Here is a 288,358-nt window from a genome sequence, read left to right on the forward strand (position 1 = left end):
ATTTTTTCTAATTTTTGTTCCCTAAATAAATTGATTTAGTTGCTTTCGTAGTCAATATGCCTTCGTTAAGTCCTGTTATCTGTTTGTAACAGGTTGATCAGCATTTATCCATAACTCTTGAATATTCACAGATATAATTGTCTATGTACTAGCTGATTTTTGGGATTTAGAAAACACGGTGAAAGTCTCGTATATATTTTGTTTTATTGAGACAATTCACATCTTAGATTAATGAGAGATGGCACTGGGGAATCAATGAAGGAGTTGATCCTAGTATGCATCGTTTCTGTATAATAACAGTCAGTCCGTACCACATTCCTTCGCTTTCCTATCAACAAAGATATGATTTCCCATAAAACTGTTCTTTACCAATAATATCTGATAAATCATAAATATGTCTCTTGCTTTTCAATGTCTGAGCTTCTTAATTCTCACGACACGATATTAATTAATAAGGTCGAGTTCTTTCAGTGTCTGTTCAGCACAAATTTAGTCTTTTCACGGGCTCTATATCTCACGTCTCGTTTATTAGCAGAAACGCCTTGACAACGATCGGCAAAGGTATTTGTATGATAAGATCCAATTATTTTCTGTCTCAATATCTCAAAATAATCTATTATCCACCACTCCAATGTCTAATCCAGTTACCAGAATGATATTTTCAAATGGTTCAAATGGCTCTGAGCACTATGGGACTTAACATCTGAGGTCATCAGCCCCCTAGAACTTAGAACTACTTAAACCTAACTAACCTAAGGACATCACACACATCCATGCCCGAGGCATGAAGCGCCTAGAACCACTCGGCCACAACGGCCGGCGGAAAAAAGTAGATTTTAAGGTAATTTCCAGAGTACCCCAAGGAATTGTGGCAGGACCAATACTGTTTACAGTGTATATAAATGACCTATTGAAAGCGTCAGAAACCCTTTAAAATTGTTGGCAGATAATCTGGTTGTCGATGAGAAAGTAGCGACAACAAAAGACGGTATCGATTTGCAAAATTACTCAAAGAAGACAGATGAATAGTGACGTCTATGGCAGTTGACCCGGAACGTAAACTGATGTAATATACTGCGCGTGCAAAGGAAAAGAAATCAACTACTGTACAATTGCACAACTGATGAGAAATCGCTGGAAACAGTATATACCGTAAAATATGTAGAAGTAATTATGCAGGGCGATCTAAATGGTTCAAATTGCTCTGAGCACTATGGGACTTAACTACTGTGGTCATCAGTCCCCTAGACTTAGAACGACTTAAACCTAACTAACCTAAGGACATCACACACATCCATGCCCGAGGCAGGATTCGAACCTGCGACCGTAGCAGTCGCGGGGTTCCGGACTGCGCGCCTAGAACCGCTAGACCACCGCGGCCGGCAGCAGGGCGATCCTCAGTGGAATGAACACTTAAAACAAATGAAATAGCAACCTTAAGTGGAATCACAACATACAACGAACAGTAGGAAAAGCAAACGCCAGACTAAGATTTACATGAAGACCCTTAATTAAAACTGTGCCGTCCGGCGACACCACAATGGCGTCGTGAGCATAGTGTAGCGCAGGCGCCGGCGACAGCACTTAAGTATCTTTTTCATTATGTTGGTATTTTGTTTAGGTAACAATAAGTTACACGCGACAACAAGTTTTTTGTTTTTATAAGTACTTGTGCCCTTTCATCATGGCGGACGAAAGAGACAATAGGATTATTTACGATGAATGCGCGGAAGTCTTGTCTAACGTTCCGGGCGACTTGGCTGATTGGGAAGAAGACATTGGATAACAAAAAAATTAAAGTGAAGCAGAATCGTAAGAAGATAGTGAAATACAACAAAGAATAATTCGCCGAACGCTACTGTTGCCAACTGATTCGGCTGAATCAGACGAAGGAGACAGTGCACAGTGGTCAGTGTTTGATTTACCGAGGACCAATAATAAATTTGAAGGATCCCCGGGTCCAAACATATTTCCCAAAGATACACAGAGCGTCGAGGATATAGAATTATATACTGGGAACAATCTAACTGAATATATTAACAACGAAACCAACAAGTACTACAGTCAAAATTGCAATAGACGGAATCTGGATTTAAAAAAAGGTTAAATTTGTGGACGTTATGGGACCCGAACTTAGAAAAAGCTTTGGACTTGCTATCCTTATGGGAACTGTAAAAAAAAAGCATGGATTGACGATTTTGGTCAACGAATCCGTTGATAGACACACCGATATTTCACAAAACTATGTCCCGCAACCGATTCAGGCAACTATTATCATTTTTACATTTTTCAGACGGCAACAATAAACCGGATACTGCCGACCAGCTTGTCAAAATGCAATTCGTAACTGATTATTTTTCGAAACAGTTTAAAGAAACTTTTAATCTAAGTCAAATCATCTCATATTGAAGTAATGATGGCGCAGCGTGAACTATTAAATTTAGAAGTTTACAATCCGTCGAAAGTTACGATATACGGTATACTCATTCGGATGCTGTGTGATTCGAGTACGGGATACATTTCCTCATTCAACATATATTCCGGCCCTGGGCAGCCGTTAGCAGAAACAGTGATGGAACTATTGACACCATGTGATGGAAAGTGGCATCACCTCTGCATGGATGATTATTATAACAGTGTAGAACTTGCAGAGAAGTGACTTGAAAAGAAAATACGTATTTGTGGAATAATATGGCAAAATAGAGGATTTCAGGAAAATTAAAGCTCGCAAAAGTGTTTGAAGCTTGTCATCAACGGAAAGCTGACGAGAGGCCCGCGATAAGCCAAGTAATCCGAACTAGCGCCACCAGAGCCAAGCGAATAAATTTGTAAGAGACCTGCCGACAGCAAAGTGTTAAATACACTACTGGCTATTAAAATTGCTACACCAAAAAGAAATGCAGATGATAAACGGGTATTCAGTGGACAAATATATTATACTGGAACTGACATGTGATTACATTTTCACGCACTTTGGGTGCATAGATCCTGAGAAATCAGTACCCAGGACAACCACCTCTGGCCGTAATAACGGCCTTGATACGCTTGGGCATTGAGTCAAACAGAGCTTGGATGGAGTGTACAGGTACAGCTGCCCATGCAGCTTCAACACGATACCACAGTTCATCAAGAGTCGTGACTGGCATATTGTGATGAACCAGTTGCTCGGCCACCATTGACCAGACGTTTTCAGTTGGTGAGAGATATGGAGAATGTGCTGGCCAGGGCATCCGTCGAACATTTCTGTATCCAGAAAGGCCCCTACAGGACCTGCTGAAATGTAGGGTTTCGCAGAGTTCGAATGAAGGGTAGAGCCACAGGTCGTAACACACCTGAAATATAACGTCCACTGTTCAAAGTGCCGTCGGTGCGAACAAGAGGAGACCGAGACGTGTAACCAATGGCACCCCATACCATCATGCCGGGTGATACGCCATTATGGCGATGAGGAATACACGCTTCCAACGTGCGTTCACCGCGATATCTCCAAACACGGATGTGACCATCATGGCGCTGTAAACAGAACCTGGATTCATCCGAAAAAATGACGTTTTGCCATTCGCGCACCCAGGTTCGTCGTCGAGTACAACATCGCAGGCGCTCCTGTCTGTGACGCAGCGTCAAGGGTAACCGCAGCCATGGTCTCCGATCTGATAATCCATGCTGCTGCAAACGGCGTCGAACTGTTCGTGCAGATGGTTGTTGTCTTGCAAACGTCCCCATCTGTTGAGTCAGGGATCGAGACGTGGCTGCACGATCCGTTACAGCCAAGCGGATAAGATGCCTGTCATCTCGACTGATACGAGGCCGTTGGGATCCAGCACGGCGTTCCGTATTACCCTCGTGAACCCATCGATTCCATATTCTGCTAACATACGATAAACCGCAATGGCGATAGGCTACAATCCGAGCTTCAAAATCGGAAACGTCATGGTATACATTTCTCCTCCTTACACGAGACATCACAACAACGTTTCACCAGGCCACACCGGTCAACTGCTTTTTGTGTATGCGACATCGGTTGGAAACTTTCCTCGTGTCAACACATTGTAGGTGTCGCCAGCGGCGTCAACCTTGTGTGAATGCTCTGAAAAGCTAATCATTTGCATATCACAGCGTCTTCTTCTTGTCGGTTAAATTTCGCGTCTGTAGCACGTCATCTTCGTGGTGTAGCAATTTTAATGGCCACTAGTGTAGAAGACATAGAGAAGAAAACAGCGAAAAGCGGCGCATTACGTCATGGGATCGCTTAGTCAGTGGGAGAACGTTACAGGGATGCTCAACTCCAGCGGCAGACGCTACGAGAGAGGCGTTGTGCATCTCGTAGAGGCTTAGTATTGAAATTTCTGTAGATCACTTTGGGGAAACTGTCGGACAATGCATTGCTTCCTCCCACATACACTCGCGAAATGACCACAACGGAAAATTTCGAGGAATTGCAGCTAATGTAGCGGCTTAGCTGGAATCCCACGCTCCATATGCTCATGGAGCAGGGAAGGAGGGATGAGTTAATGGTAGCAGAAGTACCCTCCACCGTACACCGCCATTTTGTTTGTGGCGTATTGATGTAGATGTGGACTGAAACTTCCTGGCAGATTAAAACTGTGTGCCGGACCGAGACTCGAACTCGGGACCTTTGTAAAGTTTAGAAGGTAGGAGACGAGGTACTGGCAGAAGTAAAGCTGTGCGGGTGGGCCGTGAGTCGTGCTTGAGTAGCAGGGTTGGTAGAGCACTTGCCCACGCAAGGCAAAGGTCGCGAGTTCGAGTCTCGGTCCGGCACACAGTTTTAATCTGCCAGGAAGTTTCATATCAGCGCAAGCTCCGCTGCAGAGTGGAAATCTCATTCTAGATTTTTATTGAAATAGTCACCTGAGTACTTTCAATCGTTTTTAATAATCAATTACAGTCAGCTTTTTGCGAGATCACTTTGAACGTGCTTGAGCTAAAAGTTTTATCAGTAAACAGCGTCATAATATGACATTTTCCTCGTATAACGCGTCCTTGAGTTGTCGTATTCAACTCCTGAACAATACTTATTGTCGGTTGGCCCTGTAGTGCGCTTGTGAACAGTGTCGTGAAACAAAACTTTAACAGTTCATACATATGGGAGTGAAACATGGACGATAAATAGATTGGACAACAAGAGAATAGAAGCTTGTGAAATGTGGTGCTACAGAAGAATGCTGAAGATTAGATGGGTAGATCACATAGCTAATGAGGAGGTACTGAACAGAATTGGGGAGAAGAGAAATTTGTGGCACAACTTGACCAGAAGATGGAATCGGTTGGTAGGAGATGTTCCCCAAGATATGAATACACTAAGCAGATTCAGAAGGGTGTAGGTTGCAGTAGTTATTGGAAGATGAAGAAGCTTGCACAGGATAGAGTAGCATGGAGAGCTGCATAAAACCAGTCTCTAGACTGAATACCTCAACAACAACAACCTTTCCTCACCCTTACCAACGTAGCTTGTATCTCTGCACACCTAAAATTTTACCACTGTTTGCAAGTCCTAGAATACTATATACTATACTTTCACTGTTGTGCTCACCTTGTTTCTTCTACACGTATTTCATACCAGTTCATAGAACAGCCCCTTTACTCGAAGAATTTTGCTAATCCTCTACATCCGACAAATTTGAAGATTATAACCCAATTGTTTGTAGAGTCCTCTCCAATCTTGAGCTGCTGCCTTACCTTACCAATGCGTTCCACCCTCCTTCCACTTCCTTGTTCTAAAAGGGTGCTTCTGCCTGACCCATTCTACCAGCTATATCATTAATCTCCACATCCTTCCTTAGATCAAAGCTCCTACACCACTACCTTACTCCTGAGCCACCCTTGTACCTGCCTGCCCCGACCACAGTTCATATAACTTCATAGCCAAATGTCATCTCCCGACCTCCCAGCTTTTTATTTTGTCAGTCTTTTGACAGGTCTGAAATCTCCTGTATCAACTTTTTTTATGTCCGTGTAACATTTGCAACCTACATCCTCAGTTATTTGCTATATGTCTGCCAGTGTCTGTTTTCCCCTCCAGTTTTTACCCTCTAGAGGTTCCTCTAGCACCATGCAAGTTATTCCCTGATGTGTTAACAGATGTCCTATCGTCCTGTCCCCTCTTCTTGTCAGTGTTTCCCATATATTTCTTTCCTCACCGATTATGCAGAGAACCTCCTCATCCCTTACCGTATTAGTCCACCTAATTTTCGGCATTCTTCTTTAGCACCACATGTCAAACGCTTCGATTCTCTTCTTTTTCGTTTACCCCACAGTCCATGTTTCACTACCATGCAGTGCTGTGCTCCAAAAATTCATTTTCAGAAATGCATTCCTCAAATTAAGGCCTATATTTGATACTAGTAGACTTCTCATGGCCAGATACTGCGACCTATTTGTCTGTGTTGTCCAGTGCCACTCAACCTTCCATCGTTCTTTCTTCCTACCATCACATCAACTTCTGGGAAATGGCCTAGAAGATCTTTAAGGATGTGTCATCGTCATCATCTAAGCACCATTTACACCAACTCCATCTGTGTTTTATGGTCATCAAAAGTAATCATTTCAGTCCTGATATTTTCACCCTGTAATTGAAAAAGCTGTATATGTGTGAATTTTGGCTTAAGAGCACCAATGGGACTTATCATATGGGGGAATGACGTGATCAATAAAGAGAAAAAAGACATGTTGCAGAATCCTATCCTCTAATCCCAAAGATCTGGAAAATTTCGCCTCCTGGTATAAACAGTGGTGAGTTTTCATCCGTTCGACCATGTGGACTAAATACATAGCCCTCATTCACTCATACGAGTGTGTGAATGTTATTCAAACCTCTGTTACTCTCTAACTGTGGCACTACATCCAAATTCTCGCTTTCCGTATCCGACTACCTTGTATTCTCTCCCAATTCATGTTCCCACACATCGACAGCCATGGCACCTTCACCTGTCATACACCTAATGCAAAATATAGTCACATCGGCCTACTATATCTTTCATCTTCAAGAAACCTCACTTTCTGCCACGCTTCTGACAGTCTGCCCAACCTTTCCTCTGTCGTCAACCATGCCACATACTTTCGTAGCTTAGCTTCAGTCACATCCTAGTGTAACACCATGAAAATATCCTAAAAGCGCTTCTGTCAGCTGAAACCCATCTTAATCCAAATGAAGACTCCGACTTACTCTTTCCTTGCCTAGTTGATATCCTACATGTCCCCAACACCCACATCCTATCCGTTAGTTCTTTTCCATACACACATCCAACATATCATCTACATCATCACCAACTTCACATTAGTATCCAGCCATCCTATCTACTACTACCACAAACCTATTTCATCATTCTCGTCATACAGGAGAAGCAACTGCCATTACAATCACGTCACGCATTTTATCTCCACTGTTATAAGTAAGTAAGACTTTTTTTTAGAGCTGTTTTACAGCTTTGATGAATGTTAAGAACTGCATTATGGAATAACAATTATTCCAATTATGCAAATGCATATCTGAGATGGTGTTTGGGCCCTATGATCGTATAATGCTAGACCGAAATCGGTCACCTCTAAAAAAATATACCACTACAACCGTGTAGTGCAAAATGCGGCTCTTAACAATGAGTAAGAATTATTGTTGTCTTTGATCATTTGATCACTATAGCTTTGAGCCAAGGCTGAAGAGCTGTGTTATGATCGCTGCCAGTCCACCTGCATCAGGGGGAATGTAAATGACGATTAAAAATAATACTTATCGAGTAGTAAATAAACCATCCCGGTGAAAACACCTTGCAACCCACTACGCAGGTCGATTTTAGATGACTACATAGTCAAATTCATGAAACATTTTGTTGAAAATTCAGCCTACGTCGTTTATTGGAATTAATTCCGTCTTTTTTTTTTTAAAAAAAACCATTTTTACAACTCTCAGAAATGCTCTCTCAAGTATACTCGTTCGTAGTGCTGGAACTTTAGGGTAGTGGACATTTGTTGTGCCAGACAGTACCTGACGAGAAAAAGCTAAAACATGAGGTTGGCGTGGCCCCAAACCCTCCCCTCCGCAGTCTTCTTGCGAACTGAAAGTGGGGAAATTATTTTGGTAGCCTATTGTTCCCTTCTTGCAGTAAGCCGATCACCGCCGGCGGTTATTTCGGCTTTGTTTTTTTTTTTTTTCCCCAGGAGCCGCGTTCACCCTGCTCTAGTTTACGGATCCTATAGAAAATCGATACCATTAATGAAGTTGCATTCCAGCGTTTATTCTGGACGAATCCATCTAAACTCTAAAGAGTATATAGTACCAGTTAATCAGTACAGGACGGTACAGCATCTGAAGTTAGTCACCATAAACTAAAATACTGCTACAAATGCACAGCGCCATAAAACAACTTTGTCAGCTGTATTACACAGAAAACTTTTACTGTACCAACTGAAAATAATGATTTACATTTGATTTTTGTTTTGGAGTAAGGTAGCCGCGTCATAAAGCACAAATACTGGGTTCGAGTCCGCGTGCGGGAATGGCTGTCGAAATTAAATAGACATTACCTGTAAAATATTTTCGTAATGATAATATAAACTTTACTGAATGAAGGGTAAATGGAAATATATCAGTATGAGACTGCAGCGCCATTTATGGGAAAAATATGAAAGTTTCAAATTTACTGTTGGTCTGCTAGCGACAAGCAGAGTTCTTTTTCTTTTTTCTTTCCTTTTTTCAAAATTTCTAACGTTTTTTCTGACTGGTCTCGGTGTGGCGATTGCACACTGTAACCTTGTATACCAGTAACATAACCAGTTTTTAGTTGCAACACTTCTTCGTTGATTACACATACACACGAATTCATCAGCAGTAATAATCAATTAACATTCGCATATGAAGGCCCTATCCACAATTAGTATTTAAAATGCACAAAATGAGTATAAAGAATTGTAGAGCACAGAAACAGCTTCAAATATATAGTTAGTTCAAAATGTTAAACAGAAATGAAACTTTTCGATGTAATGGAAGCAGTAACTTAAATTAACTTGCAAATAGGAGGTATTTCAGTCTTGCCACAGCCATACTGCAATATGACAAAATCTTGAGTTATTTGAAATATGCAATTTAGGGATAAGCACAACCAGGGTACAATTTGCCCTTTGCGTGTGTTTATGTTCATACATTTACTGACTTCTTTTTATTATCACTCAGTTTTACACTTATGGAAGCTTAAGGAAAAAGTCAATTTGATGAACATGTGATGGACGCGACCAAACGTTAATCTACTACGATTTCACAAACACACGATCCAAAGGGTGAACTTACGCTCAACTTTGGGCAGTAAGAAATCTTCTGCCTAAAACAAGCCTCTCCTTGAATGGAATAGGGAAATCACGCGTTAACTGGGTCCGGACGTCCTTGAGTTCAAATCCTGGGATTCCCGTCACATTGCAAGCTCGCAGGGCGAGGTTTGCTCGCGTCGACCCCTATACACGTTTCTGAAAACAGGAAAACATGAGCTGCGGGCATATATATACAGGCAAGCAATACCTTAATATAAACATATTACAAGTTAACCAATGAACGGAGTTAAGGAGCTTAGTTTCCATTGATTAAAATTAAAATCTAGATACTGAGTACCTAATGTGACAATCCATACAGAGAACAAATTATTAAGAAACAACAACTACCACTAATTCGTAAACCCAGAAAATTCTAAATCCGTAACTAAATTAAGAAGTGACGTTCAAGTTAACCAGCCACCTTCAGCGTCCCACTAAGCACCAAATCCAAACTTACAAATGCGAGGCGGTCTTTCTAGCCACTTTATTAACATAATTTCATGGCCGTTCCAGAACATAAGTCGCCTCGCCACCACTGCAGTAAATGTTTTGCTGGCCACTAGCACGAGCAACTGCAACAGTCAGCAGTCCTTAAGTACACAATAATATTCACTATATATAGAAGGAGGAACCCACAACAAAAGCTTGGCGATTAATTTTTTTCTTCTTCGTGTGAAATTCACACGCCATCCGTCCACATAGCTCTCGAGGCATTAGAAAATACTGGTCGCCACTGGCCAGCCGTGTCAGTAAAACTTTGATACTTTCGGGCAGTGGCCCATGCCTCTTCGTTGCTCCAACTCAACTAGTCCTCACGGCATACGACCTTACCACATGACATGGTGTTGCCAACACCCCACAACGACAACATCGAAAGAACGTTACGTCACGGACTGACTCGGCTCATGCGTGGACCCTCTCTCCTCGACTTGCGCATGCGCGCCACCTTAGAAAACCTGACTCAAAGAAGCAAAGAGAACAAGGCACAGGGACAACGATCAAAGATAGAATTAAGAATCTATATCTCCTGGGGCCAGAAACCCACCGGCTCATGTATATCTATCTTGTATATTGACATGACAAAGTCCGCAAAGTTCCGTCAAGTGGTTTTAGTTGATTCACCGAGCCGTCTTGAAGATGCCTGTAGCCTACGGCTTTCAGCTGAAATATCGGAATGTGAAATATGCTCTTCTGTACGTCCGAAGATAATGGAATAAAACCACCGTTATATTCAAACTAACAATTAAGCCAGGGAAGCAGATGTTGGTCCCAGGAGTTGCTCTTGACCACTATTGCAGTGCCTGTATTGGTTAGAAGGGCGATGCAACGCCCCTTCGAAGACGCATATATGCTTGTCCCAAGGAAAATTGCATCTCTCTTCTAACCAATACAGGCACTGCAATATCGTATTCATGTACCGACACAGGGCGAGAGATTTTCAAGTAGTGTCTCACATGTAAGGGGACATACGTAATAGATGTACGAGTGCAGTTCACTAGTGAAGAAGGAGTGGAAAGAAGTCTCAGTTTTATCCACACAATGTAAATTAACTTGAAGAAGTCGACGAAAGCTATGATGGGCATCCAGAAACAGTAACAGTTAAGTGGGAATCTAGTTGGAAGGCACAGAGAAAATTAATGCCATCTGTACAGGGCAATTGCCAACATGCCACATACTTCTGGTCCACGGTCACCGAAGAACTGAAAGCAATGTGAAAGACGCATGGTATTCATGAAGGGCGTCGGTGGGATATGGTTCAAATGGCTCTGAGCACTATGGGACTCAACTGCTGAGGTCATCAGTCCCCTAGAACTTAGAACTACATAAACCTAACTAACCTAAGGGCATCACACACATCCATGACCGAGGCAGAATTCGAACCTGCGACCGTAGGGGTCGCGCGGTTCGACACTGTAGCGCCTAGAACCGCTGGGCCACTTCGGCCAGCTCACTTGTCTGTGAAGACTTTTACGTGGAAACTGGAAAAAGAAAATTGAACAAACAGATATTTCCACTCATGAATACAGATGTCAGTGATGTAGCATATTCCAAATCACCTTTATAATTTACAAAGTCAAATAAGGTTTTTCTCATATCTAGAGAACTGCGAAACATGCCTTCCACCTTCTAGATTCACACACCACAATCGATCTTCTCTCAACTAAAAAAAGAAGTCAAATGCAAAGAAGCAGTCAGTGGAACAATTTACATGGTAGGGAATAATGGCCCAGCGCAAACACAGGTATATATTGAATCTCGTCAAATTTCCACTTGATCACTAAAGCTGTCGAACACATACACTCCTGGAAATTGAAATAAGAACACCGTGAATTCATTGTCCCAGGAAGGGGAAACTTTATTGACACATTCCTGGGGTCAGATACATCACATGTTCACACTGACAGAACCACAGGCACATAGACACAGGCAACAGAGCATGCACAATGTCGGCACTATTACAGTGTATATCCACCTTTCGCAGCAATGCAGGCTGCTAATCTCCCATGGAGACGATCGTAGAGATGCTGGATGTAGTCCTGTGGAACGGCTTGCAATGCCATTTACACCTGGCGCCTCAGTTGGACCAGCGTTCGTGCTGGACGTGCAGACCGCGTGAAACGACGCTTCATCCAGTCCCAAACATGCTCAATGGGGGACAGATCCGGAGATCTTGCTGGCCAGGGTAGTTGACTTACACCTTCTAGAGCACGTTGGGTGGCACGGGATACATGCGCACGTGCATTGTCCTGTTGGAACAGCAAGTTCCCTTGCCGGTCTAGGAATGGTAGAACGATGGGTTCGATGACGGTTTGCATGTAACGTGCACTATTCGGTGTCCCCTCGACGATCACCAGAGGTGTACGGCCAGTGTAAGAGATCGCTCCCCACACCATGATGCCGGCTGTCGGCCATGTGTGCCTCGGTCGTATGCAGTCTTGATTGTGGCGCTCACCTGCACGGCGCCAAACACGCATACGACCATCATTGGCACCAAGGCAGAAGCGATTCTCATCGCTGAAGACGACACGTCTCCATTCGTCCCTCCATTCACGCCTGTCGCGACACCACTGGAGGCGGGCTGCACGATGTTGGGGCGTGAGCGGAAGACGGCCTAACGGTGTGCGGGTGTGTCCGCTGTGCCGTGCGTGTGATCATTGCTTGTACAGCCCTCTCGCAGTGTCAGGAGCAAGTATGGTGGGCCTGACACACCGGTGTCAATGTGTTCTTTTTTCCATTTCCAGGAGTGTAGTAAGGCCGGCCGCTGTGGCCAAGCGGTTCTAGGCGCTACAGTCTGGAACCGCACGACCGCTACGGTCGCAGGTTCGAATCCTGCCTCGGGCATGGATGTGTGTGATGTCCTTAGGTTAGTTAGGTGTAAATAGTTCTAAGTTCTAGGGGACTGATGACCACAGCAGTTAAGTACCATAGTGCTCAGAGCCATTTGAACCATTTGAACACATTCTAAGTATTAATTCGCTATTCAGTCGTCCAGAAGACTACGCGGGTAAGTCAACCCATTCCCACATTGCAACGGCCTTCTCCATTCGGTCAGTCCCTGCTTTTAGTGGGAAACTTGAATAATTTCCACCACAGCCCACACAAAGAAAGAATCATCCTACAATATTGGCAGCATATATATATATATATATATATATATATATATATATATATATATATATATATATGATCGCTATACTTACAATTAAATCTTACCCTTGCAGTTTAAGTTGAATGACATTCGACAAAGAGCAAAGTATCGTAAATACACAATGCTGATGTCTGTGGCTTAGGTAACAGAAATATCTGTACAGTTCTTATGACCTGAAATATGCCTCCCTGCGCCATCACAGTATTGCACGTTAAAACCATACCTTTCGTACGACTGGTCATTTCCTTTGCACATGTCTGAACACAAACATATACTTTATAAGCCTCGTGCTCAATGCAAACATATCACACATCTCCTACAACTATAATAATTCATCAATAACTGATTGCCAGTGATACGAAATAATACTGACCGAAAATCAACCATGGGTGGACATGTTTCATAAGTTTTCTTGCGAGTGATACCACTGTGCCCTAGAAAGAGAGGCGTAATCGTCTTACAAACACTGATATGTTAAAAAACATAACCATCACAAGCAGTCTTGCTTCTACAAATGAATACAAGTATCCGTGTTAAAAGATATACCCGCTTTACAAACCGTGATATGGCATTACCTCTGAAAGTGTTTTTTTTTTTTCAGACAAATACTGTAACACTGAATACAGATGGTGATTGCTGGAGTATCAGACCAGCAGTGTGGTTACACGTTGCCGATGGTGCAAGCTCGTAATAAAATTACTCAATTTACAAAGTGATTCGCCTAAGGAAGGTTGTATGAAATCGGTATTTTCAACCCCCGCAAGCCACCACCGCTAGATATATCTCCAGTATTTGTAATGCATTCTGTCTCAATGCCATGTCAGAGGTTCTGTGATATAATGACTGGGCAATAGGCGATGCTTGATTGAGAAGATAACAAACAGTGGATGATGTGCTGATTGAGGTCGTAAGAAATGTACACTAGCTTTTCAGATCTCTAGTGCTATGCTATCCGCTAAAAATGCTGTGTAGGATTTGGAATTAAGTCCTCACATTCATGCCATACTTGCATAGGATCCTACAGAGAAATCCTTTATCGAATACAGCCACTAGTGAATCGTATTTCTGGCACTCTCATATGTCAAAACGAGTCACCTTTCTCGAACCTATGTGCTACAGTAAAATTCCAACCTCATTTTAGGTAGCCTCCATGCAACTTGCAACTGCTGCCATTTCTCCAGCTTTACGCATGTGATCGTTCCAGTTTAAGTCGGAATTGTGTAGGAGTCAGGGAAAATATATCTGCCGCCTTCTACAACCCATGTAAAAGCAGGCTAAGCTGCGTTACTGTGACAGGACTGTGTTTTGACCATTCGATGGAAGCAGGAACTGTGAGAAGGACAAGGATTTTTACTACTGCATTGTGGTGTGTCTCCAAACTACATACAAGTACTGCAGATCCGCGTTCATTCATATCTATCTTCCCAACACGCTGTCTTCGTTATTCCGTACCATCTAACAGAGAAAAATTACGAACTATAAATGTTCCACTAACTTCGTCCGATAGGGAACTCGATAAGATCTTTACCGCATCTCTCTCCTCCTATATATCGAAAAGAAAGACCGCATTGTACATTTAAGGTCTGTGTGAGGTTTTAAACTGACATTAACATGCTCTGGTTCATGGCCTCTAGCAGAAAACTAGACGTCACATGGTGTAAATCATGTTGATTAATTAGATGCCACGTTCATTTTCAGGCTATCTGCAAAACATATGAGTCGTTGGTACCTATCTTTTGAACGTTTTCATTAGTTGTAAATTACGTTATAATTTTTAAGTTACAATTTCGAAGTACTTACGTCCCTAGCAGATAGTTATCGTTGTGTTGTCGAAACTTTTTATATGTTAATAAATTGATGGAATTTTATTAATCTGCAGTTTCCGAGTGCTATTTTTGAGATGTTTGATTCGTTTTAAAAGTAGACAGCTTTTGTTGATAGCTTGGAAACTATGTGCCATGTTTACATCTCTGGTTTATTGATTTATGAATTTGTGTGATTCTATCATCTATGTTTTGGTTATGGATAGTATTATCTTTATTTTATTGGCGTACAGCATGTGAACGTTTTAGCTCTTTATCTGTGTAGTATGGTTACATCTCTGATTTATTAATCTATGTATCTGTGTGATATTGTGATCAGATTTATAGAGTAATAAACCAATGATTTAACCAGTCACCATAGTACATAGGGAAAGATAATACCACCAGTAAACAATGCCAGGATGGTATCACAGATATCCACAGATTAATAAAACAGACATGTAACGATAGTACGTTGTTACCAAGTGTCAACAGAAGCTATCACTTTTAGAAACGAATCAAATATGTCACACATTGTGCTCAGCAACCGCAGATTAATAAAACTTCATCAGCTTATTAAAATATAAAAAATTTGGCGGCACCAACGATAACGATGTAGTAAGGACGTAAGTACTTAGAAACTGTAACTTAAAATTTACACCGTCCTTTATAACTAAAGGAACGTACAAAAGTTATGTACCAACATCTCACATGTTTAGCAGACAGTTTAAAAATGATCATAGTATCGAAATGAGTTCATAGCCATACAAGTAGCGGACTAAAATTCTATTATAGCAGCTTTAATAACTTAAATAGTTTCATATCTCTACTTCAGTTTTAATAAGATGTTAAGAAAGTCCTCATTTTAGAAGCATGTTTCTTACTGTAGTCAGTCTTCGTTTAATATCTTCTCTACTTCAGCCACCATCAATTATTTAACTCCCAAATAACAAATCTCGTCTTCTACGTTTAGTTTCTCATTGCTTCATCTAATTCCTTCAGCATCGTCTGATTTAATTCGACAACTTTCTATTTATCTTGTTTTGCTTTACTGATGGTAATCTCCTTTAAAGACACTATCCAGTCTGTCCAACTACTTTTCCGACGCCTTTGCCGTCTCAGACAGAAAAAAATCCATCGGCCGACCTGAAAGCTTCTATTTGCTCTCCCTGTACTTTAATTTCCTTTCCAAATTTCCCTTTGATTTCCTTTACTGCTTGTTCACTGTACAGATTGAATAACATCGGCGAGACGCTACAACCCTGTCTGACTCTGTATGACACTATGCAATAATTTTGCTTCCTTGCGACCTTTCTTCCTTTACCTCTCTCATAGGTTACAGTGTCTCCCCATGGCTTGTCTCGCATTATCTGTGGCTGTCACAAGATTCTGTCGTGACAGTATGCAATAATTTTTTTGTTCAAAACATGAAGAACGGTAATTTTTTTAATTTATGGCTGTGACATATGAAACAGATAGAGAATTACATCACAAAAACAATGCTGTTGTTATTTTAAACATAGCTTTATTCATTCTCGGGTTATAGCCAGTTACACGTAGCAGCGGTGGGACGCTCGGCAGCGTGTGTGTTATGTGCCGAAGAGACATTACGCCGATGTTACGAAGTCCCGAGAGACCACCAACAGTGATAGGAATGGCTCGATATGTTGTCCATTATGCTGGATTGTCAATGTTATCCTCCGAACCCAGTCCTGATGAACTTTGACCAACACATCTGGCTGAATTTGACCCCACGCATCAACAATGCGCTGCAAGAGATGATGCAAATCCCGTATTTTCACAGAATAAACCAGTGCTTTGACATGAACCCAAAGATAAAAATCCAAAGGAGTCAAATCTGGTGAACGTGGTGGCCACTCCACAGCACCACTATGACCAATCCACTTTTGAGGTAACTGCACATCCAGGTATGCTCGCACATTGTGCCTGTAATGCGGTGCGGTTCAATCATGCTGGAAGAATTCCGGAAATGTCTCGTCCTCCGTTAACAACGAGGGAAACATTTCCTCATCCAATAACCTCAGATAACCGTTGGCTGTTAACGTACCGTAAATAAAAAAACTTCCAACGACTTTGGTACCCCACACACCACACTAGGCCATCACTTTTTGTCAGTCGACTGTTTTAAAAGCATCAATCCAGTGCGGATTTGTGTCGGACCAGTATCTGTGATTCTGCTTGTTCACCTCACCATTCTTAAAGTAATTGGCTTCATCACCGAACAGCACCTGATAGGGGAAAAGTGGGTTTATCTGCAGCTGTTGTGTCACCCATTCTGCGATCTGTACCCGACGGTCTGGGTCATCCTCGTTCAGGTGTTGGAGCAGCTGAATTTTGTACGGGAGCCATTTGTGCTGCGATAAAATTCGAAGTATGGAGGTACGGCTAACCCCACATTCTTGTGACAGGCGACGAGTACTCCGTTGCGGACTCTTGCTAAATGATGCCAACACGCTTCATCGGTGGCGGATTTGGTCTTCCAGCCTTGGTTTATCTGCGACAGAACCTGTTTCTCGGAATTTGGCCAAAAGCTTGGCAACTGCCTTCGAGCGATGGACTGTCTGGTTGGGTGACGACTGTTGAAATCCTTAGCAGTAACCCGTGTGCTACTTTCTCCTGATATCAAGATCAATTCAATGCGTTCCTCAGGTGTTAAGGACATTTTATAACCTGTAAATAAGGAAACAATGATTAAAACGTCAGCATGAGTAAATGATACCTAACATTTAAACACATGTAACGTATCAGGCATGGGATAGTCATTTTGCACCGTTTCAGACTCCATTTTATGACTTCTCAGTACGCAATACTCACGCTGCCGAGCGCCCATTGCTGCCTCAAGTAATTGGCTATAGCCCGAGAATGAATAAAGCTATGTTTAAAATAACAACGGCATTGTTTTTCTGGTGAAATTCTCTATCTGTCTGATATGCCACATGACCACATTCCCATTTGAAATTTTGGAGTTGAATCCAAGATGGCGGCTTTCAAGATAGCCGCCATGTTGGTGGCATAGCATATAAAGTTTCCCCCTTCCCGTTCCTCTTGTGTAGGGACTCTGTTTCCTTGTTTGCTACTCCTTTTGAATTAAATTTTAACGTAACATATGTTTTGTCAAGATGAAATGTTATTTCTCTTACTGCAAGAATATAAATTCAATATAAACGACATCAAACATGCAGTTTATCGTTGCTACTCGGGTGGCATCGATGCCAAAATACTTTTGTGTAATCCAAAGAACCAAATTTTAATTATATTACGTTACATGCAACAGTTTGTATTGGAACAATATTTCTACCGTTATTATGCTTTAATTTGCCAAAATACACTGTTTAGAAATATAAGAATAATTTAAAATCAAGGCGTTACTTCTGAATCATACAAAATTCTAAATATGGAATAGTGAAGAACTACTGGTACACAGAAGATGTTGTTGTTGTTGTGGTCTTCAGTATTGCGCCTGGTTTGACGAAGCTCTCCATGCTACTCTATCTCGTGAAGGCTGCTTCATCTCCCAGTACGTACTGCAGCCTACATCCTTCTGAATCTGTTTAGTGTATTCATCTCTTGGCCTCCCTCTATGATTTTTACCCTCCACGCTGCCCTCCAATGCTAATTTTGTGATCCCCTGATGCCTCAGAACATGTCCTACCAACTGGTCCCTTCTTCTTGTCAAGTTGTGCCACAACCTCCTCCCAAATTCTATTCAATATCTCCTCATTAGTTATGTGATCTACCCTCTAATCTTCACCATTCTTCTGTAGCACCAGATTTCATAAGCTTCTATTCTCTTCTTGATCAAACTATTTATCGTCCATGTTTCACTTCCATGCATGGCCTCAGCCCATAAAAATACTTTCAGAAACGACTTCCTGACTCTTAAATCTACACTCGATGTTAACAAATTTCTCTTCTTCAGAAGCGCTTTCCTTGCCATTGTAAGTCTACATTTTATATCCTCTCTACTTCGACCATCATCAGTTATTTTATTCCCCAAATAGCAAAACTCATTTATTACTTTGTCTCATTTAATAATCTAATTCCCTCCGCATCGCCCGACTTAATTCGACTACATTCCATTATCCTAGTTTTGCTTTTGTTGATGTTCATCTTATATCCTCCTTTCAAGACACTGTCCATTCCGTTCAACTACTCTTCCAAGTCCTTTGCTGTCTCTGAGAGCATTACAATGTCGTCAATGAACCTCAAAGTTTTTATTTCTTCACACAGAAGATAATTACTAGTAAACTTTGGTTGAGCTAACGCACAAATCTGAAAAAACGGTACCTCTTTTGTAGAAGTATAAATAAAAAGTTTGACACATGATGAAAGGACGGACCAACTAAAACTTATTATTACAATGTTCAAAGCGAATCACCATTTCTGTATAGTTTTGATGCTAGAAGAATCATTTGGGCATGGATAAATGATGGGGGCAAAATAACATGTTTGAGTAAAGTGTGTCGCAGTACTCAGAATCAAAGATACGAGACCTCAGTCCAAAGGACAGATTTTGTATCAGAGTGGAAAAAGATCACGAACTGCTTCTTTGCGGAAAAACAAATCCAGCACAATGTCGAGATTGCTTACACACCCTAAACTCATTTACAAGCCATTCTCCGCTAAAAGCATTTTACAGAAATAATCCATTTGACTTGAATATTTTGCCAAGTTCAACAGGCCGAAAGAAGGGCCCTGGAGGCCATAAAGCTTAACGCCAGGCTTTTACCACACAGCAGCCGGTTCGAGGCTGTTGTCTTTCGCTTCCTGGCTCCCCCAAGGACAAAAAATCTCATGTCTTTTGTCTCAAGCGCACTGAATTGTTACGGGTGCGTGTGGTACATCAGCACTTGGCGAATCACGTGATGAATCACGACCCGCACAGATTAATCGCATGCACCTGTTACATGTGCATACGTAAAACAGTGATCAATATTCTTGGTCAGAAAGAATCAGACTAATTACAAAATCGAATAAAATTTACAAAATAACTTAGCAGTATGACCCCATTTACGAGGGTGATTCTGTGGTGTCACCGCCAGACACCACACTTGCTAGGTGGTAGCCTTTAAATCGGCCGCGGTCAGGTAGTATACGCCGGACCCGCGTGTCGCCACTATCAGTGATTGCAGACCGAGCGCCGCCACAGGGCAGGTCCAGAGAGACTTCCTAGCTCTCGCCCCAATTGTACAACCGACTTTGCTAGCGATGGTTCACTGACAAAATACGCTCTCATTTGCCGAGACGATAGTTAACCTAGCCTTCAGCTACGTTATTTGCTACGACCTAGCAAGGCGCCATGATAAGTTTCTATTGATATTGTGAATTATGTACCGCCAATACCGACGTTCGTCAATAATGGATTAAAGTTAAGTATTCCACCAGCTACGTCCGTTTTTCTAAATTGTAATTTCCTTGTCCTGTTCCAGACGTCCAGCCAGCCTGCGTGAGCTAAATTGCGTGCCTTTCGGCCTGCTCTAGTAACACGGTGTTGGCTCTCCTGCCAACCAGAACAGATTCAATACGTAATGCAAGCCATTTTTTGTCTGAAACCAGGTTGGTTTTATTCAGGATTTCAATACACTGCATGATTCCCCAAGCTTTTGGTTATAAAGCTCTATTATTCAACACAATATTCGGTCACTGCGACAACCTTGCGCCACCTTTCTGCGAGGGCTTGTATGCCCGCATGTTGCCACTCTAATGATCGACGGCGGAGCAAACATCTTGCTGAATCAATAACCTCCCTACGACACACGTATTGCGTCCTGCACAGTGCATCCTTTATTGAGCCAAAAATATGGAAGTTGAATAGTCTTTGCACCGAGACCAAAATGGTACCGAAACAGAGAATGGCAGACTAAAGGCCGAAATACTAAATGTCTTTTTCCAAAGCTGTTTCACAGAGGAAGACTGCACTGTCGTTCCTTCTCTAGATTGTCGCACAGATGACAAAATTGTAGATAGCGAAATAGATGACAGAGGGATAGACAAACAATTAAAATCGCTCAAAAGAGCAAAAGCCGCAGGACCTGATGGGACACCAGTTCGAGTTTACGCAAAGTACGCGAAGGAACTTACCCCACTTCTTGCAGCTGTGTGCCGTAGGTCTCTAGATGAGCGTAGTGTTCCAAATGATTGAAAAAGGGCACAGATCATTACCGTTTTCAAGAAGGGACGTCGAACAGATGGGCAGAACTATAGACCTATATCTCTAACGTCGATCAGTTGTAGAATTTTGGAACACGTATTGTGTTCGAGTATAATGACTTTTGTGGGGACAATAAATCTAATCTGTAGGAACCAGCGTGGGTTTCGAAAAAGACGATCGTGTGAAACCCAGCTCGCGCTATTCGTCCACGAGACTCAGAGGGCCATAGACACGGGTTCCCAGATAGATTCCGTGTTTCTTGTCTTCCGCAGGGCGTTGGATACAGTTCCCCACAGTCGTTTAATGAAGAAAGTAAGAGCATATGGACTATAAGATCAATTGAGTGATTGGATTGAAGAGTTCCTAGATAACAGAACGCAGCATGTCATTCTCAATGGAGAGAGGGCTTCCGAAGTAAGAGTAATTTCAGGTGTGCCGCAGGGAACTGTCGTAGGACCGTTGCTATTCACGATACACATAAATGACCTTGCTATAACATCGGAAGTTGAGGCTTTTTGCGGATGATGTTGTAGTATATCGAGAGGTTGTAACAATGGAAAACTGTATTGAAATGCAGGAGAATCTGCAACAAATTGACGCATGGTGGAGGGAATGGCAACTGAATCTCAATGTAGACAAGTGTGATGTGCTGCGAATACATAGAAAGGTCAGCAACTGGAAGCAGTTAATTCCATAAATTATCTGGGAGTAGGCATTAGGAGTGATTTAAAATGGAATGATCATATAAAGTTGACTGTCGGTAAAGCTGATGCCAGACTGAAAGTCGTTGCAAGAGTCCTAAGGAAATGCAGTCGGAAAACAAAGGCAGTAGGTTACAGTACACTTGTTCGCCTCGTGCTTTCATTGTTCACGAGTGTGGGATCCGTACCAGATAGGATTGATAGAAGAGATACAGAAAAGCCTACGGAGAGCAGCGCGCTTCGTTACAGGATCATTTAGTAATCGCGAAAGCGTTAGAGAAATGATAGATAAACTCCGATGGAAGACTCTGCAGGGGAGACACTCAGTAGCTCGGTACGGGCTTTTGTTGAAGTTTGGAAAACATACCTTCACCGAGGATCAAGCAGTATGTTGCTCCCTCCTACGTATATCTCACAAAGAGACCATGAGGATAAAATCAGAGAGATTAGAGCCCACATAGGGGCATACTGACAGTCTTTCTTTCCACGAACAATACGAGACTGGAATAGAAGGGAGAACCGATAGAGATACTCAAAGTATCCAACACCACACACCGTCAGGTGGATTGTGGAGAATGGATGTAGATGTAGATATAGAGGTAGAGGTAGAGGATGTCAAACTGAATAATCCCTTCAGCATCCCAGAACAGATTCGCCACGAACTTACAGGTAGAGGGCGCAGCTTTGAACTTTTTCTTCTCAGGAGACATGGTGTGGCGCCACTTCATAGATGGCTGTTTTTTTCCGGTTAGAAGTGATGATGGGATCATCATTTTCATCGTCTATGACGATGTTCGACAAAATTTGCCGCCATCGGCCTCGTAAGACGCAAGCAATTACATACAAACGGTCCTTCTGTTCTCTTTACGGTCTTCTGTCAGGTGGCGAGGAACCCAGTGGGCATAAAATGGTTCAAATGGCTCTGAGCACTATGGGACTCAACTTCTGAGGTCATCAGTCCCCTACAACTTAGAACTATTTAAACCTAACTAACCTAAGGACATCACACACAACCATGCCCGAGGCAGGATTCGAACTTGTGACCGTAGCGGTCGCGCGGTTCGAGACTGTAGCGCCTAGAACCGCTCGGCTACTCCGACCGGCGCCATTTGGCACACATGTTTGGGTACCACAACTATTGGACGAGTTGTCAGCACTACCAATAGAGACGTCCAGTTGGGCCGCGAGGTTTTTAATTGTGATCTGTCGATGAGTTGGGACGACACGGCCCTCACGTTCGTTCCAATATTGCAGGAGTCATAGCTGGGTGTGGCCGACCGGCCAGTGGTACATTGGACAGATATTCGTGACCTTGTTGCTATTGTGACAGATGCCTCTTGCAACGGCTCACCATGATTTCGTTCACTGCTATGTTTCGGAGATATTCTGTAAGCGCCTATGAACATACGAGATGCTCTTGTTTTCCTCCAAAGGAAAGTCTGCTTGGAACGCACCTTCCCTCACAGACGCCACTTTTGTAGCCTACGCACGGATCCGCCACGTATCGGAACTTCATGAGACTAAAAGGGCTGAAGTGTGAATGTTCCACGATGTCCTAAAATGACTTCCCCCTTTTTTTTTCACCGAGACTGGCCGAGAAATAATTGTTGCGTTACTTATTGAACTCCATTTGGTTAAGTATGCCGTAGCATCCTCTCTCGTCCAGGTTCTGTAACGTCCCCTTTGAAAAAATTATGAATGACAGTTGAGCAAAACTGGACGTACTCAGACATTTCTCTCTTTACTTATTCTGATTAACACTAAACTGACACACAATATTTTTAGTGCAACATACTCCGATTTTCAATAATCCCTACAAAAGAATGGTCCTGACTAACAATACCCTATACATTTCATGAATCACTTACTTCACAAAAATCTTCGTTACTCGAACTACTGCAATACAGCGAGCGCCAATACTGCCAACTAAATAAAAGATTCTAACTACTGAAGGCAGTAACTAGTGATAGGTATAGTTAGCAAATAGTGTTCAAAATTCTTAATATATATATATATATATATATATATATATATATATATATATATATATATATATATATGAAGACTTTTAAACACTATTAAGGTAAATGCATTGTATATATATGACATCTCTCTTTAAAAATTTCCTTTTTTCTGGCGGATACACGTCCAGATCGTCCGCTTATAGCAACCTCTCAAAAGTCTGGCATCTCTCTCTCCACATCCACCACTGCTGGCGGCTCACCTCCAACTGCGCAACGCTACGCGCTGTTCCCATCAAACTGCCTAACACTACCCAAGCGATTATTTCAAAAATGAGCCCAAACAGCCACAGACTGCGAACAGCATAGTCAGTGATTTTCATATAGAGCACTATGTGGCGTTACCAACATAAAAAACCTAAACAGCCTACTTACAGTGGATGTGCTGATTCGGTTGCCAAGGAAGTCAAAAAGCTTTTATTTCCTCTCCTGAGACGAGTTGGCAGACATTTCTTGGAAATCTGTGGTAAGAGCCTATGGGACCAAACTGCTGAGGTTATCGGTCCCTTAGCTTACATACTACTTAAAGTAACTTACGCCAAGGTCAACACACATACCCATACCCGGGGGAGGACTCGCACCTCCGACAGGGGCAGTCGCACGAACTGTGATACGGCGCCCCTGACCGCATGGTTACCCCGCGCGCCAGTAGCTCTTGTATTTGGTCCTTGATATCCTTGACATTTGCACTGAGACACAGTTGACATCCGAGTTCGTCCTGCACGTGTTCTATTGAGAACAGATCTGCGGATCTTGATGGCCGCAGCAGTATCTCACCATTACACAGTTCATAGAGACTTAGTGTCACGTGTAGACGTACATTCTTTTGTTGAAAAATGGCACCATTGTACAGCCACACGCGAGATATCCTGATACAGCGTTGTACTGTCAGGCTTTCCTGAGTCAGTACCACCTGACGTCATAGCCAATGGCTCCCCACCCCATGACGCCCTGAATAATACCGTTGAGTCTGTCCAAAATATTGGGAGAAGGTGACCTTGCGATAGGTCACTGTCATAATTTTCTATGAAGATCATCCGGGATTGTGAACACAGTGTGACAACATTCATAAGCATTCCATGTTGCCACGCGGGATTAGCCGAGCGTTCTCAGGTGTTCCAATCATGGACTGTGCGACTGGCCCCAGCGGAGGTTCAAGTCCTCCCTCAGTCATAGGTGTGTGTGTGTTTGTCCTTAGGATAATTTAGGTTAAGTAGTATGTAAGCTTAGGGACTGATGACCTTAGCAGTCAAGTCCCATAAGATTTCACACACATTTGAACACATTTTTGAGCATTCCATGTTCCCAGCTCACGGCATCAGTCCATGTTTGCGTTGTAGTGGTAGTGGTGGCACGCACATGTGACAGTAATTCATTCCTTAGTCGGACTGTTGCTGCCTTAAGATCAATGGTGCATGGTGACACAGAATTTTGGAAGGAGTCTATTAACTGTACTCGGATAGCAGGAGCACATGTAAAAGGGTTACAACGTGATGGTTTGACGTAATCAACCGGAACATTGACGACATTCAGTATTAATTAAAGGATGTGTTAATCGTAAGGGTTTATTCATTAGTAAATTATCTTATTTTATGAATAGGCTCCTGGTTAATATTAGTGATTTTAACAACTGCTAATGGTGCCAAAAATAAATAAATTACTATTATTATTGTAATAATGAATTTTGGTCTGTTATATAATTTTTCTAAAGATATTGTTATTTATAGTTTCAGTATTTTTGGAAAAGTCTATAAATATTGTTATATCTAGGATAATTAATGTCGATATAATAAATGCCCATATTGTTAAGGTAATAATTTTGTTAATTGATTTAGGTTGAAATATTTCGTTTGGTGCAATTCTTGTAATATAAATAAATAGAACTAATATACCACCAAGAACCACTAAAAATAAAACATATAATAATCAATATCTTACCATTACTGTTCCTGTTATTAATCCAACTAAAAAAGTTTGTAGGATATTAAAAAGCATTATTGATATTGGGTGTCTTAATTTAATAAAATTAATATTCATTACATTTGACAGTGATATAATTATTATTTTAAACATTTCAGGGGTTAGTTTATTTAAAATATCAATTTTTGGGACTGATGATGGAAGCTTTTCCACCTCTGAAGTTTTAATAGTGAGGGCTAGACTTATTTCCGGTTTACAAGACCAGTGTTTTTTTAAACTATTAAAACTAATGTTTATATTCTATGTGTTTACTTCTTTATTGGTTTAGTTTGCTGGTGTTTATGTCTTTTCTTCTAAACGTAAATATTTTTTGATGGTTCTTCTGAGATTAGAATATATTGTTCTTTCTTTATTTATATTAATTATTGTTTTTCTTATTGAGTTTGGTTATAATTATTTTTTTCATGTTATTTTTTTAGTTTTTTCTGTTTGTGAGGGTGCATTAGGTCTTTCTATTTTAGTTTCAATAATTCGTTCTCATGGTAATGATTTTTTTATATTCTTTGGGTTAATCTTTATGTTAAAGTATTTATTTATAACTATTTTCTGATCCCTCTTTGTTTTCTGAATAATTGTTGTTGGTTGGTTCATTCTTTATTGTTTCTGTCAAGTTTTGTTTTTAGAATTTGTGTTTATTCATTATGCAGATTTGAATGTAATTACATATTTTGGTATTGATTATTTTTCTTATAGTTTGATTTTGCTCAGTTTTTGAATTTGTTCTTTAATAATTACTGCTAGAGGTTCAGTTTATTTAAGTTCTTATCATTCAATTTTTTGTTTTTATGGTTTTAATTTTAATGATTATGCCTTATTGTTCATTTGCTAGATTAAATCTTCTTTCTTTTTATATTTTTTTGAGGCTAGATTTGTTCCTACTTTACTTTTGATTTTGGGTTGAGGTTGTCAACCTGAACGTTTACAGGCTGGTGTTTATTTAATTTTTTATACTTTGGTTTTAGACTACCTTTATTATTGGTTTTATTTAAGGTTTATGGTTTTTCTAACACTTAATATTTCCCTTTATGGTTGATTTTGGTTCTTATTATTTTGTGTTTTATGTATTTATAATTTTGGCTTTTTTAGTTAAGATGCCAATATTTTTAGTTAATTTATGGCTTCCTAATGCTCATGTAGAGGCCCCTATTTCAGGTAGAATGATTCTTGCTGGTGTTTTATTGAAGTTATGTGGTTATGGTATTTTTCGTGTTATAAAGGTTATTTCTTATATGGGTTTAAAATTTAATTATTTTTTATTATTTTTAGGTTTATCTGGTGGGGTTATTGTCAGATTTATTTGTTTTTGTCAGGTTGATTTAAAGTCTTTAATTGCGTATTCTTCTGTTGCTCATATAAGAATGGTTATTGAGTGGATTGATAACTATAAATTGGTGAGGTTGTATGGGTTCTCTCTCTTTAATGGTTGGTCATGGTTTATGTTCTTCTGGATTATTTTAATTATCTAATATTATTTATGAGCATTTAGGTACACAAATATCACTAATTAAAAAGGGTATAATTAATTTCATACCTAGAATGGCTGTATGGTGATTTCTTTTAAGATCATCAAATATAGATGCTCCTCCCTCATTAAATTTGGTAGGTGAACTAAGATTATTAAATAGGATTATGTCTAGATCTTCTTTTAGATTTTTTCCTTCAATTTTTTAGGATTATGTCTTGATCTTCTTTTAGATTTTTTCCTTCAATTTTTTTTTTACTTTTTTTAGAGCTGTTTATACTTTATATATATATTGAACTCAATATGGTAATTAATTTTCTGGGGTTTATTTTAGTGAATATCATCTTTCACTTTTGCATTGATTACCTTTAAATAATCTTTGTTTAAAGGGTGAATATTTCTTTGTTTAGGTTGCTTAAGTACTTCAATTAAAAATATTGTTTTGTGGAATCAATGATATGAAATTTTTTCATCTTAGGCCATGAATTTATTGTCTATTTGTTCTTTGAGTTTTTTCTTTATTCTTTTCTAAAACTATAATTTTTATTTTAGGTATTCATTATTTAATAATTGATTATAGAGTTTTTGTTGAGTGAGAACTTTTTAATTTGAATGGCTATGGTTGTTATGACTTTAATTTTGGATTGAATGTCTCTAATGTCTTTTGTTATATATATTTCTTGTTTGGTTATTTATTATACAGAGGATTATATATCAGGCGAAAAGAATATAAATTGTTTTATTATTATTGTTTTAATATTTATTCCTTCTAAAGGGTTTTTAATTATTAGTCTTAGTTTGATTAGAATGTTGCAAGGATGAGATTGTTTGGGTTTAGTTTCTTATTGTTTATTTATTTTCTACCAGAATGTAAAATCTTATAGTGCTGGTATATTAACTGCACTTTCTAATCGTATTGGTGATGTAGCTATTTTAATTTGTATTGCTTGAATATTAAATTTTGGTCGTTTGAATCATATTTATTATTATCATTGTATTTCTAACTCTTTTGAAATAAAGCTTATTACTATATTAATTGTTTTGGCGGCTATAACTAAGAGAGCTCAAATTCCTTTTCTTCTTGACTTCCTGCTGCTGTGGCTACTCCTACTCCTGTTTCTACTTAAGATCATTCTTCTACTCTAGTTACTGCTGGAGTTTATTTATTAATACGTTTCAGACCAATATTAGATACTTATAATTGTGGTTGATTATTACTTTTAATTGGTTGTATAACTATATTTATATCTGGATTGGGGGCTAATTTTGAATTTGATTTGAAGAAGATTATTTATCTTTCTACTAAGACAACTTGGGTTAATAATAAGAATTTTGGCTATAGGTTATCGAAAACTTGCATTTTTCATTTATTACCTCATGCTTTAAGGCATTATTGTTTATGTGTGCAGGTTCAATAATTCATAATTTAATGGATTCTCAGGATATTCGTTTTATAGGCTCAATTCTTAATTTCATACCTTTAACTTCAGTTTGTTTTAATGTTTCTAGTTTGTCTTTGTGTGGTATACCTTTTTTAGCAGGGTTATATTCAAAGGACTTGATTCTTGAAATGGTTTGTTTAAGATGGATTAATTGTTTAAATTTTCTTCTTTATTTTTTTTCTACTGGTTTAACTGCTTCTTTTTCTTTTCGTTTGTTTTATTATTCAATATCTGGTGACGATAATTTGTATTCTATATTTCCTTTTGATGATAAGGATTATTATATTTCGTTTGGTATAATTGATTTATTGTTTGTTGCTATTTTGGGTGGTAGTCTTTTGTCTTGACTAGTTTTTCCTATTCCTCATGTGATTGCTTTACCTTATTATTTAAAGTTTTTAACTCTTAAAGTAGTTGTTTTAGGTGCTTATTTGGGTTATCTTATTTCTAAGTTTCACTTTTCTCATAATTTATTTTCTTTAAGTATACTTTGTTTTTTTCGATTTGCTGTTTGTGTATGGTTTCTTTCAACTAAGTTTGTTAGATATATTCCTTTGAAATTAGGTTATTATTCATCTAAATCATTTGATTAAGGTTGGAGTGGATTATTTGGTGGCTAAGTTTTATATAGACTATTTATTTAATTGTATATATTCAGCATTGATATGATTCTCACTTCAAGATTTATATTTTAACTTTTATTTTTTTAATATTTATTTTAGTGATATTATTTTTCGTTTACTTAAATAGCTTATAGTTAGAGCATGACACTGAAGATGTTAAGGAAGTATTTTTACTTTTAGGTATTTATAAATATAGATTTTTATAGTGAAAATGTAATGTTTTATTTAAACTATATAAATTTTAGAAATGGTAACGGAGTTTAACTGCTAATATAAAAAGTTAGCAGCTTTCATATTGGCTTTACATTTCCTTAATTGGAACTTTATAGTTCAATTACATTATTAACAGTAATATGCCTCTTTTTGGCTTCAATTAATAAGAATAAGGGTGTTTTATTTACCAATCCTCCAGGTCGAAACTGACTGCAATATTTAGCTTCTTATTCTATTTAATATTAATTGATTAGATCAGTACTTGTTGAATGCAACCCAAATGTTATAGTTAACTACAACCCTTTATTCTGCTCATTGTAAGGCTCCTTGATTTCATTCATGGTATATTCCGCCTAATAGGACTAGAATAAAAATATTGTTGATACTGTTCAGATTATAATGTCTGAGGTTTTGAAAATAATTACAATTGTAAGAACTAGTGCAATTTCTACATCAAAAATTAAAAGAATTCCTACAATTAAGAAGAATTGTAGGGAGAATGGTATTCATGCTGATATTTTTTGATCAAACCCACATTCAAATGGGGATGTTTTTTCTCGATCATTGATTAATTTCTTTGATAATGTTGTTGCAGGGATTATAACAATTATGGGAATATTCAATCTATTAAAAACTCTTGTAGATAGTATTAGGATTGTTTTTCTTGATTTATATCAAGCTTTCTGACTGGAAGTCAAATGTACTATTTATACTAGAAAAACAATTATCTACCTCATCAATAAAAGAGATGTATAGAAATAATCATACTACATCTACGAAGTGTCAGTATCATGCTCCTGCTTCAAATCCAAAGTGGTGTCTTGGTGAGAATTGATTTATTGAGTGTCGAAGTAGACATGTTTATAAGAAGATTGTTCCAATAATTATGTGGAGACCATCGAATCCTGTTGCAACAAAGAATGTTGATCCATAAACTGCGTCTGCAATAGTGAAAGGTGCTTCTCAATATTTCTATGATTGAAGTATTGTGAAATAGAGTCCTAATAATACTGTAAGGAATAATCCTTGTAATGCTTGAGCATGATTATATTCTATTAAACTGTGATGTGCTCATGTTACGGTTACTCCTGAGGCTAAAAGAATAGCTGTATTAAGTAATGGAATTTGTATAGGATTAAAAGGTTGAATTCCTATTGGAGGTCATAGTATTCCTAGTTCAATTGTTGGTGCTAGTCTTCTCCTAAAGAAGGCTCAGAAAAATGAAATGAAGATTAATACTTCTGGTGCAATAAATAGGATTATTCCTCATTATAATCCAATTGATACAAATCCTGTATGTAGCACTAATCTGCCATATTAGAATCTAGAAATTAATGGTATTCTGAGTAACTGTGTTCTGTCCCATCTGAATGCTCATGAAATATGGCTGTTCCACTGTTCGAGCAGCTGGGCAAACAAAGGCCCACGATGAGACCTCTTTCAAACAGTGAGAAGTGCTGATAACGCTGTTTCACAGTAAATACTAACAAACAACACCATTTTTGTGGGCTGGCGTATAGTCCTGATTCTCGTCGTGTCACTAGGGCCTCCTGTCGGGTAGATCGTTGGCGTGATGCAAGTCTTTCGAGTTGACGACACTTCGGCGACTTGCGCGTCGATGGGGATGAAATGGTGATGATTAGGACAACACCCAGTCCTTGAAAGGAGAAAATCTCCGACCCAGCCAGGAATCGAACCCTGGCATCCTGTCGCGCTGATCACTCAGCTACTGGGGACGGTGGAACATGTTTCCTTCTTTAAATCAGATCTGTTTTCTAGAGGTCTTGCGTGCAGTTTCTCTAGACGTTGAGAATTGTATTCTCCAATCCTCATTTTACTTTTTTCGACATAGTCAATCAACAAACACCGACGCCACGATCTTTGGAGCCGAAGAACCGGATTCTATCCACTGCATATACTACTGTTTTGATTCGGGTGTGTAGTGGTCATCCACTGTTACATATGGACGCGGAAACTCATTTTGTTTCTTTTTTAAAAACGTACCAAGCACTTTTGTGAAAGCCTCGCGCGATTGTGATCCGCAGTGGGCAAACGCGGCACTTATCTTCCACAGTCCGCCTGCTTAGCTGGGTGGTAACGTGCTCGCCTCCCATGCAAACGGTCCCGGGTTCGGTTCCGGACGGGGTGGGAGATTTTCTCCACTCGGGGACTGGGTGTTGTTTTGTCCTCATCATCTGCGCTGAAGTCGCCCAATGCGGCGTCGGCTGTAATAAGACTTGCACTTGGCGGCTGAAGTTCCCCGGATGGGGCTTTCCGGCCAACGATGCCACACGCTCATTTCCATTTTGACATCTTTTACAAAGTTTTCTCATCTTCAGTTCCTGTTGTAAGATGTGACCTACACTTTTTTTTTATATATATCCCTAGAGCATTAGCAACGCCATACATTTTTATACGCTGATCTTCCAAAATCATATCACGCTGTTTGTCTACGGTTTCCTGTGAGCTTCCACTTTTCAGACGTCATTCGCGTCGATCATCTCGAACGCTTTCACGCCGTCGTGTATACTCGACCGCCCATTTATTCACGGGATTTGAAGGTGAAAAGCTACCATACACATTTACAAGCCGTGCATAATCTTTGGCCGATGTTAAACCATCTCTTACGAATAATTTCATCACTACATCGTACCAGAAGTTTTTTTTTCATTTTGCACACCAAACGCACCACAACTACATCTACATGACTACTCTGCAATTCACATTTAAGTGCTTGGCAGAGGGTTCATCGAACCACAATCATACTATCTCTCTACTATTCTACTCCCGAACAGCGAGCGGGAAAAACGAACACCTAAACCTTTCTGTTCGAGCTCTGATTTCTCTTATTTTATTTTGATGATCATTCCTACCTATGTAGGTTGGGCTCAACAAAATATTTTCGCATTCGGAAGAGAAAGTTGGTGACTGAAATTTCGTAAAAAGGTCTCGCCGCGACGAAAAACGTCTATGCTGTAATGACTTCCATCCCAACTTGTGTATCATATCTGCCACACTCTCTCCCCTATAACGCAATAATACAAAACGAGCTGCCCTTCTTTGCACCCTCTCGATGTCCTCCGTCAATCCCGCCTGGTAAGGATCCCACACCACGAAGCAATATTCTAACAGAGGACGAACGAGTGTAGTGTAAGCTGTCTCTTTAGTGGACTTGTTGCATCTTCTAAGTGTCCTGCCAATGAAACGCAACCTTTGGCTCGCCTTCCCGACAATATTATCTATGTGGTCCTTCCAACTGAAGTTGTTTGTAATTTTAACACCCAGGTACTTAGTTGAATTGACAGCCTTGAGAATTGTACTATTTATCGAGTAATCGAATTCCAACGGATTTCTTTTGGAACTCATGTGGATCATCTCACACTTTCCGTTATTTAGCGTCAACTGCCACCTGACACACCATACAGCAATCTTTTCTAAATCGCTTTGCAGCTGATACTGGTCTTCGGATGACCTTACTAGACGGTAAATTACAGCATCATCTGCGAACAACCTAAGAGAACTGCTCAGATTGTCACCCAGGTCATTTATATAGATCAGGAACAGTAGAGGTCCCAGGACGCTTCCCTGGGGAAGACCTGATATCACTTCAGTTTTACTCGATGATTTGCCGTCTATTACTACGAACTGCGACCTTCCTGACAGGAAATCACGAATCCAGTCGCACAACTGATACGATACCCCATAGCTCCGCAGCGTGATTAGAAGTCGCTTGTGAGGAACGGTGTCAAAAGCTTTCCGGAAATCTAGAAATACGGAATCAACTTGAGATCCCCTGTCGATAGCGGCCATTACTTCGTGCGAATAAAGAGCTAGCTGCGTTGCACAAGAGCGATGTTTTCTGAAGCCATGCTGATTACGTGTCAATAGATCGTTCCCTTCGAGGTGATTCATAATGTTTGAATACAGTATATGCTCCAAAACCCTACTGCAAACCGACGTCAATGATATAGGTCTGTAGTTAAATGGATTACTCCTACTACCCTTCTTGAACACTGGTGCGACCTGCGCAATTTTCCAATCTGTAGGTACAGATCTATCGGTGAGCGAGCGGTTGTATATGAGTGCTAAGTAGGGAGCTATAGTATCAGCGTAATCTGAAAGGAACCTAATCGGTATACAATCTGGACCTGAAGACTTGCCCGTATCAAGCGATTTGAGTTGCTTCGCAACCCCTAAGGTATCTACTTCTAAGAAACTCATGCTAGCAGATGTTCGTGTTTCAAATTCTGGAATATTCCATTCGTCTTCCCTGGTGAAGGAATTTCGGAAAACTGCGTTCAATAACTCCGCTTTAGCGGCGCAGTCGTCGATAACAGTACCATCGGCACTGCGCAGCGAAGGTATTGACTGCGTCTTGCCGCTTGTGTACTTTACATACGACCAGAATTTCTTTGGATTTTCTACCAAATTTCGAGACAATGTTTCGTTGTGGAACCTATTAAAGGCATCTCGCATCGAAGTCCGTGCCAAATTTCGCGCGTCTGTAAATTTTAGCCCATCTCAGGATTTCGCGTTCTTCTGAACTTCGCATGCTTTTTCCGTTGCCTCTGCAACAGCGTTCGGACCTTTTTTGTGTACCACGGGGGATCCGTTCCATCTCTTACCAATTTATGAGGTATGAATATCTCAATTGCTGTTGCTACTATATCTTTGAATTTGAGCCACATCTCGTCTACATTCGCATAGTCAGTTCGGAAGGAATGGAAATTGTCTTTTAGGAAGGCTTCTAGTGGCACTTTATCCGCTTTTTTAAATAAAATTATTTTGCGTTTGTTTCTGATGGATTTGGAAGAAATGGTATTGAGCCTAGCTACAATGACCTTGTGATCACTAATCCCTGTATCCAGTCGACTGCCTACAGTCAGCTGTGGAGTGACTTGCAATTTTACGTGTTGTCTTCTAACACTAGCACCAAAGTAAGGAGAAAAAATAGCGGGCATAGACTTTCTAAGCAGCTTTGTTACCCTTATTGGTAACGTTATGGCCAATTAAGGAAATATGTCATTGACATAGCACTGAATGACAATAAGGTGGAAATAGGTGACAATTTAATGAGATGAGTAGTTGTTCTGGAAATTTACAATTATTACGTTGATTTGACCAATTAAAGATTGGTACTACAACCATGAATCTATTTTAAATTAATCATTTCTCATAAGTACATTCTTTGCATGCCTCCCATTTAATCTTCCGGTTCGCAGTTGCTAACTCTTATATTTTATGTATTTTTAAAGAGAGGGTGGCAGCTGCAGTCTCTGCCCCTGATGCGGGAACGCAGTGCTACATTTTTGTTAGATAACAGTTTAATCTTATAGTGTCTTTGGTTACCAAATTTATATCTGCACTGGTTTTCTTTTTCACCTGCAGCTTTGTTACAACTTGTCTTGTTATAAATGATCTAAGGTCTTATGAAGTCAAAACTTAAAAAAACCTGCCTATTACATACAAATTATTGGTTCATTGGCTTATATTTCCATTCTCTAGTTTGCATAAAGCATGTATTAGGTCCGTAGCGTTTATGTTTTGCCTGTTGGTATCCCAGTCGCTATGAGTTTATTATTGGATTTTCAATTTTAATTGTAGTTCACTATTGCTATTTGAGTTTACATATTGTCAATTTGCCACTTGGAGATAGTGAGTGGAGCTCTGGACACAAAGGGATGGACTGACAAGTGGAGAAATTGGAACATTTCCGACATGTTCTTTGAGCCGTGCCGGTCCCGGCTTATGTGTTGATTTAAACCTTACTCTTCGTTTGGTTTCCCTCGGTTATTGCGGTTATGCCGTGGTTCTTCCTCTTTCTACGTATGGCAGCAACGGTGTGTATCGATATTCGCTCCTTGTGCTATCTTTGTTCTGGTGCTTACAGTTTACGATTAGCCGGTGTGCGGCAGTCGGTCGGTTGGTGTGGATCAGTCAGGAAATCTTAACGCGAAGCAGTGGGCCGTGCCCGCTGGCGATCTCTACACAGTGTCGGAGTGTGTGGGAGCTGTTCCGACTGCAACGACCTTCGTGGCTCACCGACCGAGGATATCAAAGTAGAGTGGCGATTCAATTACCGAAACCAGTCTGTTCACTTTGTGCCGTTCGTTTTCATGATTGGAACAGCGAGTGTTCGAGTTGGCGAAAGTTTGGCCACCATCTGGTGGAGTTTAACTGTATTTTGTTTTTTTGAAATCCAAGTGCACCAGCGGGAGTTTCTGCCTTGTGGCCGTTAGCGCTCCATTACCTGCCCTGGCCACTGACGTAAAATTCAAGCAGCGTCCTTTCCTCACCGTGTTGTTGCTGTCCAACACATGTGTGTAGTTTTGACAGCTTATGCATACTCCGTTGTGGGCGGCTACGCCTTTTGCGTTTGGAGTTCCTTGTGTAGTGATCGGGTTGAAAGCAAGTCGTCTTGTGGGTCGGTCCGTTGACTGTCTCTCGGTTGGGTTGCCGGCGCATCGGATATACACTCCTGGAAATTCAAATAAGAACACCGTGAATTCATTGTCCCAGGAAGGGGAAACTTTATTGACACATTCCTGGGGTCAGATACATCACATGATCACACTGACAGAACCACAGGCACATAGACACAGGCAACAGAGCATGCACAATGTCGGCACTAGTACAGTGTATATCCACCTTTCGCAGCAATGCAGGCTGCTATTCTCCCATGGAGACGATCGTAGAGATGCTGGATGTAGTCCTGTGGAACGGCTTGCCATGCCATTTCCACCTGGCGCCTCAGTTGGACCAGCGTTCGTGCTGGACGTGCAGACCGCGTGAGACGACGCTTCATCCAGTCCCAAACATGCTAAATGGGGGACAGATCCGGAGATCTTGCTGGCCAGGGTAGTTGACTTACACCTTCTAGAGCACGTTGGGTGGCACGGGATACATGCGGACGTGCATTGTCCTGTTGGAACAGCAAGTTCCCTTGCCGGTCTAGGAATGGTAGAACGATGGGTTCGATGACGGTTTGGATGTACCGTGCACTATTCAGTGTCCCCTCGACGATCACCAGAGGTGTACGGCCAGTGTAGGAGACCGCTCCCCACACCATGATGCCGGGTGTTGGCCCTGTGTGCCTCGGTCGTATGCAGTCCTGATTGTGGCGCTCACCTGCACGGTGCCAAACACGCATACGACCATCATTGGCACCAAGGCAGAAGCGACTCTCATCGCTGAAGACGACACGTCTCCATTCGTCCCTCCATTCACGCCTGTCGCGACACCACTGGAGGCGGGCTGCACGATGTTGGGGCGTGAGCGGAGGACGGCCTAACGGTGTGCGGGACCGTAGCCCAGCTTCATGGAGACGGTTGCGAATGGTCCTCGCCGATACCCCAGGAGCAACAGTGTCCCTAATTTGCTGGGAAGTGGCGGTGCGGTCCCCTACGGCACTGCGTAGGATCCTACGGTCTTGGCGTGCATCCGTGCGTCGCTGCGGTCCGGTCCTAGGTCGACGGGCACGTGCACCTTCTGCCGACAACTGGCGACAACATCGATGTACTATGGAGACCTCACGCCCCACGTGTTGAGCAATTCGGCGGTACGTCCACCTGGCCTCCCGCATGCCCACTATACGCCCTCGCTCAAAGTCCGTCAACTGCACATCCGGTTCACGTCCACGCTGTCGCGGCATGCTACCAGTGTTAAAGACTGCGATGCAGCTCCGTATGCCACGGCAAACTGGCTGACACTGACGGCGGCGGTGCACAAATGCTGCGCAGCTAGCGCCATTCGACGGCCACCACCGCGGTTCCTGGTGTGTCCGCTGTGCCGTGCGTGTGATCATTGCTTGTACAGCCCTCTCGCAGTGTCCGGAGCAAGTATGGTGGGTCTGACACACCGGTGTCAATGTGTTCTTTGTTCCATTTCCAGGAGTGTAGTAAGGCCTACTACCTGTCTGCCCCTTAGCGAACGTTTATTTTTCAAGTGCAGACCGACCCCCGGAAACATCTGAGCGCCGCTGTATGCTTCTAGTTGGCCTTCACCCGTTTTAAAATTGAAAATTTCTTACTTGTCAAGTCTTAGAGCGTATGGGCCTTCAGCCTCATTTGAAATATTATTTAAGGACAAAACCTTGCGGCCGGCCGGATTGACCTAGCGGTTCTAGGCGCTACAGTCTGGAGCCGCGCGATTACTACGGTCGCAGGTTCGAATCCTGCCACGGGCATGGATGTGTGTGATATCCTCAGGTTAGATAGGTTCAAGTAGTTCTAAGTTCTAGGGGACTGATGACCTCAGCAGTAGTCCTATAGTCCTCAGAGCCATTTGAACCAAAACCTTACGTTTTCTGCCTTTTGAAAATTTGTTGAAGTTGTGTTTCACATCATGGGTCTTCAGCCGTTTTAAATATTAAAGAGGTTGTGCCCTTGAGCCCTAAGATTGTGTGACACATTCAGTCCATTGTTAAGCTCGGAAAATTGCGCTGTAATGTTTGGCCAACTAAATAAAGGCCGGCCGCGGTGGTCTCGCGGTTCTAGGCGCGCAGTCCGGAACCGTGCGACTGCTACGGTCGCAGGTTCGAATCCTGCCTCGGGCATGGATGTGTGTGATGTCCTTAGGTTAGTTAGGTTTAAGTAGTTCTAAGTTCTAGGGGACTAATGACCACAGCAGTTGAGTCCCATAGTGCTCAGAGCCATTTGAACCATTTTTTGAACTAAATAAAGTTATATGTGTTCGAGTGTAACTGACAGCCACTCATTTTTTTCCCCTTTCCACAGTTCCAACTACCTGTCCTGGCCTGCGGATTTAACAAGTTTGAGTTCAGCACAGGCGTGACAGCAGCGGAGACATCCAGAAGCGTTTGCGCCGTGTATGGGGCTAATGCTATTGGACAGAGCACAGCAGGGAAATGGTTTTCTCGTTTTAAGGAAGGTCATTTTGACATTAGCGAGTCTCCACTTTCAGGAAGACCTTGGAAGTTTGACGAAGATAGTTTATACGCATTAATCCACAATTATCCAAACCAGTGTACTCGAGAACTGGCAAATGTGATGAACTGCAGTCATTCCACCATCCTACAACATTTGCATGCTATGCAATTTTGTCATATGATGACATGTTGGAGACCGTCGCTGTTTTTGAAGACAAATGTTGATGGTGTTAGGACAGCAGCCAGCCAAAAATTTACTTTGCGTTCCTTTGTTCAAAGGAAACCGTTACCGGTTTCGAATCGTTTCGATTCATCATCAGTCGGTTTACACGCTTTCTTTCTGACATTAATCTATAAAAACACACCAAATGTCAGAAAGAAAGCGTGTAAACCGTCTGATGATGAATCGCAACGATTCGAAACCGGTAACGGTTTCCTTTGAATAAAGGAACTCAAATTAAATTTGTGGCTGGTTGCTGTCCTAACACCATCAACATTTGCATGCAATGTGGAAGGTCTAAAAATCGGGTGTATGGGTATCGCATGTTCTAAGCCAAAATCACAAAGTCAGCTGGCCGTCATATGTGCACCTCTGCTTGCTCTTCATAAATTGGCTCCAGAACATCACTAACCATTCCTACTCTGTGTCGTTACTGGTGACGAGAAATGGTGTCTCTATGCAATGCAAGGAAAATAACGGAGCGGTTGAGACCAAACAACGCAGCAACTCCTTCTAAAAAGAAGTGCGCGCATCCAGAAAAGATAATGTCATGCATCTGGTGGAACGGCGATGGCGTGGTGTAGTATGAACTGGTTCCTCGAGATGTAATCATCACTTACAAATTATAGAGTGCAGCAACCAGTCGTCCTTTTTTAGGCTTTATTACGCAAATCCAGACTTCGGCTTGTGGCTAGCCATTCTCAATGCACTATTTTCCATTCTCGATGCATAGAAGTCCCTGTCGTTCAGGCTTCAGTCACAGTTCTTTGAATAAAGTGACTGATGCCCGAACATAAGGGACTTAAATGCATCGAGAATGGAAAATAGTGTATTCAGAATGGCTAGCCACAAGCCGAAGTATGGATTTGCGTAATAAAACCTAAAAAAGGACGACTGGTTGCTGCACTCTGTGATTTATAAGCCACATAACAGTCGCTGAGTGCACCCACTTTCCGAATGGAAGGTGACCTGATAACCATCATTGTTGATTTTATTGGGAACAACTGAGACGTCTTGCAGACGCTGTCCAAGAACAACGATCAAGAAGATTGCAAGAAGTGAGGCTACTCCACGATAATGCCCGCCCGCATTCTCCTGGAGTGGTAGAAAGCGCTGTACAGGCGTTGGGCAGAAAAGTTCTTCCGTACCCACCTTATTCACCTGATCTCGCGCCCTCACATTTTTATCTTTTCCGCTCTCTATCGAACAACTATCAAGGCACTTCGCTTCCGGCCGAAAATGCGCTCCGAAAGTGGCTTGACAAGTTCTTCGCATCAAAATCACATGATTTCTACAGTCGCGGAATCGATAAATAACGCCAGAGTTTGCAGACTACTGTAAATAGTGAAGGAGAACATAGGGAAATCTGGATTCGCAGGACAGAGCGGATCAGGTTGTGGAAAGGGCCCAAGGTCAATTACTGTTAGTTATACAAGAACACACACAACTTTATTCCTTAAACCATTGCACAGTTTTCTCTTTAAAACAACAAAGGTCAATTCATGATTTAGGGCCCAAGTAACTTCTCCAGAATAAGTTTAAATGATTGCTTTTAAAATACCAGGATTTAGAGTAACGGCTGAAGGCCTTACTTAAGTAAAATCACAATATTTTCCTGCTAAAGTCCATATTAAGGAAAATTCAAGTTAATTATTCTGCTGAAAGCCCACTTAAAAAAATTTTCTTTACATAATAAAAGAGGGACTCTAAGCCTTTACACAGTACAACAGAAAAACATCTTAAAAGAACTTGAAATATCTTTTCGGCTGAAGGCCCAAGCAATTACACAAGAATAATTAAGGACAACCTTAAGATAAACATTTACCGAACACGGCTGAAGGCCGTTTCAAGAATTCAAAATAAGTAAAGAGAAACCTTACAGAGAAGGATTTACATATTAAAGCCACAGATTCTGAAACAAACGGAGGTGAAGGCCTAAATACAGAGGAACAAAAATTTTCAATGAAACACGGCTGAAGGCCTAATCTTAAAGTTCTTATGAAGTTCGGCTGAAGGCCACATCCTAAACATAAAACAGACAATATTAATACACGGCTGAAAGCCCGGCACAGTAAATGCGACCAAATAAAATGATAATCACAAACAGTGGTGCTTAGAAGTGTTCCAAGGGATGGCCTGAGAGGAAATCCTAACCGCAGTTCAGGTGAGACAGACAGCCAAGCGTAACACTAAACAATCGGGTTGCAGCACGACCTAGGGACGGCTGACGAACCAACCAACCGCCTAATTAATTCCCTTCCACCCGACCAACAGCACGACAACCAAAGGTACCAGCTAAGATGAGGATTGCAGCAAAATTATGTCTTAATAATTGGCATATAAATACAGTCTAGGCAGAATTAACAGAGGGAAAAAGAGAACAACACCACGCTGTCCAACTGTGCGCCATGCCGAACAGCATCAACACGGCGAGGAAAACACACTGTGGAGAAACTAACCTAATGACCAGGGCAGGTAACCAGAAAGTTAACGGCCACAAGGCAGAAGATGCCGCTGCTGCACTTCACCAACAAATTATAATCGTTTCGAAGGTTAAACACCATACAGAGAGACGGCTGCAAAATTTTGCCGACTCCAACACGCCATCACGTTGCTGCTTGTGGGGATAGCCCATGATGCAACAACCAGCAATCAGCGAAGAGATGTCACAACGGTTGAGCTTTGATGACAGCTTCACTGATTACTCAACTCCAGTATGCAGGTGGGCGACGAACTCAGCAGTTCTCGCAGCTGGTGCCACACAACTCCGACCGTGCATACACGCCGCCAGCGGCTCCGGCCTGATCACACGCCACAGAGATTTCCTCACTGCTCCGCCGCAACCGACCAACTGCCACACACACACCATGACACGGAAATACAACTGCCGCACCAAAGAAGTTACAGCATTACCAGTATCCAAAAATGCTGCTGCTGCCACTGACGGAGGCAAGTGAGCAACTCATTCAGATAGTCACTGAGGGAGGTAAAAGACGCCACTCCATGGTGACAAAATGCCCAAAAGGGAAAACGGCATTAACGCGAGCCGACCACGACTCAATAGTACTGGTAACTAAAGTCGGTGTTACGTGCGTATGTTGTGTTTGTTGAACTTACGGAGAAGCGCTACGAACTTACGGATGAACCCAATGATATGGTTTCTTCTCCAATGAATTACCTGTTGTACTAGTATTCCAGCAACCATGACATTGTCTTCAATAACTTTGACGTCTTAATGGGAACACTGGTCTTGTTCCTCACTGATACAGCTCAAATTCTCAGGGAGAAACGGAAGTAAGTGTTCAGAAATTGAAGCCTGGGGCTCATCGGACAGCGTAGCTTTTTGAATTTTTCAGTACATTAGGTACAACAGGAACATGTGGGCCGTTGTTGCTACCTAAAGACGTAGTTAAAACCTCCACAAACGATGGCTAACACTCCCTCTCACTTTCAGTTATTTCTTAACAGAACTGGGATTTTGAATATCAGATTCTACATCCACGATTTCTTTCGATTTCTTACTCCTCACGTTGTGCACACTATTTATCCTGATCGATAAGTTATATTCAAAGGATTGGAACTAGAGTTTTTACGAAATCCGTAATGTTCCTCTGATATATCTTAATCCTAAATTCACCACAAATATGACAAAAGCAGTGAGGACAGTTTGTGTAACCATGACTGGGCATTGCACTAAACACATGCACTATCAGGTATAAAAAAAGTGTGGTAATGTTATAAAACAAATAAAACGAGTAGTAGTTACAATATATGCGCTAGTGCACCTGCTGACACCGGAATTTCAACTTCATATTATTATTTGAAATATTATTCGAAAAATATAAGAACAACATTAGTAATGGCCACAGTTATAAAAAATTGTACAAAAAAATGGTGTGTTGCTTCGTTTTAAAAGCTTTTTTCACCGTTTGCCTATGTTGTTTCAGCTACAAAGTTTCAAGATTATGGAACTTGCTCTCATATAGAAGCTTCTTATTGTGGTTCGTAGGTTTGGAAACAACTTCGATTCCACGTGATACGTAAAAAGTAATACCTTTTGACTACAGATAATGTATATGAAGACTTTCTTACTGTCCTAAATATCATGTGAAGTGGAGGGTATACATTCAGATGGCCTAATTCAAAGAAGGTGAGTCAAGAAACGCTGTACAAAGGAATAGACGACTGCGGGTGAAAGTCATTCGGCTGCTGGCCACACCGAAGCCTGAGAGGCCGTTGAATGGGATGGCCTCTGATATTGCGAAGTGCAAGCCCAATCTACAGAAACGACGCCTGCCTCCGGAATTCCCAATGTGATTGTGTGGCGTTGTGAAAGTAGCGAATAGCTCTCTCCTCTGCACTTCCCCATACACAAAGTGCATGTCAGTGAGATCTGCGAAACTGTGCCGGTATTGCTCCATCTGTTCGTCTCTGAATAACACCGAATAATGACTCGGTCTGTCGTTGATTTGTAGCACGTTCTATCATGGGACGATGTAAATATTACACAACATAGCCGCCTTAAGGACAAGTAAAATAACCAAAACCTACATCATAACTTCCTCGTTTCTTTGTAGGAAACAAAGAATGTACATGTAAATAAACAGAACAGTACGTGTAAGGTTGTACGCATGTTAGTTGTAAATAAACTGGAAAACAGTAATGCCAGACAAAGCGGTAAGCAAGTTTACTTCCAAATCTCCTTAAGCTTGCTTCTCCAGTCCCAGGTTCCCTACCTCAAATTGTTCAATGGAACATTCTCTATGTTGTGTTACATTTTTGCACGCTCTTACAGAAATACCCTGTATGAGTGAGGACCGTGATCCAAAAGTAAGGGTTTTTGTAATAAATACACAGTGATTCAGAACCATTAAAAGATTAGATAATGTCAAAATAGTATTTCTAATATGAGAACACTCTCGATAAGAATGTTATTGAAGAGCTACCGAAAGACAGGGATTAATGCTTTTGAAACCGCAAGGTGCTACAAAGTCATTGAAGTCCAACAAGACAGTACGAGGTTGAACGACCTTTACAAAAGCATGTTACAAACCGAAGTGGTCTTTCAAGATACGATAGCTCAGAGAATCTCTGGTTGTGACGGAAGGTAATACAGGATTGGATTACTTACAATCAGCCTGCCGGTACGGAAAAGCGGTTCTAGGCGCTTCAGTCTGGAACCGCGCGACCACTACGGTTGCAGGTTCGAATCCTGCCTTGAGCATGGACGTGCGTGATGTCCTTAGGTTAGTTAGGTTTAAGTAGTTCTACGTTCTAGGGGCTGATGACATCATAGTCCCATAGGTCTCAGAGCCTTTTGAATCATTTGAACTTACAATGGAGCTTGAACACCAGTAGGTACGGAACATTCTCTTGGTCTAAGCGTTTTGTAATATGAAACTTTTTGAAAGATAAATCACGATTGTTTTGCAAACAAGTAGTTCTGTGGGTATGTCTTCAGAGCTCCTGCCAATACCTTATGAAAAGTACGCATACTTTTAAGAAGTTAAATAGCTTTGTGGGCAAGCTGAAAGAAATATCTATTACAAGCCAATACACACCTAACCAAAATCAAGGGTCCAACAAAAATTAGCTTCCAACGCTAAACAACTCAATAAAGCGACGAAAGCTTACCAAAAAGTAGCAGACATACCACATGCTTTTTGTGGTAAACATGTACTTCCTTTCCATCTTTTTTGTCATATAATAGCAGTTGTCATTTTTTTGTACTTGCTCTACAGTCATTAAATTTGGAATCATAATTATATTACTTACGCTCAATTAAAGTGTTTTATGTACTTTTTTTGTAATCTTGAAAGTTTAAATATCCTCTCCTCTGAAATGTACGAAACGTGACTTAACCCGTTTTTTTTCTGTGGGCTGTTTATTTTGAACTTTGGATCTGCAAGTGAGTTGTGCTCGGAAGCGAAAGCGCTGTAGGCAACCGCTCACGTAAAGCAGGATATCCGGGTTCGGGTCCCAGTCGGGCACAAATTTTCATTGTTGTCATTCCACTGTACGGCTGAAGATTGTCCGTATTCCCAGTTGCGGATATATTTCGTGCAAGTGTGTGTGAATTCCAGAAGTTAATTTAATAGAAAACCAAACAGTTTTTAAGTTGTTAGTAAGTTATGTCCCAACATACGAAATCTTCAGCAACTCCGCCGCAAATCTATATCTCCAATGGATCTCCATTTTCTTATTTTTATGCGACAGTTCGATTGTTCCGGAATTAAGTCATAAAAGTGCTCACCGACAGTAGTTCTTCCTGTGAGCTATTTGCGAATGAAACAGAAAAAAACACGAAGTAGACCAGGCTCGAAGTTTAAGATGGATTGCAATGTGTAGATCTAGTTACACAGGATGTATCCGTGATGGTAACGCAAACTCTCTAGGACGGTGTGAAAGAGCAAATGTATCAGTTGGAGGAACGGAAACCGGAACTTAGGGAGCCAAACACTTTAGTAGATCACATTGCCGTTGAGTAGCTCAATCAACATTCAGTAAACATGTTGGTGGGTGTATCCCTTGATTGGTTAACAGAGCTGACTCCTGCCCCGTTGTGAAAAGACATCGTACCTGATCTTCCTGTATGTGAGTGCCTGTGTGTGCATGTGGTTTCAGTAAGATAGACCACAACTCACGTTGCGCTATCCACCACAGACCACGGGTCATCTATAAAAATAGCCAGAACACAACCCAACAAACTCTGAAATTTTGGCGATGGGGATCGGGATCACTCTTTCTAATCGAGCAAACGGAAGGCAGCGCTTTGCTTGCATCCCACACTCCTAATGTCGATGATAAAACAATCTGAAGACAATGAGGATTGCAGCGTGCTGCGACTGTTCTTCGCTCCAGAAAGCTTTGAATTTGACAGATAAGGCTACAGCGGAACGAGAGTGGGTGAATAATTGCGTGAGAGCCTTTTCGGCGGTCGTATGGGGAGGGATCTGACGCTGCCTCACGTAAGAGGGTAATGTGAAGTCATCTAGAGTTTTCGGTGGATATCGCATATGCCATCACACATGACGTGAGTTCAGCACTTCAGACTCCGTTCACGTCCTGCAAAATGAGGGAGCACAATGTAAGTTCATAGTCGCAGCATTGCAGATATTTGCATAATGGATTTTGTGATGTAAATTTCAACAAATTCAGAAAATTCCAATAGTTACAATAGTCTTCATTGTTCATTTGTAGCTTATTGTTACAGTTATGTATCAAACACATTAAAGTTTCAGCTTGGAAGTTTACACTGCGTATCATTATAAATATGTAAAAATTGTGAACCACATCTTCCTCCTAAGTGACGAACCCCTTCTCCGTTTTTCCCTGTCAAAACAGGACACACATATCCAACGTCAACAAGTTTTTGCATATGGACTTCGTTATACAGGTGTCTGATAACTATTGAAATTTAGCTTAATTACTAAACAGATGATGGTAGCTATAATATAATATCTCCACTTCTGTATAATAATCACAATCTATAGACATACAGTTTAACGTTCCTGTTTCCAGCTGCCCAAGATACTCGATCATAGGTTGTTTGTGATACTCGTAAAGACAAAATTACAGTCTCTTGTTCTCTTTTCCTGAATATGACATTTCACATTTTAAATATTGTTTTAGTGAAAACCAAACACAGTGGTAGTAGCAGTATTTAGGTTCAAAATGCTTCAAGTGGCTCTGAGCACTACAGGACTTAACTTCTGAGGTCATCAGTCCCCTAGAACTTAGAACTACGTAAACCTAACTAACCTAAGGACATCACGTACATCCATGCCCGAGGCAGTATTCGAACCTGCGACTGTAGCGGTCCCACAGTTTCACGCTGTAGCAGTATTTAGGTGAAATAGTGTTTCTCAGAATTTTGATTTGACCTGGAACTTACGTAATTAGTACTTGACGTTTCATTTCTGGTATAACACAAAATACACCGTGTTTACATTATTCTCTAAGCTATCCACTGAGATACAAATTACGAACGGTAACGACCTTTTTAAAAATATATAAACTTTGAAACTGTTTCATCAGTTTGTTTGTCAATTTGTATTCGTTAATAGTGCGGCTACCTTTTCGGATTTTACAGAAGACATTGTCATTGTCGGAGTGAATCAAGTGCCAGTCCAAATTAAATTTATTTTCAGAATATTATTTCTAGACATATTGAAAGCAGCAAGCATAACTGTACGCCAGACACATTTCTTTTCTTTGACAACACGTGAGCATATAAAATGAACATAATGAAACCACCGGAAAAATACTCCTCTCGAAGCACAAAAAAGAGAATCTGCTCCTGTTGAAACGAGTATGACTGTAAAGTGGGTCACTAAAATTTTGATAGTTTACTTCTGTCAAACTGAACTAACGCAGATGTAATTTTACACCTCAAACTGGATTTTGCGTGCACAGAAATTTTGCATGTGCATCAGTGCTGCAACATGGTGTTCCCAGAACGATTATGAAGATAGCGGGGACACTGTACAATGTATTTCTCCGTGCTACGTCACTTTATAAACTACATTTTCGCCTCGCGACGGACTTTAGGTGAGTATTTTACTTGTACGAGTAGTGTATCTATGAAGCTCTGTATCTTCGAAACATTTACAGACGCGAAGAAACCTTTTCAAGGTTGCTCGGCGGTGGAATCTGAGGGGTACATCGTAAAAATATCAGCCATTTGCTGTGCATAGCCGTCTTGGAACGTTCGACTGGGTTTTGGCATGAAAAAATGGAAAACTCCGGGATTGTTCTTGGCACAAAAAATGGTAAAATACTGGAGGAAAAAACGATTGGCCCTACCTTCCCATCACCTATAGACACCGAGGTATCAGACCCAGAAGAAACCCGTTTTATGCGTGGCGATTTGGAACATAGTAGGTAGTGAACGCTGCCAGATGCGTACCGACTCGATGGTTATGAACATTAAGGATACTACTACTATCGATATTTCTTCATCTACAGCTTTTCTTTGCTAATATTTGAGAGTTCAAGGCGTTATTGGAGGACCTGACGCACGGAAAACAATCTTGTACGGAGTGTTCAAAAACTCTCTCCGCAATGTCGTATGATTGTTAGCCGCGTGGGCCGTTTGATTCTTCACCTGCCTGGGTTACTTCCATTCAAGTGCACTCTCACAGGATTCCACTGTTTCGTTTATCTCAGCCAGTGTCTGTAGTATCGTTGGAGTGTGTCGTTACGTGTTGGCGTGAATGTTTAAGTTTAGTTCCTTTGTTCATTTGTTTCGTTTTTGTCACAGATAAAATGCTAACCACTGAAGAACGTGTGTTTTTAGTCGAACAAAGCTGGAGATAAATTTACAGTTTCAGTTCGTCAAACATTTAATTCAGTTTTCCGGGAGACAACACTCTTACATCGCGATACTGTGAGAGATCTGATTAACAAATTTCGAAGTACGGGTTAAGTGACAGATGCACCGAGAAGTGGTCGTCCTAGCGTTTTGGTTCAAATGGTTCAAATGGCTCTGAGCACTATGGGACTCAACTGCTGTGGTCATTAGTCCCCTAGAACTTAGAACTACTTAAACCTAACTAACCTAAGGACATCACACACATCCATGCCCGAGGCAGGATTCGAACCTGCGACCGTAGCAGTCGCACGGTTCCGGACTGCGCGCCTAGAACCGCGAGACCACCGCGGCCGGCTCCTAGCGTTTTGTCTGAGGATAAACTACTCGGTATTTCCGATAAAAATATCCATGAGTCAGAACAAGTCAGTAAGAAAACTCGCCCAGACTCGCCCAGGAAATCGATGTTAGTGTCGAAACGGCCCACACAGCTGTAAGGAAAAATGAGAACTTTTCCCATACAAAGTGACAGTCGTGCAAGAACTGAAAAATACTCATCATGGCAAGAGACTACATTATTGTCAATGGTTCAAAAATTTCGTTCAACAAAATGGAAGGGATATATCAATTAAACATTTTTCACTGATGAGACGTGGTTCCATTTATTTGTGTGCACGAACTCGCAAAATTCTCGTATGTGGAGTATTGCAAATCCATTGTGTATTTATGAGGAGCCACTTCATTCTGTGAAAATAGGAGTTTGGATTGCAAGTTCTAGACGTAGGAGTGTGGGTCCCATATTTTTAAACGATACAATAAACGCACAACGATACTGCAGTGATATCCTGTACCCATTCATAGGATAACTTGTGTTAAGTGAAACACTGAACGGTTGTTTTCAACGAGATGGTGCAACCGCGCATACAGCTCGCGTTTCAATGTCACTGCTTGCCGTTGTTTTTGGTGATCGTATAATTTCACAGGGACTTCAGCCTCCACGATCGCCTGGCCTAACACCACATGACTTTTTCTTCTAGGGTGCAGCGAAAGCAACTACCTATAAAAACCGTCCTAAATCCATCGATGAACTGCAATATCCAGTTTCACTGCTTCTGTTACTGAAGAAATGTTACAGCTTGTGTTTGGAAACATTATTATGCGAATTGAATTGTGTATTCAACAACAGGGGGGACACTCAACATTTAATGTGAAAATTTGTAAGTAAAAATGAATATTCAATAATTTAATAGCTTGTATTTCACTGAGTTTCATTTCGGCATATTCACTGCGGCATACGGCACGCACAGCTAACAGTCATACGGCACTGCGAAGAGACTTCTTGAACACCCCATAGTATCCAACTCAAGGACGAATGCAGTATTGTAATATCCGATACACTGCTCTGCAATGATATGTGGCTAAAACCTGTATTGTAGTATCCGATACAACGTGTAAAATAGTATTGTAGTATCCGATACACGGCGTATTTCGTTGGAAGTAGAATCACCTTCGTGACAACATCCTGTGGATGTACTGCCCTACAATACTTGGTGCAGTGGCTCGCAGAACTCAGTTGTCTGGGTGAATGTACGGCACGAAAAAAGGAATAAAAGTGAGATAGTGTTAATACTTTCATCCTTCTTTACCTCCTCTGCATTACTGCAGATGACGTGTGATTGAGCACATCTGTACTGTGCACGCAGTACACGTGAGGTGCCTAGTTGTTTCCACTGCCCTTTGTGGAATACATAAGTTCTTGTACACTTCACGAACCTGCTGTCTTCATGTTGATGATGTCCCTAGCGCAGAAAACAGCACGCAGGTCGTGGATTATTTTTCCTGAGGCTGAAATTAACTTCGCAAGGAACTGCTGCTACGAATAAACTATAACTCATTTGGGATGCCATTCGCGTTTTTATTGACATAGACACGAGAACCTATTCTTGATCACAACGTATTGAACATATCTTTCCACATTCATTATATTTGGCTAAAATAAAATGGAATACATCCTGCCACAGACAACATGTCTGTCTACTGGAACCGTCAGAACTGGAGAATAAAATTACACGAATCAAATACTACTATTTCAGACAACATGTCTGTACCTAGAGACGGTCGGAACGGTAGTAAATAAAAAAATATTGCTATAACAGAGAAGATGTCTGTCTACTGGAACGGTCAGAACTGGAGAGCCGGACTGCCGAGACACTTAGCGCGACAAACCAGCAAGGCGTGATCTGAACGCCACCGAAGTGTATCGGCAGTAATATCGTCAGTCTTCTGTTTTAGTAATAATTTGATTTTAATTATTTTGAAATGACTGATTGACAGCTGGCTGTTGAGAGATGTTTATTTTAAAAAAAGAAGTATTAAATAGCAAGTAAAGTTTAACGTTTTGGCGACCTACCACCGAACACAGCAGCCAATCACAGAGCAGCAGCATCATGCAGGCGGTCTTTCTCACGGGAATGGTACCGAATCTAACGTCTGTCACCGGTACCTCATCTACATGTACATCTTTATTTACATCTACATGATTACTCTGAAATTCACATTTAATTGCGTGGCGGAGGGTTCATCGAACCACATTCATACTATCTCTCTACCATTCCCCTCCCGAACAGCGCGCGGGAAAAACGAACACCTAAACTTTTCTGTTCGAGCTCTGATTACTCTATTTTAATGATCATTCCTATCCATGTAGGTTGGGCTCAACAAAATATTTCCGCATTTGGAAGAGAAAGTTGGCGACTGAAATTTCGTAAATATACCTCGCCGCGACGAAAAACGTCTTTGCTTTAATGACTTCATTCCCAACTCGCGTATCATATCTGCCACTCTCTCTCCCCTATTATGTGATAATACAAAACGAGCTGCCCTTTTTTGCACCTTTTCAATGTCCTCCGTCAATCCCACCTGGAAAGGATCCCACACCGCGCAGCAATGTTCTAACAGGAGACGAACGAGTATAGTGTAAGGTGTCTCTCTAGTGGACTTGTTGCATCTTCTAAGTGTCCTGCCAATGAAACGCAACCTTTGGCTCGCCTTCCCCACAATATTATCTATGTGGTCTTTCCAACTGAAGTTGTTCGTAATTTTTACACCTCATCCCACATCCCACATTGCGTCATCTCAATGCTTCTTGCATCTCCACTGCCCTGGGAATAGCTTCTCGGAGCCTAATATGATGGCTGAATAAGCCAGAAATATTACAACGTACGCCCTGTTCGAGACTGCCAGCTCTCTCAGGCGGAGTGTGTCTGCTGTGCTGTCTGTTGCAGGAAAGTATCGTTGATTTGTAGCACGTTCTATCATGCGAGAATGTAAATACTACACAACAGAGCCGCCTTATGGACAAGTAAAATAACCAGAACCTACATCATCCTAGTAATCTGGCTTGTCCACCTAGTTTCCTGCAGGAAACAAAGAATGTACATGTAAATAAACTAAACAGTACGGAAAAAGTTGTACGCATTTTGCTTGTAAATAAACTGGAAAGCAGTAATTCCAGACGAAGCGGTAGACAAGTTTACTTCGAAAGCTCCTTAAGCTGGCTTCTCCAACGCCAGGTTCCCTACCTGAAATTATTCAACGGAGCATTCTCTACCTTCTGTTACATTTTTGTACGCTCTTACAGAAACATCCGAAGTATCAGACTCAGAAGAATCCTGTTTTTATGCCTGGGGCTTTGGAAGTGAACGCTGTCAGATGCGTACCGATTCTGTAGTTATAAGCATTACGGATACTATTTCGATGGGTATTTCTTCATCTACAGCTTTTCTTTGCCTATATTTGAGAGTTCAAGGCGTTATTGGAGGACTTGATACACGGAAAGTATCCAATTCAAGGACGAATGCAGTATTGTAATATCTGATACATTGCTCTGCAACGATATAATAATATCTGATAAGAGGCTGAAATCTGTGTTGAAGTAACTGATACAAGGTATAAAGCAGTATTGTAGTATCCGATACACGACCTGTTTCGTTGGAACAGACACCGCAGGCGAATAACCTTCGTGACAACATCCTGTGGATGTACTGCCCTACAGTACTTCTTGCAGTCATGCGCATAACTCAGTTGCCTTGGTGAATGTACGTCCCGTTTGAGACTGCCAGCTTGCGTAGTATCCGATTCGAGGACGAATGTAGTTTTGTAATATCTTATACACATTGCTCTGCAACGATATAGTAATATGTGGTAAGTAGCTGAAATCTGTATTGTACTATCTGATACAACGTATAAAACAGTATTGTAGTATCCGATACGCAGCCTGTTTTCTTAGAAGAGGGACAACACAGCAAAATCACCTTCGAGACAACATCCTGTGGATGCAGTGGCTCGCAGAACTCAGTCGCCTCCGTGACTGCACTTCCCGTTCGAGACTGCCAGCTTGCGTAGTATCCGATTCAAGGACGAATGTAGTTTTGTAATATCTGATACATTGTTCTGCAAGGATATAGTAATATGTGATAAATAGCTGAAACCTGTATTGTAGTATCTGATACAACGTATAAAACAGTATTGTAGTATCCGATAGCAGCCTGTTTCGTTAGAAGAGGGACCACACAGCAAAATCACCTTCGAGACAACATCCTGTGGATGCAGTGGTTCGCAGAACTCAGTCGCCTCGGTGAACGTACGCCCGGTTCGAGGCTGCCAGCTCTCTCAGGTGGAGTGTGACTGGTGTGCTCTCTGTTGCAGGACGTGCCGCTGCACGTGACGACCCTGACGCTGCTGCTGGCTGCGGCGGAGCGCCACCGCGCCGTGCTGACGCCGGCCAAGCCGCGGCTGTCGGCCGCCGGCTGCGCCCTCGTCACCTGGCTGCTCGCCCTCATCGTCGTCATCCCTTACCCCTTCTACACCTCCTACGTAGACCTCGGGGTGAGTCAATGGCCGCTGTCCTAAAGTCGTCGTCGCTTCATTTCCATTCAGCACAGTGCTGTAGCTTCACAGCTATAGTACAAAAAACGAGCGTAAACATTCGTTTCATAAACTGAAACACCTTCTACTCGGTGCAGTCTACACTGACGGTAAAAAACAATCGCAGCACCGGGAACAGGTTGGGCGACATAAACGGAAGTTGCCAGGCGTCTTTCTACAATACTGGCCATTAACATTGCTACACCACGAAGATGACGTGCTACAGACGCGAAATTTAACCGACAGGAAGAAGATGCTGTGATATCCAAATGATGGACATTTGCACGTTGAGGTGAGGTCTTGAAGCATGCACGGGTAGCCTAATGGTACGCCGGTACGGTATCTCAGCGTTTTCGGTCAGAAGGTTTAGCTACCCTCTGTAATAAAAAAAAAAAAAAAAAAAAAAAAAAAACTTACAAGGGAGCCTCCCCATCGCACCCCCCTCAAATTTAGTTACAATTTGGCACAGTGTATAGGCCTTGAGAAACTGAACACAGATCAATCGAGAAAACAGGAAGACGTTGTGTGGGACTATAAAAAATAAGCAAATTTTTACGAACTGAGTAGTCCATGGGCAACATAGGCAACATGAATGATGATTTTAGAGCAGGAGCGCCGTGGTCCCGTGGTTAGCGTGAGCAGCTGCGGAGCGTGAGATGTCAGGTTCAAGTCTTCCCTCCGGCGAAAAGTTTACCTACTTTATTTTTGCAAAGTTATGATCTGTCCGTTCGTTCATTGACGTCTCTGTTCACTGTAATAAGTTTAGTGTCTGTGTGTTGCGACCGCACCGCAAAACCGTGCGATTAGTAGACGAAAGGACGTGCCTCTCCAATGAGAACCGAAAACATTTGATCGCAAGGTCATAGGTCAACCGATTCCTCCACAGGAAAACACATCTGACATATTCTATACGACACTGGTGACGGCATGTGCGTCACATGACAGGAATATGTTGTCAACCCACCTAACCTGCACACTTGCCGAATTGGTAAAAAGATTCTTCTACCTTGCCCGATTTAGGTTTTCTTGTGGATGTGATAATCACTTCCAAAAAGTGATGAAAACATAATAGTGTGTCACATAAACTGCAACAAATGAATGCAACAGTTTCACAGTCGCACAGTTTTCCCTGACATATGTTTTTAACGTTTTCAAATTTTTCCGTGTATAGAATGTCAAATCCTGCATATGTCCATACAGATCTGAACATGTCCTGGAATTTTGGAGAGCGAAGTTGATTATGTGTGAGTGCCTGAACTCTGATAATTGTCTGAAAACAAAAAATTTAAATTCTCACTCGAGGGAAGACTTGAACCAAGGATCTCTCGTTCCGCAGCTGCTCATGCTAACAGCGGGACCATGATGTTGTCTATCTTGCCCATAGACTGCTCTGTTTGTATATTTTGCTTTTTTTTTCATAGTTCCACACAACTTCTTCCTGTTTTCTCGATTGATCTGTGTTCAGTTTTCCAAGGCCTATCCACTGTGCCAACTTATAACTAAATCTGAGGGGGGTGCGATGGGGAGGTTCCCTTGTGAGTGAACGGATCAATGAACAACCTGAGCAGGTGTAGTCGGATGTCTCCCACGAACAAATTCAACGAACAAAACAGAACAAAATGAGATAAAAATGATAAGGTGACTGCTCGCGATATGCGGAAACCCGGGTTCGAGTCCCGGTCCGGCAAAAATTTTCATTGTCATCATTCCGTCCTACAGCTCATGATTCATATTCGCAATTGCGAATACAGTTAATGTTTTTCGTAATGGCTGTAGTCGTGACAGTGCCTGTTCCTTTGGACATGCATGCCAAAAAAACTTTGTTTCGAAATCTAGAATAACACAGGTGCTGCAATATCGTATACTATATTTAACTCTTGCTTATATCTTTATTTTGTAAGAAACTTGTCTTAACAACACAGCACGTTTTTCCTCACTTACAGTCGCTTTTTGGGCATTACGCCTTCCAGAAAATATAGACTTCCCCACAAGCTCGTGAACCTCGTGGAAATGACACCGTTCTAAACTGTAGTAGTCTGTGAACTGTTTATTAGAAAGCTCCTGATGTCGAAGAGGAATTGCGATAAGTATATTTCTTGTTCATACATCTGCTTTTCCATTCTGATTTGTTCGATTTTGAAGTGTTATATAATAACATAAGCATGCCCTTTTCCTCATCAGTATCCGACTCTGAACTTAGATTCACGAGTTCAGCCATACAAAGAAAGACTCCAGACGGAAGCAACTACACTACTGGCCATTAAAATTACTACACCACGAAGATGACGTGCTACGGAAACGAACATTTAACCGACAGGAAGAAGATCCTCTGATATGCAAATGATTAGCTTTTCAGAGCATTCACACAAGGTTGGCGCCGGCGGCGTCACCTACAACGTGCTGACATGAGGAAAGTTTCCAACCGATTTCTCATACACAAACAGCAGTTGACCGGCGTTGCCTGGCGAAACGTTGTTGTGATTCCTCGTGTAAGGAGGAGAAATGCGTACCATCACTTCTCCGGCTTTGATAATTGTCGGATTGTAGCCTATCGCGATTGCAGTTTATCGTATCGCCACATTGCTGCTCGCGTTGGTGGAGATCCAATGACTGTTAGCAGAATATGGAATCGGTGGGTTCAGGAGGGTAATAAGGAACGCCGTGCTGGATCCAACGGCCTCGTATCACTAGCAGTCGAGATGACAGGCATCTTATCCGCATGGCTCTAACGGATCGTGCAGCCACATCGCGATCCCTGAGTCAACAGAAGGGGAGTAGCTATTGTCAGACATAATATCTAAATATATTAAACCTATGAGATAAATGAATATCGTTTCGATAGTACATGAGCTGCGCTCTCTGGGCCTGTTGAAGAACCATTTAGAAGCTAGTGGTTGTCATGGTAAGTGTAGACGCCATTCCAGAGATGTGGCAGCAGCCTACTCTTCAACGAGGTTGTTGTAATATCGATACGCAAACTTACCACGAACAGTATCATTATGTTATGGAAACAATAGACGCTCTAGCAGGGCGCTTTCCATTAATGAGGCTGAAAAAATCGTTAGCTGGCGTGTTGTAGTAAATGCACACATATAATTTCAATGTGTATCAAGGGACATCCATTTGTATAGATTATTCGATAGGTAATAATTAGTTCTTGCAGGTGAATATTGAGAAAGAACGTAATTGAGAGGGCACAGTACTTGTGCATAGTCTTAAAATACTGCCTATGACGCTTATATATTGAAAATTACACATGTGACAATATTAAACGGCATTGTTATGTTTTACTTTAGATGACGGTCTTATAAACAAAAATATAGTTAAACTATAAAAATAGTGCTAGAAGACTAAGAATAAAACAATGACAATGTAAGGTACGGAATTAACAGGTTCCTGTAACAACACTGAAGCAGGTGACATCCATTATTGATCAATAAGATATATGTACAAAATTGTATGTATAGTAAGAGTTTATCTTAACTTTTGTTTCTCTGTAAAATGTAAAGGAAAAGGAAAAACTGAAGACTAGCTAAAACTTTTGAGATAGACTATGTACCATAAAGCAGAATCACTTGCACATAATATAGAAACAGAAATCATGTATATATCATTAGTCACAAGGTAGAAGTAATTTAAAATACAAGACGTAGTGTCAGAATATTAAAAGGATTTGAATTTGCATTATGCAGTCTTAAAGCGAGACAGAACTAAACATTCTAAAAAAAAGATTGTCAGTCATAAAATAATATTTATCGAAATAATAAAGGTTACAAAGTATAAAATATTTTATAAAGGCTTGAATAATTTATTAACAAATTACGTTTTTTTCGTCAGTTTATATTCGTTTACTTTCCGCACGTGTTTATGTTTTACATAAATCAGATACTGGATTGTAAGGCGTACCCAGGAGCAGACATAGACTCAGATCACAATATAGTAGCGATGAAGAGTAGGCTGAAGTTCAAGACATTAGTCAGGAAGAATCAATACGCAAAGACGTGGAATACGGAAGTTTTAAGGAATGACGAGATACGTTTGAAGTGCTCTAACACTATAGATACAGCAATAAGGAATAGCGCAGTAGGCAGCACAGTTGAAGAGGAATCGACATCTCTAAAAAGGGCCATCACAGAAGGAAAACATAGGTACAAAGAAGGTAGCTGCGAAGAAACCATGGGTAACAGAAGAAATACTTCAGTTGATTGATGAAAGGAGGAAGTACAAACATGTTCCGGGAAAATCAGGAATACAGAAATTCAAGTCGCTGAGGAAGTGCAGGGAAGCTAAGGCGAAATGGCTCCAGGAAAAATGTGAAGACATCGAAAAAGATATGTTTTTCGGAAGGACAGACTCAGCATACAGGAAAGTCAAAACAACCTTTGGTGACATTAAAAGCAACGGTGGTAACCTTAACAGTGCAACGGGAATTCCATTGTTAAATGCAGAGGAGAGAGCAGATAGGTGGAAAGAATACATTGAAAGCCTCTATGAGGGTGAAGATTTGTCTGATGTGATAGAAGAAGAAACAGGAGTCGATTTAGGAGAGATAGGGGATCCAGTATTAGAATCGGAATTTAAAAGAGCTTTGGAGGACTTAAGGTCAAATAAGGCAGAAGGGATAGATAACATTCCATCAGAATTTCTAAAATCATTAGGGGAAGTGGCAACAAAACGACTATTCACGTTGGTGTGTAGAATATATGAGTCTGGCGACATACCATCTGACTTTCGGAAAAGCATCATCCACACAATTCCGAAGACGGCAAGAGCTGACAAGTGCGAGAATTATCGCACAATCAGCTTGACAGCTCATGCATCGAAGCTGCTTACAAGAATAATATACAGAAGAATGGAAAAGAAAATTGAGAATGCGCTAGGTGACGATCAGTTTGGCTTTAGGAAAAGTAAAGGCACGAGAGAGGCAATTCTGACGTTACGGCTAATAATGGAAGCAAGGCTAAAGAAAAATCAAGACACGTTCATAGGATTTGTCGACGTGGAAAAAGTGTTCGACAATATAAAATGGTGCAAGCTGTTCAAGATTCTGAAAAAAGTAGGGGTAAGCTATAGGGAGAGACGGGTCATATACAATATGTACAACAACCAAGAGGGAATAATAAGAGTGGACGATCAAGAACGAAGTGCTCGAATTAAGAAGGGAGTAAGACAAGGCTGTAGCTTTCGCCCCTACTCTTCAATCTGTACATCGAGGAAGCAATGATTGAAATAAAAGAAAGGTTCAGGAGTGGAATTAAAATACAAGGTGAAAGGATATCAATGATACGATTCGCTGATGAGATTACTATCCTGAGTGAAAGTGAAGAAGAATTAAATGATCTGCTGAATGGAATGAACAGTCTAATGAGTACACAGCATGGTTTGAGAGTAAATCGGAGAAAGACGAAGGTAATGAGAAGTAGTAGAAATGAGAACATCGAGAAACTTAACATCAGGATTGATGGTCACGAAGTCAATGAAGTTAAGGAATTCTGCTACCTAGGCAGTAAAATAACCAATAACGGACGGAGCAAGGAAGACATCAAAAGCAGACTCGCTATGGCAAAAAAGGCACTTCTGGCCATGGGAAGTCTACTAATATCAAATACCGGCCTTAATTTCAGGAAGAAATGTCTGAGGATGTACGTCTGGAGTACAGCATTGTATGGTAGTGAAACATGGACTGTGGGAAAACCGGAACAGAAGAGAATCGAAGCATTTGAGATGTGGTGCTATAGACGAATGTTGAAAATTAGGTGTACTGATAAGGTAAGGAATGAGGAGGTTCTACTCAGAATCGGAGAGGAAAGGAATATGTGGAAAACACTGATAAGGAGAAGGGACAGGATGATAGGACATCTGCTAAGACATGAGGGAACGACTTCCATGGTACTAGAGGGAGCTGTAGAGGGCAAAAACTGTAGAGGAAGACAGATTGGAATACGTCGAGCAAATAATTGAGGACGTAGGTTGCAAGTGCTACTCTGAGATGAAAAGGTTACCACAGGAAAGGAATTCGTAGCGGACCGCATCAAACCAGTAGACTGATGACAAAAAAAAATCTAGAAAACCACATGGACATCATGGCACATGAGGCAGATCATCTGATAAAATCATTGTCACAACCAATAAAAATAATAAAAACTGCGCTCACGGTCGTTCTTTCCGTAAAATATAAAACTGAAGTCACGAGATGAAACTACCACTGCTTGCCTAATAAACACCGATCGGAATCATCACTGCCCTATTCCGCGCATTCTTACCTGCTGTGATTCTAGCGGTTCACAACCGGCCACCAGATAGCACTGTCCAAGCAGCGCCCACACAGTCCCACAGTATAACCACTCATTCCTTCTAAAAAACAACTTTACTATAAATGCTTGTCACACACCCATGCAAAGCCCACATTTACGCATACATTTCCTGTACATACTATAATCACCATAAAGAACGTCAATTACAGAGTAAAAGCATCTGAGGCACAGACATTATCGATTAGCGCCTTACAAAATTACGTATTATAATTTACCTTTATTCATATAAGGACGTCAGGAACATGCACACAGAAAGCTGTTCATAACACGACTTAGGTATAACGTGACGAGCGATTAAAACTTGTATGCTGGGCTTTACCTGTCAGGTTCTTACTGTAAGCGCTAAAAAAGAACGTATTAACTTGCTATAAAGTCTCTTACCATCTATACATTCTTTATGAGCAAGGTACGAATCAACTACGAAAACCTACATAGGAACATGGAACAGCACCCATCACAGTGTGTGAATAGGTCCCACAGGGTCTCTAGAGCACCGCGTCAAATACGTCAAAGATTATCAAGATTATTAAAGTTTCACGCCAGTCGCATAAGTCTGGCACTAGTTGCGCCACCATGACGGTGCAGATCAGTTTTGCTTCAAATAATCGCTGTAACGGTCGTGAGTTGAGGTTAGTCAACAACATTATCAATACGTCACTGAGATTGAACGACGACGTGCAATAGAGCTACGAGAGTCTGCATGTTCCTTCTGCGATATTGCAGGAAGGCCTCACAGCAGATTAGCCAGTGTATACGATTGCTGGCAGTGGTGTTCACGAGAATGTACCGTCGCAAGAAGACAAGGCTCCGAACGGCCATGTGGCACTACCGAGAGTGAAGACCACCGTGTTCGGCGCATGGCTGTGGCGCAGCTTACTGCATCTACAGCAGCAGTTTGAGCAACACTTGCCACTACGGTGACACAACGAATTGTTACAAATTGGTTACTTCAAGGACAACTCCGAAACAGACGCCCCTTAGCGTGCATTCCAATGACCCGAAAGTACAGCCATTTGCGACGTCAGTGATATCAGGGGTCAACGGTCTTGCCGCAGTGGTAACACCATTTCCCGTCAGATCACTGAAGTTAAGCACTGTCGGGCTGGCCTGGCACTTGGATGGGTGACCATCCGGTCTGGCGAGCGCTGTTGGCGAACGGGGTGCACTCAGACCTTGTGAGGCAAACTGAGGAGCGACTCAGGTCTCGGAAACTGGCATACGGCCGGGAGAGCGGTGTGCTGACCACATGCCCCTCCATATCCGTATCCAATGACGTCTGTAGGCTGAGGATGACACGGCGGCCGGTCGGTCCGTTAGGCCTTGATGGCCTCTTCCGGAGGAGTTTACTTAATTTTACTGGTATCAGGAGAGGGCTCATTGAAGGGCAGGGTGGATATCTGTTTCGTTTTCTGATAAAAGTTCTTCCTCAGTACCAAAGATGGCCCCCTTAGAACGGGGCTAGTTGAGTGCCTGCAACCACCCTCTTGCAAGCTATGCACATTGGACTTACACCTGCAGTTATGGTGTGGGGTCGATTTCGTACGACAAGAGCACTCGATTATCCCACGCACGCTGACCGCAAATTTCAACGTCAGTCTGGCGCTTCGACCTGTTGTGCTGCCGTGCATGAACAGCATACCAGGGGATTTTTTCCAGCAGGATAACGCTCGCTCACATACCGCTGTTGCCCTACAAAGTGTCGACAGGTTGACGGGACATCATCGAACGACAACTCCAGTGCCATCCACAAACTGTAGCACTCGCCCCTGTATTGACGGATCAAGTGCAAGAGGCATGGAACTCCAACCTAAAAACTGGCATCAAGTGCCTATACAGCACAATGCGTGCACATTTGCATGCTTGCATTCAACGTTGTGGAGGTTATACCTGTTATTAATGTACCAGCGTTTCACATTTGCAATCGCTTATCTCACCCTTACATTGACCTGTGATCTTGTAATGTTAATCTCTTGAATATGTTACCTAGACAAATGTAGTACCGAAATTTCATTACTATACATTATTTTTTCTCTTTTTTTAGTCACTTTTAAATACATCGTGGAAGCAGACATTGATCAATGTTATTCATCACAATGTAAGGTACGGAATTAACAGGTACCTGTGACAAACACTGAAGCAGGTAACATGCATTATTGGTCACTAAAATATATGCACAAAATTGTATATATAGTAACAGTTTATAACAAATTTTGTTTCTTTGTAAAATGTAAAGGAACAGGAAAAACTGAAGAGTGGCTAAAACTTATGTGACAGACTATGTGTCATAGAATAGGATCACTTGCACATTAGTATATAAAATTGTTTATGATACAAATACAGAAACATAAATCGTGTACATACCATCAGTAGGAAAGTAGAAGAAATTTAAAATACAATACTACAAGCCGTGGTGTCATAATATTAAAAGACTTTGAATTTGCATTATGCAATCTTAAAGTGAGACAGAAGTAAACATTGTCAGTCATAAAATAATATTTGGCAAAATAATAAAAGATACAAAGTAAAAACTATTTTATAAATGTTTGAATTATTTATTAACATATTTTAGTGTTTTAATTTTTTTCGTCAGTTTATATTCGTTTACTTTCCAGACGTGTTTCATCTTTTACATAAAGGCAACTTCAGTGGATTCAATCCGCAGTAATATAGTTTCCTTTTTAAATGCGATTCTTATAGACTAGAAAACAGTCTGCCTCATAATTTTAAGGAACTACCTTCTGTTAGTCATTTTCATTTCTGTCAAAATCTGCGTTACTAGTCATCTGGTCATAGGCTACGAGACACCCTATCATTACACTTGAAGAAATCTGCACATTTTCGCGTTATGATCTTTTTGTTTTGCACTTTTTATAGTTCATGAGCTCTAACTGCAGATACTTCGTGCGAGAACAATGACTGGTTTCCGTCGTAACTATGTGAGATCACTTGGTGTCTCTTTTTTTATTTGTTTACCTAAGTGATGCCAGTCTAAAGCAGTAACGTTGGGAACGCTTAAGTAAGCATTTAACGAAAGAGACACCAAGTGAATACAAATTTGCGTTTGAAGTCAAAGCCTTGTAAGAAAAATCTGTATTATTCTAGATTAAATCGACTGAATATGCCTTAACGTAGAAGATGAAACGCGTCTGGAACATAAATCTGTATTACCAAATGACGTAAAGTCACTCCGTAACATAGCCCCTGTCGCAGGTTCATTATCTAACCGCTTCCAACGGCAACAAAAATTTAATTTTCAGCATGCCATTACAATTATTGATCGAATTTAAAAATTTAAAATGTTATCTTAAGCTACTCATTAAGAAGTATAACCTTGCGTTAACGTGTGACAATAAATCAAGTTAGAATCTGTGTATGTGTCTTGTGGCACCGTAACTGACGATGCGCAAATTATCCACACAATATTCCTCCTGTATTTAAGTACGTAGCGACTTCCAACAAACTTTACATATAATTTCAAAGATTGCCGAAACTTACTGTCGGTGTCACCTTCTCCATGCCTCCCCAGATACAAAGTTATGAAAGGGCAAAGAGAGTATCGTTTAATACGTTTTCCCTGTTTATGCAGTAAAACTATAACATCAGATGTGACGTTTTAATTTGTTACTTCTTTACTACTAAGTCCTTTCGAAACATATTTTTCACAGTCGCCACTAATGGTTCAAATGGCTCTGATGGGACTTAACATCTGAGGTCATCAGTCCCCTAGAACTTAGAACTACCTAAACCTAACTAAGGACATCACACACATCCATGCCCGAGGCAGGATTCGAACCTCCGACAACGGTCGCTCGGTTCCAGGCTGAAGCGCCTAGAACCGCACGGCCACACTGGCTGGCAGTTGCCACCAATACCACTAAATGTACATACAAATCATGTCATTGTAAGACGCGTGGTTTAGGCTGTACGACGTCATAAACAATGAGATGCTTGAAAAATGTAGCTTTTCTTTTGTCTTTTTCGTTAGTCAGTAGGTGAATAATCCAAAACAAATAAAATGTAACTTGTACCATGGCGGTTTTTTATGCCTAACGTTACATATTTAACAGATTAACTCGTTTATAAAACACTCAGTTCTTCCAAGTTGCGTTAAACGAGGGAGTTCTATTCTTTAAGGAATTATGGCGACGCGGGTTGGGAGGGAGTGGGGGGGCAGGGATGAAGGGGCGTTACTGGTAAAGACAGATTGCAGTAAAGGGATTTCACAATATAAAACGAACATTTATCTACATCTACATTTATACTCAGCAAGCTACCCAACGGTGTGTGCCGGAGGGCACTTTACGTGCCATTGCACTACCTCTCTTTCCTGTTCCAGTCACGTATAGTTCGCGGTAAGAACGACTGCCGGAAAGCCTCCGTGCGCGCTCGAATCTCTCTGATTTTGCATTCGTGATCTCCTCGGGAAGTATAAGTAGGGGAAGCAAAATATTCGATATCTCATCCAGAAACGCACCCTCTCGAAACCTGGACAGCAAGCTACACCGCGATGCAGAGCGCCTCTCTTGCGGAGTTTGCCACTTGAATTTGCTAAACAACTCCGTAACGCTATCACGCTTACCAAATAACCCTGTGCCGAAACGCGCAGCTCTTCTTTGGATCTCTTCTATCTCTTCTGTCAACCCAGCATGATACGGATCTCACACTGATGAGCAATACTCAAGTATAGGTCGACGAGTGTTTTGTAAGACACCTCCTTTGTTGATGGACTACATTTTCTAAGGACTCTCCCAATGAATCTCAACCTGGCACCCGACTTACCAACAATTAATTTTATATGATCATTCTACTTCAAATCGTTCCGTAGGCATACTCCCAGATATTTTACAGAAGTAACTGCTACCAGTGTTTGTTCCGCTACCATATAATCATACAATAAAGGATCCTTCTTTCTATGTAGTCGCAATACATTACATTTGTCTATGTTAAGGGTCAGTTGCCACTTCCTGTACCAAGTGCCTATCCGCTACAGATCTTCCTGCATTTCGCTGCAATTTTCTAATGCTGCAACTTCTCTGTATACTACAGCATCATCCGCGAAAAGCCGTATGGAACTTCCGACACTATCTACTAGGTCATTTATATATATTGTGAAAAGCAATCTCCCCATAACACTCCCCTGTAGAACGACAGAGGTTACTTTAACGCCTGTAGACATCTCTCCATTGAGAACAACGTGCTGTGTTCTGTTTGCTAAATTCAATCCAGCCACACAGCTGGTCTGATATTCCGTGGGCTCTTACTTTGTTTATCAGGTGACAGTGTGGAACTGTATCGAACGCCTTCTGGAAGTCAAGGAAAATGGCATCTACCTGGGAGCCTATACCTTTATATACTTGCGGATAATGGCCACAGCAACAAAACTGTTAAAAGCACGAATGATTATACAACATAAATTTGTAATTTGTTTTCTGTATTACAACATATTTTATTATATGATGTCCTCTACAGCCACTAACAAAATAGCTGTAAGAAATAATTTAGTTTTCTGTAGCAACCTTCCGCTTCCCTTCGTTTCAATGGTATTTGTCGAAACCATCTGTAAATGATATACTCATGTTGATGATCTCTGCTTGTTCTCAAGTGCTATCTTATGGACGGAAGATGTCTCATTGAAGCAATCCAGAACCGATCTACTAAATCGATTTCTCCAGAATAAGCAGCTGATTGAAGAAACTACTTTGTTCATTTGTGTTTGATCGCACATATCCTCATCAGGTGTTGTGTACATAGTTCTGCGTAATCAGTACGTACACAACTTTCCTACTAGAGCGCTCCCCGCTAAGCACAACAGCGCAGGCGCAGCGCTCGTCCGTCTCCGCAATACCAGATGGCGGTGCCATAGAGACGGATCAAATTCTGCTTCCACCGAACCTCGTATTAATATGTAACACAGCAGGTGAGATTGCTGTTAACTTAGAACCTTTCCTCCTCGTGGATCACACTAGCGCAGTGATACATGAACGCGCGATGTTTTATGACGACTGTACAGACCTCCGATTAGACAGTCTGCACTTGTCTGCACCAGTCTGCATTAGTCTGTAACAGTCTGTACAAGTTCTACATTTGTCTGTACCAGTCTATAGTCAAGTTTCAGTCTGCGCCTAATGAGATTACCATATTCCTTTACATAGCCATGAAGATGAATGTATATACACTTCTGTCAAGTATCAGAGATATATGTGAGAATGAGATTAACGTACCAATACCAAAGGAACTTCAGATTGTCAATTGTAAATAGCATCCAGAACCAAGTGAAATAATTTTTATGCTTGTTATTATTTTAATAAATGTGTGTGTGAAAAGTATTTAAGTTCTGTTTTATGTTGGTCACTGTCAATCTGCTACTCTAAGCATGCAAGTGGCATTTCAGTCGTCTGACTTTAGGGCAGAAGATAAACACGCCACAATAAGACCATATTGCTGACACTAGCCTACTTCGTTAGAGGACAAGTCAAATAATCTGATGGTGTGTGTACTGAAGGTCTTACAGTACGCACACCACATCAGGTATAATTAAATTTCAATATATCGTACTTTACATAGGTCGTCAAAAGTGAAAATATAATCTTTAGGGTTCTATTGTAGTCATAAGGAATAAAAGACATCACAGCTGTTGTACTCATATGGCATTAGTCTCAAACTGCAGAGTGAAGTTCATCACAATCATTACCATTGATCCTTGACGAAGATCAAAGTTTTGGCGTGTATTGATTCCCACTGTTAACAGTTGTTTTTTTTTAATTTATTTTTTACAGGTAGCGAATGACTGCATAGCTGTGAGACCTTATGGTTTTTTATTGATAGTACTATATTTTCACGACGTAGGGTACCTTAAGTGTGCTGGATTAATATTTTGTGTAATTCAAGATACTGCAGCAGATCGAAAGTATTCTCCTTTTACACTTCAGGGAAACTAAGGCTGCTCCGTCTCTACCGTCTGTTCTTCTCTTTCTTGCTGGTTTATAACTGATTAATTACTTGACTAACTTTTCTGTTCACATTATTTTCATATGCTGTTTCCATTTCATGTAACCTAACTCTATTTTTTCATTTATACGGTATATGTCAAATACTTCTCTTATAATACTGTTTTGTGTTTTATCTCTGAGGTTTCATCGTTTAAGTTCTCTTAAATTTTCATTGACGCCTGCACTGTTCTTCATTAGATTTTTTAGTTATATTTCAACAAGTGTAGGAATTACTTTGTAAAATTTTAGCTTTGTATCCTCCCTTATATTGATATACAGTATTCTGTGTACTGCGCCACATATCTTTTGACACTTATTTAATTTATCAGTGACGTCGTTTTCATATTCGTAACAGATATTACAGCCAAAATGCTGAAAATGTGATACTTGTTCTATTTATTCATCTATTACTGTAGTGGAGGGTGCTGGAAATTTCTCTCTGAAGCACATTACTTCAGAATTTTTAAATGATAATTCTTACATATTTGAATTAAACTATGGTTCGCGAACTGGAGGTCATTTTCTGTCTTCTGAATAATTATTTGGCCATCGACAAGAGGAGGGTATTATGTGTATGTGTGTTCTGGTGTTAATCTGACACATCGTCTGACTTCTGTTTTCGACAGTATAAAGTAGTTGTCTAGGTTATATTTAATACACTGCTTCTTGTCGCACTTTTCTAATGATCTTTATTGATTCAGTCTTCTCATTCCCCGTGTTTATTATAATTTCTGTGAGCTGATGTATGTTCTTTGTTACTTGTATTTAACGTCTCGGATACCCGTGGTTTTCCGTCATGTTCCAAAGCTTGCTTCTGCTCACTCTACTGAAAGCCTTTACATAATCTCTGAATGCTGCAAGAGTCTCCAGGTTGTATTCTCGCCGTTTTTCAGTTAAACGCCGTGCAATAGTAACATTTTCAGTAAAGGATCGAGCATTTCTAAAGCTATTTAATTCCTCCATTAGGAGAGCATTTGCTATCTTTTTCATATTTCTGTTAATAGTTCTTGCACGGAGTTTTCAAGAAGCTTTTACTGCGCTTATTCGTATATATATCTCACAGACATTTCTCCTGTTTTTGTAGAGTGTTATCACCCCTATCGTCTTCCACGATTCAGGTTCCAGCTCGTCCTCCAGTGTTGATTTAAGGAATGTAAAAGCCCCAGTCGTGACTTTAATCCTCTTACTGAAGGAGTTCTATATTGATTCCGTCAGGTACTGTAGCTTTCTTGTTTTCCATCTGTTTCAAAGCCTTCTGTATCGTGCGCAAGTTGGTCCCCTTCGTCCTGTGATGTAGCTATTTCTTCCTCTTTGTCGTCTTCTTCAGTCCATATTTATCGGTAGTGTTTTATCCAAGTCTCTCTATCTGTGACATTTATGCTTGCTCCGACTCTTTCTTGCTTCTTAAGCTGTTTAATGAGTTAGTATGCCACTTCTTGTCTAGCGTGCACATCATGAACTTGATCCATGATTCTTGATGACGTTTCCTTATTATTGTTTCGGCCAAGTTCCGCTTTCTACATATATCAATCTCGTCTCTTCTGACTGTCACGAAGACTTACACGATAAGCTATTTGCTTCTCCTTAAGTGCACACTCTGTTTCAAAATTCCATATTCTGAGACCATTCTTCTTCCTGAAGCTATTCTTTTAGCCCTACAGCCTCAAATGGTTGAAATGGCTCTGAGCACTATGGGACTTAACATCGGAGGTCATCAGTCCCCTAGAACTTAGAACTACTTAAACCTAATTAACATAAGGACATCACACACATCCATAAAGGAGGCAGGATTCGAGCCTGCGACCGGAGCGGTCGTGCGGTTCCAGACTAAAGCGCCTAGAACCGCTCGGCCACTCTGGCCGGCCCCTATAACCTCCATTCCTACTCTGTTAACATATTTGCAGTAGTGAGAGAGTGCTCTGAGTTCATATCGCTTCCTGGACAAATGATTTAACTTTTTGGTTTTCTCTAAGTTAAGCAATAAGAGATCGACGGTCTCATGAACTCCCTGTTGATACGTGGTACTTACTGGAATTAAGGAAAACTTGGAAGGGAGGACCCACCAATATAACTTTCTTTTCACACAACCTGTTTATTTAACAGTATACAAACTGTGTTTTATAGCTAATCGAATCATTTAACAATAAAATTTTCTTCAACAAAATGAACAAATTTGCAAAATTCTTTTGACCTTAAACCTTAAGTAGTTTTCCTTGCAAAAGAAATTTGAAGTGCTGTATTGCAAAACAGCAAACAATATGACGATGATTACAAGACGGCTGGACATGCAGCCCGGCCGTTGTCGGGTGAAAAAGCGGTGTTTACTACCGCGCTGGACACAATCTGTCTTATTAAACGCCCTTACGCAACACATGAAAACTATATAAGCACCATTGATGACAACAGTGATTCAGTTACTCAAAAGAGATGACTTACATTTTAATTTGAAAGCTGTATGTCGAAAGGTTCGGGGTTAAGATGCGCACCTGTGCTTAAAGGTTAAACAGATTAGCAAACAATATGACAATGATAGGTTTACTAGTACTTCAGAGCAACCAGACTCTTAACTTCAGTCGGCAACCAAGGTGCGACCCCTCGCTTCTGACAATTTTATTTTGTCTAAAGCTCTGGTGACAGTTGCCTGTTGATATTTTCAAAGTTAAACTGATTGTCAGTTTTAATACCGCTCCGAAGGACAGTCTTAAAACATTACTTGTGAACACTTATTACAAGACAACTCACTCTGCGGAACCACAAGATTCAGCTAAAATACACCAATAATGACTTGGTCTTTCAAACACAGAAACGAACAGCTCAGTACAACAGGTTGTTCAGACTACAACTAATGACTGTGAAATGAAATTACAATCAAAGAATTGAACCGGTTAACAGCTAAATCTAACCACAAGGTCCCTCTTTTGATTAACCTTAGTGCAATTGCTCCGGCTGTATTTACAACCAAGAGCTTATTAATTAGAACTTTAATAATCGGTTATAAAGCAGAAAGGAAAGGCCATATAATAGCGGTACAAATTTTCAAACGAGAATTAGTCTCCTAGTACAATACTACTGTCTATATTTACGACTAAAGAGCCGGCAGCGTAAAACTCTGAGGGTCAGGTACTAACCAGAAAATAATGAGGTCAGGTAGACAATGAAACAAATCACAACGAGGATTACAGAACGTTGCTCCCCTTTATCAGCAAGCAGTTCCATGGATCCAAGGTGCATCGCAGCAGTTAGTGACTGTGCCGATGAGAGCCAGGTAGAAGAGGGCAGCCAGGCCACGAGCGGTCGTCCGACACAAATGTTGCCAACCAACCGATGGGATGTCGGCCTGCTGCTCGAAGCTGACCCCGTTTAACTACTCCGGTATCTTCGCTGTGCGCAGGCCCTCCTTGCGCAGCTCCTGGTTTCGGCTGCTAGGACCTCGTGAAAACCTCTTGTTACGACGCTACCGCGAATTCCCAACTTTTCCTCATAGATATGGGCAATGGGACCGCAAGAGGAACGGTTGATACTACACCTGCGCCAATGACGCCAGACAGAACAGCCTACTAATTCAATGGCGCCACGGCTCACATGTATATTTATAACAGTCTTTTTTCTTAAAGATTATGTAGGTAAAGTTCATATCATTGAATGCTGCAAACTATCTTATTTCTTTTTCATGATTATTTATTGTGTCTCACAGTACTTTCGTATAAATACAGATATTGGTAGGTTTCCAGCATGTTCATAAGTTCATTCACGAAATGCACTCACACGAGTAGTCAGAATATGTGTTTGTTACGCAAAGCTCTTGAAGTATAATTTTCATAGACCTAAATAAACGCTATATATGTCGTACCAAGTCTAGACAACAGTTCTACGTTTCTCTTGTATGTTTACTCAAAAAATGCACTCAGACCAGAAATCCGAATTCGTATTCGTTAGACAAAGTACTTGTCGCATAATTTTCGTAGACGAAGTGAATGTTCACCCTTTTATACAGGGTGATTTGTTCCACCGTGTACAAACTCTAGAGATTGATCGATAAGAGGATACGGAACAAAAAGGTTCAATGAACTTATGTCCGGAAACGGATGGGTTCCGTGCTAGAGACCATTTGTTCAATCATACTTTGTTTCGCAGACTTCTGTCTAATATGCGCTGTCCCATGCAGCCTCAGTTACAGTACGCATGATTTCCTCTTAGAGGGTTGTACCGTTCCTCATACGTCTTGACCTAGCGCCCTCTCCTGCTATAATAATTGTCCGATTCACCTCTCTTGCTGACCCACCTTGTAGTGGATACGATACAGCATTGTACACAATAGTTTCGTATTTGAATCGAGAGTTTGCCGACACGATGTTTACTTCCGGAAAGGCAAATGGCAGCTGACGGCGGGTAGCAAGGTCGTATGAGACAAACACATCATTCAATTTTTCCAGTAGTGTTTCGCCGATTGTCTGAGGCAGTGTCGTTTCAGGAAGCTGGAAACCATGAAGGACGTACCCGAAATATTCGAACGCCAGACTTGGACGAAAATGTGATTAACACTGTGTAAGGCAACCGCCGAGTCAGTACCAGGCAGTTGGCCCGCCAGAACAGGGTAAGCCAGACGATCGTGTGGAACATTCTTCGTGATGATTGTTACTACTCTCATCATTAGAGCGTCTACAGGGCTTGCTAGCGACAGACTTACCACATCGGGAGCAGTTCTGTCATTGCTTTCTTCGCCAGGAAATCGCGATTCCAGGATTTGTGTCATCCACCCTAGTCACAGATGAGGCCTCCTTTACACGGAGTGGTGACTTCATCTTTCATAACAGTCATTTGTGACATTGTATGCGGAACCTCTATGGTATGGTGACAGCGAATCATCAGCATCGGTGCAGCCGGAATGTGTGGGCTGGGATAACTGGCGTCCGTATTTTGGGACCAGTCTTCCTTTCACGTCTCCTAACAGTTCGGAACTATCGGCGTTTCTTGCGGGTGACTTTTCCGCCCCTGTTGGAAAAAGTGCCGTTGATGATTCGAAAGTTCTGTGTCTGCTACATGATAGTGCTCCAGCCCACTCCACTGTTAAGGGGAGGTTTACTATCTTTGGCCCGAAAAAACCATGTTCTTTGAGATTTTTTTCCTCGCGATGTGTGAAAGATATCAATGTTAAATTTGGTCAAAACGTTTATTGATAGTTCCTCTACAAACTGGAATTTTTTCGACCGGAAGTGTCGAAGAGCAACGGCCGAAGTGCCATCGGAACGAAACAAAATTTCGATGTAGACCGCGGTAAGTCACAGGTCAGTCGGCTCGTCTGAAAACAAAATTGAGTTGATGTTAGCCAAGAATATAAGATTCTTTTGGCGTTGTACCTCGCTTAAGTTATTTGGAACATATTAAACAAAATGGCGGCCTTATGAAAAATAGGTTTTTTTTCGTAGATTTTTCGACTTCGTCGGCCAAGTAAAAATATTTATAGTTGATGGGTCGAAATGAAAGTGGTACAACTCCTAGACAATTTAGTTAGCTTCGTCGAAAACAACGAGTCATGCAAATCGGTTCAGTAGATTTGAAGTTAACATACCGTGCGTAAAAGAAAAGGCATTTCGAGAAAAACGCGTTTGAAGTTTTGACTACATATAAATGTAATATTATGCAACTTACATTCAATCTGTTATTCCGGGTCCATAAAGTAGTCCTTCCTCTTCCCTATAGAAGGCATTCTGCTCGATCTGGGCCATCCTGCGCTGCTCCAGAGCCGCTCGTACGGCCGGTGACAAGCGGTTTTCGGCCGCTTCAATACGGTGGTCGTTCGAATGCTTGGCGAACTGCGTCTGATAGAGTCCTAGGGTGACTTCCATCGTTGTCATGGTCTTCAGAATTGCTAAATACCCTTCGCTGAAGCTGCCCACTGCCTGGAAAGTCGCAATCTCCAGAGTCTTCGCACCAGAATGCAAATGCTTGGGGGCTAACTTCCAAACACACGCGTTCAAACTTTCATTTCAATTTTGTGTGTTTCCTCCCAAGCGCCGGTACAATAACTCGTCCTGCAAAAGGGCCTCGTAGATCAGATGAATCACTTTTTGAACTTCTTTTGAGAGCGGCTGGTCGTGTTGATATTGGCCCAGATGTCCGGTAGCCTCTGCAATGCACCACTTGCACCACCTAGTTTCCCCAGCCGGACAATTTTGGTGTTGTGGGTGGTCATACGTCGAAGACTTGTGGAAATGCGTTGCCCAAATTGCCTTCTTCATTCTTCATCTGTTCCACCGAACTGGAATGCCGTCGGATTGCCAAGCCGGAGTACGTCGTAAGCTCCTTTATCACTTTATCAGTTTTAGTCGTGAGGAAGCACATACAATACTTCTTCGGTGCTAGAAAGCCGAAATTCCTGAAAAAAAACTGGTGCGTGAAAAAGGACGATTTCAGGCAGGATCATTATTTTGTTCTACAGCGAATAAAAAAAATTCCGTTCCTTATTCGGAAAAACCGTTTCAGAGGTGGATTCTAAACATTTTTATCGATCCAAAACAGCATTTTTTTTTTAAATCGATGTCTTGAACCAAAAGATGGTAAACCTCCCCTTAACGTCCGGACACATCTCGATCGTGCCTTCTCTGGTCGATGGATCGGACGAAGGGGTCTAATTGCATGGCCTGCTCGTTCACCGGATCTCAGTTCCCGCGATTTCTGATTAGGGGGTCATCTCAAAAGTATCGTGTATGCAGAGCCCGTTCCAGATGTGGAGACACTGGAACAGCGTATTCACGCTGCTTTTGACACTGTTCGGATGCAGCCTAGCCCATGCAAACGTGTGAGGCAGAAAGTGCTACGGCGTGTACACGTATGTGTTGGGGCACATGGAAACCAGATTCAACACATACTTTAACTGTGCATGCTTGGTACAGCGCGTATTAGACTGCAGTCTCTGTAACAATGTATGATGTAATAAATGATCTCTAGAATTCATTTCTGGACCTATGTTCATTACATCTTTTTTGTTCCGTATCCTGTCATTGATCAATCTCAAGAGTTTGTACTAGGTGGAAAAAATCACCCTGTACATCGCAGTAAGCCTAGACAACAGTTCTACGGTTTTAAATTCCGTAGGAGGTCGAGAAACTTCTGCAAGATTTAAATATCAATAGATAAAGTTCAACAAAACACATTAATGACAAGTACTTAACTTTAGAAGACATCCGCACTCAATGAAAAACTGTTCTTTGAATGAAATGATTGTACTGCTGTTGTCGTGGCGCAGCTGATAATGTTGTTTGTTCTGAGCACTTGTTCTACACAGAAATGGTGGCAACCTAATATGGCAGGAAAATATCACTTGTTACGTTTTACTCAGGACTTAAGTACACCATTCCGACTAAGGACGATAGTTCGCTGATGGATCTGAGCTAGGATGAGGCTGCTATCTGAGTAGGCGAGAGGCGCTGCGTTCTGACGTAGGTTGACTGCCATTCAGCGGAGGGTACGGGACATCTTGAGGGTGTGTCATCGCTGACGTCTCTCATTCGTGGGTGCGTCTGGTGGCTACTGTCACCATCTTGTGGTTTCATCTTGAGGTACTAACTCTATCATGGGACCTCACTCTTCGTAGGACATCCCAAACACAGTGTCCCATAATTTAGGCTGCTCACCAAACTATTGTGTAGAACTAACCTGAGTAGGCAGATGCTTCCTCGACCACAATACCTACAATACACACCGCAAACAACTAATATCCATTTATGAAGATGAATTAAAAAATTTGTAATACACTACTGGCCTTTAAAATTGCTACACCATTAAGAAATGCAGATGATAAACGGATATTCATTGGACAAATGTATTGTACTAGAACTGACACGTGATTACATTTTCACGCAATTTGGGTGCATAGATCCTGAGAAATCAGTGCCCAGAACAACCACCTCTGCCCGTAATAACGGCCTTGATACGCCTGGGCATTGAGGCAAACAGAGCTTGAATGGCATGTACATGTACAGCTGCCCATGCAGCTTCAACACGATACCACAGTTCATCAAGACTAGTGACTGGCGTATTGTGACGAGACAGTTGCTCGGTCACCATTGACCAGACGTTTTCAGTTGGTGAGAGATCTGGAGAATGTACTGGCCAAGGCAGCAGTCTAACATTTTCTGTACCCAGAAAGGTCTGCAAATTGCGGTCGTGCATTATCCTGCTGAAATGTAGGGTTTCCCAGCGATCGAATGAAGGGTAGAGCCACGGGTCGTAACACATCTGAAATGTAAGGTGCACTGTTCAAAGTGCCGTCAATGCGAGCAAGAGGTGACCGACACGTGTAACCAATGGCACCCCATATCATCACGCCGGGTGATACGCCAGTCTGGCGATGACGAATGCAGGCTTTCAATGTGCGTTGACCGCGATGTCGCCAAACACGGATGCGACTATCACAATGCTATAAATAGAACCTTAATTCATCCGAAAAAATGACGTTTTTCCATCGTGCACCCAGGTTCGTAGTTGAGCGCACCATCGTAGGCGCTCCTGTCTGTGATGGAGCGTCAAGGGTAACCGCAGCTATGGTCTCCGACCTGATAGTCCATGCTGTTGCAAACGTCGTCGAACTGTTCGTACAGATGGCTTTTGTGTTGCAAACGTTCCCATCTGTTGATTCAGGGATCGAGACGAGCTTGCACGATCCGTTACAGCCATGCGGATAAGATGCCTCTCATCTCGACTCTTAGTGATGCGAGGCTGTTGGGATCCAGCACGGCGCATTTCTCCTCCTTACACGAGGCATCAAAACAACGTTTCGCCAGGCAACGCCGGTCAACTACTGTTTGTGTCTGAGAAATCGGTTGGAAACTTTGCTCATGTTATCACGTTGTAGGTGTCGCCACCGGCGCCTGCCTTGTGTGAATGCTCTGAAAAGCTCATCATTTGCATAACACACCATCTTCTTCCTGTCGGTTAAATTTCGCGTCTGCATCAAGTCATATTCATGGAGTAGCAATTTAAAGGCCAGCAGTGTAAATAAAAGTTTTGTTACTGATAATTTGCATCTCGACGTTTATGCCAGCGCAAATATTTTTGGTGCTTAATAATGAGGGATGAATCAGTTCTTACTGACTGGAAAAAATCTAATTATCAGAAGTCCATGTTCATACAAAATAAGGCACTGCTCTTCCAGCTAGCTTCCTTTAACTAAAATTGTCTTCTCATGAAATGTAAACTTTTGGTAAATGAATAAATTTTAGTTAGTAATATCTTTACCTGTTGGTATTCCTTTCACAATATCAATTGGGTCAGGTACGTAACTCACTTCATACGACTGAACAATGTTAGAAATTAAGTCAGCCATACTTAAGTGGATGCGATTTAGAAAAGATTGCTGTATGGTGTGGCAGGTGGCAGTTGACGCTAAATAACGAAAAGTGTGAGGTGATCCACATGAGTTCCAAAAGAAATCCGTTGGAATTCGGTTACTCGATAAATAGTACGATTCTCAAGGCTGTCAATTCAACAAAGTACCTGGGTGTTAAACTTACGCACAACTTCAGTTGGAAATACGACATAGATAATATTGTGGGGAAGGCGTGCCAAAGGTTGCGTTGCATTGGCAGGACACTTAGAAGATGCAACAAGTCCACTAAAGAGACAGCTTACACTACACTCGTTCGTCCCCTGTTAGAGTATTGCTGCGCGGTGTGGGATCCTTACCAGGTGGGATTGACGGAGGACATCGAAAGGGTGCAAAAAGGGCAGCTCGTTTTGTATTATCACGTAATAGGGGAGAGAGTGTGGCAGATATGATACGTGAGTTAGGATGGAAGTCATTAAAGCAAAGACGTTTTTCGTCGCGGCGAGATCTATTCACGAAATTTCAGTCACCAACTTTCTCTTCTGAATGCGAAAATTTTTGTTGAGCCCAACCAACATTGGTAAGAATGATCATCAAAATAAAATAAGAGAATTCAGAGCTCGAACAGAAAGGATTAGGTGTTCGTTTTTCCCACGCGCTGTTCGGGAGTGGAATGGTAGAGAGATAGTATGATTGTGGTTCGATGAACTCTCTGCCAAGCACTTAAATTTGAATTGCAGAGTAATCATGTAGATGTAGATGTAGATGAATATGGACTGATCGCCCAAAGCATTATGACCACTGCCCACCGAGACGTTGGATGCCGCATGGTGGCATTGGAGACGCGACGCGATAGGTTTGTAAACGGAGCAGACACGGACGGGGCATCACCCTAGGTACGATACGGGCTGCAAATTGGTAATACATTGAGATAAGCGACTTTGACTAAGGGCAGATTACTATTACACAGAGCATGTGATCGATTATCTCGGAAATGGCGAAGCTGGTTATTGTTCACGTGCTCCAGTCGTGAGCAGCTGCAGAAAGAGGTAGGCGGACTGTGAAACGACCACTAGACGCTAAATGTCAGGACGTCCAGGAGCCTTCACAGAACGTGGCGTTCGGAAGCTTCTCTGTTCTGTAATCTAGGATAGAGGGTAATGTTAGTATCTCTTCCGAAAGAGCACAATGGTGGTGTACGCACAAGTGTTCCGAAGCACACCGTCCGTCTTACGTTGTCCAACATGGAGCCACGCAGTACACCACCCTTACGTGTTCACATGTTGACCCAACGTCATCGTCAATTACGACTGCAGTGGGCCCGGGACCATCTGGATTCGACCGTCGATCGACGGGAACGTGTCGGCTCTTCGGGTGAATCACATTATTGCTACACTAGGTCGATGGCCGTTTCCACAAATGCCGTCATCGAGGTGAACGGTGACTCGAAACGTGCGGCGTGCCAAGGAGATACTCAACCGATTCCTGTGGATGACGCTACAAGAAAGGTATCGAACCACAGGGAGAGATTTACTGTTGAAATTCAGAGATCTTACGTTTCAAGAAGAGTTATTATTCCCACCTATACAGACATGCGAAACCGGAAAATCCAAGAAAAATATGACTACACAGTGGTTTACTGTATATATCAGTTATTATCTCCACGCATTGTTCGTGAGTGGATTATGATAGGAGAGACAGAGATAGTGATACAAGAAATATCGTCCGGGGTGTCTAGTGGGATACAAATATAAATGTAAAACACTTTTCGACTTAACAATAAGTTTTTAATTTACATGAGCCATAACCTGCTCATGCAGTCCTATAGTGCTCGTGGTTTACTGCGATTTGTTTCTGAAAATGTTTGCTTACAAATTACTTGAGCTAATAGACGACACGCGGTAAACTATACTACACGGCCCTGCCAACCTTAAGAGTGAGATACATAAAATAGTATAACATCCTAACAACTCCAGAAAATGAATGATAGTAGGAACATATTATGTCTCTCAGTTGTGCACAGGAAGTTGGACGTGACGTGGCGTGTCGTAAGCTTCATAATACAGGGTGATTCAAAAAGAATACCACAACTTTAAAAATGTGTATTTAATGAAAGAAACATAATATAACCTTCTGTTATACTTCATTACAAAGAGTATTTAAAAAGGTTTTTTATTCACTCAAAAACAAGTTCAGAGATATTCAATATGGTCCCCTCCAGACACTCGAGCAATGTCAACCCGATGCTCCAGCTCGTTCCACACTCTCTGTAGCAAATCAGGCGTAATAGTTTGGATAGCTGCTGTTATTTCTCGTTTCAAATCATCAATGGTGGCTGGGAGAGGTGGCCGAAACACCATATCCTTAACATACCCCCATAAGAAAAAATCGCAGGGGGTAAGATCAGGGCTTCTTGGAGGCCAGTGATGAAGTGCTCTGTCACGGGCTGCCTGGCGGCCGATCCATCGCCTCGGGTAGTTGACGTTCAGGTAGTTACGGACAGATAAGTGCCAATGTGGTGGCGCTCCATCCTGCTGAAATATGAATTGTTGTGCTTCTTGTTCGAGCTGAGGGAACAGCCAATTCTCTAACATCTCATGATACTGTAGTAGTTACAGTAGCACCTTAGAAGAAGGCCGTCCAGAACTTTTCCCTTTGCACAAACACCCATTTTCTGTAAACTTTTTATACCAACGTTTAATACACCACCTATCAGGAGGTTTAACACCATACTTCGTTCGAAATGCACGCTGAACAACTGTCGTCGATTCACTTCTGCCGTACTCAATAACACAAAAAGCTTTCTGTTGAGCGGTCGCCATCTTAGCATCAACTGACACTGACGCCTAGTCAACAGCGCCTCAAGCGAACAAATGTACAACTAAATAAAACTTTATAGCTCAGTTAATTCGCCGACAGATAGTGCTTAGCTCTGCCTTTTGTCGTTGCAGAGTTTTAAATTCCTAAAGTTGTGGTATTCTTTTTGAATCACCCTGTATAACAAAATCGGGCTGCCGCAGCAACACAAGTAATTTGAAGGAATGGCAAAAGAGAGTGCGTGTCACTTAACGAGCAGTAACGGTGCCCTGTGAAAGTGCTCTGCATTACATCGTAGCATGACCAAAACAGACGGCGACTTCACACGGGGAAGAGTCACCGGGAACCTGAAAGAAGGACTGACTGTGACGAGAGTAGAAATTGCATCGCGATAGAAAACTACAGGCACCATGCCGACTTCGCTCCAAGAGGCTAACGGGCTAAGGTGACCCCAAGGAAACACTCATGGGAGCCCAGTACATTGCAGCCGAAGCACCACTGCCTGTTTACTGTAGCCCTCTCGCACTCACATTGAGGATGCGACACAGATATTGCATCGCAATTGAAAACTACTGGCTCCATACCGACTTCTCTCCGAGATATATTAATATGTCACCATATGGAACACGTAGGTATCCAGTAAGTTATACCCAATGCACCATTGCCACATAACTGTAAACCTCGCACAGTCACATTCGCCATGAGACACAGATTTTGCATCGCGATTGAATACTACAGGCCAAATACTGACTTCCGCCACGAGACTAAAGCGGCTTCTGACACCACGTGAAAACTTACCTGAGGATTCAGTATATCATATCTGATACACCAAGCCCATTTTACCGTTATCCTTGCACCCGCACATTGACAATGCGACACACAACTTGCATGCCGACTTCTCTCGAAGAGAATAACATGGCAAAGGTCACTACATGTAACCTCTCCTGCTAGTCCAGTAGCTTACACCCGATGCACAATTACCCATTCACTGTTAACCAGGCACCACCATGTTGACGGTGCGACACAGATATTGCATCTCAATTGAAAACTACAGGCTGCATGCCGACTTCTCTGCAAGAGAATCACGCGGCTATGGTCACTGCATATAACGTCTCCTGCGACTCGAGTAGTTCACACCCGATACACAACTGCCTGTTTACTGTTAACCTTGCACCATTATGTTGGCAATGCGACACAGATATTGCATCGCTATTGAAAACTACAGACTGCATGCCGACTTCTCTCAAAGAGGATAACGCGGCTACGGTCACTACATGTAACACCTCCTCCGGAGCGAGTAGCATACACCTGATGCACAACTGCCCGTTTACAATCAACCTTGCACCAGCACGTTTACAATTGAAACGTCCCCTTAGAAAAATTGTACACGACTGTGCTTAAACTGACACACAATAGTTTTTAGCGCAACGCAATCTGACTTTCAATTATCCCTACAAAAGAATGGCCTTGCCTAACATTAACCTATGCCTTTCACAAATCACTTACCTCACAAAAAATCTTCGTTACTCGAACTACTGCAATACAGCGAGCACCACTACTGCTAGCTAAATAAAAGATTCAAACTACTGAAGGCACTAACTACTGATAGGCATAGTTAGCGAATGAAAGATTTTAATAGAGAACAAACAATGTATTTACCTTAATAGTCATAATATATATATCAGTTCATGAGACCAATTCTTACAAATTTCAAAACTCCGCCATCTCTCTCCCCACGTCCACCACTCCTGGGGGCTCACCTGCAACTGCGCAACGCTACGCGCTGTTAGCATCCAGCTGCCGCTGCCCAACACTACAATGGCGAGTATTACAACAATGCCAACCAGCCACAGACTGCACGCGGCACAGCCAGTGATTTTCATACAGAGCGCTACGTGGCGGCGGCGTTACCAATTAAAAAAACCTAAACATCCTACTTACACAATGAGACACAGATATTCTATCGTGACTGAAAACTACAGGGTCCATGCCGACTTCTCTCGGTGTGAATAACGCAGCTACAGTCACTACATGTAATCTCACCTGCGAGTCCAGTAGCTTACTCATGACGCACAAATGCCAGTTTACTGATACCCTTGCACCATCACATTCACACAGAAATTGCATCACGATTGAAAATTACAGGCTCTAAACCGATTTCGCTCCAAGAGACTAATGTGGCTGTAGTCACAGTGTGGAACCTCTCCAATGTATCCAGTAGTTCATACCCGTTGCACCACTCCAAGTTAAATGTAACCCTCGTTCGCTCACATTCACGATGTGACACAGAAATTGCATCACGATGGAATACAATAGGTTACAAGCTGACTTCTCCCCAAGAGACTAAGTCACCTTATGACACCGCGTGAAACCTCACCTCAGAGTTCAGTAGCTCGTATCTCATGCACCACTAAACATATATTGTAAGCCTTGCACACTCACATCGACAATGCGCCATAGAAATTCCATCGCGACTGAATACTACAGGAACAAACCGACTTCTCTCCAAGAGACTAATGCGATTACAGTCACCTTATGGAACCTCTCCTTGGGATCCATTAGCTTATTCCCGATGCACAACTGAAACGTAACTGTAACAATCCCACCCTCATATTCACGATACAACACATAAAATGCATCGCGACTGAGAACTATAATGTCCATGCCGACTTCTCTCCACGAGAATAACGCCACTACAGTCACTACACGTAACCTCTCCAGCGAGTCCAGTAGCTTAATCCCGATGCACACCTTCCCGTTTTCTGTTAACCCTGCACCATGACTTTGACAACGCGTCGTAGCAAGTCCATCGCGATTGTAAACTACAGGAATGAACCGACTTCTCTCCAAGAGACTAATGCCGCTACAGTCACCTAATAGAACCTCTCCTTTGGATCCATTTGCTTATACCCGATGCACCATTGCCAGGTAACTGTAACAATCCCAACCTCATATTCACGACACAGCACAGAAAATGCATCGTGACAGAACTATAATGTCCATGCCGACTTCTCTCCAACGAGAATAACGCAACTACAGTTACTACAAGCAAGTCCAGTAGCCTAATCCCGATGCACATCTGCCCGTTTTCTGTTAACCTTGTACCGTTACGTTGACAATGCGACAATAGCTCATATCACTTACTGTAAGCCTTGCACATTCACATTGACAATGACACATAGAAATTGCATTGCGATTGAAAACTACAGGTTCCATGCTGACTTCTCCCCACTGCATGTAACCTCTCGTGGGAGTTCAGTAGCTTATACCCGATGCATCACTGGACCATTACCATAAACCTCGCACCCTCACATTGTGATGCAACACAGAAATTACATCGCTATTGAAAACTAGAGGCTCTATGCCGATCCTCTCCGGGATTCTAAAGTGGCTAAGGCCACTACATGGTACTTCTCCTGGGGTTCCAGTGGCTCGTACCTAAGGCACCATTGCCTGTTTACTGTAACCCTCACACCCTCACATTGACGATGCGACACAGACATTGCATCACGATTGCAAATTACAGGCTCCATGCCGATTTGACTCCAATAAAATAACACAGTTATGGCCAATGCATAGAAAGTCTCCTGGAGGTTCAATAGCCTATTCCTGATGCACCACTGCCCGCTTACCTCACACCCTCACATTGCCGATGTACATTTAAATTGTGTCTCGATTGAATACTACAGGCTCCATGTCGTCTTCTCTCCAAGAAACTAACGAGGGTACGGTAACCTCTTGGCACCTCTCCACAGAGTTAAGTAGCTTATACCCGTTGAACCACTGCTTAGTTACTGTAGCCATCGCACTCTCACGTTGAAGATGCGACACAGAAATAACATCGTGATTGAACACTACAGGCTACATGCCGTCTTCTCACCAAGAGACCAAAGTGGCTTCTGACACCGCGTGGAACCCCACCTGGAAGTTTAGTAGCTCACACCCAATGCACCACTGCCCATTTAATGTAACTCTTGAAATCTCACATTGATGATGCATCACAGAAAGTGCATCGCGATTCAAAGCTATAGGCTCCATGCCAGCTTCTACAGAAGAGACTAAAGCAGCTTTGGCCACTGTGTGAAAGCTGTCCCACGAGTCCAGTAGCTTTTACTCAAAGAACCACTGCCCGTTTACTGTAACCCTTGCACCCTCATATTGATGAAGCAACACATAAATTGTATCGCGATTGAAACCTACAGGGTCCATGCTGACTTCTCTCCACGAGACTAACAACGGCACGTTCACTGCATGGAACCTCTACCACTAGTCTAGCAGCTTATTCTCGATGCAACACTGTCTGTTTACTGTAGCCCTCGCACCCTCACATTGATGATGCGACACAGACATTGAGTCGCAATTGATTGCTACAAGTTCAATGCCCACATCCCTCCAAGAGGCTATACGTGCTACGGTCAACACATGGAACCTCGCCTGGGAGTCCAGTATCTTGTATCCGATGATCCGATGCACCACTGCATGCTTAATGTAACCCTCGCACCCTCGCGTTAACGACGCGACACACAATTTGTTTCGCGATAGCTTACTATAGGCCCCAGACAAACGCGGCTATGATCTTCTCATGGAACCTATCCTTGGAGTAAAGTAGCTTATACCCATACACCACTGCCCGTTTACTGTAAGACTCGCACACTCACACTGATTATGTGCTACAGAAATGGAGTCGCGATTGAATACTACAGTCTCCATGCCGACTTCTCTTCAAGACAATAACGCTGCTATGGTCACCGCGTGGAAGCCCTCCTACGAGAGTTCTAGCTTATATCCGAAGGACCACTGCCTGTCTGCTGTAACCCATGCACATTTACATTTATGATGCAACACAGAAATTCCATCGCAACAGAAAACCACAGGTTCCAAGTGCGCTTCTCTAGAAGAGACTAAAGTGACTACGGTCACCGCTTGGAACCTCTCACGACAGTCCAGAAGCTTAAATCCGATGCGCAACTCCCCATTTACTGTAACCCTCGCATCCTCACATTGACGATGCGACACAGAAATCGACTTTGAACCGCTTCGAGGAGTCCAGTAGCTTGTATCCGATTCACCACTGCCAATTTACTGTAACCATTGCACACTCAGATTGATGATGCGACAAAGAAATCGCGATTGAATGCTACAGGCTTGATGGTGAAATTTCTAGAAGAGACTAATACGGCTACATTCAGCACATGGAGCGTATATTGGGACTCCAGTAACTGGAACCCACTGCATCACTGCAATATAACTGTGTCCCTTTAACTGTGCTTCATGATTGAAAAGTACAGGCTCCGTGCTCACTTCTCTCCAAGAGACTGCCGCGGGAACAATAATGGCATGGAACCTCTCCAGGGAGTCCGGATGCTTATACCCGATGCACCACTGCACGTTTACTGTAACCCCCGTAGAACGATATTGACTATCCTACACCGAAATTGCATTGCGATTGAAAACGAAAGACTCCATGAACACTTCTCTAAAAGTGTGTAACGAGTCTATAGTCACTACATCTAACAATTGTTGGAAGTCCAGTAGCTTATTCCCGATGCACCACTGTCCGTCTACTGTAGCCCTCGAACCCCCACATTGACGATACAACACAGAAATTTTATCGCGATTGAATACTGCAGGCTCTCTCCAAGAGTCTAACGCAGTACGGTCACGGCATGGAACATGAGTTGGGAGTCGATTAGGTTTTATACGATGCAACACTGTCCGTTTACTGTAACCCTTGTACCCCCACATTGAAGAATCGACACAGAAATTGCATCGTTCATGAAACTAGAGATTCCATGTCGTCTTCTCGCAAAGATACTAACGCTTCTACAGTCACCACATGGAACTTCTTCTGGGAGACCAGTAGCTTACACTTGATGCACCACTTCCCGTTTATTGTAACGCTCACACCCTCACATTTAAGATGTGGCACAGAAATTGCATCGCGATTGAACACTACAGACTCCATGCCGACTCATCTCCAAGAGACTAAAGCAGCTAAGGTCACAACATGGAACCTCTAGTGGTAGTCCAATTGCTTATTCCTCATGCACCACTCCCCATTTACTGTACCCTCACACACTGAAGCTGCAACATAGACATTGGATCGAAATTGAGTACTACAATCTCCAAGCCGACTTCCCTCCAAGAAACTAACGCGTCTACAGTCACAACATGGAAGCTATCCTGTTAGTTCAGTAGCTTGTATCCGATTCACTAGTGCCCTTTTACTGAAACCCTCCCACCATCATATAGACATTGCGCCGTAGAAATTGAATCATGATTTAATAACGCGGTCAAATGTCTCTGAACACTATGGGTCAACTTCTGAGGTCATCAGTGCCCTAGAACTTAGAACTAATTAAACCTAACCAACCATCACACACATCCATGCCCGAGGCAGGATTCGAACCTGCGACCGTAGCAGTACGCGTTTCCAGACTAAAGCGCCTAGAACAGCTCGGCCACACCGGCCGGCTACAGGCTCCAAGCTGATTTCTCCCCAAGAGCATAATTCGTCAACGGCGCTGCATGGAATCTCCCCTTGGAGTCATGTAGGTGATTCCCAGTGAGACACTGCCAATTTACTGTAACCCTTGCACTCTAAAATTGACGATGAGACACAGAAACTACATCCGATTGAATTCCAAACGCTCCATTCCGACTTTTCTCCATGAAACTAACGCGATTACGGTCACCATATGGAACCTCTCCTGGGTGTCCAGTAGCTTATACCCGCTGCACCACTGTCCCTTTTCCGTAATCCTCTCACCCTGACATTGACGGCGCGACACACGGAAATTGCATCGCGATTGTAAACTACAGGTTCAAATCAGACTTCTCTCCAAGAGGCTAATGCATCAAGCGTAGTACGTGGAACCTCACCTTGGAATCCACTGACTTGTATCTATTGCACCACTGCCTGTTTACTGTAAACCTCTCACCCTCATATTGACGACGCGATGCAGAAATTGCATCGAGATTGAAACAACACACTCCATGCCGACTTCTCTCCAAAGGACTAACGCGGGTACTGTCACTTCATTAAACCTCCCTTGGGACTCCAGTACCTTGAATCCAATACACCACTGCCAGTTTACTGTAACCCTTGCAACCTGATATTGACGATGCGATACAGAAATTGCTTCACGGTTGAAATGTACAGGCTCAATGCCGACTTCTCTCCAAGAAACCAATGCGGCTACAGTCACCCATAGAACCTCACCTGGGAGTCCACTAGCTTGTATCCGATGTACCACTGCCCATTTCCTGTAACCCTTGTACCCTCACATTGACGTTGGGTCTCAGAAATTGCAGTATGATATTGAAACTACAGACTGCATGCCGTCTTTTCGCAAAGATACTAACGCGGCTACAGTCACCGCTTGGAACGTCTCCTGCAAATCCAGTAGCTTATATCCGATGCAGCACTGCCCGTTTACTGTGACGCTCATACTCTCACATTGACGATGCGATACAGTAATTTCGTGTCGATTGAATACTACTGCCTCGATGCTGACTCCTCACTGAGAGACTAACGCCGCTACTGTCACCACATGAAACTTCTCCTGGGAGTCCAGAAGCTTACACCTGATGCACCACTTCCCGTTTACTGTAACACTCACACCCTCACACTGACGACGCGAGTATTTTATATCCGATACTCCACTGCCAGTTTACTGTAACCCTCGCACCCTCAAATCGACAAAGCAATATGGAAACAGCTTCGCGATTGTGCACTACAGTTTTCATGCTGACATCTCTGCAAGACACTATCTCGGCTATAGTCACGACATGGAACCTGCCCATTCACTGAAACTCTCCCACCAACATGTCGCTGATGTGCCACAGAAATTGAGTCGCAAATGAAAGCCAAAGGCTCCATGCCGACTTCCGTCCAAGAGATATATGCGGCTACGGTCACCGCTTGGAAGCTGTCCTGTGAGTACAGTAGCTTATACCCGATGAACCATTGCGCGTTTAATGTAGCCCTCGCACCCACGCATTGACAATGATACACAGAAATTCCATCGCGATTGAAAACTACAGGCTCTAAGCGACTTCTCTCTAAGTGCCTAATGTGTCAATGGTACTGCATGGGCCCTTACGAACCACGGCCCGTTTGCTACAATCCTCGCACCTTCACATTAATGGTGCGACACACAGAAATTGCATCTCAATTGAAAACAACAGGTTCCCAGACGACTTCTCTTCAACAACCTGATGCAACAATGGTACGACATGGAACATCTCATGTGAGTCCAGTAGCTTATACCCTCACTTTGTCGATTCGACACAGAAATAGCATCCCATTGGAAAACTGCATGCTAGATGCCGACTTGCCCCCAAAAGACTAACGTGGCAGCAATACCGGTATGGAACCTCTCCAAGGAGTCCATTAGCTTGTATCCAATGCTCCACTGCCCGTTCACTGTAACCTTCGCACCCTCATATTGACACTGTGATGCAGAAAATGCATCGCGACTGAAAACTAGAGTCGGACTTCTCTAGAAGAGACTCACGCGGCTACGGACAGCGCTTGGAAGCTCTCCTGGAAGTCTAGTAGTTTAGTAGTTTATACCTGAAGTACCACTGCCCGTTTACTGTAACCCTTTCACCGTAACATCGACGATGAAATATAGAAATTGTATTGTGACTGAAAACTACAGGCTCCATGTCGACGTCTGTAGGAGAGACTAATGCGGCTACCGTCACTGCTTGGAACTTCTTCTGGGCGTTTAGTAGTTTATACCCGATACTCCACTGCCTGTTGACCGTAACCCTTGCACCCTCAGATCGACGATTGCGTACTATAGGCTACATAACTACTCTCTGCAAGATACTGTCTCGGCTATATTCACTACATGGAACCTCTCCTTGGAGTCCAACAGCTTGTATACGTTGCACCACCGACTATTTACTGAAACCCTCCCTCCCTCATATCGACGATGGGCCACATAAATTGAATCGCAGATGAAAACCATAGTCCCTCCAAGTGACTTACACGGCTACCGTCACCCCAACGAACCTCTCTTGGGATTCCGGTAGCTAATACCAGATGCAGCACTGCCCATTTACTATAACCCTCGCACCCTAACATTTACGATGCTACACAGAAACAAAATCGCGATTCAATACTACAGGCTCCATGCCGACTTTTCTCCAAAATATTAAAGGCGCTACGGTCACCGCATGGAAACTCTCCAGGGAGTCCAGTTGCTTATACCTCATGTACCACTGCCCATTTACTGTAACTCTCGCACCCTCACCTTGACGTACGACACAGAAATAGCATCGTGATTGAAAACTTATGCTCCAAGCTGACTTCTCTCAAAGAGGCTAACGCGGCTAAAGTCTCCACACGGAACCTCTCCTGGGAGTCTAGTAGCTTATACCCGATGCACCACTGTCCGTTTACTGTAACTTTCGCAACCTCACATTGAAGAAGTGACACAGAAACGGCATTGCGATGGAAAACTACATGTCCCATGCTGCCATCTTTCCGAGAGACTATAGCTGGAGCCTCTCCTTCGTGACTGAATACTAGAGTCTACATACCGACTTCTCTCCAAGAGAGTATTGCCGACTCAGGAGTTGTCTCGCCTGGCCTATAGCATAAGCCTCGAGGACGTTGGAGGAGTTATTCTGCTAGTGTGCACCTATGATACTGGCGAGATACAGTCACTGCATGGAACCTGTCCTGTTAGTCAAGTAGCTTGTAACCGATGAACCGCTGCCCATTTACTGTGACCATAGCACCCTCACATTGATAATGCAACACAGAAAACGCATCGCGATTGCAAACTACAGGCTCCCTCCTGAATTCCACCCAAGAGACTAAAGCTACCCTCAGGAGTTTTCTCGCCATTAGGTGGGTGCTGTGTTGTTGCATAAGCATCGAAGACATTGTCGGAGTCATTCTGGTAGTGTACGTCTATGATAATGTCGAAGCACCCGTCAGCGCATGGAACCCCTTCCTGGAGTCCGGTAGCTTGTATCCGATGCAAGCTGATGGTTTTCTGTAACCCAGTTAACCAACATTGTTGATGCAACTCACAAATTACTTCGCATTACCAACCTCCAGGCTCCATGCCAACTTCCCTCCAAGAGACTAAAGCTGCCCTCAGGAGTTTTCTCGCCATTAGGAGGGTGCAGTACTGCTGCATAAGCCTCGAGGACATTGTCGGGTTCATTCCGGTAGTGTAGATCTATAATGCTGGTGCTGCTACGGTCACCACATGGAATCTCTCTCCAGTCGCTTGTAACCCATGCACCGCTGACCGTTTACTATAACCCTTGCACACGCACATTGATGATGCGACACAGAAATTGCTTCACGAATGCAAACTACAGGCTCCGTCCCGACTTCCGTCCAATAGACTAATGCAGCCCTCAGAAGTTGTCTAGGTATTAGGCGGTTGCTGGGCTATTGCATAAGCCATGAAGAAATTGTCGGAGACATTTTGCTATTGTACATCTATGATACTGGTGGGGCTACGGTCACCGTGTGGAATATTGATAGTGCAATAGCTGGTAACCGATGCACCGCTGCCGTTTTACTGTAAACTTCGCACACTCACATTGACGATGCGACACACAAATTCCTTCGCAATTGTACACTACAGGCGCCACGCCGACTTCCCTCCAAGAGGGTAATGCCGCTCTCAAGATTTGTCCTGCCGTTATGTAGGTTGTGGTTTACTGAATGAGCCTGGGGGGACATTGTCGGATTTCTGCTTGTGTACATCAATGATACAGGTGCGGCTGCGGTCCCTGCATGGAACCCCTCCCGGGAGCCCAGTAGTTGGTAACCGACGCACCGCTCCCCTTTTACTGTATCTCTCGCACCCTCACATTGATGATGCGACACACAAATTGCTTCACGATTGCTTACACGTAGCCCAGTAGTTTGGTATTGTTACGGACCACAGCACCTGCTGCCAGACGGAGAGGTGGTGGTTGACCACTGTCAACTACAACAGCAGGTGAACGCTACATTGTGCAGCAGGCAAGAAGGGATCCACGTCTAACTGCGGATTCTATTGAAACCACGGTGCGATGGCTGCACAAAGATCGTCTCTTTGCCCCATGTACAGTTCGCTATGTTCCGTTGACACCTGCACATTGGCAGGAACGTCTGCGATGGTGTCAAAAGCATAGGGACTAAACCCACGAAGAACAGGGTAGCGTGATCTTCTGGGATGACAGCAGATTCAGTCGGAGTAGTGATTCTGGAGCTACTCTCGTATGGTGAGAGGTGGAAACATGACTGCTTAGGTAGTCCAGGTGTTATGGTGTGTGGAGGAATACTATTGTATCTTTGATAACCGTACACTCACTGGTCATCATTACTACGACACTGTACACCTTCCTCCATTCGGCTGACTTGTTTTTAAGGATGAAACTGCGCGACACCATCGAACACTTCTGGTGGAGGAAGTCTTAAAACTACAGGATATACGGCGTAAGAAGTGGTCGCGCCCGTTTCGCCTACTTAAATCATATTGAGAACTAGTGCGGTAAGTTGGGGAGACGTTTGGCAGTTCGTCCACATGCACCAAAGATCATTCACCAGTTGCTAGCCGCGCTGGTGGAGGAATAGAGCGCCCTACCAACAGAGCTCCTTAGCGACTTTGTGTCAAACGTGGAAGCACGTTGCAGAGTATGTATTCCCATTATTGATGGCAAAATACCCTTTTAAGAACTATATCCAGGGGACCTTCCCAAATAGTGGTGACGTCAGTGTAATTACTGTCTTTGAATGAAAGTGTCATTTCTCTTCGTCTCATTGTGTTTTTGTGTTAAGTTATGTACTATACCGTAATAGTTCTTTCTATACAGGGTGAGACACTAGCTATTGCCACCAAGAATAACTCCGAAAGTATGATAGAAGCTGAAAAGTTCGTGGTACAAAAGATTCATGGGACGACTGGGACCTAGGTGGGGTCGCGTCAGAAATATAAAGTACAATTTTTTTTTTTTTTTTTTTGTGGCAGCAGCTATCGACACGAATCCAATGATGCCTAGCACTAAGGTCTTTGAAGGTCAAGAAGGTGATATGAACTTCTATTTACAAAAGGTGTTCGAAGTGATGACCATAGGTGTCACTGCACTGCTGCAATCTTCTTATCATGGATTGACTGGTATACCTTATCACATCGGCACTTACCGAAGCACGTGCTCTGAAAATTCTCTCTCACATATCTTCAGGTGTTGTTGGTGCGACTGTATAAACAACGCCGAAACACCAGTTGTTGTCAGATTATCATACACATAGTAAAATGTACGAGGTGTATGGTGAGTACGTTGAGAATATCTTTCAGCGTTTGAGTCTGTAGCTCTCACAGAATTTCGTTGGCATTCTCCGTAAATGAGAAGCATATAGACTTGTTCTTCGAAAGAATACATCATTCACATTCGTCTGATTCGACGATATTAGTCTTACCGTTCCTATTACTGTTGTATTGCGAAACCGTCGAACGGTGTCTACATGTCAATGGCACGTTAGATGGATATGCCGTATTCGGCGAATAGACGCTTCAGTCCGGAACTGCGCTGCTGCTACGGTCGCATGTTCGAATCCTGCCTCGGGCATGGATGTGTGTGATATTCTTAGGTTGGTTAGGTTTAAGTAGTTCTATGTCTAGGGGACTGATGACCTCAGATGTTAAGTCCCACAATCCTAGGAGCCATTCAGCGAATATTTACTACACTCCTGGAAATTGAAATAAGAACACCGTGAATTCATTGTCCCAGGAAGGGGAAACTTTATTGACACATTCCGGGGTCAGATACATCACATGATCACACTGACAGAACCACAGGCACATAGAGACAGGCAACAGAGCATGCACAATGTCGGCACTAGTACAGTGTATATCCACCTTTCGCAGCAATGCAGGCTGCTATTCTCCCATGGAGACGATCGTATAGATGCTGGATGTAGTCCTGTGGAACGGCTTGCCATGCCATTTCCACCTGGCGCCTCAGTTGGACCAGCGTTCGTGCTGGACGAGCAGAACGCGTGAGACGACGCTTCATCCAGTCCCAAACATGCTCAATGGGGGACAGATCCGGAGATCTTGCTGGCCAGGGTAGTTGACTTACACCTTCTAGAGCACGCTGGGTGGCACGGGATACATTCGGACGTGCATTGTCCTGTTGGAACAGCAAGTTCCCTTGCCGGTCTAGGAATGGTAGAACGATGGGTTAGATGACGGTTTGGATGTACCGTGCACTATTTAGTGTCCCCTCGACGATCACCAGAGGTGTACGGCCAGTGTAGGAGATCGCTCCCCACACCATGATGCCGGGTGTTGGCCCTGTGTGCCTCGGTCGTATGCAGTCCTTATTGTGGCGCTTACCTGCACGGCGCCAAACACGCATACGACCATCATTGGCACCAAGGCAGAAGCGACTCTCATCGCTGAAGACGACACGTCTCCATTCGTCCCTCCATTCACGCCTGTCGCGACACCACTGGAGGCGGGCTGCACGATGTTGGGGCGTGAGCGGAAGACGGCCTAACGGTGTGCGGGACCGTAGCCCAGCTTCATGGAGACGGTTGCGAATGGTCCTCGCCGATACCCCAGGAGCAACAGTGTCCCTAATTTGCTGGGAAGTGGCGGTGCGGTCCCCTACGGCACTGCGTAGGATCCTACGGTCTTGGCGTGCATCCGTGCGTCGCTGCGGTCCGGTCCCAGGTCGACGGGCACGTGCACCTTCCGCCGACCACTGGCGACAACATCGATGTACTGTGGAGACCTCACGCCCCACGTGTTCAGCAATTCGGCGGTACATCCACCCGACCTCCCGCATGCCCACTATACGCCCTCGCTCAAAGTCCGTCAACTGCACATACGGTTCACGTCCACGCTGTCGCGGCATGCTACCAGTGTTAAAGACTGCGATGGAGCTCCGTATGCCACGGCAAACTGGCTGACACTGACGGCGGCGGTGCACAAATGTTGCGCAGCTAGCGCCATTCGACGGCCAACATCGCGGTTCCTGGTGTGTCCGCTGTGCCGTGCGTGTGATCATTGCTTGTACAGCCCTCTCGCAGTGTCCGGAGCAAGTATGGTGGGTCTCACACACCGGTGTCAATGTGTTCTTTTTTCCATTTCCAGGAGTGTATTTGTACGATATACAAGAGAGTATCGACAGCGCATGTGCTTCGATAAGTGCCGAAATGGTAAGCAATACCACTCAATCCACGATAAGGAGATTGCAGTGCTGCATTGATAACAATGGTCATCACTTCGAACACCTTCTGTAAATGGACGCTCATGCCACCTTCTTGACCTTCGTTGACCCTCAAAGACCTTACTGTTACACATCATTGGACTCGTCTCGATAGCCGCTATCAGAAAATAAGTATCAAACTATAGCATCCGACTTAAAAATCAAAGTTGACCATATCTCTGATGCGACCCCAAGTACCAGCAAAAAATCAACGTCATATTATGGCTCCTGTTGTCCCATGCAACTTTTGTCCCACAGTCTCGTCAGCTACTATCTTACTTTTGGTGTTATTTTAGGTGTCAATAGTTAGTGACTCACCCTCTATATGGTCCATGTATCGTCGAGGTATTTCACCTGGCAGTGGCAAATGTTATTAAGTTTTGCAAACTGGAGTGTGTCCTATGCAAGGAGCATCTCATCATGAATACTTCATGTCACTCATTACTCAAATATGGAACTATGTTTACTTTCAGAATCCCTACCTCAAACTGAGTTACAACTTTTCAACGAAGACCGGCCTGGATAGCTATGCGTTTTAACACGGCGGTTCTGGGATTCGGGGATGTGTGACCCGCTCCCGATCCATCCGCCCGGCAGATTAAGGACGAGGACCTGTGTTCTGTTTAGCTTGGATGTTGTTTTTAGGCAGATTTTCACACCCAGCTAGGTGAATTCATGCTGGTACCTAGGTTCCATCTCAATTACACGATTCGCAGACATTTGAAAAACGTTCCCACAGTTTCACATGCATAAAACTACAGGCAGACAGTTGGGGTTCACAAATCCCGTCCTGATGGGGAAAGGGATGGCTACACTAAGGGTATTCGGCCATCTTCTGTCACTGACGTTGCCAAACCATGCAATTAACATGTAGAACCTGTTCACGCCTTAGATAAAGGCCAATAAAAACCAGTTAAGCTTTAGTGGCGGATGTTATTGAAATGAATCAAGTCACAACTTAGCATGAAAGCACTTGTAAGGGATGCAGGAGCGAGGGAGGGTTAAAAACGTGAGTGATTAATCCCACCAGTTTCCCCTAAATACTGAGCTCACTGGAACACAGCTGATGTTAGCAATTGCAGGTGTGTGGATCGGAATATTTATATCGCAAGTACCTGTTTCCCATTGGCGCTTATATTCCTTTTTGCTGCAACCACCAACTGCACTCAAGTCCTGCAATTATTTAATTAGTTGCAGGTTGGGCTACAAAGCACACAATGAGCTCCACAAATATTTGCTAAAAACTCATGTATGTTCTACGAGTAAAACACATTAATGTGGGCTGCGCTGTTCACACAATGTTGTGTTCCCACATTAAACGTAAATTATAATTAGCACTTCGGCTGCAGTCCTCTATTTGTGGTACATTGTAACCTGCTGCTCTGTGGTTCAGTCACGCTGATGGTATAGTAGCGCTTCAGTCACTTAAGAATCACTGTTCAGATAATGTGTCCTGCTTTCGACTGTCGGAATGGTTCCTTGTAATTGACATTAGTTCATCCAAACGATGCAGCCAATCACTTTGATGTCCGTTCGTGTAACCGTTTCGCGGGCCAACTGGCTGATGATGTCGTGACACGATACACGAGCGGAACTATCTCCGATCGCGAATTTTAATCACACATAGTTTATAGTCTCTGTTAATTCAAAATAGCTTTGGAAGACTTATGATCGTGTAAGGTAGAAGGGAATTTCTACAATAATTGCAGGAAATGGCAACAAAACTATTACTCACGTTAATACACTACTAGCCATTAAAATTCCTACACCAAGAAGAAATGCAGATAATAAACCAGTATTCGTTGGACAAATATATTATACTAGAACTGACAAGCGAATAAATTTTATCGGAATTTGGGTGCATAGATCCTGAGAAATCAGTACCCAGACCAACCACCTCTGGCCGTAATTACGGCTTTGATACGCCTGCGCATTGAGTCAAACAGAGCTCGGATGGCGTGAACAGGTACAGCTGCCCATGCAGCTTCAACACCATATCACAGTTCATCAAGAGTAGTGACTGGCGGATTGTGACGAGCTAGTTGCTCGGCCGCCATTGACCAGACGTTTTCAGGTGGTGAGAGATCTGGAGAATGTGCTGGCCAGGGCAGCAGTCAAACATTTTCTGTATCCAGAAAGGCCCCTATAGGACGTGCGACATGCGGCCGTGCATTATCCTGCTGAAATGTAGGGTTTCACAGGGATCGAATGAAGGGTAGAGCCACGGGTCGTAACACATCTGAAATGTAATGTCCACTGTTCAAAGTGCCGTCAATGCGAACAAGAGGTGACCGAGACGTGTAACCAATGGCGCCCCGCACCAAAACGATGGGTGATACGCCAGTATGGCGATGACGAATACACACTTTCAATGTGCGTTCACCACGATGTCGCCAAACACGGATGCGACCATCACGGTGCTGTAAACAGAACCTGGATACATCCAAAAAATGACTTTTTGGCATTCGTGCACCCAGGTTCGTCATTGAGTACACCATCGCAGGCGCTCCTGTCTGTGATGCAGCGTCAAGGGCAACCGCAGCCATGGTCTCCGAGTAGATAATCCACGCTGCTGCAAACGTCGTCGAACTGTTCGTACAGATGGTTGTTGTCTTGCAAACGTCCCCATATGTTGACTCAGGGATCGAGACGTGGCTGTACGATCTGTTACAGCCACACGGATAAGGTTCCCGTCATCTCGACTGCTAGTGATACGAGGCCGTTGGGATTTAGTGCGGCGTTCCGTATTTACCTTCTGAACCCACCGATTCCATATTCTGCCAACAGTCACTGGATCTCGACCAACGAGAGCAGCAATGCCTCGATGCGATAAACCGCTATCGCGATAGGCTACAATCCGACTTTTATCAAAGTCGGAAACGTGATGGTTGGCATTTCTCCTTCTTACAAGAGGCATCACAACAACGTTTCACCAGACAATGCCTCTGAGCACTATGGGACTTCACATCTGTGGTCATCAGTCCCCTAGAACTTAGAACTGCTTAAACCTAACTAACCTAAGGACATCACACATATCCATGCCCGAGGCAGGATTCGAACTTGCGACCGTAGCAGTCGCGCGATTCCGGAATGAGAGCCTAGAACCGCTGGACCACCGCGGCGGGCTCACCAGTCAATGCCGGTCAACTGCTGTTTGTGTATGAGAAATCGGTTGGAAACTTTCTTCATGTCAGCACGTTATAGGTGTCGCCACCAGCGCCAATCTTGTGTGAATGCTCTGAAAAGCTAATCATTTGCATATCACAGAATCTTCTTCCCGTCGATTTCGCGTCTGTAGTACGTCATCTCCCTACCGCCGTTGGATAAGCAGCTGCCAGCTGTAAGTCGTATACCCCTAGCTTACTTACTTGTTACATAGTTTAATTAATTTCTTTGCGTGTTGTGGTACTTGCATTGTTTAATTCATAAATTTTCTGGCGTGTTTTAGTATCTGAGAGTTGTAGCATCGCGCCTTAGTACCTGAATAGTGTAAATTCGCGTAGTCGTCTGTCTTCTGTTTTTGTTTTGAACGGCCAGTGTCGGTTGGTCACAGCCAGTGTGCTCCCTACCGCCGTTGGATAAGCAGCTGCAGCAGCAAGTCGTGTACCCCTAGCTTACTTACTCAGATGAGGGCTGAGTTGGCATCCCTTCGCTCACAGCTGTAAGCGGCGCTGACTTCGGTCGCGCAGCTGGAGGCTGTTGCCAATGGGCACCACTGTGGGGAACCGGACTTGGGTATCACGGGGATGTCAACCTCGTCCCGTCTGTCCCCAGACCGGTCTACCGCTGTGGTTGCCCCGGTTGCTGCCCGAAGAGGGGCTGAGCCCTCGCCTGTGGTTGATTGGGAGGTCGTTCCAAGGCGTGGAAGGCAGCGAAAGACGTCCCCGGAGGCTGATCAGAAAGCCTCCCCAGTGCGTTTGACAAACAGGTTTCTGGCACTGTCTCTGGCTGAGCCAGATGCAGCTGCCTGCCCTGTTTCAGAGGATCATTCTCAGCCTTCAAGGTCCGGGCAATCGCAGAGGGTGGGCTTATTGGTAGTTGGGAGCTCCAATGTTAGGCGCGTAATGGGGCCCCTTAGGGATATGGCGGCTAAGGAGGGGAAGAAATCCAGTGTGCACTCCGTGTGCATTCCGGGAGGAGTCATTCCTGATGTGGAAAGGGTCCTTCCGGATGCCATGAAGAGCACAGGGTGCGGCCAGCTGTAGGTGGTGGCACATGTCGGCACTAATGACGTGTGTCGCTTTGGATCTGAGGAAATTCTCTCTATCCGGCTATCTGGGGTGGGAAATTTTGTTGAAGGCTGCCGGTCTTGCTTAGGAGATGAAGGCAGAGCTCACCATCTGCAGCGTAGTCGACAGAACCGACTGCGGACCTTTGGTGCAGAGCCGGGTGGAGGGTCTGAATCAGAGGCTCAGACGGTTTTGCGACCTTGTTGGCTGCAGATTCCTTGACTTGCGCCATAGGGTGGTGGGATTTCGGGTTCCGCTGAATAGATCAGGAGTTCACTACACTCAGCTGGGCGGTTTTTTAAGGTTAGAAGGCCTCGGGAAAGTACGGGGTGGGCTGCAATCTCAAAGGGTGCATGGTAAATACAGGACGTGCTTGGATCAAGGAACAGTCGGAATTGTAGTTGTGAATTGTTGTAGTTGTGCTGGGAAAGTCCCTGAGCTTCAAGCGCTAATAGAAAGGACAGAAGCTGAAATCGTTATAGGTAGAAAAAAAATGGCTAAAGTCTGAAATAAGTTCTGCAGAAATTTTTACGAAGTATCAGACGGTGTTCAGGAAAGATAGATTAGGCAGAATTGGTGGTGGAGTGTTTGCGTCTGTCAGTAGTGGTTTATCTTTTAGTGAAATAGAAGTAGATATTCCGTGTGAATTGGTATGGGTGGTTATACTTAACAGCCGAAATAAGTTAATAATTGGCTCCTTCTACCGACCCCCAGACTCCGATGATATAGTTGCGGAACAGTTCAGAGAAAATTTGAACTCCTAACAAATAAATACCCCACTCATACGGTTATAGTTGGTGGGGACTTCAACCTTCCCTCGATATGTTGGCAAAACTACTTGTTCATAACTGGTGGTAGGCAGAAAACATCTTCCGAGATTGTCCTAAATGCTTTCTCCGAAAATTATTTCGAGCAGTTAGTCCACGAACCTACGCGAATTGTAAATGGTTGCGAAAACATACTTGCCCTCTTAGCCACAAACAATCCAGAGCTGATAGAGAGCATCATGACTAATACAGGGATTAGTGATCACAAGGTCGTTATAGATAGGCTCAATACCGTTTCTTCCAAATCCACCAGAAACAAATGCAAAATAATTTTATTTAAAAAACCGGATAAAGTGTCACTAGAAGCCTTCCTAAGAGACAATCTCCATTCCTTCCGAACTGACTATGTTAAAGTAGACGAGATGTGGCTCAAATTCAAAGATATAGTAGTAACAGCAATTGAGAGATTCATACCTCATAAATTGGTAAGAGATGGAACTGATCCCCCACGGAACACAAAACAGGTCCGAACGCAGTTGCACAGGCAACGGAGAAAGCATGCGAAGTTCAGAAGAACGCGAAATCCCGAAGATTGGCTAAAATTTACAGACGCGCGAAATTTGGCACGGACTCCAATGCGAGATGCCTCTAATAGGTTCCATAACGAAACATTGTCTCGAAATTTGGTAGAAAATCCGAAGAAATTCTGGTCGTATGTAAAGTACACAAGCAGCAAGACGCAGTCAATACCTTCGCTGCGCAGTGCCGATGGTACTGTTACCGACGACGCTAAAAAGGAGTTATTGAACACAGTTTTCCGAAATTCCTTCACCAAGGAAGACGAATGGAATATTCCAGAATTTGAAACACGAACAGCTGCTATCATGAGTTTCTTAGAAGTAGATACCTTAGGGGTTTCGAAGCAACTCAAATCGCTTGATATGGGAAAGTCTTCAGGTCCAGATTGTATACCGATTAGGTTCCTTTCAGATTACGCTGATACAATAGCTCCCTACTTAGCAATCATATACACCCGCTCGCTCACCGATAGATCTGTACCTACAGATTGGAAAATTGCGCAGGTCGCACCAGTGTTTAAGAAGGGTAGTAGGAGTAATCCTTCTAACTACAGACCTATCATTGACGTCGGTTTGCAGTAGGTTTTTGGAGCATATACTTTATTCAAACATTATGAATCACCTCGAAGGAAACGATCTATTGATACGTAATGAGCATGGTTTCAGAAAACATCGCTCTTGTGCAACGAACGCAGCTAGCTTTTTATCCGCATGAAGTAATGGCCGCTATCGACAGGGGATCTCAAGTTGATTCCGTATTTCTAGATTTCCGGAAAGCTTTTGACACCGTTCCTCACAAGCGACTTCTAACCAAGCTGCAGGCCTATGGGGTATCGTCTCAGTTGTGCGACTGGATTCGTGATTTCCTGTCGGTAAGGTCGCAGTTCGTAGTAATAGACGGCAAATCATCGAGTAAAACTGATGTGATATCATGTGTTCCCCAGGGAAGCGTCCGGGGACCTCTGCTGTTCCTGATCTATATAAATGACCTGGGTGACAATCTGAGCAGTTCTCTTAGGTTGTTCGCAGATGATGCTGTAATTTACCGTCTAGTAAGGTCATCCGAAGACCAGTATCAGTTGCAATGCGATTTAGAAAAGATTGCTGTATGGTGTGGTAGGTGGCAGTTGACGCTAAATAACGAAAAGTGTGAGGTGATCCACATGAGTTCCAAAAGAAATCCGTTGGAATTGGATTACTCGATAAATAGTACAATTCTCAAGGCTGTCAATTCAACTAAGTACCTGGGTGTTAAAATTACGAACAACTTCAGTTGCAAAGACCACATAGATAATATTGTGGGGAAGGCGAGCCAAAGGTTGCGTTTCATTGGCAGGACACTTAGAAGATGCAACAAGTCCACTAAAGAGACAGCTTACACTACATTGGTTCGTCCTCTGTTAGAATATTGCTGCGCGGTGTGGGATCCTTTCCAGGTGGGATTGACGGAGGACATCGAAAGGATGCAAAAAATGGCAGCTCGTTTTGTATTATCACGTAATAGGGGAGAGAGTGTGGCAGATATGATACGCGAATTGGGATGGAAGTCATTACAGCAAAGACGTTTTTCGTCGCGGCGAGATCTTTTTACGAAATTTCAGTCACCCACTTTCTCTTCCGAATGCGAAAATATTTAGTTGAGCCCAACCTACATAGGTAGGAAAGATCATCAAAAGAAAATACGAGAAATCAGAGCTCGAACAGAAAGGTTTAGGTGTTCGTTTTTCCCACGCGCTGTTAGGGAGTGTAATGTTAGAGAGATAGTATGATTGTGGTTCAATGAACCCTCTGCCAAGCACTTAAATGTGAAATGAAGGGTAGTCATGTAGATGTAGATGTGTAGCAATTTTAATGGCCAGTAGTGTATTTGGCTATCTACAAGGAGCAGGGTATTATGTGTATGTGTGTTCTGGTGTTAATTTGACACATTGTTTGACTTCTGTTTTCCACAGTATAAATAGTTGTCTAGGTTATATTGAATACACTGCTTCTTGTCGCGCTTTTCTAAGGATTTGTATTGTTTCAGTCTTCTCTTTCCCCGTGTTTATCATAATTTCTGTGAGCTGATGTAAGTTCTTTATTTCTTGTATTAAACGTCTCGGATACCCGAGGTTTTCCAACACGTTCAAAAGCTTGCCTCTGTTCACTCCACTGAAAGCCTTTTTATAGTCTCTGAATGCTGCGAGAATCTCCTGGTTGTATTCTCGTTTGCAGCAGCATGGACTATGAGCTCGGAGACCGTGGCTGCGGTTACCCTTGACGCTGCATCACAGACAGGAACGCCTGCGATGGTGTACTCAACGTCGAACCCGGGTGCACGAACGGCAAAACGTCTTTTTTTCGGATGAATCCAGGTTCTGTTTACACCACCATGATGGTCGCATCCGTGTTTGGCGACATCGCGGTGAACGCACATTGGAAGCTTGTATTCGCGATTGACATACTTGCGTATCACCCGGCGTGACGGTATGGGGTGCCATTGGTTACACGTCTCGGTCACCTCTTCTTCGCATTAACCTCTGTTTGAAGAGCCGACGTTACATTTCAGATATGTTACGACCCGTGGCTGTCCCCACCATTCGATCCCTCCGAAACCCTACATTTCAGCAGGAGAATGCACGACCGCATTTTACAGGTCCTGTACGGGCCTTTCTGGATACAGGAAATTTTCGACTGCTACCCTGGCCAGCACATTCTCCAGATCTCTCACCAATTGAAACCGTCTGGTCAATGGTGGACGAGAAACTGGCTCGTCACAATACGCCACTCGCTACTCTTGATGAACTGTCGTATCGTGTTGAAGCTGTACCTGTATACGGCATCCAAGCTCTGTTTGACTCAATGCCCAGGCGTATCAAGGCCCTTATGGCCAGAAGTGGTTGTTCTGGGTACTGATTTCTCAGGATCTATGCACCCACATTGCGTGAAAATTTAATCACATGTCAGTTTCAGTAAAATATATTTGTCAAATGAATACCCTTTTATCATCTGCATTTCTTCTTGGTGTAGCAGTTTTAATGGCCAGTAGCGTATAAATCGAAGAAGCAATGATGGAAATAAAAGGAAGGTTCAAAACTGGAATTAAAATCGAAGGTTAAAATCAATGTTAAGATACGCTGATATTGCTATCCGCAATGAAATCGAAAAAGAATTGTGTAATGAGTAGAGAATTTGGATTGAAAGTAAATCGGGGAAAGAAGAAAGTAGTGGGAGCAGGAGAAATGAGAACAGCTAGGAAATTAACATCAGTACTGATGATCTCGAAGTAGATGAATTTATGGAATTTTACTACCTAGGCACCAAAATAAGCCATGACGGACGAAGCAAGAAGGACTTAAAAAGCAGAGTAACCCAGTCTAAAAGGACATTTCTGACCAAGAGAATTCTACTAGTATCAAAAATAGATCTTAATCTCAGGAAGAAATTTCTGTGAATGTACGTTTGTAGCACGTTTTTGTATGGTAGTGAAACATGAACTGGGGAAAGCCGAAAAAGAAAGTATCTAAGGATGTGTAATGTGGAGCTACAAACGAATGTTGTAAATTAGGTGAACTGATAAGGTAAGGAGTGAGGAAATTCTCCGCAGAAGCGGAAAGAAACATATTGAAAACGTTGGCAGTAAGAAGGGACAGGATGATAGGACATCTGATAAGACATTACGGGATAAATCTCATGATACTTGAGGGAGCTGTAAAGGATAAAAACTGTAGAGGAGGACAGAGATTGAAATTCATCCAGCAAATAATGGAGGACGTGGGTTGCAAGTGCTACTCTGAGATGGTAAAGTTGGCACAGGAGAGTAATTCGTGGCGGCCGCGTTCAACCAGTCAGAAGACTGATGACTCAAAAATTCTGTTGCCATATTACACATTTTTACATTCTGTAAGACTGTTAGTATGTTTTTAATGAAACAGTTTTTTTATGAAGTAAGAGAGTAATCCCAAAAGTAAGTTCTCCTATTTTTATATAAGTACAGAACTCTGTTTGTGTGGCAGTTGATCACACTGTTATGAAGAGTGCTTCACGCGCTTTGTGTAAACATGCGCACGCAGCGCTGAGGCGCTCAGTCTTGGTTTGGCAGTCGTTGAGAATGGAGCTCCCGTTGGATGTTACCGCCAAGTGCAAATTGCGCGCAGTTATTCGGTTTTTGAACGCAAAGGGCACTGCGACAATTGAGATCCATCGCCAATTGACGGAAGAGTATGGTGAGTCGTGCATGGATGTCAAAAATATCAATAAGTGGTGTAGAGAGTTTGCACCTGGTCGGCCCTAAGTTCACGACGAACGAAGGAGCGGGAGACCGTCAATTTCTGAGGAGACAGTGTTGAAGGTTGAGCAAAGCGTGCGTGAAGATCGGCGGATCACTCTGGATGATCTCTGCACGTTAGTTCGCGAAGCACCGCTCATAGAACTGTAACGGAAACATTGAACTACCGAAAGGTGTGCGCAAGATGGGTGCCACACATGCTGACTGAAGACCACATGCGTCAACGAGTTGATGCTTCCCGCGCATTTCTTCACCGCGTTGCAGCCCAACAGGACAACCTTCTGGACTCAGTTGTCACCTGGGGATACCACTTTACACCTGAGACTAAGCAACAATCGCGCAACAATCTGAACAGCATAGCGGTGAGCCGCTATGACATGGGCATACAAAAACTGCCACAGCGTCTGCAAAAATGCACCAACAGAAACGGTGATTATGTCGAAAAATAGCTGAATGTTCAAGCTGTAAATTGATATAAACCATTGTAGAAATAAACAGGTCTATGTACTTATAAAAAATAGATACTCGTTCTTGTTCCTGGCTTCGAACCCCATTACTACAGAAATACCACTTGCTCGTATAATATTTACGCCGTTACACTGCTAACTGTCCAACGTAAATGAAATCTGCACCAATTGAATTTCTTCATTTAAAAATATAATCCCAAAACAAATGGCTGTGCGTGGTGGAGGGTACTTCGGAACAATTCGAGTATTGAGTGAATGTCAAATGGCTATCTGCATGCCTGCGTGCGAGCGCTAATCTCGCAGGAGAGATGCATGGAGGACACTAAGTGACCAAAAGTTCACGGACCACCCTAAGCAATGCAATCTGACCACTAGACACCGCGAGGGTTGGACCAGCCAATATAAAAGGGACGAGCGGACTCCTGCGTTGTCAGCAGAGGGGTAGTAAGAACAGAATGGGTCGGTGCACAGTGACTTCCAACTGGATTAGTCATCGGATACTATCTGAATCCAACCCCTCTGAGATGAAAATGTCGACTGTTGGTTACGACAGTGTGAAGTGCAAACACGAAGGAACAATCACCTCTAAACAAGATCAGGCAGACCTTAGTACCGACGGATAAGGACCTTCGAACATTGCGAAAGGCGCTTCTTTAAAATTATCAGAAGCTTGCTCGTGAATTCCCAGGCGCCAACAGCAGTACACCTATCACAATGGCTATAAGTAGGCAGTTAAAAACAATGAGGTACACTAGTCGAGCAGTTCCTCATAAGCAATGCGTATGTGTAGTCACACTTCGTTCCATCACCAAATTAATTATTAGTTGATGCCTCAGGATCGGTACTATCAATCGATTCCTTCTTTTAGTGTTGTACCATAAATAATTTTCCTCCCCGATTCGATTAAATAGCACTTTATTAGCTACCCTATCTAGCCCCCCCCCTCTCCCACCCAAATCTTCAGCATTCTCTCGCAGAATTACTGTGTTATCGACAAACCTCTACACCTACATCTACGTGATTACTCTGCTATTCACAATTAAGTGTCTGGCAGAGGGTTCAATGAACCACCTTCAAGCTCTCTACACCGTTCCACTCGCGAACGGCGCGTGGAAAAAACAAGCACTTAAATTTTTCTGTGTGTTCTCTGATTTCTCTTATTTTATCGTGATGATCATTTCTCCCTATGTAGATTTTAATTATTCTCCTGGAAATTTAAATCCGTTTCCACTGTCTCATTCCTTTCTCAAATGCTGCCTTTTTTTTTTTTTTTTTTTTTGGTACTCTTATAACTGCAGTCTGGTTTCCGTACAAATGTAAATCTTTCAGTCCTTGTATTTTACCCTTAATTACTTCAGAATTTTGTAGAACGTGTTCTAAACAACTATGTCAGAAAGAGCTATCCTTTTCAGATTATCTTCTAAGATGAATGGTATGGTTAGTAGCGCCTTGTGCATTCCTGCATTTCTCTGAAAGCCAAATTGAGCATCAGCTGCTCCATTGATCTATAGCTAGTTAGTATTACTACTTTGCAACCACGACTTATTAAAGTGACGCTTCTGTAACAATGCACAAGCACCACTTGCTTTCTTTTGAATGTAACAAGTACGTCCTTTTTGATGTGTAATGGTATTTCCTTCCTTCATACTCCCTGCATAGGGGATGGAAAAGCGATCCCGCGGTTGGTTCCCCAAAATATCGTGATAATTTTCGGTGTTGTCTACTCCAGGTGTCATGTTTCAAGTTTAATCTTGTATTGCTCTCTAAAATGTTTTTCGGTGTAGGGCTTCCTCCATCTTATCTTCATCCCCTTCCCTTTGACGTTCCGCATGGTAGACTTATATACCCGTTTATAGATCCATTCAGCCCTTAAGCCTCCCCTGCTTTACTGGCATACGATCTAAACTCCTTCTACCATCTGAGCTGATTCTCTTTTCTCCAAAGGCTTCTTTAATTTTCTTACGGCAGCATCAATTTCTCCCATAGTCATGAGTACTTCTACAACTTTGCATTTCTCTTCTGGACATTCCTGCTTTGCTATTTTACACGTTTTGTCCATCTCTATGCTGCGTTTTTATATTTTCTCGTTTCCCTAATTAGACATAGTATATCGTGTATTATCGAAGGATGTCTATGGGGCATTTTATTTTTGACTAATGGTTCTTATGCTGCTTTCACTAATACATCTCTCAAAACATACCATTCATGTTACATTCCATAATCATCTACCTTTCAAAGATTAGGCTATTTCCTGTTTCGAACTCAAAATAGAATCATTCCTATCTTTTCCGAGTTCCTTCAGTATCTCTGTACCCACTCCGTTTGTAGTTCAGGATTCTCTGGGGAATTCTATGAACTCGCATTCTCCTAACGTGTTGTCTCCAATTTGCACATGAAAAAATTGAAATGTTGAAAATATTTAAATCTGTTCTGATACCTTCATTTATAATCGTGTACCTTCTTGTGCATTCCTTCGTTCTCCTAAGGAATGCTACTTCCACTGTTTGCATTTTACTTCCTTGTTTGTTTATGGTAACCGGGCTTTCACTTTCACAGGATAAGGTAGGAGCTGCCATCACTTTATACAATTTCATGGATATCTCTGTTTGTACTTTGTGACCCAATGCTCTGCAATGTTCTACCACAGACAGCTTGGAATACACATATTTTATTTTCAGTGTCGGAGTAAAAATCAAAACTTATATCACAGCCTGTGTAAGAAACTCGAGAGAATTGTTCTGAAACTGAATTATCTAAAACATTTTTTGATCTGACTCGATATTTTCCTCCGAATGCCTTTATTTTCATTTTATTACTAGAAGCTTAAATTGCTTTCCTTGCATATTTTGTTCAGCTTGTATACTGATCTTCGAGTGTCATCTTCATTATTTTGAATAATAACGATATCATACACAAACAGAAGCACATTCGCGTTCTCGTAGTTCGATATCATAATTCCTTTGTTTTCTCTACATTTATATGTATGAAAAATGAAAAATATAAAACGAGTATCCGATAGTTCATACCATTGGTTGACAAGTATTCTTCCAGAGGTTCTCACACGGTCGAGAGCCTTCTCAAAGACGTAAGAGACCACATGGGTTCCTAGATTAAACTTCCTGTGTTTTCTTTAAAGTTTTTACTTAAAAGTACATCTTATCTTTTTGCATATTTTAGTAGTTGTGTAATGAGCTCTTTTAAAGTTTAAAGAACGACTGATTCTCTCAATTTAATCAGGTCCCATATATTTAATTTTGTACAAGCCAGGTGTGTGACCTTTACTGTGATGGAGGAAACATGCATTGCGAAGATTAGGAAGTAACATAGCTCTCTTCACCGGAATGTAGGTTGAGATTGGAGGTGGCGGACCACCAGTGAGTCACTCTTGTTGGAAATAGACTTGTGGAGGTGTAAGGTACAAAGATGTGATCGTCAATAGAGGACAGGGTTTTGTCCTCAAAGTTCTGTAGTGAGCCACAGAGCTCAGCGAGCTGTCGGCAGCAGGGACAACTGGACTGCGGCATTAATAAGTAACGTCACCCGTTTGAGTCAGCACGATAGCCACAGCTGGCATAGACTGCACACTGCAGCTGATCTGTGACAGCCCCTTCCAAACGGTGACCCATTTCGGGCATTGGAATACAGCACAGGAAAACATGGTTCTCAAACCATACGCTCCAGCTCGTTCGACACCGAGGAAGTGAGCCCATCCTTGGTGATGGTAGCATTAATGGAAGCCTCAGGAACTGGTGCACAGTGACAGAGAAAACGAGCTGCACCCAGACTGGTTTCGAACAGATAGCCTCCAGAAAGTGGTGGTCCTCCAAAAGGGAACCCAGTGGTGCAAAGGCACTAAGTGGTCTTCGTACAGTTGGCAGCACAAACGGTTGCCTTCCTCTAGTGTAGATGAAGTCTTTGACAGACGACTAGTTTCTTCATCTAGTACTTCACCTCAAAGTCAGCAGCTGATGAGCCAGCAGTGATTAGCATAATGTATACACCTCAATTCGGTCGTGTACAGACAACGTCAGTGAGCATGTGAGAACAACTGGATACATCAACACATCTGTGATTCACAGTCTGATTTTGGGGGATATTTGTGAGTGTCTATGGCCAGTACTTCAACAGCAGCATACCCATACTGGAAGACACAACAGGCCATAGCAGCCAGGTGTCACCACTGGATCATGACTTCATATGCTCTGCTCTTCTTTTTTAGTCAGCTCCTGAAGGAACCTGCCTGAAGCTATACTATTGTCCAACTTCACACTTCAACGTCGCTGACTAGCTTCTTGAATAAGCGCTCTTGCACTCTGAACATGTCTTCTTAATTCAGAGTGTGCGGTCGCCGCAAAGGCAGCCCCTATGTCCCTAATAAAGCATTTTGCTGGATTGGCGCCAGACACTTCAGTGCTCCAGACTAGGGCCTTAATTTGAGGAAGAAATTTCTGAGGATGTACGTCTGGAGTACAGCATTCTATGGTAGTGAAACATGGACTGTGGGAAAACCGGAACAGAAGAGAATCGAAGCATTTGAGATGTGGTGCTATAGACGAATGATGAAAATTAGGTGGACTGATAAGGTAAGGAATGAGGAGGTTCTATGCAGAATCGGAGAGTAAAGGAATACGTGGAAAACACTGATAAGGAGAATGGACAGGATGATAGGACATCTGCTAAGACATGGGGGAATGACTTCCATGGTACTAGAGGGAGCTGTAGAGGGCAAAAACTGTAGAGGAAGTCAGAGATTGAAATACGTCAAGCAAATAATTGAGGACGTAGGTTGCAAGTGCTACTCTGAGATGAAGAGGTTAGCACAGGGGAGGATTTCGTGGCGGGCAGCATCAAACCAGTCAGTACACTGATGACCAAAAAAAAAAGATTTCTCTTGGCCAGAAATGCCTTTTTTGCCATAGCGAGTCTGCTTTTGATGTCCTATTTGCTCCGTCCGTCATTGGTTATTTTACTGCCTAGGTAGCAGAATTCCTTAACTTCATTGACTTCGTGACCATCAATCCTGATGTTAAGTTTCTCGCTGTTATCATTTCTACTACTTTTCATTACTTTCGTCTTGCTCCGATTTACTCTCAAACCATACTGTGTACTCATCAGACTGTTCATTACGTTCAGCAGATCATTTAATTCTTCTTCACTTTCACTCAGGATAGCAATGTCATCAGCGAATCGTATCGTTGATATCCTTTCACCTTGTATTTTAATTCCACTCCTGAAACATCCTTTTATTTCCATCATTGCTTCCTCGATGTACAGATTGAAGAGTAGGGGTGAAAGGCTACAGCCTTGTCTTACTCCCTTCTTAATACGAGCACTTCGTTCTTGATAGTCCACTCTTATTATTCCCTCTTGGTTGTTGTACATATTGTATATGACCCGTCTCTCCCTGTAGCTTACCCCTACTTTTTTCAGAATCTCGAACAGCTTGCACCATTTTATACTGTCGAACGCTTTTTCCAGATCGACAAATCCTATGAACGTATCTTGATTTTTCTTTAGCCTTGCTTCCATTATTAGCCGTAACGTCAGAATTGCCTCTCTCGTGCCTTTACTTTTCCTAAAGCCAAACTGATCGTCAGTAAGTCCTCAAAAAGCTCTTTAAATTACGATACTAACACTGGATCCTCTATCTCTTCTAAATCGACTCCTGTTTCTTCTTCGTCACATCAGACAATTCTTCACCCTCATAGAGGCTTTCAATGTATTCTTTCCACCTATCTGCTCTCTCCTCTGCATTTGACAGTGGAATTCCCGTTGCACTGTTAATGTTACCACCGTTGCTTTTAATGTCACCAATGGTTGTTTTGACTTTCCTGTATGCTGAGTCCGTCCTCCCGACAGTCATATCTTTTTTGGTGTCTTCACATATTTCCTGCAGCCATTTAGTCTTAGCTTCCCTGCACTTCCTATTTATTTCATTCCTCAGCGACTTGTATTTCTGTATTCCTGATTTTTCCGGAACATGTTTGTACTTCCTCCTTTCATCAATCAACTGAAGTATTTCTTGTGTTATCCATGATTTCTTCACCGCTACCTTCTTTGTACCTATGTTTTCCTTCCCAACTTCTGTGATGGCCCTTTTTAGAGATGTCGATTCCTCTTCAACTGTGCTGCCTACTGCGCTATTCCTTATTGCTGTATCTATAGCGTTCGAGCACTTCAAACGTATCTCGTCATTCCTTAGAACTTCCGTATCCCACTTCTAAGCGTATTGACTCTTCCTGACTAATGTCTTGAACTTCAGCCTACTCTTCATCACTACTATATTGTGATCTGAGTCTATATCTGCTCCTGGGTACGCCTTACAATCCAGTATCTGATTTCGAAATCTCTGTCTGACCATGATGTAATCTACACTCTTGGAAACTGAAATAAGAACACCGTGAATTCATTGTCCCAGGAAGGGGAAACTTTATTGACACATTCCTGGGGTCAGATACATCACATGATCACACTGACAGAACCACAGGCACATAGACACAGGCAACAGAGCATGCACAATGTCGGCACTAGTACAGTGTATATCCACCTTTCTCAGCAATGCAGGCTGCTATTCTCCCATGGAGACGATCGTAGTGATGTTGGATGTAGTCCTGTGGAACGGCTTGCCATGCCATTTCCACCTGGCGCCTCAGTTGGACCAGCGTTCGTGCTGCGTGACACGACGCTTCATCCAGTCCCAAACATGCTCAATGGGGGACAGATCCGGAGATCTTGCTGGCCAGGGAAGTTGACTTACACCTTCTAGAGCACGTTGGGTGGCACGGGATACATGCGGACGTGCATTGTCCTGTTGGAACAGCAAGTTCCCTTGCCGGTCTAGGAATGGTAGAACGATGGGTTCGATGACTGTTTGGATGTACCGGGCACTATTCAGTGTCCCCTCGACGATCACCAGAGGTGTACGGCCAGCGTAGGAGATCGCTCCCCACACCATGATGCCGGGTGTTGGCCCTGTGTGCCTCGGTCGTATGCAGTCCTTATTGTGGCGCTTACCTGCACGGTGCCAAACACGCATACGACCATCATTGGCACCAAGGCAGAAGCGACTCTCATCGCTGAAGACGACACGTCTCCATTCGTCCCTCCATTCACGCCTGTCGCGACACTACTGGAGGCGGGCTACACGATGTTGGGGCGTGAGCGGAAGACGGCCTAACGGTGTGCGGGACCGTAGCCCAGCTTCATGGAGACGGTTGCGAATGGTCCTCGCCGATACCCCAGGAGCAACAGTGTCCCTAATTTGCTGGGAAGTGGCGGTGCGGTCCCCTACGGCACTGCGTAGGATCCTACGGTCTTGGTGTGCATCCGTGCGTCGCTGCGGTCCGGTCCCAGGTCGATGGGCACGTGCACCTTCTGCCGACCACTGGCGACAACATCGATGTACTGTGGAGACCTCACGCCCCACGTGTTGAGCAATTCGGCGGTACGTCCACCCGGCCTCCCGCATGCCCACTGTACGCCGTCGCTCGAAGTCCGTCAGCTGCACATACGGTTCACGTCCACGCTGTCGCGGCATGCTACCAGTGTTAAAGACTGCGATGGAGGTCCGTATGCCACGGCAAACTGGCTGACACTGATGGCGGCAGTGCACAAATGCTGCGCAGCTAGCGCCATTCGACGGCCAACACCGCGGTTCCTGGTGTGTCCGCTGTGCCGTGCGTGTGATCATTGCTTGTACAGCCCTCTCGCAGTGTCCGGAGCAAGTATGGTGGGTCTGACACACCGGTGTCAATGTTTTCTTTTTTCCATTTCCAGGAGTGTAATTGGAATCTTCCCGTATCTGCCGGCCTTTTCCAAGTATACCTCCTCCTATTGTGATTATTGAACAGGGTATTCGCTATTACTAGCTGAAACTTGTTACAGAACTCAATTAGTCTTTCTCCTCTTTCATTCCTTGTCCCAAGCCCATATTCTCCTGTAACCTTTTCTTCTACTCCTTCCGCTACAACTGCATTTCAGTCGCCCATGACTATCAGATTTTCGTCCCCCTTTACATACTGCATTACCCTTTCAATATCCTCATACACTTTCTCTATCTGTTCATCTTCAGCTTGCGACGTCGGCATGTATACCTGAACTATCGTTGTCGGTGTTGGTCTGCTGTCGATTCTGATTAGAACAACCCGGTCACTGAACTGTTCACAGTAACACACCCTCTGCCCTACCTTCCTATTCATAACGAATCCTACACCTGTTATACCATTTTCTGCTGCTGTTGATATTACCCGATACTCATCTGACCAGAAATCCTTGTCTTCCTTCCACTTCACTTCACTGACCCCTACTATATCTAGATTGAGCCTTTGCAGTTCCCTTTTCAGATTTTCTAGTTTCCCTACCACGTTCAAGCTTCTGACATTCCACGCCCCGACTCGTAGAACATTATCCTTTCGTTGATTATTCAATCTTTTTCTCATGGTAACCTCCCCATTGGAAGTCCCCTCCCGGAGATCCGAATGGACTTTACCTAGTACGGCGATACGGGTCTCCCGCATCGTTCCCCTACCCTCTGCCATGGAGTATGGGACTTCATAATCATACTCAACTGTAACGGCATATTTAATTAAAGACGGTCGATTTCAGTCTAGAATCAGATCATCATCGTGTCTAGTCATTGTAACTAAGGACTTATAACACTATCATTTGAAAAACTCTTTTGTACTTTTAGCTATTTTTCACTTACATTAATGTATGGCCTTAACTGTAGTAATTCGTAAGCTGCACGCTATCACACTTTTCAATACAACATTCTAGACAACGACTGTTATGAACTACGAAAAGGTAAATGATTTACACTACTAGCCATTAAAATTGCTACACCACGAAGGTGACGTGCTACAGACGCGAAATTCAACCCACAGGAAGAAGATTCACACAAGGTGAGGACACCTACAACGTGATGACATGAGGAAAGTTTCCAGCCGATTTCTCATACACAAACAGCAGTTGACCGGCGTTGTCTGGTGAAACGTTGTTGTGATGCCTCATGTAAGGAGGAGAAATGCGTACCATCACGTTTCCGACTTTGATAAAGGTCGGATTGTAGCCTATCGCGATTGCGGTTTATCGTATCGCGACATTGCTGTTCGCGTAGGTCGAGATCCAATGACTGTTAGCAGAACATGGAATCGGTGGGTTCAGGAGGGTGATACGAAACGTCGTGCTGGATCCCAACGGCCTTGTGTCACTAGCAGTCGAGATGACAGGCATCTTATCCGCATGGCTGTAACGGATCGTGTAGCCACGTCTCGATCCCTAAGTCAACAGATGGTGACGTTTGCAAGACAACAACCATCTGCACGAACAGTTCGACGACGTTTGCAGCATCATGGACTATCAGCTCGGAGACCATGGCTGCGGTTACCCTTGACGCTGCATCACAGACAGGAGCGCCTATGATGCTGTACTGAAGGACGAACCTGGGTGCACGAACGGAAAAAACGTCATTTTTTCTGATGAATTCTGGTTCTGTTTACAGTATCATGTTGGTCGCATTCGTGTTTGGCGACATCGCAGTGAACGCACATTGGAAGCATGTATTCGTCATCGCCATACTGGCGTATCACCCAGCGTGATGGTGTGGAGTGCCATTGGTTACAAGCCTCGGCCACCTCTTGTTGGCATTGACGACACTTTGAACAGTGGACGTTACATTTCAGATGTGTTACGACCTTCATCAGGATAATGCACGACCGCATGTTGAAGGTCCTGTACGGGCCTTTTTGGATACAGAAAATGTTCGACTGCTGCCCTGGCCAGCACGTTGTCCAGATCTCTCACCAACTGAAAACGTCTCGTCAATGACGGCAGAGCAACTGGCTCGTCACAATACGCCAGTCACTACTCTTGATGAACTGTGGTATCATGTTGAAGCTGCATGGGCAGCTGTACCTGTACTCGCCATCCAAGCTATGCTTGACTCAATGCCCAGGCGTATCAAGGCCGTTATTATGGCCAGAAGTGGTTGTTCTGGGTACTGATTTCTCAGGATCTAAGTACCCAAATTGCGTGAAAATGTAATCACATGTCTGTTCTAGTCTAATATATTTGTCCAATGAATACCCGTTTCTCCTCTGCATTTCTTCTTGGTGTAGCTGTTTTAATGGCCGGCAATGTAGCAAGAAGCTGAGATTCCACAATACCACATGCGAAAAAAAAAATCAGATTTTTTTAATCGCTTAATCGCTTAATGTATTGAGAAATTTCATGAAAGTAAAAAGTCACAGAAATGAAAATTAGAAGTTTTTTACCAGGAAAGTAAGATTTTTGATTAGGAACTAAAACGATGTGGCTTTGTCTGGTACACTTTCAAATATTTTTACAGGGTGGAAAAAGGAGCAATGGATTTTCTCCGTTCCCCATGACTGACGCTTGGGCCATTCAGCCACAAATAGTCGAACGAGCAAGAGGCAAATCGAACGCAGTTGCTGCCATCGTGCAAAGTAACTACCATGACAAATGCGGGCTTTTCAGGCAACGACGTCCACTGAGCAATTAGACCGAGAACAAAAGCCAGAAGCAGAACTGTAGCCGGCAGCAGCTCACCAGCGGAACCGTTGCGCCCAGAGCCCGGGTTCGAATGCGGGCTAATCGCCCACACACAGGCGAACGTGTCACAACTGACCAACTGGGAGAGCGGCCCGGGCAGCACACCAGCCTGTGTGATGGGGCCTCAAGCCACGATGTGTGTACAATTAATCAAATATGTTGAACTTGTCTGACCACCAGATAGTTCCGTAGCATATTAGAAATATTCTCTCCAATTTTCAGAACTTAATTCGTGCTCAAAATCGTGAATAATCCATCTTGTTTGAGTGCCACGACCCTTTTCAACATTTCTCTGTCCTTGTTTGGGATATTTTATTTCCGAACATCAGAGAAGACATCTGCAGAGTATAAAAGGCTGTGCGTCCTTTTACGATGTGACTAATTACGATTAGTTAAATAAAAGTATCTCTGATTGAACACGAAACCCGAACAAAATCTTTAGTAATCTCATCTAGAAGAGAGGCTCAAAGAAAATATTTTTCTTATTTGTATGGAGTGTAGCCATGTATGGAAGTGAAACATGGACGAAAAATAGTTTGGACAAGAAGAGAATAGAATCTTTCGAAATGTGGTGCTACAGAAGAATGCTGAAGATTAGATGGGTAGATCACATAACTAATGAGGAGGTGTTGAATAGAATTGGGGAGAAGTGAAATTTGTGGCACAACTTGACAAGAAGAAGGGACCGGTTGGTAGGACATATTCTGAGGCATCAAAGGATCACCAATTTAGTGTTGGAGGGCAGCGTGGAGGGTAAAAATCGTAGAGGGAGTCCAAGAGATGAATACACTAAGCACATTCAGAAGGATGTAGGTTGCAGTAAGTACTGCGAGATGAAGAACCTTGCACAGGATAGAGTAGCGTGGAAAGCTGCATCAAACCAGTCTGAGGACTGAAGACAACAACAACAACAACTACTACTGTTCAAATTTTCCCGTGTGATACTTAAATGGAATTCTATTTTGGTAACATTGTAAGAATGAGGATCTTAATAGACTAGGACCGGGTTCAGTTTGCTTCACTGAAAGCCTATTGAAGATTATTGATGATGGCGTATTGCTACTTATGAAACGTCAGTGAAGGATACTGGCAAGATGATCGCACTTCCTAAACTCTTCTGCAGAAATGTGTGCAGTATGCTGCTGCATCCATTTTCAATAAGCTACCACTCGAATTCTAAAATCTTAGCAGTCATCCACGCGCTTTCAAATCGAAACAGACGAGTTTCCTCATGGGTCATTCCTTCTATTCTGTCGAGGAATTCCCTGAAAAATTAAGCTGATACTTCTTGTTTTGTTGACTGCGTTTACTTAAACTTATGGACTGACTTTTTTCGGATTTATAAACATTTTATTTGTATCTGTTATTACTTTTATGTTGTAATTTCATGTACTGACACGTTCCATGACCTTGGAGACATGCTCCTCAATTTGGTCCTACGGAGCTCGACGTTTAAATAAATAAAAAGTAAATAAATAAATAAAATAACAGAAGCTTTAAATACGAAATGCAAGTGATTACGCTATCTGGTTTTGCTAACGTTAATAACAGAAGATTATTATTTTTGCGCGCCACTTCCGAACGCAGCAGCCAAGCGCTGAGAAGGACCACAATTTGGGCGGTCTTTCTCACGATACCCCCACCGAGAAACCATCTGCCGTCGGTACCTCACACTACATTACGTCATATTGCCACTGCTGTCTTCTCAATTGCTCCAAAAAGAGCTTCTTATCCTTGAGTATGATGGCTGCCAGGCCAAAAATATTACACTGTGACGTCCAAGTGAAAGTACGCACGCGCCAAACATATCATCCCATCATACCGTTTGTATTTGGCAACTCGATCGAACCCTTTCAGCCATTTCGTCGTGTCCCGACCAGCGTCTGCAGCAAACAATGATGGATGCCTGATGTGCCGCTGACTTACTGCTGTTTTGGAATCCATCGCTATCCTGAATGTATAGATCTTAGGAACTATTTGCTGTTTGTATTCAGGTTCCTGTTCGTGTAGGCAAAGATTTTTACGTTGCCTAATTGGAGCCACGATAATGTAGATGTTTTCAGACACCCTGTGTCTGCATCAAACAATGCCACATCAAAAGCACAAACATGTCCATATCCGAAGGCAAGGTCGTTTCTGAAGTACAGTACTTACAACTCAATCCAAAATGCAGCAAGAACAGAACTGGATGGAGAGATATTCAAATATCGAATATCCCAACATGCTACTACCTATACAAATACACTAATGGCCATTAAAATTGATACACCACGAAGGTGACGTGCTACAGACGCGAAATTTAACCGACACGAAGAAGATCCTTTCCAGAGCATTCACACAAGGTTGGCGCCGGTGGCGACACCTACAACGTGCTGACATGAGGAAAGTTTCCAACCGATTTCTCATACACAAACAGCAGCTGACCGGCGTTGCCTGGTGAAACGTTGTTGTGATGCTTCGTGTAAGGAGGAGAAATGCGTACCATCACGTTTCCGACTTTGATAAAGGTCGGATTGTAGCCTATCGCGATTGCGGTTTATCGCACCGAGGCATTGCTGCTCTCGTTGGTCGAGATCCAGTGACTGTTGGCAGAATATGGGATCGGTGGGTTCAGGAGGTAAATACGCAACGCCGGTGCTGGATCCCAACGGCCTCGTATCACTAGCAGTCGAGATGACGGGAACCTTATCCGCATGGCTGTAACAGATCGTAGAGCCACGTCTCGATCCCTGAGTTAACAGATGGGGACGTTTGCAATGAAAACAACCACCTGCACGAACAGTTCGACGACGTTTGCAGCAGCGTGGACTATCAGCTCGGAGACCATGGCAGCGGTTACCCTTGACGCTGCATCACAGACAGGAGCGCCTGCGATGGTGTACTCAATGACGAACCTGGGTGCACGAATGCCAAAACGTCATTTTTTTTGGATGTATCCAGGTTGTGTTTACAGCACCGTGATGGTCGCATCCGTGTTTGGCGACATCGTGGTGAACGCACATTGAATGTGTGTATTCGTCATCGCCATACTGGCGTATCACCCATCGTGATATTTGAGTATGTTAATGCAGAACAGGGAATCAGCGATCATAAAGCGGTTACTGCATCGATGATTTCAGCCGTAAATAGAAATATTAAAAAAAGGTAGGAAGATTTTTCTGTTTAGCAAAAGTGACAAAAAGCAGATTTCAGAGTACTTGATGGCTCAACACAAAAGTTTTGTCTCAAGTACAGATAGTGTTGTGGATCAGTGGACAAAGTTCAAAACCATCGTACAATATGCGTTAGTTGAGTATGTGCAAAGCAAGATCGTAAGAGATGGAAAAGAGCCTCCGTGATACAACAACCGAGTTAGAAAACTGCTGCGGAAGCAAAGGAAACTTCACAGCAAACATAAACATAGCCAAAGCCTCGCACACAAACAAAAATTACGCGAAGCGAAATGTAGTGTGAGGAGGGCTATGCGGGAGGCTTTCAATGAATTCGAAAGTAAAGTTCTATGTACTGACTTGGCAGAAAATCCTAAAAAATTTTGGTCCTATGTCAAAGCGGTAGGTGGATCAAAACAAAGTGTCCAGACACTCTGTGACCAAAATGGTACTGAAACAGAGGATGACAGACTAAAGGCCGAAATACTAAAGCAGTTTCACAGGGGAAGACTGCACTGCGCTTCCTTCTCTAGATTGTCGCACAGTTAACAAAATTGTAGATATCGAAATAGACGACAGAGGGATAGAGAAACAATTAAAATCGCTCAAAAGAGGAAAGGCCGCTGGTCCTGATGGGATACCAGTTCGATTTTGCACAGAGTACGCGGTGTACCGTAGGTCTCTAGAAGAGCGAAGCGTTCCAAAGGATTGGAAAAGGGCACAGGTCATCCCCGTTTTCAAGAAGGGACGTCGAACAGATGTGCGGAACTATAGACCTACATCTCTAACGTCGATCAGTTGTAGAATTTTAAAACACGTATTACGTTCGAGTATAATGTCTTTTCTGGAGACTAGAAATCTACTCTATAGGAATCAGCATGGGTTTCGAAAAAGACGGTCGTGTGAAACCCAGCTCGCGCTATTCATCCACGAGACTCAGAGGGCCTTAGACACGGGTTCACAGGTAGATGCCGTGTTTCTTGACTTCAGCAAGGCGTTTGACACAGTTCCCCACAGTCGTTTAATGAACAAAGTAAGACCATACGGACTATCAGATCAATTGAGTGATTGGATTGAGGAGTTCCTAGATAACAGAACGCAGCATGTTATTCTCAATGTAGAGAAGTCTTCCGAAGTAAGAGTAATTTCAGGTGTGCCGCAGGGGAGTGTCATAGGACCGTTGCTATTCACAATATACATAAATGACCTGGTTGATGACATCGGAAGTTCACTGAGGCTTTTTGCAGATGATGCTGTGGTGTATCGAGAGGTTGCAACAATGGAAAATTGTACTGAAATGCAGGAGGATCTGCAGTGAATTGACGCATGGTGGAGGGAATGGCAATTGAATCTCAATGTAGACAAGTGTAATGTGATGCGAATACATAGAAAGATAGGTCCCTTATCATTTAGCTACAAAATAGCAGGTCAGCAACTGGAAGCAGTTAATTCCATAAATTATCTGGGAGTACGCATTAGGAGTGATTTAAAATGGAATGATCATATAAAGTTGATCGTCGGTAAAGCAGATGCCAGACTGAGATTCATTGGAAGAATCCTAAGGAAATGCAATCCGACAACAAAGGAAGTAGGTTACAGTACGCTTGTTCGCCCACTGCTTGAATACTGTTCAGCAGTGTGGGATCCGCACCAGATAGGGTTGATAGAAGAGATAGAGAAGATCCAACGGAAAGCAGCGCGCTTCGTTACAGGATCATTTAGTAATCGCGAAAGCGTTACGGAGATGATAGATAAACTCCAGTGGAAGACTCAGCAGGAGAGACGCTCAGTAGCTCGGTACGGGCTTTTGTTAAAGCTCCGAGAACATACCTTCACCAAAGAGTATATTGCTCCCTTCTACGTATATCGCGCGAAGAGACAATGTGGATAAAATCAGAGATATTAGAGCCCACACAGAAGCATACCGAGAATCCTACTTTCGACGTACAATACGAGACTGGAATAGAAGGGAGAACCGATAGTGGTACTCAGGGTACCCTCCGCCACACACCGTCAGGTGGCTTTCGGGGTTTGGATGTAGATGTAGATGTAGAGATCGTGATGGTACGGGGCGCCATTGGTTACACGACTCGGTCACCTCTTGTTGGCATTGACGGCACTTTGAACAGTGGACGTTACATTTCAGATGTGTTACGACACGTGGCTCTACCCTTCATCCGATCTTGCGAAACCCTACATTTCAGCAGGATAATGCACGACCTCATGTTGCAGGTCCTGTACGGGCCTTTCTGGATACAGAAAATGTTCGACTGCTGCCCTGGCCAGCACATTCTCCAGATCTCTCACCAACTGAAAACGTCTGGTCAATGGTGGCCGAACCACTGGCTCGTTACACTAGGCCAGTCACTACTCTTGATTAACTGTGGTATGGTGTTGAAGCTGTACCTGTACACGCCATCCAAGCTCTGTTTCACTCAATGCCCAGGCGCGTCAAGGCCGTTATTAGGGCCAGAGGTGGTTGTTCTGGTGGTTTCTCAGGATCTATGCACCCAAACTGCGTGAAAATGTTATCACATTTCAGTTCTAGTATAAAATATTTGTCCAATGAATATCCGTTTATCATCTGCATTTCTTCTTGGTGTAGCTGTTTTAATGGCCGGCAGTGTAGTAAAAAGCTAAGATTTCACCATACCACATGCGGAAAAAAATCAGATTTTTTAAATCGCTTAATCGCTTAATGTATTGAGAAATATCATGAAAGTAAAAAGTCACAGAAATGAAAATTAGAAGTTTTTTTTACCAGGAAAGTAAGATTTTTGATTAGGAACTAAAACGATGTGGCTTTGTCTGGTACACTTTCAAATATTTTTACAGGGTGGAAAAAGGAGCAATGGATTTTCTCCGTTCCCCATGACTGACGCTTGGGCCATTCAGCCACAAATAGTCGAACGAGCAAGAGGCAAATCGAACGCAGTTGCTGCCAGCATGCAAAGTAACTACCATGACATTTGCGGGCTTTTCAGGCAACGACGTCCACTGAGCAATTAGACCGAGAACAATTTTAATGGCCAGTAGTGTAATATTCCAACATAAGATATTTCAAGAACATTCTAGAAATGACAGACATTAAGTAACAAATAACTGCTGGTCGTGAGATTTGAGCTGCGGCACCCCAACCAGCAGTGCTAATAACAACACCGCTCTAGGGCGCCATAGCTATATTAAAAACAATTTTTAAAAAATAATTAAAAGCAGTAAGGAGACTGAAAGTGGCGTTCGTGTGTGTGTTGCAGTCGCTGGTGCACGGCCGTGCCTCTGGTGTGGGTCTGTGCACGGTGCACATGGCGGACAGCATGCAGGTGTACATGCGGGGCATCTTCCTCTTCACGTGAGTACCACTGTGCGTTCGACGCTCACTCATTCTCACATTACAAACGCGGACGCTGGAGCGTGGTTGTGGTAGATGGAGCTGTTTCTGCTCCCATCACATTTTGTTATTTGCTGCGAATATATCCCGATTTGCTGAGCTTTTTACCTAACACAGGTATTACATGTGCCTTTGTTATACTGTTGACATATATTTTAATAATTACAGTCTGTAAATGTAGTACTTAAAGTTTACTTCCAACATTTTAGTCCATTTTTTTCAGTACGAACTTAAATGTATTTTTGTGGGTTTTTAACTTTAGACATCTGATTTTATTCTTTAGCTTCTTGTATAAAATGAATTCACATATTTCTCTCTTTTCAAAAGATTGTTTTTTACCGTACCCTCCCTTAGTTTTCTCGGCTATATCTTCACTCTGTGTCATATGAGAAGTACGCAGAGAACATTTTTTTTGTGTAAATCTGCCAGTCTACCAATAGCTGTAGCTATATGACTATGTACGCGGTTTGTGTTACACTGACTCGCCTCATTCGTGCATAGTATGCGATTTCTAAAGGTTGCAGGGGTAAAATACTGGGAGCGAAAGGCTATTTACAATTTGTACAGAAACCAGATGGCAATTATAAGAGTCGAAGGACATGAAAGGGAAGCAGTGGTTACGAAGGGAGTAAGACACGGTTATAGCCTCTCCCCGATGTTATTCAATCTGTATAAAGGAAACAAAAGAAAATTTCGGACTAGTTATTAAAACCCACGGAGAAGAAACAAAAACTTTGAGGTTCGCCGATGACATTGTAATTATGTCAGAGACAGCAAAGGACTTGGGAGAGCAGTTGAACGGAATGGACAGTGTCTTGAAAGGAGGGTATAAGATGAACATCAACAAAAGCAAAACGAGGGTAATGGAATGTAGTCGAATTAAGTCGGGTGATGCTGAGAGAATTAGATTAGGAAATGAGACACTTAAAGTAGTAAAGGAGTTTTGCCACTTGGGGAGCAAAATAACTGAGGATGGTCGAAGTAGAGAGGATATAAAATGTAGACTGGTAATGGCAAGGAAAGCGTTCCTTAAGAAGAGAAATTTGTTAACATCGAGTATAGATTTAAGTGTCAGCAAGTCATTTCTGAAAGCATTTGTATGGAGTGTAGCCATGTATGGAAGTGAAACATGGACGATAAATAGTCTGGACAAGAAGAGAATAGAAGCTTTCGAAATGTGGTGCTACAGAAGAATGCTGAAGATTAGATGGGTGGATCACATAACTAATGAGGAAGTATTGAATAGGATTGGGGAGAAGAGAAGTTTGTTGCACAACTTGACGAGATGGGATCGGTTGGTAGGACATGTTCTGAGGCATCAAGGGATCACCGACTTGGTATTGGAGGGCAGTGTGGAGGGTAAAAATCGTAGAGGGAGAGCAAGAGATGAAAACACCAAACAGATACAGAAGGATGTAGTTTGCAGTAGCTACTGGGAGATGAAGCGTGCACAGGATAGAGTAGCATGGAGAGCTGCATCAAACCAGTCTCAGGACTGAAGACCACAACAACAACAACCCCGTTTCTGAACATTCACCATCTACATCTACGTAATGGAGTCATACTTCGCCTTATGTATTCACAGAAAGTGTTAAAATTTTACGTTGTACAATGTCTGAAAGCATTTTAGAAATTTACAGACCACTCTCGAACAGACTCAAGACTCACACTATTTCAGATCTGAATCAAATGCTATAAACACAATCAGTTTGTGGTAGTAGGTATATGTATACATGCAACATTTTATGTGCATGGGTGGATGGGTATGTGTGTGGGTGGGTATGTGTGTGGGTGCACACGCACATGTTTTGCGAAGTGGTGTACTATCCTACGTTGAATATTAGGGAGCTTTGGTAAGATGGGTTTGGCTAATGTGGAAGGTGTGGGAGATAGAGGTTGTTAGTGTCCAAATTAAATTTACATGCACACTGATGAGTCAAAAGATAATGACCCCCTGCTTAACAGCAGCTATTCTGTGTAGGATTGATTCCACAAGGCCTTGTGTAGGTTTCCAGAAATATACGGAATCAGATGTCTGAGCGTATGTCAAGTTGTTCCCGCAAATGACAGGATGGCTGATGATTTAGCCAGAAAATCACATAACCTCGAGTGCCCTTTGTCGCAGTAATTCCTAAGAGATACAAGAGGATTACATACAGTAATTTTTGAAAAAAATTATCCATTTACCAAAGCAAATTTAATTTTATTCAAAGCAAGCTTGAATTATCACGAGAAATAAATTACTAAGTTATTTAATACCTAACTTTTCTTATGGCTGCTTTTATAAACACAGTGACAGACGTTACATAAGACCGGACTGCACAATAATTTTCCCATACACTCATCTGCATAGCTTTTGATAAAGTAAAACATTCACACTTAATGAATGTCCTCCATACATTCTCTTACTCTCTTCGCAACAGAGTAAATAATTAAATAAAAATGTTCAAAGTGGTTTCTACGACGTCAGCAGTTATTGAAATGAAAGCCAAAAAGCGTGTAGAAAAATAACTCCTATGAACTAAACCTGTTTAGTTATACTTTCAACTGATACTATAGATGAATGCAGATCAGACCATGGCTCAGGAAAGTTATTGTGGTTTTTAGGTAAAATTCTATATTTCTGAAAGTACTGAAGACAGTGAACTGACATTTTTACAGTATTATTGTATAATTGAAAGACGTATGTATATGGAATATGAAAAAGCTGAAATAAAATTTAATGCTACTACTTTAGGTTCATAGGCAGTGTGCGTAACGGCTCGTATTTCTACGACGTACCGACGCTGTAAGCAAGCACCTTGCCCCAACAGCCAGTGACATCTGCGCTGACGTGAGGAAAAAAAAATCTGCTCTCCTTACCGGTACAAGACAAGACATACAGCTGAAGTTCGCTTACTTCACAGCAATATGGACAGACTCGGAACAATTTGTTACGCTACAGTGGGTACAGGACTTCCACGCTATTTCTGCCAAGCTTCAAACTATGATATTAGATATGCGACTATGCGGAGCTATTCAGCTACTGATTTAGGATGTGATCCAGCCCGATGGAAAGCGTTTGTGTACAATCAAGTGACCAAAATCGTTAACAGAACATTCCCAGCCCAGTTTTTCCACCGTTTACACCGTTCTCAGCAAGACAGGCCCACCAACCTGCTCTCTCGAGTTCTGTCTGTACAGTATCTACATCCAGATTCCCTACGGTGATACTGAGCTTCATGTCTCACAGATACTACTGAGTTCAGCCTCAGAAGACAGTTCCATTCTCGAGGCTTTCAGAGTTCCGAAAGGTACGCCACCATGTGTTCGTTGTAAGCACAACGGAATCGATCTTTAACTTAACAAAGTACAAATCTTCTTGAAAGATAGTACTATTTACTAGATGGATTCTCCGTTTTGTGTCAAATTCTATATGTAGCAACGGCATCAGCAGTGACTTAAGAGGAATCCAAGTGTCGCATTCTAGCATCGTCACGTCCAAACAGAGAAGGATGGAACGTGGATCTTGCATCTCGTCAAACATGTGCGCATGCCATGTTAGCTCGTCAAAAACACCTTGCAATCGATAATTAAAACCCTTCTGAGTTACAGGGGAATCAGTCTTTCCCTTCATAAAGTGCACTCTTATTGGAAAATACGACACATTACAGGGTGGATTCAGTGCTGTGCATCAAACTCAAGACGTAGCACTGATTTAACGACACCATACTCTTCTTGTGTACCTGATAATGAGAGCTGTACTGTGAACCGACAGGCTATTATGCAGACGAATTTATTTTTGTCATTGAGTTGATGCAGACAACTATGTAGCTAATGTCAGTCTGCTGTGCAGTTTTCTAAGTTGTCTTACGACCTTTCTGGAGACAGAATATCAACTTGGCGTTTCGTTCAAAAATGGTTTAAATGGCTCTGAGCCATCTATGGTCATGAGTCCCCTAGAACATAGAACTACTTAAACCTAACTAACGTAAGGACAGCACACAACACCCAGTCATCACGAGGCAGAGAATTGCGTTTCGTAAACAACGATCGCATGCACTCAGCTAAATCCGTTCGTCCATGTGAGCAAGAAGGCGGTAAGTACCTGCTTCTAGGTTGATATCACGTTCCTTGATTTGACCGGCCATTGAGACATCTTGAATGCAGCAAGCAACAAACTTCACTACCATGTTTGTTTGCATGGCCACCTTCCGCAACAGCCGTTAAAATCAATTATTATTGGTTTCTCCGTCTTAAGCTTACCGCAAATAATTAATGAGTATTTTACACGAGACGCGTTTCGGTTTTTTTTACAAAGCATCTTCTGTGGTCAGTCTGCAAACTCTGATGAATATTTTCGTTTGTTTTTGGTTGTTTTAGATTAAAAAACAGTATTTTGTTTATAAAGTTGGCGTGCAACTTAGTTACGCTGAAACTTCCTGGCAGATTAAAACTGTGCCGGACCGAGACTCGAACTCGGGACCTTTGCTTGTCGCGGGCAAGTGCTCTACGCTGCTTGTGGCTCTTGTTCACATATTCTGCAAACAACTGCATCTTCCCTCTTTGTTAGTGGAGGTCGATATCGAAAGGAACTTCGTTACAAATACAGAGTAAACGTTAATAAAATCGACAAACTGCAAGAACGGGTTTTTGGCTGGTAATAGAGGAGAAAAGGTCCAATGTACTTGTGTCCGGAAATGGACGGTGTGCGTCCAACGAAAACAAATCGCCCCGAAACACCGAACAGAGCTGGACTGCATCCACGTCACAGCAGATGTCAAGTGGCCTCCATCGGTTTGCAGGTGACAGGGATAGTAGCCGTTGTCATGCAGGATACTCATTTTCGTACTTTGGCTTACACGATGTTGGGGTACCATTTGCCCGGAGCTTGTACTAGGGTTCAATATCCTGCAGAATCCGGTTATCCAAATCTGGTGTACGTGCAGTCCTCCACCTTCCTGCATTTTCGTCTGTCTGAAAGGACCCATAAAGGTGGTTGTAGTCCCAGAGGACACTTGTTTTGGTACAGCCGTTCTGCCTCTCGACCATTTCCATCTGCTTGGCCGGACTACTGTGATGCTTACAGTACGCTGCGTCCATCAGCTATCAATTCAACCAGGAACACACGATACGTGGTCAGAGTAACTGCCATTCGTCAGTGCCATCTACCGTGGTAACTATGCGTTTCCGGAAACATGTTCATAGGACGTTTTCTCCTCCATTTCCAGTCAGTTATCCGTCCCAGCAGTTTGTCGGTTTTATTAATGTCTACCCTACATGCGCCCTTGGCAGCTTTTGCTTTTTTGCGCTCTACGCTGCATTCGCATTATTTACACTTCACCTCACGTTTGTACATGCACACATCGAAAAACGTTTTGCATCAACTCGGTTCCGAGAATTCTGGAACCTGTACAGAAAATTGGAATAGAGATCAACATAAACATCATTTCCGGCCTTTTTATTGCCCATGAAAACCACACATTGCATGTTGTACCACCGTATAGCGAGACCTTCAGAAGTGGTGGTCCAAGTTTCGGTACACACCGGTACCTGGTACTCTCATGCTATGCACTCTAGTGCATAGTATGCCACAAAGAATACAGGTAGTTAATGAGGCACTGTTGGTCCACACTCCTCAAAGGCGATTCGGCGTGGATCCCTCAGAATGGTTGGTGGGTCACGTCGTCCGTAAACAGCCATTTTCAATCTATTCCAGGCATGTTCATGTCCTGATAACATGCTGGCCACTATAGTCTTAGCCTGAAGGAAGTAATTCACAAGACGTGCACGATGGGGGCGCGATTTGTCGTCCATGAAGACGATTGCCTCGCCAGTATGCTGCCGATACGATTGCACTATCGGTCGGAGAACGGCATTCACGTATCACACAGCCGTTATGGTGCCTTCCATTGCCACCAGCGGCGTATACCGGCCCCATATAATGCCACCCCAAAACAGCAGGGAACCTCCACCTGCTGCATAGTGCGTCCAAGGCGTTCAACCTGACAGGTTTGCCTCCAAACACGACTCCGACGATTGTCTGATCGAAGGCATATGCGACACTCATCGGCGAAGAGAACGTGATGCAATCTTGAGCGGTCCATTCGGCATGTTGTTGGGCCCATCTGTAGCGCGCAGCATGGTGTGGCTGGAAACATGGACCTCGCCATAGACATTGGGAGTGAAGGTGCGCGTCATGCAGCCTATTGCGCACAGTTTGAGCATTATTCAACATGATTGCGTTGCTGTCAGGGTGCATTCGAGCCATAATTCGCAAGTACTGGTCATCCACTGCAGTAGTAGCCCTTCGGCGGCCTGAGGGAGGCATGTCATCTACAGCTCCTGTCTCTCTGTGTCTCCTTCAGGTCCGAACGTCATCACTTTGGATCACTCCGAGACGCCAGGACACTTCCCTTGTTGAGAGCCCTTCCTGGCACAAAGTAACAGTGTGAACGCGATCGAACCGCGGAATGGTTGAACTACAGACAACACGAGCTGTCTGCCCCCCCCCCCCCCCCCCTCCGTCTAATGGGCTCATTCATGTACGGTTTTTTACATCTTTGCTTGGGTTTAGTGACATCTTTGAGCATTCAAAGCGACTGTATCTGTGATACAATACCCACAGTCAATGTCTATCTTCAGGAGTTCTTGGAACTGGGGTGATGCAAAACATTTTTTGATATGTGTAGAACTGCAGTTGTGTGTGTTCTCAGCCCTCGCAGTTTCTTTCTTATTAACGCTCTCATCCAAAATTCAAACCACAACTTATAAACCCAACCCACCCCACCTCCATTCGCCCCTCTGTCGAACATATAAGACATTTTCACTAATTTACGCTTACTTTACACTAAATCTATCTATCTCTCTCTCTCTCTCTCTCTCTCTCTCTCTCTCTCTCTCTCTCTCTCACACACACACACACACACACACACACACACTTTATGATCAAACGTATCCGGACAGCTGACTGAAAACGACTTACAAGTTCGTGGTTCGCACCATCGGGAATGCTAGAGATCAATATGGTGTTGGCCCACCCTTAGCGTTAATAACAGCTTGCAGTCTCGCAGGCATACGTTCAATTAGGTACAGAAACGTTTCATGGGGAATGGCAGCCCAATCTTCACGGAGTTCCGCACTGAGGAGAGGTATCGACGTCGGTCGTTGAGGCCTGACACGAAGTCGGCGTTCCAAAACATCCCAAAGGTGTTCTATAGGATTCAGATCAGGACTCTGTGCAGGCCAGTCCATTACAGGTATGTTATTGTCGTGTAATCATTCTTCCACAGGCCGTGCATTATGAGCAGGTGCTCGAACGTGTTGAATATGCAATCGCCATCCCCGAATTGCTCGTCAACAGTGAGAAGCAAGAAGGTGCTTAAACCATCAATGTAGGCCTGTGCTGTGATAGTGCCACGCAAAAGAACAAGGGGTGCAAGCCCCGTCCATGAAAAACACGACTACACCCTAACACCACCGGCTCCGAATTTTACTGTTGGCACTACACACGCTGGCAGACTACGTTCACCGGGCATTCGTCATACGAACACCCTGCCATTGGATCGCCACATTATGCTCCATGATTCGTCCCTCCACACAACATTTTTCCACTCTTCAATCGTCTAATGTTTACGCTCCTTACACCAAGTGAGAAATCGTTTGGCATTTACTCGCGTGATGTGTGACTTATGAGAAGCCGCTCGACCATGAAATCCGCGTTTTCTTACCTCCTGCCTAACTGTCGTAGTACTTGCGGTGGATCCTGATACAATTTGGAATTTCTGTGTAAATGTCTGCCTATTACACATTATGGCTCTCTTCAACTATCGGCAGTCCTTGTCAGTCAACAGACAGGGTCGGTCTGTACGCTTTTGTGCTGTATGTGTCCCTTCATGTTTTCACTTCATTATCACAGTGGACCTAGGGATGGAAATATCCCGTACAGGCGTATGACACAAGTAACACCCAATCACCTGACGACGTTCGAAGTCCGTGAGTCCCGCGGAGCGCCCCATTCTGCTCTCTGTAAGAGGTCCATAATTAGAGAACTTGTTGCTAGCGCACTCGAGCTGATGTAATTTGGACGTATTGCTCACGCGCTGCCTGCGATATGTAAGCTAGAAGAGAATCTGAGACCAAAGAGCAGTATTGACTGCAGTAGGAACTGTGTAGCAGTAGGAGTAAGTTGTTGCTTGCGAGCAGTCTGGTCTGGTGTATCGTGTTGGCTGGGCCGGTCGTGTGCAGCGATGGCAGAGCCTGAGCGTTATAGGATAAGGTAAAAGCAGCCTCGAGCATATGTAGTATTGTTACATCAAGTCCCATGTAAATGTTTTTAAAAAATCTGTTATTAATAATCTTTCTCATAAAAAGTAACTTTCGACATTTATCTCAATTTAAAGAATTCACTAATTTCTCCAATCCTTGGCAATCCCGATTATTGAAAAGAAAAGTCAGTTCTTTCCTCTTTTATAAGACAAATCTATCGGCCAGCATTGCACTTAGCTGCGCCAGGAAAATTTCTTATAGGAGCAGATATATACGCGTTATCCGGCGATCTAATTAAGGTAAGATTTTTCAGTTTATTCAGAATGATGTATCAGGGCCATGACGCAGCATTCCTGACGTCCAAAATTTACCATGTTAAATTGACTGTCAATTATTGAAAGGTTATAGGTTTGTCACATTGTATTATATTTTCACTGTTGGGTAGTTACGCTAAATAGTATTATTCATATTATTTCATTTCGTTGGGAAGTTACATTATTTTATTTTGTGGGGAGGTTACATCTATCAGGATGTTTTATGACTACTGAGGTCGCTGACATGGAGAACCTGGCAGCAAGTGGCAGCACAACGCGCGTAATATGAAAAATACATGTTTTTCTTTATTTTTTTGGGAGGGGGCGAAGGGGTCCGAATACTTTTGATCACCTAGCGTACATACATACACACGCACACAGATAATATACTTGTAAAAAATAAAATAAAATAAAAACTTCCTCAGGTTGGCAACGCCCACAACCTACACCAAAAACAAGCAACAAACATAAACACTGCAATATTGTGATGAGTAAGAACACAGACAATGATCAGCCAAAAAATTATGAGTGCTGGCAACCGCGTTGCCGGACGCTGCCTGGGGCATGGTGAGCACGTGACGCGGTAACAAAAGTAAGCAAGCAGAGCAGACATGGACGGTGGATCACACTAGCTGAGATAGGCGCTGAGAATGGGAAAATTCATTAAGATAAGAGACTTTGACGAAGGGCAGATTATTATCAGGCAGAGCCTGTGAACGAGTGTCTTGAAAACAACGAAGCTGCTCGAATATTCACTTGTTATTGTCGTGAGCATTTACGGAAAGAGGTGGAAGTACAGTGAAACTACCGCCAGGCGCAAATGTTTGGACGTCCACTACTCTGCACAGAATGCGGGGTTTGGAGGCTTGTCTGCTCTATACAGTAGGACAGATGGCGATTAGCCAATGCAGCATAATGCTGGTGGACGCACAAGCGTTCCATCTTACACTGTTGAACATAGTGCTCTGCAGCAGACCACCCCTACGAACACATGTTTACCCAACGACATCGTAACTTACAATTGCAGTGGGCACGGGACCATTGGGATTCGACTGTCGATCACTGGAAACGCGTCTGCTCATCGGGTGAATCACATTTTTGCTACTCGAAACATGCAGGGCGCCACCGACGCATGCTGTGAAAGGACTATTATGCTAGGGAAGACATTCTCCTGGACTTGCATGGGGCCTGTGGCAGTAGTCGAAGACTCACTGACAGCTGCGAACCACCTGCATCCCCGCCCCTCTCAACACACCCTGCTCCTCCCCCCCCCCCCCCCCCCCCCACGCCCAAGGGTGTTTGGGTTTGCCGCTCTCTGTCGGGTTCATGCTTGGCTACCACTGCGCCCTGGATTTGCAGCATCTTTTACATTCTGTGTAGCATGTCTACCGGAAAGCTATTCCTCTTCCCTTCACTGGGTAACACGTCTGGGGTATTTTTGGAGCTGTAGCTGACAAGTCTCACCACTGTTTTTCATTCCTTTTTTTCCTTTCTTCGTTTACCGTCTCCTATCCTTCCTCGGCTTCATCACCTTTTTTAAAGGTAAAGAACTCGTCGAGCCATGTTCTGACCGCATTTTCATCCGGAAAGAAAGTTCCTTGTAGGCTGTTCGATAGAGAGTGTGAAAAAGTGCAAATGTGAGGGCGCAATATTAGGAGAATAACGGGGGGGGGGGGGGGGCGGGATAGCTTCGCAACCCAACTCCTGTACAGTGTTCTTATCAGTCTAGCAGAATGCGAGTGGGCTTTATCCTGGAGTAGCATCACAGTCTTTCTGGTCGTTGTTCTTGGATTGTGTCTACAAGACGTCCGAGTTTTTGACAGTAAATGTCAGCAGTGATGGTTACGTCTCTGCTGTTCCACCAGATGCATAACACCTGTGCATTCGGGCAGGTCTTTGTATGGGGAGTTGCTGCTTTGTTTGGGCTCAACCATTCCTTTCTTTTTCTTACGTTAGCACAAACATACCATTTCTCGTCAGCAGTAACGATACAGGATAGGAATGCTTGGTGTTGTTACTAGCCAATTGATGACGAGCAAGGAGAGATGCATATATGGTGACCCGCTTTGTTTCGTGATTTTAGCTTAGAGCATACGGTACCCATACACACGATCTTTGAACCTTCCCCATTGCAAGCAAATGTCGCACAGTGGTAGAATGATCAGAGTTCGCCAATTATGCCAGTTCTCGAGTACACTGACGTGGATTATTATGGATTAATGCGTTTAAACGATCTTTGTCAAACCCGGAAGTTCTTCCTGAAGGTGGAGTGTCACTAATGTCAAAATGATCCTCTTTAAAACGAAAAAAACCTTTTTCTTGCCGTGCTCTCTCCAGTGGGGATATCCCTATACACGGCGCAAATGTTTCTGGCTGCTTTCCTGCTATCGCCCCTCTATTGAAACTCAGACAGAAGAATGTACTGGAAATGTTCCACTTTCTCCACTTCGCATTCCGTCTGGAATCACAATCCCCAAATGACAAAATGATAAAATGTAAAGTCAAATAGCAACAGTGAACTACAATCGATGAATAAACTCATAACAATTCGAATACCAACATGGAAAATGCACTAACCTAATACGTTTGAACGGCTACACGTGATACACGTGTATATTCAGTGACTTTCAGGGTGGGGACCTCATTTTTAAATGCCCTGGGTAAACTCATTCCACCCACATATTATGAGAGGCACATACAGAAGAACATGCACTTCTTAGATATCCAAATTATAGGCTTGTCAAAGTGAAGACCAATATTCAGAACCAGACCATCCTTTCAACATTACTTGAATGCCTTATGTCGTTGGCAACACTGTACAGTGGAGAGAAGCCACAATTGTTTGAACGACTCATTTCGTGGAGAAAGGGTCCCTCTCCAGTGGGCTATTTGTGCACATCGTCTTATGTGCTGTTACTAACACACCACCATCGTCTGCTTTGATTGCAGTGGATAATGCGGTATCATTATTGCACCATACTCCGCCCCCGGTAGCTGAGTGGTCAGCGGGACAGAATGTCAATCCTACGGGCACGGGTTCGATTCTTGGCTGGGTCGGAGATTTTCTCCGCTCAGGAACTGGGTGTTGTCCTAATCATCATCATTTCATCCCCATCGACGCGCAAGTCGTCGAAGTGGCGTCAAATCGAAACCCTTGCACCCGGCGAACGGTCTACCCGACGGGAGGCCCTAGTCACACGACATTATTATTATACTGCACCATAAGTCTGTGAAAGCCATAAATCGTCAGATATACATGTAATTTAATACTACTGTGCTCATGAGTAATGCCTTCCTTCTTCCCCGCTCCTCGACGAGCCATTATCGAATAACCTCCACTTGAAAGTAACTATCAAGCTGATTATTCATCAACGGCTTCTAAGAGATTTGTCTCTTTATAGTGTATGAAAGTTAAGTAGACACATTTCTTTACTTGAGACGTACATCTCTAACGCGAGTAAAGCGACAGACGACGGATGAAGCGCTGACTGTTATCTCGAGCAAAATTAAGGAATTAAATTTTCGCTACAAGGGCAGCAAACTTGTGAGACAAGAGAGTTGCACTAGTCAGAAACTTATTTGAATAACTAATTTTATAGCTCCCTCTGATAGTCTCCGTCGACGCACTGAACAACGCTTCTACATCCCTAGTAAAACGTATTTGAGCAAAGTAAGATATGCACATTTAATTACAGCTGCACATTGTTTCGCTGGAGCAAACTCTTCCAAACTGAATTATAACCCCAAATACAACTGCAAATTGACAGAATATGTTAATATGATGTTCTCTATTCCGCGAATAAATTCTCTCCTAGCAGTTACTAGCGTCTGGCTTTAATTCCACCTCGTAAGTTTTCTTAATTTAGCATTCAACAAAAGTTAATAGTGCATTCTGTACAGGTGTTACCGAAACTAAAATTCACACTGGACGTACTTCACTACACCGAATGAAAAACGTTCCTGAGTGATAAAGCTTTTCCATTAGATCGAAACTGATCTAATATGTCATTAAATAAATCAAATGCAACTGTAGCTGTATTGATCATCACAAATATTCTCCTTATAATGTAGCAATTCGTCAATACAAAAAACAGATACGACACAAAACAGGAATTAAAATGAAAAATATTTCCCTTTTAGAAGTACCAAGCAATGCTGGGAGAATGATGTAGAACAGATCTGAAGATGGTCATTAGAGACTAAAACCGGTCATCGTCAAAGGAATTGATATTGTGATCAAAGATTGGAATAAAAAAACATTTGTCAATATTGGATCACTGTTCATATTCCCGACTATGTCGTAGCTGGTGAATGCTGGGAGAGCTTTGCAGCCTATATTCCTCAAAGACAAATTTGTTTCAGAGAAACGGATCCGATGAAAGTCGCCAAGGAAATTGCTCTGGTCAGAAATTTCAAATTCCGTACTACATTATTAAGAGCTGAGTTACTATACGTCCCTGGGATTATCTTTACGGTCTTTCTCTTTTTTAACTCAATACCTGGTGCACCCGTGGTCTAGGGTTGCTCAGAGTGTTCAGTCGGAGTGTTAACTACGCTCCTTAATGATAAAAAAAAATCTCAGTGAATGGATCAACAATGTACTTCAATGGGTGTCATGGGACGTCTGTCCCGAACAAATACAACGAACAATAAGATCAAGCGTTTTTGATTAGTAATCAAAACTTCTTCGGTTCAGGGTTCGAAACCCGCCGCCGCTTAAATTCTGATTAATAATGAACATTTATCGCCAGATGACTTCCGGCGTAAGAAGTCACTGTCATTATGCTAACGGAATCGTCAAAGGGGGTGGAGTAGCGGACAGAGGTTCAGGGCACTCACTTGTCCTTGGGGTGGGAAACTGACCCGCGGAAGAGTCAGCAATGATCAACGACATGAAGATATAGAAGGCAATGGAAACTGTTGTGGTTGGCAGGAGAGCCAACCGTGTTACTGAAGGAGGCCGAAATGCACGCGTTTTAGCTCACGCAGGCTGGCGTGAGGTCTGGAACATGACAAGGGAATTAGAATTGGGAAAAACGGACGTAGCTGGTGGAATACTTAACTTTAATCCATTAATGGAGAACGTCGCTATTTACGGTACATGATTCACAATATCAATAGTACGGATACTGGCGCCTTGCTAGGTCGTAGCAAATAACGTAGCTGAAGGCTATGCTAACTATCGTCTCTGCAAATGAGAGCGTAGAAGTCAGTGAACCATCGCTAGCAAAGTCGGCTGTACAACTGGAACGAGTGCTAGGGAGTCTCTCTAGACTAGACCTGCCGTGTGGCGGCGCTCGGTCTGCAAACACTGATAGTGGCGACACGCGGGTCCGACGTATACTAACGGACCGCGGCCGATTTAAAGGCTACCACATAGCAAGTGCCAGACGGCGGTGACACCACAGAAACCACTGCATTAAAGACACATGAAATGTATGTAATTGTGAAAAAAGTGCCTTGATGATCTCTCCATTGGCAAAAGTTTCCGGAGTAGTCCCCTCTTCGAATCTCGGGGAGGGGACTGCCAAGGGGGAGTTGACCATGAGAAAAAGATTGAATAATCAACGAAAGGATAACGTTCTACGACTTGGGGCGTGGAATGTCAGAAGTCTGAACGTGGTAGGGAAGCTTGATCATCTGAAAAGGGAAATGCAGAGGCTCAGTCTAGATATAGTAGGGGTCAGTGAAATGAAATGGAAATAAGACAAGGATTTCTGATCAGTTGAGTATAGGGTAATATCAACAGCAGCAGAAAGTGGTCTAACAGGTACGGGATTCGTTATGAATAGGAAGGTATAGAGCGTGTTACAGTTCAGTGATAGTGTTGCTCTTGTCAGAATCGTCGATAAATCAACAGCGATAACGATAGTTCAGGTATACATGGCGACGTCTCAAGCTGAAGATGAAGAAATAGAGAAAGTATAAGAGGGTATTGCAAGGTACAGTACATAAAGGGAGATGAAAACCTATCATGAGGGACTGGAAAGCAGTTGTAAGAGAAGAAGCGGAAGAAAATGATACAGAAAAGATGGGTTTGGGACAAGGAATGAGAGAGGAGAAAGAGTAATTGAGGTCTGTAACCAAATTTCAGTTAGTAGCAGCGAATACTTTGTTCAAGGATCACAAAAGGAGTAGGTACACTTGAAACAGACTTCGTGATATGGGATGATTTCAGTTACATTACATCATGGTCAGACAGAGATTCCAAAATCAGATAATGGACTGTAAAGCGAACCCAGAAGCAGATATAGACTCAGATCACAACGTAATAATGATGAAAAGTAGGCTGAAATTCAAGAAAAAATGGTTCAAATGGCTGTGAGCACTATGGGACAACATCTATGGTCATCAGTCCCCTAGAACTTAGAACTACTTAAACCTAACTAACGTAAGGACAGCACACAACACCCAGTCATCACGAGGCAGAGAAAATCCCTGACCCCCCCCGGGAATCGAACCCGGGAACCCGGGCGTGGGAAATTCAGTAGAATAGGAAGAATCCATACGCAAAGAAGTTGGGTCAGAAATAATGAGGGACGACGAGACACGCTTGAAGTCTAAGGCTATAGATACAGCAGTAAGGAATAGGTCAGTAGGCAGCATAGTTGAGCGAGGAATGTACATTCCTAAAAAGGGCAATCACAGAAGGTGGAAAGAAAAAAATAAGTACAAAGAAGTTAACTGCAAAGAAGCCATGGGTAACAGAAGAAATACTTCAGTTAATCGACGAAGGAAGTAACTGCAAAAACGTTCAGGGAAATTCAGGAATACAGAAATTCAAGTCGCCGAGGAAGGAAATAAATAGGAAGTGCAACGGAGATAAGACGGAATGGATGCATGAAAAAAGCGAAGAAATCGAAAACGAAATGACTGTCGGAAATACTAATTCAGCGTACAGGAAAGTGAAAACAACCTTCAAATCAAAACAAATGGCTCCAAGCACTACAGGACTTAACATCTGAGGTCATCAGTCCCCTAGACTTAGAATTACTTAAAACTAACTAACCTAAGGATATCACACACATCCATGCCCGAGCCAAGATTCGAACCTGCGACCGTAGCAGCAGCGCAGTTCCTGACTGTAGCGCCCAAAACCACTCGGCGACAGCGGCCGGGTCAAAACAACCTTCAGTGATACAAAAATCAAGAGTGGTTAATCGCATTGTTAAATACAGAGGAGAGTACATTTAAGGCCTCTTTGAGGGGGAAGATTTGTCATATGCGATAGAAAAAGAAATAGGCCTCGATTTAAAAGGGATAGGGGATACAGTATTATAATAGAAATTTAAGAGCGCTTTGGAAGACTAGAGATCAAATAAGGTAGAAGGGATAGATATCATTCCATCATAATTTCTAAATTTCTGAGAATTAGGAGAAGTCGCAACAAAACAACTATAGACGCTGGTGTGTAGAATATATGAGTCTGGGGACATACCAGCTGACTTTCGGAAAAACATCATCCACACAATTGCGAAGACGGAAAGAGCTGACAAGTGCGAGAATTACACCACAATCAGGTTAACAGCTCATGCATCCAAGCTGCCGGCAAGAATAATATAGAGAAGAATGGAAAAAAATTGAGGATCTGCTATATGATGATCAGTTTGGCTTTACAAAAGTTAAAGGCACCAGAGAGGCAATTCTGAAGTTGCCGTTGATAATGGAAGGAAGACTAAAGAAAAATCAAGACACGTTCATAGCATTTGGCGACCTGTAAAAAGCGTTTGACAATGTAAAATGGTGCAAGATGTTCGAAATTCTGTGAAAAATAAGGGTAAACTATAGGGAGAGAGGCGTAGCGTACAATATGTACGAGAGCCAAGAAGGAATAAAAAGAGTGGACGACCAAGAACGAAGTTCTCGAATTAAAAAGGATAGAAGCTAGGAATGTAGAACCAATGATGGAAGTAAAAGAAAGCTTCAGGTGAAAGGATATCAATGGTAATCAATGATACAATTCGCTGATAACATTGCTTTTCTCAGTGAAAATGAAGAACTACGTGAAATGCTGAATGGAATGAACAATCTGATGAGTACAGAATATGGATTGAGAGAGTTAATCTAAGAAAGATGAAAGTAATGAGAAGTGGCAGAAATGAGAACAACGAGAAACTTAGCAGCAGCGTACATGGTCACGAAGTAGAAGAAGTTGAGAAATTCTGCTACCTGGACAGCAAAATAACCAATGACGGACGGAACAAGGAGGATATCAAAAGCAGACTAGCTCTGGCATAAAGGGCATTTCTGGTCAAGAGAAGTCTACTAGCCTCAAACATAGGCCTTAATTTTAGGAAGAAATTTCGGAGAATGTACGTTTGGAAGTATGGAAGTGAAACATATACTGTGGGACTACCGGAACATAAAAGAATTTAAGCATTTGTGGTGTGGTGCTACAAGCGAATACTGAATAGTAGGTGGACTGATAAGGTAAGGAATGAGAAGTTTCTGCGCAGAATCGGAGAGGAAAGGAATGTGTGGAAAACACTGAAAAGGAGAAGGGACAGGATGACAGCACATCTGTTAAGGCATGAGGAATTACTTCCATGGCACTAGAAGGAGCTGTAAAGGGCAAAAACTCTAAAGGAAAACAGAGATTGAAATACTCTGAGATGAAAAGGTTGGTACAAGAAAGAAATTCGTGGCTGGTCGCATCAAACCAGTCAGAAGACAGGTGACACAAAAAAATAAAAATAACACCCTGAAACGAAAAGAAAAGGACGCATCACGAAGGAACTGTGCAAATGGGACGGAAATCAAATGGTTCAAATGGCTCTGAGCACTATGGGACTTAACATCTATAGTCATCAGTCCCCTAGAACTTAGAACTACTTAAACCTAACTAACCTAAGGATATCACACAACACCCAGTCATCACGAGGCAGAGAAAATTCCTGACCCCGGGAGCCCGGGGGCGGGAAGCAAGAACGCTACCGCACGGGACGGAAATCAGTAGACGGGATGCACATGTACAGACAAACAAACGATTAAGGTCTCAGAAAATTGAATTATTTAGTAAAGAGTAAGAGCAAATATTAACATAACAAAACATGGTGAAGGACGATCAGTGAGATCATTTCCCTGCGTGGCCTATAGAGTGACAAAAGAGGCACAATGATGGGTCCTTCGTGACAGAAGAAATCAGCTTGCCAGATGCGGAATGTAGCGACTGTGAGTGGAGCTGAAGCTACCAGTGCACATCTCCCATCCAGAGGCCTACGTGGAGACTCCTCCCAGAAATATGGTTTAATTCAGCTTGTAATGCCCTTGCTGTACGAATTCATGGGTACCCACCTCAGACGTAAAGATTGCTGCCATCTGCTATGCCACATAAAGGAAGGAACGGCCGATTTTTTGTGAAACGGCCACGGTATGAAGACCTTCTCGAAGGGCCTTTTATTGCACCTATATACAGGGTTATTCAGAAAGAACAGATTTCAAACATTTATTGCTTCAAAATTGGGAAAGATAGAAATACTATTCCAGTCTTCGTGGAAAGAGAGAAGTTCAAATTTTTATGTTCAATGTGAGGACCATGTCTTCAGTTGAATCTTGTACCATAGGAATCAAGGGAGAGGGTGTTGTTTAGTGGCTGGTATCATCTTTATACAACACAACTGCACACTTGGGTTAACAGGGCTCTTTATTTATATGAATAGGAAACTACTTATCTTTAACAGACTCCACGTGTTATTTGAAACGCCCGCTAAACCCACTGGGCAGAACAGATGATTAGGTAGAGGAAAGGGCAAATAAGGTGGTGGTCAGTTTCACTTCAAAATTGTAATTTAATAACACATTTAAACCAAATCTGTAGAGGAAATCAGAGGTTGGAATACTCTGAGATGAAGAGGTCGTACAAGAGAGGAATACGTGGCTGGTCGCATCTAAACCTTTATAACTACGAGTTTCAAAATCCAATTCTTTCACGGCTAAAGGCCTCCAAACAAGAAATCTTAGAAATCCAAACATATACACGGTGTAATACAAACGGCTGAAGGCCACGATTAAATTTCAAAATTTTAGAATATATTTGTTGTGGTTGGCAGGAGAACCAACACAGGGTTACTAAGGAGGCCGAAATGCACGAGTTTGAGCTCACGCAGGATGGCGTGAGGTCTGGAACATGATAAGGGAATTAGAATTGAGAAAAACGGACGTAGCTGGTGGAATACTTAACTTTAATCCATTAATGACGAACGTCGCTCTTGACGATACATGGTTTACAATATCAATAGTACTAATAATGGCGCATTGCTAGGTCGTCGGAAATAACGTAGCTAAGGCTATGCTAACTATCGTCTCGGCAAATGAGAGCGTACTTATTCAGTGAACCATCGCTAGCAAAGTCGGCTGTACACCTGGGCGAGTGCTAGGAAGTCTCTCTCTAGACCTGCCGTGTGGCGGCGCTCGGTCTGCAATCACTGATAGTGGCGACACGCGGGTCCGACGTATACTACCGGACCGCGGCGATTTAAAGGCTACCACCTAGCAAGCGTGGTGTCTGGCGGTGACACCACAATATTACCATAATCTTTTAAGTAAGAAAGCCGCATTTTTTTCGCTTAAGGAGAAATTTTGAGAATAAGCTTTAGGGTGCTGAAGATCCACAGTTGATTTTCCAAAAATTCAAAAAATACCTTAACCTTTAGGTTTTAAGTGGCCAAAAGCCTACTAAATGAAAAAGCAGTGCAACGACAATAACGTAATTTAAGAATAAGGTTTTAAGCGGCTGAGAGCCCACAATTGATTTACCAAAAATTCATAATACCATAAACTTTTAAGTTTTAAGTGGCTGACAGCGCACTAACTGAAAGGATAGCACAACCATAGTAACTTTCTACAAAATATCCACTTGCCAGTATTCAGACTTACTTATACAGGTTGAAGGCCCTTGATTTACGTAAAACACAATACTTTTTTATCATTTAAATCGTTGGCTATAAGAGATTACCAGTATTAAAAACCCATGAAAACGACATTAGAGACAACAGCACTCAGGTGAGACAGGTGGTTGGGCCAACCAAGAGACAGTCACAGACCGACCGACGAAACGACTTGCTAGCCACCAACTGGTACATGAAAACTCAAAGACCAAACTGTTACAGATGTGATTATCCTCAATGAAAAATGTATTAAGCTGTCAAAACTACACACCATGTTAGACAGCAACAACAGGCGAGGAAAGGACGCTAGCTGAAATTACGTTAGTGGCCAGGGCAGGTAACCGGAACACTAACGGCCACAAGCAGAAAATTCCGCTGGCGCACTTGAATTGTACTGAACCAATATAGTTAATTCCACCGCACAGCGGTACGATTTCACCACTACAAAGACTCATTGTTGCTCACAGCTCCCCAACAGCGAACCGCCGAAACGAACGACACAACTTGAACGACGTGGGTACTTCACGCACCACTCAACTTCGACGTCCTGCGTCAGAGCGCCACGAAGCTCGTAGCAATCGGACAGCTCCTCACACGCTCCGACACTGCACACAGGGACCAACAGCAGACCCAGACAACTGCACTGCACGGAGATATCCTCCCTGATCCGCACCAGCCGACTGACTGCCCTCAGAATGCCGACAACATCTAAAACAGTCGTCAGTGGCAATAACTCCAACAACACACATAACCTGACAAACACTTGCACGAAGACCTGAACGATACCCAACAGTAACTAAGCACACGTGAGGACAAATCGGGAGTCGATGCACACACACACAGAGCCGATTCATGAACGATCGGTGAGCCATAACGCGTCGTCCGACAAGACGACTGACCTACGATCCACCAAGACCGTGGCCCGGTTCAAGTGATGTGTGGCAGCAATGGTCGGGTGAGCTATGTCGACGCAGACCTCACTGCCCCAACCCGACTACACTAGTGACGCATTACAACTCCATAACTGGCAGGTCTGGACTGCAATCCAGACGCATTCCAACTGACTGGCAGCCCGAATTTGCGATCCGAACTGGCTTACGACATACAACGACCGGGAAGTAATAGCAGTCGAGCAAAGTTACTACGAGAGGGTATATTTTGATACGCTGTGCTAGTGCTGCTCACGCTCAGGCAAAGCAGCAACTCAGTAGTAATTTATATTAACATAGTGAGGTGAAAGTACGTTAAAAATAGGCTGTAAAATACATAATACTGGGAACATGAGCCTCACACGGCTCATTGTTGTACAAGCTCTTGAGCACTAGTCCACGTCAGCCTAACTACTAGAGAAGTAAAAGTCCCACTATAAGCACTACACTGATCGCTATACACACTTTTGATGTGAACTCACAGACGCTGACTGGAATGCGAGTTAGTGACTTAGTGACTGAGTGGCTGAGACTGACTGACTGAGATTAACCCCGCCGATCACGGAGGATATCTGAATACTTGCGGTCGAGAGGGTGTTGGCGGCTTGTTACTTGCCAGTCTGTCTTTGGCCTCAATCCTGATAGGCACACTTTATCCAGCACCTACTTCGATCTTCTTGCTACATCTTTGCCGACCAGTGTGCTGGCGACAGCTTACGCCAACACACGTTCACAACAAATGTCAAAATGGTGACTCATTTCCTGCAACATACGAAGCAGCTGGTCTCTCGCTATGGAATTAACAGCTTCAGCAAAATCGATTTCGCAGATTTTCAAGGGTTTCAAGCATAGGGGAGGGGGGGGGGGTTAAAAACGTTGTCTTTTACGTAACCCGACAGATAGAAGTCACAAGGTGTGAGGCCTGGTGACCTGGGAGGCCACTGGCGATGTAATTCATCTTCTGCTCCTCCTCTTCCAGTACAACGTCCCAGAACTCACACTTTGTGACTTTTGTCTTGGGGGATTACGTAAAAGACCGGTTTTTTATCCGATCTATGCCTGACATTCTTGAATGTCTGAGACATCTTATTGTTGAAGCCATGAATCTGATAACGAGAGACCAGCTGCTTCGTGTGTGACAGAAAATGAGTCAGTGTTTTGATATTTGTTGTGTAACACATGGTCCTCACTTTGAACACATAAGAATTTGAACTGTTCCCTTTCCAGGAACGCTGGAACTGTGTTTCTATCTTTTATAGTTTGGAAGCCGTAATTGTTTGAAATTTGTTCCTTCTTTTTGAATAGCCCTTCACACACTTCGCAAGCCACCACATTGTGGATGGCAGGGGGGTAACTAGCGCCATTACTAATTATTTCCTTTCCTGTTCCACTAACAGAGTGAGCGAGAGAAAAACAACTGCCTATATGCCTCAGTACGAGCCCTAATTTCTGTCTTTGTAGTCCTTACGCGAAACGTAAGTTGGCAGTAGTAGAAACGTTCTGAGTCAATGTCAAGTAACTGTTCTCTAAATTTTCTCAAAAGCAGTAGTGACAATATGTAAGTGAAAATTGAATTGAAGTTTGTGTTGGGGATGGCACTCAGCTTAGGTAGTTGGTGCAGCAATGTTGACCATCGTACTGCACTCGTGTAATGGTTAGCATTTCTACCTAGCAAGCGAGAAGACCCAGGTCCCGGCCGCAGCGCAAATTTTTATTCATTTCGTCTGCTTAGATCATTTCTCAAAATCGTTTCGCAAAAAGAAGCTCGTCTTCCGTCTAGGATTCCCATTGGTGTTGACAAATGATTTCTGTCATTGATGTTGATCGACCCTACCAGTAACAAATCTGGCAGCCTGCCTCTGAATTGCTTCGACGTCCTCTTGTTATACGACTCTTCGTCTTACCTATTACCCTCCTTACTTGCTCCTACCACTTCATTTCATCGTCTCACCTAGACACTCAATCGACGTGACATTGTCAAGCATCACAATGCTAACGCTGTATTGAAACAGTATTTTTCCCACTCCTCTGCATTTTGTATCCCCCTACAGTCACTCAGCGACATCACCTTCACGTACCTTCTCAAACATATCTCCTCACCCTGCCTGTCATATCATTCTTGTGTATAGAAAATAAGAGCGGTCCTATCACACTTCCTCGGTGCACCCCTGACTATACCCTTCTTTCTGAACACTCGCCATCGACGACACCGCACTGGTTCCGTTACTTAAGAATCTTTGATCCACTCACATATCGTGGAACCAGAACTGTATTCTCGTACCTTTCTTAAGAGTTTGCAGTGGGGTAACACGTCAAACGCTTTCTGGAAATCGAGGAATATGGAATCCGCCTGTTGCCCTTCATCCATAGTTCGTAGGATGTCATTTGAGAAAAGGGCAAGCCAATTTGCGCACGACCTAAGTCCATGCTGGTTTGTGGACAGAGACTTTTCAGTCTCAAAGAAATTTACTACCTTAACTTATCTGTACGCTGTAGCAGTGGTTCAGAATTTTATTTACATTACCTATCATTTTGCTGTGAATCACCGAAAGAAGATATTTGAACCTGGAAGTTATTTATTATGAATGAAACAAACAAAACCCTGGTGTAATATTCTACAATAATTAATGTGTGTTACACGAACCGGTTTTCGGCTCTTACGCGATAATCAGGTACAAACATAAGTATGTGGTGCACTGAAATTTTGTTGCACGAAAGATTTTAAATTAGTCCATGTACAGAGTTTCTCCATTTCCAGAGACTCAAAATGTTAGTGGTAGAATTAGAAATAGAACAAGCGGTATTGCTTCACACTGAATACAATGTTAGATTTTTTAACTGAGATAAAATGTATGACACATTAATTAATGAATTATAACATATTACTACAGTTATACATAGAAGAACATAATAGAGAAACAAACTTTCGTGATATATTCCAAAGACGTGGCTTAACATAATAATCTTGTCTACAATATATCCTAAATTACAAACAGGTAAGATATAATAGGGGTATTAAACAGGTGAAACAAGCAGCTGTGACCATACAAACTACAATTTTTTTAACACACTGAGAGAAATTACAGTAACTGAAATAAAGGAATTGTGGCATGTGAGTAAGAGGGGTAATTTACAACATGCCCTGGATGGCATTATGGGTAGTACTTGCAGCAGTTAGAATTGGCGAGTAAGGGATCTGTGTCTGGTCATTCAGTACGAAGTACTGAGATTGGATAGATGCACATGTGTTTGCCAATTTCAGTTACTTCAAGATAGCTCATATTACTTCCTTTGTGGACGTGACGTAATACTTCATCTTTCACCTTGTAACTATGGCCTTCTTTAAGCAGGTGGTCTACAAAAGTAGAGTGTCCTCCTTTAATTGCCGGCCTGGGTGGCCGAGCGGTTCTAGGCGCTACAGTCTGGAACCGCGCGACCGCTACGGTCGCAGGTTCGAATCCTGGGCATGGGTGTGTGTGGTGTCCTTAGGTTAGTTAGCTTTAAGTAGTTCTAAGCCATAGGAGACTGACGACGTCAGATGTTAAGTCCCATAGTGCTCAGAGCCATTTGAACCAAGCCAATCCTCCTTTACTTTTCCCAACTTCTGTGGTTTTCTTCAAACGGGTAAGTATTGCTCAGCCAGTCTGACCTATGTACAATTTGCCACAGTTAGAAGTAATTTCCCAACTTCTGTGATTTTCTTCAAACGAGTAAGTATTGCCCAGCCAGTCTGACCTATGTAGTATTTGCCACAGTTAGAAGTAATTTTATATATTCCACTCTTTTCCAAAGCTGGAATGCTGTCTTTACCATTGGGAAAAAGGGCCCAACAGTGTTAAGCACATAAAATGAGTTTTCGTAATCCTGGATTTAAGACTTTTGGCTACATCCAGTGACACTTTTTCTAAGGATGTCATTGTGCACCATTTATTGCATTCTTGAGGTTTTGGAGAAAGACATGGTAAAGAAGAGTATATACCCATTGTGGACTCCAGTAAGGTAGGAGGATAGCCATTTTTTATTTTATTTGTTTGATGGCATTTAATTCCATTTGGAAGTTGTCTTCATCCATGGGGACGGATATTAGGTGATGTACGTATCACAGTTATTGTTCCGGCGTGACGAAAATCGCCGCCACGAAGATAAAGAGCGATACAGCAGAGCGGGCTGTGAGGCGACGTTAGCAACAGCACGCTGACTAGGACGTTTCCACGACAGGAGCGACATCTACACGAAGAGAATACATTCAAAGGATGTATTCCAGTCAACTTTGTCGAAAGCTTTTTCTATCTCTACAAATGCTATAAATTCTTCTGTTAATTGCGTGACACATATGTATTTAAAATTTTCAGTTGCTTGCTTTTCACTTTATTTACTTTTCTTAACAGGTATTTCTTGTAAATTATACCAAAATGATGTACTAAGCATCGACGTAAAGAAATTTATATTACTGAGTGTCTCAAAAGGTCAACCAGTACCAGTTGCAGGTTGCGTACCTATCAGGGGAAACAAAATTTTATTTCTAGTATTTCACACAATCACTAACGGAATTGAAAAATTTAAAATGCTTTCATAATCTATTCATTAACAGATATAATTTACGTTAAAAGTTTAATAGCGTAAAACAAGTATTAAACTGTGTATCCATCTTGAGGCAGTGCAACGCACAGCACGCAAATTACCCAGATTATGTACAACCAGTATTAGAGAACGATAGTGTCTAACAACTTCCAACAAATTTTATACACAATATTGAACCTTATAGAAACTTCGTCTTACCGACTCCCACAAACTAATGAAAGGTATAAAGGTTAATGAATTATTACATTTTCGGAAAAAAGTTCAGCATTAGGCATGACGTTTTAATTTATTACTGCTTTATTACTAATTCTATTCGTCACACATTTTGCAAACAGTGTTCACATAAACACTGAATGTACCTGCAAAATCATATCACTGCACGACATGTGCATTAAAAACAAACTTTTCTTAAAATGGGTCTGTTATATACATGGGAGTTTGGTTCTTCAGAAAATTGGGTGTGTAGGTGGGGGGGGGGGGCGGTTACGGGTTATTATTCTTTTACTAAAATATTTAATATATTTATCGTTTTTACCCTTAAACTCGTGGACATATGTGGCCGTGTCATAAATACTAATTTCAAACTAGGCACACCACTTGCCATATGAGATCAATATATATATAAACATTAGACAATTAAAGAAAACACATAAAACAGTTATTTTAGTGGCCACTGCACATTCTGCCCCACGTTAAGCGCCAGTTTCACTCTCCTTGTGATTGCTCGCGTAACAACTAATATATTCATAAATGGATGAGATAAGATATATTGCTACGAAAAGAGCCCTGAAATACTTTTTAGGGATGCTGTGCTGTGACTTTCTTTGGATCATTTATTTTCGATAAAACAAAATATATTATGTTCATATTATTCTGGGTCTGGCTTTCTATAAAAGGAACATTGTTTCGTTACTGTAACTCGCTATGAAGTGCAACATATCTTTCTTACTTTACTCTTACTGAAAAGGTTACTGAAAATTATTTCGTTATCAATACTGATGTTCCGGTACGCAATGTTTGTTCAACATCAAAATTTTGCAGTGGATTTTTATTAACATTAAAACACCAATAAGTACCACGACTACCACGAGAACATGAGACCACTGTCAGAGAGAAAATGTTTTTATTATAATGTTTGCCAGACCAGAACTACGCGCAGCAAGATTTCTTTTATGCCATGAAGGAAAAATTTTCTTTTTGCACTGTTAATAATATAACAGCCGCAGCCCGCGTCCACCTGTAAAACACATCATAAAATCTGCTGCTCTGTCCTGAAGTCCCGCAAGCTGAAAGAAATAATTTTAGTTCACTGTTACCTGTCCGCTTCTTTGCGGTATGATTGGTTTCATTTAATGCAGTTTAAATGAGCAGCGGCAGCGGCTCGTTCGTTTGTAGTGCAGCTCTGAAGCACGAATAATATTTAAATAGCTGAAAATGTCTTAAGAGGATGGGATAAAATATCAGACAAGCTTATTACAAATCATAATGCAAGTTTTCACTAAGTAACTCTATTCAAAACGTTTAGACAGATTAAATTAAATTCTTACACACCTTTGCAAATCAATGCCTCATGGCGTCCTTCTCTCAATCTTGACAAAAGAATGCTACACAAGCATACAATATAGCGTCACAGGCTCTTCCTACTCACGTAGCTCCAAGACGACGACAGAGAAATTAATGCTAGGTCACTACTATTTATACTTGTCGTGACATATTCTCATCTTTGTTCCATATTTAATAAGCATCCTCTGTGGCGGTTCCAATACTCGCTGTTATAGATATTATCTTTTAAAAAATCCATACATAATTCTATACAAGTATATAACATGACAAATTATGGTTTCTCTTTATTACATAAAGTTCACACAATCGTTGTCCATGCAGAAATAAAATTACAATCATCCAGTTCAATTTTTTTTTTCTTTTTTTTTTAACCACATATATGTATTTTGCCAGGAGACGTTACACGGGGGTGTAGGGGGTGTGGGGTGGGGTGTGGGGGGTGGGGGAGGGTTACTGGTTATTATTCTTTTACTAAATTTTTTTATATTTATCGTTTTTACCATTAAACTCGTGGACATCTCTGGCGTGTTACAAATGGGCATAACAGTACATTCCAAGTGCAGTGGAGTCTGGACGGAGAGATAGAGAGAAACTGTTACTCTCCCCTCTCCGTCCCACAGGACCGATCCTTTGACCCTCGGATACTCCATTCAGTATGGCCTGTCTGTCCATCGCAGAGGGATAAAGGAGTGTGATGTACTAAACCCTCACTTTCAGTCAACAGCCACGGTTAATGAAGCGCAGCAGCAGCGCTGAGGCAAACGCTCTATTCTATTGCGTTTCTCCCGTGAGAGTCGTTAATCATTTGGTGAGCGACGCGTTCCACAGTACTACACAATCCTATTACAAAAACCTGGCTTGTGGCCAAGGATACTGATCGTTATTACAGGGAGCGAGAATTGCCCTTTCCTCTTTATTAGCACCAACCCCCCTCCCCTCCCCCCCTCCTTTAACACAGCGTACCAATCACTCCTCACCTCAGCTCGTTCAGAAATTAAGAAAATCGTTTCAGATGAAAAACTGAGATGATTTCGGGAACATCTGAAATTCTACCGCGAACTTACTCCAAAATATACGGTGGTATCATCTGAAGCACTGCACGTAAATCCAATCTACACAGTAAATTCTTCTAATGTAAACTTTGATCTCTTTTTCTGACAAAAAGTGAGAAATTTTTTTTCTCGCGGTGCCACTTACACTACACGTACTCAATAATAATAGTACAAACGAAGTTTATACCAATTGCTGTCAAAGGCAGTTTTATTTAGTGTTCCTGTTAGTTTAATATTTGTTGACGTCTTCTCAAAATATGCCGATGAAGACATGCACAGAGGAAAAGTTGAAGAGTGGCAAGGAAAGACGACGTATTATCAGTCTAATATATACTGAGAAATATCGCCGGCCGAGGTAGCCGAGCGGTTCTAGGCGCTACAGTCTGGAACCGCGCGTCCGCTATGGTTCGAATCCTGCCTCGGGCCTGGATGTGTGTGATGTTCTTAGTTAGGTTTAAGTAGTCCTAAGTTCTAGGGGACTGATGACCTTAGAAGTTAAGTCCCACACTGCTCAGAGCCATTTGAACCATTTGAACTGAGAAACTTCAATCATGATTGTACCCAAAGTTAGTCTAAGCTACTATGTCTTCGTTAATCACTGGTATTTCTAAAACATGAAACCCAGTGACTACTTCACCTTTCGGAAACGGACGGTAGTCTGTGGGGCGCTTAAAACCTGCTCGTTGGCGACCATACTAAAATATTCTGAGATATTTAGTTAAATTTAAAAGAATATTAAGAGCAGTTAATAATGAAGGGATACAACACGAGAAAACCTCATCTGCAGCGGACGTGTGAGGTAACGTGAATGTATAATTAAAATGACCGTTAATCATAGCAGTTAACTCAATAGTGATATAGTAATATTATGCTCTCTTGCCTCTGTGCTGAGAGATATATTTAACGCGGAAATACTGCCGTTTCACATTTCAATATTTGTTGATCAACTATTTGATTTCCCTTTAGTGTCACACATATACTCAAACGTGGAACAGCAGTATTACTATCTAAAACTGTTTGCATTAAATGTATCATCACTGACAATGACACTAGGAACTCAAAACTGATGCAGAATTATTACAGTTTACGTAGATAATGAAAAACAGTTTTCGATTTTAAACTTCCTAGCAGATTAGAATTGTGTGCCGTACCACGTTTCGAACCTTGGACTTTAGCCTTTCTTGGTCAAGTGCTCACCGATGGAGCTACCCTAGAACGACACACACCTCATATTTTTACTTCGCCAGTACGTCGTCTCCTACCTTCCTAAATTCACATAATGTCTCTTGCAATGTTTCCTGAATGAATTTCCAGCCCCCAGGCTGTGGCTAAGCCATCTCTCCGCAGTATGCTACCTTTCAGGAGCTATTGTCCCTCAAGGTATGCAGGAGAGTTTTTGTGGGATTTAAAAGGTAGAAGACGACGTACTGCCAGAAGTAACGTTGTGAGCGGGGGGGCGGGGGGGGGGGGGGGGGGGGGGGTTGTCTGCGAGTGGCACTTCGACAGCTCCATCTGTGAGCACTTTCTAACGAAAGGCAAAGTTCCCACCTTTTAGTTCCTGACAGGTACACGGTCTTAATCTGCCATGGAGTTGCAAGTCAGAGCTCGCTCCGTCGCAGACTGAACATTAATTTGGGAGCTTCAATTTATTTTTAAATAAATAATCTAAAGAGCACATGGAACACCAGTCTATTTCACCACAAACGAAACTTTAATTCACAAATTCGTATGTATATTGAACAGATGCTTAAGGTGTAATCATTTATTACTGATCGAAAAGCACGAGGCCTAATCCCTACACTGGCCCACGTGGGATTGTAGCTGAACAAAGGCACAGACTTGCCACAAATCATAACAAAAAGAAATTTAAAGCCACCTTACGCGCTAATATTTCTCTTTAATTTACTCGATATATTGGCGGTCAATTTACGTTTTTAGTCGATCTAAAGCACGTGGTTTCTTTTTACTGCCATAGCACACGGCAGCAATTCAATTGACACACACAGTACTTCCCACTTATCGTGCACACGTAAAATTATATCCAAAATGACTACCACAATTTCGAACTAACAGCTAAAATCTGAAACAAAATTATTAAACACAATCATATCTCGCTTATAAAGCAATCCAGTATCTATAGGCATACCATAACAGTGTGTCTACCATAACACGATGTCCTTACCTAGTCCTGCCGAAAGAGTCTCACACAACGGAAGTTTACCAGTGGTCTCACTTTAATTTAATTTAATGTAATTTACTTTTATTCATATCAGTGAAACATGAAATAGTTTTGTTTGTTATATGAGAATTGAAAAAATACACTGTACTCAGAGTTTAAACGTGGTATGTCTTGTTTTATCCTATGTGGGTTTTATTTTAATACTTGTAGAACTGCTACATTTGAATTCTTCTATTTATATTCTGTCGGATTCTGTTGATGGATGTGGCCGAAATTTAGGTTTGGTGACAAAGGATAAAGTTGACATTTCTGTTGTCGGCAGGAGGACCGTGAGTGAATTGAACATATTTGTTTACAAACAAGGCACGTAATTGCATACTGTCGACATTTGTACCACTGTGTAGATATTTTAGCGTACACGTATATAAATGAGGGCTACAAATATAAGTCAATACAATTACCCTCTATCGGCACACCAGAGCCCACGACTCTCATAACGGAAACACTCATAAAGTCTCCAAGAACATTCCATGATTATCATTTTGAACCATTTATAACAGGTAACCTAAAATTCATTGTATGTAAGATTGCTGCGGCTTCAGTATTTTTACTATACTATATAAATTCAAATGTTAAAAAAAAGCAGTGAAGAATAAGTGCAAATACCGCAAAGATGTGATTGCACACCGTTTCCTATCCTATGGGATAGCCAGTAGAACGAAAAACCAGTCCAAAGGGTATCATAATCATTATGATCTTCATTTTACTTTTTTTATTCACTCGATGACTACTTTCGGGCCGAGACAAATTTTCAAATCATCGTGACAGTCAAAAATCGTATTTCGTATGAAAACCATGTCAAAAATATACGAAGAATAGTTACAGGGCATACAGATAGTTGACTTATCTGTGCCATTTTTTACTTTTACGATGATTTGAGAGTGGGTCTCGGTCTGAAGCTACTCATCGAGTGAATGAAGAAAGTAAATTTGTAACTTTGGACTGGTGTTTTTTTTACTGATTAAAAGAAGTTTGCTGAACCATAGCTATTCCAGCACGCTGTAAGTTCGTACCTACTGGATAATTATCTACAGTGATTGATGAAATGTGTGGTTGAGAAAGGAAGTTTGCATTAAATATACATGAGTAAAGATAATCGCCTCTTCTATTAAGCAATTACATTATAGGCATGTATTTAACAACAGTATGGAATATGTAATAACTTTCACCTTCACATTTGGAAAATTTTTGTAATGTTTATTTCTTAGATCAAAACATTGTCTTGGGGTGTTTTCTCCAACACAGCGTGGTTCCAAGAAGAGCACTCAGCACCTCTTCACCACAATATTCTGCGTCTTTACCTGCTTCTCTACTGGCTTAATGTAAATCATTAGGATCATTACTACATGTAAGTAGTGATTCAAATACGCTAGAGGACTAGGTATCGTAATCATCATCATCAGTCATCATCACAAGCACTATAAACATCCGATGCTTTTGATGACCAAGGGATTTCCTCATTACAATTTTTTTTTTTTTCTGGCTGTCAGTGAAGCACACATTTTCATCTTCCTCGTTCTTGTTTTTCAACTCAGTTTGTTATTTATTTTCATGCCTTAACTTCTTCATTTCAGCTTCTTCCAACTACTTTTTCACAGAGGTGCACGGCTGTTCTCTTTTAGCGTACCGTTGCACTCCCGTCTGTCATTACATAGTAACACAATCAGAATCTCTGTGTTAAATTCTTACATCATGAAAGCAATTTGTGCAGTGATGCATTGAGATGTGGAAGAACTGGGCTATTTGTTACAACTTTTTACAACATTTTTTGTACAACAAGGTTTTAGAGCTATTTGAATGCGAAACACCTTACAATGCAGCACCGTTATTATAGATTTACGACGTTCATTTTCCTTTATACTGAAGTTTAGGGAATATCACTCTCTCTCTCTTTCCAAGCATTAATCCCGACTTTCAGAGTCTGCCAGGCGCGGCCAGATTCCCTTTCTGTCGCCACCCCATACCCCCCCCCCCCCCAGAATGGAGAGTGTGTTCCCCAACTGTCTGTCTGCATCTAGTGGAATCCATGGAATAGTGAGAAAGTGTGTCAGATGTCTGCGAGTCATGTAAATGAGGTGGAATGTGGGGACCAGACCAATATTCACCTAGTGGGATGTGGAAAACCGCATAAAAACCACATCCAGCATGGCCAGCGCACCAGCATTTGTCGTTAGTCCGCCAGGCGGATTCGATCCGGGGCCGACGCGCCTGCCCGAGTCCAAGAGCTGCGCGTTAGTGTTCTCTGCTACCCTGGTGGGTTGTGGAGAATATTCCTGACTTGACATAAATTCCAGTGATATACATTGTAAAAATTTAAGCCACAATGGGGCATGTTGTTACAATGAGAGGGTGTCAGTTATTACACATAGTGTAGCCTGCCAAACAATGATAAAATACTTTACAATTTTGTATTTGTTCTTTTTCTCTTAGATGTAATTTATTATCAGTATTATAGGAAATTCTGTTTTGTTTCTACAAATTATTGGAAATCTTATATTGTCAGTATTCCCCATTCTAATACACTGACATCATTATCAGAACAACAGGTCTTGTGAATGTGCCATTTATCAAAATTTGACAATCATCATGAGCCCATTCTCCATACGTAGTACACTGTAATCATTTTGATGGCGGCACTCATCTACAATAGGGCTCATCACACTCAGTACAGGACCACTCGCCCTCTTCGTCAGATGTCCTCTGTAGTCACATACTTTTCTTATGGTTCTTTGTCTTCGTGCTGGTGTTCTCTGCTGCACTGAATACTAACTGACTTTCTACTGTAACATCAACAAATTCATTCCATACTTATTAGCAGCATCATTCAGTGAAGAACACTTCACTAAGTGTTCCTTTGGGCAGTGTAGCCCTGCTTGTCTCGGTTTTGTAATTTTCCGTGTTGCACATACAAGGAAAATACATTATAAGAAACTACACGAGACAGGCTATTACACCGTACCAACTAACCCCGACGAGGCGGCAACAATTTGCGCCACACATTGCCATTTGATGTTCGGTTAGATACCAGCATTAATTTTCATTCGTAGCGAAATTTGAAACTCTGAAGATTTCCACACACACAGCTGATGTGCAGAAAGGCTACGTTGCTATTAAAATATGTTCGGAGAAGGAATAATTACAAAGAAACACAGTAACTACGTTTCCTTTCACAATCTCATAACTACTGACAGCCCGCCCTCCAGCGACTGGAAAAAGAACTCTGCTCTCAGCATTTACCATCTATTGAAAGGAGAGTGCACCTACCAGCGATTATTTCAAAATTCGCATGTAACAAGTTAACGCTGGTAACAGTTGGCCCTGTCTTCTCTTCAGGTTTTAATGACAAACACCCTAGGTAAAAAAGGAAGAACCGTGAATAAATTATCTGTATAGCACGACCGAGCTAGCTGGCGCAGTGGCTAGCACACTGGACTCACATGACTCACATTCAGGAGGACGACGGTTCAATCCCGAGTTCTGCCATCCTAATTTAGGTTTTCCGTTATTTCCCTAAATCTATTCAGGCAAATTCCGGGATGGTTCCTTTGACAGGGAACGGCCGACTTCCTTCCCCATCTTTCTCTAATCCTGTAAGACCGATGACCTCGCAGTTTTGTCTCTTCCCCCAAATCAATCAATCCATATGTCATGGAAATTAGTACATGTGATGTACCTTTACAAACAAATAATTACACAAGGTGTACAACTCTACTTCCACCGTTTTTTCCCCAGCATTTGAGGCTATAATGAAACAGATTGGTTACGCATGTATCATTCAACGTATTTTCCATCACTGGCCACTACTTTCTCCCGCCTTTCGGGCAGTGTACGAATCTCTCAACGAAAAAATTGTTCATCTTTTGAAGCGATCCTCGAATCGATCCAATTTGTGACTTCTTCATGAGATCGGAAGTGTTGGTCACCCAGGCCATGCGCCATTGATCTAAACAGGTGATAGACTGAGCAATGTCTGGAGAATACCGTGAGTGGGGTAGGACTTCCAATTTTAACGTTTCCTAGTACGTTTTGACCTCTTTTGCAAAGTGAGGTCGAGCGTTGTCGTGCTGAAAAATCACTTTATCGTGTCTCTCACTGTATTACGGCAGTTTGCCTTTTAATGCTCTGCTCAGACTCATTAATTGCGTTCGATAACGAGCACCTGCGATTGTTTCACTTGGTTTTAACACCTCATAGTACATTACGCCGAGCTGGTCCCACCAAATGCAGAGTATGATCTTGGAGCCGTGAATATTAGGTTTGGCCGTAGACGTGGAAGCATGGCCGGGATATCCCAATGACTTTTTGCGTTTAGGGTTGCCTCGTAATGAACACATTTTTCGTCCCGGATCACAATGAGATGCAGAAATCCTTTCCGTTTTTTCCTCTGAAGCAAGTGTTCACAAGCACACAAACGCCGTTCAACGTCTCTCGGTTTCAGCTCACATGGGACCCAAGTTCCTTCTTTCTGAAACATGCCTATAGCCTTCAGACGTTTTGAAATGGCTTGCTGTGCCACTCCCACTAATCGTCCAGTTCTTCTTGGGTTTGACGCGAGTCTTCACTCAGCAATGTTTCCAATTCTGCATTATCTGAAAATTCTCTCTTCCACCACTTTGCCGGTCTACGACATTAAAAGCACCCTTCTTGAAGCGTTGAAACCACTCACGACACTTTCTTTCACTAATAGCGTCCTTACCATACGTACTTGAGAGCATTTGATGAGACTCAGCCGCTGTTTTCTTCATACTGACACAAAACAGTAACGCCTCCCACAAATGACGAGAATTAGGCTCGTAAACTGATATTTTCAATCAAGAACAACTTCATGATGCAGACACAAATCGAGTAATTTTTGAATGAGGTTATATTGACCGAGGTCCAAGCTAACTGACTGACGTCTGCGATCTGTCTCTTTCGACCGCTACTTACCGCTACTTACCTTTGTCGCCATCTATCGGCAAACGGCGTGTCATGTCCTGACTTAGGTGGCAGAGGGAAAAGGGGGTTGCTGGTCAGTCTGCGGTCCGGAGGGGTACAGAGCAGAAGGTAGAAGGACAAGTCACAGTGAAGGCATTTGATAATTTTCTTCTATCTGAGCCAAGACTGGTACAGGCATTTACTAGAAATGCAGGTGGTGAGACCCGATAGGGAGCTCGTTGTGGAGACTCTTGGACAAACAGAGTTTTGAAATAGTTGTTTATTCGAGACTGGACTAACTAATACATTGGAGGCTAGTTCTAGGGTTAGAAAAAGCATGAATAACACTGTTAGAACACAAGCCAGTGCAGAAGTCCCAGGAGAGGATGCTGACCACAGTAGCAAACACTAACAACATCTTAAGGCAACAACTTAGTTGCAAAACAAAGCGTACTGAATGTGACACTGTTCACTGAGGCACTCCAAGTGAGAGAGCAGACTTACGCGGAGCTGGACGGAGGCTGGAGTCGACAGACACGGAATCGGCGCCCAGATCGTCTGACTGAGAACTCTGCGAGAAAAGGGATTTTAAAACGTCGTGTGTGGGCACTGTTTTTCCCACTTACAACCACCCATCCAATCCCGTAGGTCTCTTGCAGGTGCCTGCCAATCACGATTTAGTTAGGTCTCCTCTACTACTCCTAAGGCGGGGATATTCTACATCTCCATCTACATTTATACTCCGCAAACCACCCAACGGTGTGTGGCGGAGGGCACTTTACATGCCACTGTCATTACCTCCCTTTCCTGTACCAGTCGCGTATGGTTCGCGGAAAGAACGACTGCCTGAAATCCTCCGTGCACGCTCTAATCTCTATAATTTTACACTCGTGATCTCCTAGGGAGATATAAGTAGGGGGAAGCAATATATTCAATACCTCTCCCAGAAACGCACCCTCTCGAAACCTGGACAGCAAGCTACACCACGATGCACAGCGCCTCTCTTGCAGAGTCTGCCACTTGAGTTTGTTAAACATCTCCGTAACGCTATCACGGTTTACAAATAACCCTGTGACGAAACGCGCCGCTCTTCTTTGGATCTTCTCTATCTCCTCCGTCAACCCGATCTGGTACGGATCCCACACTGATGAGCAATACTCAAGTTTAGGTCGAACAAGTGTTTTGTAAGCCACCTCCTTTGTTGATGGACTACATTTTCTAAGAACTCTCCCAATGAATCTCAACCTGGTACCCGCCTTACCAACAATTAATTTTATATGATCATTCCACTTCAAATCGTTCCGTACCGCATACTCCTAGATATTTTACAGAAGTAACTGCTACCAGTGTTTGTTCCGCTATCATATAATCATACAATAACGGATCCTTCTTTCTACGTATTCACAATACATTACATTTGTCTATGTTAAGGGCCAGTTGCCACTCACTGCACCAAGTGCCTATCCGCTGCAGATCTTCTTGCATTTCGCTACAATTTTCTAATGCTGCAACTTGTCTGTATACTACAGCATCATCTGCGAAAAGCCGCATGGAACTTCCGACACTATCTACTAGGTCATTTATATATATTGTGAAAAGCAATGGTCCCATAACACTCCCCTGTGGCACGCCAGAGGTTACTTTAACGTCTGTAGACGTCTCTCCATTGATAACAACATGCTGTGTTCTGTTTGCTAAAAACTCTTCAATGCAGCCACACAGCTGGTCTGATATTCCGTAGGCTCTTACTTTGTTTATCAGGCGACAGTGCGGAACTGTATCGAACGCCTTCCGGAAGAAAAATAGCATCTACCTGGGAGCCTTTATCTAATATTTTCTGGGTCTCATGAACAAATAAAGCGAGTTGGGTCTCACACGATGGCTGTTTCCGGAATCCATGTTGATTCCTACAGAGTAGATTCTGGGTTCCCAAAAACGACATGATACTGGAGCAAAAAACATGTTCTAAAATTCTACAACAGATCGAAGTCAGAGATATAGGTCTATAGTTTTGCGCATCTTCTCGACGACCCTTCTTGAAGACTGGGACTACCTGTGCTCTTTTCCAATCTTGGAACCTTCCGTTTCTCTAGAGACTTGCGGTACACGGCTGTTAGAAGGGGGGCAAGTTCTTTCGCGTACTCTGTATAGAATCGAATTGGTGTCCCGTCAGGTCCAGTGGACTTTCCTCTGTTGAGTGATTCCAGTTGCTTTTCTATTCCTTGGACACTTATTTCGATGTCAGCCATTTTTTCTTTTGTGCGAGGATTTAGAGAAGGAACTGCAGTGCGGTCTTCCTCTGTGAAACAGCTTTGGAAAAAGGTGTTTAGTATTTCAACTTTACGCGTGTCATCCTCTGTTTCAATGCCATCATCATCCCGGAGTGTCTGGATATGCTGTTTCGAGCCACTTACTGATTTAACGTAAGACCAGAACTTCCTAGGATTTTCTGTCAAGTCGGTACATAGAATTTTACTTTCTAATTCACTGAACGCTTTACGCATAGCCCTCCTTGCGCTAACTTTGACATCGTTTAGCTTCTGTTTGTCTGAGAGGTTTTGGCTGCGTTTAAACTTGGAGTGAAGCTCTCATTGCTTTCGCAGTAGTTTCCTAACTTAGTTGTTGTACCACGGTGGGTTTTTCCCTTCCCTCACAGTTTTACTCAGCACGTACCTGTCTAAAACGCATTTTACGATTGCCTTAAACTTTTTCCATAAACACTCAACATTGTCAGTGTCGGAACAGAAATTTTCGTTTTGATCTGTTAGGTAGTCTAAAATCTGCCTTCTATTACTCTTGCTAAACAGATAAACCTTCCTCCCTTCTTCCATATTCCTATTAACTTCCATATTCAGGGATGCTGAACCGGCCTTATGATCACTGATTCCCTGTTCTGCACATACAGAGTCGAAAAGTTCGGGTCTCTTTGTTATCAGTAGGTCCAAGATGTTATCCCCACTAGTCGGTTCTCTGTTTAATTGCTCGAGGTAATTTTCGGATAGTGCACTCATTATAATGTCACTCGATGCTCTGTCCCTACCACCCGTCCTAAACATCTGAGTGTCCCAGTCTGTATCTCGTAAATTGAAATCTCCACCTAAGACTATAACATGCTGAGAAAATTTATGTGAAATGTATTCCGAATTTTCTCTCAGTTCTGCCACTAATGCTGCTGAGTCGGGAGGTCGGTAAAAGGAGTCAATTATTAACCTAGCTCGGTTGTTGAGTGTAACCTCCACCCATAATAATTCACGGGAACTATCCACTTCTACTTCACTACAGGATAATGTACTACTAACAGCGACGAACACTCCACCACCGGTTACATGCAATCTATCCTTTCTAAACACCGTCTGTACCTTTGTAAAAATTTCGGCAGAATTTATCTCTGGCTTCAGCCAGTTTTCTGTACCTATAACGATTTCAGCTTCGGTGCTTTCTATCAGAGCTTGAAGTTCCGGTACTTTACCAACGCAGCTTCGACAGTTTACAGTTACAATACCGATTGCTGCTTGGTCCCCGCATGTCCTGACTTTGCCCCGCACCCGTTGAGGCTGTTGCCCTTTCTGTACTTGCTCGAGGCCATCTAACCCAAAAAACTGCCCAGCCCACGCCACACAACCCCTGCTACCCGTGTAGCCGCTTTTTGCGTGTAGTGGACTCCTGACCTATCCAGCGGAACCAGAAACCCCACCACCCTATGGCGCAAGTCGAGGAATCTGCAGCCCACACGGTCGCAGAAACGTCTCAGCCTCTGATTCAGACCCTCCACTCGGCTCTGTACCAAAGGTCCGCAGTCAGTCCTGTCGACGATGCTGCAGATGGTGAGCTCTGCTTTCATCCCGATAGCGAGACTGGCAGTCTTCACCAAGTCAGATAGCCGCCGGAAGCCAGAGAGGATTTCCTCCGATCCACAGCGATACACATCATTGGTGCCGACATGAGCGACCACCTGCAGATGGGTGCACCCTGTAGCCTTCATGGCATCCGGAAGGACCCTTTCCACATCTGGAATGACTCCCCCCGGTATGCACACGGAGTGCACATTGGTTTTCTTCCCCTCTCTTGCTGCCATATCCCTAAGGGGCCACATTACGCGCCTGACGTTGGAGCTCCCAACTACCAGTAAGCCCATCCTCTGCGACCGCCCGGATCTTGCAGACTGAGGGGCAACCTCTGGAAATGGAAAAGCAGCCATGTCAGGCCGAAGATCAGTATCAGCCTGAGAGAGAGCCTGAAACCGGTTCGTCAGACAAACTGGAGAGGCCTTCCGTTCAGCCCTCCGGAATGTCTTTCGCCCCCAGCCACACCTTGAGACGGCCTGTCACTCTACCACAGGTGAGGGATCAGCCTCAATCCCGGCAACCACAGTCGTAGTCCGATCGGGGAATGCGTGGGACGAGCTGGACATCCCCGACAAACCCCCATCCGGACCCCCACAGTGATGCCCATTGGCAAGAGCCTCAAGCTGCCTGAAGCTGGGAGCGAACACAGCAGTTGCAGTCCCTATCCATGCTAGAACCTGTTGTGCAAAGAACGTTGGAACTAATCTACGCCCGCATCTCGTGGTCGTGCGGTAGCGTTCTCGCTTCCCGCGCCCGGGTTCCCGGGTTCGATTCCCGGCGGGGGGGCAGGGATTTTCTCTGCCTCGTGATGGCTGGGTGTTGTGTGATGTCCTCAGGTTAGTTAGGTTTAAGTAGTTCTAAGTTCTAGGGGACTGTTGATCATAGATGTTAAGTCCCATAGTGCCATTTTTTTAAACTAATCTACAGAGAGCGCAAACAAATCGACACAAAATTTAAACGGTTATGAAAATACAAGATTGCCTAGTAAATGCAGTAATGTTGCTACTTGCGCACTGCTGACACACTGCTCGGCGGCGGAAGGAGACTACGCGATTTTACACTATTCAGGTACTAAAACGTGATGCTACAACTCCACAAATACTATAATACGCCCGAAATTTATGAATTAAATAATGCAAGTACCAAAAACACGCAAAGAAATTAAGAATTAAACTATGTAACAAATGGTGAGCTAGGAGTATACGACTTGCTGCTGCAGCTGCTTATCCAAAGTTGGTATCAACATTGTTCAGCTGAAAGCTAAATGGGACTGCTCTGCTAAAGGCTTGCAACATTATTGTTATATGTCCTTTAGCCCTCCCCTCGGGCTCCCCGGAGTAGGGACTGCTGGGTCAACAGTTTTCGGCGTTTTCGCTCTCTTTCTAACCCTTGTGAGCCTACTGATGTTGCTGTTCTCAGGACTGGTATCAAGCTGGCTTTATACACTACTACGTGGTTACAAAGTTCTACGGTGACAACCTACTACAGCGTCTAGACGACATATGAAGTTACATGTTAATTCCTGCGACCACGTCTGGGGGCGTCTGCATTTTAGCAAGGCTCTCCCCTTATTGTAACAATATCTCTCCTAGTTTCGTCTGCCCTCAGCATCGTCTCTGCTTCCGCGCCTCGGAACGCCTGTCCTCCTTTCTCTCAGCTTCAAGATAACACTACAGTAGGAAGGAATAATCAATATATTACAGGCGGAAGCAAAGTTGTACACCTTTTAATTTCAGAAAAACTGGCGATTTATTCAAGAGAAACAGCTTCACAAATTTAGCAAGTCAGTACCCTTGTGCAATCGGTCACTCAGCTTGCCATTGATCGATAGAGTTGTAGGATGTCCTGCTCAGCGATATTGTGCTAATTTCTGTCCAACGAGCACATTAGATCTTCAAAACCCGGAGTTGGTTGCAGGCGCGGTAGATGGTTGCAGGGCCCTGCCCGTAATGCTCCAAGCGTTCCCAACTGGGGAGAGCTCCGCCGACTTTGCTGGCCGAGGGAGGCTTTGGGAAGCAAGAAGACAAGCAGTAGAAACTCTCGTCGTGTGCGGGTGGTCTTGATTTTGCTGAAATAAAAGCCAAGGATGGCTTCCCAAGAAGCGCAAAGGAACGAGATGGTGTAGAATATCGTCGATGAACCGCTGTGTTGTAATGATGCGACAGATGACAACCGACGGGGTTCTTCTATGAAAAGAAGTGGCACTCCAGACCACCACTCACGGTTGTCGGGCCATATGGCGGGCAACAGACATACTGGTATACCAGTGCTGTCTGGGACATCTCCAGAGATGTCTTCCATGGCCATCGGGGTTGATTTGGGAGCGGGACACAATCCCACTCCAGTCTACGAGGTTCAAAGCGGAAGTGCCAGGAAATGCCAAAGACATTGGTGGAATACCATCCTGACTTTTGCCCACCATGAGGCCCGATATCCAGGAGCTATGGTCTGGTGCGATGTCTCTTTTTCATAGCAGGACACCTTTGGTTGTCTCCGCTACATCCTCACAGCACAGAGGTCTGCCGACGATATTCTATGCCCCATTCTGATGCCTTTCATGGGAAGCCATCTTGGTTTTACATCTACGTGCACGCCTGCACACAGTGAGAATTTCTACTGCTTGACTTCGAGCCTGCCAAACCCTCCCTTGGCCAGCAAAGTCGGCGGAGCTCTTCCCACTGAAAACGTACAGAGAATTATGGGCCATATGGACAGAATTTGGTAAGACATCCCCAGCTAAACAACGCTACTAATGAATGTCAAGCCGAATAACTGCTTGTACAAGGGTCAGAGGTAGATCTTTATTCTGAATTTGTAATCATTTGTTTCCATGTACATAAACACCACGTCTACAATTTTCCGTCCCCTTTCTGATGCGTGTTTCTTTTTTCTTAGAGTTCATTCATTAACAAATTAATTTGTGATAACTGTAAGATTTCCTTTTCGTTTTGTTCTTGCTGAAAATAATAAAAAGGTCCGTTTTTATATGCTTTAAACTTTGTCATTCCGTAGCTCAAATGACACCTGACTTCTTGTTCCTGTTTGTTAGTTGTATGTATCAGAAGAGGGTAACAGTCGGTGGAAGTGGGACTTAACAAAAGCAGGAACAGGTGTGAACGGGGCCTAATCATTTAACGTTGGTTGCATAGTAAACACATATACTTTATTTAAGGAAATAATTTTTAAAAACAATCATTTTACAAAAAATTGACTAACACAAGCTATACTGACGGCTGAAGGGCTTACTGAGAATTATTTGTCAGCTGAAGGCCACAAGCAATAATTTAAACAGAATATTATTTTTAAGCAATTGAGACAATCAGACCAAATAAAGAAGGGAGTGATCCACAAACAATGCTCCAAGGATCGACCTGAGAAAAGTCCCTACAGCTGCGTAAGCGGTGAGACAGGCAGCCAAGAGTTATGCGCACTTAACAGGATGGCAACACAAACTAGGGACAGCTTAAACGCCGACCATTACACTCGCAAAATCGACCTAAGATGCGATAACCAATACCACGATAGAATAACAGGTAACATCGCCAAATGACAAGCATTTAATTATACAAGTTGGCTCCACCAAATCCTAGTACGCAGGCCTATTCGAAATCTAACTAGATGCACATGGAACCGCCAAATACAATTCCACAAAGAACTCAAACAATGCTAAAACAGTCACTATACAGCAACAAGACGAAATTGCACGTAGACCGGAACGTTAAGAACGCAGAAACGGTCGAAAGACCAGACACACGTCGTCCACTGAGACGACCGACCGAATTAACAACCATCGGATGTTGCCAATCAAGTCAGGCAAGGGAAACGTCGGAGTATAAAACCGCCAAGTGACAGCTTGATGGCATGAGGTCACTTCAACGGACGGACACACACACACACACATAAGTGAAAGTTGCACTACTCGAATATAACGACCCATTCAACTTGAACTCGCTGAATCCGGACCTCGACGTGGTGGTGTACTCTCGCGACCACATCCTTCCATAGGGCAGTGCATATGTCACCAGCTCCCTCGGCGTGTACTGGCGCTGTCAGACCTCACTGCTGCTCCGTCCGAAGTCAACTGACCGACGCACGACGACCCGGAAATGCTAAGAGGTCGCTCCAAAGATAGTACCACAGTACACGCTATCGATAAACGCCGCAGCTGCCACTCACAGATAGACAAAGCGACCAAACGTACTGTCCCAAGTTGAAACATCCCCATAGAAAAATTAATGAATTACTGTGCTGGTAAACCACTTACGTTATTTTATTTTCAAACAGCTTAGCAAAACCGAACGTACTCAGACATTACTCTCTTTAATTATTCTAATTAATACTAAATTGACACCCAATATTTTTAGCGCAACGGTCTAACCCGCGCTGCATCGTGGTCTGAGCGGCTGGTCCCGGCGGAGGTTCGAGTCCTCCCTCGGGCATGGGTGTGTGAGTGTTTGTCCCTAGGATAATTTGGGTTAAGTAGTGCGTAAGCGTAGGGACTGATGACCTTAGCAGTTAAGTCCCATAAGATTTCACTCACATTTGAACATTTTTTTTTTTTAGCGCAATACAATCTGACTTTCAAAAATCCCTACAAAAGAATGTCCCTGACTAACATTAACCTATACCTTTCATGAATCACATACCTCACAAAAGTCTTCGTTACTCGAACTACTGCAATACAGCGAGCGCCAATACCGCCAGCTAAATAAAGGATTTTAACTACTGAAGGCACTAACTGCTGATAGCAAATGAAAGATTTTGATAGAGAACAAATAATGTATTTACCTTAATAGTGTCCAAAAGTATCTCAGTTCATGACATACAGTCTTACAAATTTCGATTTTCTGACGGACACACGTCCAGATCGTCCACTCTCAAAACTCTGCCATCTCTCTCCCCACATCCACCACTGCTGGCGTCTCACCTCCAACTGCGCAACACTACGCGCTGTTCACATCCAACTGCCCAACAATACAACAGCAAATATTCCAACAATGCAAACCAGCCACAGACTTCACTCAGCACAGTCAGTGATTTTCATATAATGAATTACTGTGCTGGTAAACCTCTTTCGTTATTTGATTAACAACATAAAAACCTAAACAGCTTACTTACACAGTCAACGGACGAAGAAACGAGAGGTCACAATCAGAATGCAGGACGCCAACCTGTCAACGGCACAAACGAGAGCTCAAATGGCACCTGACATCTTGTTCCTGTTTGTTAGTTGCAAATATCAGTAGGGGGCAGCAGTCGTCTGAAGTTGTCATGTTTATTGCAGCCTTCAAATATTGAACGTGCACGATTACACGCTACGCACATTGCCCAGCTCCTTTATACCTGTTGCTTATGGCAAAGTTCACCAGTCAACTCTCACTGCAAAACGAATTAAAGGATGAATGGAAATTTCTTCGCAAGAGTTGCGCTGCTTCTACTCGCAGAACCACCTCCTACGCTTGTAGCCTTTCATCTTGTGAGGTGGACGACCCGAAAGCTCAGCCACCCCTCCTGCAGAAAAGCCCTCCCCTAACCCCACACAGGATATCCGCTCCGTAACGAGGGTGGGGGGGAGGGGGGGGGGACCACCATTACCGCCGGCTCTAGATAAGCGCGCACAGGACGGCTGTGCCTTGTCAGGCAGGGCAGCTATTAACGAGCGTCGATAGCTCCCGTATTTACGTTGAATGCCGGTTTGCTATCTGTCGCTAGTGCTGACTTTATATGGGCCGGCTGTTTACGGTTATCGCTGCTGATATAACAGTTAGCGTGCGTTTCACTGGCGTTCAGTAAAAAATAAAACACTGCTACCTGTACGTGAGGGCTGCTGTAGAGTCCCTACGTTATAGTACAAAAAATGAGCTTTTTTGCGAAAATTCAAAACTCAGGGACAGTGACTGTGAATGACATAAAATACATGAGCCCGAGACCAAAGTTACACTATAGCTCTTCGTCTTCATCGATACTTCTTTTTTTGTTACACATGTTATCGACAGTGCTGGGCCTTTTCATTACAGGAATACACCTCGTTTAATCTCATAGTGGAAAGGCTCAGTTTGTAAGACCATAGCTCTAATACTCCAATGATTTATTTTGGTTTTTGTTTCATTTAAAATTACATCGTTAAGCTTCTGTAAATGTTTTTGATTGAATAGATAACACAGAATTGTATACTCCTTTCTTTGTAAGAACTTCGATGTCATGATATGATTCTATGCAGTGTGGTATATCTGTCATTTAAATTCTTTATCCCATTTGGAGGGAACAAATCTTACTGTATATGATTGTAATTTTGTGTGAATAATTTTTTGTAGAAATGTCCATATGTGCAAATGTTTTGTTTTATTTAATGTATTTGATTATTGGTATGTAAACTGATAATCCTCACTTAGGGTTCTTAGTTCTTTAGTATATAAAAGGTGTAGTGGTTCCCCTCAGGAACGGAACTGTGTAGCGCGCACAAATTGTGGTTGGCATGGGTAGAAAAGGTGGAACAAGAATCAGTCGGGGGATGAGCCACCAGTCGGGACGAGCTACTAAACTGTGCACTGCCATGTAAATGTTGCATACTGTGCTGGTTCCGAGAGAGGCTTTTTCTGCCGCTTGCCAATGCCTCGGATGGATGGATAAATAGATGGGACGATTCTGGAATTGGTATTCATCATCGCCACCAAGAAGGGCCAGAGTCCAGCAATTCGGTGAGCAAATCCACCTACCAACATGCAGTTGCCACCACATTACGCAATCACTGTAACGGAATACTATAATGACGTACAGTGAAGGATCAGCTAAATGGATGTGTTAGTGTGCTCAAATATAAGGTAATTTACAACTGAATTTATGTACCTGCCTTGATTTTTCTCCTTATCATAACATCTCTCAGGTTGCCCTCCGTTTGAACTGAAGTGATTTCCGAGTGTTCTTACTGAAACAACATTAAAGCCCAGTGTTTTGCTAATTGATGCCTCTTGAACATAGTTAAAAGAAAGTTAAAGTTAATGATGCTTGCTAAAAATAATTTTCCTAGTAAAACTGCTTATTAACGTGTTGTTGCCAACTTCAAATTAAGAGTTCTTAAGACTGAGGCTTATAAAGTTTTGCTTAGTAAATGATCACATTATTGCCTGTTGTAAATCGCAGAAGGTGAGTCAGTATCTTACATATATGTTAATTTTGTCTCTCAATGTAATAAAAGTGGAAAACGGCAGTGTGTAACGTTATATACTCATGTTTGCTAAGTGTTTGTCTCTCTTATGTATTGGAAATGCATATTAATAATATAACAGGACCCACAGTTTGTCTATTGTGTTAATGCTCGGTAACAAGTAACGGAAAGACCATTAATTATGAAAACCATTTCTTTATTGAAATGATAGTGAGAAGCAACCTGTTAGTGGATTCCAATTAACTTTCATTTTAAATAGTGAAGAATTTAACTGAGAGAGACTTAACCTATATCCAATTATTGATTCTGCAGTGAATAGTAACAATAATGTTATAAAGACCATTCAGTTTGTGTAAGCCCTGAAAGTAATAGTGTTTTTCAGTATCTGTTATAATTTTGCAAATAGTTTGTGCTGCTCTTACTGTTCGTTTCAATTATATAAACATATGTATGTGTCAAGAGTTCACTGCACTCGCGTGTGATAAAGTATAGGTTGTGTTTATCCATTAAAGTAACTAATAACTATTTTCTTGAACGAGAATGTTAATCATTCTCTTGCCTAGTTAGACTGGCGACAGTTTTCTTTACCCGTTAAACTGTGCAGATAGGCAAAATTTTGTTTGTTATTGTTCAAATATTTACGTAATTCTGACTTTCATTTCCGATAAGCCACCTCCGCTAGGTACAACACGGTCAACATAACAAATTCCTCTCAGAGGATAACACTGCTCTGTTGCTATATACCATAATCGCATTAATAAAATAGTTTTATTTCACAACTTGCTTCAAGCTTTAAGGTTATGGTACAGCAGTAGCAGACAGACAGGAGTGTTATAAGTTCTGACAATGACATGTAGATTAGGTGGAGCTACAAAATGGTTCAAATGGCTCCAAGCACTATGGGACTTAACATCTGAGGTCATCAGTCCCCTAGACTTAGAACTACTTAAACCTAACTAACCTAAGGACATCACACACATCCATGCCCGAGGTAGAATTCGATCCTGCGACCGTAGCAGCAGTGCGGTTTCTGACTGAAGCGCCTAGAACCGCTCGGCCACAAAGGCCGGCGGGAGAGCTACAGCCAGACAGTTTTTCAGTTTTCCTCATGTTATGATCCATGAGGAACAGATATTTGCACGATTTCAGATTGAAGTTATAGGTTGGGTTGTTACCTATAACCCATCCGAATTCCAGGTATGTCTGATTATTAATTACAGACAAGTTTACGTTTCAGCTAAATCAAAAAGCGTAGGTATTTGCCTCATTTGAGGTAAATGTGGTTAAGATGGACCACTGCATAATCAAAACACTCAAAATAACCCTTGTAACATTGTTGTATTAGAGCCATGTTACGTAACACAATATTGAACTGAAATGTCTTGTAAATTTGAACATGCTAAAATAATACTTTCTTTTCTGCGAAAGGAGTGTTATTAGTGTAACTTGAAAGAGAACAGATACTGAGGCTAAGCTATGTAGGTACGTAGTAAATAGTGTACTTCGTTAGGTACTCTGATTCTTCCTTGAAATTGCAGGCTCTCGTTCTTCTACTTCTTCGGATACATCTTTGCCAAACAGTAAGACCTTATGTATATCTGAGCTACTGTCATGAAGTCTGAATCTGACTGCAAATAATGATCAACTGGCTGTTTGATTTATTTTCTTAATTTTTTGGCATTTTTGTAATGAAATCCATTTTAAGTCGGTCTGTTCTTACAGCGCTAAATTTCCTGTCTTTGGAACGTTTTTCCCATAGTGCTCAGAGCCAGAAAAATTGGATGATTTTTTTCAAGAGAAAGAAGTTCTTCACAAACTAAGTCAATAACGGCCCGCCCGGTTAGCCGAGCGATCTAACGCACGGCTTGGCGGAGTGGGAAAAAGCGCCTGTTCCTCGGCACGAATCCGCCCGGCGGACTTGTGTCGATTTTTGGTGAGACGGCCAGTCTGTAGATGGTTTTTAGGCGGTTTTCCATCTGCTTCGGCGAATGCGGGCTGGTTCCCCTTATTCCGCCTCAGCTACACCATGTCGGCGATTGCTGCGCAAACAAGTTCTCCACGTATGCTTACACCACCATTACTGTAACACGCAAACATAGGGGTTACACTCGTCTGGTGTGAGACGTCCCCTGGCGGGGTCCACCGGGGGCCGAACCGCACATTGACCCTGGGTTCGGTGTGGGGCGACGGAGGTGTGGACTGCGGTAGTCGACATGGGGTTGTGGACCACTGCGGCTGCGGCGCAGACGGAGTCCCTCCGTCGTTTCTATGTCACCAGTTAACATTCACTTCAATTTAAGTCAATAAAGTCCAGCTGTTATTCGGCTTGTCGTTGATCGACATAGTTGATGGATGACTTCCTGAGACATATCGTGTCAAATTGTGTCCAATTGCGCTGGATTGTTAATACGCCCATTTGGATCGAGGGCCTTTCCCATAATGCTCCAAACGTTCTCAATGGTGGAGAGATCCGCCGACCTTGCTGACCAAGTTAGGGCTTGTCAAACACAAAGACAAGCAACAGAAACTCTCACCGTGCGTGGGCGAGCACTATATTACTGAAGTATATGCCCAGGTTGGCTTGCCATGAAGGGCAACAAAACGGAGCGCAGAATATCTCAGCTTATCGCGTTGCTATAAGGGTGCCGCGGAACACAACCACAGGGGTCCCAGATCATCACTGCTGATTGTCGGGCGTCCTGGCGGACGACATTAAGGGGCTGGTATCCCACCGCTGTCCAGTGCATCTCCAGACACGTCTCCGCTGGTCACCGAGGCTCAGATCGAATCGGGAGTCATCACTGGAGACAATTCTATTCCAGTCAATGAGATTCCCTGCCAGAGACAAATCTATAGTTGCCCCCGAAAGCGGTGGGATACCAAACCGACTATCACCCATCAGACGACCCAACAACCAGGAGTGATTGTCTGTAGTGTCATTTCTTTTCATAGCAGGAGCCCCTTGGTTGTCACCCGCGGTATCTTTTACAGCACAGTGGAACTCTACACCCCATTCCGCTGCCCTTCATGGCAAGCCATGCAGCAGCTACATTTCAGGAAGATGCTGTCCCCCTGCACACGCCGAGAGTTTCTATTGCTTGTCTTCTTGTTTCCCAAAACAAAACTTCGCCATCAACTTTGTCGGATTTCTTTCCAATTGAGAACATTAGGAGCATTGTGATGAAGATCCTCTAACCAGCTCGGGATTTTGACGTTGTAACGCGCCACCTGGATAGAATTTGGCGATATTTATCAGGAGGATATTGAGTAACTCTATCAATCATGGTAGGGGTGGAGTTGGATCAACGCATTATTATTGACTTGCACAATTTGTAAAGCTCTTTCTCTTGAATAAAGTACCCAGTTTTTCTGACCATCTAATCATGCATTGGTTTTTACATGTACATTACATCTGCCCATTTCCATCCCATTCGGATAATTCTTCGTGGTGCATCTTTTTCGCGTATATACGTTAGCATGGGATTGCAAAGAACCTTCTAAGAAGACTTAAATGACGTAATATGTGTAACTTCGCCAAATTGGCCAAGTAAAAACAAATTTATGCACCGAGAATCACTGCCGCCTCCCTCCCACAAACGTCTCTTGAAGAGCAGAAAGGGGACGCCGAACGGATCTTCACCACAGCGCCGACCGATGTGGCCGAGCAGTTCTAGGCGCTACAGTCTGGAACCGCACGACCGCTACTGTCGCAGGTTCGAATCCTGCCTCAGGCATGGGTATGTGTGATGTCCTTATGTTATTTAGGTTTAAGAGTTCTAAGTTCTAGGGGACGGATGACCTCAGATGTTAAGTCCAATATTGCTCAGAGATATTTGAACCATTTTTTTTTTCACCACCGCGCCACACGTCATCATTCCACGAGACACTTGCGACTAGTTTGGAATATAACCCAGGTTACTCGGGAAAAGGCTGATGATCATGAACCATCACCTTCCTTCCGTTACAAGCCAAATACTGGCGATGAAAGAATCTTCCACAATCCAGATTCAAATCATATACTCACTTGTCACGGTTCTTCAACCTTGTAGAGCCAGCCAAGAAGAAGAAGACCATAGCCACGCCGGTAAGCTATTCACACGAATCACGTGGTTACAAATTACAGCTTCGCTAATCCACTGCCCGTTGATACCTTGTGTACTCGAAAATACCACCATCTGTTTATGTACATATCCGTGTCCCATAACTTTTGTCACCTTAATGTAATATCTCTTGCTCCGTGGCCCGTACGTGAAATGTACGTTGACGGGAGTAGAACTGTTGTACAGTCAGCTACAAATATCGATTACATTGTGTTTCGCGAAAAGAACGTCGTCTTTCCTCCAAAGATTCACATTTCAGTTCACGAAGCATATCTGCAATACTCGCGTGTCGGTAAATCCTGCCGACAACAAAGCTAGCAGCCAGCCTCTGAATTGCTTCAATGTCTTCCTTTTATCCGATCTGACTTGGATCCCAAGTATTCGAGCAGTACTCAAGAATGGGTCGCAATAGTATTCTGTACGCTGACTCCTTTATATGTTAGTTACACTTCCCTACAATTTTCCAAATAAGACGAAGTCGACCTTTTGCCTACCCTACTACCGTCCTTGCTATCTCATTCCATTTGAAAACGCTTTTAATTGTTTAATTGACGTTACTGTGTCAAGCAGAACACTAATAATGCTGTATTAGAGCATTACAGTATTGTTTTTCCTACTTATTTCTATTAACTTACATTTTTATACGTTTAGGGAAAGCTAAAATTGCCGGCCGGGATGACCGAGCGGTTCTAGACGCAACAGTCTGGAACCGCGTGACCGCTACGGTCGAAGGTTCGAATCCTTCCTCGGATGTTATTGATGTCCTTAGGTTAGTTAAGTTTAAGTAGTTCTAAGTTCTAGGGGACTGATGACCTCAGAAATTAAGTCCCATAGTGCTCAGAGCCGAGACCCAAAGTTACCATTCATCCGACCAAATAAATATTTTGTCTAAGTTGTGCTACAGCCTTCTATAGTCACTCTACAGCTATACTTCACCGTATATTACAGCGTCATCAGCAAACAGTTGCATATTGCTGCTCACCCGGTCCATCAGATCATTTATGTGTGCAAAGAACAAGAGCGTCCTTCCAAACTTCCATGGAGCATCCTTGCCTCTTACCAACACTATACGTCCAGTAAAACGATCTCTTAGGTTCTAAATAAGTCCCCACATAGCTGGAAACCAATGCTGTATGCTCGGATTTTCGTCAACAGTCTGCAGTGTCAAATGCTTTCGGGAAATGTAGGAATATATTAATACATTTAATTTACTAGCAATTGCGAAGCTATACAACCATCAACTCTAGAATGGAATGACGACAGTGAAAATTTGTGTCGGATCAGGAATCGAACCCGACTTTCCCTCCTATCGCGGGCGGTCATCTTACCATTTGGCCATCCAGCCGACACTCGGCCCGACCCAAACTTCCATAAGCAGTCAACTATGAGCCTACAAACTGTACTCGTACATCCATTATTTATATTCCCGTAGAGGCGAGACATTTTATGTGGAAGTCGCTTTCCCGGTGTTGACGGATAAATACGATATTGCAGTGCCTGCAATATTGTATTTATGTATTTCAAATTCAAATTGAAATGGTTCTCAGCACTATGGGACTTAACATCCGAAGTCATCAGTCCCGTAGACTTAGAACTACTTAAACCTAACTAACAAAAGGAATTATCTGAAAAGGACGGAAATCGATACATGTGATTCACATGTACAGACAACAAATTATTACAATTTCAGAAATTGCATTTGTAAACTTAGAGAAAGCTTTTGACAATGTTAATTGGAATACTCTCTTTCAAATTCTGAAGATGGCAGGGGTAAAATACAGGGAGCGAAAGGCTATTTATAATTTGTACAGAAAGCAGATGGCAGTTATAAGAGTCGAGGGGTATGAAAGGGAAGCAGTGGTTGGGAATGGAGTGAGACAGGGTTGTAGCCTCTCCCCAATGTTATTCAATGTGTATATTGAGCAAGCAATAAAGGAAACAAAAGAAACATTCGGAGTAAGTATTAAAATCCATGGAGAAGAAATAACAACTTTGAGGTTCGCCGATGACGTTGTAATTCTGTCAGAGACAGCAAAGGTCTTGGAAGAGCAGTTGAACGGAATGGACACTGTCTTGAAAGGAGGATACAAGATGAACATCAACAAAAGCAAAAGGAGGATAATGGAATGTAGCCGAATTAAGTCGAGTGATGCTGAGGGAATTAGATTACGAAATGAGACACTTAAAGTAGTAAAGGAGTTTTGCTATTTGGGGAGCAAAATAACTGATGATGGTCGAAGTAGAGAGGATATAAAATGTAGACTGGAAATGGCAGGGAAAGCGTTTCTTAAAAAGAGAAATTTGTTAGCATCGAGTATTGATTTACGTGTCAGGAAGTCGTTTCTGAAAGTATTTGTATGTATGGAGTGTATCCATGTATGGAAATGAAACGTGGACGATAAATAGCTTAGACAAGAAGAGAATAGAAGCTTTCGAAATGTGGTGCTACAAAAGAATGCTGAAGATTAGATGGGTATAACTAATGAGGAGGTATTGAACAGAAATGGGGAGAAGAGGAGCTTGTGGCACAACTTGACTAGAAGAAGGGATCGATTGGTAGGACATGTTCTGAGACATCGAGGGATCACCAACTTAGTATTGGAGGGCAGCGTGGTGGGTAAAAATCGTAGAGGGAGACCAAGAGATGAGTACACTAAACAGATTCAGAAGGATATAGGTTGCAGTAGGTACTGGGAGATGAAGAAGCTTGCACAGGATAGAGTAGCATGGAGAGCTGCATCAAACCAGTCTCAGGACTGAAGACCACAACAACAACAACAACAACCTAAGGACATCATACACATCCATGCCCGAGGCAGGATTCGAAACTGCGACCGTAGCGGTCGCGTGGTTCCAGACTGAAGCGGCTAAAACCGCTTGTCCACAACAGTAGGCCATTTATGCATATCCAAATGAACATTGCATCGCAATTCGGAATAACACAGGCACTCAAATATCGTATTTATCCGCCTACACTGAGCAAGCAACATTTAAGTAAAACGTCTCACATGTGCTGGAATATACACAATTGACGTACGAGGACACGTTGTACACACACGGTTGACAGCTTATGGAAGGTTGGGTCTGGTCGTACGTCTGCACGGATAGCCAATTGTAAGGCGACCGCTCGCGAGAAGTGGCAAATCCGGGTTAGAATCACGACCCAGAACAAGTTTTCACTGTCGTCATTCCATTCTACAGCTGATGGTTGTCCATATTTGCAATTGCGAATACATTTAATGTGTAGAGGACTCTGCCTATTGTCCTCCATCCACAGTTCGTAGGATGTCATGTGAAAAAAAAAAAGCAAGCTGAGTTTCGTACGAGTGACACTTTCTAAATCCATGCTGGTTCGTGAACGGAAGCTTTTCTGTCTCGTGCAAATTTATTATATTCGAACTAAGGATACGGTCATGAACTGCACTCTCTACGGGCATTTTTTGATATAACTTCGGTTTCGAGCTTCTTTGGAAATAAAAATTTGCAGTATAAGGCGATTACATTTTGAAATACAGTCAAAAATACTGATTCGCATAATCAGAGAAAAATCGCAGTTGCTCTCTGAGACGCCCTGCTAAGCCCGCAGGACAGGACAGTTAGTTTAAAGTGTGGAAAGGGGCCAAAATAAGCGGCTGCCAGTTACACTCAAACACACAACTTTATTTATTTGACCAAACATTAAAAGGGCCAAGAAAATTAAAAAAACACAGTATTTATTTTTAGAGCTTAATAACCTGCTACGCCCTACAATCTCATGGCTTAAAGGCAATACCACTTCAATTAAAAATCGACTGAAAGCCATTACTTAAAATTCGGACCAAAATCAGAAATTTAAAGGCAGGAGGTCTTATCTTAAATCAGTTCTTAAATTAGGCTGAAAGCCCAAACAATCTGATACCTTAGCAGCAAAACAACTTTAATTCAAAATCGGCTTAAAGGCCATCACTTAAGGCTCAACAAAATTCAGTTTTTAAAAAGGCCAAAGGCCTCACTTAAAACAGTTCTTTAAATTAGGCTGACGGCCCAAACAATCTTACGCCTTCAGGGCAAAACAACCTTAATTTAAAAATCAGTTAAAAGCCGTACAAATACAAACAACCAGAACAAATAAGAAAAGGCATTACACCTAACGGCGCTCAGAAGTTTCCGAGGGTCGGCCTGTAATTCAAACGCTAACGCTCGCTTAGTTGAGACAGGCAGTCGACCCAACCATTCTCGATCCGACGACAACTCAACCGACAGACAGTCAACGGACCAACCGACAAGATAACTTTCGCTCCACTCTACCAGCACACAACAGGGAGTTCAGTGGGACAACGTAAACAATATTGGCGCCCACAACCAATTATACACTGAGTTGTCAAACTACAGACCGTGCTGGACAGCAACAACACGATGAGGAAATACACTGCCTGAATTTTCGTCAACGGCCAGGGCAGGTAACCGGAACGTTAACGGCCACAAGGCAGAAGATTCGGCTGGTGCACTTTAATTCACCGCCAGACACCACACTTGCTAGGTGGTAGCCTTTAAATCGGCCGAGGTCCGGTAGTATACGGCGGACCCGCGTGTCACCACTATCAGTGGTTGCAGACCGAGCGCCGCCACACGGCAGGTCTAGAGAGACTTCCTAGCACTCGCCCCAGTTGCACAGCCGACTTTGCTAGCGATGGTTCACTGACTTCTGCGCTCTCATTTGCCGAGACGATAGCCTTCAGCTACGTTATTTGCTACGACCTAGCAAGGCGCCAGTATCCGTACTATTGATATTGTGAGTCATGTACTTATAAAGAGCGACGTTCTCCATAAATTGATTAAAGTTCAGTATTCCACCAGCTACGTCCGTTTTCTCCATTCTAATTCCCTTGTCATGTTCCAGACCTAACGCCAGCCTGCGTGAGCTGAGACGCGTGCATTTCGGCCTCCTTTAGAAAAACACGGTTGGCTCTCCTGCCAACCACAACACCAAGTACATTCAAACTCCACCGGAGGGTGGCTAAAATTTGCCAACTTGAAAACATACGTTGTTGCTCGCGGGAATGGCCCAACAGCCGACAACGAAATCCAAACGAAACAATGTGAACAGTCGTGACTTGCTGGTAGATTAAGTCAGAACTCAACTTTCGTGTCCAGGATCGGTGAGCCACGGACCTCGTAGCAATGGGAACAGCACCACACACTCCGACCGCACGTGGACTCCGTCAGCGGCCTCAGCCAAAAACAGCGCCACGCAGATTTCCTCGCTGCTCCACGCCAATCGACCAACTGCCCAGGTTTGGAACCGGTGAAAGGACCAAATATACGTCGGCCGATGAGACGTCCAACCGAACGACCAACCGTCGTGCCACTCCAATCTCCCTCCATTGGACTGTTCATGTGCGTCGCCAGCAGTCAGCGAGCACAGGCTGTCGGCGCCTCACCGGCGCTCCGTCCCCGACTTCTCTGCTGCTGCGTCCGGTCTGCACTGCTGGTCCATCCAGAACTGTCTGCCAGACAGACCCGGAAGCACTATCGGTCGCCCCAGAGATGGTACGATAGTGCACTTATCGATACGCGCTGCTGCTGCCGCTCACGGACAAGTAACGCAGGAAGTTAGTGACGCCAGTAAACGGAATAAGAAAACCAGGCGGCAGTACCGTAGGAGAAGATGACAATAAATGGCATGAACACGAGCCGTGCACGGCTCACTTTCTGTTTCATCGGTGATTGAATAATGTAATAAAAAGTGGATAATGCCATCGTTTATGCACCTTCATTCTGGGTTATTGTATCCTTACTCTTATTTTGTTGACTGCAGTGTTGTCGAGATTTGTGGAGGTTACACCTTAAATGATGTAATCTGTATAGGATGAACTGAATTCCTCGGCATATAGTCCGTGTAACGTTACGTACAGACGTCTATAACTTTGAACTCAACACCAAAAGCGGTGAATTATTGCTCCTAGAATCGAATCCTTGTGCAGGAGACATTTCAAAACTGGTTTCGTTGAATATTCCTTGTAGCATATAAGTCATTACGTTCATCTCGAAACACGATAGCCGTAATCGATAAATTTTTACAGAAAAAAGTATCGAAAACTACTCGTTGACGAATACCGATGATTTTCAATTCGAACAGAAAATCAAACGCGAAGATGATTCAATTACTCTTAATATGTGTCACAGTAACTTCCTTTCATTTAATGAATGACAGACCCGAATGATGCTCACACCGAATTGTGACAGGTATGTTCAAGGAAGTTAAATTGGAAGAAGAAAGTCGATGTGTCTTGTGAAACTCTGTTCCGTTAATGTAGAGGAGCTGTACTTGAAGAAGTCTGTGTGTCCATTCTCTTGCGTCCATCACATGAGAGATTTGTTGTTGTTGTGGTCTTCAGTCCAGCGACTGGTTTCATGCAGCTCTCCATGCTACTCTATGCTGTGCAAGCTTCTTTGTCTCCCAGTACCTACTGCAACATACATCCTAGACTAGTCTACGTGTAATAACAAGTAGAGTCATTTTTCTCTCCCACCATATGCGAACAGAAGAGAACAGAAAAATTATGTCAGTGCGAAACACCTTCCGCCACGTGTTGTATAACGGCTTGCGCTGATAACCCCATCGGGAAAATGTCAGTGAACTCTTAAAAGAGCACAGAGGTCGCTTTGGAGCGCCGAATATTTTTTTTTTGTTATGGAAGCATTTGAAGTGGGGCTGTCAGTTTCCAATTCATTTATTTTTGTTAACACATTTTCCTCTCAGGTGTATTATTTATTCCGATCCCAATATAACTTGAACATCGGTGGAAATAACGCAGCTGAGAGGAAAACTTGTCATATACAATGACATTCAGTCAAAATATCAGCTCTTATTATATTTTATTTCGTCTGGCTGTATGGCGTGCTACAGTACACAAAGTGATTTATTCAAATTGTCGCACTGGTGTACTGGCACATCCGACGAGGGTTGTCAGTGACGTCACTGTGCGAATGGCAATTTTGTGATTCGCTATAATTCCTAGATGCGTTACAGGTTGTGATAATCACTTTGATCTATATCTCACCCATATCTTCTAAACTTTATTTCTACACATGTGACACAGCATTGTCTCGTTGTCAATTCAAACTTCGAATTGCTACGACGAGTTAGAAACCTGGTCCTACGCAACGACATGAATCTCAACAGTGAAGGGGATATCATCGTCGGAGATTATCTCGGCGCCGCTTTGACATCATTAGTGACAGATCAAACTGTTAAGAAAGAGGAAATCGTTGCCAGTAAAAGAGAACGCGACAGTATTTGCCTCAGTTCATTTCTTGTAGTAAGTCATGGTCCTACATCATGCTTCTTTTATCTAAACTCCGGCCGCTGTGCCGAGCGATTCCAAGCGCTTCAGTCCGGAACCGCGCTGCTGCTACGGACGCAGGTTCGAATCCTGCCTCGGGCATGGATAGGTGTGATGTCATTAGGTTAATTAGGTTTAAGTAGTTCTAAGTACAGGGGACTGATGACCTCAGGTGTTAAGTCTCATAGTGCTTACAGCCATTTGAACAATTTTTTATCTATAAAAAGAAAAACAGCAACATTACAGTTGCCCCCTTAAGCGTTGTTAGAAAAGTATGTGCTTGTATTTGTCAGCAAGCCATGATCCACATAACACTGTAGAATACATCATCAGGTATCGGAATCTCTTATTCACTGTTATTTCGTAAGACAACATCAACTCAAATGGCAGTAGAATTAATGTTATGGCACGAAATTACAGTGACTACGCGAAGAAGTGCGACTTTCAACCGCTACAGACAAGCAGGAAAGCCTGACACATTGGAGCTTAAAATTTCTCTCTTCGATTTTAGCTGCCATTATTTACTTGCACTATCAATTTTACATTATGAAGGAACTTGGTTCTTGTAACAAAGTATACTGAAAATTATGTTTGTGCCACATTTGATGTTTAATCCCCGTTTGCCCTGCCATTCCATCGTCAAGGCGATCAATCAGCTGTCCGCCTTTCAAGATTATTTTGGAATAGAATGAGTTACAGAAGAGTACGGGATAATAGATCGGGCATGCTTTGCAAGCTCATGGTCAGAACAGACCTCGAAAGGTCCAACGGCACTGACCGACCGTCGTGTCACCCTCAACCGATAGGTGTCACTGTAGGCGCATATGGATGGGCATGAGGTTAGCATACCGTTCTCCTGGCTGTTACCAGTTTTCGAGACGGGAGCCGCTCTCCTCAACTGGCCTCAAAACGGGTGAGTGTATCTCGCTTGCTCGGCAGACCCATGCGGTCACCCACCCAAGTGCTAGCCAAACCCGACAGCTCTTAACTTAGCCGATCTTGGTCTACTAGCGTCAGGCAGTGCCAACGCTAAACAGTGTTATCAAACCCATCCTTTTCCTTTCGTTTCTAAGATGTATTCCGTTTGTCTGCTAAGAGATTTACTCTGACAGAAGTACTGCGGCCGTTTGATTAATTTTCGAACCAACCAGTAGTAGAAAACTCTTGGCCAAACATGTTTGGAAAGGACTCGCAGGTGTCTGTTACGGTAAGATCAATTTCAGCACCATAAGCCAGCGACCGCTTGACGCAGACCGGCATCCGTCCAAGCCATCGCGGCGTGTCGGGCATAGAGCCTCTGATCCCCAGTGAACTTTTCGGCTTTCGATTAGCAAGTGCAGCACTATGCAACGTTGTGTGTCATATAATACTATGTTTCAGCACGCTCCGTCTCGATTTTGTATAGCATGTTGCTATAAGCGTATTTAAATATAGTCTTAATTTGTTGAAGTTTGTAGTATAGCTCAAACTATACAAGTTGAACATTTCTCAATCATGACGTGATGAGGAGTGTCGTTATGCATTAGAAAAAGGTGTCTAAAACAGAGTGTAAATTCTAACATTTGTGACATTGTGTTCTGTTTGTCTTTAATAAAAGGGTGAAAGCAGTGGAGGCAATTCAAAGCACCTATATCTATGTGGAGCTGAGTGCAATCGAGAAAGTGAAGTTATGTAGTTTTAAGTACGATTGTTTTGACATCAATTAATCACCAGATTCGGGAAGACACAGGCGCTGATGAAGGAGGTACCTGCGATTTATAATTATGGTCAATAACAGTGTATCCGATAATTGGCAAGTGTGACGAGCAATTAACCTTCGTGTGGCAATTTTCTTCAGAATTATATTGAAATTAAAAGAAAGTAGAAGGATTGCGGTACAACGTCCCGTCGACAACGAGATTAGACACGAAGCACAAGGAGAAAATAGTAGGTAGGCCGTAACAAATATTATCTCAAACGATGGCCTGTATGTGTTCACAAAATGTATTGTTATTGATATAGATCTGGTGGCGCAAAGAAGGTGTTTTGTGGTACGAACTGCTTCACAAGGGATTTGTCAAATGGTTCAAATGGCTCTGAGCACTATGGGACTTAACATGTTAAGTCATCAGTCCCCTAGAACTTAGAACTACTTAAACCTAACTAACCTAAGGACATCACACACATCCATGCCCGAGGCAGGATTCGAACCTGCGACCTAGCAGTCTCGCGGTTTCGGACTGCAGCGCTAGAACCGCACGACCACTGCGGCCGGCAGGGATTTGTCATTCGCAGTTGACATTTGTTGCCAAAAAACGAGATGTCTTGCAGTCTCAGAGTGAGAAATGCACCAACGAGCTTGGTTGGCAGAAACACCTATCGCAAGTCTTCGAATGTGGCATCCGCATGAGTTTACCTCTCTTGCTCATTGTCGATCATCCAACAAGTAAGTTAGTTTTTCTTTTCTTTTTTATATTTTTGCTTGTTTTGTTTCGGCATTGCTTTTTAAACGTGGCTTAACTGTGAATCAGCAAGTCACTACATGCGTGGGATCGAAAAAGTAATTCAGCATCATCAGACGGTTTTCGATAACGAGAAGCGATATAGTGTTGACAATTTCTGTGATCTTTGTGCTTATTTTGTTCAGTATCCTAACGGGAAACGCTATTTATATGCACTACACTAATTCAATTGATGTCTCATCGCCCGCATCTCGTGGTCGTTCGGTAGCGTTCTCGCTTCCCACGCCCGGGTTCGATTCCCAGCGGGGTCAGGGATTTTCTCTGCCACGTGATGGCTGGGTGTTGTGTGATGTCCTTAGGTTAGTTAGGTTTAAGTAGTTCTAAGTTCTAGTGGACTGATGACCATACATGTTAAGTCCCATAGTGCTCAGAGCCATTTGAACCATTTTTGATGTCTCATCGTAATGCCATACAACGAATCGCTATCTTAATTAAACGTGAAGTCTTCTGTCAAGTAGCTTTATACAACTAGAACGTAAATACGACATTGTGGTTGTGAGGCTAGTTGCTGAATGAAACACAGTTAACAGACTGTTCAGTGATACGATTTCGTTAACAGATTTGTGCATTTTCCGTATCACTCCCGCAGTATTTTATGTTTCTTACCTCTAGATCTACTGGTTACTGAACGTAGTGAGACGTCTTATGATGACAGAACTTCTAAAAATGTCATGCGGTCTGACTTTGTCTGTAGCTCTGTCAGAAATGAGGTGAAATGTAACTCTAGCGCCAGCCTGGAACTGAGAGCTATTGCCTACTACTCTTTAACGTCCATCGACATCTTGATAGAGCAAGCGGCCAACTGCAACATTCATCGCCTCCTCATTGACCTTGTGATGGCTGATGCAGATAATTCGCAATGTAGACAACTAGATTAGTCGTGGTTGCTGCGCAAATGTAATTTGCCCAATCTGTAAAGATATACTTAATAAGTCGATGGCACATCGAAGTGGAGTTCATTCAGAATCTTTGATTGGTATACCACGAATACATCAAGTGAAACTTACAAGGTAATTCTCTGTCATTCCAGGATGTAACAAAGCTATCACAGTGTCACCAGACACATTCCACTATGCTGACATAACCTATCACAGTCGTAGCTGGACGATTATGTTTCTGCAGGCAATGTTTCTCTTGAGTGGGGCCGGCCGCGGTGGTCTCGCGGTTCTAGGCGCGCAGTCCGGAACCGAGCGACTGCTACGGTCGCAGGTTCGAATCCTGCCTCGGGCATGGATGTGTGTGATGTCCTTAGGTTAGTTAGGTTTAAGTAGTTCTAAGTTCTAGGGGACTGATAACCACAGCAGTTGAGTCCCATAGTGCTCAGAGCCATTTTCTTGAGTGGGCAAACAATATAGGAGAGGATCTTGTACATCAACGATGTAGCTGCTTAATGAATTTTGCTACGTCTTCACGAGGAGTATTCTAGTATTTATGGTGAGGGAGAAGAAAGGAAAGATGCGCAGAACACCCCAGTACATACGAAAGAAAATAAACGTAATCCATCGAGTTAGGGGTCCGTTTCATGACATCATGTAGCAGGGCGTGTGAACAAATTCTTGGTTCCAATGTTGTGAAATTCCTTGGAATATATTACCAGTTGACATCAAACCAGCGAGGATTTGGAAAGTATCACTCTTAGGAGGCACATCTTGCAATTTATTAGTACGACGTACTGCATACAGGGGCTCTCAAATTGATTCCGTTTATACGGAATTTCAAAAAGGCTTTTGAAATCATCCTTCATTAGCGGCTTCTAAGCACATTGTTTTCCATGGACTACTGTCTCACTTGTACCATTGGATTCGTGATTTCCTGTCTCGAAGGTCACACAGCGCAGTGTCTGACTGCCAGTTTCCTAATTAAATGGAAGTGATTAGTGAGTTCTGCAAGTAAAAGAGCTGTAGACCTCCTGCTGTTTCTAACATATATGAACTATTTATCAATGACAACATTTCTCTTAGATTTGTTGCAGATAATGTGGCCTTCTAGTAAAATCCTCAAAAACACTAAGCGAATTGCAAAATTATGTTGAAAATATATCTTCACAGTGAAAAATGTAACAATTGACGCTGAACAATAAAATTTGTCATGTTCTGCAGATCATTACTGTGAAGGTTTCCTCAAGCTTCAAGAAAATCGGCAAGTAAAACAAATTTGAGTAAGGATTGTGTCAAAAACCCAACATCACATGTTGTGTCGAAGATGAATCAAATGTTGGGTTATTGACACAGGCCTTACAAGACCCAAGATGTCTAGCAAGGAGATTTCGTGCACTACGTTTGTTCGAACACATTGTGATCACCACCTAACGGGATTGACGGAGGATATCGAAAACGTTGAAATGATGCAGCTGACGTTTTGTAGGATGGTGAATCAGGAGCGATAGTGTCGCGGATGTTTTTCTTTTTTTACCTTGAGGCTGTAGTGGAGTGGCGGCAGAGGGAAGAGTTGGGGACACAATATTAAAACAAACACTTTTTCACTGCGTCACGTTATTCCTACGACATTTTAACCACCATCTTTCTCCTCCGAATGCGAACAGTTTTTGTTACTACCGCTGAACAAAGAATGATATTACAAACGTAATAATATAATAGAAATTAGCATTCGCGTATAAAGAGTTTGGTTTTCGTTTTTCTCGAGCTACGTGTGTGAGTTGAATGGTCGAGAAATGCACAAAACTATTAGGTGTGAATTACGAAATAATTGTGTATCATTTCGATGTAAATGAAATGCCTCAGCAGAACGTAAATTCCGTCGTGCTAAAAGGACTCGCCATCGATGAGAATAAGCAAACATGATGAGAAGAAGGGGACGGCTATCTGCTTCCTGCGCCTGATGAATTTCTGCGAGAGTAGCAGAATTCTTCACAGGAGAGAAGGAACTCTCGACAGCGACCAGTACGCCCACACATTGGAAAATGTGATCCTTCCGTCAGAGTCAGTGCTGTGCGGAGAAAGGGGCTTCACATTGCAAGAGGACCATTCTCCCGACCGCAAGACTGCGTTCGTTCAGTAGCAGCTCTCCACGACTGGAGTCAACGTCATGGACCGGCCGCCATGGGCTGCTGATATCAGCTCTATGGAAAACATATGGGCTGAGATCGCCAGAACGTTAGCAGATAAATGACCACGAAACTAATCAACTACAGCTGATTCTCTTTGGGACTGAGTTCTTGATGCCTGGAAGAAAGTTACTTCTTCTGGCTGTTACATCCGATGGCTTACAGATCCTATGCCAAGACACACGATAGAAATGCAAATTAATGTGGCATTCTGGATAAAATATTAGAGTTTTTAAAGCGTTTCTCATGACGTCTTTCTGTTCATCTTTCCTCATCGAGAGCCAGTGGAAAATCTTCTGGCAGCAGGCAAAACAAAATTTCAGTTAGTTTTCCTTTGAGTTGCCTTTTTCATTGAGGTGAGTTTGTTTTCAATATACAGTCTGTTAAAGATTCTATTTATATTTCTTTTACACCATGTCTAGATATTTACAAAGTAATCAGTTTAGATGGACGCTTTGAAACTACACTCCTGGAAATGGAAAAAAGAACACATTGACACCGGTGTGTCAGACCCACCATACTTGCTCCGGACACTGCGAGAGGGCTGTACAAGCAATGATCACACGCACGGCACAGCGGACACACCAGGAAACGCGGTGTTGGCCGTCGAATGGCGCTAGCTGTGCAGCATTTGTGCACCGCCGCCGTCAGTCTCAGCCAGTTTGCCGTGGCATACGGAGCTCCATCGCAGTCTTTAACACTGGTAGCATGCCGCGACTGCGTGGACGTGAACCGTATGTGCAGTTGACGGACTTTGAGCGAGGGCGTATAGTGTGCATGCGGGAGGCCGGGTGGACGTACCGCCGAATTGCTCAACACGTGGGGCGTGAGGTCTCCACAGTACATCGATGTTGTCACCAGTGGTCGGCGGAAGGTGCACGTGCCCGTCGACCTGGGACCGGACCGCAGCGACGCACGGTTCACGCCAAGACCGTAGGATCCTACACAATGCCGTAGGGGACCGCACCGCCACTTCCCAGCAAATTAGGGACACTGTTGCTCCTGGGGTATCGGCGAGGACCATTCGCAACCGTCTCCATGAAGCTGGGCTACGGCACACCGTTAGGCCGTCTTCCGCTCACGCCCCAACATCGTGCAGCCCACCTCCAGTGGTGTCGCGACAGGCGTGAATGGAGGGACGAATGGAGACATGTCGTCTTCAGCGATGAGAGTCGCTTCTGCCTCGGTGCCAATGATGGTCGTATGCGTGTTTGGCGCCGTGCAGGTGAGCGCCACAATCAGGACTGCATACGACCGAGGCACACAGGGCCAACACCCGGCATCATGGTGTGGGGAGCGATCTCCTACACTGGCCGTACACCTCTGGTGATCGTCGAGGGGAAACTGGATAGTGCACGGTACATCCAAACCGTCATCGAACCCATCGTTCTACCATTCCTAGACCGGCAAGGGAACTTGCTGTTCCAACAGGACAATGCACGTCCGCATGTATCCCGTGCCACCCAACGTGCTCTAGAAGGTGTAAGTCAACTACCCTGGCCAGCAAGATCTCCGGATCTGTCCCCCATTGAGCATGTTTGGGACTGGATGAAGCGTCCTCTCACGTTGTCTGCACGTCCAGCACGAACGCTGGTCCAAATGAGGCGCCAGGTGGAAATGGCATGGCAAGCCGTTCCACAGTACTACATCCAGCGTCTCTACGGTCGTCTCCATGGGAAAATAGCAGCTAGCATTGCTGCGAAAGGTGGATATACACTGTACTAGTGCCGACATTGTGCATGCTCTGTTGCCTGTGTCTATGTGCCTGTGGTTCTGTCAATGTGATCATGTGATGTATCTGACCCCAGGAATGTGTCAATAAAGTTTCCCCTTCCTGGGACAATGAATTCACGGTGTTCTTATTTCAATTTTCAGGAGTGTATTTTGTGCTGTTTCAAATACATCTCTCTCTTCCATCCATCCATTAATGCACTCTCCGTCCTCAAGAAATTTCTCAGAAATTTCTCCATTTCTAGTAGATAGGGAAACGTAACATCATTCTGCGTTAGAAGAGTCGGGCCTGGTGGTCCAATGATAAAGAACGTGTCTGTAAACTGAGAAGCCTCTGAGTCAAATCCCAGTCACACCGCAGATTTTTAGTCTGCGTCGAATGTAGCTATCGCATGTCAACGACCTAAGGAGTCGCCAGGAACAAGTGATTGCAATTCCACGATAAACCGTAGGTTTTCTTTTCCCCAGTTGGACAACTGTGATGGATTAGGGGATTAGGGACACGCAAGTCGCCAAGTGGCCATTCAGCAAAACGAAAAATTAGAAGTGAACCTGTCAAGTACTAAGTGTCCACTGTTAACTCAGGGACAGCTAATTTGGAATTCTATGGCGCGACAGTGGAGCGGCGCCAGTGTCTGGGGTAATGAAGCACCAGTTTGGGCTGGAGTGGGATTCCACGACTCTGCGCAGGACGCTGACACCCTCGCTTTGAATTGCCAGCTCTCTCTCTCTCTCTCTCTCTCTCTCTCTCCCTCTCTGCCAGTAGCATCAGACCGCACTCGCCCGGCTGTAGCGCACGGTCCTCACAATGGCCCCACCGACAACACACTGGCGTCTGCAATCTGCCCGCCACAATGACCGTTCGCGCAGCTCCTCCAACCTATACGAGGCACTCTTAATGAAACAATCGCGTGCAATTTTTGTTGTTTTCTCCCTAAATACAAGGCGCTCCCCCTCTGTAATTCTCACGCGCTGGTATCGCATAGAGGAAATTCACAGAGGTGGTGGACAAAAATATGGAATACCAAAAACGCGACACACTGCTACGCCTTGCGTTGTAGGAAAGCAGTTGGCATTCAGAACAGGTTCCAATTGTCTCGAAATGGATGAACACTGCCGTTGTATGGTTTTCAAGCCAGTCTTACATAATCCTGCAAAATAGTGGAAAGTCCTGGTAACGGAGATGGGTAGTGGTCACGAACGTTTCTCTCCAAAGTAGACCACAAAGAATCAGTAATGTGGAGATCTGGTGACTGTGCTGGACAGGGAAGATGCCACATTTCTTCCTCCTGCTCACAAAACCAGTCCTGGATAACGCGAGTTGTGTGAGCAGGGCCCGGCCTCTTGGAATACACCATCACTCAAATGGTTCAAATGGCTGTGAGCACTATGGGACTTAACGTCTGAGGTCACGAGTCCCCTAGACATAGAAATACGTAATCCTAACTAACCTAAGGACATCACATACATCCAAGCCCGAGGCAGGATTCGAACGTGCGACCGTAGCGGCCGTGTGGTCCCGGACTGAAGAGCCTAGAACCGCACGGTCACAGCGGCCGGCTACACCATCACCACTGGGAACAAATATTGAACTGTGGGATGGGCATGAAGAAATGGTCACAAAGGCCTTTTCAGTAACTTGACCTTGCAGAGTAGCCATGGAGCCCATGGAATACCAGGATATGGATGCCCAAATCATCACTAAACCCCCGCCATGTTTCAATCTTGGGCCGCGCGTGGTAGCCGTGCGGTCTAGGGCGCCTTGTCGCGGTCCATTCGACTGCCCTTCCGAGGCTCGAGTCCACCCCCAGGCATGGGTGTGTGTTGTCCATAGAGTATGTTAGTTTAACTTAGATTAAGTAGTGTGTAGGTTTAGGGACCGATGATTTCAGCAGTTTGGTCACATAAGAAATGTTGTTCAAATGTGTGTGAAATCTTATGGGTCTTAACTGCTAAGGCCATCAGTCCCTAAGCTTACACACTACTTAACCTAAATTATCCTAAGGGCAAACACACACACACACCTGCCCGTGGGAGGACTCGAACCTCCGCCGGGACCAACCTCAAAGTCCGTGACTGCAGTGCCTTAGACGGTTCGGCTAAGGTCCCATAAGACCTTACCACAAATTTCAAAAAAAAATAATCTTCAATCATGGTAGCAGGCAGTCTGTGTAGTGGGCGGAAATTAGGCCAGAAGTTGGAGACTGTCGAAATAGGACTCATCCGACAAAAATGACTTTATTCCAGTGCTCCACAGCCCAGATTTCATGGCTTTGGCACCCCGTTCTCCTGCTACGGGCATTTGCGTCACTAATGAGTTGTTATCGAATTTTAGATCCCCCTCCAGTTCCCAGCTTATGGAGTTACCTTCGTGCTGTTTTGGTTTTGACAGAATCCCTGAGTGTGACGATCCCCTCCAATGTTAGAGTGTCACGATCACTCAACACACAAGTTTCATCTGCGTTCTGACTCAACGGATTATTATCCCGCATTCGAATTCCCTTAGTCACATCATAGTCCACTCAGAATTTAAAGCACACTATTCTGACCGCGACTGGCAGCTGTAACGTACTGAGCAAGTTGCACGAAAGTGCTGTCCATGCAACTGCACTTACGTTCAGCCATGCACTTCTGGCAGTGTTTAACCTCTGTATTGTTAACTATATACCTATGAGAAGCCTATATTAATAATTGTCCAGTGGCCGACGTGTGTACCGGATCTGTTTCCGTATAATGGCTAGATTTGCTCTTATTATGATGCGGCGGGCGGTCGCGGTATTTATATGGTGGACGATCCTCAGGAGTATACTGCCATGGCCGAGGAGGCGAGAGAGCTGAGGAGAAGCCTACCTAGCTTATTAAGTCCCTGATACGTCTCCTTCCCGTAGAAGACTCTAATGTGTGATCTTAAACTCTCCCGCCAAATCACTTGTATTGCTCTAGGGCAGGGGTTCGCAAACTTTATCTCTGACGAAAGACTTTGAGAACCCTAGCACTTCGATGCAAAATCTTGTTTATTATGGTTAATAAAAAATTGTCAAGGCTTTCGTGGCCACTTGTTGAGAAACTACCTATTGGCTTCTGCCTCGGGTTCTCCGGCCGACGTTCATCTAATGATTTTTCTGACGTCTCGCCAGCATGAGTGGCTGGCATTGTCAAAGCTTCATCCTGCATTGCCGGTGGTGAACTGGAGCCGAGCTTACGGCCACAGACTATATATGTACCTGGTGCACCAACGTCCGAGGGCTTCTCCGCGGTCGTTTCCGGTGCGGTTCTCCTCTTGCTACCTGCCACGGTCGTTCTCTGCAGTACGGGAAGCCAGGATCCGTTTACCTTACGGCTTTCCTCTTTCTTGTTGAAACAGTTCGCGTGTTTTTGTATTTGTACAGCTCCTCTGAACAAGCGCGTGTGATAGTGCTTCTCTACAGCCACTCAGTGACGCTCTGGAGCACATCCGTTCCATGCATGTTGTAAGGTGTCAGGCAAATCAAACACCTTCCATGAAAACTCTGACATGATAAGCAAATCCAGTAGTATGTCACATAGCTCCGAATAAATCGCGACATTAAATTAACCAAAGTAATACGAGTAACGAGTGAGCAAATGGAATACCACAGACTAACAAAAGAATGCCTAAATGCATGTCATACCTTCCCATTGTGAGACAGACACAGTTCCAAGGGGAGAAACGTGAACAGAAGCCGAGAGTAGAACCGTGTTAAGCTAGAAGGCCCTACGATAAGGGACGGACTGGACACCCACGTCGCCAGCCTACCGCTAAGACCACACCAACCGCACGTTTTAGTGTGAGACTTTTTCGCGTGTCTTTTACGTCAAGGACCACCCCCCAGCCCATGTTAAAAGCTAGAGCCCTCCAGAAAAGCAGTATAGATCTTACGATAACACAAAACGGGCCACACCACCCGCAAGGTTTAGCGTGAGACTTTTTCGCGTCTCTGTTACGTTAGGACCACCTGCCAGCCCATGTTAAAAGATAGAGCCCTCCAGAAGAACAGTATAGATCTTACGATAACGCTAAAAGGACCACACCAGCTGGAAATTTTAGCGTGAGACTTTTTCGCGTCTCTGTTACGTTGCAAACTTTAAAAACATTGCCCCACCACGAAAAGTATAACGTTTCTCATTGGATAGACAGAATTTTTGTAGGCGGAGCTTAAGGTTAACATTGAGACCCTGATTGGTGAGATGAAAACACAGCCAGATAGTTTTTTTTTAAACCAACTTCGATAAATTGTAGTAAGGAGAAGTTAGGAAAGAGTAAGTTCAGAGACGGCGAGCCGGATTGCTGCTGCGCCGGCCGCTGCCGCCCTGACGCTGCCTAAACACCGACAATGTAATGAACGCACGCGATGCCGCATTTTTCAGCTCATAAGGCTTCACTCAGAACTGCAGAAGTCTCATCTGTTACACCCCCTTTTTGCGTAATACTAGTGTCGATCGTTAATTAAAACTCATGATGTTCACATTTGCCACTTGAAGTAAAGATCTGAAACGCGATGATTTTTCTGTTATATAGTTATTGAGAAGCCACATCAGTCACTCTAATTTACGACAAGTTAGATATGTTATAAAAGATAATTGAGGGTCACTGTAGACCATTTTGATAATTTTTCTCTTTTGTGAAACTTAATTTAAACATAGATTATAGATGTGATATGGCATAGGTCATCCTCCGATCCATTGTAGAACTTGGAAACCAACTCAGGGAATATTCGTTCACATTTTAGTTGAACGCAGTTGGTTTTTACCATCCTGTATTAAAACATTTCCTTTTATCAATAGTGCAATTTATAAACTATGTTTTGTGAGTAGAATAAAATTATCAATGGTAAACTTAACTGCTTTTTCGACGTTATTTTACCAGCTAACTAAAAATAGGAAAGCCTTGAATCCGTTCCACTAAATGTAGTTAGTATTAAGATTCTTTTACAGGGAGTGCAGTGGAGCTGACGCTGAAATCATTAACTATTTGGTTATGTCATCGCTAGTCTCACTGAACTCTTCTGAATTCTACATGTCATGTGTGGTCTGGATCTCCTTACCAGCAACAGGTCCCAGGTTCAAACTAGTCAATTCCCTAAAAAACACGCTCAGAGCGTCGTTGCGCGAAAGTGGTAGGGAGACACAATATAGAACAAACAGAAACCACCATGAATGTTTAGAATGTCTCACCACGAACTATGTCACGTGGAATGGCAAATTCTACGAATAGCTGAAAGGTGTCGCCGTGGGCAGTCCTCTCAGTCCAGTGGTGGCCAACTTCTTCACGGAACAATTCGAAGCACAGGCACTGGACTCAGCGACATGCAAACCTACGGTGTTTTACAGGTACGTCGATGATACTTTCGTGGTGTGGAGCCATGGTGAAGAACAGCTCGGTGACTTCCTAAGATACTTGAACAGCCATGCCAACATAACATTTGCCATGGAAGTAGAGAAGGACAAGAATCTGCCATTCCTAGATGTGCTGGTCACAAAGGAAGGCGAAAACCTGAGACACAGCGTGTATCGAAAACTGACACACACGGACCGATACCTACACAAACTGTCAAACCACCACCCGAGCCAGAAAAGAGGCACCATTAGTACGCTCGTAACGAGAGCAGGACGAATATGTGAGCAGCAACACCTCAAAAGAGAAATGAAACACCTGGAAACTGTTCTGAGGAGCAATGAGTACTCCACAAATTACATTATAAGTGTAACAGAGCCAAACACTCGGCGAAGTAAGGAACCAGAAAATGAAATGTCGGGTACGGCCTTTCTGCCATACATTCCCAGAGTGACGGACAAAATCGGCCGTATATTGCGCAAACATGGTGTAGAGACGCTTTTCAAACCGACAAGGAAGATCAAAGAGTGTCGTAGATCGGCGAAAGAGAAAAGAGACCCATTTACAATGTCGGGAATATACCGTACAACATGCACATGCGGAAAAGTTTATGTCGGAATGACTGGACGATCAATTAACACCAGGATCAAAGAACATAAGCGACATTGCAGGTTGGGGCACATGGAGAAATCGGCCGTGGCAGAGCACGCACTGAATGAGACCGACCACGTAATAAAATTCGCCGACACGGAAGTTCTGGCTGTAGAGAAGCACTATCACACGCGCTTGTTCAGAGAAGCTGTAGAAATACAAAAACACGCGAACTGTTTCAACAAGAAAGAGGAAAGCCGTAAGGTAAACGGATCTTGGCTTCCCGTACTGCAGCGAACGACCGTCGCAGTTAGCAAGAGGAGAACCGCCCCGGAAACGACCAAGGAGAAGCCCTCGGACGTTGGCTCGCCAGGTACATATAGTCTGCGGCTCCAGTTCACCACCGGCAATGCAGGGTGAAGCTTTGACAATGCCAGCCACTCGTGCTGCGCGAAACGTCAGAAAAATCATTAGATGAACGTCTGCCGAAGAACACGAGACAGAGGCCAATAGGCAGTTTGGCAAGGTTAATAAATTTTTAAGAACTGTGAATAACTGTTTCCATTCAGCGATTACTTGAATTTAATTCGCAACTAATAACACAGAAATCATAATACAGTCATAAAAATTGAAGTGTCGTCAATATATCGAAAGCAAAAAAGAAATGCCGGGCACTAATTCACTTCCCGCGGAATATCAGTGTTCTTCCAAGGCAGTATGGGAAACGTTGCTCAAAAGCAGCGGTTCCCGACCTTTCTTAGACGAATACCCCTGAGTGCAATTAGAAATTAGTTCGTACCCCCACACCCCAGCCGTCTGTTGACCGTCGCCTTCCCCACATTGTCACCAACCTTAGCACATAACTTTTCTTGTAACACTTTCATTTTTAAAATGATGAAAGACGAATAAGATGTAGCTGTGTGTGTGTGTGTGTGTGTGTGTGTTAGAATGAATTACGAAGGAATTCGTGGTGCGTCGCAAGTTCTGCCCACAAGTCTTTCTCAGATAAGGAAGCTAACTACCCACCGTGACGGTAGACACCTGGTACAAAACATGCTTCCCCTGGATTACTCCTCCCCATGGCGGCACTTGCTGGACCTGCACAGTGTAACCCCATTTAAAGTCAACCATGCTAAAATGTGTGCACTATAACTACTGTTCGTAAATCACTTGATTGCTGCACTCCTTATTTCTGAACTCTCACAAACTGGAAGATTTCACGCTGTTAAAGCTTTGTGTCTAGCCACGGCCACTAATAGTGATAGTAATAACAACAGCCGGCCGCTGTGGCCGAGCGGTTCTACGCGCTACAGTCTGGAACCGCGCGACCGCTACGGTCTCAGGTTCGAATCCTGCCTCGGGTATGGATGTGTGTGATGTCCTTAGGTTAGGTTTACGTAGTTCTACGTTCTAGGGGACTGATGACCTCATAAATTAAGTCCCACAGTGCTCAGAGCCATTTGAACCATTTTTTGAATAACAATAACAATAATAATAATAATGATTCTTTGTACAGCACTAAAGTAGTCCTTCAGTACGAGGTTTGGCCGGATAATACGTATAAAAGTATAGTAATAACTTTATTTTACAATTATTCAGGTATTACGATATGGTCTCCTTCAAAGCACTCGCTCTGAGACGCGATACACTTCTGTCAACGCCGTTTCCACATTTGATAACATTGCTGAAAGTCTTCAGTTGTGATGTTGTTCAGTTGCCGTGTCTTTTCCACCTCGATGGCTTCACGTCTCCCAAATGCTGCCGCTGAAGCACCATTTTGCATTTCGGGAACAGGGAGAAGTCACACGGGGCTAAATCGGGTGAATAAGGCGGGTGGTCTGTCACGGCGATTGAGCTTCGGGCCAAATACTCCCGCACAACGAGCGACGTGTGAGCGGGCGCATTGTCGTGATGAAGGATCCACCTGCCCCCTTTTGCCAACTCTGGTCGAACTCGGGCCACACGAGCTCTGAGACGTGTCAGAACTTCAACGTAAAAATTTCCGTCTACTCTCTGGCCGGGAGGGACAAATTCCTTGTGAACGATGCCCCTAGAATCAAAGAGAACAATCAATATCGTCTTCACATTGGATCTTGATTTTCGCGACTTTTTTGTTCTCGGTTCTCCTGCTAGTTTTCCATTCCTTGCTTTGAGATTTGAACTCCACATCGAATTCGTAAAACCAGGACTCGTCTCCAGTGATGACTCGGTTGAGAAAGTCCCCTCTTTCCTGTGCCTCCAACCAATCCCCATAGCACTCAACCCTCTTTGCTTTCTGTTCTGGCGTCAAGAGCTTCGGTACGATTTTCGCACACAATTTCTTCATTTCAAGTTTTTGTGTCAGGATTTCGTGAACGATTGTTTTGGGGATTGACAGCTCGTCAGCAATCATTCTGACTGTCAATCTACGGTCTTTAAGAACACAAGACCGAATTCGTTCAACATTTGCATCGGAACTCGATGTCGACGGGCGTCCTGGGCGAGGGTCATAGATCACTTCTTCTCGGCCATCCCGGAACCTTTTTAACCACTTGTTCATGGTTGGTTCCTTCAGAGAATTGTCTCCGTAAACTTGTTTCAAACACTCAAAACTCTCACGGCCATTCCTGCCTAGCTTTGCAAGAAACTTGATGTTGACGCGCTGTTCCTCAATCAGAGAGAGCTCCATGCCGACGGCAGGTGAAAAAGGGTAACTGTCAACAAGCTGCCGCACACTCCCACCTTCACGCAGAGTGCTCTGACTCGAACTGAGCGTTCATGGGATTGATTACAGCAGTAGTCCCACCTGGCGGTGACTGCAACTTGTAACATAAAGACATTATTAAACTTTTATACGTATTTTCCGGACAAACCTCGTAATTACTACCGTGTCGTGCTGTCAATTAATTCGTTTATCTGATTCGGAGCAAGCAATAAAGCAATAACTGGACTACTGAAAGTACTATCTATAACATGGAGGAGTTATTTTCTTGATATATTTAGCATTTGTTACCTGTGTGTCTTATTTTTATCATCAGCGGTGTATGCGACAAAGCACAGCATATGTGTGTAGTTGGTGGCCTAAGCGAGAAACCTATAACCTCCTACGTTTTACTGCTACTAACTGAGAAAATGTAATTATTCATAACTTACATAATTATATTAATGTCTTACAAAATTATGATAGTAGTAATGATCTTTTGAAAATAATTTAGTTTCTGGACTGAAATAGTATCGAATCTTTTAGTTTTTTTACCCCTCAGAAAATTTCGTTCTACCGATCAGGAGGTAATTACATCCAGGTTGGGAACCACTGGTCTAAGGTGTCCAGCCGGGAGCAGTTGTTTACATAAAACGATATTTTGGTAGTGACATCTTCGCCTGATATCTGTAGACAGAGCTTCTTAGCTGCGTCGCGCCTCCATTATACTCTTATCACTCCGTACCCCTTCCACCGCTAATACGGTCGTACGCCGCATCGGATGGAGATGTGGAGTTGGTGGGGGTGCGATCACAGAAGCGTGGGAGTGAAAACTGGCTTCTTACAACTTTTGCCTCCACCGTCTGGCGCGGAAGTCGCTCTCTCACCATATTGTGACTGAGCACGCAGTCTATAGATGTCACCTGAAAATGACGGCAATGTATGCAGTCGAAAAGACGTGTTTCATAAATGACTGCACCCGGCTGGACACCAGACAGCAATACAGATTAATTTCTAAGTTCGTATTCCGTCCCACATATAATTTGCAATCACGTTATTAGAAGTGTGAACATGGATACAGTATGGTACTTGTGAGTCAAACTACACACATCAAAAAAAGTTTTGCATCACCTCGGTTCCGTACAGAAAATTGGAAGAGAGATCATCATTTCTGCCCTTTTTATTGCTTATACAAAACCACACATTGCATGTTGTACCACCATACAGCGAGAACTTCAAAGGTGGTGGTCCAGATTTCTGTACACACCGGTACCTCTAATTCCCACATCCTCTTGCACTCATGCATGCCAGTATTTGCCGTGGCATACTATCCACAAGTTCATCAAGGCATTGTTGGTCCAGACTGTCCCACTCCTCAACAGCGATTCGGCGTAGATTATTCAGTGGTTGGTAGGTCACGTCGTCCTTCTACAGCCCTTTTTTATCTATCCCAGGCATGTTCGATGGGGCTCATGTCTGGAGAACATTCTGGCCACTCTGGCCAAGCGATGTCGTTATCCTGAAGGAAGTCATTCACAATATTTACAGGATGGGGGTGCGAATTGTCGTCCATGAAGACGAATGTTTCGCCAATATACTGCCGATATGGTATCACTATCGGTCGGAGGATGGCATTCATGTATCGTACAGCCGTTATGACGCCTTCCATGACCACCAGCGGCGTACGTCGGCCCCACATAATGCCACCCCAAAACAGCAGGGAACCTCCACCCAGCTGCACTCGCTGGACAGTGTGTCTAAGGCGTTCTGCCTGACTCGGCTGCCTCCAAACACGTTTCCGACGATTGTCTGATTGAAGGCATATGCTATACTCATCGGTGAAGAGAACGTGATGCCAATCCTGAGCGGTCCATTCGGCATGTTTTTGGACCCATCTGTGCCGCGCTGCATGGAGTCGTGATTCAAAAGATGGACCTCGCCATGGACATCATGAGAGAAGTTGCGCATCATGGAAACTATTGCTCACAGTTTGAGTAGTAACACGACGTCCTGTGGCTGCATGAAAAGCATTATGGTGACGTCGCTCTCAGGATTCCTCCGAGCGATAATCCGTAGGTAGGCGTCATACATACACTGCAACACTGCAGTAGTAGCCCTTCGGCGGCCTGAGCGAGGCATGTCATCGACAACTCGCGTCTGTCTGTATCTCCTCAAAGTACGAACAACATCGCTTTGGTTCACTTCGAGACGCCTGAACTCTTCTATTTCTGAGAGCCCTTCCTAGCACAAAGTAACAACGCGAACGCGTTAGAACCGCGGTATTGACCGTCTAAGCTCGGTTGAACTACAGACAACACGAGTCGTGTACCTCCTTCCTGGTGGAATGACTGGAACTGATCGGCTATCGGACCCCCTCCGTCTAGTAGGCTCTGCTCATGCATGGTTGTTTACATGTTCGGGTGGGTTTAGTGACATCTCTGGTCAAAGGGACTGTGCCTGAGATACAATATCCACAGTCAACGCCTATCTTTCCGAGTTCTGGGAATTGGGGTGATGTAAAACTTTTTTTATGCGTCTATTAGAATAGGTATTGCTACCGTAACTAAAACAGAAAAGATGAAATGTTAAAAGGGAATAAATATATAACCTACTATCTGTCGTTCTGCAATAGATCAGCCGGCCGGCGTGGTCGAGCGTTTCTAGGCGCTACAGTCTGGAACCGGTCGCAGGTTCGAATCCTGCCTCGGGGATGGATGTGTGTGATGTCATTAGGTTAGTTAGGTTTAAGTAGTTCTAAGTTCTAGGGGACTGATGACCTCAAAAGTTAAGTCTCATAGTGCTCAGAGCTACTTGAACCATTTGAACAATAGATCAACACCATAAGAGAGAAACAGTAAAGGAGTAGCTATTTACAGCCATAGAAACGTGGAAGATATAAAAGAGTGTAATTATGTTAATAAGAGAATCATAGTGTTACTAATCCAGGAGGGAGGCAAAAACTGAGTGGAGTCTATGGAACTGAAAAGCGAAGAATTTATGTATCCAAAGAGTTTTACAGTACTCTCCCAGAGATATGTTTTGGAATTAAAAATACACTCCTGGAAATTAAAATAAGAACACCGTGAATTCATTGTCCCAAGAAGGGGAAACTTTATTGACATATTCCTGGGGTCAGATACATCACATGATCACACTGACAGAACCACAGGCACATAGACACAGGCAACAGAGCATGCACAATGTCGGCACTAGTACAGTGTATATCCACCTTTCGCAGCAATGCAGGCTGCTATTCTCCCATGGAGACGATCGTAGAGATGCTGGATGTAGTCCTGTGAAACGGCTTGCCATGCTATTTCCACCTGGCGCCTCAGTTGGACCAGCGTTCGTGCTGGACGTGCAGACTGCGTGAGACGACGCTTCATCCAGTCCCAAACATGCTCAATGGGGGACAGATCCGGAGATCTTGCTGGCCAGGGTAGTTGACTTACACCTTCTAGAGTACGTTGGGTGGCACGGGATACATGCGGACGTGCATTGTCCTGTTGGAACAGCAAGTTCCCTTGCCGGTCTAGGAATGGTAGAACGATGGGTTCGATGACGGTTTGGATGTACCGGGCACTATTCAGTGTCCCCTCGACGATCACCAGAGGTGTACGGCCAGTGTAGGAGATCGCTCCCCACACCATGATGCCGGGTGTTGGCCCTGTGTGCCTCGGTCGTATGCAGTCCTGATTGTGGCGCTCACCTGCACGGCGCCAAACACGCATACGACCATCATTGGCACCGAGGCAGAAGCGACTCTCATCGCTGAAGACGACACGTCTCCATTCGTCCCTCCATTCTCGCCTGTCGCGACACCACTGGAGGCGGGTTGCAGGATGTTGGGGCGTGAGCGGAAGACGGCCTAACGGTGTGCGGGACCGTAGACCAGCTTCATGGAGACGGCTGCGAATGGTCCTCGCCGATACCCCAGAGCAACAGTGTCCCTAATTTGCTGGGAAGTGGCGGTGCGGTCCCCTACTGCACTGCATAGGATCCTACGGTCTTGGCGTGCATCCGTGCGTCGCTGCGGTCCGGTCCCAGGTCGACGGGCACGTGCACCTTCCGCCGACCACTGGCGACAACATCGATGTACTGTGGAGACCTCACGCCCCACGTGTTGAGCAATTCGGCGGTACGTCCACCCGGCCTCCCGCATGCCCACTATACGCCCTCGCTCAAAGTCCGTCAACTGCACATACGGTTCACGTCCACGCTGTCACGGCATGCTACCAGTGTTAAAGACTGCGATGGAGCTCCGTATGCCACGGCAAACTGGCTGACACTGACGGCGGCGGTGCACAAATGCTGCGCAGCTAGCGCCATTCGACGGCCAACACCGCGGTTCCTGGTGTGTCGGCTGTGCCGTGCGTGTGATCATTGCTTGTACAGCCCTCTCGCAGTGTCCGGAGCAAGTATGGTAGGTCTGACACACCGGTGTCAATGTGTTCTTTTTTCCATTTCCAGGAGTGTAAATGAAGTATTGGACATTTTTTTAATTATATACAGATGAAAGCCATACTTAAATACTACTTTTGAACATAGTTGCCATTTAAATTAAGGCACTTATCGTAGCGATGGACGAGCTTGGAAATTCCTTCGTGGTAAAATTCTGCCGCCTGTGCCTTTAACCACGTGGTTAATCAGTAACCCGATAGAAATACGATTTTTGTGGATTTCCTGGAAAGAGGCACTACAATAAACTCTCAAAGGTATTTCCAAACTGCACAACCTCAGAAGAGCAATACAAAACAAGCGCAGTGGAAAGTTGGGCTCAAAGATCTTACTGATTCACGACAACTTCCGGACCCACACGGCAAATGCCACTCGTGAAGTTCCCTAATCTTTTAAGTGGGAGTTGTTTCCTCATCCGTCGTACATTCCCGACTTGGCACCGAGCTACTTCCACTTATTCCCAGAAATGAAGAAGTGGTTGGCTATGCAGCGTTTTGATGACGACGTACAGCTTCAAGAAGAGGTAACCACGTGGTTGAAGGCGCAGGCGGCCGAATTTTACGACGAAAGAATTTCCAACCTCGTCCATCGCTACGATAAGTGGCTTAATTTAAATGGCAACTATGTAGAAAAGTAGTATTTAAGTGTGGCTTTCATCTGTATATAATTAAAAAAATTCCAATACTTTATTTATTTTTAGTTCCGAAATGAAATGTACTTTGTGGATAGCCCTCGGACCAGAAATTCTAACAATAAGCAAAAAATAATACTTCCTGGCGAGCTCAGTGCTAGAGTGGGAAAGGCCCTCATCTCAAAAATGAACGAAAATGGAAGTTATTAAGAGACTTTGCTATTTATTAATGACAGAGACACTTCCAAAGAAAAGACATTCGCAAATTTACATGGTCACCAAAATTATACAGGGGTATCACAGCTGATCAGTTACTATCAACAAGCTAGAGGGAATAGTAAGAGACGTCACAGTTTTCAGAGAATACGAACGCCGTCACATCATTTTAAAATATCTCCAGTAGACATGTTCTAGAAATGAATGCAGAATAGGAAGTTACGCAGAACACGAAGTGTCTGAAGATTGCTTTTCGGGGTTGGTTTACCATTTAATATATCTATTCCGTTTAGAATAATTATCAAAAAATAGCTCTCCAAGGATTATATGGAAGTTCTAACAGCATGATGAAATCATCTAAATCTAAGCTTTTATTTCTGATATTCGCTCTTAAAGTATTATGCTTTAATAAAGTTGCATATTTAGCACAGGTCTAAGTACACTCTGCAACGCTTGGACACAGAAGCTAATTACTGTTACTACAGACATGTGAAATTACTTAACATGCAGGTTCAGTCTTTGAGGTAACGGGTGAGTCGTCGGGCCCTGAAAATACCCTAAGTTCGGAGGAAGCAGTGTCAGCATGGGACGCTCGGCGAGCGAGAGCCGCTCGGCGGGTCGACCACGTGGTGCCGGAGGAGACGCTGGCCGTAGCAAGAGGGGTCCAGCCGCGTGGCTGGGAGTTCCACGGTGACGCTGTGTTGATGAAGGAGACACGCCGGGAGTGCCAAAGATGGCGGATTTGCGAAACCTTAATGGCACACATTTCACAGGTCGTATAGAAATGAAAAGTAGCCAGACGAATCATGATACCTCAAAAGAAATGTGTACATTTCTGATGCTGTAATCAGATTTTCAGTATCTTTATTAGATTAAAGTTTAGCATCTGACGGTAACACCCAGCAACGAATTTCCAAAATTTAAGCGCTTCATCCGATTTCGTCGATCGACGTGTCTTTAGAAAGCTATTAGTGTAAACCTAAATTGGTATGAATTACAGGCATGTGATTTAAATAGTACATGAGTCATTGGAGGTCAAAGTGGCCGTTTACCATCGATGGCGTAAGGCCATAAGTACTCCACAGTTACACGAAAAAACAGTAGCAGCATGCTTATAAATACAGGGTATTACAAAAATGTACGGCCAAACATTCAGGAAACATTCCTCACACACAAATAAAGAAAAGAATTATGTGGACATATGTCCGGAAACGTTTAATTTCCATGCTAGAGCTCATTTTAGTTTCGTCCACCTACGCTCAATGGAGCACGTTATCATGATTTCATACGGGATACTCTACCTGTGCTGCTAGAACATGTGCCTTTACAAGTACGACACAACATGTGGTTCATGCACGATGAAGCTCCTGCACATTTCAGTCGAAGTGTTCGTACACTTCTCAACAACAGATTCGGTGACCGATGGATTGGTAGAGGCGGACCAATTCCATGGTCTCCACGCTCTCCTGAACTCAACCCTCTTTACTTTCATTTATGGGGGCATTTGAAAGCTCTTGTCTACGCCACCCCCGTACCAAATGTAGAGACTCTTCGTGCTCGTATTGTGGACGGCTGTGATAGAATACGCCATTCTACAGGGCTGCATCAGCTCATCAGGGATTCCATGCGACGGAGCGTGGATGCATGTATCCACGCTAACGATGAACATTTTGAACATTTCCTGTAACAAAGTGTTTGAAGTCACGCTGGTACGTTCTGTTGCTGTGTGTTTCGATCCCATGATTAATGTGATTTGAAGAGAAGTAATAAAATGAGCTCTAACATGGAAAGTAAGCGTTTCCGGACACATGTCCACGTAACATGTTTTCTTTCTTTCTGTGTGAGGAATGTTTCCTGAAAGTTTGGCCGTACCTTTTTGTAACACCCTTTATATTGATTCATCTATGTTAATATCCGACATATGCCACGAACCATGGACCTTGCCGTAGGTGGGGAGGCTTGCGTGCCTCAACGAAAGAAATAGCCGTACCGTAGGTGCAACCCCAACGGAGGGGTATCTGTTGAAAGGCCAGACAAACGTGTGGTTCCTGAAGAGGGGCAGCCGCCTTTCCAGTACTTGCAGGGGCAACAGTCTGTGTGATTGACTGATCTGGCCCTGTAACATTAACCAAAACGGCCGTGCTGTATTGGTACTGCGAACCGCTGAAAGCAAGTGGAAACTACAGCCGTAATTTTTCCCGGGGGAATGCAACTTTATGTAGATTATAACTGAAGAAACTGCAAAAGGGTGGGAATTTAAGGAGATGGGACCTGGGTAAACCGAAGGAACCAGAGGTCCTACAGAGTTTCAGGGAGATCATAAGGGAGCAATTGACAGGAATGGGGGAATGAAATACAGTAGAAGAAGAATGGGTAGCTTTGAGGAATGAAATAGTGAAGGCAGCAGCGGATAAAGTAGGTAAAAAGACGAGGGCTAGTAGAAATCCTTGGGTAACAGAAGAGATACTGCATATAATTAATGAAAGAACAAAATACAAAAATGCAGAAAGGGAAGCAGGCAAAAAGGAATACAAACGTCTCAAAAATGAGATCGACAGTAAGTGCAGTATGCCTAAGCAGAGATGGCTAGAGGACAAATGTAAGGATATAGAGGCTTATCTCATGAGGGGTATGATAGATACTGCCTACAGGAAAATAAAGAGACCTTTGGAGAAAAAAGAACCACTTGCATGAATATCAAGAGCTCAGATGGAAACCCAGTTTTAAGCAAAGAAGGGAAAGCAGAATGGTGGAAGGAGTATATAGAGGGTCTATACAGGGGCGATGTACTTAATGACAATATTATGGAACTGGAAGAGGATGTAGATGAAGATGAAATGGGAGATACGATACAGCGTGAAGAGTTTTACAGAGCACTGAAAGACCTAAGTCGAAACAAGGCCCCGGGAGTAGACGACATTCCATTAGAACTACTGACAGGCTTTGGAGAGCCAGTCCTGACAAAACTGTACCATCTGGTGAGCAAGATGTATGAGACAGGCGAAATTCCATCAGACTTCAAGAAGAATATAATAATTCCAATCCCAAAGAAAACAGGTGTTGACAGATGTGAAATTACCGAACTATCAGTTTAACAAGTCACTAAAGTGAATTCTTTACAGACGAATGGAAAAACTGGTAGAAGCCGACCTCGGGGAAGATCAGTTTGGACTCCGTAGAAATGTTGGAACACGGGAGGCAATACTGACCCTACGACCTATCTTAGAAGAAAGGTTAAGGAAAGGCAAACCTACGTTTCTAGCATTTGTAAACTTAGAGAAAGTTTTTGACAATGTTGACTGGAATACCCTCTTTAAAATTCTGAAGGTGGCAGGGGTAAAATACGGTAAGCGAAAGGCTATTTACAATTCGTACAGAAACCAGATGGCAGTTATAAGAGTCGAGGGACATGAAAGGGAAGCAGTGGTTGAGAACGGAGTGAGACAGTGTTGTAGCCTCTCCCCGATGCTATTCAATCTGTATATTGAGCAAGAAGTAAAGGAAACGAAAGAAAAGTTCGGAGTAGGTATTAATATCCATGGAGAAGAAATAAAAACTTTGAGGTTCGCCGATGACATTGTAATTCTGTCAGAGACAGCAAAGGACTTGGAAGAGCAGTTGTACGGAATGGACAGTGTCTTGAAAGGAGGATAGAAGATGAACATCAACAAAAGCAAAACGAGGATAATGGAATGTAGTGGAATTAAGTCGGGTGATGTTGCGGGAATTAGATTAGGAAATGGGACACTTAAAGTAATAAAGAAGTTTTGCTACTTGGGGAGCAAAATAACTGATGATGGTCGAAGTAGAGAGGATATAAAATGTAGACTGGCAATGGCAAGGAATGCGTTTTTGAAGAAGAGAAATTTGTTCGAGTACTGATTTAAGTGTCAGGAAGTCGTTTCTGAAAGTATTTGTATGGAGTGTAACCATGTATGGAAGTGAAACATGGACGATAACTAGTTTAGACAAGAAGAGAATAGAAGCTTTCGAAATGTGGTGCAACAGAAGAATGCTGAAGATTAGATAGGTAGATCACATAACTAACGAGGAGGTGTTGAATAGAATTGGGGAGAAGAGGAGTTTGTGGCACAACTTGACTAGAAGAAAGGACTGGTTGGTAGGACATGTTCTGAGGCATCAAGGGATCACCAATTTAGTACTGGAGGGCTGCATGCAGGGTGAAAATCGTAGAGGGAGACCAAGAGATGAGTACACTAAACATATTCAGAAGGATGGAGGCTGCACTAGGTACTGGGAGATGAAGAGGATTTCACAGGATAGAGTAGCATGGAGAACTGCATCAAACCAGTCTCAGGACTGAAGACCACCACAACACACAACATACTATTCATGAAGAAACTGGTCAATGAGTTACTGGGTTTTGGAAAGCACAGAGACATTAAGCTTCTGGCCTACCTTTTGCTTCTTTTCTTTTGATATATGTTTATTTAATTGTTTGTATATTTAATAACGTGTGTTAGAGCGTGTTTATGATCCAGCCGTAGGAATATTTATTTAATTTCAGTTTTTTAAATATTAACCCCAGTATTTCGTATGTGCTTAAATATGGGTGTGGGTGCGTTGGCGCGAGCGCTCTAGCCTTAGGATTCATATACAGGGCCGCCGATGCCCTTGTATGTCTTCATTTTCAAAATAATTATGTAATTTTGTGTTTGATTTCATACTGCTTTCAATTACTCTTTCACTAACACCGTGACATTCCTCCTATCAAGTCTGAACGAGATACCTTTTTAAGTTTTTTGGATAATTCAATACGTTTACCCACACACCATGAATGCATAAGCAGGGCTTCAGAAGCCCTCACACATTTATAAATGTTCTTTAGCCTATATTGTTTTCAACATTTGTTTGGGAGCATTTATTAGTTCAACAATAACTATAGTGGTATTTCCAACAACAGGAGTGTTACAGCAGCAGTAGCTGTAGTAGTAATAGTATAAATAAAAAATAATACATACTAGTTTCACATATTGGCGATGTCGGTGTATTATTGATCTTTTTGCTATCAAATGTTTTATTATTGCATAGTATTGTTATCCTATGCTGCTCTTGTCAGCCTCATTGTTACTGTACATTGTTTGTTGCTGCAAGGCCCATATTGTTACGAGTATGATACGTTTAGTGCTGCACAAGCTGCAGTTCGAGAGGCACCCCTTTTGCTGTGGCTTCGACACGCCAAGCAAGAGAGTCAGTACGTGCAAATGCAGCTAATTTTGAAAGTGTTGTGTCTGAGTGGTTTGAAGGTGATGATTCTTGCGAGGAAGGAAATATTTTTGAATATGCAAGTAGTGAAGAATCACCCAATGAACATGCAGATGTGAATATTGAGGCAGATGACAGTCCTTCTGATAATATTATTTTACCAGAGTGTGAAAATGAAGAACCACCACATTACTCCGAATGGAATGATTTGGAAATTAGATCTTCCTGCAACTTTTCGTACACCTGTTCATAATATCGTAAAGAAGGTACCTGGTCCAGCCTGGTGTTTAGAAAACTGTAAACCTCAGGATGCCTGGGACCATTTCATCTCCAAGGAAATACTAGAGGAAATCATCAACTGCACAAATATTGAAGGCAGATGAGTGGGTGCTTTTGTGGTAAAACGTTTCGCTTGCTAAAGTGGAGGGTTTTCTTGATCCTTTACTGATTTCTGGTGTTGAGAAGAGTTGGGATGTCCCTATTAGAGAATTATTCTTGGATAAAAAGCCAAATCTTACATATAAGGCCACCATCTCAGTAAATAGATTCGAGGATATAAGGAGAATAATTAGATTTGATGATAGGTGTACCCGTGAAGCTCGATCTGCAAATGCCAAAGTTGCAGCTGTTCGCTATGTATGGGAACTATTTCTTGACAACTGTAAAAATAGAATGATTCCCAATGATTCGCTCACGAATAGCTAGTCCCATTCCGTGGAAGATGCAGCTTTACCCATATATGCCCTCTAAACCAGCCAAGTATGGCATAAAAATATTTTGGTTATGTGATGCTACATCTGCATATGCTTTAGACAGAATTGTTTACACGGGAAGGAAGCCCCATGAACCTATTCAGAAAATTTTTGGATTGAATGTGGTGAAAGATATTGCTAAAAGCATTAAAGGATCATCAAAAATACTGTTAGCAACTTCTTTACTAGTGTGCAGCTGGCAGAAGAAATGGTTCAGAAGCTAATTAGAGTGGTGGAAAAATCAAACAAAATAAACCAGAAATTCCTAATGAGATGACACCGTCTGCCTCAAGAGAGATTCATTCCTCTTTGTTTGCATTTAGAGGTGATATTACAATTGTGGGCTATGTTCCCAAAAAGAAAAAGTCTGTAGTTCTCCTTAGCACCATACATTTCGACTAAACATTGATGAATCTCATGCAAAAAAGGAACTAGATATAATATAGTTCTATAACTCTACGAAGGGTGAAGTAGGTCAAATGGACCAAAAAATTGGTTATTACAATTGCAAGAGAAAAACAAGAAGATGGGCATTTGCATTATGGATGAATATGACGGACGTCGCAGCAATGAACAGTGAAATTTTATTTTCCGCCCAACATCTGACATACCATAGTGGAAGAAGTGATAAAAGCCGTTTGTTCCTAAGAGATTTAGCAGAGGAAATGGTAAGATCACTAATGAAACTTCGTATTCAGATCCCTAATCTTCCAAAGAAAATTGTTGATGCCAAGCAAAGATGTAGTGTTCAAAAAGATGTCGTATTGCTGAACCAACTACCTGTATCAAGAAAGAGAAGAAGATGCAATTATTGTCCATATAATAAACACAGGAAAAGCGCTATGACATGTATTAAGTGTAAAACCAACATTTGTAAGGAACATAGTGGCGTTCTGTGTGCTTCTTGTTTGTCACATGTTGAAAACTAAGAAAAATGCAATTTTATGTGAGCAATGAATAATAACTTTTTGTCAAAATATTGCCTATATAAACAATATTGTGAATAATGAGTATGTTTTAATTTAAGAAATTGGTTGTAATAAATGTTATAAAATGTAAACTGCAACTTACAAGTGAATTAATAAAATTATTTCTATATGTTGTATGCAAATGGATGTAACTAATAAAAAATCACTCTTAGAGGTATTTTTTTCAAAAATTAATAAAATACTAATGAGACCCAACAGATCCTGTTCTAAACATTCATGGTGGTGTCTGATTGTTCTATATCGTATCTCCCTACCACTTTCGCGCAACGACGCTCTGAGCGTGTTTTTTAGGGAATTAACTAGTTTGAACCTGGGACCTGTTGCTGGTAAGGCGATATAGACCACACATGACATGTAGAATTCAGAAGAGTTCAGTGAGACTAGCAATGATATAACCAAATACTAAATGATCTCAGCGTCAGCTCCACTGCACTCCCTGTAAAAGAATCTTAATACTAACTAAATATAGTGGAAAGGGTTCAAGGCTTTCCTATTTTTAGTTAGCTGGTAAAATAACGAAGAAAAAGCGGTTAAGTTTACCATTGATAATTTTATTCTACTCACAAAACATCGTTTATAAATTGCAATATTGATAAAAGGAAATGTTTCAATACAGGATGGTAAAAACCAACTGCGTTCAACAAAAATGTGAACGAATATTCTCTGAGTGGTTTTCCAAGTTCTACAATGGATCGAAGGATGACCTATGCCATATCACATCTATAATCTAGGTTTAAATTAAGTTTCACAAAAGAGAAAACTATCAAAATGGTCTGCAGTGACCCTCAATTATCTTTAATTACTTATCTAACCTGTCGTAAATTACAGTAGCTGATGTGGCTTCTCAATAACTATAAAATAGAAAAATCATCGCGGTTCAGATCTTTACTTCAAGTGGCAAATGTGAACACCATGAGTTTTAACTAACGATCGACACTAGTATTACGCAAAAAGGAAAAGGGGTGTAACAGATGAGACTTCTGCAGTTCTGAGTGAAGCTTTATGTGCTGTTATGCGGCATCGCGTGCGTTCATTACCTTGTCGGTGTTCGTCAGGGGGGCGGCTGCCGGCGCAGCAGCCATCCAGCTCGCCGTCTCGGAACTAACTCTCTCCTAACTTCTCCTTACTACAATTTACCGAAGTTGGTTTAAAAAACTATCTGGCTGTGTTTTCATCTGACCAGTCAGGATCTCAATGAGAACCTTAGGCTCCGCCTACAAAAATTCTGTCTATCCAATTAGAAACATTATACTTTTCATGGTGGGGCAATGTTTTTAAAGTTTGCAACGTAACAGAGACGCTAAAAAGTCTCACGCTAAAACCTGCAGCTGGTGTGGTCCTTTTAGCGTTATCGTAAGATCTATACTGTTCTTCTGGAGGGCTCTATCTTTTAACATGGGCTGGGGGGGGGGGGGGTGGTCCTTGACGTACCTGAGACGCGAAAAAGTCTCACGCTAAACCTTGCGGGTGGTAGTGGCCCTTTTTGTGTTATCGTAAGATGTATACTGTTTTTCTGGAAGGCTCTAGCTTTTAACATGGGCTGACGGGTGGTCCTTGACGTAACAGGGACGCGAAAAAGTCTCACACTAAAACGCGCGGATGGTGAGCCCTAGTGGTTAGCTGGCGACGTGGGTGTCAAGTCCGCCCTTATCGTAGGGCCTTCTAGCTTAACACGGTTCTGCTCTCGGCTTCTGTTCTCGTTTCTCCCCTCGGAACTGCGTCGGTCTCACGGTGGGAAGGTACGACATGCATTTAGGCATTCTTGTGGTATTCTGTGGTATTCCATTTGCTCACTCGTTACTCGTATTACGTTGGTTAATTTAATGTCACGATTTATTCGGAGCTACGTGACATACTACTGGATTTGCTTATCATGTAAGGGTGTCCGTGGAAGGTGTTGGATTTGCCTGACACCTTACACTGTTACTGTATGTTAGGAATAAATTTGACAGAAATAAATTTAACTCCGAAAAATGATTGTATCGAAAGAGGAAAATTTTAAATTAGGGCAGGGCCTTGGAGGCCATGCATAGGCATTCATGTGTGTTTTCGGCACCATGCACCCTAGGGCTAGCCAATCACAGCGCTCGTGAATGGGGAGACTGGACGGGAGCATCGTTTCCGAAGAGGACATGGGGCAGTTCGGGAGAGTGCGGCACGAGGGACAGTCGCGTAGGACACGAGAAGTGCTGGACGTACCGGCGCAACGGACGCATGGTCGCGGGAAGGACTTGGAGAGTGGAGCGGTTGGCGTCGTCGCGGCATGTAGAAATACTTCAGAGTGCTGACTTGTGCACTTGTGAGATTTCCGGGGCTTCTGCAGTGAAGACGTAGTGGGCGTCTAGAAGTGAATATCTCGCGACCTATATTGTTGTTCATAGCTAATTACGTGCAGTAGGAATGTATTGTTTTCCTCTTATTCAACTTATATATTAGTGAATTGCTGGATCATCGACACCAATAAGTGCTTTGAATAAATATACCGTACTGATCGTTTAAAGTCTTTAAGATAGTAACTGCAGATTTTATTTAATTGCAATCTTTCATTTATAAACGTCTACGTTACGTTCAAAATTAGCAATTGCCGAGTGATAGTAACTTCGACCAAACGATTCCTGTGTGTATTCTTACAGTATACTGTAGACTCAGGAGTATTTGGCCTGTAATGTGTCAACTACGTATCTCAGCCCCTAGACAACGAAACCAGCCAAAACTTTTAATATTGCAACTCTTACAAGGAGACGGCACGACCGTCGGGTCGGTGATTTGTCCGAAATTTTGTGCGGTGAGAGAGGACCCCAAACAGCTCACGTGGTTAAAGTATTAGGACGCACTACCCCGAAAAACCCGCGAAAAATCGATCCAAAGTTTCTTAGGTGCCGTATGAGTACAAAATGTTAGTGCATTGCCGAGCAGCCGTCTGTCGTAGATGCTTAGAGCCTGTACTCTTACGCCAGAGGTCTCGGGTTCCATTCCTCCTCCGGCACTTTTTTTTCTTCTGTTTCATTTTCTTTTGTTATTCCACCAATTATTCGGAAAGTTTTCCAAACCTACATTATCTTTAACAAATTAGTTACATTATTGAATGAAAATTATTTTCTTTTTGTCCAACAACACAATTCATGGCGGTGGGTTTTTCATTTTTCATTGTAAAGTATATGAGAAAAAAACATTGGGTTTTTAATCAGAATAACAAAGTCGATTGGGAAACATTTAATTTTGTATACATATAATAATTATAAACAAGAGCCGCAGTAGTAATTATCGTAAAAACAAACAAAGCAATAATTTTTGTGACATCTTGCGCAACATATAAAAACGGATTTTTTACAATCACAGGGCATAAATCTGTACAAAAACATGCCCCATTAACATTTACGAAAATGTTTTGAGTTTCTGATAATTTTGAGACAAACCAGGAATATTGAATCATGTTTCGGAACATTGGTGACGATAATTGATGGTGAATTATAGAATGAATTTTTATTCAATCTCCCCGGGAATTAATTTCACGATTCTCCTGTAAGAATGCGCTGCAATTTTGCAAGCAACAGAAAAAAAAGTACCGGAGGAGGAATAGAACCCGAGACCTCTGGCATAACGGTCCAAGTGCCAACCATGTATGCCAAACGGCGGCCCGGGCATGGAGTAACATTTTATACTCGCACGCACCTAAGAAACTTTGTATCGATTTTTCTCGGGATTTTCCGAGTAGTGTGTGCTAATATTTTAACTACGTGAGGTGTTAGGAGTCCTCTTTCGCCACACAAAATCTCGGACAAATCCCCGACCCCACGGTTGTTCCGTCTCCTTGTTAGTCTGAGGGGGTGTAGTTATTTTGAAAGCCCACAAGTCTAAATTAAGCGATAAAACGCTGAAGGCGCCAGATCGTAGCGTCGTCAAAAGTATCATCTGAAACTCAATTTGAATCGAGAAATATTATAATGTGATATTCCGCTTCATAATAAAGGGATATTCGTTTCATTAAGACCGAAAAAGGCAGTTCAATTGACATAATAGTCATCGTTTAAGGTAATGAAAGAATACCGGACACTTATGTCTGTTCTAGCCAGCATTCAGAAGGAAGAGGTGCAATCTCGTAGCGCCTCTAATTATCATAGATCTAGACCTTAGTTACTCTCGATGTATACGGTGTTCATATAACTTACAGGAATGTAGCCGGTTAAACCTTGTCGACAGCCACGGATATTTCGGCAGGCACACACCATTCCGTTTTCAAGGCATAGCTGCAGCTACGTAGAATATTCGGTAAATGGACTGTCCTGCCCATTCCCCTGACTCAAATCCCATCTAGTATGTGTGAGATGCGTAGAAGAGCACCTCCACACGCACCAGCCACCATCCTGCTGTTTTCAGCCACGCTGGTGGAGTAATGGAACGCCCTCCCAAACGGACTTCTCATCAACACAGTGATCAGCATGAGAGCAATTGCACAGTGCAGGTTGCAGGGCATGCATTGCTGTCTGTAGTGATCACACATCATATTAAGAATCATTCCCCCTATTTTAATGTCTAAGGGACATGATGGCTTAGTTTAATTATTTTCTTTCAATAAAAGTGACGTTTGTGGTCATCTCACTGCGTATTTCTTTCAGCTAACTTCCGTACTATACAGTCGCAGTTGCCCCAAGTTTCAACGAGATATATTACTGGGCAAAGACGTATCGTGTGAAAACTACTTTCATCTTAAGTTTACCACACCGGTGAATGTCGAAAATCTTAAAACTTCTTTCAACTTCTTATCGAAGAAGAACTCCCACGTTATTTTGTAAGCATTTGGGAACCTATGCTGTGCGGTTCTAACGAACTAAGGCACTGTTGTCGGTTCTCCTTGCGCCTGCCAATCAAAAACAAGCGACCACAGATTCGCGCATGCCCACTGCAGTACCACAAACCCGAAGTGGCTAACAGCCACCACAAGTATGCTATTCTTCACAGTACCGAACAGTATGTTTCTAGTACACAGTATTGCTCAAATATCAGCGGATATGTCAGAAGAAAGTGAGGTTAGTCGGTTCACGTCCCGATGTGTGCATAATAACGAAAGGATATTTGACTGTTCTGGAAATCGTCCTAAGTGCCTTATTATGTCACTTTATTCTCATTTACATTTACATCTTGTTTTGTACGTTTCGGGAAATGAGTAAGGAATGGTGTCTAGTACCACATTGTACAAATGTATATTCTTTCAGAGAATGTCAAAGAATAAGGGGATACATGGAATGTGGTTGTAATTCTCTCCTATAGATTTGAATGTGCCCTACTTCCCTATATGACACATCAATGATTCCGATCTTAAAAACAAAATTTAAGAAACGCCTTTTCGAAGGCGTGTGGCGAATGCAGTTATTGAAGTTCGTTGAAGTTCGTAACTTGTAACTGATGAATAAAAATGTTTCATATATGTAGGTACAGTATAAAAATGTTAGCTGCGGTTTTTTCATATCTATCTACTGTTGTTAATGGTTCGATCAGAGATAAATACTTTTGAAAAGAAAGAGTATAAAAACGATTGCTGATAATTTCATTCACAGTAATTTCAGTTGTTTTCTTAGATTCCTATCTAACCACATACCCGGAAATCGCTACATATTCGGAAAAAAGGGTGAATTATTTGTGATAAGAAAGAATATAAACGTCACTGTCGGTTGTTTCAGGTATATCAATTTCATCTATAGCAATTTCATCAGTAGCAATTTCATTTTACGTTTTTTGAAACATACAGAAGTCACAAAATCGTGATACTCAGAGCTAAACAAGCGCGCTCTTATAGGTAAACAGCAACAAATATTGCAGAAAAACACATAACTTCCATAAATAAAACAGTCTCAGAATGTGTTACGAACACAAAGAGGAAAAAACATTAAACCCATTGGCACCCAAACCTACAATCTATGGCATTACAGTCTCTTTGGCCACGACAACCAACACACAGCATTACCTCTGTTTCTGCGCAGTTTAATGGAGAGGGACCCAGGCTAACTTTGTTGCAGAATAATGCAGGCATACGCTGTAAATGTATGAAATTTTGAAAGATTTCCGCTATTGGTACTCACAAAATTTCCTTCCGTTGTTACTTAAGTCGTAAACGCGTTTCTCTAATTAATAACTAAACCATTTCCAGGAAAAAGTACGCAAATCCACTGGTAATTTTAGCTAACACTCACGTAAATGTCGTAAGCAGTGCTGACGCCCTGATGTGTAATATTTTTTAAGCTCTTAATTACATAAAAATAATAGGTATTTTGTGAGAGAACTAACCGAAAACGTTTTTCCAATGTACTCATTCACAGTAACAACAACACAAACCACACTTCTAACAAAGGTGAACAGTTTATTATGAACTCACAATCCTCTCGAACAAGCCCTGGCGATTCTTCAGTCACATATAATCACTAAATCTGAAACTAATACCACTCAATATTTGCAAAATAAGCAATTCTAGCAGAAAACGTGAAAATAAAACCTCTAAAATAGAATACACCCAGTAGTCATAGGCTCATTCCTCCTTCGTAATACATCATGTCCGGGGGCGTGAGTCGTGCTTGGGTAGCTCAGATGGTAGAGCACTTTCCCGTAAAAGGTAAATATCCTGAGTTCGAGTCTCGGTCCAGCACACAGTTTTAATCTACCAGAAAGTTTCAATTTGCTTCATTGGTGACACGTACAGAGCAGTACCTATTTCAATATTAATATAGGTAACAGTGACCAGTCGCTTGTGAAATATTTGTTTCTTTACATAACCTGTTTTTCGAATTTCTTTAGCTTCATTTTCAGACTTGGATAGAAGAAATTACATTTGGATTCCAAACATTTTAGGTTAGCCTTTACTGTGGCTGTTGTTGATATGGTATGAAATAACAAGATTCCTGTTTCAAAGATTTAAACTTCCAGCATCAGGTGGATTTATGTGTGTTGATACGACATGTGTATGTTGTGTTAAGACTTCGGGGTAACCTGTGGCACTGTCTAGTGGAGAAACAAAACACTATTTCAGAACATGGTTTTGGGGAGGTTTTTGACTCAAAAGAACGTAAACGCAAACGTGTAAATAAAAAATCTAAAATAGAATACCTCCCAGTAGTCACAGGCTCCTTCCTCTGTCGTAATACATCATATAAAAAGTGTTACATTTTGTAAACAATAATGTTGTCTGGAAACTACTTGCTGTAAAGAACATATAGTAAAACGGAAAAATTATTTCAAAGTACAACGAATGTATAGCAAAACAACACTTTTACTTCAGAGTAAATTAAAGCATTGTGGGGGTCTTTGGTTGAACTGATGAATACATACGCTGGAGTAAATTTTTCAAGCGATATACAAGTCCTTTTCTGTTTAGTTAATATAGCTTAATTTTGTATACGTTTGTGTAAACAGATCACACGTTACGAACCTTAAGTGGAATAGATATGTTGCTGACCTTGGTAAAATTCTACGTATGTAAGAATTTTTGCTGGGATGCAGAGATAGAGCATGGAAGGGTTTGAAGAAGGAGAGCTGAGTTTTGGATATTCTAGAGCTGTGGGTTTGTTAAACTTACATCTGTTACGTGTTATAACTAAGTAAATGCTGAAGTAATACATTGATATCGAGCTAAAGATATAGATATGCTCGTGCTACTACAAACTGGTAATATCATGCTGACATTGGAAACAAACTCTTGGTTTTATTTAGGTGGATGTATTGAGTTTTAGGAGTTAGGTAAGTTATTATATATTTGTAAAACATCAAAGGAAACATGCACTAACTAAATTAATTCATTGGAATTATGAAGGGGAAAATGGAGGTAGAGAAAAGTTAAGACAGAGGGAGAGATTCAGTTATAGAGGGTGGAAGGAGAGACTGGAGCAAGGTTGTTTTCTTTGCGGTTTGTATATCTGAAGTGCTTCGAGGATGTCTAGTTCTTTGCCTTTAGGTTGGATATGCAACATACTTATTTTCTGTAGCGTGACACTAGGTTCTGTCTCAGCGACACATAAGAAACATGACGAAATGAAATGATAATATTCCTGAGTCGGCTGCAATTGGACAATGAAATAATTTCAGTGTCAACAAGTAAAACTTTGTGCCGGACTGCGACAAGAACCCGAGTTTCCCGCTTCTAGCGAACAGTCGTCTTGACCACCTCGGCTATCCGGACACGATTCCTGCTCAATCCAAATTTCCAACTTGTTACACATCACTGACGTAGAGCCCTCCTATCCATAGGACTCACTGCTCGTCGACTTTCGTTGGAGTTGGGCAACATTACTGGAGAGAGAGTACATTCGCACTGAAGAGATCTTATGCGCACCAAGCCATATATACGTTTACTTTTTAACGTATCGCCTCCATTGTGAGTTACATGGCACGTCATGTCGAGATTCGTTTCCCGAAGATGAGCTTGAGAAGCCTCGGAAACTAGCTTTTGGTAGAAATCAAAAGTTTCACAAGTAACAGGTCACAGTTATCTGTATTCGTATTACAACAGGTGTTTAATTGCTCTGTACATAAAAATGATAGTCAATAATACAGCAAATTAACTGTCTCTTACTTATCGGAAACTTTTACTCCCTATCTAAAATCGCTTACGAAATATTCCGGTGCTCAAAGTACGTGATTCATCCTGTATAAGGATGCAGCCTGTTAGTTCTACATGCTTTCAGGTGGATATACTTTGGGTCACATCTATGCTTTTAGTAATAGGCTAGAGTATACCCATACAGCCGTTGTCGGTTTCAGTAAAAACGCGCCATACTGGAAGGAGAAACAACGCTTCGACCAGCAATGTAAGTTACTTGCGTCAGGTCACTTCCAACACAGGTTTTGAGGCTTCTGTTTCGAAGAATACTTACACATGAATCAAGTTAATTACAAGAAAAATTAACAAGCTGAAATTTGCCTTTATGTGAATACTTGTCGTCATTTCATAAACGTTTGCACTATACTGTAGCAGAGTCCTTAATATCTCGACAAATGACATTGCTGACTTAGCACTGCACACTCTCATGTAGAGTTATTTGTGATAACTTTTGGCCTATGGTGAATTTTGTGCAGGGCACATCAGTTGTATTTGGACTAGCTCCTCGCGGCAAGAGCAGAAAAAAAATTATGAAACCTATGTCCCGTATTATTAACGTTTCCTCGGCATTTTTAAAGAGCACAGTACAACAGTATAAAACGTATTTTCCGCTGTCGTTCATAAGTTCACTAGCGTAACGCCAACCCATAATAACTATCCACAGAAATCTTCTCCCGTTCTTTGTACAACGCGTAAACTCGTCGATCACGGCACTTTATAGAAAACCTGTTGTCAGAAGCTGTAGCAGGTTGGTAGGACGCTCTCAGAACGAACACTCTGAAGCATAAAATAATTTCTTTAGGCATCCTTACAAGTAGAAAATGTGATTAAACAAACGTACACTCACTCTGTCAATTACAGGTGGTAGGTATTGATCAGTGCGTTACCAACAATGTGACGCAACTGTCCTTGAGCAACTTCATTCACAAACCACGCAGTTCTACTTACGACTGGGGCCAGATTTTGTAGAAAGCCTGGAAGTATTTAGCATCGGCTGGCCATTTCTCAGCAACATCACATAAAACGTCTGTGAAACAATGAATCCAAAGCTATACAGTTCCTCTCATTTACTTACACAGTACTTTTTTCTAATTTACGTGTGGATATTTTTTTCAGACTTTGTGTAAGTAATTTTGACACATCCTTTAACGTGGTCTGAAAGTCTAATGCTATTTTCATCCAGCCGCGGTAACTAAAAGACTCGATTTACTTTTACGGGAAAAAATCATATTGTATGTAAAACAAACTCAACAGCAGCAGTTAGCAACGAATTTTCTTCGAAACTTACGTTCGAAGAAACATCAAACTGAATTCTAGATTTCAACAACCCCAATTCAAGCAAGTATTGCAGGCTTGTATGTACTGCACTGCGGTCTCTTTAATCAGATGCCTGGAAACGTGAAACGAATGCCTGCTGGAAATACGCCAAATCACCATCATGAGAGAGTAGTATATCTCCTAAATTGTTAATTACTTCCTTTAGCCGCAGATATTTCTTCATCCCTTGGTACTGTTGCAGAAATACTCACAGGGTAATAAAAGCATATTTTGGGACACCTCCGCAATGTAACAGTTATCTGTGGTTTATCTTGGAGCTGCTCTTGGTCTGAAATCACGAATTTAAATTTTTGGACGTTAATCACGAAAAATCACGTTTTTCCTCTCGAAATGTACCTCCTAAGTGTGACTTAATCATGTCAGTCACTGCCACACGGGAAGGTGTCGCACAGTAGGAGAATAACTGATCCACACAAATGGCCGTTCTTTGCATATGAGCGTCCTTCAGTTTATTCTGGCATCTATAAAGGTGGTGTTTATATACCGCAAGGAATTTCTGATGAAACAAATGTTTATTTCCTATTAGTTTCGATCTTGTTCTGTCCTGACATATGGAAGTGAAACATGATGGTTAACAAAGGAGTAGAAAACTCACTTCAAACCTGCAGAAATGTGATTCTTGAGGAGAATTACGAGAATTCTCTGGACTGACAGAAGAAACGAATGACATGGCTCTACAGAAAATAGGGAAGAAGAAAGAATTATTGAGTGCTACAAGCCAAGCCAAGCCAAAGAAAAACTTGTTGGACACGTAATCAGACATGGTATTCATCTAAAAAACATTTTAGAAGTTAAGATCGTAGGGAAGAAAAAACAAGGAAACGACTGAGAACTTACTATTTAAAAAATATGATCAGTGCGATAGGATGTTCTTCACACATGGAGATGAAGGGAACTGATGAAGGGAGGAAGCAGAGACAAGGCTTAGCCTTTTCAAAGAAGATGAAGCTTCAGTCAGAACGATCATCGTTAGGCAACATAAAATTGCTACAGCATTTGATTTGTATAAAACTTAGTGTGGCATTGGTGCCAGGAAAGCCATCCGGCCAGTAACTAACATTGGCAAAACCCCTATAATAGTGCTGACTCTGTGGTATCGCCTATTCTATCAGCAATACACATTACGTCCCAGTTATGCGGGCAGCCGGCTTTCTAGGGACGACTCACAGGGGCTGCCACACCACATACGGCCGCCAAACGGCGACCTAAGCGCTGACAGAAGTTTCTGGCCCCACGGACGTCTTTCTTACGCCGTCCACGTGACAGGAAGCAAGACCGTCTGTATCCTGGCGCCATGGGCTGTACTTAGGCCACTGAACAGGCTCCAGGAAGCCAGTCCACTCTGAGCTTCCTGGCCCAGGCACCGATTGCTTGCCCATTTTATATCAGGAACTCACTCCGAGCTAGCGCTACACCATCATCGCTGTCGGTGCCAGTCTCCGCAACCCGGAACCTCTGACGTGGCATACCTGGCAGAAGAAGTGTATACTATCGCCTTGCCTGGCCATCCGGCTTCCTTATATTTCTTCCTAATTACTGACATCAAGCTTGACTTTGACTTTTTCCATACCTTCTGAACGATGACTGTGGCTCTCGCTTAACCAAGTGTACGTTTCTTATTGACTTTTCTAGGGTGATGTTCTTTCTCGAAGCTATGCGCACGAAATTCACAACGAGAAATGATCCAAGGAACTGTGACAGTCTCGGTCACAATAACATTATTCTTGTTCTTTTATTACACAAGAACTCTTTTTGATTCGTAAGTGTTCACCACAGACTGAAGATATGTACCGGCATTCAACCTTATGTTCTTTTATGAAGTTAACACAGTTAACTTGTTGAAGTTATTTTTTTTTTCTTTAAATATTCGAGTCCTAAGTAGTCAACGTATGAGTGCTTTTGTGTTCGATAATTATTGAAGAGTTAAACTTATTGAAATCTGTGTGCTCAACATTTCCTCCTGACAGAGCTGATTGAGTTTAATGAACTTTTTAAGCATATTCTACCGGTAAAAAGCTTCTTACTATGGCATCAATAAAAATAAAACAACGTGCCATCGATACAAGTAGATTTTACTGAGTCAGTCAGCCTTATTGTCATCAAGGTAAACTCTATCTCACGGCAATATGGCTTTTTTGTTTTAACGAACTGTGGGGCATCAACTGTACAAAATTTGCCGATAATATTTTATATGTTCCGCGATATAGGTTTCATTTAATGAGGAAATCTGGCAGCTTCGAGCACCTACGGTACATACTTGAAAGCACAGCGAAGAAGATATCAGTGAACCTCAGGAGACATCATACTAATACCGTGTACCACCGCCTACAGCCTTGATCATGACCTGACTTTGGTGAGGATGGGAGTTCAGAAGTTTATTTAGATATGTGACATCTAGGTGAAGCCACTTATTCACGGTTAGACTCCGTAGACAGTGCTCGAATATGGACTGCTACGCTTCAACTGGTGTACCAAATGGTCCCAACATTTTCTCTCGGATTTAGATCGGGTGATTTAGAGGGCCAATGATCACTGTGGCAGTACTTTTTAGTGCTGACAGTTAGAAATCATTAACTAGGAAAGAAAGCAATGCAGTAATTTGACAGAGCACGTTTGTGACAACAGTTAAAAATTCTGGAAAAGAAAGGAACTTAGGCAAAAGGATAAAAATATGTAGGATCGTGTATTCGTGTATTTCATGGGTACCTGCTGGGGGTAACAACCCCGTGAGGCGCAAAACGAAATTTTCTGAGGGGTAAAAAGGAAAGGGGAGAATTGTGTTTCGGTCACGAAACTAAATTATTTTTAAAAGATCATTGCTGTTATCACCGTTTCATAAGACGGTAATATGTGCTTCTTACATTCAGTTAGCCAATAATTACATTTTTTTTTCAAATAAAGCATTAACGTTTGACACAATGTGATTATAGCTTGCGAATCAATTTGCGTGGACATTACTTCCTCACGCAGCCCGCCCATTACACAAATACCTGGCATTTTGTACCATGCATCTATGGCAGAAAAATAGAGACATACATGTCAGATATGCTTAAAAATCTCATGTAAATGCCTTCATCGACTTGTAGATAGTTCCCGCAATGAATCAGAAATTGTTTCACTATGTAGCGGCTACTACATTGCTGAATGGTCTAGTCATTATTACTATTATTATTATTATTATTATTATTAGCGGCAGTGGTCGAAAGCAAAGCACTGAGAGCCTGAAGTTTTCCAGTTTCTACCAGTTCAGAAGTAAGATCTCCGGCATTCAGGTGATTTACATTGTACACATTACACCTTGCATAATTTTAAATGGGTGTGCAGGGTATGGGTGAAGCAAGCGTCGCTAGAGAGAGGAGTGCAGAGGAAGACAGTTTTTAGCAAGTGTCTACCTTCAATTTGGATAATTAATGTGCATATTTGAAACGGTATGGATGTGGCTGTGGAGTGGTAAGGTACTGGGCAAATTAAATGTTATTTCCATACGTGACAATTTGTTCATTAAAAGAATCTCTCAACAGCAAACGATAACAGTTAACGTGGAAGAGTCAACGACTTTTAAGCAAAAATGCTGTACAATTTTCAAAATTTCAGAAGCACACAACAATTGCCTAAAATAAATTACAAAGTGAGTCTAGACAACATTAGCAATTCGTGGCCATGAGCTTCAGGTCAAGCGACAACAAAAACAACAATGATTTTGAACAACTGATACCCTTGCTGACAGACAGGTTAACTTTTTTTTGTTTTTACACAATTATATCCCTGACAGATGACCAGTCAAAAATCGTAATAAGTAAGACTTCTCAAATGTCAAACATATACAGAGTAATGAACTTAGTTACAGGAGAGACCCACTGTGAATGCGAAAACGATTTTAAATTTTAAATTACTCTGCTGTCGGTAAATGAACAGTTTAGGTACCAACAGCCATCTCTCGATGGTGTTATTAAAGATTTTCAAAAATAGCTTTAGCGAATGTTTTGACATCAACAACCGTAAATAATTAATGTTAGTACCAGTTATTAAGTTTATTAAGAAAGTTATAAAATTAACTGACGCTCCACTAATAGATAATAAGCAAAAGAGCACCTGCCGGCACGGAAGTGTAATTGAGATAGAAACGGCTTGAGGGTACTTAACTAAGTTACACGCTCAATTACAGGAACCGACAGCTGTCTACATCCAGAAATATAGACACTAAATACATCAGCTTGTACCCACTGGGGCAGCAGAAACAGAGACAAAGACATACACAACAAGATAGCAGAACAACAGGGAAGCTCTCTGAAATGCAGTAGCACAGTATACAACTTATAGTAAAGTGCATAAATGAAATTAGCTGAGCAGCTGTTTTACAGTCACAAGATACCTCTTTCAAATGGTGTATAAAAGATTAAACAGAACACCGACGTGCCTATTTTTGCCTTTTTTTGATTATCTAGGAACTTAGTTCCACTCAGTGGCACAAAAAACAATAACGTAAGGCCCTCTTCCGAGCTCCCTCTTGAATTAAACACAACAGTAGTTATGAATTGGCCGTTAGGTCCTCTGCAAAACATACAAACTGCATTAAACCTAGTGCTACTAAAACAGGAAAGCATATGCACTAGTGAGTGGGGCAATGTTGCCGAGCATAATACATACAAACGTCAAGAAAGTCTTAGAGCAAATACTCGAGCATGCAGCTCCAAAACACTACAAAAACGTGGATCTTGTACAGACACCATCAAACCACGCCAGTTAGAAGTATGACAACAGAATGCCCTAATTATTATTAGTAAATTTAGTGATTATCTTACGTTTGCCACAAATCACAAAAAGTGCTCAAAATGGCTGGAAATTACACCAGTATTGAAATAAACGAGAGCACATTCGCCCCTCAGTATATCAGACCAGGCACAGGAAGATCACTCACAAACCAGGATTCCCGGGCCACAACACACAAAACTTGTTTATCAGATTCAAAATTGCTGACCCTGGATGGAAATGGGCGCTCATTACGAAATCCACAGTCCTGAGGTGAGACAGATTCGCAAGCGAAGTTTGTTTTCGCCAAATGGTTGATCGGCTGGCAGTCTGAACTGGAGCTGGCGTCTTGGCTCCAGCAAGATCCACCACAAGCCACTATATGTCTCTACGTGAGTTCAGACCACAGGAATGTCCATTTGTCCGTGGAAACAGAAGACCACGAACTGTATACTGTACCGCCAAGAAAGAAAAGAGTTCATTAGTGCACCTCACGCCTTCATATACTGCCGCTCTGCGCCGTTTTCCTGCCACCTGGCGGAAAGGTGCCCTTCGGTCACCCAACAACTGGTCAGAGACAGTCGTCGTGAATGGCTACTATCGACATGTGAGCGGCTCCAAAATGGGACACGCACAGCTCAGCCTTCTTTCTGAGAAGGAGCTTTAGGTAGCACTCGTGATACACTGTCAATTGCTTCTTGTTTCTGTAGTAAAAGGTTGTTAGAAACAACCAGTATCAATTGTCTTGTTGACTCATTAGTTTGTGGACTGTTAAAAAAACCTACTAAAAGCAAGTACCTTTCCTCATATTAAAAATAAATAAAGGGTTCAAGAGCTAACGTTGGTAGCGGTGGCGGTGGTGGTGGTGGTGGTGGTGGTGGTGGTGGTGGTAGGGTGGAGGTGTAATAGATAATATTTGATTTAACTCAGTGGTAACGGTCTCAGAGAGGTCTGGAACCAATGGTCTATGTCGCTGAGTTATTTCAAGCAAAAAATTTTCAAAACGTTGGTGGGAGTTCTTTTTCTGACTAGCAACAAAAGGTGATTAAAGGAGAACATTATGCGAATTGATCATCTGAAGGTAATGCCAGCTTTATATTGCGTATCTTGTACTCTATCCAGTGATTTGCATATCAATACATGCAATCAGGTTTGCGTGGTCCCACCATCAGCGGTGAACGTATCACGGTACTTACACCGTGAGTGGAGCTACAAGCTTGGAACACCAACTTCTCCCCCCCCCCCCCCCTTCCCTCCCAAGGAGGATCATGTGGCACCCATCACGTGTTTCCGACTTGGATGAAAGATGCCAACAGGCTGTTTTCTTGTCGCTTTTTATCACTGCTCAGATACTGTGATACGGCTGTTATTTGTACGATGATCACTGCGATTTTCCTGGCTTGTACTTCGCCGGCCAAATTCTTACCTACAGCTCATAGCTGACTGTGCCTTGTAGTGTGGTACTGTCGGGATCTTTACTTATGTTTTATCACTTCCTAGTTTTTTAACACTACACTACAATTCCAGCAGGAAAGAATGTCAGCCAAGGAATCTTTGTTCTCTGCTATGGACCAAAATTATTCATTGCCTGATAGTATTAATTTCCATTCCTTTGCGGGTTTGGCTTTCTACAGCGCGAGAAGGAAAAGGTTGTAAGATATGCAGGACAGATGGCTGTGATTAGTCCCGATTATATCCGTCGTTAGTAGCATTTATTAAATCGCATCTGAGCGGCACAAGATCTGTACACGATTCAAGAAATCATAGTGCATAAAATTACCCCTTCAGCGAAAATATTCTCAAAGTCTTCCAAAAACCATCATGTTCTTTTAGAACGGCTTTGTAAACACTTCCTCTGACTTTGCAGCTTGTACAGAAAAATATACCGCTTGATAAAGATAATATTGCTTATCGCAATTAACTCCGTACATGACTTTCCATTAATACATAACTCGATGTGAATAATCATCACCAACACCCACAAAAAGTTCTCGACGTTCGGCTGATAAAGTCTCAAAAACATCACATTAATAGCTGAATCCAATACCATTAACATAAAGTTACCAGTTACGATTAAATGTCGCAGAAAAGACAGTGAAAATATGTGATCGTTGCCCTGAAGAACAACCGCCTTCGGCGTTGCTGTTGGTAAACCTTTCAGGGTGTGCACTCTTCTGTTCCTAACGTTTCCTCCAGATCTTATAATTAAATGTTTCCCTGAGACATTTACTTCATTATCTACGATAATTATCGATACAGAAAAAATGTATTAAAATTTGTGCTGCAAACTCGACTCTAACTCGGTTCTTCTTGCTTGCGAGGCAGAAATGCTAACCATTTCACCACCGCAGTACGATCGTCAACATTGTTCCACGAACTACCCAAGTTGAATGTCCTCCCCAACACAAACTTCTATTCAGGTCAACATGGCTGCACGAACTACCCAAGTTGAATGCTCTCCCCAACACAAACTTCTATTCAAGTCAACATGGCTGCACGAACTAGCCAAGTTGAATGCCCTCCCCAACACAAACTTCTATTCACGTCAACATGGCTGCACGAACTATCAAGTTGAATGCCCTCCCAAACACAAACTTCGATTCATCAATTGAAGTTTGTGTTGGGGTGGGCACTCAACTTGGATAGTTCGTGCAGCAATGATGATCATAGTACTGTGGTGGTGTAATGGTTAGCATTTCTGCCTAGCAAGTGAGAAGAGCCCAGGCTGCAGTACAAACTTTAATTCATTTCTTCTCCTTCGACCATTATCGTTTCCTCTAGAACTGCGCTGGATATCGTCAGAGGCGTTGCTCTGCCGTTGAGTCTTGCCGATTGCTGGGTATGACCTCTGGGAACGAAATATATATACTGCAGAAGAATAGGTGTGGCCAGGGTTACATGTGATATGCAGAGATGATCCTTATCAAAAATTAAATTTAAATAGCGACTGTGGTCTTGCCAAAGATAAAGAAAAAATTGTTTAGTGATTCTGCACAACTACTGTCCATATACCGCCAAGTTTCATGGACTCTTCTTTCATATTAAAATTTCAATGAATTCTCTACATAACCGTGGATAATATTTCGTCGTCGTAGATAAAAAAAAATTATTTCACTAATCTTCACTTCGTGGCTTCCTGACTGAAGAGCGTGCTCTGCTACAGCTGATTTGTCTACTTTGCCTAATCGGCAGTGACACTCGTGTTCCTTTAGCTGGTGTGATCAGTCTTTACGTGAAAGGAGAAAAATACCGTACCTTTAGTCACATAAGACAGAAACATATAATTCGGAACATAACAGAATCTTGAATGAAATGAGTAGACCATGCATTAGGTGTGGGTGTTGAGAAAAATGAGAGTCACAAATAAATTTGTGACACTACAGCCTGGACTTGGTTTCGAGTATTATACTTACTTTCCGTATAACCTGTGCACTGTCCTTAATAAACGAGCTATGCACTACGAATCCTCCTCCTCCTCCTCGTTATTTTCTAAACAAAGCCAAATTTACTTTTTGTTTAACTCAGAAATACGTTAATAATTATAACAATAATAGTAATAATAATAATGCACTATAAAATGGAAAATCCCGATTTTATTCACAATTGTATATGATTAAAGATGGGTTTTCGGTATGCGTATGTGCGGTGAGGTGAGTGTGAGCTATGGTGACGTCACCGACCAAATGCCTGTTGCAGTGCAGATTTAATATTCTAAGACTTGTCACCTAGACAATAAGCGACAGAACAATACGGAAACTGTAGGTGGTAGCCATACATCGTGTGCAGCGACTTCCTCGACAGAAATAAAGGAAAATACTACTAATGAATGTATCTCCGGTCTTTCACTCGCATCTTATTTCATTTAGCAGTGTAAGTCGAACTCTATTACGAATGACGCTTGATAACAATGTGAAACCAGACTATGATTTCACATTTTTGGTCCAGTATTCAGGCCAGAGCTTCTTACAACTCACAACTGACTATAAAAAGGAACCCCTGTTTTTATACGTTTTCGGTGCGGCTTAGGCCAACAACACGAATCTAAAGCTTAGAAGCATCATATGTCGTCCTTCTTTGCCAGTGAAGTGGTTTACTGCATTTAAATCTATTCTTTGCCACTAATGTCCAAGAGTGAAAAATAAATCATTCTTTCTTCGTAGTATTAAAGCTCAAAGGTGTCACTTTCGCAAGATAAAAAGTCACATTGCACGATGTCATACTATGTTTCCCAGATTAATTTTACCTTTCTACCGGCACAAAGAGCACATTATTATTCATTTTCTTAAAGAAATGTCTGCAAGAAAAGCAGAAAATAATCCCAGAAGCGCACTCAGCTTTGAATGACAAAGATGTTTAACTTCATTTCTACTTATATTTCTGCACAATTTTCTACACTGCTCATAGTAATAGCATTACAAATGTCCCGAGTTCGAGTCTCGGTCCGGCACACAGTTTTAATCTGCCAGGAAGTTTCATATCAGCGCACACTCCGCTGCAGGGTGAAAATCTCATTCTGAAAACATCCCCCAGGCTGTGGCTAAGCCATGTCTCCGCAGTATCCTTTCTTTCAGGAGTGCTAGTTATGCAAGGCACGCAGGAGAGCTTCTGGAAAGTTTGGAAGATAGGAGACGAGATACTGGCAGAAGTGATGCTGTGAGGACAGGGCGTGAGTTGTGCTTGGGTAGCTCAGATGGTAGAGCACTTGCCCGCAAAGGGCAAGGTCTCGAGTTCGAGTCTCGGTCCGCCACACAGTTTTAATCTGCCAGGAAGTTTCATATCAGCGCACACTTTGCAGCAGGGTGAAAATCTCATTCTGGAAACATTAGCAGTAATTGGTGTGTTTGGTCTATACACCACAATTCAGTTCTTTCTTTTATACTTTCTTAAACAAAAAACAACTGTAAGTAATCATACATGTTCTTTGTAATACTACAATAGAGAGTGGTTCAAAGTTTTTAAATTAACTCAGTCTACATTAACCGTCAATAAAGACAGTGTTTTATAATCGTTCATTTTTGTAGCCTGCACCTACTAAATACTTTTTTTTTTCAATCTCTGTCCATTATTTTCAGGTTACAATATTTATTTCGTTGATTTGCTTTAAGCTAAAATGTTACCATCTGTCTGTCACCAACTGCACTCTATCCTCTGTGTTTCCATCACAAGTTTCAATTTTTCCAAACACAAGGCGGCACAAGATTGTTCCTTTACATACTGCCTGGCTGCCATGAACTAGGTAGTGTCAATGATAAAAACGTTTCACATATCAAAACCTAGCTTCATATCGAGAACCACATCTTTTTAACCCAAGGAAATGTAAAGAAAATAAATAAATCCTACGTGTGTCTGTGTGTGTTTATATATCCTCCTAAACCATTGGATCGACCACAACCAAATTTAAGATGCACACTACTTATTGTCTCAGAAGAAGTTCTGTGGGGTAACAATCACCAAGCTCCTATAGGGCTGGTGATGTGGGTGAGAAGGGATCACAAATCCTCAAGTCTAGGCTGCCCTGCATGACAGGCATGTTGTGCAGGTAGTATCAGAATGTGTTCCTGGGGGTATATGTGGAAATGGGCGTGACTTGTCTAGGAGGAGAGTAGAAGGAGACTGATAGCGAAAGAAGGGAGGATGACATGGACAGAGAAAGGGAAGATGAGAAAGCATTGGAAGAGAGGGAGTGATTGGGGAGGGGGGCAGGAGAAGGTGGACAGAGAGAGGTAGTTGGAATAGATGGACAGAAATATGAGGAGGAGGAGATGAAGAGAGAGAAAGGGAAGGAGGAGATGACAGAGAGAGGGGGAGGAAGAAAAGAACAGAGAGGGTCGTGAACGAGACAGACAGAAAAGTTGGATATGGACAGAGAGACGATAAGAAAGGAGATGTGTAGGAGGCAGGTGGGAGTTGGAGAGAGATAGTGGGCAGGTGGCTTAGGAGGAATGAAAATTGGCAGGACAAAGTCAGAATATTTAGCACTGAAGGATGTGCAGATGAGGTCTTGCAAGATCCAGGATGATGAACTGAAATCGATCTGCAAGTTTAAATACCTGGGGTTGTAAATACAGAGGGACAGAGGACTGGAAAGCGAGATACAACACCGAATAAATTGCTGTTGGAAGAACTGGAGGAAAATGAGTGGAGTGTTGTGTGACAAGAAGGTGAGTATTGGGTTGAAAGGGAAAGTGTACAAGTCGGTGGTAAGGCCTGCTATGATATACGGGGCAGAGACATGGCCAATTACAGTAGCCCAGGAAAGGGATGTGGCGGAAATGAGGATGCTGAGGTAAATGTGTGGGGTAACAAGGAAGGACAAGATCAGAAACGAATTTGTTAGAGGAGCTGTGAAAGTGGGACCCACGGGGAAAAGATACAAGAGAGCAGAGTAAGGCGATGCGGACACTTACAGAGAAAAGGGGAAGAGTATATCGGAAACAGAGTTGAAGATATAAAGATTGAAGGAGCGAGAAGGAGAGGAAGACTGAAGATGAAGTGGAAGGATAAGATATCCAGGGACCTAAGGGAGAAAGTATGGAAGAAGGAAGAGGCAATGGATAGAGTACTATGGAGGAGAAGGATCCAGAAGAGCAACGCCGACCCTACGTGACGTGGGACAAAGCGACGATAAAGAAGAAGAAGATGTAGGCAGTTGGCATAGGAAGAGGAGGACGAGATGGTGGGTAGTGAGAGTAGAGGGGAAAGAGATGGGTGGGGATGGGGAAAAGAAGATGGACAGAGGTGGGGGAGGAGGATATGTGTGCAATATACAGAACGTGCCACATAGGTAGAAGGCTAGTAGACAGATAAAATAAGTGTGTGCGAAATATACTGGTCCCTCACAAAAGCTCACAGCACATCTACACATGATGTCAACATTGCAACGTGTAAATTTTTGTAATACCTAATAGGAGTACAACGAAGAAACCACTCGAAAGTTGAAAATTTCACTATTTTTATTCACTTGTTGGCTAGTTCCAGGCAGGGACACCCAGTTATCAAGAGAGAAAAAAAATGTAACTTTGGACATTTTCTTCGTTGTATAGGTTAACAGAAGTAGCTGAACAACAGATACTCCAGCACGCTATTTACTGATAGTGTAATGAAAGGAAATACGAAGGGCTGGACTAGGACAAGGCAGGTGACGGAGAACGTGTGGCCGGTGTGGCGCAGGTTCGTGCTGCCGCTGACGGTGACGGCGTGCCTGCAGCTGCGCATCTCGCGGGAGCTGCGGGCCCGCCAGCAGCAGGCGGCGCCGCGACAGCAGCACGTGCTGGCCGTCGTGCTGCGGGAGGCCGCCCACTCCAGGGACGACATCCTGCCGCACAGGTACACCGCCAGTAGCCGGCGCTCCTCTCCACGCGACCACGCAGCAGACCCGAGGTCAGTGTCGCGGGCACTCGCCGTCCTAATCACTAATACTGTCTCACCAAGGCCGATCCTCTTTCAGCATATCACTTCAGTTAACCGGCGGCCGCAATCTCCACGTTGTTTAGTACAGAAGGGTAAACCTACTCAGCGACACACTTTATTTCTAAGTAAATTAAAAGGGGATCACTGCTGTTAGCTGCAGCGGCACATTACGCAGAATTAGCAGCGACGAGTGAAAATGTGTCCTGGACTGGGATCCGAACGCAGAATCTCCTGCTTACTATACAGGTGAATTAACTACTGTGCCATCCGGACACAGCATTATCGCTGTGGCCTAGCGGCTCTAGGCCCTTCAGTCCGGAACCTCGCTGCTGCTACGGTCGCAGTTTCGAATCCTGCCTCGGGCATGGATGTGTGTGACGTCCTTTGGATGGTTAGGTTTAAGTTTGGTTAGGTTTAAGTAGTTCTTAGTCTAGGGGACTGATGACCTCAGATGTGAAGTCCCATTATGCTTAGAGCTCCGAATTACTCATGGCCGATGGCCGATCTACTTTCGCACCGAGCGCCACTTACCCGCAATCACTGGACATGTTCGAAAGAACAGACACCACGGAATCAAATAATACCTTATTTCGTGATAACTGACATATTTACTGTTCTTAAATAAGGTAGATCTTGTTCAAACAGTTCCAACTGTCGTCAACAGACGGAAGGAAAGTCTTCACACGAGGAAAACATTCTGGACTGGTATGAACCGTGTGTGCAGAACAGGTAGTTACAATGAGGTGACGTAAGTCATAGGGTAGCGATATGCACCCATACAGACGGCGTTAGTATCATGCAGTGGAGTAGCGTGAGGGGAGACTTTGAGACTTAGTCTCCCCTGTATTCGTGCTTGAAGAATATGGAATAGTAATTCATAACAAAAATATAAACAACTTCCTACTTGGAGCACTAAATGTGCGAAGACGTCAGTTTTGTAGCCCACGCCGCCTCACCCTGAGTATTGGTGTATCTGCCTGCTTGAGACTCGACTGCTCTCAGTCTCTGCCTCCCTTCCCCTACCTGGCTGTGTGTGCCTGAGCGTTAGTGGCTTTCTCGGCTCCCCTCCACCTTCCCTTTTCCACGAAGGCCAGTGCGCTGCACTTGCTAGCAGGTATCGAGACTAGTCTCCGCCGCTTCTATGCTGGCATTTAACACGGAAGTAAACAGTCGCACGGTTTGTGTTCGTAGTCATTCTTGTGTGATTTTAGTGCATATTTTCGTTTTGTCGCCACCATGAGTGAGCTAGCAACTGAACATCTTATAGAATTTTTATTAAAAACTCCTTTTTCTACATTAACGTGCCGTAAAAAAAGTGCGAACTGAAGGACAAACGACCTACTCCTATACGCAGTGTAGTTTTAAGTGAAGCCAAACAAAAACGCACTTTTCGGACAGCCTGGTACGAAAAGTATGCTTGGCCGACTGCGAATGCAGTTCATAACAGATTATAATGTTATATATGTCTTCTGTTCGGTGGTGAAAAGGAATGATGCAATAAAGAACTTTGACAGGAAAGCACAAAAGCATCAGGCATCTAAACGTCACCTGCAGAACAAAGAAACATTTCAGTTATTGGGCAAAAGTAGAATTGAGCAAGCCCTTTCTGAAGCCGCTCGTCTGACAGCAATAAAATACACTCCTGGAAATTGAAATAAGAACACCGTGAATTCATTGTCCCAGGAAGGGGAAACTTCATTGACACATTCCTGGGGTCAGATACATCACATGATCACACTGACAGAACCACACGCACATAGACACAGGCAACAGAGCATGCACAATGTCGGCACTAGTACAGTGTATATCCACCTTTCGCAGCAATGCACGCTGCTATTCTCCCATGGAGACGATCGTAGAGATGCTGGATGTAGTCCTGTGGAATGGCTTGCCATGCCATTTCCACCTGGCGCCTCAGTTGGACCAGCGTTCGTGTAGGACGTGCAGACCGCGTGAGACGACGCTTCATCCAGTCCCAAACATCCTCAATGGGGGACAGATCCGGAGATCTTGCTGGCCAGCGTAGTTGACTTACACCTTCTAGAGCACGTTGGGTGGCACGGGATACATGCGGACGTGCATTGTCCTGTTGGAACAGCAAGTTCCCTTGCCGGTCTAGGAATGATAGAACGATGGGTTCGATGACGGTTTGGATGTACCGTGCACTATTCAGTGTCCCCTCGACGATCACCAGAGGTGTACGGCCAGTGTAGGAGATCGCTCCCCACACCATGATGCCAGGTGTTGGCCCTGTGTTCCTCGGTCGTATCCAGTCCTTATTGTGGCGCTCACCTGCACGGTGCCAAACACGCATACGACCATCATTGGCACCAAGGCAGAAGAGACTCTCATCGCTGAAGACGACACGTCTCCATTCGTCCCTCCATTCACGCCTGTCGCGACACCACTGGAGGCGGGCTGCACGATGTTGGGGCGTGAGCGGAAGACGGCCTAACGGTGTGCGGGACCGTAGCCCAGCTTCATGGAGACGGTTGCGAATGGTCCTCGCCGATACCCCAGGAGCAACAGTGTCCCTAATTTGCTGGGAAGTGGCGGTGCGGTCCCCTACGGCACTGCGTAGGATCCTAAGGTCTTGGCGTGCATCCGTGCGTCGCTGCGGTCCGGTCCCAGGTCGACGGGCACGTGCACCTTCCGCCGACCACTGGCGACAACATCGATGTACTGTGGAGACCGCACGCCCCACGTGTTGAGCAGTTCGGCGGTACGTCCACCCGGCCTCCCGCATGCCCACTATACGCCCTCGCTCAAAGTCCATCAACTGCACATACGGTTCACGTCCACGCTGTCGCGGCATGCTACCAGTGTTAAAGACTGCGATGGAGCTCCGTATGCCACGGCAAACTGGCTGACACTGACGGCGGCGGTGCACAAATGCTGCGCAGCTAGCGCCATTCGACGGCCAACACCGCGGTTCCTGGTGTGTCCGCTGTGCCGTGCGTGTGATCATTGCTTGTACAGCCCTCTCGCAGTGTCCGGAGCAAGTATGGTGGGTCTGACACACCGGTGTCAATGTGTTCTTTTTTCCATTTCCAGGAGTGTAGAACAAACAAGTTGCATCCAGCAGGACAGTACCGGCTCATCTTATTCAGGCAATTGTATTTCTTTGTAAACAAGAACTAGCCTTTCGCGGCCATCGAGAAGACGAATCCCCCAGCAACAAAGGTAACTATCTGGAATTGTTGCATTTACTAGCTCAAGGAGAGCAGTTAATCCGAGACCATCTGTCATCATCTTCAATCTTTAAAGGAACTTCTCCAGATATACAGAATGATGTAATAGAAATTATAACTCTAGCAGTTAATGAGAAAATAAAATCTGAAATTCAGAACCGCAATTTCATTTCGATTCAGGCTGATGAAACATTAGACGTGTCATGCAAGGGTCAAATGCGTATAATATTCAGGTACTGTATAGCAGACAAAATTGAGGAAAGATTCGTTGGATTTTACGACGTTTATGGAGAGAAAACTGCTGAAGATTTGTCAAACATTGTTCATAAAATACTGAAAGAATGGAATGTGGAAGAAAAAGTGGTTAGTCAAACATATGACGGCGCTTCAGTAATAGTGGGCAGAGAAAGAGGACTACAACAATTGGTAAAGCAGTTCTGTCCCTATGAGCTGTTTATTCATTGTTACGCATACAAAATGAATTTGGTACTGTTACATGACTCCAAAATCATATGACAAGTACGCATGTTTGTAAGTGATCTTCCAAACATTCGTTTTTCAGCAAATCATCAAAACGAAATGTATTGCTAACTAAGGAAGGATTTAAACTGCCACATGCAAGTGACACTAACTGGATCTTTCGTTCCAGGGCAGTTTCAACAACATCTAGTCATTCCTCAGGGCTATATAGTGTTTTTAATTATATATTTGATGATACACACTCTGTGGGACCCAGAACCTTTGAGCTGTGCTGTGGGAATGAAAAGACGGGTGGATGATCCTACGTTTGTCTACTTGTCTTGTTTCTACCGAGTGTCCTCTGTTTATGTTGATCATCTCTTTCGGTTCTAGGCGCTACAGTATGGAACCGCGCGACCGCTACGGTCGCAGGCTCGAATCCTGCTTCGGGCATGGATGTGTGTCATATCCTTAGGTTAGTTAGGTTTAAGTAGTTCTACGTTCTAGGGGACTGATGACCTTACAAGTTGAGTCCCATAGTGCTCAGAGCCATTTGACCATTTTTGACCATCTCTTTAATGTTCTTTAGTCAAAACCTGCCAGTATAACTACTTGCCACGACGAAATAAGAACTGTTTTGAGAAACGTACGACAATTAAGAACGGAAAGTTGAATGGCAACTTATCATTCTGTGAGAGTCAAGACATCTCTTAGGGCACTAACTTACGAGATACTGGATTTGCAAATTGTTCAGATAGAAAGAAGGTTTCAAGACTTTCCCCAAATTGTTTGTTGAACTTTTGAACGAAAAGTGTTTCCTGAACTATCAAAAAGAATTCCCAAAGTTGAAACTGCTTCAATTATTAGTACAGTAACCTTTTTTCAAACAAGAACAACTTCAAAATGAACTGTGTAACATATACGCTGATGAGAAAAAACAATCTCCAAGAATCCTCTTAAAGTACATTGTCAAAAATGATTTAGACTCCGTTGATGAGGAAACAACGAAGTTCCTGTGTTTGGTTTTGACCCTACTCGCAACCACAGCAAGCAGTGAACGAAGCACGAATGCTCTTAAACGAGTGAAGAATTATTTAAGGAATTCAGTGTCCAACATCCGGCTGTCGTGTTTGAGCACATTAGCAATAGAAAAGACACTACTTGGAGAGCTATCCAGTGATCAGGTCTTTGTAGACCGAGTTATAGACTTATTCGTGGAAAGAAAAGACAGGCGCATTGCATTTGTGTACAAGACAATGTAAGTGCTTCTTCTCTTGCTGTTGGAGTTCTACAAATTTGCCATCGTTTCTTGAACAAGTTAGTTATTATTATTATTATTGACGATGGTAGTGGCGGTAGTAGTAGTAGTATTTGAAGTAGTTGTTGTTTTATTTGATGCATTTTGTTTCATTTGTTTAAATTATTGTTTATTGTAGTATTTTGTCTCCATATAATAACTGCAGAATCTCCCCGGCGTTTACGACCACGCTACGCCACTGATATCTTGTACACAAAGTATAGAATGGCACTGCGTTTGTGGAGCTGTTATTTTTACTCAGGAGATTCATGTGAAAAGGTTTCCGAAGTGCTTATGGCCATACGATGGGCTTTAACAGATTTTGAAAGCGGAATGGTAGTTGGAGCTAGACGTATTGGACTTTCCATTTCGGAAATCATTAGGGAATTCAGTACTGCGTGGTCCGTAGCTTTCTTCAGTCTTGCTTCCATTATCAACCGCAACGTCAGGACTGCCTCTTTAGTGCCTTTACCTTTCCTAAAGCCAAACGATCGTCATCTAATACATCCTCAATTTTCCTTTTCATTCTTCTGTGTATTATTCTTGTCAGCTCTTTGAATGTATGAGCTATTAAACTGATCATGCAGAGCTCTCGCACTTGTCATCTCTTGCTATCTTCAGAACTGTGTGGATTAAGCTTTTTTTTCAATGTCTGCTGGTACATCCGCAGCCTCATACATCCTACACACCACTTCCTCCAATGATTTTCGAAATTCTGATTGAACGTTATCTATTCTTTCTGCCTCACTATAACTTAAGTACTCCAAAGCTCTTTTAAATTCTGACTCTAATACTGCATCCTCTATCTGTTCCGTGTCGACTCCTGTTTATTCTTCTATCACGTAATCGGACAAGTCCTCCCCGTCACATAGGGCTTCGATGTATTGTTTCCACATATGCGCTATCTCCTCTACATTTAACAGAGGAATCCCCTTAATGTTAACCTTTCTTTTAAATCAGAGAAGGTTGTGTATGCTGACTCAGCTCTTTTGACGATCATTTCTTTTCCAATTTCTTTATGTTTTTCCAGGAGCCATTCCGCTTTTGCCTCCGTGCACCTCCTATTAATTCATTAGCTCTAGCCCTATTCCCTTCTTTCCACGAACATTTCTGTACTTCCTTCTTTCGTCGATCAGATGAAGTATCCAAAGTATCTTTGCAATTACCTTCCTAATACGTAAGTTTATTTCCCAGTTTCTGTTAGTGCCCTTTTTGAAGATTCCCATTTGTGATTTGGTTATTCCGCTTGTGCACGCGGACTTGGATATCGTACAAGTTATTGCCATCCACCGTATTCTAAATTTTGAAAGCCCTCCCATTTCAATAGTACCTCAATTCGATTCTTTGAACTCTTCATTTTGTTTAATATACTGTAATATTCTGTAATAAGTGTGGCTTTCTAATTGCGCAAATTAGTAACAAGTGTGGTAACGATGTGCCTCTTATGTTTTAAAATCTTACTTATTATACAGCAACTGCATAGTTACATAAGCTCACTGTCTAAACTCGCCACGTAATGAATTCATTCCCTATTTAATCGCACATCCCTTCATGAATATACGGTACATTTGGCAGCTACTGTTTTGTATTTTGTGATTTTTCAGCGTTTATGGACAGGTATTTGAATAAGAGACGCCATCAGCACACACTGTAGCTCGTCCTTTATCGAATGCTCAGAGGAAAGCTCTCTGTTGAGTGTTCAGAGGATAGACTTTTAGCATGTAACACGTTCACCTTTGCATGTACTACCGGTGGCTCATACTGTATCACCCCATTAGGCATAGTTTATCGCCAGTAGCTCACACTAGATCCTCCCATTGAGCGACGTATATCACCGGTGGCTTGCACCAGATACTTCCATCAGACTCACAGTACATCTTCGCACAGAACGGCATTAGCTCTGGTAGCTCACGCCAGATCCTCCCAGTGGGCAACATGTACCACTGGTGACTCATACTAGACCCTCTCTTCGGGTATCAGTACCATCGGTGGCTCACAAAAGATCCTCTCATCGGGCGATATGTAAAATTGGTGGATCACACTACTTCCTCCCATCAAGTGAGGTGCACTGTCGGTTTTCGTTGTTATCCACATTCGTTTGTTTTAATCGATGTCAGGGCGCTGATAACCTCGACATTGGGCGTCCATAAGATCCCAAACCACACACACACACACACACACACACACATACTAGATCCTCCCATCGGGCGATGTGTACCACCAATGGCTCACCCTGCCATCAGGTGATGTGTATCATTGGTGGTTCACATCGGCGGCTCTCACTGTATCCTGCCACATGGCGTTTTGTAGCCTTGGTGACTAGCACTAGACCCTCCCAATTGGTGATATGTACCACTGGTGGCTCTCACTATATACCACCATAGGGCGACATGTAGCTCTGGTGACTCATGCCATATCCTCCATTAGGCACATATACCATCAGTGGCTCAGCTTCCATGGGGTGATGGTACCACCAGTGGCTCATCAGGTGATATGTAAATCCAGTGGCTCCTGTAGATCCTCCCATCACGTGATGTGTACCATTGGTAGCTCACATTAAATCCTGCCATTGAGTTATGTGTACCACTAGCAGCTCACACTAGATCTTAATTAGGTTAAGTGTACCACCAATAGCTCACACTATATCCTCCATCAGATGACATTTACCACCTGTGCTCATGTTACATTTTCCCAGTGGGTGACGTGTACCCCCCCCCCCCCAGTAGCTCTCATTAGATCATCCCATAGGGCGACGTGTACCACCACCAGGCGAAGTTTGTCACCAATCGCTCATACTAGCTCCTCCCATTAGGTGGCGTTTATCAACAGTGGCTCACAGATGACTCTACCAATCATGCTCCGGCCAGAAACACATTCCTCCTCTTGCTATCGCACCTCTGTCCACTTCTCAAGAAACAACGCGCTCTCTCCTGCTCTTAAGCATCACCTAACTTGAGGAGCAGAAAAGTCGATGGCATAAAGTAGGTGGGCAGTGGCTGATAATGAGCATGATGAATAATAGCACACTGCTAAGCACAATCTCAAAACTGCTTCTCTAGTATCTTATCACTTCCGACATCCAAGCTTTCACCACGTCTTCAACTTTTCTTTTAACTACTCTGTATGTTATTCTGGTTAACAGTATGACCTCCCAAACCAACAGTCCAATACACCAATTTAAGAGCACATTTCCTTTTTCAATGTAATGACAATTCTTTCCTGTAAATCTGATGGTAAGTCACCCGTTTCATAAATTCTTGTCAATTTGACAGCTTTCTGGTTTCATTTCGTCAAAATATTAATTTTTATAGGAAGGAGCTGACACCTTGTTTGTCAGGATCAGTACAGCATTCTACTGACCATTCTGTTATATAAGTCTCCAAACCCCTTTTTAGTTGCTACATTTTGAGAGTTCAGCAAGTATTTCGTTCGCCTCAAGTGTTTCATTGTTCCACAGTGATTGGATATAAGTTAGATTTCTTCTCTAGATGGCAGACGTACGTCATGATTTGTGGGTGACTTTTCCTCAAAAGACAGTTTTCGTCAAATTATTATTATTGCGATGGGGACCATTAAAGTGGTAACATCATGGAAGGGTATGGAACGAACGCCAAATTGACAGGAAGTATACAACATACTTGGACATGCAACTGATTAGCATTTCACTGCGACGACTTGTGGTAGGTAGGAGTAGAGTTTTTCACGCAGAAATCGCATTGTAATGTTGGTTATTTATCAGAAGATTGTGTTATGCTTCGTGTAAGAAGGACAGATATACACCACCAGATGAGTCGTAAGATCATGGCCTGTCTACGATATTCCTGCTCGTGTTGGTTAGGATCTCACAGCTGTCGTGCAAATATGGGATCTGCGAGTTCAGGAGGACCACACTCGATAGCAGGCACGACATCAGCACCCCCTCGCGACTAGCGCTTAGAGGACAGACATATTGTTCATCTGCCATGCAGGAACTTACAGCCATCTCGCATACCTCCGTTCATGAAATCAAACTGTTTTCAGAAAGACAAGTATCGACATGAACAGTGGAATGACGTTTGGAAAACCACAGACTTTCATCAGAGTTATCATTGCTGCAGCTTTCAAATCAAATGGTTCAAATGGCTCTAAGTGTTATTGGACTTAACATTAGAGGTCACCATCTCCTATACTTAGAACTACTTAAACCTAACTAACCTAAGGACATCAGACACATCCATGCCCGATTCAGTATTCAAACCTGCGACCGTAGCAGCCGCATAGTTCCGGACTGAAGCGCCTAGAACAACTCGGCCACAGCGGCCGGAGCTGCAGCTTTCACCTAGCAACAACACTGGATACAGGAGTAGCATCACGTCGTCTTATCAGACGAATAGTGGCATGCAGAATCGCAAAAGATGTATCCATGTGTAGAGGCTCTGAAGATTATCAACGTGACTAAATTGCTTTCGTTTTCGTCATGTGGGACCAGCATGTGAACTGATAGTTCGGGATGCTATTGTGCACACAAGACAATCACCTAGACATCAGCTGTTTGATTCCTAACATGTAACGTTCAGTAACCTCAAAGGTTCTGCAATATCTTTCAACCAGACAATGCAGGGCCACATGTTACTCTTGCTGCACTGACCTACTCCGATTCAGAGAGTGTTTGGCCGTTGCGTCGGTCAGCGTGTTCTCCAGACCCCTCACCCACCCATACATTACCAAGAAATTGAGACGCCACTCTTACCGATTTGCAGTGATTGGTGAACACTGGCAGAGAGCTGGACGAGCGTGGCATTACGTTTCTGTTAATAGGAGCTGGACATCTTCCTAGTCGAATCAGCGACTACATTTCGGAACTCTATATCCCCGAAATGCCTACAAATTTAATCACCTCTTCTCCTAACCTTACTGTATTCGCACAGTTAGTGAGGTTTTGTTGCGGTTCAGACAGAGCACAGTGACGTCAAGGAGATTCGGGATAGGGTGTCTCAATAACTCTCTATAAGGCGTTCTGCTGACGATACATCTGACCTGCAAACCGTGCCATAGGTTACATCAACGTGTGGCAAGGACCTCATAACAATGAGAAGTAGCAGCAGTGTGCCAATTGGTTGTGCTTGCTTTTGCTGCCAGACTGTCTTTGGGGCATTATTTGTAGCGCCAATCGAACCACTAGGCTGCTTCGAGCTGGCGACGGTAACCAGATGGGTGCAGTGCTGTTGGGTCACGCCTGCACTGGACAGCCTTCATCATTGTTAGCACGCCACTTTCACATGCCACCTTAACACAGAGGTTCGGAGCTCAGAACGCCTTGACATTCCACCTCTCCACACCTCAGTCTTGGCCTATACACCACCGGCTGTACTAAACACAGTCGCTATGGCCTACAGGAATGCTGTTCTAGCCCCAGTTGGCCGCCAGTGGAACTCAGTGTCTTATGTGTTTGCTGGCTCACATCAGTATGCGTAGTCTTCAGTAGCGTCCACCAACTCCACTGTACCAATACGAGGACGTGGTGGGTCAACGCGCATCTCTCAACAGGGTACACATATATTGCTCATCAGTATTGGGTCTGTACCACATGGGACAGAAAGAGGAAACAGAGATCCAAAGAAGAGCAGCACGTTTCGTTACAGGTTCACTTAGTAAGCACGAAAGGTTCACTGAGATGATCAGCCAGCTCCAGTGGTAGGTGCTGCATTATTGTTGAAGTTACGAGTGGTTGCGTTCCTAGAAGGATGAACAAATGTGTTGCTTCCTACGTATATCTCGCTAAAAGACTATGAAGATAAATTTAAAAGAGAGAAGACCCCACATGGGGCTTATCGGGCATCATTCTTCCAGCGAACCATTCCCAACTGGAACAGGAAAGGGAGGTACTCAAAGCACCCTCTACCACAGATTGCAAGTGGATTTCGGAATGTAGATGTAGCTAAAAAGAAGAGTTTTCCTCGACGCCATATATTTTACTAAAGCCACCTTCACCTGCAACAGAACCCTGTAGTCTCCCGCCAACCCATTGAAGCCACAACACCCAGGAGGGAGAGCCGAATGACGGGCTGACAAACTCTAAGAACGGCTTCTCCACCATCCTCTGTGATTGTTTGCCTGATGGACTTTGGCGGTTCACTTATGTAAGAAAATTAAACACCTGGAGCCGTCGTTTTGATGTCATTTATTGTATGACTGTCAGCTTCGGTGCTTCAGTGCACCATCTTCAGGCATTAGCTGACGCTGAGGGGTTGAACACCATCTGCATAGACGATGCATCAGTGGCCAACATCTGTAACTGGTTTCCATAGACTACCTGTAACCACAACTCGCAACATAGCGGTTACAGGTGTAGTCAGCGAAAACCAGTTATAGATGTTGGCGACTGATGCGTCGCGTATACGGATGGCGTTAACCCCCTCAGCATCAGCTAAGGCCTGAATATAGCGAACTAAAACACCCAAACTGTAGTAGCCATACAATAAATAACATTATAAGCACATATTTAGGTGTTTCATTTTCTTACATCCTCTGCAGTGGTAGCCACACTCCATTGCCCTACACTTTAGTTGTGGTGATATCCTTTTTTGGTGTTGCAGTTCTAATGATGAACGGAGTATTATTGGTTAGTTAGAGACCAGTGAATTACACGTACTTATAGCTGCACTCACTGCGGAACCTGTTTGGTGTTGCAGGGCGGTGGACGAGCGCGACACGTACGAACTGCAGGTGGATCTGTGGAGGGAGCGGCGAGCGCACAAGTACCTTGTCTCCATGGCGACGGCGTTCGCCATCTGCCTGGCTCCGCTCATGCTGCTTCGGTGAGTACCCACTCCCTCTACCTGTTTTTGGACCACACCGGCCTCCAGGCGTGCCACGAGTCTCACACAATGGAATCAGCTGGTGTTCCTCGGCTGTCATGGAGTTGTAAAGCTACAGTAGGCTACTACAGACTGCCATAAGTAAGCACTGGCTATGATAGTTTTCTGAGTAACTTTGGTCAGTTAAGGTCCTACCAGCGTTACCTGTGCGTTACATGTTTTGCATGCCTATCAAGCGTTACATCATACATCGTTTTTTTGCGTATGCTCTCAGTGTCTTACTAGAATCCCCTAACTCGTAAGCGGTGAACCATCTAGAAACTGCCTGAGGATATGTAACTAGCAGCGTAATCTATGGAAAAATTTTGCTATACGGATTTATTCTCCTGTCTGTTACCTTTATACAGTACTTACAGAAAAACTGAAATTGTGAATGTTTAATTCAGTTTTTATTCGAAAACTGTTGATTCCTAACGTGAAACAGAGCGACGTTGTAGTAAAAATAAAGAAAGACATACAGATTTATCATGGAGCGCTAGGAAAAGCAGTTTTGTCAGCAAAAAGGTAAAATAAAAAAGAACCGCAAAAGATATCAAACTTCACTTCAATGCATCGTCGAACTTACATATAACTTTTTTCTTTTATTCGCAGACAACTTTCGCATTAATCAATAATAATAGGAAACTCTTACCTTTTTTGATAGTGAAGAACCTTATATTGAGTACAAAACAGCAATAATATTTGTATATGTATCTTTTATATTTGCGCACGTAAACTGTACTTGCATCAAAAGTAATTGCTTCGGTTACATAAAAACGCAGAAATTACGCGCTCAACTAATTTGTATTACTTATAAAATGCAATTTATATTTTGTAAGGATGTAAAATACACAGTGAACTAACAATGAACGATGTACGCTTCAAATTATATGCAAAACAAAAAACAAAAATAAAAGATAAGTCACTTGCTCCCAGTTTCTCTCTTACACGTTCATTTATGCATCCTTCCCTACCAAAGCTAGTAGTACCGGTAATCCTACCATTTACGAGGGTTATTCGGAAAGAAAGAACGATCGGTCGCAAAATGGAAAATGCAGTGAAAATCTGATGAAGCTTTGCACAGATGCGTTGGGCACTGTGTCTAGTACCCCCGTCGATCGTATCATGTCACTGTTTTCAGTTATAAGCTCACAGTAAGAACGTAAAGATGGCTAGAAATTAGCGTCTCCTGCCAAGTATGAGGGCATGACGAAAGATTTCACCTGAAGCTATGAAATCCACATAACGTAACTGTCATGCAGTTCGTTAGACACGAAAATTCTCGGCAGCGCTTTGCAGGAGCAATGAAGATGCTCTTGCAGCGTTTTCGATGGGAAGTGTTTGATCACCCACAATAAAGCCCGTAATGGCTACTCCTGAGGTTCATCTCTACTCAAGTGAACCGCTGGCTATGAAGACAATATTTTGACACAGACAACGAGCTGCAGTCCAGAGTAGAAAATTATCGAAAAGCACTGGCGGCTGTCTTCTACAACGAGGGAATTGAAAAGCTGCTACAACGCTACGTCAGATGTCTGAGTTGATACTGTGTAGAGATTCGCAAATAAAACAGTTTTGATTTTCACTGTGGTTTCCATTTCGCGACTTATCGTTCCTTACTTTCAGAATAGCCCTCGTACCACCTCACTTATGTAGTGTACCAATACTACGGAAACATGGTTTTGATAGAGCACAACTCTAGCTATTTCTCAACGAGGAACCGTCATCTGACGAAAGACATGGATCACAAGCCGATAACGTCATTCCTTGTTGCTAAGTTTAACTCCTTATAGAGCGCTCATTTCGAATTTGGCTTACTGATGTGAGATACGACTATTATTGTTCATAATACGTATTACTTTTTGCAGCTGATTGTTTATATATGAAGAATAACTATAGTGCTAATATCTGTGAACAAAACATTACTCACTCTCTCAACCTTCACCTGTTCCCACCCTCTATCCAAGTCCTCCACTTTATTTCCTCCCAGCTTTCTGTTCACCTCCTCCTCCCACCTCTCTCTCCACGTTCACCTACTCTATCCAACTTCTCCTTTTCACTTCATTTGCTCCCAGCCTTCTGTTCATCTCCTCCTCCTGCCTCTCTCTTTATTTACCCCAACCCCTCTCTCTCCATCTTTGCCTGCTCCCACTCTCTATCCAGCTCCTCCTTTTTCGCTTCATTTCCTCCGAGCCCTCTGTCCATCTCCTCCTCGCCCCCCCCCCCCCCCCCATCGCCACCTCTCTCTCTCTCTCTGAGCTTCAGTTTGTTTATCGGTATTAGGAATTCAGATTCTGTAGCATTATTGTAATCATAAGACAAACTTTCCTGTTGGCTAACAGTGTTTCACTATTATATATTTTATATATTAAAAAATATTTAGCCTGTGCCAGTCCGAATGTTGATTAGAGTATTGTGTAGAAATGTGGCGTAAATCACTCAAGGACTTCCGAGATTTTTGGTAATAACGATTCCACTTACACGATATATTACATAATTATTATGGAATATATACATTAAAATTGGTGTACAAAAACAAGCGCATGTTCAAGTGCAACGTTGTGTCAAATTTTCAACGCCATCGGTGCAAAACTTTCGGGAATTTACGATTTTGTATAAACGAGCATTTACATTTTTATTTCTGTATTTAGTGGAGGATGAAAATAGGAGCCATTTGAGTCAACAAACGTCTGCAATCGGCCTTTCTACTGCTAAAAATATTCTTCCGAGTCTTTTATTTGTGAGATATATTTACTTTCCAACTGCTCGTTGACAGCTCCTAGCTTCAGCGACAAAGTTCGATCTCTTCATAGCAGAAGATCACTGTCGGAGGTCGCGACAAGTATTCTCTTCGTAATGCAAGCAGTCTCGTTTCTTTGTGTTGAGAAAATATTCTGACCTTCCTGGAGACCGGAAAATCTCGTCTGTAGATATTAGCTGGAATTTGGCAAACAACGATCGTGTGAAACCCAGCTCGCTCTGTTAATCCACGAGACCCAGAAGGTAGTAGATGCCGACGCCCAAGTACGTGCCGTATTCCGGAACTTCCTCAGGCCGTTAGATACATTTGCACGGTGCCGTCTATTATACGAAACAAGAGTGTGCGGGGTATCAAAGCAGCTTTGCGCCTGGATTGAAAAATCCTAGGAATCAGAACACAGCATATCATACCCAACGGAGAGAAATTTATAGACGTAAAAGTAATTTCGAGCGTACCCCAAGAGAGAGTTACAGGATCATAACTGTTCACAATATGAAGTGAACGTCGAAACGTCCATCAGGCTGTTCACGGTTTATGCTGTTGCATACAAATAAATCACGACGCCAGCCAAACTGTTGCGAGATTCAGGAAGACCTGCAGAGGGTCAGCACCTGATGCAGGGACTGTCAGTTGACAACGTAAAATACTCCAAGGTGGGGTGGATATACAACCAGAAAGACCCTTTATTGTATAATAATACGATTGTTGAACAAACAACGGAAAATTCCATGTCCTGCACATATTTGCAAATACGGTCACGGAGTGGTATACATGGAGCAATCAAACGAAACTAATCGTAGGTAAGGCAGATACCAGGCCGAGACTCATTTAATGAAACCTCAGAATATGTACCCCACACACGAAACCCTCGTTCCACCGACTGTTGAGTATTGGGAATAGCGTCACCATCACAAGTTGTTGTTCCTATTATTGATCGTAGTGACCCCATGAACCACGAATTTCTGTCACGGCCGGTCACCACCTTCTCTTAGAACCTGCTGAAGAGGTAGACGAAAGATCTTCTTGACTTGATCAGTCCAACTATTCGCTGCTCTTCGTCTCTGTCTGTTGTCCTCTATCTTCCCTTCCCTCATAATTTTCTCCGGGTTTTCTCCGACTCTTCTCATAATATGGCCAAAGAACAGGAGAATATTTTGGTTGACACGAAAAGAAAGGCGCGTGGAAATGCTGAGTAGCTCAATAATAGACACATTTGTTCTGATCTCAGTCTATCTTATGCGCAGCACCTTGCTCCAGCACCGAAACTGAAAAGCGCTGATGCGCTGTTTGTGTCCACGTCTCGCAACCACAAAAGATGACGGGAACCACGTTTCAACAAGCCGGAACTTTGTGGTGTTCGTTATCGCTCCGTTCTGACCAGATCTTGGTGATCTTCATAGCCACTCGCCCTAACTTGATCCGTCTCCTTGTCTCATCTTCGCAGCTTCCCGTACAGCAGATGGTTGACTCAAAATAGATGGAAGAATGCAGGATTTTCATTTCCTGTAATTGACCTGTCAGCTGAACCTGTACTCGATCAGTTATCATGAGTTTAGACTTGCTGAGATTGAGGTCCATCCATATAATAGACTAATTTCCTTTACTTTTCTTAATCGCTCAGCAAGTTCGTCTTCGCTGCAGGCAAAAAGCAAGATGTGATTGGCAAATCGGAGGTTGTTAACAGCTCTATCACCAATTGAGAAGCCTTTAGTCCAACCGTCAGGAGCATTCGTAATGACATGTCATGCATAGATGTTGTACAGTTGGGGGGGACGGAACACAACCCTGTCTGGCACCTTTTGATACTCTGAAGAAATGAGGCGTGCCAGCACTTGTATTCAGAGCAGCAAGGTGGTTATCGTATAGACTTCTGGTCGGTGCTGTCAAGTGTGTTGGGAAGCTGAACTCTGCAAGCACCTGCCACATTCTTTCACAGATAACGCAGTCAAAGGCTTTCCTATAGTCAAGGAAGCAGATGAAGACAGGAAAAAAACTCTCGCGATTACTCGATTATTTGTCGTATGTAGAGTGTGTGTTCACGATTTCTTTTTCCTACAATTTAAACTGCTCATTCTGTGGGTATGTAAGGCTGAATACACTCCTGGAAATTGAAATAAGAACATCCTGAATTCATTGTCCCAGGAAGGGGAAACTTTATTGACACATTCCTGGGGTCAGATACATCACATGATCACACTGACAGAACCACAGGCACATAGACACAGGCAACAGAGCATGCACAATGTCGGCACTAGTACAGTGTATATCCACCTTTCGCAGCAATGCAGGCTGCTATTCTCTCATGGAGACGATCGTAGAGATGCTGGATGTAGTCCTGTGGAACGGCTTGCCATGCCATTTCCACCTGGCTCCTCAGTTGGACCAGCGTTCGTGCTGGACGTGCAGACCGCGTGAGACGACGCTTCATCCAGTCCCAAACATGCTCAATGGGGGACAGATCCGCAGATCTTGCTGGCCAGGGTAGTTGACTTACACCTTCTAGAGCACGTTGGGTGGCACGGGATACATGCGGAAGTGCATTGTCCTGTTGGAACAGCAAGTTCCCTTGCCGGTCTAGGAATGGTAGAACGATGGGTTCGATGACGATTTGGATGTACCGTGCACTATTCAGTGTCCCCTCGACGATCACCAGAGGTGTACGGCCAGTGTAGGAGATCGCTCCCCACACCATGATGCCGGGTGTTGGCCCTGTGTGCCTCGGTCGTATGCAGTCCTGATTGTGGCGCTCACCTGCACGGCGCCAAACACGCATACGACCATCATTGGCACCAAGGCAGAAGCGACTCTCATCGCTGAAGACGACACGTCTCCATTCGTCCCTCCATTCACGCCTGTCACGACACCACTAGAGGCGGGCTGCACGATGTTGGGGCGTGAGCGGAAGACGGCCTAACGGTGTGCGGGACCGTAGCCCAGCTTCATGGAGACGGTTGCGAATGGTCCTAGCCGATACTCAAGGAGCAACAGTGTCCCTAATTTGCTGGGAAGTGGCGGTGCGGTCCCCTACGGCACTGCGTAGGATCCTACGGTCTTGGCGTGCATCCGTGCGTCGCTGCGGTCCGGTCCCAGGTCGACGGGCACGTGCACCTTCCGCCGACCACTGGCGACAACATCGATGTACTGTGGAGACCTCACGCCCCACGTGTTGAGCAATTCGGCGGTACGTCCACCCGGCCTCCCGCATGCCCACTATACGCCCTCGCTCAAAGTCACGTCCACGCTGTCGCGGCATGCTACCAGTGTTAAAGACTGCGATGGAGCTCCGTATGCCACGGCAAACTGGCTGACACTGACGGCGGCGGTGCACAAATGCTGCGCAGCTAGCGCCATTCGACGGCCAACACCGAGGTTCCTGGTGTGTCCGCTGTGCCGTGCGTGTGATCATTGCTTGTACAGTCGTCTCGCAGTGCCTGGAGCAAGTATGGTGGGTCTGACACACCGGTGTCAATGTGTTCTTTTTTCCATTTCCAGGAGTGTATATGACTTCAAACGCTTGTTCAGGATGTAGAGAAAAATTTTCCTTTTGTTCGATATGAGAGCAATGGTTTGGTAGTTGGAATAATGTAAAGGAGTCAAAAAACAATAAGTAATAAAGTAATTCCAAACACGACATATTTTGTAATATCGTTAATCGACATGTAAACAAAACCAGAATTGTTACAGTGAACTCTGATGAAATTTTCAAATAATGTGAAATGCGTTTGGTCTGTATAGGACGTTATACAGTTGCATAACAAGGAATAAAACCGTATTAACTGTAAAATTTGCCAGTGCGGGAGAGAGTTCTCAAAAATAAAAAGACAACACGTACGTAACTAAAGCTCGCCAGTCTGACGTACTTACCGAGTAGGACTGATAGGAGAAGTAGAGAATGTGAAAAGAAAAGAAGCGCCGTTGGTTATAGGCTCGTTCTGTAAGGTTGTTTAAATTGTACTCAAAACAAAAGTAACTGCTATGGTTACATAAAAGTGCAGATACGCGATCAAATAATTTCTATTACTTATAAAACATAATTTATATTCTGTAAGGATATAAAATACAAATGGACTAAACCATAATAATGGTAGGTTCTAATTATATGTAAAACAAACAAAAGACTAAGAGAAGTAGTCGGTTCCCAGTTTCTCTCTTACGAATTTATTTATGTTTCTTTACCTACCAATGTTACCAATACTACTGGTAATCCTGTCGTTTACCACGTCATTCAAGTAGTTAACCAAAACTATGGAACCATAGTTTTGGTAGAATATAAACTCTTGGTGGAACTGATCCCTCTGAGCTGCAGCGTATTATTTATAAGCACTACGTATTATGGTTAGCAATTTTTTTAACTATTTCGAAACTTATGTATAAAATTCTTAGCTTTTGCACAATGAAGTTACCGTTTGTTGCGCTGGTCTACTGTTCTTACTTTGCGAGTTATTTAATTATGAAATCAGAGACGCCATCGCTGTACACGCTGTGTGTAACAAACACCTGCGAACATGTATTTAGCACGAAACGCATTGTTGCATCAAACAAAATGGACAATGATCGCACAGATGTAACATTGGCACTACCTGCTTCGAAAAAATACAGATGTTCAGCATGTTAAACTGATCCAATACTGACCAGCGTTGTGGATGAAACAACGCCATCATTGCAAAAATTTAAAAAATGCAGACATTCTGCATACTAAACTCAGGTTCAATACTGTGGTATTACCGAGGCGTTATATTAAGTACTACTGGTACGTGCTGTGAGTGTAACTTTGTAGACTGAGTCGGTGGAGTCTGTAGATTTGGCGTTTCACTTGTGAAATGTGGCTGCCGTAAAGCAATCGGCTTTAAGCTTCTGCCCTGCTAAAACATCTGCAGTACTCCCACAGAATACTAAGAGATTTACTGGGGCAACCTCACTCCCGCTCTGGAAGAGCCCTTGTGTAGGGATTACCGCAAAAATCCCCGCAAAGTTCCGCACGGCAGACGGACTGTGTAATGCGAAGCTGGGAATCTCATTGTCGCGCTGGCGCTACAGTTCGTGAAAAGAGGTGCTGAGGAGGGTGGGGGAGTGAGTGGGAGAGGAGATCGATCCACGGCGGGCGTAAATCTTGTTTAGCTTGCAGATGGCGACAGGGCCAGCCCTCAGGCCGCCGGTGGTTAGGTGATTCACTAGTCCAGTCGTGACTTCTGCCCGTAACCATGCTGATTGATATTAAAATGCACGCGGCTTCTTGGAACCCGATTTTCATCCACGACACATTCCGATCGCACTGTAAGTTCTGTAGACACTACGTTACGAAGAATCTCTGTATGGGATTGAATGACAAATAAGATACGAAGCACGTTCAATAAGTAATGCCAATTTCGTGGACTGTTGTGGGACATAGTGCAGTATTCCCATAGAGCATGTATATCTATGAAGTGAGCGTAGTCTAGTATGCATGATCTCCACATCAAACCAGGTATCACGGTATAAGTGTGTATTTTTAATTTTTATAATTATATATTTTATGATTTTGGTTTGGGGTGACTTCAAATATTGTAGGCTAGTATGAGACTCATACGGCGATAACACTCGTGCGGGCATCGGCTGCGCCGTAGTACGCACGATATAATAAATAGTTTGCGCGAGCGCTGCTATTTAGAAAAGAATATATGCGTATTCTTACGCAAACTTTAATTATTAATATGGGTCTCAGGGGCTACTGGATATTCATGTACCAAATTACACAAAGATTAAATGAGACATTGCGGAATGTAATTTTTTTAATATTTATTTTTCATTATTTGGAAGGCAAAACTGGAGAGAATCTCGTCTGCCGTTAGGGGGCCAAAATGAAACATACTGAGCTCACTCAGTATTCTAAATATTAATAAACGAAATCTATTGACTCTTTTTAACTTTGAAATTAATGAAAGATCAAAATTGAGAAGTCTCTCGCATTTACATTTAACATTATGACATGATATTTTAATTAAATAATACAGTCAGCGGAATGGCCGACTAAACCCTGCTAGGGGAGATGAACTCCCGGCACTACGAAGTTCTGTAAAATTTTTGTTAATTATAATTAATGGTTGCATTCATGAGAGGTGACAACTAAGTCAATAATACACACTTTCTAATGACAATTTCTATTATATTTTTCAAAATACAGATAAAACTTACGTTAATTATCAGACAGCGATCAAATGGCGGCCTACCGCTAGACGAAACAAAATAGGAGAGCTCGTTTAATCAAAGCATTGTCTCTGATCTTCATGGCCTATGTTACACAGAGATTATACCAAAAAAACTGTGTTTTGTTAATTACATCGATATTTGTGTTTTGATAATAATAACTTACGTTCTTTACTATTTGTTATACATCGCGCACAAGTATACAGTTGAAATAATTTGTAATTCACACGTCTCATAACAAAAACTTCCTTTCCGTTTCTCCAAATGTCTATTTATGGGACGTACCGTCACACAGGCTAGTCACGTAATTTTGGGACGATACTGTTTGACTACGATTTGCGGTAATAGAGAAACTTTAATACTACAGGTATTCGCCTTGTTTTAGATATATGTCTGTACGTTTGAGTTTTAGAAACAGCTATGGTGCAGTATTGTTGTTGCTACATATGTAAAGACGAGTACGTGGAAGAAGGACCAGTTATCTTTGATAGGTATGTACAAGAAATGTATAATTGTAAATGTCACTTTTATATCAAGCACTTTATATGCTGAAAAATAACAAAACGGTATTAAAAAGTCTTGTATTGTAGAGATAATTTCTGCGCCTTTGTGGCTGCGTGTTTAAGAGGTGAGTGCTAGTCAAATTTGCAAGTGTGTTTGAGTAAACTGTCAGCCAGTGTATACGTATCACTGTTACTTTCATATGCAGATAAAATTTTACATGACAGGCTGATTAATTTCCTTCAGTTTATGTAGGTTTTCAACCCTTCTTTGTGTCTAAGTGTTTCTGCATTAGACCGTTTCCTATAGAGAGTTATTTTAACGTAATTAAATGGAACAGATTCCACAATATGAATCAGTGGAACAGAAAACAAAAACAAAAAAACATTGTCGGCTGTTACATCTTTAACTATTTGTGTTCTTTACTTTTTGTGCGTTGTGTAATGTTTTACTTTTCTGATGAGATAGCGAAAAAATATTAACATAAATTTCACTTGTCTGTTAAAAACAAAAGGGTGAATAAAGAAAAATTCAAAATAGTAATGGATAAGCACGTGCTGCAAATCGCTTTATTGTGTTTACTGTAACAGTTTCATAGTTAGAAAAGTGTTGATTTTTCGTGATATTTTGGCTTTGTCTATGAGTCTCTGTGACGTAAGTAATCATAACTGAGATTTGAAAATATGAATAAGTGCAATAGGAAACGTAAAAAAATATTGTTGGGCGTCATTTCCCATCCCCTTACCGAAAAAAACGTAGCTAAAGTGAAATCTGAGCTATGATACTGTGACGAAAAAGCACAATACCGTTGCTCATTACTTCTTTAAGTCCACTTTATTTACTGGTATCAAATTGTTAAGATGTCTGTAAAAAGCGCATACAAAGTTTTACGGTACTTCTGAAGGTGATCTGTCTGTAGCAGCAAAGTAACAACGCTGAAAACATACTAAAATATACCGTTCGAGAATCACGTGAACTGAGCTACAGGAAATGTTGCGAACAAAATTCTCATTCTGAGCATCAGAATGCTCGCTTCATGGATACTTATACTGTATGGACAATCCCGCTTCAGCACCTATAGTTTCATGAAGTTCCGATAGGTGACGGCATTATACGTAGCCTTAAAAATGTCGTCTGTAATGGATGCATTTTCCAGGCTGATAGCTGTCACTGCGTTTCTTTTGGCGGAAAACCAGAGCATCACGGATATTCATAGATGCTCGCAGAATGTCTACGAAGAACTTGGTAGTGAACAAAAGCACAGTGAGTCATTTTTGGAGGTATCTGTCACCATCGCAACAATGTCAGCCAAGTCTGTCCGATTTCCCACGTGCCGGTTGGCCACACACACCTGTGACACCTGCAATGTTGGAACGTGCGGACACTCTCATCGGATATACTTATATGGATATGGTATGTATATAGGGACACTACGAATGTAGTGTGTAGCCATATAAGGTGAGAATGTGGGTCTCGCGGGAGGACAGTCGCACTGTCCTCTGTGCCCTCGTTGGCTCAGATGGATAGAGCGTTTGCCATGTAAGCAGGAGATCCCGGGTTCGAGTCCCAGGCGGGGCATACTTTCACCTGTTCCTGTTGATATATATCAACGCCCGTCAGCAGCTGAAGGTATTAATACATAATTCTAATTTCACCCTCATCCGAGGTGATCGTCGGATCACAGACACCTTGTTGCATGCAGAACGTCTCTGTTGGTAGTGCTAACACTCTCAACCATCAGTCGGAGTACTGGGTTCCTTGCTGCCTAACAGAAGACCATAAAGAGCAACTCCAGTCTGTTTGACACAATGAAGAATGCACTCCGTATTGAGCAGTCTGTTGTGTTGGGGAAGTTATTGATACAGCAAGACGTTGGCTCCTACATCGGCCAGGGGAGCGGTACTGTGGTAGTACATATCGATACCACCCTCTAGATGTCTTTAAGTTGGTAATGGAATTGCAAGTTTCACTTTCAAGCCTTCAGTCGCTCCGGAATACGAGCGCCATCTGCCGCCACTGTATACGACAGCCGCAGCGCCTCAGCCCATTCGCGCTTGGGGACTCTTCGCTACAACACCATCGTTTGTGCTTAGTACAGCGAGCCTCATCCTTGTTAACATTGTGGTAGTTGGACTCTGCTTCTTGTAGTACAATATGTAATGATTTTTCATCCGTTTGGAGAAACACAAGACAAGAAAATCTTGTGCTTACTATGCTAACTTCATCGCTACTAATTTCTGCTCCTGCCCAGCTTCCTTATGACGACAGTTGCCTTACCACTCTGTAGCCCACCTCTCCTTACCGTTGTGTACACAGTAGTACACAACAGCTACCATGTGGCCATACAAGTCCTCCCAGGAAGGTGGCATAATTCAGTCACTTTGAACGGAGATTATGTTGAAGAATAGGTTTTTGAAGCAAAAAATGGGTTCAAATGGCTCTAAGCACTATGGGACTCAACTTCTGAGGTCATCAGTCCCCTACAACTTACAACTACTTAATCCAAACTAACCTAAGGACAGCACACACATCCATGCCCGAGGCAAGATTCGAACCTGCCGCTATAGCAGCCGCGTGGTTCCGTACTGAAGCGCCTAGAACCGCCCCACCACAGCGGCCAGCTTTTAAGGCAAAAGAGTGGAGAATAATATGCTGTATTGGAATCCTGAATAAAAACAAACCCGCTTTCAGGATAAAGAGTGCTTCGTGACCCTAAAGACCAGTATTTTATATCAGAGCCTCCTTAATCCATACTATTACGGAACTGTCATTGACAAGGAGCTGTTGGGGAGCAGTACATGGATTGTAGAAGGCATCATCAGTTACCCGTGCGTGAATATGTATCCTGTTAGTAAAACTAATTGGTATTAAAATCTTGCATCGCCAGCTGTCACATGACAACAAAATAAAAATGACGTTGATCTATTGGTTAGTTTTGATCTGGCAGCCATTTCAGTTAAACTGTGCTAAGTGGCTTCCGCTGAAATTGAAAAAGTGCAGCATCGTTCCGTGTTGAGATCCCCTGCTATACCCGCAGGGCAGGACAGGTAGTTTAATTTGTGGAAAGGTGCTAAAATGAGTGGCTGTCAGTTGCATTCGAACATACTACTTTATTTATTTGACAAACATTACAAGAGTAAAGAAACCATTAAAAACAGAGCAATTCAAAAATTAATATTAGAACTTAATTCCCGGCTAAATGCACCATTCCTTCTCACGCCTCAAGGGCAAAACAACTTCAACTTAAAATCGGCTGAAGGCCAATAACTTAAGGCTCAGATCAGTAATTTGAATTTTAAAAGGCAAAAGGCCTTATCCTAAAATTTCTTAAAATCAGGCTGAAGGCCCAAGCAGTCTCACGCCTTTTAAGGGCAAAACAACTTTAATTTAAAATCGGCTAGAAGCCATACATAAACAACAAGGATTAATAAGAAAACGCATCACATCGAACGGCGCTCGGAAGTTTCCTATGGTCAGCCTGCAATTCAAACACTAATGCTCGCTTAGGTGAGACAGGCAGTCGGCCCAACAATTATCAATCCGATGGCAACCCAACCGACAGACAGTCAATGGACCAAGCGACTTCCGCTCCACCCGACCAGCACACGGAAGGAGTTCAATGGAACAACGCAGAAGGAGTCGGCGCCCACAACAAAATACACATTCAGGTCGCCGTGCTGGACAGCCACAACTCGGCGAGAAAAATACACTGCTTGAATTTATGTCAACGGCCAGGTCGAGTGACCGTAATGTTAACGGCCACAAGGCAAAAGATTCCGCTGGTGCACTTCAGTTCAACAATAAGCAAGTTAAGTTAAACTCTACAGGAGGGCGGATAGAATTTCGGCAACTTGAAAACACACGTTGTTGCTCGCGGGAATGTCCTAACAGCCAACAACGAAATTCAAACAACACAATGTGAACAGATGGGACTGGCTGGTAGATTAGGTAAAGACTCAACTCTCATGCCCGGGATCGGTGAGCCACGGACCTCGTAGCAATGGGAACGGCCCCTCACACTCCCACCGTGCGTGGACACCGCCAGCAGCCCCGGCCAAAACGCGCGCCACGGAGACTTCCTGGCTGCTCCACGCCAACCGACCGACTCCCCGCACACGGCACAGCCAGAAACTATATAGAAGCGCAAAGCCAAAGATAGTACAAGGGTGCGAATATCGATACACGCTGCTGCTGCCACTCGCGGAGAGAGAGGATAACACCATAATCTCAATAACCGCGGGAGACCAATCACAGAATACCAACCAAGGTTTAAAGCAAAACATAACACGATCCAGCCACGGCTCACGTCTATTGCCTCTTGCTTTTACAAAAGAAAACGTGTGTCGAAGCAATTGCTAAAATGGGTACTGTTAGTGTGATCGTAAACTATTAATTATAACACTTAAATATTAACAGAACGAATTTCAACGTTGTCATACATCCCTTTCCTGTGAGGATCACCTAAGATGCTCTTCACAGGCGCTTACCGAAGAAACAGTTGAAACAGTCAGCACTAATATTCTCACTGTTCGTTGAATAATACTGTCTGCTATAGGAAGAGTCAAAACAATTGGTTGCTTCAGGTGAATCTGCTCCGAAGAACGTGAAGAAGGTCCCATCCGCCGGAAAGATTATGGTGCAGGATGATAGGAATTCCAATTGCATCATAGTCATAGGCTTCTTAGAAAAGCAAAAAACGATCTTTGGAGTGTTACTCCTTTGATAAGATTGACCCATTTCGAAAAGAAATTGAGGGAAACGTGGTCCCATTTGCCGAAGAATGAAGTCATAACTACAATAACGTGTCGGAATAATCACCAGGGGTTTTCGTCAAAAAAAAAAAAAAAAAAAAAAAAAAAGGTATTGTCCGTAATGAAATGATTCGCACAGTTATCTCCGTATTTGTTTAATCTTTTCAGCGAAACAACTGCAAGGATTGTAAATGAAGGAACATGAAGGACTAATGTTAACGGATCCCTATTCACTTTATAACTCATAAATGTCTTAGCATGTCTTAGCCTTAGTACTGATCAAGGAAAAATATATTCACAATAAGATTGCTAAATTTTAAGCAAATATAAGATGGTTTGAGTTTAAAAATAATAGTTAAAAAACTAAAATTACGATAGTAATGAAATCAATACTGAAGATACCCATACCAAAATAGAAATAAATAGAAGAGACGAATTTTGTTATTTAGGCGTCTTAAAAAGGGACACCGGAAATTGTTAGAGCCTATTGTTGGCAATAAAAAGATCCTGAGCAAGGACACCACATAAGAGGGTTATAAGAAACTGTGAATATTCGCACCTACTGTTCTTCATGAAAGTTCATGAGCTGAGTCGCTACAAAAAGAGACTGCAAGAAATTGATTACAATTAGTCAATAAATTATTAGCAAGGTAGTTTCCTAACACAGGGTGCAAGAAATCTTTATCGCTTCTGTACTTATTGACGAGGATGTGCGCCACCGGTTATGTCGCAGTTAGCTGGTTATCATGCTTGTAGCATCGGATGACTGGCCCAAATAAATGAATCTGCGATTTTGCACAACGAGGTATGCAAGCCTAAAACAGCATATCATAGATGATAATACAGCTGAAATCGCAACAGACTTTATCGTACACAACGGTAAAGAGAGATGGGCTACAGACTGGTAAGGCAACTGTCGTCATAAGAAAGCTGGACAGAAGCAGAAATTAGAAGCGATGGAGTTAATACAATAAACAGAAGATTTATTTTTTATTTTACTCATTGTTTTCTTTAAATATCATTTAATACTTCATGTGCATTCATCTTCTGGGCATAAGTGCATGTGAGTGGTTGGATGATATGGTTGGTGCAAAATTTAGTTACGAAAATGGCGACTGTCTTTCGTCTGAAATGCGGATGCGTTATTCAAATAAATACACCAGCTTGTTTCCGATAACACTTTGGAGTACATTTGTCAAATAAAATTCATGGTGCAAATAGGGCATATGTTCACAAACGATCATTAAACAAAATATTACCGTGAAGCTATTGTTATGCGGACACTGGGATTAGATTCAGATCTAGATTAGATCAAAATTCCACTCTGCACAGTAAAATCACGCAGTTCTTGCACAAACATACAATTAGCACTATAATGTACTACTAGTAAGAAACACTTTGTTAAAAGTCAGAAAAATGGTTAACAGATAGTAAATCTCAAGACATGTCGGTATTCGACCAGGTCAATATTTCTTGCACGAAAAGATCCTCAGTAACTTAATTTTACTTATGAGATCACGAATACGCGGGGTTCCAATAGGTAGAGATCATGATACCAGGCACAAACGTCACTCTTGAAAATAGTATTAAACTTCACAGAAAATTGTCCACAAAAACATAGTTAATAAGAGAGAAATTAGGAAGGTTTGGCTTCACAATACGTAAGACGTGAAGTGCCTCAAGTTCTAACAAAGCAGTTACCATCGAACTACTATTGTGCACAAATTTAAATGAGAGCTCGAAACACAGGATCTCAAGGTATTTCCCTAGCGTAAACAAGGATGAAATAAAATGGGTTTAACACTTCTACTGTAAACTATTACGTTGAAATAGGCCTATCTGCACCCTCAACTGCGAAACATCTCGCAAGGACATTCCGCCTTTTACCCAGGTCTCATCAGAATGAGGAACAGGGCACCTGCCAAATGGTTCCTCTTTCAAACATGTGAAGAGGGGTAGAAGTCCTGTTGTCTGACCAACAACCACACGAGAAAGTTAGAACCGAATATTTATCTTTGGCTCTGCTCTCAACCTTTGTTCTTTGCTAAATCTTCCCACAACGTTAGGATGATAAGTGATAGACACTATGGATGCTAACTCTAGTGCCTGTGGAAATATTTGAAATACACACATATACGCTCACTCATGGTCTATTACACGGTTTATCGGAACTGAAAATAAATTTCTATAAGCAAAATAAATGAACAGCTCGAGCTATGACTTCTATGTAGGCTGCTGGTAAGCTGAATATAGTGATGTGCATCACAGAAATCAGCGCTACAAGTACACAAGATGTCTAAATGCGAGGTTAACGAAGTGAATGTAATTGACCCATTTCATCACGTCATGCCTCTGGAAAAATTTGCCAGAACTTAATTACTGAGGATAAAAGATGCGACATGGAAATTAGAAAAAAGAGTTACAATTGTCAAATGTGCTTTCAGATGAAGAAGACAAGTACTACTAAACAAGTTGTTTAGTGCAGAAAAGAAAAAACAAACGTCAGAACTTTCATCTGGAGACTGTTCCTATACGAGTGCGAAAGCTGCTGAAATAGTCAGAACGAGGATGCAAGTGATGAAAAATGTGGCTCTGGAGGAAGATAACGAAGAACACTGGACTTGAAATGGGACTTGAAATAAGGATGTTTTCAACAATGTGAAGAGCAGTTTAACTGCAACTATCAAGAAAGGAAACATAACTCTTTCTACATTCATTTAGACACAATACGATTATCACATCCTTAATAAAAAGAACAATTTTGAGATAGTAAACCAAGAAAAGGCCACGAAAGGAAATAGTTAACTGTCTATTGGAACTAAACTCCATGATCATAGAGAAATGAAGAACATAGAACAAAATAGAGTGGTTGCAATGATAAGAGTTGGCTTGTTCAAGATGATGATGACGATTATTATTATTATTATTATTATTATTCAGACCGTCTGTTATCTGTTGTACAGTCCTCATCTACCGACTGTTTTCCGTAAAATAGAGGAGTCATTAGCGGCATTGGACAGAAGTCTGAGAAAATTGTTACGCCATATAGAGCTGCATACTGCAATGTCAGTAATGACTGCACACGGCTCTGGGTCTCGTTGTTGTTGTGGTCTTCAGTCCTGAGACTGGGTTGATGCAGGTCTCCATACTACTCTATCCTGTGCAAGCTTCTTCATGCAACCTACGTCCTTCTGAATCTGCTTAGTGTATTCATCTCTTGGTCTCTCTCTACGATTTTTACCCTCCACGTTGCCCTCCAGTACCAAACTGGTGATCCCTTGATGTCCTACCAGCCGATCCCTTCTTCTGGTCAAGTTGTGCCACAAACTCCTCTTCTCCCCAATTCTCTTCAATACCTCCTCATTAGTTATTTGATCTACCCAACTAATCTTCAGCATTCTTCTGTAGCACCACATTTCTAAAGCTTCTATTCTCTTCTTGTCCAAACTATTTATCGTCCATGTTTTACTTCCATACACGGCTACACTCCATACAAATACTTTCAGAAACGACTTCCTAACACTTAAATCAATACTCGATGTTAACAAATTTCTCTTATTCAGAAACGCTTTCCTTGCCATTGCCAGTCTACATTTTATATCCTCTCTACTTCGATCGTCATCAGTTATTTTGCTTCCTAAATAGCAAAACTCCTTTACTACTTTAAGTGCCTCATTTCCTAATCTAACTCCCTCAGCATCACCGACTTAATTCGACAACCTTCCATTATCTTTGTTTTGCTTTTGTTGATGTTCATCTTATACCCTCCTTTCAAGACACTGTCCAATCCGTTCAACTGCTCTTCCAAGTCATTTGCTGTCTCTGACAGAATTACAATGTCATCGGCGAACCTCAAGGTTTTTATTTCCTCTCCGTGGATTTTAATACCTACTCGGAACTTTTCTTTTGTTTCCTTTACTGCTTGCTCAATATACAGATTGAATAGCATCGGGGAGAGGTTACAGCACTGTCAGTGAAAAAGACCAATAAAAAGGTGTTAGCATGTGGACATAATGTGCTGCTCCAGTCTCTTCTGTATCTAAGGTCCATCACCGTTACCTTTGGATCCCTATGTAATTCGGTGCTCTGCGATACACACGATCGAACAGCGGAGGAGTGGTACTTATGCGTCAACTTTAGGTTACAATATCTCCGGATGTAATTAACATTTTACAATGCAACAAGCGGCACTGATTACGTATTTGTTTATATGTTCAGATGTGCTAAAGAAACTAAGGTGGTTCCAGTTTTAAAAAAGGTAGGTTTGTGTTAAAAAACATACTTCAGTGCATTTTTGTATGGTTTGTATTAAACAATTACACTAGCCCCTCTTCTCACGTTCGGTCTGTGGAATCGGTTCGTCAGTATTTGAAGTGGTTTACGAAATATATCCAGCGGTAAAGTTAGGTCACTCACCCTGTATACCTAATAGGGTAATGTGGCCAGATCTTTGCTACAATTCGCAAATAGATCGTTTAGTTTTAAAAAATGGGTAAGCTTAAAGTTTTTATTTCATCATTCATTATTATTAGCAGAACAATAACACAAATGAGAAACAAACGTCTTACAATACATTTTTCGCACAGAAAGATCAACAGTTCCTAAAGATATAAATAGAGAAATACACGATTAACTATGGGTTACTATTTCAGTCGAATTCATTCACAATTTTTCCATTCAGAAACAATATTAAGTTATGTAGAAGTGAAGTTATCATCGCCCTCATCACATCCAACGCACAGTTCACGAAGCCGGCGTTGTGGCCGAGCAGTTCTAGGCACTTCAGTCCGGAACCACGCTCCTGCTACGCTCGCAGGTTCGAATCCTGCCTCGGGCATGGATGTGTGTGATGTCCTTAGGTCAGTTAGGTTTAAGCAGTTCAGATAAAAGGCCCGTAGTGCTTAGAGCCATTTGAACTATTTGAACAGTTCATGAATTCAGCGTTTATGGCTCCGACATTACCCACCCAGTTATTGCCTGCCATTCCAGACCTCTTTTTTTTTTTTTTTTTTAACGATGTGGTATTTTGTGTGTTCTGCCAAGTGGAATGCTGATCGTCGTAAAATTACTTTTCTATAATTATGTAATTAATCGTTTCTTGCTCTTGTTTCATTGGCCACTTAAGCTGCCCATAACTATTTTATGGCCAACTGTACCTCTATTTTTCGCAGTAACTCTGCGTTTTAACGTATTACGTGGAATATTGAGTTGTTTTGCTGCTGCTGAAAAAGTTATTTTATCATTATTTACTGCTTCAATTACCTTTTGCATCGCAACAAAGTTCCACGTTTGTTGCTCTGTTTTCTGGATGTATTTTTCATGGCATCTAGACGCTATTGCAGAAGAGCAGTATAGCGGATATTAGTTTTGTATATAAAACGATTTCTAATTTTTTAACTTCAGTTGTTGTACAATGCATAAAATATGGAATTAGCTAATTCTCAATGGTACAAAGAGATCGAAAGTAAATTGTCGGGAATAGTGGCCATCTGCAGGGAAAAGTGGGCACCTTGGCCACTTTCACCGACGTGTAGCGTGGCCAGTTTTCCCGATCGAACGCCCTGTCTGTGTCAGTGGCCCAAATGCGAAAAAGTACTACCGAAGGAAACGACAGTGACATCTTTTTAAGCCAAAAGGCGCTGTGTGAACTGTGATATCGTAAAATCCTATTGCTCTACATAAAAGTGAAGCAACTAAAGTCAAACGATCGAAAAATCTAAATGTTTTCACAGAAAGGTAAGGGTGAAAGCTTCAACCCGCCCGCTAATGCGCTGCTTCCTGGACTTGGGTAGGCGCGCCGGCGCCGGATCGAATCCGCCCGGCGGGTTAACGACAAGGGCCAGTGTGCCGGCCAGCCTGGATGTGGTTTTGAGGCGGTTTTCCACATCCCGCTATCGTTCCGTCTCAGTTACACGACTTGCAGACATTTGAACAGGTTCGCACTATTCCACGAATTACACTAGACACAGACAGCAGGGGTACACTAACTCCCGGGGTACGGGGTGGCAGCAGAAAGGGCATCCGTACACCCTCTTCCACTAACCTTGCCAAATCCGTTCCTAACAATGCCGACCCTGCGTCAGCGCAGGGCATGGCACCAGTGAGAGAAAGAAAGAAACGGAGAAAGCTTCCTTTCTCAACATTATTTTCAACGCTATTGGTGTCGATCACAGCTACTGTGGTCACTTCTCGGTAGGAAGCAGCACTGTTAAAGACATGAAATAAGCAGTGGTCACTTTTCCCAACCTGACCACTTTACACTCCTTTCCCCTAATATTCACTGATGAAGCCACGTTCACACTTAATCGAATCAACAACACACGTAACAATCATCGATGGTCGCAGCAAGATACACAAGCTACAGCGAAAACCAGTTTCCGATCTCTTTTTCCGATCAGTGTTTAGTGTGGCACGATCGGTAACATGCTAACAGCTCCAGTCGTTTTAGAAGAGCGAATGACGGGACAGAACTACTTGCGGTTTTTGGGAAATACGTTTGATGAACACCTTGATTACCTCGCCTCGGCCACGTGGCCATTGCACATCCGGCATGACGGAGTCCTTCCACATTTTATCAGGCGTGTGGCGCTTCTTCAGAGCAGTACAAACGGAAAGTGAAGACTTGAGATGACGTGCTTAGTCGCATCATGGACACCGCTGTCCTCATCACGGAACATGTAGCATCACTCATACAGACAAGACATTACATTCTCCAAAATTGCACAAATGCATCGAAATTGGTGGTGGGATATTCGAAACTTTATTGTAAACTGTACAACAACTGTAATGAGACGTTTACGATAATGCTTAGAGATGAATTTGTTAAGATCATTTATTTTTCACTTGATACTCTGTAAAAGACATGTGTTTCGGATATGTCGGACAAATCAGAAACCACTTCTTCTTCTTTCGTTTCACCCTATTTGGGGTACGCTGGATCAATCATTTCATTGTGCGTTGTTCTTTTCTTAGGGCCCAGTATTTCTTCGTTCTTTCTGATCTTGTTTTCCTCTCTTCTTCCGAGATGAAGGTTTGGACTTTTGTGTAGATTTGTCTTGGAACCTTATGTTTTCATCTTTAGTAATTAGTTTACATGTTTGATCAATAAGTGAATTTTCTGAAATTTTTAATTCCACTAGGTCTTTCTCAGTTTGTTTAAATCAATTGGGTTTCGTTCTGCAGTTACGGAAAAAGTGTAAGATTTGTTTAGTTAATCTGTTGGAATTCATTTTCAGAAGACGTCCATAGGAGTTCATCCTCCTTTTTCGCGTAGTATTTGAAAGTTTTTAAATGTGTTTTTAATTTTTGAGGTATATAATCTTACTGTCTTGAAATTTTGGTCCTATGATATTTCTTAAAATTTTTATTTCCTTTAGCTCATGTTTCTCCATTTGGCCTTTGAAATTCGTGTTTTGTGTTTCTGCTGTACACAGTGCTTCTGGCTTAATCACTGTCTTGTAATGTGTATTTTTGGATCCCCATGAAAGGGATTTTTTGTTGTATGTATTTTTTTATTAGTTAGAAGGCCAACTCCAATTTATTTTTTCTGGATTCCATTCCTTTGCTTTCCCCAGCATTCCAACTAATCCATTCTCCGAGATATTTGAACTCTTTTACTATTTCAGTCTTTTGTTCTTCAACTTTGAGGTATTTACATGAGTGCTTGATGTTTGTCAGTATCTTAGTTTTTTCAAAGGAGATGAGAAGACTTATTTTAGTTGTTTGCTTGTTTAGTTCAAGGATTTGCTTTCGTGATTCTTCCATTGTTTCAGCAAAGAGGGGCATATCATCTACAAAAGCAATGCAATTTACTTTAAAGTTCTTCTTTTTACAGCCCAGCCTTATACCACTTTCAATATTTGTGTCCCATTCTCTGACTACTTTCTCAAGCACACAATTGAACAGCAACGATGAGAGCCATCCCCCTGTCCCAATCCCGATTTTATTTCAAAGGGTTCCGATAATTACCCCATAAATTTAACTTTCTAAAATGTTATTTCTAAGGGTCGCTTTTATAATATTAGTTGTTTTTTTATCCAAACCCATTTCTTTCAGGACATAGTAGAGATTCTCTACCAATCGAATCTTATGCTTTTTTTTAAATCAATGAAGGAGATTACGTTTGTCTTTGCCCTTGATTTTTGGTATGCCATGATGTTTTTTTTTTTTTAGGTTTAGTGTTTGTTCCGAATATGATTTACGCTTTCTGAAACCTTCCTGGTATTCCTCGATTTGCGGGTCCAATTGCGGCTCTGCCCTGTTCAAAAGGACTTTAGAAAGAATCTTGTATGTTGTATCCAGCAGTGATATTCCTTTGTAATTGTTGGGGTCTGCCTTCAAACCTTTCTTGTGAATAGGGTTGATGAGAGCTGTTCTCCATTCTGTGGGAATCTCTTCTTCTTTCCAGATTTTATGGAAAACACACTGAAGGGATGTAATTGCATTTTTGTCAGCCTTTTTCCATACTTCGGCCACTATTTGGCTTCTCCGGACGCTTTACTGTTTTTATGTTCTGAAATGACCTTCTGTAGTTCTTCGCTCGTCGGTGGTTCTGAATCCAGCTTCTCACGATTATTTGGGATGGATTCAAATTTTTCAAGGATGGGTTCACAATTCAAGAGTTTCTCAAAGTAGCCTGCTAGTATTTTGCAATTTTCGGCGTTATCGTGAGCGATGGTCCTATTTACATCTCGAAATTGGAGGGTAGGTGTTTTGTGTCTTGATAACCTTTGTTTGAAAGTTATGTAAAATCTTCTAGTGTTGTTTTTGGTAATTTCTTCATCAATTTGGAGGAGACTTTTGTTTTCATGTGTCTTCTTAATCCTTTTTATATTTTTATCTATCAGTTTTCTAACTGTATTGAAATTCAACCTGCTTTCTTCTGTTTTCTGTGATTGCCAGTTTTGCCATGCCTGCTTTCTTGTTTCAATGAGGGAATCGCATTCCTGCGACCACCAGGCATGTTTTTTTACTTTTTATGTTAGGTGCTATCCGTTCGGCTGTAGTAATGAGGTTCACTTTGATATCCTCCCAGCTTTATGTCTGAATGGTTTCTGTTGCTTTTGTAAATTTATCTGATTTTAATATCTTTTCCATGCTATACTTCCGACCCTTAATTTGTTTCATGCTGCGTTTCCTGTTTGGGATGACTTTGAACTTAATTTTAGAAAGGTAGTGGTCTGAATCCAAGTTTGCACCCCTGAGTACCCTAACATTCACCACTTATATATTGTATATCCATAAGATTGACTGCTATGATGTTTTCAGTGTAGATGCACAATAGGATGCGTACCTCCTGTGGGACTACACGGAACGCTGCGAACAAATGAGATACATGGACTGAGAAGCTACTTCGTGGTATGCGATAAGCAGAGAATTTGGGTCAGACAGGAAGCGTGCTTTGATAGCCGAACCTTAATGCGAAGGCTCGCTTAAGGCGGGAAATCCGGGGGGTTTGACTCCTGGTGAGCCAGAAATGTTCAACTTTCGCAGTTGAATTATTTCAGTGCCCAGAGGCGGCTAGCGTTGATAACTCCCTCGAAATATTGCACGTTGCAATTTTTATTCACTGTTTTTCGTGTGTACAATTGTAAATCTGACAATACTTTGAACAATAGAAAATAAGTATCAATGTACATTAAATGTGTTTTATCTCGTGTACCATTCGAAATAGGGCATATGTCGTTATCAAGTTTTTTGCTTGCGTTCTTATCATATCTCTGAATACTGACCCTTCCTGCAGCTACACGCTGCTTACCGCGCGAGGTGGCGCAGTGGTTAACACACTGGGTTCGCATTCGGGAGGACGATGGTTCAAACCCGCGTCCGGCCATCCTGATTTATGTTTTCCGTGATTACCCTAAAGCGCTTCAGTCAATTGTAAGGATGGTTCCTTAGAAAGGGTACGGGCGACTTCTTTTCCCATCCTTTCCTAATCCGATGGAACCGATGACCTCATTGTTTGGTCCCCTCTCCCGAATCAACGAACCAAGCAACCAACCAACACGCTGTGTAAGACGCGGCTGATATCAAATGCCGTAAATCGATGTAAGACGGAGTATAAGCGTAACGCATAGATTTCATCACTGGTCGTGGACCAAGGCAATGTACTCACAAAAAATAAGTAGGTGTTCTCACAACATTCGTCATATTTTATTCTGTGAACGCCAGAGACCACAATGTTTCACCGTGCAGCGTATGTCTGCTACATACCCTCCAATGGCTCTGGAGGTAAGTGATACGAATCGTAGATAACCCTGTGTATGAATGAAAAAAATACAGGTCAGGAACTTTTGGCGTGGTTCTCGGCGTCATTTTCAGTGCGTACCCCACACCAGGCAGTTCAAAATGGATAAATGGCTATAAGCACTATGAGACTTAATATATGAAGTCATCAGTCCCCTAGACTTACAACTACTTAAACCTAACTAACCCAAGGACATCACACGCATCCATGCCCGAGGCTGGATTAGAACCTGCGACCACAGCAGCAGCAGCGCGATTCCTGACTGAAGCGCCTAGAACCGCTCGGCCACAGCAGCCGGCTTACCAGGCAGTAAGAGCATTGAGTCACATATAGTATCGTCAGTCACCTTCTAGACGGCATTAATATCAGGAACTACTTTATGCTTCCGCACAAGAAAATCAAATAGGCCTTTCATCAGCCAATAGTTGTGTCTGCCAACACAAAGACTGCTGAAACACGGAACTATTTGATGCATCCACTCAATAGTTCAGAGTTGGACATTCAAACGCCGAGGAAAACACAGTCATCGCCCAGTTATCACCAACTTCTCATCAGTTACCCCCCAGATACAGCAGTTTTTCATGTGTGCAGTTGCTTACAGGTTAACAAGGGAGCCGACTAGTCCAGTAGTCAGATAGTTTTCGTCGAGTGCCTAACATTATTCAAAGTGATGGTCAAAGAGTTATCTTGTTGAGAACCCTCTAAACTGTAGTACACACCGAACTTCTCTACTTTTGGTGAACACAACGGCAACTAATGGTCAGAAATGAGCGTTTACTGATGAATTCACATTTTAAAAAATGTACGCCTTTTAGGAAGTTTGTAGACTCGTAGCAGTTGCTCAGAATGGCAATCAGAAGTCTCAGTGCGTACGTTACAAAGGTGGAAATAAGCGAATCGGACATAAACTGAGACATCTCCCTCAAAAGTCATCACAGTAATAGCGGGCAATACCGGCTCTAGCCCTGGTAATGGGTCCAGTCCGGAGAGAAACAGAGTTCTGCATGTTTTAACGTCCAGTCCGGCGAGAAACAGTGCTGCAAGTTTTAAGGTGAAGCCTCTCCAAGTGAAGAGGCTCATTGGTTATTAGCACTACAGAGCTACCAAATTGGATAATATTAATTGGTAGAGCTTAGTCGCTGTTTCAAATGCTTCCGGACATTTTCCGTGAGATTAAGGCATGGTGAGTTAGTGGGAAGATCTAGGTGTGACAGGGAGGCTGAGTATTCACCATGTTAGGAAGGTACGCGTGCACTCCTCTGAACGTGGGTGTCGTCATCTTGGAAAATGAGTGTCCACAGCATAGTTACCAAGGAGATGTGGGAGAAAGGGCAACATCTTGTGACGAGGATACTGAAATAAACATTCTTGGTTATATTAACGGTAATCTGTTACTGAGTTGGCACAAGCCGCAGTACATAGAATATACCAAATACATCATGGAGTCACTAATGGCCTTAACTACACTCTCAGAACATTGTGAACAACACTGAGGTGTCAAAAGTTATTAGATACATCCCAATAACGTGTCGGACCTTCTCTTGCACGGCATAGTGCAGAAACCCGTTGTGACATGAACTCAACAAGTCGTTGAAAGTCCCGTGCAGAAATATTGAGCAACGCTGCCTCTACACCCATCCATAATTGCGAAGTGTTGTCGGTGCAGGAACTTTTGCACAAACTCCCTTCTCGATTATGTCCAATAAATGTCCGATGGGTGGCCAAACCATTTGCTCGAATTGTCCAGAATGTTTCTCAGACTAATTGTGAATAATTGTGGTCCTTTGACACGGCGCGTTGTCATCCGTAAAAATTCCAGCGTTGTATGGGAACATGAAGTCCAGGAATGGCTACAAATGATCTCCAAGTACCAGAATGTAATCATTTCCAGTCAGTGATCAGTTCAGGTGGACCAGAGGATCTCGTCCATTCCATGCAAACTCAGCCAATACCATTATGCAGCCACCAACAGTCTGCACAGTTGCTTATTGACAATTTGGGCCCATGGCTTCGTGGTATCTGCGTCGCATTCTAAACCTACCTTCAACTCTTACCAACTAAAATCGGCACTCATCTGGCCATACGCCGGTTTTCCAGTCGTCTAGGGTCCAAACGGTAGGGTCAAGAGACCAGGAGAGGCGTAGCAGCCGATGTCGTGATGTGCTGCTAGCAAAGGCACTCGCGTTGCTCGCCTGCTGCCATACCCCATTAACGCCAAATTTCGCCGCACTGTCCAAACGGATACGATCGTCGTACGTCCGACATTGATTTCAGCGTTATTACACGCAGTGTTGCTTATCTGTAAGCATTGACAACTCTACGCAAACGCAGCTGCTCTTGGTCGTTAAGTGAAAGCCGTCGGCCATAGCGTTGTGCGTGGTGAGAGGTAATGCCCGAAATTTGGTATTCTCGACGTACTCTTGACGTTGTGGATCATGGTACATTGAATTCCGTAACTATTTCCGAAATAGAATGCCCCTTGTGTCTAGCTCCAACTATTAACCTGCGTCAGAGTTTGTTAACTGCCTTAGAGCGGCCATAATCGCATCGATAACCTTTTCACATGTATCAGCTGAGCAGAAATGACAGCTCGCCAATGGATTACCCTTTTATGTCTTATGTACACGATACTGCCGCTATCTGTGTATATGTATACCGCTATTGCAGGACGCTTGTCACCTCTGTGTAAATGTCTCATTGTGCCGTCTGAGGACTCGACACCTGAGATCAGTTCAAAGGAGCTAAAATCGCGACTCATCCGACCACACTACACGCCTCCAGTCCGCGTTGCAGTTTTTTGGAAATTTGTGATAAGATCCTATGGTACCAGACTCTTGAGGTCATCGGTCCGTAAGCTTACACACTATTTAATCAAACTTTAACCTACGCTAAGGACAACACACACACCCATGCCCTAGGGAGGACTCGAACCTCAGACGGGGGGAGCCATGCACACCGTGATAAGGCCCCCTAGACCGCGCGGTTAACCGCAGCGGCCACCCTCACGCCACAACCGGGCATCGTCATTCATGGTGGGTTCATGGGTACGTCCAGACACTGTCATTCCTTTATGTCGTTCTATCACGTCGATTCACCGTATTGCACCGAGCCCGTACAACTCACTGACACTTACACAATATGACTACTATTAGGGAAGGTAGGGGTACTGCACGCACATACGGGAAAGTCTTCATCTTGGCTATGCTATAAATGATATAGCTTCACAATCCTTTCTCAAATAGTCCAATAGTTGTACGTTAATAGACGACCATAAGTTACTGCATTTTCTGTAAGGGAAAGCATTTATGAAATATGAAGTTTGCGTGCTATTACTCACCCTGTGCGGTAATGGCACACTGGTGCAACGAATTAAAAATTCCCCACGTAAATCGTGTTTATACATGGCCAAAAATTGAAATCAGTAATACACTCCTGGAAATTGAAATAAGAACACCGTGAATTCATTGTCCCAGGAAGGGGAAACTTTATTGACACATTCCTGGGGTCAGATACATCACATGATCACACTGACAGAACCACAGGCACATAGACACAGGAAAAAGAGCATGCACAATGTCGGCACTAGTACAGTGTATATCCACCTTTCGCAGCAATGCAGGCTGCTATTCTCCCATGGAGACGATCGTAGAGATGCTGGATGTAGTCCTGTGGAACGGCTTGCCATGCCATTTCCACCTGGCGCCTCAGTTGGACCAGCGTTCGTGCTGGACGTGCAGACCGCGTGAGACGACGCTTCATCCAGTCCCAAACATGCTCAATGAGGGACAGATCCGGAGATCTTGCTGGCCAGGGTAGTTGACTTACACCTTCTAGAGCACGTTGGGTGGCACGGGATACATGCGGACGTGCATTCTCCTGTTGGAACAGCAAGTTCCCTTGCCGGTCTAGGAATGGTAGAACGATGGGTTCGATGACTGTTTGGATGCACCGTGCACTATTCAGTGTCCCCTCGACGATCACCAGAGGTGTACGGCCAGTGTAGGAGATCGCTCCCCACACCATGATGCCGGTTGTAGGCCCTGTGTGCCTCGGTCGTATGCAGTCCTGATTGTGGCGCTCACCTGCACGGCGCCAAACACGCATACGACCATCATTGGCACCAAGGCAGAAGCGACTCTCATCGCTGAAGACGACACGTCTCCATTCGTCCCTCCATTCACGCCTGTCGCGACACCACTGCAGGCGGGCTGCACGATGTTGGGGCGTGAGCGGAAGACGGCCTAACGGTGTGCGGGACCGTAGCCCAGCTTCATGGAGACGGTTGCGAATGGTCCTCGCCGATACCCCAGGAGCAACAGTGTCCCTAATTTGCTGGGAAGTGGCGGTGCGGTCCCCTACGGCACTGCGTAGGATCCTACGGTCTTGGCGTGCATCCGTGCGTCGCTGCGGTCCGGTCCCAGGTCGACGGGCACGTGCACCTTCCGCCGACCACTGGCGACAACATCAATGTACTGTGGAGACCTCACGCCCCACGTGTTGAGCAATTCGGCGGTACGTCCACCCGGCCTCCCGCATGCCCACTATACGCCCTCGCTCAAAGTCCGTCAGCTGCACATACGGTACACGTTCACGCTGTCGTGGCATGCTACCAGTGTTAAAGACTGCGATGGAGCTCCGTATGCCACGGCAAACTGGCTGACACTGACGGCGGCGGTGCACAAATGCTGCGCAGCTAGCGCCATTCGACGGCCAACACCGCGGTTCCTGGTGTGTCCGCTGTGCCGTGCGTGTGATCATTGCTTGTACAGCCCTCTCGCAGTGTCCGGAGCAAGTATGGAGGGTCTGACACACCGGTGTCAATGTGTTCTTTTTTCCATTTCCAGGAGTGTATATACATAAAGCTATGTATTAAAACTATTAAATGGAGGCATATAACTTTAGATATTGGGACAATTTAAACACAAATATGTATTTTCAAAGAAGACCACAGCTTGACCGGAAAAAGGTAACGAATTTTCAGTTTTGACGACTACATGTCCGCAGCTCGTGGTCTCGCGGTAGCGTGCTCGCTTCCCGAGCTTGGGGTCCCGGATTCGATTCCCGGAGGGGTTAGAGATTTTCACCTACCTCGAGATGACTGGGTGTTGCTGTGTCGTCTTCATCATCATCATTCATCCCCATTACGGTCGGAGGAAGGCAATAGCAAACCACCTCCGCTAGGACCTTGCCTCATACAACGGTGCGGGTCTCCTGCATCGTTCCCTATGCTCTGTGTGGGACTTCATCATCATCATATGTTACATATATAGTTCTTTGGCGATTCCCGCCCACTGCATTCAGAATGACTCCAGTTACTACTAATTACACATCTGAACCATAATGTGACCAAACTCACCGCACACTGATCATACATCTGCACTACATTGAGGATTCACATCGCCCATTTCGTCGTCATCACACGGGATATCTGGGTCTATGTATTCCAAAGGCCCTTGAAACTTCTAGGCTAGATTTTTTCCCTTCTTTATTGGCTTCTAAAGCATTTATTACATTTTCTTGTGTGCACTTGCATTTTGTGACGGTTCGTACATAGTTCCGCGGTATCTAGAATACATAATAAGCTGTAATCAATTACTTATCGATTATCACTAGTTGTAGGGACAAACAGCCCACGGAGAGGTAACAGCACTCAGTCAGCAAAAATGAGTATGATTACCGCAACCTATAGTGAAATGAATTATCTATCCATAGAAGAAAACCATGTAACCTAGGTTCCCTAAACGTCTACGTAAAGATAAGTAATATCACTGGTACATTGAGAAAATTTAGAGAACGGTCATTTGAAGCTGACTGGAAAATGATCCAACTGCCGCCAACATACAATTGGCGCAAGAGCCACGAACATGTAATGTGAGGAATTAGGGCTCATACGGAGGCATACACAGTCGTTTTTTCCTTGCTGTATCTGCGAATGGAAGAGGAAAGAAAACTCCTAGTGGTGGTATATAGTAATCTCTGCCATGCACCGTACGATGGCTTGTGGAGTGGGTATGTAGATGTGGAACGATAATGTATGTTGTGCAAATGCGGCCTTGTCGTGCAGAACTTGGAGTATTTGTTTCCCGCCATAGGCTCCTGATTACAAGATACTCCTTTCCCATCTGTACAGTGTGCTCCCCTAAGATATTTGGTGTCCTGTATACGATAACATGTTCTCGAAACAGTAATGTTATGACAGAAAATGAAGAGAAATTCGAATATTCTGCAGTCCCGCAGAAGGTTCGAGTCCTCCCTCTGGCACGAGTGTGTGTGTTGTTCATAGAATAAGTTAGCATAAGTTAGTTTAATTAGTGTGTAAGTCTAGGGACCGATAAATTCAGCAGTTTGGTCCCTTAGAAATTCACACACACTTGAACATTTTCGAATGTTCTGCGGAAACATTTCTGTAGGGAAGCACGAGACAAGAAACTTTCTAAGAAGTCCGCGACAACGAAGACTTCTTTAACTAAAACTCGTATCATGAACGATGTGATGAAACATACATGACGTATGAGAATCTGTCATCGCATAATTCGGCACTTAACTCAGAAGTTTAAAATCAGTGTACTAACCATTTACACATGATTTGCAGTGAGTAGCATTTCTCAGTGAATTGTAGTAGAAAATAGCCAGATTGTCCAGTTATGCTGTCTGCTTTATATTATTTCAAATTCAACAGAAAACTGCCTGCTATTCACACGCACATACTTTTGTACCCTTGCAGTCGTGTGACAGTTGAATCAAAAAGTTGAAGTAGGGTGCTCCACAGATTTCATGACTTCATTCGTCAATTTGTCTTCAGCGATTTCAGAAACAATAATTGTTTTCGCTATGGACTTAGATAACTCTCGAAACACAAATTCCCCCCACCCCTCTCTCCAGATTTTATCGCTCTTACTTAACTGTACAGACGTCATTTAAAACCTGTTCACGTGAATCTTATGATTACATTCGAACCTGTGGTGTTATTCCATCTACTTTCTAATTATCTTTCTAATGCAGCTATTATTTCTCACTATTATATGAAGTGATATCCAAATACTTGGCTTCTGCTCATCAGTTGACCGCTCAGCATCTTGTCTTTATCGACATAGAGATGTTTGACAATTTCCAACGCCTCGAGTAGATTCAACTTTTTCCCTTTCTGAGTAAGGTGTAGTAGTCTCAAGTTATCTGTTGTGGGAGATTGGTGCACGCTTGACTTAACATGTTCTGCAAATACAGAATTCTGTTTAACCTGGCCTTTCTCCGCTAGCATGTGCACGTAGAACCTCGTCTTAAACATCCCACCGGTCTGACCTATGTACGACATTCCACTATCACTGCACTCTAATTTGTCTACGCCCGTCCTGCATACTTACCCTTATAGGGGCACTAATTGCGAATGTAGTTATACAGAAGCTCATTGTCAGTAGTGAAAACAACACGCAAACCCTGATTCTTAAAAAACTTACCCAAATCGTGAGAGAGGTTCCCCAGCTAACTGCATGTTGTCTTCGGATGCAAAGCCTGCTAAATGCCCAATAGGCGGGGCTGTCGCCCTGCCAAGTCCGGATCCAAAGCACGAGAACAGACATCAGACTTACCAATCTGGATATTCAAAGCTACCTTTCCGTCTGTTACGATTAGAATGAATATTTTTCATATTCAGCTTTGCGTTGGCTGTGCTGTAACAAAAATGTTCGCAACAATAATAGTCGTGCTGCCAATGTATTGTAGTTTGGATGGAACAAATGTTTCGTGATTATCTCAGTGTCACTTATCATGCTGTTAGCGGGCTTTCCGTCTAGGCTACTCAGCTTACGGTACATCGTGTGATATAAAACGTCTGACATTAACTCTAGTGCTATCCTCTTGTTCAAAATTATCGCCAGGAGCATCGGATAGATCGTCAGTTTCAGATGAGCTCTATAACTTCTTCTTCTGTAAGTGGCCTTCGTCTATCTTGGACACGGGGCATTGTCAAATCACCGTAAAATGACTAAAAAGATATCGAAATAACATCGTAAATTCCTAAGCTATTACAACCTTTCAATCACAATGTCCTCATTTGGAGACATGTATAAAGTTATAAATATGTCTCTTACCTTTCTTTCTGAAAGACGTCTTTAGTTTTCACCTTCAAGAATGCTCCTCACAAATACGCGCAAATAATTTTTTTTTTACCTAATCTCAGAAGATATTAATCGGCTGATAGAAGGTACAAAGATTACTGCGAAGCGTCCATGTGATTGTACACATTGTTTTGTTTTGTGGTACCTCAGATTGACAGGAGATGTCGACACTGTTCTCTAATACACTCTCTGCTTGTGACAGTATGAAAACAGCAATTACAAATGGTGAAATTTAAGGAATTTTAATATACTAAGCATTTTTTTGGTATGTCTTTATATGAGAACGCCATGACCGAAAGGGTTAACGTCACCACCCGTTATTGGGATTTAATTATTTTACTTGAAATTAATATGGGAGACAGTTTCTGGTAGTAAACTATTTGTATATTAAAATGAAAAGCAATGGCGGCAACGATAAAATAAACTGTGGCCTCTTTCATCAAATGACTGACTTCATTCTGAACTTTTACGAAAGTTAATGCAATTTCTTCCGAAAGTAGCAACGACCCACAGTTTTGCTTGGAGAGCATATATTTTGGTAGAATTTGTTACTTACCGTGAATTTAAATATGTTTCTTAGCGGAAATTAGTATTAAACTGATTATCGGACTTCGTAATGTTAAAATGATTGCAGGTTCTCCCGTATTTCACAAACAAAAGACAACGGCGCAAGAAATGGCGCGTGAAATGGCACACGCAAACTATAAGAATTAGAAGTAATGCTTCCGTATTTAAGAAAACACACAAAATTATAAATCTGTAAAGGAAGGGCAGGTTTGTAAATGAAATATTGTTACACTCTAACACTATATTTCAAAGAAACAAAAGTCAACTTACACTATTTCACACAGAACACATTTAAAATATTTAAAACAAAATATCCTCTGCTTGATACCCACGATATTCAAATGCACATACCTGATATTCTGATTTCTAGTAACTGTTCCTGGTGCAAAAAATTAAGAAACAGTCCAAGAAAGATCTCCTATGACCATTTCATCGAATCCACAGAATTAATTGCGAACATGAATCAAACTAACTGAGACAAGCACAATAGCTGAAAGAAAACAGCAAAAAGAGCAGAGCAAGAAACGAGAGACCGTTGTCCTTGTTTCACTATTTGTATTAATTACACCTTCTGAGTCTTGTATGATTATCGATATATTATCCAGAGGTCTTAGATACATTACTTCTGGTAAATTTCGCGTAAAAATTGGGACTTGTGTAGACCAACCAAGATCTCGATAAAACCTTGAGAATAAGATGGTACATTTGAACGTGTGACTGCTACCTCTTACCCGAGATGGAAACCAAATTCAAGTAGTAAAGGTTTGATAGAGTGGACGAGATTCAAACGGAATCTCAACGGGTACTTATCGCCCTGACAAAGACAGACTTTCAGAACGCATTTGAATAGCAATAGAAATGTATATTCGCTCCCAAGGGAACTATTTTGAAGGTTATGGTGCACAATAAGCTCTAGGTAACACGTAATAACTATAATTAATATACTTCGGGAATCGTCTTGGATGTCAGGTATCCGTAGGCACCATGTCATTTGTTAATAATCGTGTGTGTTATACTTAACTTTCTACCAAATTTTCAACTAAGTCACACAAAAACGCACTGCTGTGCAGTCGTGAAAACTTAGACCAAGGAAGTCAGTGGCAAGCACGCCTTTTATCGATGTATCTTCCTGAATTCTTTAGAGCAACGAATTGGTCCAATAAGTATGCTAATTCTTGTGATAATGGATTTTCATGATTGCGCTGGGTACCTTTTAAATTCATTGTGTGTTTGAAAGGGGAATGTGGAGAGTGCTCTACAAAGAGAATATTGAAAGCGGAGCGCAAAGCAATATGTTATTTTAGCTCCGTACCGCATGGGCTGGCTTTTATCTTTCCTTTAACAGGCATGAAAGAGAGAGGGGCCTCGCACTGCATAGAAATTTGTATTGAGCTTTAATGGGGCCCACAAAAGCAGATACCGGTAGTCGTTTTCGCTAAAACATGGATACATCCTCATGCCCTCCGTATGAATGGTACTACATAATTATGTTGTCACTAAGTCACTTGAAAAACATTCATAGTCATCTCTCTTTGTTTAGTGTCAAAGTAACGCATAAGTTTATGCTGTTAAAAGACACACTCTGGAAGAATGTGTAGAAGTTAAACTAGTTTCGAGAAGCAGTGCAAAAACAAACAATGAGCATATTTACTGAACAGGATCTTAAATAAGGTAATAGGCACAGTAAATTGTAATCAGAAGACGTTTAGAATACAACAGTGACCGAACCATGTAATTAGAGAACTCCTGGACCTGAAGAAATATAAATTAAATAAAATATAAGTAAATCTGAAAATGTCTTCCAGAACAATAGAAACATTTAACAGATTATGAGATTACTTCAGGCTGCCACATACGCTTGGTAGCGTGGGTGGTCCAAGAGCTCCATCAGCAAACGGTGCCATTCCTCTGGTAAAATTGTGCAGAGATCAGGAAGAGTGCTTTGGTGGTAGGTTGATTGGCTTCAGATTGTAACGGCCAAGGGATTACTTGTTCCTTTTCGTTACTTTTTTTATATATTTCTTACTTTTATTATGTTGTGTTATGAGGTCAAACTTAAATCAGAATTTGTAATTAGACCTAATGTAACTACACAACCACATACAGCTAATTATACACTTCAATTTTACGTACAGTTAAACTGAACATACAGTTTCATTACGAATTAAACATAAAGTACAAGAGAAAAGAAACTTTATAAAACACTTTTTCATATAACATTGCATATTAAAGTAAATGCAGAAACTTCCAACACGTGAATTCAGAATAACGTTGCTTTTTAAGTAACAATTTTTAAATTAACTGACCCTGCCTGTTTTTACTTTTTACCTGTATGGTTCTTAGTTCAAAATCTTATACTTGTCCTCACAGCTGCAATGTTAGCACTTAGAACTGAGGCAGGAACTAATATGAATAAAAATGAAACACAGTAGTCATTTGTTTTATGCTTTAACCAATTGGTTACCGATATTTTCTGTCATGCAGATTTTCTAAAGTAGTAAAGATCAAGACAGTAAAACGCACAGTAACTTCTTATCTGTAAATCACTGTAAGTTATCTTTCGTCGTTATACATTTAATCTTGTGTGTTCTGCTAGACTGCCCGCAACATTTCAGCGTCTCGACATCAGACAGGAACATTGCTTTACCAAAGCAGTCACAAAAATGTTTCTCAAATATGTGGCTCTCAAGGTTTAATCACAAATACCAAGAACTGGAAAACCTGATATCTAGTCGCCGCGCGGGATTAGCCGAGTGGTCTAGGGCACTGCAGTCATGGACTGTGAGGCTGGTCCCGGCGGAGGTTCGAATCCTCCCTCGGGCATGTGTGTGTGTGTTTGTCCTTAGGATAATTTAGGTTAAGTAGTGTGTAAGCTTAGGGACTGATAACCTTGGCAGTTAAGTCCCGTAAGATTTCACACACATTAAACATTTTTTTGATGTCTACTTTGGCCGCCTCATTAATATTGCGTAATTTAAAGCATTGATACGAATGCGTAATTAAAGACACTGCAATTATACATCAAGAATGTAGATATTGATAAACAGAAACACTCTTACTGAAAAAGAGGTGTATCGGAAGTTTATTTTTCGATAACAGCAAACTCACTTATCAGATTATAGCAAATATATGTATTGATATTCTCAAACAAAAAAGCAAACGACGAATAACATTGCCTTATAACAGCTGAAAAATTGCATGCAGCTTCCACAAAAACCATCCAAACCAGACATGCCCGAGCGCAACACAACTGCACTGATTTCTGGATTGCAGCGTTGTCTCCAGATTCTGCAACGAGCTTAGGTATGGCCTGCTTGCCTCTATATTATTCCATCTGTTACAATTTAAGACTCGTAGTTGAGTGATCATTGTTTCACACCTCTGTAATATTTTGAAGCTGACAACCTTCGTCGGTGGCTAAACGGAAACTGACTGTCCTCTATATATGTGCTGTTTGTTCTTTGAGACATGTCCAAAACAACAGACACCATTTTGATCCTGCAGCCCCTATGTATTAAGACACAGAGGACTTAGAAACATTAGCTGCCAGTGAGCACTGATTTATAACAATGTGGCAAGTTGGAAATTTGTGTTGGACTGGAATTGGAAGCTTGAGTCTTCTGATTTCTAGGCAGTTGTGCTGAGTTCTACGCCATCTGGACACAGTGGTCACCACAACTTCGTGGATTATCCTAGCACGCCTCCTAACAGACTCAAATTCTCAAGCTGGCCGGGGTGGCCAAGCGGTTAAAGGCGCTACTGTCTGGAACCGCGCGATCGCTACGGTCACAGGTTCGAATCCTGCCTCGGGCATGGATGTGTGTGATGTCCTTAGGTTAGTTAAGTTTAAGTAGTTCTAAGTTCTAGGGGACTGATGACCTTAGAAGTTAAGTCCCATAGTGCTCAGACCCATTTTTGAACCAAATCTCAACTAATACCAAAGCATACTACTGATGTAGAGACGCTGTTCATTGGACTCATTATTCGCCGTGTCTGTTCTTTCGGACATATGCGAAACAGCAGACTCTTCTTTGATCCTGCAGGCTCTATGAATCAAGACACAAAGGATATGTCCGAAAGAACAGACACCACGTATATCCCTAAAGTGATGACGGCCAATGATCCATTCACTGCGGATGCTGAGTTCTACGCCATCTGGACACAGTGGTCACCATAACTTCATGGATTATCCTAGCACGCCTCCTAACAGACCCAAATTCTCAAGAGATCAGCACAACTGCCTAGTAATCAGAAGATTCAAGTTCGAAATCAAGTCCGGCACAAATTTTGAAGTTGTTGTATTGATATAAATCAAGACCTACTGGCAACTAATGTGTTTCATTTCTTTGTGTCTTCACCATCGTCTCCCTGCACTCGCCAAAAGCATTAGCATTTTCCATTTTGCCTCTGGGAAAGATCAGCTTCCTCTAAGCAATAATAATACAATTAAAATAATTTCATAACAATCTTCTCAGCCTTTGTCTACAGGGTAGAAAGAATCATTTCTTAAAGTAAAACTAGTAATGAAATGTGCAAGTGTAAACAATCAAATAAAAATTACATCGATTGTTGCTATTAGCTATATACATACAAAAGCGTGCATAGTGTTGTTACGCTAGAAACTCGTTTCCCCAGAACATACCACAATGATCTTTTCTTCCGTCAGCTTTTCCACTAGTTTGTTTTCCTCGGTTGTGGCAATCTCTTAATCACACAGTTCACTTACGCCCAGTGTCGTCGATTATTTGTCATACAGATTAGTCTCGCTCTTCTCTTACAATTTTTGCAATTGTAAGTAGGCTGTTTAGGTTTTAATGTAGGTAAAACCACGTAGCGCTCTGTATGCAAATCACTGACTGTGCTGTGTGCAGTCCATGGCTGGTTGCCATTATTCGAATAACGCTATTGTAGTGTTGGGCAGTTGGATGTGAACAGCGCGTAGCATTGTGCAATTGGAGGTGAGCCGCCAGCAGTAGTGGATGTGGGAAGAGAGATGCAGAATTTTGAGAGTGGACGATCTGGACGTGTGACCGTCAGAAAAAGGAAATTTGTAAGGCTGGATGTCATGAACTGATATATTTATTATGACTTTTGAACACTGTTAAGGTAAATACATTGTTTGTTCTCCATCCAAATCTTTCATATGCTAACTATTCCTATCAGTAGTTAGTGTCTTCAGTTGTTAGAATCTTTTATTTAGCTGGCAGTAGTGGCGCTCGCTGTATTGCAGTAGTTAGAATAACGAAGATTTTTGTAAGGTAAGTGATTCATGTAAGGTATAGGTTATTGTTAGTTAGAGCCACTCTTTTGTAGGGTTTATTGAAAGTCAGATTGCGTTGTGCTAAAAAAAAATATTGTGTGTCAGTTTAGTGTTGATCAGAATAAGTAAAGAGAGAAATGTCTGAGTACGTTCAGTTTTGCTCAGCTGTTTGAAAATCAAATAACGTTTGAGGTTTATCAGCACAGTCATTTATAAATTTTTCTAAGGGGATGTTTCACAATCTACAGCTCCCTCTAGTAGCATGGGAGCTATTCCCTGATGCATTAATATACCTCTTATCAATCTGTCCCTTCTTCTAATCAGTGTTTTCTATACTTTCCTTTACTGGTCAACTCTGTGGAGAACTTATTCCTTATTAATTGGAAAACATGGTGTTACCTGGGTATTTATTTATACCCACGCCCGACACTCCGTACGAGTGGAATTTATTTTTTACTCATAAAGCTACCTTGTATGCAACGTTTGAAGCGGTATGTTTGGGGTCATGGACAAATAGCTTGTCTGCTTCACAAATATGTGTGAGAGAGAGACACACATGGAACTAACTGTGAGAAAAGCAAGTGACAGTAAGGTGTTTGCCCACATCATGCAGGGTCTGGCCATGTGCTTTGTTTATGATAATGGCATAAGTCCACTGGGAATTGTACAAATTCAAAGCTAAATGCTAAACTGTTAGGAATAAGTGGAATTCACGGTAGATAAACAGACTTGCCTATGCCACTTCGCATCAGAATTTCTGCTTATATGATGTTACGATCGACAGGAAGTGCAAAGTGGCTAAGGAGGCATGGCTAGAGGACAAATGTAAGGATGTAGACGTTTATCTCACTAGGGGTGAGATAGGAACTGCCTACAGGAAAATTAAAGAGACCTTTGGAGAGAAGAGAACCACTTGTATGAATATCAAGAGCTCAGATGAAAACCCAGTTCTAAACAAAGAAGGGAAAGCAGAGAGGTGGAAGGAGTATATAGAGGGTCTATACATGGGCGATGTACTTGAGGACAATATTATGGAAATGGAAGATGATGTAGATGAAGACGAAATGGGAGGTAAGATACTGCGTGAAGAGTTTGACAGAGCACTGAAAGACCTGAGTCGAAACAAGGCCCCCGGAGTAGACAACATTCCATTAGAACTACTGACTGCCTTGAGAGAGCCAGTCATGACAAAACTCTACCATCTAGTGAGCAAGATGTATGAAACAGACGAAGTACCCTCAAACTTCAAGAAGAATATAATAATTCCAATCCCAAGGAAAGCAGGTGTTGAAAAATGTGAAAATTACCAAACTAACAGTTTAATAAGTGACGGCTGCGAAATACAAACACGAATTCTTTACAGACGAATGGAAAAACAGGTAGAAGCCGATCTCGGGGAAGATCAGTTTGGATTCCGCAGAAATACTGTAACACGTGCGGCAATACTGACCTTACGACTTATCTTAAAAGAAAGATTAAGGAAACCTACGTTTCTAGCATTTGTAGGCTTAGAGAAAGCTTTTGACAATGTTGACTGGAATACACTCTTTCAAATTCTAAAGGTGGCAGGGGTAAAATACAGGAAGCGAAAGGCTATTTACAATTTGTACAGAAACCAGATACCAGTTATAAGAGCTCGTGGTCGTGCGGTAGCATTCTCGCTTCTCGCACACGGGTTCCCGGGTTCGATTCCCGGCGGGGTCAGGGATTTTCTCTGCCTCGTGATGACTGGGTGTTGTGTGATGTCCTTAGGTTAGTTAGGTTTAAGTAGTTCTAAGTTCTAGGGGACTGATGACCATAGATGTTAAGTCCCATAGTGCTCAGTGCCATTTGAATCATTTGCAGTTATAAGATTCGAGTGGCATGAAAGGGAAGCAGTGGTTGGGAAGTGAGTGAGACAGGTTTGTAACCTCTCCACGATGTTATTCAATCTGTATATTGAGCAAGCAGTAAAGGAAACAAAAGAAAAATTCGGTGTAGGTATTGAAATCCATGGAGAAGAAATAAAAAGTTTGAGGTTTGCCGATGACATTGCAATTCTGTCAGAGACAGCAAAGGACTTGGAAGAGCAGTTGAACGGAATGAACAGTGTCTTGGAAGGAGAATATAAGATGAGCATCAACAAAAGCAAAACGAAGATAATGGAATGTAGTCGAATTAAGTCGGGTGATGCTGAGGGAATTAGATTAGGAAATGGGGAGCCAAATAACTGATGATAGTCGAAGTAGAGAGGATATAAAATGTAGACTGGCAATGGCAAGGAAAACGTTACTGAAGAAGTGAAATTTTTTAACATCGAGTATAGATTTAAGTGTCAGGAGGTCGTTTCTGAAAGTATTTGTATGGAGTGTAAGTGAAACATGGACGATAAATAGTTTGGACAAGAAGAGAAAAGAAGCTTTCGAAATGTGGTGCCACAGAATAATGCTGAAGATTATATGGGTAGATCACATGACTAATGAGGAGGTATTGATATAATTGGGAAGAAGACGAGTTTGTGGCACAACTTGACAAGAAGAAGGGACCGGGTGGTAGAACATGTTCTGAGACATCAAGGGATCACAAATTTACCATTGGAGGGCAGCGTGGAGGATAAAAATCGTAGAGGGAGACCAAGAGATGAATACACTAAGCAGATTCAGTAAGTTCTGGGAGATGAAGAAGCTTGCACAGGATAGGGTAGCATGGTGAGCCGCATCAAACCAATCTCAGGACTGAAGACCACAACAACAACAACATGATGTTACATTGTAAAGAAGGAACTTCAAGCCTATGTGAGTGAGGGGTTCTGAGGAGCAAGATAATGCCTGATCCTTCCGACCAGAGTTACGACGTGCTACGCTTTCAGAAGGAATTTCCAAGCGAGTTAAAGTCTAATGTTTTCGGGCTGCAGAAAGTCTTGCTTCACGGTCTTCCTTGGGCTCTTATGTCGTCAATCTTTCAGCCGTTCTAGTGTGTTCAGAAGACTCAACCACTAAACATTTCCTAGGGTCCTTTATTCTTAAACAAAACTAAGCGTAATGAGTGGGCACAAAAACCATAATGCAAACATAATAAATTAGTTTTTCCTAGCATTGCACAGCAATAAATCTTACAGAAAGAAGCGAAATCAATAAATTGTATATCCTAACTAAGCAAATTCAACATTAGTTTGTATTCGTGGAATTTGCAATAGTTGTTGCTGTTGTTGTTTTTGTTGTCGTGGCTTTCAGTCCGAAGACATTTGATTCTATTTTATCCCGTGCAAGCCTTTTCTCCTCCGAATAACTACTGCAACCTACAACCTCCTTAATCTGCTACTATACTCATCTTTTGGTCTTCCCCTACCATATTTACCCCCACACTTCCTTCCCTGGTACCGAACGAGGTGGAGCAGTGGTTAGCACACTGGACTCGGATTCGGGAGGACGACGGTTCAATCCCGCGTCCGGCCATCCTGATTTCCCTAAATCGCTCCAGGCAAATGCCAGGATGGTTCCTTCTAAAGGGCACGGCTGACTTCTTTCCCTAATCCGATGAGACTGATGACCTCGTAGCTTGGTCTACTCCACCAAACAACCCGCCGGCCCCAGTGGCCGAGCGTTTCTAGGCGCTACAGTCTGGAACCGCACGACCGCTAAGGTCGCAGGTTCGAATCCTGCCTCGGGCATGGGTGTTTGTGATGTCCTTAGGTTAGTTAGGTTTAATTAGTTCTAAGTTCTAGGGGACTGACGACTTCAGCAGGTAAGTCCCATAGTGCTCAGAGCCATTTGAACCATTTGAACCAAGCAACCCAACCCAACCTTCCCTGGTGATCCGTTCATGTCTCAGAATGTGTCTTATCAACTGAGCTCTTCTTTTATTCCAGTTGTACCACAGATTTCTTGTCTTCCCAACACTTAAATTTATATTCGATGTTAACAAATTTCTTTTCTTCAGAAACGCTTTTCTTGCAGTTGCTAGTCTATATTCTATATAATCTCTGCTTCCGTTATTTTGCTGCCAAGATAGCGTAACTTATATACAAGTTTTAGTGTCTTGTTCCCTAATCTAACTCCCACAGCGTTACATGATTTAATTCGACTACATTCTTTTGTCCTTGTTCTACTTTTGTAGATGTTCATCTTATATCTTGCTTTCAAGACGCTGTCCATTCCGTTCAACTTCTCTTCCAAGTCCTCTGACAGAATTACAGTGTTATCGACAAACCTTTAAGTAGTTATTTCTTCTCCCTGATCTATGATTCTCGTTGAAAATTGTCTTGGTTTCGTTTACTGCTTGCTCAATGTACAGACTGAATAGCAACGTGGATAGGCTACAACTCTGTCTCACTTCCTCTTCAACCATTCCTTCCCTTTCAGTCAACTTGACTTTTATAACTGGCGTCTGGCTTCTGTAAAAGTTGTAAATAGCCTTTTGTTCCCTGTATGACATCACGGCTACCCTCAGAATTTCAAAGAGAGTATTCCAGGCAACATTGTCAAAAGCTGTGGCCAATATTACACGCATAGGTTTGCCTTCCCCTAGCCACTCTTCGAAGAGAAGTCGTAGGGTCAGTATTGCCTCGCGTCTTCCTACATTTCTCTGGAGTCAAATCTGATCTTCACCGAAATCGGCTTCTACCAGTTTTCCCATTATTCTGCAAAGAATTCGCGTTAGTACTTTTCAGCTATGACTTAGTAAACTACTAGTTCGGTAATATTCGTACCTGTCAGCAAGTGCTTTCTTTGGAAATGGAATTATTACAGTCTTCTTGAAGTCTGAGAGTATTTCTCCTGTCTCATTCGCCTTGCATACCTGCTGAAATAGTTTTGATATGTCTGACTCTCGCAAAGCTACCAGTACATCTGATGGAATGTCGTCTACCCCCAGAGCTTTGTTTTCACCTAGGGCTGTCAGGGCTGTGTTAATTCTTCTTGCAGTATCATATTTCCCATACCACTGTCAAGTACGTCTTCTTCCGTTTCTACAAAATTGTCTGAAAGTTCATCTCCGTTGCATAGACGCTCTATATACTCTTTCCACCTTTCATCTCTCCCTTTTTTGCTTATTATATTCATACGGCTGTTTCTGTTTTTCCACAGGCCTGTTTAATTTTCCTGTAGGCAGCATCATCTGTCTCCTGGTAATATATGAGTATACATCGTTACATTTGTCTTCTAGCCTAATTTTTAATCAGGCGGTTTGAAATACGAGCATACTGAACCGTTGAGTTCTCCATTTGACGACTATTCAAATTCTGCCAATAAAAGAAAGTTTGGTCGCAATCAGCTGGTCATCCTCCAACCGCAGTAAGGGTCGAATAAATAATGAAAAACATGAGAAAACTTTCAAATCTGTCGCTTCCTTGACTATCACCAATAACAAAGCCTCAAAGATCGAAGCTGTCTGCATGTAATCAAATTTGGCATACACGTTGTGTGGTATCTTAGTTTCATTTTTATGACTCCAGCGTAACCAGTTTGATATTTTTACGTTATTTTAAAGATTTGCCCTCAAAGCTATTGAGTGGGGCCATAATGTATTTTTACTCCCAAGATGTCCAGTTCTTTTCCTCTTTCCACACACTTAGAAGACAGCAGAGAGAAGAAAGTCTGCGTTTATTAGCTCGTTGAACTACACGTTTTGTAACGAGCTCCGATACATGTAATCAGCCGTCATTATAAGAGGCATAAACATTTTAATATTATTGCGAAAACTTATCTAGAAGTGTTTAAAAAATTAAAAAGATTAAGAAAAATTGTTTTTCCGTTATTTCTGCATGTATTAATCCATTTACAATTTTTCCACGATAAAGTGGCCACAGACGGCCCGAAGGAAAGATATTGTTCTGTTATATTCTCTCTTTAGATCAGTTACGGTAGAAAGGATTGATAACACTCCATGGGAATTCCTAAAGTCATTGGGGAAGCGTCAAACAATCGACTACTGAAGTTGTTGTTTACAATCTATGAGACTTGCGTCGTACTATCAGACTTTCGGAAAAAATATCATCTACACAATACAGAAGACAGCAAGGGGAGATGAATGGAAAACTGTCGCGCAATCAGCTTAACAGCTCGTTCATCAAAGCTGCCGACAGGAAAAATACACAAACGAATGGATAAGAAAAGTGAGGATGAGTTAGATGACGATCATTTTGGCTTTAGGAAAGGTAAAGGCGCTGGAAAGGCAGTTATCACGTTGCGCTTGATAAGGGAAGCAAGGCTGGAGAAAAATCAAGCCACGTTCATAGAATTAGTGGACTGGAAAAACGCAGTTGAGTATGTAAGGTGGTGCAAGACGTTCTAAATTCTGCAAAAATTAGTAGTCAGCTATAGGGGAAGACCGACAGTATACAATATGCATAAGAACCAAAATAGAAAAAGAAAGTTGGAAGACCAGAAACGAATTGCTCGGTTTAAAGAAGGTGTAAGACAGTAATGCGCCTACTGCTCAATTTATACGTCAAAGAAGCAATGACGGGGGTAAAAGGAAAGTTGTGGAGTGAAATTCTTATTCAGGGAGCAAGGATATCGGTGACAATATTCGCTGATGAAATTGCTGTCCTCAGTGTAAGTAAAAAACAAATACAGAATATGTCGAACATAATGAGCAGGCTAATGACTATTTTCTCGCCCCACGCCAAGAGGCGACAGGGTAGTTAATAGCTTGAAAATATTAGACGTTGGACTCGCCTCAAATTATCCAAGCCAAATAATATCTCAGTCTTATAGTGCGAGAGATATAATAACTGTTTTTAATTAGGCGCAAGGGTGAAGATCCATTCTACATGTGTGCCAAATACATTTCGGAACGTTGTCTTTAACTACGCATCCTTGTACAGCTACTTCGGTACTGAGGCGATTCTAAAGCAAAATATTCTATTCCCAATGTATACTACTTGTGTTTAATAAAGCACTGACAAGCAACATGAGTTGAATGTTTCCGTGAGTCTTTTCGTGCGCTTCACTGAATTTAATTTTTACAAATATATCTATTTACGAATGATACGAATTACAATTTTTATTACTTTTTGTTCTCAGATATTTAGATTAGTAATAATGTAAATTGTTTGCAGAAAGGTTTGTTGCAACTTTAGAAACATCCTGTATGCGTTCGCACATTTATGGTTTTGATATTGGGACGTACCGTCCAGCACTTCACAATTACGCAAATGGGGAAAGTGGAACAGCCGCAGTAATTGTAATAACGGGTAGGAGTTAATAAACAACTTGTATGTAGCTGTGAGGACAAAGTTCGTAAAATTAATTTTAATACGGGCAACAGTAATATGTTAATTATCCGCATGACACTGCTTGCAATAACGTGCGAACAGCAAAAATCCCAAAACGACTTTGTGAGTCCGTGTTTTGTAGTATAGTGAGCAAAACGTTTTTAGATTGAGTAATTTCATTTAGAGACCGTGAAGTTACATGTGCGTAGCTGACAGGCGTATTACGTTTTCCAAATAACGCCAAGAGTCATCACCGACATCACTTTGTTGTAGAATTTATCATATTGTGTGTTCACATGTTATGTCTGTTGGTCAGCCGAAAAACTCCTCTCTAGGAATTAGGAGGCACCGACCGAGTGAAATCAGTTCGCACTGTTCGTTCGAAAGATGCAGAAGAATGGCAGCAGGGTTATAGGTTATCCCATATTCCATTACTTTTAAGAACCTAAGCAGATCGTCACCTGCCGCGCAGGATTAGCCGAGCGGTCTTAGGCGCCGCAGTCATGGACTGTGCGGCTGGTACTGGCTGAGGTTCCAGTCCTCCCTTGGGAATGGGTGTTTGTGTTTGTCCTTAGGATAATTTAGGTTAAGTAGTGTGTAAGCTTAGGGACTGATGACCTTAGCAGTTAAGTCCCATAAGATTTCACACAAACACACACACACACACACACACACACACACACACACACACACACATACACACAGATCGTCACCTAGTAAGTATATATTGGAACAGGTTGACGCGATATTTCACCTTATGCAAGCCTCTGTTTGTTTAGATTTTCTTTACTCTAACATGTTTCATGACATTTTTTGCTACCTTCAGCGGAATGTTTGTTGTTGTTCAATCTGAAAATTATTATGACATGGTGAATTTAAATCTCAACTTAAAATTATTTATGTCTATATACGAGTGATAACGAATAGTCTGATTCTTTGTATTCGCTTGCATATACAGGGTGTTCCATTTCTCTTGAGCACCGTAAATAACTCTTTGTCCACATGAAAATTACAAAATGTTTCAAGCAAATGTTCTTTAGCCGTCAGGGAGACATCAATCAGCATAATATCATTCGTTGTAGCTTTGTTTTTTTTTACAAAGATATGAACAGCCGTATGACTTTTTTTTAAATGACACACTGTACTTTTTATTGGGTAATTCATTTCCTATCCTAAAGACCTATTCAAACATGTACAACAGTGTACCATTCACTGAAACACAACGTTATTAATTTGATCTCGGCATCACAAACTCGTCCACTTGGTGGAGTTAGAAAACAGATGAAAACCAAGTAAAAACATAAAGTTCACTTTGACTATCCTGTACCATTGCCCAGGAGCGTAACATTCAAAGGTGCTCAAAGTGGTGACCCTGGACACCGATACACTGCTGCACTCATCGAATGAAAGAATTATTTACTGCTTCCAGTGTTGCCTCCTGAAGAGAATTACAAGCAAGCACATTACGTTCGTGCATGTCCACTGTAGTTGTTGGAATATCGCGATACACAACGTCTTTAATGTAGCCACAAAGAAAAAAGTCCAGAGGATTTAAATCAGAAAACCTAGCATGCCAAGTAACTGTTCCTCCTCGACCAGTCCATCTGGCAGGGTACCTTCGGTTCAGAACACGACGTGCACGTCCACTGAAGGCATTATGTTGGACATTCATCGTGTTGGTGCCACATAAACATCCTGGTTCTTAGCGGTACTTCATCCAGAAGAGGAGGAAGAATTCGTCTGAGGAAGCTGGCATACGCTGTGCCGTTTAGGCTACCATTGATGAAATAAGGGCGAATAATTGTAGTACCAAGCATCCCTCACCAGACTTTAACTCTCCATTGACGCTGATGTTTCACCTAATCAATCGTGGGTTGCCGCTGGACTAATAATGCATGTTCCATGTATTTACCTGTCCTATAGAAGATTGGGGAAGTAGTTCGGATTGGCGAGGATTTGCAGCTGTGCCCACTGACAGAACTGTACACGATTCTGCCGGCCGGTGTGGCCGAGCGGTTCTACAGTCTGGAAACGAGTGACAGCTAGGTCGCAGGTTCTAATCCTGCCTATGGCACGGATGTGTGTGATGTCCTTAGGTTAGTTAGGTTTAAGTAGATCTAAGTTCTAGGGGACTGATTACCTTAGAAGTTAAGTCTCATAGTGCTCAGAGCCATTTGAACCTTTTTTTTTGTATACGATTGTGGAAATCATTCCCATGCAATTCTTGATGTAGGTGTTCATGGTGAGGATGGAACGGGTGACGTGTAAGAATACGATGTACACTGGTTTCAGGAATGCCAATCTCGTGTTCAAGCTGTCGTGTGCTCACGTGTGGATTAACAACAACGGAAGCGAGAACAGTAACTTCGGCAGCTTCGTCTGTGCGAGTGCTACGACGATTGTGTTGTCGTGGGTTGAAACTTCCAGTTTCCTGAAACGTCACAAAAAGACGAGAAAACATCAGTCGGGAAGGTGGATCCTTGTCAGGATATCGCCCTCTGTACAGTTCCGTTGCCTGCGTAGCATTTCGGCTACCTTTAGCAATAACAACAACAATAAAAGAAACTTTATGTCGATGCAGTTTGTAGGAGGAACAGCCCTTAACGTATACCTACTCTACACAACAGTTTTAAAAGGACTAAACTAGTGTACTAAATGTACCCGTACATAAGGAAACAGTATTGCAATTACTGTTCTGCTAACTTACATTCCCCATAGATGAGTAGCATTTCTACCTTCTCTTCGTTGGTGTACATTCTACTTACACAACTCTTCCACTGACGGTGGTTGACGGAATGACGGGTGTGCATTCTACTTTTGTTTACATTTTTGCTCCGTCAACTTCAGTACGTGGATGTGTTCCATTACCCCAAGTACCTGCGCTAAGTGCTGGGAGCGTCAACGTCAATGTCGTATTATGTAATTAATAACGTTGTGTTTCAGTGAATGGTACACTGTGATACATTTTTGAATAGGTCTTTAGAAGAGGAAATGAATAAGCGGATAAAAAATAGAGGCTCCCATTTAAAAAAGTCATACCGCTATTCATATATTTGGGAAAACAAAGCTACAACTGTATGTAGGCTGTTTAGGTTTTTATGTTGGTAACGCCACGTAGCGCTCTGTATGAAAATCACTGACTCTGCTGTGTTCAATCTGTGGCTGGTTGGCATTGTTGGAATATTCGCTATTGAAGTGTTGGAAAGTTGGATGTGAACAGCCCGTAGCATTGTGCTACGTGAGTTGGAGGTGAACCGTCAGCAGTGGTGGATGTGGAGAGAGAGATGCCAGAGTTTTGAGAACGGACGCTGGCCGTGGTGGCCGAGCGGTTCTAGGCGCGTCAGTCAGGAACTGCCCGACTGCTACAGCCGCAGGTTCGAATCATGCCTCGGGCACGGTAGCGTGTGATGTACATAGGTTAGTTAGGTTTAACTAGTTCTAAGTTTTAGGGGACTGATGACCTCAGATGTTAAGTCCCATAGTGCTCAGAGCCATTTGAACCTTTTTTTTTAATTTTTTTTTTGGGAACGGACGACGTGGACGTGTTTCCGCCAGGAAAAGGAAATTTGTAAAGGTGAATGTCATGAATTGATATATATATATATATATATATATATATATATATATATATATATATATATATATATATGATGACTTTTGAACATTATTAAGGTAAATTCACTGTTTATTCTCTATCAAAATCTTTAATTTGCTACCTATGCCTATCAGTAGTTAGTACCT

General features: G+C 42.8%; 1 protein-coding gene and 1 pseudogene across 1 annotated transcript; both read left to right on the forward strand.

The window, feature by feature from the left end:
• Positions 1-45,559: 45,559 nt before the first annotated feature.
• Positions 45,560-240,911, forward strand: LOC126335360 (uncharacterized). The gene is made up of 6 exons (XM_049998594.1): positions 45,560-45,574; positions 52,505-52,684; positions 119,687-119,781; positions 227,017-227,226; positions 238,875-239,000; positions 240,908-240,911. Exons 1-6 carry the CDS (start codon positions 45,560-45,562, stop codon positions 240,909-240,911), a joined length of 630 nt encoding a protein of 209 aa, XP_049854551.1.
• Positions 60,074-60,191, forward strand: LOC126292676 (5S ribosomal RNA; annotated as a pseudogene).
• Positions 240,912-288,358: the final 47,447 nt, after the last annotated feature.

Source organism: Schistocerca gregaria, chromosome 1, assembly GCF_023897955.1.
Source record: "Schistocerca gregaria isolate iqSchGreg1 chromosome 1, iqSchGreg1.2, whole genome shotgun sequence".
In the NCBI taxonomy this organism is placed as follows: Eukaryota; Metazoa; Arthropoda; class Insecta; order Orthoptera; family Acrididae; genus Schistocerca; species Schistocerca gregaria.

What these genes read in the sequence shown, in the direction of transcription:
- LOC126335360 (XM_049998594.1), top strand. An exon ending in CGGGGCATCTTCCTCTTCAC is followed by an intron (nt 119,782 to 227,016) that starts GTGAGTACCACT and finishes GGTGTGGCGCAG; the next exon opens with GTTCGTGCTGCCGCTGACGG. An exon ending in GACCACGCAGCAGACCCGAG is followed by an intron (nt 227,227 to 238,874) that starts GTCAGTGTCGCG and finishes TTGGTGTTGCAG; the next exon opens with GGCGGTGGACGAGCGCGACA.